This window comes from Pseudoliparis swirei, chromosome 20 (assembly GCF_029220125.1).
Source record: "Pseudoliparis swirei isolate HS2019 ecotype Mariana Trench chromosome 20, NWPU_hadal_v1, whole genome shotgun sequence".
NCBI lineage: Eukaryota > Metazoa > Chordata > Actinopteri > Perciformes > Liparidae > Pseudoliparis > Pseudoliparis swirei.
The window spans coordinates 18964323-19233876 of NC_079407.1; the positions used below are offsets into that span (position 1 = coordinate 18964323).

At 41.1% G+C, this 269554-nt stretch overlaps 13 protein-coding genes, 3 long non-coding RNA genes and 1 pseudogene across 40 annotated transcripts; 9 read left to right on the forward strand and 8 right to left on the reverse strand.

Moving 5' to 3' along the window:
* The first annotated feature begins 4068 nt into the window (after nucleotides 1-4068).
* On the forward strand, nucleotides 4069-17526 carry jam3a (junctional adhesion molecule 3a). The gene is made up of 9 exons (XM_056440849.1): nucleotides 4069-4176; nucleotides 9501-9572; nucleotides 9652-9765; nucleotides 9969-10121; nucleotides 11763-11965; nucleotides 15630-15729; nucleotides 16035-16164; nucleotides 16252-16303; nucleotides 16417-17526. Exons 1-9 carry the CDS (start codon nucleotides 4128-4130, stop codon nucleotides 16450-16452), a joined length of 909 nt encoding a protein of 302 aa, XP_056296824.1. The 5' UTR covers nucleotides 4069-4127; the 3' UTR covers nucleotides 16453-17526.
* Nucleotides 17527-18482: 956 nt separating this feature from the next.
* On the forward strand, nucleotides 18483-23556 carry LOC130210487 (vacuolar protein sorting-associated protein 26B-like). Its single transcript, XM_056440848.1, has 6 exons — nucleotides 18483-19118; nucleotides 20066-20222; nucleotides 20364-20528; nucleotides 21402-21577; nucleotides 21676-21818; nucleotides 22503-23556. The coding sequence occupies exons 1-6, from the start codon at nucleotides 18896-18898 to the stop codon at nucleotides 22638-22640; spliced, it is 1002 nt and encodes a 333-aa protein (XP_056296823.1). The 5' UTR covers nucleotides 18483-18895; the 3' UTR covers nucleotides 22641-23556.
* A 1121-nt stretch (nucleotides 23557-24677) lies between these two features.
* On the reverse strand, nucleotides 24678-29589 carry thyn1 (thymocyte nuclear protein 1). 2 transcript variants are annotated; one of them, XM_056440850.1, is made up of 8 exons: nucleotides 28720-29589; nucleotides 26053-26123; nucleotides 25816-25973; nucleotides 25657-25725; nucleotides 25425-25517; nucleotides 25253-25348; nucleotides 25026-25176; nucleotides 24678-24935 (listed from the first exon to the last, which is right to left on the reverse strand). In XM_056440850.1, exons 2-8 carry the CDS (start codon nucleotides 26099-26101, stop codon nucleotides 24889-24891), a joined length of 663 nt encoding a protein of 220 aa, XP_056296825.1. In that variant the 5' UTR covers nucleotides 26102-26123; nucleotides 28720-29589; the 3' UTR covers nucleotides 24678-24888. The 2 variants fall into 2 exon arrangements, with proteins under 2 accessions (XP_056296825.1, XP_056296826.1); XM_056440851.1 differs by lacking the exon at nucleotides 28720-29589 and adding an exon at nucleotides 27845-28327.
* acad8 (acyl-CoA dehydrogenase family, member 8) lies at nucleotides 28494-33289 on the forward strand. 2 transcript variants are annotated; one of them, XM_056440842.1, is made up of 11 exons: nucleotides 28494-28636; nucleotides 29633-29733; nucleotides 29930-30099; nucleotides 30465-30574; nucleotides 30705-30781; nucleotides 31244-31381; nucleotides 31492-31627; nucleotides 32051-32148; nucleotides 32264-32416; nucleotides 32506-32608; nucleotides 32735-33289. In XM_056440842.1, exons 1-11 carry the CDS (start codon nucleotides 28519-28521, stop codon nucleotides 32788-32790), a joined length of 1260 nt encoding a protein of 419 aa, XP_056296817.1. In that variant the 5' UTR covers nucleotides 28494-28518; the 3' UTR covers nucleotides 32791-33289. The 2 variants fall into 2 exon arrangements, with proteins under 2 accessions (XP_056296817.1, XP_056296819.1); XM_056440844.1 differs by lacking the exon at nucleotides 29633-29733 and having other exon boundaries at nucleotides 28499-28636.
* A 99-nt stretch (nucleotides 33290-33388) lies between these two features.
* On the reverse strand, nucleotides 33389-74842 carry esamb (endothelial cell adhesion molecule b). The gene is given in 8 exon segments (XM_056440854.1): nucleotides 33389-34439; nucleotides 34441-34714; nucleotides 35918-36047; nucleotides 36125-36247; nucleotides 42162-42317; nucleotides 42737-42938; nucleotides 44694-44839; nucleotides 74718-74842. Coding segments are annotated over 8 exon segments (1257 nt in total). The 5' UTR covers nucleotides 74773-74842; the 3' UTR covers nucleotides 33389-34268.
* LOC130210493 (uncharacterized) lies at nucleotides 36009-37045 on the forward strand. The gene is made up of 2 exons (XR_008834818.1): nucleotides 36009-36126; nucleotides 36899-37045. It is a non-coding gene; the product is annotated as an uncharacterized LOC130210493 (long non-coding RNA).
* A 12008-nt stretch (nucleotides 74843-86850) lies between the features above and the next one.
* On the forward strand, nucleotides 86851-143863 carry LOC130210484 (roundabout homolog 2-like). Of its 5 annotated transcripts, none has more exons than XM_056440837.1 (26): nucleotides 86851-87423; nucleotides 100549-100875; nucleotides 115480-115637; nucleotides 117548-117668; nucleotides 117745-117883; nucleotides 120363-120490; nucleotides 123010-123134; nucleotides 124875-125046; nucleotides 125472-125677; nucleotides 127767-127848; nucleotides 128051-128219; nucleotides 129538-129704; nucleotides 129960-130081; nucleotides 130278-130494; nucleotides 131593-131711; nucleotides 134024-134201; nucleotides 135071-135283; nucleotides 136257-136299; nucleotides 136385-136506; nucleotides 137459-137746; nucleotides 138392-138530; nucleotides 140403-140620; nucleotides 141516-141632; nucleotides 142103-142282; nucleotides 142594-142715; nucleotides 143310-143863. In XM_056440837.1, the coding sequence occupies exons 1-26, from the start codon at nucleotides 87369-87371 to the stop codon at nucleotides 143319-143321; spliced, it is 3939 nt and encodes a 1312-aa protein (XP_056296812.1). In that variant the 5' UTR covers nucleotides 86851-87368; the 3' UTR covers nucleotides 143322-143863. The 5 variants fall into 5 exon arrangements, with proteins under 5 accessions (XP_056296812.1, XP_056296815.1, XP_056296814.1 ...); XM_056440840.1 differs by having other exon boundaries at nucleotides 142121-142282; XM_056440839.1 differs by having other exon boundaries at nucleotides 140403-140614.
* On the reverse strand, nucleotides 111228-112575 carry LOC130210492 (uncharacterized). The gene is made up of 2 exons (XR_008834817.1): nucleotides 112471-112575; nucleotides 111228-111907 (listed from the first exon to the last, which is right to left on the reverse strand). It is a non-coding gene; the product is annotated as an uncharacterized LOC130210492 (long non-coding RNA).
* Nucleotides 143864-150428: 6565 nt separating the features above from the next.
* Nucleotides 150429-151780, reverse strand: LOC130210287 (uncharacterized). Its single transcript, XR_008834782.1, has 3 exons — nucleotides 151689-151780; nucleotides 151421-151495; nucleotides 150429-150514 (listed from the first exon to the last, which is right to left on the reverse strand). It is a non-coding gene; the product is annotated as an uncharacterized LOC130210287 (long non-coding RNA).
* On the forward strand, nucleotides 150469-152321 carry LOC130210286 (lens fiber membrane intrinsic protein-like). Of its 5 annotated transcripts, XM_056440338.1 has the most exons (4): nucleotides 150508-151409; nucleotides 151720-151869; nucleotides 151951-152085; nucleotides 152156-152321. In XM_056440338.1, exons 1-4 carry the CDS (start codon nucleotides 151235-151237, stop codon nucleotides 152215-152217), a joined length of 522 nt encoding a protein of 173 aa, XP_056296313.1. In that variant the 5' UTR covers nucleotides 150508-151234; the 3' UTR covers nucleotides 152218-152321. The 5 variants fall into 5 exon arrangements, with proteins under 5 accessions (XP_056296310.1, XP_056296313.1, XP_056296312.1 ...); XM_056440335.1 differs by having other exon boundaries at nucleotides 150469-150534; nucleotides 151219-151409; nucleotides 151720-152321; XM_056440337.1 differs by having other exon boundaries at nucleotides 151720-152085.
* Nucleotides 152322-152527: 206 nt separating this feature from the next.
* On the reverse strand, nucleotides 152528-157407 carry LOC130210285 (heat shock cognate 70 kDa protein-like). The gene is made up of 9 exons (XM_056440333.1): nucleotides 157299-157407; nucleotides 155361-155570; nucleotides 155066-155271; nucleotides 154762-154914; nucleotides 154024-154579; nucleotides 153711-153913; nucleotides 153430-153628; nucleotides 153107-153339; nucleotides 152528-152999 (listed from the first exon to the last, which is right to left on the reverse strand). The coding sequence occupies exons 2-9, from the start codon at nucleotides 155563-155565 to the stop codon at nucleotides 152802-152804; spliced, it is 1953 nt and encodes a 650-aa protein (XP_056296308.1). The 5' UTR covers nucleotides 155566-155570; nucleotides 157299-157407; the 3' UTR covers nucleotides 152528-152801.
* Nucleotides 157408-167719: 10312 nt separating this feature from the next.
* Nucleotides 167720-171804, forward strand: si:dkey-4p15.5 (zona pellucida-like domain-containing protein 1). Its single transcript, XM_056441127.1, has 10 exons — nucleotides 167720-167819; nucleotides 167906-168132; nucleotides 168353-168537; nucleotides 168625-168697; nucleotides 168788-168885; nucleotides 168971-169051; nucleotides 169171-169342; nucleotides 169476-169575; nucleotides 171223-171252; nucleotides 171384-171804. Exons 1-10 carry the CDS (start codon nucleotides 167720-167722, stop codon nucleotides 171515-171517), a joined length of 1200 nt encoding a protein of 399 aa, XP_056297102.1. The 3' UTR covers nucleotides 171518-171804.
* An 86-nt stretch (nucleotides 171805-171890) lies between these two features.
* LOC130210653 (synaptotagmin-like protein 1) lies at nucleotides 171891-183406 on the reverse strand. 3 transcript variants are annotated; one of them, XM_056441121.1, is made up of 12 exons: nucleotides 181738-183406; nucleotides 179951-180064; nucleotides 179818-179862; nucleotides 179625-179719; nucleotides 179416-179532; nucleotides 178591-178760; nucleotides 176371-176473; nucleotides 176084-176245; nucleotides 175800-175884; nucleotides 175561-175663; nucleotides 174797-175002; nucleotides 171891-174638 (listed from the first exon to the last, which is right to left on the reverse strand). In XM_056441121.1, the coding sequence occupies exons 1-12, from the start codon at nucleotides 183404-183406 to the stop codon at nucleotides 174490-174492; spliced, it is 3018 nt and encodes a 1005-aa protein (XP_056297096.1). In that variant the 3' UTR covers nucleotides 171891-174489. The 3 variants fall into 3 exon arrangements, with proteins under 3 accessions (XP_056297096.1, XP_056297098.1, XP_056297097.1); XM_056441123.1 differs by lacking the exon at nucleotides 179951-180064 and having other exon boundaries at nucleotides 179818-179860; nucleotides 181937-183406; XM_056441122.1 differs by lacking the exon at nucleotides 179951-180064.
* Nucleotides 183407-183428: 22 nt separating this feature from the next.
* On the reverse strand, nucleotides 183429-189755 carry LOC130210654 (synaptotagmin-like protein 2). 2 transcript variants are annotated; one of them, XM_056441124.1, is made up of 9 exons: nucleotides 189627-189752; nucleotides 188302-188426; nucleotides 187103-187263; nucleotides 186485-186596; nucleotides 185821-185869; nucleotides 185588-185690; nucleotides 185035-185458; nucleotides 184561-184724; nucleotides 183429-184016 (listed from the first exon to the last, which is right to left on the reverse strand). In XM_056441124.1, exons 2-9 carry the CDS (start codon nucleotides 188400-188402, stop codon nucleotides 183430-183432), a joined length of 1701 nt encoding a protein of 566 aa, XP_056297099.1. In that variant the 5' UTR covers nucleotides 188403-188426; nucleotides 189627-189752; the 3' UTR covers nucleotide 183429. The 2 variants fall into 2 exon arrangements, with proteins under 2 accessions (XP_056297099.1, XP_056297101.1); XM_056441126.1 differs by having other exon boundaries at nucleotides 183885-184016; nucleotides 184565-184724; nucleotides 189627-189755.
* A 1154-nt stretch (nucleotides 189756-190909) lies between these two features.
* Nucleotides 190910-210924, reverse strand: picalmb (phosphatidylinositol binding clathrin assembly protein b). Of its 12 annotated transcripts, none has more exons than XM_056440732.1 (24): nucleotides 210717-210924; nucleotides 203426-203568; nucleotides 203258-203333; nucleotides 203060-203162; nucleotides 202248-202341; nucleotides 201706-201817; nucleotides 201506-201612; nucleotides 201373-201414; nucleotides 200846-200857; nucleotides 200226-200311; nucleotides 199846-199969; nucleotides 199621-199748; nucleotides 198433-198533; nucleotides 198120-198272; nucleotides 197640-197723; nucleotides 196812-196904; nucleotides 196491-196601; nucleotides 195034-195150; nucleotides 194893-194923; nucleotides 194654-194753; nucleotides 194438-194497; nucleotides 193563-193658; nucleotides 193074-193179; nucleotides 190910-192349 (listed from the first exon to the last, which is right to left on the reverse strand). In XM_056440732.1, the coding sequence occupies exons 1-23, from the start codon at nucleotides 210844-210846 to the stop codon at nucleotides 193087-193089; spliced, it is 2196 nt and encodes a 731-aa protein (XP_056296707.1). In that variant the 5' UTR covers nucleotides 210847-210924; the 3' UTR covers nucleotides 190910-192349; nucleotides 193074-193086. The 12 variants fall into 12 exon arrangements, with proteins under 12 accessions (XP_056296707.1, XP_056296705.1, XP_056296706.1 ...); XM_056440730.1 differs by having other exon boundaries at nucleotides 199621-199754; XM_056440731.1 differs by having other exon boundaries at nucleotides 190910-192368; nucleotides 199621-199754.
* A 15096-nt stretch (nucleotides 210925-226020) lies between these two features.
* On the forward strand, nucleotides 226021-231400 carry LOC130210806 (zona pellucida-like domain-containing protein 1). The gene is made up of 10 exons (XM_056441297.1): nucleotides 226021-226126; nucleotides 227348-227568; nucleotides 227686-227867; nucleotides 228177-228249; nucleotides 229113-229210; nucleotides 229549-229629; nucleotides 229846-230017; nucleotides 230096-230201; nucleotides 231010-231039; nucleotides 231234-231400. Exons 1-10 carry the CDS (start codon nucleotides 226021-226023, stop codon nucleotides 231398-231400), a joined length of 1236 nt encoding a protein of 411 aa, XP_056297272.1.
* Nucleotides 231401-234530: 3130 nt separating this feature from the next.
* LOC130210807 (zona pellucida-like domain-containing protein 1) lies at nucleotides 234531-239344 on the forward strand (annotated as a pseudogene).
* The last annotated feature ends 30210 nt before the right edge of the window (nucleotides 239345-269554 follow it).

The window sequence follows — 269554 nt, forward strand, 5'->3', positions numbered from 1 at the left end:
AGAAGTATCATATTACTACTGTGGCAGCAGGGGATGTTTCGGCTCGGCTGCAGAGTGGTTGGAGCAGAGGTGTGGTTCAGAGAACAGTGTATGGACGAGGTCTAACCAGCTGGGGTTGATTGTTAACCAATCCCAGCTGGGGTTAAACTGTGTGTGTGTGTCTATCCACATAAAGGAGCAGGGGAGGGGAGAGCAGAGGCACAGTCGTCTGCAGTCCAAATAAAGATATTACCAAATATCACTGTGTGCTTGTCCTTTGGTGCTTGGGGGCGGAGAAACCCACATGTCACAGCCTAGAACTGTTACAAGTACATTTACTCAAGTACTGTTCTTAGTAAAGCTAAATCATCTTTACAGTTAGTTACTGTAATTTTCATAGCATTATGGGTGTAGTGCTGATGTTATATGTGTATATAATGGTCCACCATGGGTTCATTATATAGGCCTATTGGTGATATATATGTATCTTCTCCAATTCAGTGGTTGTAATATTTCTGAACTATTTTGTCATCATTTGGTGAAAATAAAATATAGACAACTATATAGTCTGCCAGTGCTGTTTTTTCCAATATTTTTAATACCTGGTTGAGAAATTAGATCAAGGTTGTGTGAGATGATTTGTGTTTCATTTGTGTTTCATGTTTTAAAACGGTCCCATTCAGGTTAATGTTTACAAAATGCGAAAAGGACACTTTATGCCAAAGCAGGCAGGACATTGGAAACATTGACCACAAATGTATTCAAGGTGTCAGAGTGGATACATTAGAGTTTACTTCATACAGGACACAGTCACCGCTTCAGGTGCAAGTTCAGGTTCTTAAATGGGATATTTGGTGCTTACTAAGAGGCCATTTCAGTCTGTTTTCATGTATATGCACGTTTTAAATGTTCATCTGCATCTGAAATGTATAGGTATTACTTTCCATTCCTTGATCCTATCAAAATGTACCATTGAAATATAAAAATGAATCACGCTTCCAGTGCAGGTCCGTGAAGTGCTACAGCGTTCAAACAAAGATGGCCATACCCTATTTGGGTGTGGCAACAACATACCAGAAAAATCATGGGCCGTATTCACAAAGCTTCTTAGTGAAAAGAGTTGCTCGTAGTGATGAAATACAAGACAATTCTTAGTATTATGTCATTTACCAAGGATTTCCCGTTACAGGTTAGACAATATCCTGGTAAAGATCAAAGTATAAAACATGTTTTATTATTATTCTTTAACGCTTTAACGCCAGAAATGAAAGACAACACCAAAATATTTGGCAACTGTGGAAAAATTTAAGTCTTAGCTGTTGTATAGATTGACATGCCAACCAACGCCGCTACTCATCAGTATTTGAACAACATTTACAGAAATAATCAAGGCCTTTAAAACTCCCAAGATGGGATCTCAAGAGCTAATAACTAATCCCAGTGTTTTCTTATGGCTATAAACAAATACACTTGCCATTAATTGAATTATCACAACCTGCAAGGTGAGCCTGGAGCCTTCAGCTCACAGGGCAGTTGTTAGCCAAATCCAGCCTTAAATTAGGACATACACTAATTTTAATATTTTCCTAATTGTATTTCAATTTCTAATGAGACATACAGTCCGGAGTTATACATCTATTAAAACCCTATATACATACAATATAATCAAAACAGTTTACATATATACAACTTGTGATGTTCTTTTCAGACCAATGGCTGTTAGGGTTTTTATAAAAAATCCAAAATACATACATGTATGTATTATTTTATATATTTATGTGTTATCATTTCCCCCTACATTGTCTTACTTGGTACTATTTCAGGTCTTAAATTCCTTCTAATTACTTTTTTACTTTTAGTATATATATGTGTATGTATGTATATATATATATATATGTGTGTATGTATGTGTATGTATATATGTATATGCAGTGGTGTATAGTAACGAAGTAGAAGTACTTCGTTACTTTACTTAAGTAGTTTTTTTGGGTATCTGTACTTTATTTTACTACTTATATTTCTGTTTACTTTTACTTTTACTTCACTACATTTTGCAATGAAAACTTGTACTTTTACTCCTATACATTTCCCCTGAAACAGTATCGTTACTCGTTACTACGGAAAAAAATAATGATGAGAAACATCGGGGACTGTTGTGGAACACACCGCAGCGCACCTGAACGCAGCACGAGCACCAGGTTGGGGATCAGTGGTCCTTGCCGCGTGTTTTCTCTTCCCAGTGATGCCCAGGATGCGAGCGAGCGGCTACAGATACGACTCATTTCATGTGGAGCAGCAATGGAAGCTACTCGAACAACCGCGGGGACCAAGATCAACGTCCGTGGCCATATTTGGGCGAACTCTTTTCTTTTGTCGGAGTGAAAGTTTCTTCCTCCCGGATGAAGTGCCTCTTATGCCGACCGAAAGCTACGGAGATATGGCCTTCAAAAACACACCATCCTCAGGAAACACATTGAGGTAAATTAAGATTAATCCCATGAGCCACAACGTTAATGTTTAGTCATCATAAACCTGTTAAGATATCTAGCAGTGTTGTCCTCAGGATTGGAGTAAGTTATATCTTTGGCAGGAGAGGGGGAGGCAGGTGTCTGATTGTCCGACACATGTTGTACGTTAGGCTAACGTTCGCTAGCTATCGTCAATTAAATGAGACAATTAGCGTGAGTGGAGCAGACGGATCTCTAGAGAGTTAATGAGCTGAAGAAGTGTTGACAGTTGTGAGAATTTGTTGATTTGAGTCGTCTTAGCTATAATATAATGCTAATCATGACAGCATTATTATAATTATTTGTATTAATATTATAAGAGTGACGGTCCAGTAATGGCGACGATATTGATTTGGGACTGTTGTGTTTAACTACAGAGATACAAGTACATATTCACAAATCAACTCTGGATGCACGGACAGTGCATGAAACTAAATGTATGAACTTCAAATTAAAACAAACTATTTTGTACAAAACTTTAAGTTGGGGTCATGACATGTTAGGAAGTGTTATTAATTCTATCATGTCTGTAATACTCTCACTTTATTTCAGGAATGGACTACATCAAGCAGCACATGGAAGAACCCTCCCTGCAGCTAGGTGATGCCACCAGGTCCAGTTCATCTGATGAAGAGGACTTCTTCGTCATCTCAAGCGCATGACAGCAGCAAACAGCTGGATGGAGACGTGGATCACGTTGACTTGCTGAAATGCTTCCCAACTGTGTGCTGCTGTCTGTGAAGCTAGACACACTCTACCTGCACCAGGGCCTGTAAAGCTAGACACACTCTACCTGCATCAGGGCCTGTGAAGCTAGACACACTCTACCTGCACCAGGGCCTGTGAAGCTAGACACACTCTACCTGCACCATGTGAACGGCTCTTCAGCATCGCAGGACTCGTCTTCAGCCCCAGAAGAGTGACACGGAAATCTGTCCATTTTGAAAATCAACTTCTTTTGAAGATGAACAATACATTTTTCACTTTAAAGTGATGATTCTGGTTGTTACTTTTGGTTCTGCTTTTTTCTGTGTTAATCGTGTTTTTATATTTTAGTAATTTCATAGTATTCATATATTGCTAAGTTCATCCTAGCTCATACTCCTTGTTCATGGCGGCCACAGCACCCAAACAAATAAACTTCATAATTCTCAAAATTCTGACCCTTTGTTTTTTTTATTAACAGCATTTACTTTTACTTTTACTTTCAATACTTAAGTACATTTAATATCAGAAAATTACTTTTGATACTTAAGTACAAAAAAAATCAGATACTTTAATACTTTTACTCAAGTAGTATTCTCATAGGTTACTTTTACTTGAGTAATTTTCCAGTCAAGTATCTTTACTTTTACTCAAGTATGACTTTTGGGTACTTTATACACCACTGTGTATATGTATGTATATATATTTAATGGGCATTGTTGGAGGGAGGCTTTTTTTATATCTTGGAAAAGAGGAGTACATATTTGACCCCGCCTTCTGCCTGTCAGGCAGCGTTGAGGGCTCCACCACCGCCCATCGCTTGTAACTATGGAAACTCGTCGATGGCAACATCCACCAGTCTGCTCTGCCCCATCCTCATACCTCTCAGAGGTGCTGAGTGTGTGCAACTGTGGCCGATAAACGAGACGCTGCAAGATGGCGATTCCGCGACTCATGGCTTGTTTTGTTCTGTCCATCAGTTTCGGTAAGTTGTTCTGCATTTCCGACAATGCTGTCGTGTAAACGTCGCGAGGCTTTTAACGAGGTGCAGCGACCGCACAGCCTGAAATCACAGCTGTATCGGAGCGGCCGATGCTAACTGGACCTCAGAGGTTAGCTTGACAGAAACAGGTTGTGGAAATGTCACGGGAGCTTTATCGTCACGCCGTAGGTATTTGTACGCTCGTATTTGGGAGCTTTTTTGGTTATTGGCAATGCAACATGTCTTCCTTTTAACGGTATCGTCACGCTGCTGTTGTGGAAATGTAAGATGAAAAAAAAAATGACGTAGTTTTAAGAGCGTCATTCACGTTTAATGTAACCGATATCAACGACAACAATAAGCACGGTGCTCGGGTGAAGTGTACGCTGCACGTCGCCGCTGGAGAGTAACTCAGTCACGGCATCAGTTTGTGTGTTTATTTAGTCTCTGCCGGGTCATCCTGAGGACATTTATGTCTGCAAAAAAAATAAAAAAATTAACGAACCACATGGAAGAAAAATAAACCACGTGGTCACGTGACAGGACCTGTCACGTCAGTTGTGAGACGAAAGGGCACCAGCAATCCCAAGGCCCGCGAGAGCGTCTCACGTGACATGCACCCACTGTACCGTGTGCGTTGAGCGTGCAGACTGTTAAAAATCACTGACACATAGATTGAGTTCCTACGAGTTAAATCTGCCTCAACAACTGAATCCCATCCAAGAGTGTGTGAATTGACCTTTAGTGATCATCACTGACTGACGATGATTCAATTCAATTCAATTCAGTTTATTTGTATAGCCCAATTTCACAAATTACAAATTTGTCTCAGAGTGCTTTACAATCTGATGATGAGTGGGGTGCTATTCGTGTGTTGAAAACGAAGAGCCAGGCGTGTTGGAGATGACATGCCTCGTCCTCATCCCTGCCCAACAACAACAGCTGGAGCTTTGGAGCTGATCAATGCAGCTGGGGCCGGTTGGCGTGTCGTATTCTGTCCCTCCTTGGCGTGTGTGCACTTGGCGTGAGGTCACTCTGCTGTTGGATTTCAAAATGGCAGATTACATCAGTAGGCCTAAGCGTTGAACTTTTGACCCAGCTGCTCTGCGAATGTGAATCAAATGACGAAGTGACTGACGAAGCAGCGTTTCATTCGTCATGATCGAGACGGTGGGTTCTGGTTCTGTAGCTCAGAGGGTAAATGTAGCTCACGTCCACCATAGCAGCAGAAATGATTACAGTTTTTGGAATAATGTTAATAGTCTAAAATGATTCCCTCTAGTTTTAATTTGGGTTTGGATAATGAATAAGAATGTGTTTTAATGTTTAATTCATGCTTCTTATAACTTGCACATTTATATTTAAATATTCTAGTTTTATTATTGCGTGAAGATTATTATGTCATTCCACACTGACGGTATCATATACTTCCTCATCTGGTTCCTTCTCTTCATCAAAACTAAATAATGTTACACAAAGGCTGCAATAAACAATTATGTTCTTGATCGATGGATTAATAGTTATGCAGAACGCTTTATAACACGATAAATGGTAGAATGATTAATTCATCGAGGTAATAGATTGCTTGTTTTATTTGTGATCAGTTCAGTCACACGAGAAATGCAACAACCCTTTAAAATTGAGAAGCTTGAATCAGAGAATTGTTGGTATATCTGCTAAAACAGTAAATTGTTTATTAAAATACCCGCTCGGTCGACGGAGCTCTTCATCGCACATTTGTCTGAAAGTCAGCGAGGTCAGACGTATTTAGCGTCTTGAAAAATATTGATATGTCATTGTTTATTTATAGGCTCCTGCAGTGGAGGGCTTGTTTCCTCTCTCGACTACGGCGGCTTTAGAAAACTGAATACAGTTCTCGTGCTCCTTTCTTACATTGCCTCAAGTGTGACAACATGATTGTTTCATATTGATCCACTGGAGTGATTCGTTCTACACATTCGCTTTAGCGCGCTGTGGCCCATACACGCCTCCACGTTGCTAATAACTCTGCCTTCAGGATATTTGCAGCGACTTCACTGGAATGTTTGGGAAAACAGCTTTTTATAGACGCACTGGTTTGACATTTATTGTGTTTGTTTGGGCACGGTTATCTGATTTTATATTTAGTGCATGAAAGGATTGTGGAATCTGGCCATTTAGGAGCACGTTTCTCTCAGAACCGACTTTATACCGACTCTGTCTATGCATTACAAACACATAGGGATGAGGAATGAGCCCGTGTTGGATTTCCAGCAAACTCTGAGATTAATTTTGAAATAAAAATATATTGTCTCCTTTTCAACCGATATATATATTGTGTCACTGGGGGACCAACTATTGTTGTGTGACTGCTTTTATTCTAAACTCTTATCAGTAATTGGCTACACATTGTCATGTTCATTTTCTGTGGTGACACTTTCCCACGGCCTAGTTTTACAAAAAGAATCATGTCCAAAAATATGCCTGTTTGTGCAGTTGGTACATTATATATATATATATTTATATTTATATATATATATATACACTCCCGTTCAAAAGTTTGGGGTCACTTAGAAATGTCGTTATTTTTCAAAGAAAAGCACTGTTTTTTCAATAAAGATAACATTAATCAAAAATACACACTATACATTTTTAATGTGGTAAATGACTATTCTAGGTGGAAACGTCTGGTTTCTAATGAAATATCTCCATAGGTGTATAGAGGCCCATTTCCATCAACTATCACTCCAGTGTTCTAATGGTACATTGTGTTTGCTAATCGCCTTAGAAGACTAATATCTGATTAGAAAACCCTTGTGCAATTATGTTAGCACAGCTGAAAACAGTTATGCTGGTGATATAAACTATACAACTGGCCTTCCTTTGAGCTTGAAGTTTGAAGAACAAAATTAATACTTCAAATATTAATCATTATTTCTAACCTTGTCAATGTCTTGACTATATTTTCTATTCAATTTTCAATTCATTTGATAAATAAAAGTGAGTTTTCATGGAAGACACAAAATTGTCTGGATGACCCCAAACTTTTGAACGGTAGTGTATATATATTTATATATATATAATGTTTTCTTCACTAAAGTGTTCATGCACCATACTCCTCTCAGTATGATTTATTGCTGTGAATAATAAGGACTGAAAACTGTATGGATGTTTCTTTTTTTGGTATTGTTTTTTCAAAGGGAACGGGGGAGGATGACATAACAAAGGTCACCCCCAAGGAGTATTTATCAAAGTTCCAGATTGCTTCAGCAAAACTTCATTATTAATGACAATTTCCTGTAAACTTAGAATAACACATTACACACTATGTTGAAATCCATGAAATGACGGCGGTAACGTGACACTCGTGCGGCGTGGTTGTCGCCGGTTCTATCGGATGTCTTTATGTGACCGCTGTAGTCTTTTACTTTGTCCCCCTTTTTTCGTAAACTTTCATTCTGACGGAAGCTGCCGACTCTATTGCAGAGCGACGACTCTCCAGCCCGTCTCGCGTAAGCCGAGGGAGCGTTGGTTGGACGGGCTCTCCTCGTGTCTCACGGGATGCCCAGTCACAGCTGGGCTATAAATAGCTTCTTGATGTCTAGGGTGGGAAAGTCGGCGACGGAGACGGAAGCGGAGACCTGGAAGTCAGATCTCATCCGTGTCTGCAGCTGCCAGGACCCACATTCACGTCAGCTTCAGGCCGAGCGGCGGAGATATGTTAGCGAATTAAATGTCGTGGCGAGGCTGCTTTGGATAAACACAGTTAGTCTTCGGCAAACCGGAGGGGTTGCCGTGCAGTACTCGAGGCCCGCTCGGATAATTATTGTGATCTAATTCCAGACTCCATTTGGAAGCCCTCACACTGCCTCCACAGGGAGCGATGACGCCTTCATGACTCAGCATGGGGGCTGTCGGTCACATTGTGTACCCAGTGGTTATTGCATTGGGCTCAATAGGTTGAGTGTATGGTACCAGTGGACACATGCTTATTTATCCTCAGCGTTTTTAATCAGACCCATTGTGGAATCATGTGTAACTTTGAAATTGTAATTATATGATTTTCTTATTTTGTTGTTGCCCCCTCGCTCTTTGCTCTCTTATTTTCCACTTATATTGCCATTTTGCTGGCCCAAGTTTGACAACTTGTGCATTAGGCCCCTTGCCATGACAGTCTGACATTTGCAAAATAACACTGATTACTTTAAGGAGTGCACTCAAGCAAGGACCTTAAAATAAGTATATCTCATGTGTTGTTTGTGCGGGGGGGGAGAGACAAGACGAGACGAGACGGATGATTAAATATGCTTTGAATTCATTTAAGCACATTCCCACCGTCAAGTTATTTTTGTGCTTTCGATTTGTTTTGTTCATGGATTGTGATAAATAATTTATCCTATAAACCCCAGTGTTAATCAGTGTCACAATTTAGCCAAGAAGCTCTCTCACTTGACTTGAAACATTTAATAAATCCGAGATCTTGTAATGTTTTCGGCTTTCTGCTCTCATGAGTGCCTCATCATTGACCAATTCCAGTGAATCCAGGGAAGCAGCAATGCAGATGTTCATATCCATGTCTGTGGTTAAACAAACTGATACCCTTGTGTATGTGCAGTATATCAAGTTACGCGAAGATACAAAAATACCCAAAATGAAGTGTCATTTGAAACCCCTGTACTTGTACATTGCTGTATGAAACTATCTCGAGATTTGACTTGTTTCAGGAGCGTTTAGTCTCGGTCTTCATTAATTGAAACAAATGCTCAGTTAGGCTGAGGTCAGGGGATTTATGTTGGCCGTAGAGAGCTCTGTGGTGTCCTCGCCTTGTATGCTTACGAGTATGTTCTGCTGCATTGGTCTTCCCACTATCAAAAGGGCTAAAACTCTGAAAGTCAGCACTTTAACTTCAGTCGGGAGTTTCATTTAAAATGCAGTTCACAAGAGGCTGAAACAAACGGACACATTTTTATTGCGGCAATTGAACAATTAAAACGGGCTTTCCCGTTCAGGGTTTCATCACCAGCCAAATTATTATACATTTAAGCATTACAAAGGATCCGAATAAAAAAAGTGTCAGATTAATTATTCTCAAGACTCGGTTCTTTCCCGCAGCAAACGCATTCATTAAAAATGCATGTGAAAACACGTTTTGGCCCCAGGTGTTAATCCTCTTAAAAAAGAAATGTGAAGTGATTAATAAGAAATGTCAGACCCCAGGGCTGTCCGAGAGCTTCTATATTTACCACTTCAATCCACTGTTGATCATGTCTACTCATGAAAATGCTTGTGTTTGGTCTGCCGTCAGGGTTACTCAGCATTTAGCGTCTTGCTTCTTTTTTTCCCCGAAGGTCACGTCCCATCATCACACGGGGTAATCCTCCGAACCACAGACAAGATTGTGTGGGCGAATGAGTTTGAGCGTAAGTTGCTGAGAAATCACTCCAACCTATTTAGCTAAAGTAGCTTTTCTTTTCCTAATGCATTCTGTTCCCCCCACAGCCATCGAACTGACCTGTTTGATAGAGTCCATCTCCACAAACAACCCGAGGATTGAATGGAAGAAGATAAAGAACGGCATCCCCAGTTATGTGTACTTTCAAAACAGGATAGCAGGTAAAGCGCTCTCGCAAACTCTCCCTTTTCTAAAACCCCGTCGACCAGCAGACCGTTTTCAAAGCAATGACTCCGGGACTCAAAGCTTCGTGAAATGAATGCTCCCTTGAAAGAACTTGGCGTTGCAGTCTGTTCTTGCCGGACTGTTAAGTCATGCTGTGTATGTGAATGAGCGATTGTGAAGTGTTTTCCTCTCTTCAAAGGGGACTTGGAGCACAGAGCTCAGCTCAGAGAGCCGGCCAACATCATGATCTTCAACGCCACTCGGTCTGACACGGCGGAGTACCGCTGCGAGGTGGCCGCCATCGATGACCAACGGGACTTTGATGAGATTCTTATTAGTCTTGCAGTGAGAGGTATGCTGAGCGGGATCCATGGTTTCAGATTTACAGCCAGGGTTCGTACGGTCATGGAAAACCTGGAAAAGTCATGGCATTTTAAAATGGTCATTTCCAGGCCTGGAAAAGTCATGGAAAAAACGAAAATCATAAAAGTTTTGGAAAAGTCATGGAAATGTGTTTTAATCGCATGTTCATTCATGCCGAATTTAAAATAATTAATATGTTTTTTTAAAGAAAGACGCTCAAAATATAAGCCGGCGTACGCTCTCAATACGCATCATGTTCTAAATTGTTCATGTTTAAACTGAGATTTCAGTTTGGTCATGGACATTCGGTTTAAAGTCCGAGAAAAGTCCTGGAAATCCATTGGTCAAAATGTGTAAGAACCCTGTACAGCACCTATCTCCATTTGCATTCTTGAGGGTGATGTAACGGTTATATTTAGTTTATATTAAAGAATTATCAATTTATTTCACATTTTAATATAAGGAGATGGTTTGACAGATTTTACATAAAGACAACTTAAGAAGATCCACACCAATCCTACATCTGGGCCTTAAATATAAAACTACAGCCAGCTGTCGATTAGCTTAGCTTAGCATAAAGTTTGGAAGCAGGTGAAAAAAAGCAAGCCCGACTATCAGGCAACACTTTGAAGAGTACAACCTAAGTTGGTTACTAAATTGTTATGTCCATACAGTAACTTAAAGTATCTCAGGTGGGGACAACCATTGCCGACTGGATGTTCTCAGAGATCAAATTAAGATGACGGGAGGCCGAACATTTGGTGTCTTTGCATCCCACATTTTTAATAGTTTCCCTCTCCCCATTATATCTATATTTGGTTCTTTTACTGGTGTTTTTCTCTTTTAGTTTTTTTCTTTTTTGTCAATTCTTTGTTCAGCTCTTTAATGCTTCTTGATATTTAATGATTGTTATTATTACACAATTTATTTTAAAAAGTCGTATATTACTAAATCTTTACTTACCTTCTTCCAGTGTTTTCCATTATTACACAACAATTTTATATATATATACAGGACTGTCTCAGAAAATTAGAATATTGTGATGAAGTTCTTTATTTTCTGTAATGCAATTAAAAAAACAAAAACGTCATGCATTCTGGATTCATTACAAATCAACTGAAATATTGCAAGCCTTTTATTCTGATTTATTGCTGATTATGGTTTACAGCTTAAGAAAACTCAAATATCCTATCTCTAAATATTAGAATATCATGAAAAAGTATACTAGTAGGGTATTAAACAAATCACTTGAATTGTCTAATTAACTCGAAACACCTGCAAGGGTTTCCTGAGCCTTGACAAACACTCAGCTGTTATAAATCTTTTTTTTACTTGGTCTGAGGAAATATTAAAATTTTATGAGATAGGATTTTAGAGTTTTCTTAAGCTGTAAGCCATAATCAGCAATATTAAAAGAATAAAAGGCTTGCAATATTTCAGTTGATTTGTAATGAATCCAGAATGCATGACATTTTTGTTTTTTTAATTGCATTACAGAAAATAAAGAACTTTATCACAATATTCTAATTTTCTGAGACAGTCCTGTATATATATATATATAACTGATCACTAACAAAAATAGTCAGTGGGGGCAGTAGATTGATGTGTGTGTGTGTGTGTGTGTGTGCAGTGAAACCTGTTGTACCACGGTGCAGCGTGCCAGAGTCGGTCACAGTCGGAACGTCAACCGAGCTGCGATGTCTAGAGAACGAGGGCTTCCCTGCTTCGCAGTACCGCTGGTTCCACAACAGCGAGGAGCTTCCTCAGGACTCCAAAAACAGCCCAAAGTTGGTCAACTCTTCATACAGCATCAACCCTGACACGGGTGGCTTGGTAAGACAAGACACAGATGATGGCGCTGTGCCAACGGCTGCTTGTTCCAGTAGTGGCGTTTTGCTTTTATTTTATTGTCTTTTTTTGCACTTTTCCTCTCTTTTTCTTTTTCTTTTCTTTCACGTTTGTCTTAGTTACGGTCGGACACTGGACCATAACTACTTTTTTCGATAATTCTACTGTGGCTTTTGTTCACTTTGTCGTGAGTATCGGTGAGCCACAGCAAAACAATGACGGGGACCGTCGTCTACTCGCGTGCTCAGCTGATCGCGCTGTGCAGGCCGAAGCTTCTGCCTGGAGAAAGACCTGTGATCCCTCTGGAGCTGCGGAGAAGGGCTCGCGGCTGCAGATCGGGTGTCAAGCGGAGGGCTAAAACGAGGAGATACAAACCCTCGGTACCGTCGATCATAACGGGGAACGTGAGGTCTTTGGCGAATAAGACGGATGAGCTCGGCGCGCTGGTAATGTCCGAGAGGATCTTCCGTGAGAGCAGCCTCTTGTGTTTCACTGAGACGTGGCTGCACGCGGACTATCCGGATCACAGCGCGTCTTTGCCCGGCTTCAGGACTGTTCGGGCTGACAGAGACGCTTCACAGAGCGGTAAGAAGAGGGGGGGCGGGATCGCTGTTTATGTGAATGAACGGTGGTGCCATCCGGACCATGTGCGTGAAGGAGCGCTTCTGTAGCCCGAACATTGAACTGTTGGCCGTGGGGATGCGCCCGTACTATTTGCCGAGAGAGTTCACGTCCGCCATTTTGGTTGTCGTGTACGTGCCGCCATCAGCTGACGCTGAGGAAGCTGTGGACACCATCCACTCCACTGTGTCTGCTCTGCTGAATCATCAGCCTGGAGCATTCATGACCATCACTGGCGACTTTAACCACACCACATTGGATAAAGCTCTGCCAACCTTCCATCAATACATTGACTGCCCAACTAGGAACAATAAAACTCTGGACTTGCTGTATGCTAATACTAAGGACGCATACAGCGCCACTGCCCTTCCCCCCCTCGGCAGGTCTGATCATGACCTGGTCCGGCTGACACCAGGTATGTTCCTCTGGTGAAGAGGCTGCCGATGACCACCAGGACTGTGAGGAGGTGGTCTCTGGAGGCTAACGACGCTCTACAGGACTGCTTCGAGTCAACGGACTGGGATGTGTTGTGTGGACCGCACGGGGAGGACATCAACAGGATGACCGACTGCATCACGGAATACATCAAGTTCTGTGAACACACCACCATCCCATCACGGACTGTGCGCTGCTTCCCCAACAACAAGCCCTGGATCACCAGGGACCTGAAGGCGCTTCTTAACATGAAGAAAGCTGCTTTCAGGTCGGGAGACAGGGATGAGCTGAGGAAAGCCCAGCGCAACCTAAAGGTGAAGCTCAGGGAGGGCAAGGACTCCTACAGGAGGAAGCTGGAGGCCAAACTCCAGCTGAACAACACAAGGAGGTGTGGTCTGGCATGAAGCAGATAACTGGCTTCAAGGTGGAGGGAGACAGCCAGGGGCTCCTGGAGAGGGCCAACGAGCTGAACTGTTTTTTCAATAGGTTCAGTTCACAGCCCTCCCCCGCCTCCTCCACACCTCACACCTCCCACACACCTCCTCCCCTCTGTCCCCCTGCTGAGCTGCACATCCACCGAGCCCTCAATAACAATGGGCTCCTCCACCTCCCCTCTCTCTGTGACGACTGACCAGGTGAGAAGACAGCTGGAGAAACTACACCAGCGCAGAGCTGAAGGTCCTGATGGCATCAGCCCCAGGGTCCTAAAGACCTGCGCCACCCAGCTGTCTGGTGTCCTGCAGCGCCTCTTCAACCTCAGCCTGAGGCTGGGGAAGTCCCGTGCTGTGGAAGACGCCGTGCCTGGTCCCTGTCCCAAAGAAGTCAACACCATCTGGCCTCAACGACTACCGTCCGTCGCCTCACCTCCCATGTGATGAAGGTGCTGGAGAGGCTGGTCTTGGCCCACCCGCGCCCGCAGGGGAAATCGCATCTCACCCTCTGCAATTTGCTTACCAGCCTCATGTGGGAGTGGACGACGCCATCATCTACCTGCTGCAACGAGCTCAGTCGCACCTGGATGGAACCGGTGTCTCTGTGAGAGTCACTTTCTTTGACTTCTCCAGTGCATTTAACACCATCCAGCCACTGCTGCTGAGTGAGAAGCTGCGGGTGGCCGGTGTGGACGCGCCCACCATCTCCTGGATCACTGACTACCTCACAGGCAGACCACAGTTTGTCAGAATGGGGCGTGTGCTGTCTGGAACGGTGGTCAGTGATGTTGCATCCCCACAGGAACTGTTCTGTCTCCTTCCTCTTCACCCTGTACACCAGTGACTTCCAGTACAACACGGAGTCATGCCATCTGCAGAAGTACTCTGATGATTCTGCAGTGGTCGGGTGTATTAGGGATGGACGGGAGGAGGAGTACAGGGCAGTGGTGAGTGACTTTGTAAAGTGGGCGATGAGAACCACCTGCGGCTGAACGTGGCCAAGACCAGAGAGATGGTGGTGGACTTCAGGAGGAAGGCGACAGCTCCTACACCTCTGAGTGTCCTGGGAGTGGACGTGGACATGGTGGAGGAGTACAAGTACCTGGGCGCCTCCATCGACAGCCGACTGAACTGGAAGGCCAACATCAACGCTGTGTACAAGAAGGGATGAGTCGACTCTTTTCCTGAGAAAGCTTGATCCTTCAACGTGTGCAGCAAGATGCTGGAGTTATTCTACCAGTCGGTTGTCGCCAGTGTGCTGCACTTTGCCATTGTCTGCTGGGGAGCAGCATCGAGCCGGTGACACCAGCCGCCTTAACAAACTGGTTAGGAAGGCTGGCTCCATCATCGGCTGCCAGCTGGAGCACCTGGAACAGGTGGTGGAGAGGAGGACGTTGAAGAAACTTGTGTCCATATTGGACAACCCGGACCACCCTCTCCACCACCTCCTACAGGGACAGAGGAGTACTTTCTCCAGACGTCTCCTCACGCTCCGCTGCCACAAGGAGAGATACAGGAGAACATTCCTGCCGACGGCTATGAGGCTCTACAACAGTTCACCTCTTGCCAGATCACCCTAACCCTTCTTATATTTTGTGTTTTTTATTTTATTTTTATTTTTATTTTTTATTCTTGTGTTGCTGCTACTGGCTCGACAAATTTCCCCTTGGGGATTAATAAAGTATATTTCTATTCTTCTTCTTCTTCTATATTATACTGCTATTTATTTTCACTGCCTGCAAAACAATAGCACTAAAGAAATGGCAAACATTTTTATTTACTATTGATGTTACTATTTCATTAGAAATCAACTTATTAGAATCTGCCTCAGTCAAATGTGGAAGAAGTAGTTGACGTTACCTGTTGCATGGGACGAGTACAGCTTGTCTACAGAAACGTAAATGGGATTTAATAAATCCATGCGCGTAACGATAGCCACAGAGGAAGCTAAAGCTACAACCAGCATATGAAAGAAGGATAATGTTACATTCAAAGCCAAAGCGATGTGTTCAAATACATAATAACAACCATGTCTAAAAATGTCACAACACATTTCAAGACAAAGACAAAGAATGTATCCACAGTCAAGCATCCTTTAGCATTTTGTCGACAGCACAGCTGTCGGTCATTGCACTGAAACATCTCTAAAAATGTCTCCTCAGAAATTTCGAAGAGTGAAGAAGGAGGACGCAGGGGAGTACTACTGCCAGGCAAAGAACGATGCCGGACATGCACAGTGTCCTTCACAAATGATGGAAGTCTGTGAGTGTCTGAACGTCTGAGCCACTATTTTGTATCCAAGATATATGCAAGAGTTTCATCTCAAGCTGTCTTACTCGTGTTGTGTATCGGGGTGTTTGTGTCCGAACGGCATGACACTTTCTAGGTATCAGAAGGAAATGTTTGATATGTGTCCTCGAAGGCTGGCTGAGCAGCGGAAACATTAATCAAGTGATGATTTCCGCCCCAAGTTAAATACAAATAATCAAGATACACAGATCATAATACTTGATGTGTCTCCGGCCACCGAACTCTGTGAAGATGATCCTCTCTGTGTCCTGTTGCAGATGACGTCGACACCCTCGGGATTTTCCTCAAGTCGTTTGGTGGAGTGGCGCTTTTCTTCTGTTTGGCTGCTTCCATTTGTCATTCCTTTAAACGTGGATGCTTCTACAAAAAAGGCCACAATGAAAATAAGTGAGTACAATCTCTGAAGAACGGCAAAAGGCAACATTTTGTAGGTTTTTGTATGTGATTATTTATCTTTTATTCCTTTTATTCCAGCTACAACTGGCCAGCACAGAACGAGGGTGTTGAATATGCCGATGCAGATGAGGTAAACAAAATCTGCAGAGCGTACACAGTGTTTGCTGCATGTCTGTGAACAAATTAAACTATTTGAAGGATCAGTTCTGCATATTGATTTCATGATCCTCGTTTCTTTCACAGGGACATTTTCGCCACAAGTCCTCATTCATCATTTGACAGCGGAGACGGAGGACAAGACAAAACCAAGGCTCAAGCAAAAAACTGTTACGGTTAAACTGCTACAATGATTCTCCAGATGGTAACGTTTGAGGTGTAACACGGCACATATTATCTGATGCACATCAAAATCAAATCAACAAACTTGCCAAAGTGTTTCATTTTTTTTTTATAGCGTGATAGCTTTTGAAAATGTCTTCTCTGTTAGAATTGATTTCCATTTGAAACATTTTTTACTCCATATTTAGTTTATTTTAACTAATTTGCAATGTTTTTATGAAACAATAAAACTATTTCAAAGCTGTGGAAATTGATATTTTGCCCCCGGTGTCATTAGAAAAGATGCTGGAAGCTATTTTGTTGGACAAATCTTCTTTTTATAATTCTTAAACTTTTTACTGAGTACACTGACATTGTTTGACAAAACAAATTAACATTATATTTGTTCATAAGATAAACAAATTCTTATTTTGGTTCACGTGGGGATATGTTGCATTGTTATTTTGTATATACTGTCGTTATACAGGCAATAAGCAGCAGACTGTAAAAGACTGATGAGCTCAGATGCATAAGGCACCAGTTATCAGCCTTTCTTATATTCACAGATAATAACGAGTCTAGACGAGTAACTTGTGAGTGTGAACAACATATATCCCACTATGCTGCAAAGTCAATATGTACTATGAAGGTGGTAAGTAGGATTATTTGAGTGCTGTTTCTGTGTATAAGTGACCTTCTATTCTTTACTAATTTTGTTGTGAGTATTGGACATGTTGTCCAGTTTTGACTCAGTATTTGATGTACATAAATACATACATCTTTGATCTTTTCATTTGCATATATTGCACTACATACCTTATTGTAAATACTGCAATGAAACTTTTTTGTTAGAAATAAATTTACGGTATTTCCTGGTCAGTGTGTATCTGCAGTGTTGAGCCTGTCATTTCAAACATTAGTGTCAATGATTTGTGTAACAACTCAGGAACTGTTGTAAAATGTCCACTCTTTATTTGATATTAATGCTATATGTTCATGTTATTTTGTTACTATTAAATACGTTTGAACTGTAAATGTTGTGGTTATGTGTATTGACAGATTGTTTTTGAGAAAGCACGAGAAACATATCCAGCATTTCAAAAAAAATTCTGATAGTCTAATGCAAAAATAGTTAGTCGCTATATGATCTTACATATGACCATCTTTAAATATAGTTATTCACACAGTAGTTGCAGTGTAAAGCATTTTTATTTGATCTTTCTCTGGGGAAGGAAGTATTCAGATATTTTCAATTATAGCATCTTTCCATCAGAAGAAAAAGTAGCAATACCACAATAGGAAAATACTCTACTTTGTATATTAGTAGTATACTATACTTGTATACATTATAGATATTGTTATCCTATTTTTTGTTTGTAAGTGGAGTATAACATACAATATATCCCTCTGAGATGTACTGTGAAGTGTGGAAGAAAAGACATACTTAAAAAAGTGCAATTTTAAAGGCCTTTCTATTTATGCTTCTTTATACTTACATTCCACTACATTCTAGTGATAACTAGTACTATTATACATGTTGAAATCAGGTCAACTTCAACCAACGACAACAAAAGCTGCTTCAAAACATCAGGAAATATAATCCAATTTTGTAATATCAGAATAATGACATTCTACTGTATAAAGAGTACTTCTACGTTTGATACTTTAAGTACTTTTGAATGTTAATATTAGTGTGCCTGTATCATGAATGTTACCTGTAATGGAAAACATTGTTCTTTGTGGTGCAGCTACTTCCACTTAAGTGCATTACTTTCCTATAAATATAGCCTAGTTGGTACTTTGTATCCACCTCTGCCAGGACTTGGTTAGAAGCATAGACAAAGCATGTAAAAGCTCTCACTTCTGGTTTGGTAAAAGACTAGTTTGGAGCATGTGTTTGGAACTTCAGTTTAAAAGACTTCTGGGTTTTATTTTGAAAAACACCACCCGGAAGTAGTCAACCCAAGGCAGGTGGCGTACATCCTGGTTATTTGACAACACACGCCGTCTTTTCTCCCAGAAAACAAACATGTAATTTATATGCACATAGCCAGCGTTGTGACGGTTAGGGAGCGCGCCAGTGTGTCCGCGGTGTGACGTTAGACTGTGACGTCAGAGGAAGGGACGACGTGTTGTTGTGCGTGTTCCTTGTGCCGTCGTCGTTGTGCTATTTTGCTTCGTCCGTATGGACATGTAGCTAATGTGGAGTTGTCTCTAAAATATCGAAACTCAACTTTGTCCACGTTTATTCGTGTTTTTCTCGCTCCAAACGGGAACCGAGGTCGCAGGCCTTACTTACTGTGTGTTTCGTTTATTTTTTCACTTTGAAACATTAGCAGGTTTTTTTGGGTGTGTGTGGTCATTAGTTAGCTGACAAGTCAGTGACGATAAGAGGGAACACAAGATGAGTTTCTTTAGTTTTGGACAAAGTGCAGACGTTGATGTCGTCCTGAATGACGCTGAAACGAGGAAGAAGGCTGAACACAAGACTGAAGATGGAAAGAAAGATAAATACTTTCTGTTCTATGATGGCGAGACTGTCAGTGGAAAGGTGAACGTCACACTGAAGAACCCTGGCAAGAGGCTGGAGCACCAGGGGATCAAAATTGAATTTGTTGGCCAAATAGGTAGGTTGAACATTAATTATTGAGATGTGTTCATCAATGGTTGCATTGGTGCACACGTGTAAATATGTCTGGCCTCTGTCTATACCCGATGTCTGGTTCATGTACATATAATCCATATTGTATTAGGGACTGTACACAAATGATTTGAAAGGAGCACATAACCTGTGATTCTTTCATTGTGCACCTTCAGTTATTAATGACAACATGAATTGAATCGATCCAATTATGTTATCTTACTTTTAAATATTGTGCTATTTGCTTTAAAACTGCCCATCGTCAGGATGAAAACATATTACATTTGCAAAACAATGTAAAAAGACTATTCAGCTTCTAAAGATGCAATTACATGTGCTAAACACGAGCCGCCACTTTGCACGATGATGTAGCGTATTAGAAAAAACAAACTAACCGGGGAGAGATGTCATTTTCAACTTGGGAAAGAGGTTACAAATCACCAAGCAGGGTAGTTCTAAGAGTCTTTCAGCACTCTGTTAAACAACCTTTTGAGGAAAGACGCATCATACTTAAGCCTCAGACTTGAATTTAATGGTCATACATGAGCGGCACCAAGTGGCCCGAGGCACTCCCCAATGTTATCAATATTATCCTGGGACCCTTGCCTTGACTGAGGGGAAAGTAGCAATACCCTCCACAACATATCTCAGAGTAATGGAAAGCTATGGAATAATGCAATACATTTTTCTGTTAACAACTACAATTGCAACATATTGAAGGTGATCCTCTAATTTAAGCTGTAATATGTTAATATGTTAATAGCACAATGCTATTCAAATAAAGACTAAATATGAGTTGAATTAGCAATTGTCTGAATCATGATAACTTCACGAATGATGGACGAAATGGCCGTACATCTTATTTCATATTATGCAGAATCTTAAAGTGGACAACTCTTATTTTGCTTTTGCTGAAAACTTCTTTTCCTCTAGAGCTGTATTACGACAGAGGAAACCATCATGAGTTTGTTTCCCTGGTGAAAGATCTCGCGAGGCCGGGTGAAATAACTCAGTCGCAGACCTTCGACTTTGACTTCACTCATGTTGAAAAGCCCTACGAGTCGTACACGGGCCAGAACGTCAAGCTCAGGTCAGTGTGCAGCACAGGAGGAACTCGTTAACCTTCACCATTCGAACTGAGCAAGTTGACGCTCAGTTACCTTGAAGTACGTATGGCTTCGATGGGATGATGTGGAAACGGAACTGTTTTCATTCTCTCTTTTCATTGCAGATATTTTCTCCGTGCCACGGTGATCAGACGACTCAACGACATCAGTAAAGAGGTGGACATCGTGGTCCACACATTGAGCACGTACCCTGAACTCAACTCCTCCATAAAAATGGAAGTTGGAATCGAGGATTGTCTCCACATTGAGTTTGAGTATAACAAATCCAAGTAAGACTTGTATGGCGGCAACAAAGCATTATTTTTCATTAATAATGAACATGTCTTTGTCAAGGATTCAACTTTTGACTCTATATAATGTTTGAAAATAGTAAAAAGAAAAGTCAGAATTTCTCAGAGCTAATGATTATAATTATATAAAACAGAAAAGGAACAAAAATCACTTGAGAACCTGGAAGCAGAGAACACCTTTTTAGTTTAATAATTAATTGACTTTCAAAATTGCTGTTGGGTAATTTTCTCTTGATTGAATTATTGATGAACCAACTGGACATGGCAACATTCTGATTGTATCTGCCCAAGTTGTTGAAGTAAACAGGTAATAAGCATTATTGTTATGACACTTTTCAAAACAATATTTACCAAGTGTCTTTTGAAATCCATAAAATGTAAGTTTTTATAATGGTCACAAATTCAGTTGCAGAAAAATGAAGTACCATATCCAGCCAGGAAATCATAATAAATACATAATCTCTGAGTGCCTTTGGAAAATATTAGCGTTGGAGTATTCAGGTGAGAGAGTCGAGCACATCCTGCAGAGAGACTCCGACAGCATCAGTCATGGAGTTTAGAGCTGCAATTAACAATTATCCCCATCATTTATTCATTATTTAATTAAAAAATCTAAAATAAGAACAAAGTTCTCAGTGTCTTGTCTCACCAACAGTCCAAAACCCAAAGAATACTCTCATCTCCTATCGTAGAAGACAAAAAGAAACCAGCAAATATAATGTATTGCCGTCCAATAACCAAATAAATCATCCAGATAATGTGACATAAAACAAGCGCTCAGATACTTCACTACCTGTCGTTTAAAGCCCTCGTTCTCGTTTCTGCTCGTGTCCTCATTCGTCCTCTCGACAGGTACCATCTGAAAGATGTCATTGTGGGGAAAATCTATTTCCTGCTGGTGAGGATTAAAATTAAGCACATGGAGATTGACATCATCAAACGCGAGACGACGGGCACCGGCCCAAGTGTGTACCACGAAAACGACACGATCGCCAAGTACGAGATCATGGACGGGGCTCCGGCCCGAGGTACGCGACTCGTACTCGTAGTTTCAGTCACGAAACATCTCCCAACTCCAGATTTACTGGATATTGTCCAACCTGACATGATGTACTCCATATTTCAGGAGAGTCCATCCCCATCCGGTTATTTCTGGCTGGTTACGATCTGACTCCCACCATGCGAGACATCAACAAGAAGTTCTCCGTGCGCTACTACCTGAACCTGGTTCTGATCGACGAGGAGGAGAGACGCTACTTCAAACAGCAGGTAGGCTGCTGCAGAATCCTGGAGGCGAGGCCATGGGGAACAATGCTGGCGGGGAGGGAACGGATTCCTGAGGCTCTCCAGGGAACCGATGAGGAAGAGAAACGTCAGGTGCAGGACAACTGATGGACGAAAGCTTCGTGTACCCCAGTTCTGTACTTCAGCGCTTATCGTACGCAGCTTTGAGGTTTGGACCGTAAAACGTGTGTGTGTGTGTGTGTGTGTGTGTGTGTGTGTGTGTGTGTGTGTGTGTGTGTGTGTGTGTGTGTGTGTGTGTGTGTGTGTGTGTGTGTGTGTGTGTGTGTGTGTGTGTGTGTGTGTGTGTGTGTGTAAAGCTCTAAATAATGTCTCCCAGTAATCTTGTTTTCTGTTTACATAAAGTCCGAGTCAGTCTCACTCTTGGGATGTTAACGTATCGCATCGCATTGAGCTAAGAGTGAGTACAGCAAATCATAAAGTTGCCAAATGAATAAATACAATGTCTGTAAGTGAACACTGGATGGCAGTCATCATGTATCCACAGTTAATCACCGCATGTTTCCATCAGCAAAGGAGAGCGTTGTGTTTTTATTTAAAGTGACCGGTCACAAGAGCAACACCAGAATGACCGACACAGTGTAGAGCCTCAGAGAACTAGAGCACGCCCACGATGTCTCTAAAACAACCTCTGGACGCTTCCTTGTGCAGGAGATCACGCTGTGGAGGAAAGGGGACGTGTTGAGGAAGAGCATGTCTCACCAGGCGGCCATCGCCTCCCGGAGGTTCGAGGGCTCGGCTGCATCGCAGAGCGCGTTGGAACAGGCGGCGAGGGAGGAGAGCGGATAGAGGTCCGCCTCCCGCGAGGTGCCCGAGGACTGCGGCGTCTGGCGACGCAGCTGTTTCTATTTGAAGAACAGCGACCGACAGACAGTCATCCGGTGTGTGAACAATGCAAACGCTTTGTGGCTTCAGGCTGCCGGTCTTGTACTTCCTCATGGATGACATTTTCTTTTCTGTATGGGAATCAAACTCATTATTCGCAATGTCCACTGCGTTAAAACCACCCATGTGTGATATTCATTAATTATGAAGCCTTCTGTTGGTTACTTTAATTCTTTTTTTTATTTTTTATTTGGGATAAATTCATTTCTGATCTCCAAATTAAAGCAATGGATTATGTCATGGATTTTCATAAATGTACATTCCACCTGTAATGAATACATTCCTAACATTGTTTTAAGGTCAACACATCTGAGATAACTTTGCACTGCTTTATCTTGCTGAACACATTTTCTCTGTTTGTGTGTGTGTGTGTGTGCGCGCAAAAAATATGATTAAAGCGGAAACGTCCCATATTGAGCAGCTTAGGTATTATCGCACACTATTTTTGGGGTTTTGATCTGTAAATAAGACCAGCTAAAGTTGCTAAACCGTTCCTCCTGTTGTACATCGGCTCTACGGTACACGGAGCCACAGGATGACCTCTCCTGTTCATATGCTTGGCCTTGGCCGTCCAGTGGTGTTAGGAAAGGGTGTTCGTATTCGGCTCTGATCGTATGAAGTCCACTGTATCCTCTTTATTAGAGACTTTAAAATTGTGCCTAACTGCCTAACAAATAAAATCCTGCCTCTTTCACATGATTTTAGTCTTTTAACCAGAGAAAGAGTTAACAGTAGAAATATCTTTTGCAAATTGTGAATTAATAATTCCTTGCCCCTGAGAGTCAAATAAATTGGTGCCAAATGAAAGAAGAAAAAAGAACTCGGACTTTGTTTGACAGCAAAGAGTGAACGTGTTTTTGATGAACAGTAACAGACTGGTTGGACAATAATAAAGACACTTCCTCACACTGATGACATCATACCAACACCGCTACGCACACACGAGGCTGAGAGCAATTCAACACCGACAGCTTTGAACAGGTCACGGAGAAACTGTTTCTTCAGATCTTTTAAATGCGTGTGCGTCATTAAGAGCTTCAAAGAGGACCAGCGATTGGTTCCTAAATTGCTCTGCAACATCAAACTATTCATCAATTTCTCTGTAGCCGTTTGACCGCACCGAGTGCCCACACAACTGCTTCACAATGGAAGAGTACCTGTTCGACCTGGAAGTGTGTATATAAAAACAAGGTTTCATTGAAAATAAAACAAATGCAGCCTGTGTGTGTTCGTTCTGCCACTGTGTTGTTAGCATATTCAAGTTTAAAAGACACCAAAGAACCAGCGTTTCTGGCTAACGAGATCTGTTGAACTGGTGTTTGCATTTCGTCGAGGAAGAATCTGAATGCCCCGAACCCTTCAGAAACACCAAGGACAGCAAAGTAGTTTCAAAAGAGCGCAACGCATTTCTGGCAGAATTAGCTCCAATGAGGTCTGCAGCAAGTCGAGGAAGAATCACAATGACCTGAAGCTGTGCAGCAGCTCGTCTGAATAACCCTCCAATCGACTCAGGGGAATAAAGATATTCAACTGAGAAACAAATGTTCCCCGTGAAGTCCTGGGACAGGGATGTCTATGTGTACAGACTGTAAAGCCCTCCGAGGCACATTTGTATTTTGTGATAATGGGCTTTACAAAATAAACTGAATTGAAAACAGAACAACAGCAAGAACCAAAGAATGATGGACTGCTGCAGCTATTTTTATTAGCAGTCATTTAAGTACTTTCGTCGTCTTGAATTGTTTCAAGATGACAACAGGAATGTATATCTTATCAAAACAATCATCAGATTAACCAATAATAATAAAACATATGGTGTGTTGTGTTATAAGGAATACAGAGCCGCCAGTCCAGCGCAAACTGCATTAGCAAACAGAGCAAGTCACAAATTCAAGAATAGATCAACACCACGGTGAGGATTTAAAAACAGACTCAATGCAATTCTATAAAAAACATTTTTTTATTACACAAAGCTCGAATTTGTCAAACAAACACCCGGTGTCGAACAAGCTCGCTCTGTATCGTTCAGAGATGGAGGTGAGAAAGTGGATGTGAGCCAATATTTGACAAAAGCACATTTAATATCTGTGAACAAGGTCACTGCTTTATGATTTCAGTGTCGAGATAGAAAACAATCATCTGGTTCAAATCGTCACAAAGGCTCTTCATCTTCCAATCTCAGGACAAAGTCAAACTCCTCTGCAGAGAAGAAAAACAAAAACAAAGCGAGGGGTTCAGAAGCAGTCCACACACTGAGAGAAGTCCCAAAGGGAGAGCCTCTTCGCCTACCAGGGGTCAGAGGTTGCACAGAGAGCCGGGCCCTTGTGAAAAGTGCCATTTCCTTCAGAGGCCCTCCCTTGGCGCGATGCTGCACGTGGTACTTTTTCAGCTCAGACAGAGGAAGAAAACGCTTCGTCGTCCTTTGATACTTCACATCGACCTGAGAGGGAGAAGAAAACGTCAACGTGCGATTGTTACTATCCGGTATCGTACTTCTACTTCCTGAATGAGTTTACCATGCTCCATTTGGGGTTGTCCGGTTTGCTCTTTGCATCGAAATGGACATCTTTCTTGTCAAACTGCGTGTGGTCCACGTACGCTTCCTTCACAATCTAGAAAGGAAAATGACGACTCCGTTTAAAATCGTCAGGACATCAGAATATCCGCTGTGGAAAGAGAGAAACTCACTGCCATGATTCCCGCTATCCCCGGTTCCTTGCAGTTGCTGTGGTAAAAGAAAGCCAACTGCCCGTCTTTCATCTGTCTCATAAAATTGCGAGCCTGCGAGTGATGGATAATTAAGAGGAACCAAACAAGAAAGAAAAAAAGAGAAGGCTGGTGAGACATTTTTTTTTTTTAGGGTAGTCCCTTATTTGAGGGAAACGCCTCGTCATTACCGGAGTCTGTTTGGCGGCTCTACCTGATAATTGCGGACGCCATCCCAGCAACTAGTCTGCCCAGGCAGAGCCTTCAGATCCTCGATCCCAAACTGCAGAATGAGAACGTGTGCATCAGCCGAGTGCAGCAGGACTCTCGTATTTATAGAAAAGAGACCCAGACCGCTGATGAGGCTCTGTACCTTGACGTCGATGCCATTCTCAAAGCGGCTCTCTGGCTCAGACTTCATCAGCCAGCGACAGGACTGGGGAGATTCTGAGCTCTCCTTATTTTTTCCAGACTCAACAGGAGCTGCAGCTTTCCTCTTCCCGCCAGCCGTTTCCCCGTCGTCGTCGTTGCCTGTCGTTGCAGTGATAATCGGCCCTCAGAAAGTACTGAACCAGACAAGAAGTTTTACTCTGAGACTTTATTTGCTCACCTGAACTCACAGTTCTTTTACTCGCGCTGGCCCTCGTCTTTGGAGGCATCTCTCACGGTCGATGACGACACCTGTTAAAAACGTCCAATCCATAACAGGGTTCATGATATCAAATCATCTACCATTTATATTACTCATACGGAGAGAACTGATTCTTTGCATTGATGTATTACAAAACTTTGATTCATTAGGTTGTTTGTTTTGGCCGGATAATTTTTTTCCAAGTACCATTAGTGCCATATCACAATATAGCTTCATGGAGATGGAGAATGTGATCCATCCAACAAAAACTGTAAAATTACAAAAATAACATTTTCAACAGAAGGGCTGTTCCTAAGAATATGTTTTACTTGCTGCATTAATACATTTGATTATTTTTTAAATATCAATTGTTTAGTCTATTAATAATCACATGACAACCAATCGAGAATGAAATTTGTTGCCAACTATTTTAATAATCGATTCGTTATAGGTATATATATATATAAATAAATAACAAATATGTAAAATAGGCTGTATATATACAGCCTATTTTGCATGTTTGTGTTTTTATTTTATTTATAATTATTTATAATGATTAAATAATATTTATAAGTCAAAATATATTTTGCATATTTGTGTTTTAATTATTCCTTAATTTTTTTCATCGCTGTCAGACATAATAATCTTTAAAAATGTTGCCTCTTGAATTAAGACTTTAATACAGGAAGAGGACCAATGGCTGATCAGCTTGAAGAGGACCAATGACTGAGCAGCTTAAGGAGGACCAATGGCTGAGCAGCTTAAGGAGGACCAATGACTGAGCAGCTTAAGGAGGACCAATGACTGAGCATCTTAAGGAGGACCAATGGCTGATCAGCTTGAAGAGGAATAAATTAACTGATCCATCAGCAGGAGGAATGGAGTGAACTGTTGTGCAATATGCATGATACTTATTTTTGCTGAATAGTTCAAAAGCCACAAAATACAAAAGAACAAGGTCCAAAAGGAAGAACTAAATTAAGGTTATACGACCAGAAAATATTCCAGTTAAATATATATAAACACATAATTAAATTAAAATACATCGACATCCAAAACAGAGGAATTATTTTGAATAAGCAAGCAGTCTGGGGGTCATTCCGTGAAATGAGGACGCTTTAAATAAGGGGGGGGGGGGTGCTGAGCGATTAAATATATCTCTAGTTCTGCCTGTTTTGTGATATACATGCCTAAAAGGAGCCTAATATTTCTAGACCGAAATAATATCGGCATTATAATTATTAGAACTATGAGGATTTTTTTAGTTGCTTACTTTGTGGTGCCCCCTCAGGACTTGGTGCCCTACACACAGCGCGTAGTGCGTTATGGGAGCGGCGGCGCTGGGTATGTAAATGCTAGAATTGTTTCTGTAAATGTCCAAAATCATGATTTCAAACGTCTTGTTATTTGTATGACCAGCAGTCCAAAACAAACATATTAAAAAACCTAGCAAAATAATTATAAGAACAATATTTACATTGAAGCGCGACACTAGGAGGATGGCAGATGCCATGATTGTATATTGCCTCGTTTGAGTGTTTCTCAAGTCAGCGGTTTGATAATACATCATGTGTAATACGTACAGGAGAATAACTACAAGCATAGTCTGATGCATTCGTCTGTTACTTTGCTACACCTCGTTGATCAAACAACAACACTTAAACAATAAATGAAACTAAACTTTTCCTTTAGGTCATCTTTTAACACAGATTAAGTTAAACTGCAGCTCTGGTCAGTAGATAGCATCAATAACACAGATAAACGTAAATACCTGTAGCAGCGCTGCACCGGTCAGCCCCTTAAAAACCCGCGGAGGAAGCCAACAGCACGTGACGTCAACACACTTATTGGTGCATTTGATTTGATGACCGTCTACTCCCGTTTACGTTGATTAAAACATATCCCCCCCATTACCTATAAGCGAGAGTGGACCCTGACCCCGTCTGGCATTGTGTCATCCAATGCCATAAAGACAGTCCCAAAACGTCCCGTAGAGAAGCTGTGAGCACGCGAGCAGCTCGTCACCGGGGTCGGAGACCGGAGCCGGTTAACCGGCTCGTGTTGTTCCCTTCATGGCAGGAGGCGCGCGGGGCGCTTTGCTGCCTCACCGTGGACGGGATAATCACGACATCTTATCTCGCGTGTGTCCTTGAATACAGACTGGCCTCTAGTCCTGACCAAAGTCAACGATGTTTCTAGCACTTTGACTTCTATATTCTCCCCCAAAAAGAGCATTTAAGGATTACGTCTTCACTCCCAACATGTGACCATTCAGTGACCTTTTTTTTGTGTTCCACAGATGTTAAAATATATATATATATAAATATATTTGTCATGGAAAACAAATCATTTCTTCATGAGCATTTATACTCCATACCAGCAGGTGGCGGTAACGCGCCATACTGCTGTTGGCCAATCGGACACCAGACCGCTGTGGAGGTAAACATGGCGGCCGTCGGACCTCTGGGAAGAATTGCTCGACTGGGCTCCAGCATCTGCAGGAACCAGCGTTTGATTTGCAACAGAAGCTCACAGAGACGAGGAATTGCTTCATGTGTCGACCGTAAGTCCCAGAAAACGAATACACAGTTGGCATTAATATATACGACGGACGTGTGTTACGAAATAAAGTCTCAATGTACTCACAAAGTTCTGCTCTGCAACACAGCAACACCCACACGGGCTTCTTTTGACTTGGGACACGGCAAGATAAAGATAAAGATAAGGCACACGGCCCATCCAGTGGATTATGACATGTCCCTGTGACGCTGTTAGCAGTGATTGATTAGTTTAGCAACGCCCCTTTTCTTCAGGCAAGCTGTATGATGTGTGAATATGAGCAATCCTGATTTTAATTATTTCATATTTACCTTTGCATTGAAAATGCCGGAAGGTTATGTTTTGATCGCCGTGTATTTATTTATGTATTTATTTATGTATTTATTCATTTGTATGCGTGTTATTCGCAAAACTCAAAAAGTATTGAATCGCATGAAATTTGGTGGGATGATTGTTTATTATCCGGGGACCAGTTGATTAGATTTTGGGATCGATCGGGTCAAAGGTCATGAACAGGTCAAAATCTTTCGCAGAACTCAAAAAGTATTGAACCGAATCGCATGAAATTTGGTGGGATGATTGTTTATTATCCGGGGACCAGTTGATTAGATTTTGGGATCGATCGGGTCAAAGTTCAAGGTCAAAGGTCATGAACAGGTCAAAATCCTCTTGAATTGCATGACATTTGGTGGGATGATTGGTTATTATCCGGGGACCATTTGATTAGATTTTGGGATCAATCGGGTCCAAGGTCAAGGTCAAGGTCATGGAAAGGTTAACATCTTTTTTTTACCATAGCACGATACATTTTTGTCCAATTGGCATGCAACTAATGCCAACATGTTCATAATTCAATGCCCAATCTTGTGATATGCGAAGGTATGCGCTCTACAGAGTGCCCATTCTAGTTTTACAAAGCAACGACACACACACACACACACACACACACACAGACAGACACACATCTGCATCTGATATGTCCTCTGCTCTTTGCTGACAGCCGCTCATGGACTCTCAGAGGAGCAGAAGGAGTTTCAAGAAGTGGCTTTTAACTTTGCAGCCAATGAAATGGCTCCGCACATGGCGGAGTGGGACCAAAAGGTGTGTTTTCAAAGGATTGGCGCGATAGGATGCGCCTCGTCTACATTGTCCATTACTTTGAAGCACTTCTCTGACAGTCATAAATACATTTTATGGCTGATCCTGAAATGGTGTATTAGATCCATAATACATCCCAAGGAGCTTGATGTTAGGCTAACATCATCAACTGCAGGTGTGTTGATTGTTTTCCCTCCAGGAAATCTTTCCGATAGAGACCATGCGGAAGGCGGCCCAGTTGGGGTTCGGCGGGATCTACGTTCATCCGGATGTCGGAGGAACGGGTCTTTCTCGACTGGACACCTCCGTCATCTTTGAGGCCTTGTCCACAGGATGTGTCAGCACCACAGCTTACATCAGTATCCACAAGTACGGACCCCCTGATATCACATTCATGGCACCTACCTACATTTGCCAGACCAGTGGCCCGTCTTGTGACCGTGAGTCTATTAGAATGTCCAAACTACATCTAGTCGACAACAGTGGTGTCGAGTCCTCCGTACGGAGTCGGGATCTTCGGCAAACAATCTCAAACCAACGATCAATTAGACTTTTTCCCCGCAGATATATTTGGTTCTTTCCTTTTTAAAAATCTTTGATCCTAAAAGAAATAAATAGGTACATTAACTAACTTGTGAGCATTCTCCGCTGAATTGGCCACTATAATTCTAGCTGTGAATATCTATTTTCTAAGTATTTGCATGCATATTCTCAGTCTGCTCTGTTCTTTGCAGCATGTGTGTCTGGATGATCGACACCTTTGGCAATACTGAGCAGAGGGAGAAGTTCTGTCCGGATCTCTGTTCGATGGAGAAGTTTGCTTCCTATTGTCTCACTGAACCAGGTCAGTGTTTACGTGGCAACGATTGAATCAGGAAAGAAAAAACAACCTGTTTCCTGCGTCATGGTTTGATAGCTGTTGCTCTCTGCATGTGTGCACTGCAACCTCTTGAACCTGCGACCGATGACTCTAGGCAGCGGCAGCGATGCCGCTTCCCTCCTGACCACGGCCCAGCTGAAAGGTGACCATTACATCCTGAACGGCTCAAAGGTAACGCAGAGCACGTTCGGGCCGATGTTGTTTGTTTGTGTATTTTATTCAGTCAATCAAATCAAATACAATATTATTCGATATAATATACAAAAGAGACTGAAAAGGCATAGGTAGAAGCAAAAAATGCTTGTAAATTCCTATCCTAAATTTAAATCAAAATAAATCAGAAAATGTATATAAAATAAAGAAAAGGAAAAAAAACTAAATATATTTATATATACTACCACATACATCTTCCATATAAATACGTTTTTAATCACATTTATAACTCTCAAGAATTGTTTTATAAATAAGTTCACCAGTCTTACATCCATTTCAACATTATTCCATAATTGGACTCCTACAACAGAAATACATCTTCTTTTAACAGAAATGCATCTTCTTTTATGTCACAGTCGATACTCTCTTTACACGGTGAGTCCGCGAAACATGTCCCGTCTGTCTTCGTGACCTTTTCAGGCCTTCGTCAGTGGAGGCGGAGACACGGACGTCTATATTGTGATGTGCAGAACGGGAGCTAAAGGAGCCAGAGGCATCTCCTGTGTGGTGGTGGAGAAAGGAACCCCGGGCCTCAGTTTTGGCAAAAAAGAAAAGAAGGTAAGAGTTCACGCTTGTTGAATAGAATTGTTTGGTAGTGTGTGCAGGTCAGCACTAGATGGCAGAAGTAAGTCACGGTCACGCTGCTGTTTTTCCCATCCGCTCTCCAGATGGGTTGGAACTCCCAGCCGACCAGGGCGGTGATATTTGAGGGCTGTGCCGTTCCAGTGATCAACCGGCTTGGGGCAGAGGGGCAAGGATTCACCATGGCCATGAAGGGCCTGAACGGAGGCAGAATTAATATTGGTGAGTAGGAAAGCACTATTAAAGTGTGCTGTAGAATGTTCATGATAGCCATCTGTGGAATGTATTCCCATAGCTAGAGGAAATACATGGAATCACACTGATTATGGAAGTTATCAAATCAAAATAAGGATTATTTAGTAAACTGAAGCGAGTCGGTCTTCCAATCAGGTGGGAATGAGCCCTTTGAGATCTGTGTGTAACGTATGTGCATCCTGTTTACAGAGTAGGAGTCTCCATGTGCTTAATATATGTAGGAAGTCGACATTAAAGAGGGACCATGTAAGACGTGACATACTTCCTCTTTATAAAAACAAAAAAGTCATTTAAAATGCATCTTTAGCCTTTTCAATGCACTCAACCCGATTGCAAAAAGTGGTTTCACCAGCAGCAGCAGCAGCTTTGATCCAAACGCTCTTCCAACAGCGTCCTGCTCTCTGGGGGCGGCACACGCCTGTCTCCAGCTCGCCAGGGATCACCTGTTGGTGCGCAAGCAGTTTGGAGAGACGCTCTCCAACAACCAGGTCAAACACTCGCACAAGGATCCGAGAGTCAAAGTATTTAGACACTGTTCCCGACAAGTCATCTTGAATCCATCCTTTCCCCTCTCTCTCTCTCTTTGTGTGTGTGTGTGTGTAGTATCTTCAGTTCAAGCTGGCCGAGATGGCCACCAAGCTGGTGGCGTCTCGCCTCTTGGTGCGTGAAGCTGCCACAGCGCTGCAGGAGAACCGGCCTGACGCCGTGTCGCTCTGCTCCATGGCCAAACTCTTCGCCACAGACGAGTGTTTCAACGTGAGACATGCCGAGCAATAAAAGTACCCGCTTTTTGTTGGTCCTTATTTCACGTCTTCTCTGTTGCCACTTTATTCCGTCCTCGACAGATCTGCAACGAGGCTCTTCAGATGCACGGCGGCTACGGTTACCTCAAAGACTACGCGGTGCAGCAGTTTGTCCGAGACATCCGAGTCCATCAGATCCTCGAGGGTGAGGCTTTCTCACCGGCTCCTCTTCACTCGACGTCTCGTGCATCACATTGAATTTGATGCCCATTTATCTTTTTAGAATAATTAGTTTGTGTGACTCTTTATTCTCATTTTGTTTCCCCTAAAGGCACCAATGAGGTGATGAGGATGATCATTTCCCGAAATCTGCTGACCGAGTCGTGATGAGTCTGCCCCCTGACTTCAGTAGTGACCGTATTGTAATGGTCTTCGTCTCTGGTTGGTTACTGAGGGACTGGTTTCCTGAAATGCCCTCAGCATCGTAGGATTTAGGGTAAAACGTAGGTTTTTCGAGAATAATTCTTTAATTTCTGGCAACACGACAAAATCCTCACCAGAACGAAAAGTTTGGTTTTGATTTTTCATCTAAACCTTTTTATTGTGAGGCTGCTTGTGTGGATACAAACCTTTGCTTCACTGGTTTAACACCACAGCCGTGAATACAAGGTAATGGTTGCCCTTTTGTTTATTACATATCTATATCACATGGTGTCTCAGCAGCGCTGTGCCTCAGGTGGCCTTTTAGATCTTATTTATATTCACGGTTACTGTATTGTTACATGACGTGTGGCCTGCCACAGATGTACATATTTGGCTTGTGTAGTGTGGGTTATATATTTGAAATGTAACACGACAAATTAAATATCGACTTTCATCAAATTAATTCCTTTTTTTTTTTTGGCACCCTGAAAACTCCTTGACTGTGAATGATGTACATTTTACACAAATAGTTTGCATGAGTAACGAGTGAAGTGATACGTCAGTCTTACTAAACGCAAACACTTCAGAACACTTTATTTAAAAATGATCAACAATCAAAACTGCATTAAAAGTGCTCCATGTAGCCTTTCAGCCTCAATAACTCACCAACACATTAATTCCAGAGTTTAATATACTTTCAAGAAAACAAAAAACAGCATCAGCAGGAGGGTTGGTCAAATATAACCCATCGAATAATGACCTCAAATGTTTACAGTAATTGTATCATGTTCTATACCAAGCACCGTTAAACAAAATAGTAAGAAACCATGAACTCCAACATTATTTTGTTTACATTCCAACTACCATAACAGGCAATATACTCATGAATATTCAACAACTGACATTGTTACCGTAGGTTAAATAAAATAACCGGCATGTGAACAGAAGTGGGTCAAAGAAAGCGATGAAATAAAAGTTGAAATACCTGAACTGTGATTTTGAACGAGTGCAATTTGCCTGACAGAAGTGACTGAAGAGTGATTCATACAAATGGAATTATAAAAGTTCAAATATTTAGTTCCGTTATATAAATATCCAAAGCATTATGTTTCGCAAGAACTGCAAAACTCGAAACAAACGATTTATGATTTTACAGTATCCAGACACACTATTCAGTTCAAACAACTCTTGTCATCAGTTTTATTTATATAGCCTCAAAATCATAATTTATTAGATATCATTTTGAAAATCTCTTTTGAAATAAGTGGAACTAAAAATGTATTTCTTCCAAAAAACAAACTGAAACGATTCGCGACATCGTCTTCTCTCACAACCTCTCAGGCGCTGGTGGAGAAGGTGCTGTCCATTTCAAGGCATACGGTCGCTCCCTCGCTCCCTCCCTTCCTCCCTTCCTCGCTCCGTAGCCACTGTCCTCCCCCCGGCTACACCAGCGAGCCCGCTTGGCTCTGAGCCGGCACCATGACGGCGACAGCGCCCATGCGCGTCAGGGTGGAGCAGCTGGTCTGTGGGGACACCTGAGGCTGAGCCTCAGTCCTGTTGGGGCCCACGGGGCTCCTCTGAAGCTGCGGGGGGGCCCCGTTTGAGCTGGGGGGGGCGCTTGTGTTTGCGTGACGGCGTGCATGCCGCGTTGTAACCGGGGAGTCCCTGGAGCGTGCTGGCGTCTCCGGGTCGCAGCTGGTAGGCGTTAATCACCGAGCCGGTGTCCGATGCCGACGTGGGGGGGTATGGGTCGTGGGAGTTGGGCTGGAGGGGGTCTCGCGGCCGCGGACTCGTGGCGATGGAGGACAGCGTGCCAGTTTTGGATACGATGTCCGAGCCGGTGTTACTTTTTGCCCACGACACTCGCTTTGGCGCCTGAGCGTCCTCCCTGTGACGCAGGGGAAGCACACATCTCAGTTATGAAAAGGATTCAAATCAAAAATGACAAAGAGGACATTCAGCGTTGGTGTTTTACACTCCCTTTGAGGTCTGGCAAAAAATACTTGTACATTCCAGATTTCACCATATGCAGTATTTATTACAAAATATACAACGTGAGAGCAAAGATATTTAGATAAAAGTAGTGATGACACGATAAATCTACTTTTAAATAAAAGTCCTGTATGTCCTCAAAAGGAACTATAAAATCAAACTCACATTTTTTGGGGGTGAATTTTCCTAAAAAGAATTCAACTCAATATCATAATTATTAAATGCAGAGAAACTGACACTTTTGATTTAAAAAAGGAACAATGCAAGAAGCAAAGCCTTATTAAATATAATTGATAGATGCTTCTCATACATGCAGCCTGTTTGCACACACACTTTATTAGGTACACTTGTACGATCTAATGCAATAGATCTTTTAGCCTTAAAGTACGCTCAGGTTTTGTAGACACCGTCATACATGTGTTATTACCTTCGCATTGAAAATGCGGAAGGTTATAGGTGCGTGTTCCTCGCATAACTCAAAAAGTATTAAACCGAATCGCATGAAATTTGGTGGGATTGGTTATTATCCGGGGACCATTTGATTAGATTTTGGGATCGATCGGGTCAAAGGTCAAGGTCATGAAAAGGTCAAAATCTTCTTTTTACCAGAGCGCGGTCAATTTTTATCCAATTGGCATGCAACTAATGCCAACATGTTCATAATTCAATGCCCAATCTTGTGATATACGACATGTCATAATGACCACAATATCCGGTATCAAGTTACTTCAATTTACAGTTCCCCACACTCTCATGCCAAGTACCAAAAAAGTGGCTGCGGCGAAGGTATGCGCTCTACCGAGTGCCCGTTCTAGTGAAATGATGTTTTAGCAATGAGCTCATAGCTTGTGGTGCTGTTGTTCTGCTTTAGATTTAGAGGTGTTTCCCCCCTCTTGTTCGTAAATATAGAGGACAATATAAACAACCTCAGGATAATGAAGTCCAGTACAACTACACCTTTAACCATGAAGTGAATTTATCTCAATGTCACTAAAAAGGGAACCGAATAAATCGGGTAACGGTTCGTATTACATTGCATTAGATTGTACAGGTGTACCTCATAAAGTGCCCACCCTCCAGCGTAATGTTAAACTCTCACTTGATCTCGTTGGCCGTCTCCTCCTCGGTGTCCCTTCTCCGCCTCAGTATGAATATGAGGAAGAGCCCCACGGCCACCAGCCCCACGATGGAGCCCAGAGCCGCTGCTGCTGTCAGGCCTGCGTTGGAAGCTGGGAGACGCAGATCACAGATCAGGATGAGCGCCTCGTGGCCGGCGCGGAGCGCAGCGTGAATACTGAGTGCTTACAGGTGAGAAGCTCCAGGTTGACGGAGCAGATGTCGGAGCCGGCGGTGTTGCTGGCTCGGCACATGAACTTCCCCGACATGCTTTTCGTGAGGTTGCTCAGCCTCAGGGTGCCGTGTCGCTCGTCTGCCAGACAAGCGCACAGTTACACAAGTTGACTACACACAGTTACACACTAACCAGTCCTCTGCGCCAGAGGGTTGTACACCTACTGTACAGGATTACTACACAAGTTGACTACACACAGTTACACACTAACCAGTCCTCTGCGCCAGAGGGTTGTACACCTACTGTACAGGATTACTACACAAGTTGACTACACACAGTTACACACTAACCAGTCCTCTGCGCCAGAGGGTTGTACACCTACTGTAGAGGATTACTACACTAGTTGACTACTACACACTGTTACACACTAACCAGTCCTCTGCGCCGGAGGGTAGGACACCTACTGTACAGGATTACTACACAAGTTACACACTAGGGAGCTATTTAGAAACAGTAACAAACGACTTTACTGCAGGAGGGTACTGTGAATATTATATCCTTATGAAAACCTCTTGTATATAAAAGAAAACATAGTCTACCATTTAACAAATACATTGGCAAATCAAATAACTTAAAGGTTTTTTTTCTTTCTGCGAGTTCAGCTAGTTTTTTCCCGTGTTGGATGAACATATTTACTGTATATCCGCATGTTGCCGTGTTCGTTAAAAAAAACTTGAACCAATACACACCCCTCTGCGCGGTGCACTTGGTTTGCTCTTCTGTCTTCAGGCCCTCAGACCTTCTGGAGAGTAACCGGGACCAGAGGGCCGCTTCCTTCTCTTGTTGCAGCACATTTACACTCAAACACTCCTCCCGTCTATTACAGTTTGACTTGTTTTAATCCTTTTGTGGTTAATAAATGAATATATTTGTGTGTTTCTTGTTTTTTTGTCCTAGTCTAAGAGCCGGGCTGTGACATAATGCAATAAATAAATACACTGATGCCTAATTCACTTATTGAAAAATTATATATTTGTTGATGTTAGCTACTACTCATAATCCAGAATGTAATCTACTTATGGCCCATATCTGGCATCTACAGTATACAGTTTGGGACGGGTGGCATCGCGCAGTAGAGGATTCTGCTACATAGCGATGCGTGTCAGCAGTTTTAATATCTTCTCACGCCAAGGTTGTGTGTGTGTGTGTGTGTGTGAACTGGGTATTTCCATTCAACACAATCTGTTCCTCTAAGCGCATGGCTTTAAAATGCTGTGTTGGTGCAAACATAAGGTGCAGAAAATAAACGCGCTTCGTGATGGACGTATCACAACAAATCCTCTGGAATCCAATCTTGGATGTCACATCGCAGCACGCCTTCCTGTGATGTGTTTTGTTGCTTTCGTGGGGAATGTGAGGAATGTGAGGAAATGAGGGTGGGTGCGCGGCTGCTTTGTGCAAAAACCGTTCTTCAGTGTTGTTTGGATGGCTCGGTGTCTGATGAGTGTTGCACGTCTGGCACACGGCGAGTAAATCATTAAAATCATCCCAGATGAGAAGTCACGGTTCCAGAACATGCTTCACAATCATTGTGTCCAAACAGCTTCCCTCCTCCCAGAGGTCGGGTGTTGTGTGGATTGAGCTTCTGGTTCTGTCGGCGCCGCCAGGAGCAGAGTTCATGTAGGCAGGCGCGCACACACACACACACACACACAACGCACTGCCACCAGTAGAAGTCCAGTGATGATGTCATGTTCTGTATTAAGTGTCTGCTGATGAGCATTACCTGTCTGTTGGGCCGGTGAATGTTAGTAAATAAGCTCAAAACAGCCAGACACACTCAAATGATTAAATGTGGAAGTAGCTAGTATTTGTGAACAGATCGTCACTTTGTCGTTAACCTTTTGGCCGCAATATTTAAATAATGCTTCAGAAATCAAAACAAAAGTGGGTGCCAAATAAAACAGTGGCAGATGAGTGATATGCACTTATCCCTCTCTGATTAGTTAATCCTCTGGCTTGAAAACCAGCTGTGAAGAACCAAGCCCAATTGTGACAGATAAGCAGCTGACAAAAAAACAGCTGACTCGGAGCTTGGAGCGCGTCCAAGCCTGCGCTGAGTTAAGATCATCATCATCATCATCATCATCATGGCCGAGCTGACATTACAGAAGGTGCCACCTCATATCATGACAGGGACGTTACTCACACTGCGCCGCCGCAAGGTCACCGAGCAGCGGTTGTTTTAGCCCCGACACACGACACGTGATTAACGGATATGAAGCTCGTGTGTGAAGCTCGTGTGTGAAGCTCGTGTATGAAGCTCGTGTGTGAAGCTCGTGGGTGAAGCTCGTGAGTGAAGCTCGTGGGTGAAGCTCGTGTGTGAAGCTCGTGTGTGAAGCTCGTGTATGAAGCTCGTGTATGAAGCTCGTGTATGAAGCTCGTGTATGAAGCTCGTGATTGAAGCTCGTGGGTGAAGCTCGTGTGTGAAGCTCGTGAGTGAAGCTCGTGAATGAAGCTCGTGTATGAAGCTCGTGAATGAAGCTCGTGTATGAAGCTCGTGTATGAAGCTCGTGTATGAAGCTCGTGAATGAAGCTCGTGTATGAAGCTCGTGAATGAAGCTCGTGTATGAAGCTCGTGAATGAAGCTCGTGTATGAAGCTCGTGTATGAAGCTCGTGAATGAAGCTCGTGTATGAAGCTCGTGAATGAAGCTCGTGTATGAAGCTCGTGTATGAAGCTCGTGTATGAAGCTCGTGAATGAAGCTCGTGTATGAAGCTCGTGTATGAAGCTCGTGTATGAAGCTCGTGGTGTAATTTGCTGCCTCACATGACATCCAATGTCCGAGCTGCAGTGGATTAGTTTTCACAATTAATGTAAACGACCACATAAATAAACAGAAAGTATGCAGAAAACGAACGCAGTACCTTTTAAATGTATTGATATTCTATTATAACGAGTTAACTCTCAGCAATAAATTAGCCTATTACTTTGAATTATTTCTAATAATACCAGACAATGGACTCGTACCTGATTTAAGCAATAAGGTATGAGAGGCAGTACTGTATCGTCAATAATGTCCGCTTTAAGGGTGTTAGCCCGACGCGCAGCCTTTGAACAGGACATTATTGCTAGGCAACAGACAAACGCCGGGAAGTCCGAATCTGTGAATATCGTTGCAACTTTACCGAACTTTGTTTCGTTGTGTCCCTGACCTCTACGGGTTTTTACAACGCCAGCACAAACATTGTTTGCGGGCGTGAACGCGCTTCATCCAACACCAGCACCGACTCAACGGTCAGACGTAGCTGCTGATCCCGTAGTGGACTCCCTTTCCATTGTGCAGTGCTATAGAAATCCTGCAGTATTTCATTGATACCTTCCCTGGTTCTGGTCTTCAGGTCTAGTTACTGGTTTCTTTTCGCACCAGTTGGTGAAGCAGTTCATTGACCACTTTGTTTGGCGGACAGTGTTTTTTTCGTCAGGCAACATTTCATAGGTCTCACTTTCTTATCTTATCTTATATAGCATAACGTCCACCTGATGTTTCCTCTTCCGCTAACCACTCATTTAAAGTCATTCCCCCAAAATATCAAAGTTCACAAGAAACATGTTTGTAACTGTCGAGTTTGAACTGACAACTAACGGTCGCGCAAAATCTACTGTTATTGTTATTTTGAGTGCACACTGATATCAAACGCTCAGATAAATGTAAACAGCTGTCGGACATTATAGCTGAATAAAGTACAACCAATCAGAATGCGTGATTTCATCTACCCATATTACAAAATCTTATTATGCCTGACTGGATGGGACGACAGCTAAATCTAACACAACACACATACCACAAATACTTAAAGAACAAATTCAACCTTTTTTTTACAAAATAGAAATATATTTAAGTCTCAGAATTCTCATATATATTAGGGATTTTTTCCCAATATGAAACAGCTATTCTAGATCGCAGTGAGGGTAAAATAACTGCTATTCATTGAGCGTTTTAACATCGACATTCTTTACTCAACTAATGTGCAAGGAGATTGTAAATGTTTAAGATTTAAGAATGATTACCTGGCTTTTTTTTCTTTTTTGCTAATCAAAATATTAACTGAAATTGTATCCTATAAGCATTCATTCAAATTGAGTGTATTTGTTTTCTGTCTCTAGCCTAACGGCTGTGATTTGTTGACACCTCGGGATGTTCCAGGCAAGCGGTGGGATGGGAGTTAAGGGAAATAAGGGGAAAGTATGTGAGTGAAAACCCTTACCCATGAACCCAAGGACAAACATGGGCTGGGGACAGACTCTCCATTCTTTTTGTAGAAGGAAAGACGGCAAAGAAAGAGTGAGTGAGCATTAATGAGAGGTAGGGAAGGAGTGGCGCACACGGATGGGGAGGGGGTGGAGACAAGGCCCAAATCCAACTCATGCCTCTTAGAGGGGTTGATCAAGTAATGACATGGGGCTTGTTAGATTAGGCACCAAGGTCAACAGGAAATGAGGAGTGCCGAGAGAGGATCAGCAGAGAGGGAAAACGGAGAGAGAGAGAGAGAGAGAGAGAGAGAGAGATTGCTGAAAGAGATGAGAGTCATGGAGAGTCAGAGAGAGTATACATCTGTGCAGGGGGGATGAATTGATGGGTTTGAATTCACGTGTCGATGGCATGTCAGAGGGTGAAGATGCACATGTGATGCAGGCATGAGTGTGCATGCTGCTTTCCAAAAACCCGGCTCAATCAGAGGGAGTAGTTGTTATGTTTTGAGTCTGAGGACTTTTCTGCCGTAAACAGATAAGGACCAAAGATCAAAGCGGTTAAGTTAATACTCAATCAATCAGGATAAGTCCCATTGTTCAGAAACCGATGGTGCTCTCTTCGCATCTGGAAACAAACATCTTCAAAATAATGCAAATAACTACGGAAGCATGCAGGAGCACATTATGCACACTTTGAGAGGAGCATGCTGGGGTTTGAGTTGTCTCCATCTGTAAAGAGGATTTCGTGGTGCATGCCGTGGGATGACCAAGGATCTTCCTCTGAGGTGCATCTGGAGCATCCATCAGGAAATCCCACTGCTGCGTTTGGGACTTGTGATCAAGAATGTGTCCAGACAACAAGGATTTAGCATCATCTGCATGTAAGGCCTTAAGGACAGCAGGAAGGTGCATGGCATTTGGACCTGCAGATAAACAGGCTCCAGATAATCGCTCTATCATCTGTGCTTCTGTTTGACAAACGTCCACGTTAACAAGGACATGAGGCTGGCTGCCGATAACTTGACTTTAGACAAATGTTGCTCTCACCGCCTTTTCTCTCCAAAACGACCCGATTTAATTATATTAGATTAGATTTTACTTTATTCATCCCAGGGGGGGAATTTAGTGTTGCAGCAGCAAAACATTTTTACAAATATACAATACAATAAAATAGCAGGACATATTACATTTAAAGAATTGAAATAATAAAGAAGATGAAAATGCAACAAAAAAAATGGGGGAAAATATGACGAACAAGCTGAACATGACAAAATGAGCCAGTGCAAGATTTGTCGCAGTTGTGTGCAAAGCGTTCTTCAACCCCCCCAAAAGAACGAATGAAAATTAAAAAGTACGCATTCATATGAATCCAAAATTTAACAAATTAACAATAAATTGGTTAAAGTGCTTTAATGCAGAGGAAGTAAAACTAAGTTGTTCAGTATTAAGCAGTTCCTGTGGTCTAAGGAATCTGCATTTCGTCCAATAGTCAAAACCCAGGGGGAACAAACTGGACACGCTCCCTACTTCACAGCTTGCTGCTCGTTAAGCTTAATTGCTGTGCTTCTGTGGTAATGAGGGGTTTAGATGAGCAGTTTCTGTGGAGACTATTTCTATGACAGAAAAAAGTAAGATGAATTGTAAAATTACATTTGCGAATGCTGCAAGCGTCACAAAGCTCGATCATATCTGGGTGACTGCAGGGATGTTATTATATATATATATTATTTATTTTGGTTGAACTGACCATTGAAGTATAAGACTTAACATCCTGGTTATGTGCTGAGAGAATACTCACTGTGCATTGGGGCGAAGAAGACCTCGGTCATGGGCGCAGCCTTGGTCCATTTGTAGTGAGGGATGGGTTTTCCATGACTGGACTTACAGCTCAGAGTCACATTGCCCATCACCACTGGGTTTCCTGTCATGGAGCACACTGGGGGAGAAGGAGGGACTGTAGGGACGCACAGACAGACGTAGTGTTAAGATAATAATAACACAAGATCTATGAGCTTATAATTAACTTGTACATAAGGCTTTAATCAACTGCAAACAACGTGGAGATGTTTTGGGGGGCAGCAGCCAGGGTGCATAAAAATAAGAAACAGTTTTCATCCCACATTGTTTCTATCTGCTGCTGGATGATGATTTAATGACTTTAGAGCCAAGCAAATCCCTTCACAGCAGATGAATAATATTTGCATATTGCTTACTTTCATAAATGCATGATATTTAACAGACTGGTCCGATCTGAAATCCTTCAAAGTATTTACTTTGCCTCAATTTCCTAATCCAGGGAACTGTGTGAGCTGTGTCACAGAGCGCTCGGATTAAATCTGACCTTTGAAGTTCCTGACGGTGCGGTCTGTATACCTTTGACATTTAAGTGCATTTGTCCAAACATGCCAGCACTGCCAGGGATGATGACCGTGCATAAGTACTGCCCAGAGTCTGACTCCTGGGTGTTGTTGATGTAGATGGAGAGGTTGGCTGAGGGCATGGCCGCACTGAAGCCCACTCTTTTGGTGAACTCATTCTGACTGATCCCGACTTTGCCGAGGCTGAAGTTTATTACCTGAACAGAAGAAAAAAAACAGATCCAATGGTAACACTGGACATAGCATCACTTCCCTGTTAACTAGTAATACTCATAATTAGAGCAACATTTATGAGTTTGAGACATTTTATGAAATACAACACATTCTTAAAAAAGGTACTACAAAGACGTTTCTCTCATTTGAGTCAATTATATCTTTATATATATATATATATATACAGGACTGTCTCAGAAAATTAGAATATTGTGATAAAGTTCTTTATTTTCTGTAATGCAATTAAAAAAACAAAAATGTCATGCATTCTGGATTCATTACAAATCAACTGAAATATTGCAAGCCTTTTATTCTTTTAATATTGCTGATTATGGCTTACATCTTAAGAAAACTCTAAAATCCTATCTCATAAAATTTGAATATTTCCTCTGACCAAGTAAAAAAAAAAGATTTATAACAGCAAAACAAAATCAAACATTTGAAAATGTGTTTCCAGGTGTTTCGAGTTAATTAGACGATTCAAGTGATTTGTTTAATACCCTACTAGTATACTTTTTCATGATATTCTAATATTTAGAGATAGGATATTTGAGTTTTCTTAAACTGTAAGCCATAATCAGCAATATTAAAAGAATAAAAGGCTTGCAATATTTCAGTTGATTTGTAATGAATCCAGAATGCATGACATTTTTGTTTTTTTAATTGCATTACAGAAAATAAAGAACTTTATCACAATATTCTAATTTTCTGAGACAGTCCTGTATATATAATATAAATGTTTAAAAAAAATATGTTTTGGCTGTGGCCATATTAGGATGAACAGATAAACCATATAACATAAATCAATGTCCTTCATATACATATATAGATATATTATTATTTATATTTCCAATTTATTTTTTGACTGGCCATATTAAGATGTGCAGATTAACCGTATAACATAAATCAACGTCCTTCATGAAGATAATCCTGACATGTACAGATGGTGGATGTTGAATTTTAGGCAGATTTTCAGTTTGAGATAAACTTGCAGGCGTCAGACACGGAAATTGTTTAGATTATATTAATCATGCAAAGACCCCCCCCCCCCACACACACACACACACACACACACACACACACACAGTATGTGCAACGTACAGCTTCACTAGCAATCCGTGTCACGGTTAAGAAATGCAGTAAAAAGAGATGCAATGCCATTAGTGGCATCCTTTCCTTAATAACATCTGTCTTTCCTTTCACTATGAATTAGACAGCAGCAGTGGTATTGGCAATAATTATAATCTCTACAGATTAGGCCTAAAAGTACCTGGTCTAGTTCATTAATAAGAATTCCTCAAAACATTTGTTGTATTAATATAGTACATAAAAGGTAACTTAAATATGTTTTACTATTCTTTGCAAGGCTGCAATAATTTGTTTTCTCAATGAATCTATCCGGAAGAATGGCAGGTGAAAATTCTTACTATAATAGTTTAAAGATATTTTAAATTAAAATGATAGAAAGCAGGAAAGAAGATCTTCACATTGGCAAAGCTAAACCAGAAAAGTCCCAAACAATCAAACAATTGTCAAAATAATTGTCCTTTCATTGTTTTAACTGTCATATCTCTTTATGTGAAGGTATAGGACTTCCACTAAAGTAGTAATAGCATCAGCAAACACACTGTTCTTATATTAATCTCTTCATCGAGGCTTTCCTTTCTCTCCTGCACAGAGGTCAGAGCGGGGTCAGCTACACAGCAGATTGTTGCAGACTGAGGGTTTGATCTTCCCACCTGTTTGGTTTTTTTCCCCATGAAGTGCCAAAGGACAGAGTTTTTGGAAATGTCAGAGTTGGGGCTGTACCAGGCATGTAACACCACCATCTGGCCTTTGACCACCTCCATCTCTCCTCTGGGGATCTCCACATCATTGGTGTCACCTGGAACAACAACACAGGAAATGGTTCATTATGAAGATCATCCATTGTCATCCATTGTCAGGCATGGACATGTTTGTTTGTGTTATGTGATATGTATGGTTTGTTAATATTTGTTTGTCTTTGCATTCCCAGCTCCCATGTCTCCAATTTAGTATTTTATTGTAATAATAAATTGAGCTGAGGATTATCTTCTCAATATATAATGTCAGAAAATAGTGAATAATGTCCACATCCTAAAGCAAAATATGACGTCGTCAAAGATCTTGTTTCCAAGGATAGAAAACAGCTCATCCTCACGGGTATTTGGTGTATTTGTTTTCAAAATCAAATCAAATTAAATATGCCTAAACAAAGAGAACGGATGACATGGAAGTTGAGTCTGGTGGCGGTCGATGTCTTTGTTGGAATGTGTCAATTTGTTCAAAAATGATCAGACAGAAGAAACATAGAAAACCTTTGTGCAATTATGCTAGCACAGCTGAAAACAGTTATGCTGGTGATATAAGCTATACAACTGGCCTTCCTTTGAACTTGAAGTTTGAAGAACAAAATTAATACTTCAAATATTAATCATAATTTCTAACCTTGTCAATGTCTTGACTATATTTTCTATTCAATTTTCAATTCATTTGATAAATAAAAGTGAGTTTTCATGGAAGACCTGAAATTGTCTGGATGACCCCAAACTTTTGAACGGTAGTGTACATGTGGATGGCACATCATTACAATAATATCTCCTCCTTTTCCAAACACAGGAGTGTTACAATAAATGTACACGGAAAAGTTGAACCTGTGGGGGAAATCGCACGGAAATAGGAGCCGCATTCTTGTTCTTGGTAGAGAGCAAGTTCACAGAGAGTGTTATTATGGACACATCGGTGAATTAAGAAACGGATGTTTCCAGATCAGCCGTCTGTGTGACTCCAACCCCGCGAGCTGCTTTGTGAGTCTACTTTAGCATGTGGAGTAATGTCTGACGTCTCTCTCCCTCCGCGTGGTACTGTGAGCTTCTACTGGGCCCCGGTTCCCCCGGTTCCCCCTCAGGTTGCACCGTTAACTTCTCGCCAGAAGCTCGCCCACCGCCATGTTGAGGGCCGTTGAGAGGCAAGAGATATGAACTCAGTTTGGCATGTGGTGATTTATTTTTCCTTGAAATGTTTACGTTAACTATCTTAGTTAATGTTTAAGCATGCTAAAATGTGTTATTTACGTACATATTAGGGTTATCATATGAGTATCACAAGATGTACATTTTTCAGGTATTTAGTCATAAATCAAAGTATTTTACACATTTAAATTCTGGCTTGATTAAACACCATAAGCATGAAACCTAAAAAAAAGTCTAAAGGATCAACATAAACGTTACAATTCTTCCTGAATGGGATGTGAATGTCTTCAATTTGTGGACTGTTATTACTATTCATGGAGTGGGACATCTACCCACAGGAAAATCCATGGCTATGCTTTTTATAATCAACATATGATAAGATGTCCTACCCTGTGAGACATTAATACAAAACAATCTTTCCCCAGTTAACAATAAGTTAATAACACATATTCATATGCAGCATTTCCTCGTGTCACTGGTGATCAGTAAAGACATCGATGGGACATGCATGAGATTAATATCTTTATCATCATCATCGCTCCTGCAGTCATTCAGTCTGTTTTACATGCATTATACATCGCACCCCCATCTCTTTGTCAGATTTGAAACAGTTTTTGCCTCACAAATCCCGTGTGTGCTCCAATTTCCTCTCCAGCAGCTCTTGTGATTGCTGTGAACCGGTATGTGTCGACTCAAAATATTATCTAACACCACCGAGAAAAAGGCCATGTTGGAGACGAGGCTGCGATTGTTGCATGCCGACTAATATACACTGTTGTCCTGCAGGCACAATCAGAAAGGATCAGGTTTCTGGGTAGGTTGATGAGACTTTTTCATGTGAATGATATTCCATGATGAAGTCGGCTAATGCCCTTTAGTCTCCTCACTCCAGACTATTCTTGTGCTTCTTTGAGCGGGCTTATCCTCAAAACTGTGTCATTCATTTGTTTATTAAATAAAGGAAAATCTTCACGAATCCGTGGCTGTCTCCATCTGGGAAGTGTGTGTGTGTGTGTGTGTGTGTGTGTGTGTGTGTGTGTGTGTGTGTGTGTTTGGCTGCCGACAGACAGAGAGGCGGTTTAAGATGTGGATATGGGTATCAAGTCAAAGTTTAAACAGGAACAATAAATAAATAAGAAAATAAAAAAAAGTTGGGATGCAGATCTGATCTGTGGCCTCAGTAAACTCTCCTCATTACATTTCGCCAAAGGCGATCGTTCAGCCTGGCCATGCTTTATATCTGCTAATTGGATTCTTCTCTTCAGAATAAACTGTGTTTTTTCATTTTGTTATGTTTTTTTCTCTCCCGCGGGCATCCTGGCTGTGAGATATTGTCTTAGTTTCAGCTGCAACAGCAATTAAAACGTCAGAGCTGCCGGACGCACACAGACCTGCCAAGACTAATGAAAGAAGAGTTAACCTTGGGATGCACGTCTAGCGCTGGGGCACAATGAAGAGATCAACTGTGGTTTGTTGTGGTGCGGTGAGTCGCCCATAGGGGGCAGCCCATTCATGTGAAAAAACAAATAGATCATAGATAAAAGCACAGTGGAATTCTTCTTGCTAATAATCTCTGAATATATGACACAGCGAAGGAATACATTAAGTATGAACTGAAGCAACACAGGTTGACCATGTCAATGATATTTTTAAAACCAGGCTGGGCAGGTGTATCCAAATATAAACTAGTGTCTATAGTTTATTGCTGAAATACATGATTTGCATGTCTAACAAGGCAATCTAATTCTGCCGCCTTGTGATCGAATAAAGGATAAGAAGTCGGTCCCTCTCTCGATGCCGTGGGGGCGCCTGTGTGATAAACCGATCCTCTTTAACCAGCCCCCCTCTATCTCCCCGAGTAATCTCTGCTTCCACCCATGTCTCCCTCGCTCTCTCATGCGAGTCCCACTGAAGCTTGAGCTTTAGTTCAGATTTACCCTCCATTTACACCTCCGTCCCTCCACCTTCCCCCATCGATACGACACGGTGGGCCTGTTGCTAAAATAATCTGAAGCGACAACCGGGTCTGAAAGGTCAAAGGTCTCAACAGTGGCTGGATGCACTGTTCAGTGCCCAAGTGATGCTGTAAAAGTCTCAACCTTAAAGTTGCAGAGCATTTATTATGTTATAATACCTTTTTATACCTATGCCTACCTCTCATATTTATTATCAGATGTGATTTTCAGTCACCTGACATCCCTTGAAATAGGTACAATTCCTGAATGCAGGCTCAGCACAGCGGGGAGTCTTCTCCCAATAGGGTGAAGGTATGACCAGATGTGCAAGTATGGACGGAAATTATTTAGAAATACTGAAACGGCTGTGTAGACAGAGATTGTTTTGGTTTTAATACCCCGGTTTTAAACAGAAACATATGATTAACATTAGTGTGGATGTAGAGCCTTACAGTGGATGCTGGGGTGGAGGTGTGTGCAATGGGGGTGTTGTAGCGAACTTCAGTTGATTGCTTAAACTACTCCAAGGCTTCTCTTTATTTTTACAACATTTCTGGTTGGAAAGTATAAAACCGAATTACTGAATTACTGAAATAAGAAAACAAAAATGTCCATAGTTTTCATATATTGCTCGTCTGATCTCTACAGTTTTGTCTGTGCCGAGCTGTAGAGGAGACTGAAGACTTTCCTCTTTGACGGTCTTATAGTTATAGGGCTGAATCAGGTTCACCTGGTCCAGCCCCTAGAGATGCTGCTATAGGCTTATAGCTGCTGGGGGACGTTTAGGATACACTGAGCACCTCTCTCCTCTTCTCTCTCTCCTTATGGATACATTTACATCTCTCCATTGCACATTGCTAACTCTGCTTCCTCCCCGGAGTCTTTGTGACTCCACGTCTCATAGGGTCCATCGGACCTGGCTGTGTGTGATGCCTCCTGCCTGGTTCCTGATCCGAGGTGAGGTCCTGGGACAGGGATGTCATTTGTGTACAGATTGTAAAACACGCTGAGGCAAATTCGTAATTTGCGATATTGGGCTATAAAAAAATAACTGAATTGAACGACCTTCAGTTTTACTTCTATGAAGGAATTTAAAAAGTGAAGAACAAGTGGTCCATATGTGTTGATTTCAAATGAGGACAGACATGAACAAAGATTTAAATAAGTTGTGGTTATTGCCTGACTTTTTGACAGACGGGACGGGGAGGAATGTAGGACAACAAAACAGCCTTGTTGTTGTAAAACCGCCTCTTAGACTGACCCTACAGGCTTCAAACAGATGGTGTTTCAATAATAAATATTTGGGGAAGGCTCCTTTAAATTGGATTACATTAGTAGTGTAATCTCTGCAGCTATTTTAAACCATTTTGAGTGTGCTATCTCATCACAGTAGCTTTAATCCCCCTTAACTTTTGATTGTGTTTAAATTGATTTTCCTCGCACACATGGCTCCAAACTCTCAAAATCTCCTTACGCTGTCAATTTTCCTGACAGAGGCTGATCATTAACAATAAACAATGCTAACCTACTTCAGATGGCCTCCTTATTGCAGCAAACGGTTGTAATAATATCAAAAGGATATTATAATTGACTATAGCCACTTAAGAAAAACAGCCTTGATACATATGTCCTTCCACCGGTAAGAGACTGGTGCAGACTCATGGGGAAGAGCAAATATAAAGGAACTAATCCAGTATTAGAAACACAATGCAGGTGACTTTTTTTTTGTCGCCACACCACATCCACGTTGTTTGATGACACCTCAAAGCTTTTATAACGACGGTCTTTTGATTGTTCTGACCGCAAATCTAAATAATAAGAACAAACATTTTAAGAAAAGGGTCCTCTGAATAAATCAGTGATCGGGCCCTAAAAATAGTAATAACAACTTTACATTGTCATTATATGTAATATGGTTAAAGTCATTCATGAACCAACTTCCTTTTTTTTGACTCGTGTGCTCTGCTGAGCTTTGATTCTGTTCCATGAGTCTGTTCCATGAGTCTGTTCCGTGATTCTGTTCCATGAGTCTGTTCCTTGAGTCTGTTACGTAAGTCTGTTCCATGATTCTGTTCCGTAAGTCTGTTCCATGATTCTGTTCCGTGAGTCTGTTCCATGATTCTGTTCCGTAAGTCTGTTCCATGATTCTGTTCCATGAGTCTGTTCCATGATTCTGTTCCGTGAGTCTGTTCCGTAAGTCTGTTCCATGATTCTGTTCCATGATTCTGTTCCATGATTCTGTTCCATGAGTCTGTTCCGTAAGTCTGTTTCATGATTCTGTTCCGTGAGTCTGTTCCATGATTCTGTTCCATGATTCTGTTCCATGATTCTGTTCCGTAAGTCTGTTCCATGATTCTGTTCCATGATTCTGTTCCATGAGTCTGTTCCATGATTCTGTTCCGTGAGTCTGTTCCGTGATTCTGTTCCGTGAGTCTGTTCCATGATTCTGTTCCGTGAGTCTGTTCCATGATTCTGTTCCGTGAGTCTGTTCCATGATTCTGTTCCATGAGTCTGTTCCGTGAGTCTGTTCCATGAGTCTGTTCCATGATTCTGTTCCGTAAGTTTGTTCCATGATTCTGTTCCGTGAGTCTGTTCCATGAGTCTGTTCCATGATTCTGTTCCGTGAGTCTGTTCCATGAGTCTGTTCCATGAGTCTGTTCCATGAGTCTGTTCCATGATTCTGTTCCTTCCTCTACCTGGTTGTCACGATCCTAAAATTATAACTTCTATACCTGCCATAAATATCATGATACCCGATACCAGAATTCAATACAATACCATAAATACGATATACCATGAATACGATACTGGTATATTTATCAACAGAAGTATCGGTGCTAAAAATATTCAAAATCATATCGTTTTTAACGTACGGGTACTTTGTTAGTGTCGATACACCGTGCAGCATGACAGCAGCAGATGTAGCGGGCTGACATTCAAGCTAACCTAAAACCCCTAACGCTGTAGACATCTTAACGCTGATTGGCCAAGACTCGACACGTCCCATCAAAGATGTTTTATTGCGAAGAGCACCACATCACATTTTCTCCGTGTCCCACTCCAATCTCATAAACGCCGGCCGGCCAGTTGCCCACCCCCCCTACCACAAAACAAAAACTCAACTCGGGCCAATCAGCTCTTGAGTTCCGCTCTCGTAGCGCTGGAAGCGGAAGTCTTCCAGACGTAACAGTAACTTCATCGGTGAAAGTGACCGAGCTGAGTGAGCCTACGGGTGATGTCATGAACCCAAACACGAGGGCGTTTGTGTGTGTGACGTCCACAACAAGTATAAAGCAGAACTAGTGGTTAGTTATTCTGGTGGATGAAGGAGATGATAACGGTCTTTACGGAGACGAGACACGGAGATAAGCCCCGCCCCTCGCGGAGCGTCTCAACGCTTATGGCGAGAACGCGGTGAATGAACGCGTTTTGGGCGACGCGAAAAATAGTTTTGCTTTTGGTGTGAACGCACCTTAACTGTTTGAGTGTGTCTTGTTTACTTTGACTCAAGGAGTACACTACAGTTCATCGACCCTTTCCACACACTTGCCGTATGTTCTCACACGTGTTCTCTTACATGCATGATTATTCAGGTTAGCGTGCTGCTGTTAAAGCCAAATGCCTAACATGTCATCTTACAGCTCTGACATCCAACAAATGTAACCACGATGCCCTCAGAGCTAAACGGTAAAATAGAGAAAAATTCTATGAATTAGATCTGAGGATCTGTACATGTGTGGGTATTATTCTAACGCTGTGGAAGTAAAAGGTCTGGCAGTGAAGCAGCCGGACAACAAGTAGTTGCTATCTTCTTGCTTGGGTTGAGTGGGTCAGTCTGACTCGGACTGCTGAATGCCAGTGGCCTTTTCATCCCAGCTGTCCATCACAAGTCCCACAGTGCCCTTCCTCACCCCGCCCCTCCTTCTCCAGCCAGCTCTCGGGTCTCGGTGGCAGGGAATGAAAGGCAAACTGAGAGCTTAAATGGGTCTGCAATGTTGCATCACAACAGAGCCCATAACCACCCCGCCACCCTCACACCATCTCGGGTCTTTGAAGAAGATATTTATAAACCATTAGTGTGGCAGCGGGGCCAGGGTCGGCTGTTTTATCTCCCGGATCTGTCATGTGTCCCCACGCGGCGGGCTGTGCTGACGGAGTAACAGAGCGAGGGCCGATAGGGCCGACAGGGCCGCTGCTGCACACGTCCAGGCGGCTGAGGCCCCGACTGCCTCGCCCCTCCACTGCCTGTGGGACACGGGGAGGGCTCCGTGCAGCCGGGCTGTAATTAGGAAGTCGAGTGATCTGATTTTAGATTTCCACTGAGCTCTCATCAGAGAGGAAACACACAAGAGGCTTATAATCTGTACACAAGAAACATCAGATAAGTGCTTCCCAGGTTCATCATCGGAGAGATGTCGGGATCGGGCATCATCATTCAACATCTGGAGCGAGGAACAATTCCCTCTCTTTTGTAGTTTTAAGTCTCGAGTACGTTGGCTTTTTTTTCTTGCCAAGTTAGATAAGATTAATGCAGCGACTAACATATTTGTCCAGTACATTTAAGGATAGAACCAGTTGTGTTAGCTTAGTGTGTGTAGTGTGTGTGTGTAGGTGTGTGTGTAGTTCTCAAACGGTGGGGCACGCCGCTCTAGTGGGCTGCCGTGGGACTACAGGTGGGGCACAGGAGGAAATGCAGAAAGACCTTTATTGAGAACGTCACATATTACACACAAGTTCAAAGTACGCGGACATAAAAATAAGACATTAATAAATACATGTTGAAATGCCTTTTCCTTTGTGTACATGCTTACGTGACGCCGCTAACAGGTTACGCTTGCCCATGCGCGACGGCTAAGATTCCCGGAGACTCGCTGATTCTTACCGTTTTGCCAAAAGCTATTCTCTGTGAGATCGGCTTTTCTGCTTTTGCCCTTCAAAACAAAAGCTCAGCATTGAACATGAATTGAGAGTAGCCGTACCAAGCCCGTTTAAAAAAGATGTGTAGTGGAGAGTAGGCTCATCGCAGCCACACATTCTAATACAACTTGACACGTATTTGCACTAAATTTGTTTTGCACAGGTTGCACGTTATTGTACAAGTTATTAAACTTGTTTTGTTTTGTTTTTCACAGGTTGCGAAACAGGTCAATTGCATCCACAATAAGCTATTTCTTTGCCAATGTGCTTTTTTGCACTCTAATAAAGTGATTGCACATTTGGTTTACTTGAAAGTGATTGCAACTAATTATTTTAAAAAGCAAAGATGGAGGAGTAACATAAGTTATTTCAATAAAAAGTCAGCATAGACCGGTGGGGCACGAATATTTTAAAAAACCATAAAAACCAACCTGTTTGGTGGACATGTAATGAAATTACTTCAAAGCCAATTTGGCACTTCTGGATGGCAATTTCAGTTGAGACATACCCGCCAATACCCATCAGTATGTACCAGTCATCAATACCAATCTAACTGTTTTCTAACCCTTTTTTGTTGTTGTTCAACCAGCTAGTTAGGCATATTATTATTTTTTGGACGGTCGGTCCAGCAGTTTCCTCCGGTTTCCGAGGGTGATAGCTAAGATAACCATCTCCTGGATGTAGCGTAATGTTTATCCCACAGTCATGGGAGGTTTACCAAATCGTCTCGCCTAACTCAAAGGAAATACGTATTTTTTTTAAAGGCCAAACATTGATTTAAGGCCTTCAACAGGGACAGAGATGGCCTGAATTAAATGTGAACCAGACACTCTAAAGTCTAAAGTCGTGTGCCCACATGTAAAGATCATCAGCTCCCAAAGCCAGAGATGCTCCTAAAGCCCAGCTATAGATTTTATAAAGTGAAATCCATATAACTTTCTTTGAGGTTACTAATCAATATGATTCAGTAGGGTTCTTTTCATGGATCGAGTCATCCGTTTTAAACCTGATTTTGAGAGCTTTTCCTTTGAACAGTCAAATGAAAAAACATGATGAAAACCATCAAGTTGTGGGCGGAAAAAACTAAACAATAAGTGGAAATAGTAACGCTGAAAGGATGTCAGACAATATATCTCTCTGGGTTTTCTCAATACAAGCGATGCTTTTTAAATGATTTTTAAAAAATGTTGCTTAATATTGAGGCTTGAAGAGGTGATTTGTTTTAGTGTTGTAGACTATTTTATTCTATTAATATAAACAGATACATACTTGGTCTGTATTATGTGCAAAATACACCTCATTCCAATGAATAAATAGTATCGTGGTATGTGTTAAAGCGAACCCTGGCGTGTCGAGACTGTCATGCTGAACTTGAAATGCTTTGAACTTGTGATTGAGTGGCGGAACACATTCATTTGATACCGTCTTCACGTAATGACGACTACAACTTTCTCAAAAATCTGATATCCAATGGACCCACAAATTAAACTTAGGCTTTTCATGAGCTGTTCCACAATAAAAGGCTGAATTTGTGGACGTACAAGACCTTTGCTTACATGTTACTATCACCAAACTTTCTTTCTTCCAAATTATTTCTAAATTCCAAACTAATCTAAGGATATCAATTAATCTGTTTCCAATTTACATTTAAGAAGTAAAACACAGCATTGTGAAGATTTTGTTTCATTAATAATATAATGTCAAGTCCTTTTGGAGTCCAATACTTCAAATGCGGTCCTGGTCACATTTAAACTATAGTGAAGTACATCTTTACTTTAAGCACAGAGGTGAGGTTATTAATAATTAACATTATCTGGTGCAGAAGCAATTACATATAAGAAATCAATATTTTAAAATATATCCTAAATATAGACTTCACTGCACATTTAATAGAGAAGAAGTGGGGGGGGGGCTTCTATAGCCTTGTAAAGTTAGAAATGCCATGATGAATTGCTCTGATTGAGTGCTTTGTGATGAAGTCAGGAGAGTCAGGGCTCAGATGGTCAGTAGAGCCCGGTTCATTAAACCTGGTACACTCAGATGAACCCACACGTCCACCTCCAGTACCACTGAAGAGGTCCCGGCCAAAGGTCAAAGGTGCAGCTTTGAGCCAAGAGAGACCACAGGGAATAACTAAGTTCATCATGTCTCCCACCTGAGCCTGCAGGTGCTGCTGCTCTGCTCTCCGCCTTCCTCAGAGGACACATTACAGGGGTCAGTAAAAGCCCAAGACCTTTTTGAGGGAGAGATCCAAGACTTTGAAAGGTTATGAAACCCCAACATGTCACAATATTATTGTTATAGGATCTATTGTTCTGGAAAGTTATCGCTGTGTTAATCATGTTATATTGTGTTGGACTGAATGTGGCCTTAGCCCGAATGATTGTTGGGGTTTTACGTAACTTAGAGATATCTGCTGTGAGACGTCCATACAATGGAGGTGTAACAGGGCTCCAGACTAACTTTTTTAACTAGGAGCACAGTGGCCCCTAACTTAAAATTTTAGGGGCGCAAGCAGAAAATTTAGGGGCGCACACTATAAATCGACTTGCAAAGTTTTCCCATCATTTTTACTGTATTACTGATAAATAATTTGACAATATACAATCTTATGCCTGTTTGCCTTCATGAACTGCAAAACATTCACAACAGAGAACTCTTCAGAAGTTACTGTATTGAGTTTAAACATATTTTAAGAGAAAGCATACCTTGAGCATGTGCATGTTGCACTTCGATGTGGCCAATCAAAACATTTATTGGTTTCTAGAGATGCACCGATCAGGTTTTTGGTGCCGATCACCGATCACTGAAATCAGTATCTGCCGATCACCGATAATACCGATCACTGAAATCAGTATCTGCCGATCTGATAATACCGATCACCGATCACGGTGTTGATTGAAGCATTCTATTTATTGTGTAGCATTATTGCTATGAGGACTATGAGGAAATACATATATAAAGCAACTCAAACATTAAAGAAATTACCGATTTCTTTAAACATTTAGGACTTTTACTTTGAAAAATGTCCTAATTGATACATTAAAATTGTTTGATTGCTATTGTAGGGGATTTCAGATATGTATGGAACACATCTGCATCATTCATTTCCTGGAACTCTTGGGGAAATCTATATACAGGACTTTTCTTAACATAAAAAAGTCTGACTTATTTGTATAAACTCTTCCTTGGTCCAGTAAAAATGTTTTACTGTTAGCATAATTTAAGCTAAATCTCAGAAACTATCTCTAAAGATACAAAATCAGTTCATTGTTTACTTTTATATGTTCGTGTATGATTTGTCGACATCTTATATTGAAAAACGGATGTTGTTTCACGTGGTTCTTTCCGCTAACTTTGCAAAACCGGATGTTGTCACTTAAATCCTTCTCCCCGCTCACACACAGGCCAGCCTTCTTCTTCGGTTTTCGTCTCCTTTCTTCTTCTTCTGGAGTTAATGTCGGTTAGCAAACCAGTCATTCAGGCATTACTATAGTGGGCTGAAGTGTAGAACAAGTGTGTCAGCAACACAAATATTTAATAAAAAATAAAAAAATCTGCTAATTTACTGGTCGCGCATGCGCGAGTTGATGAAAAATTTACTCGCACTGTGTCTAATTTTAGGCGCAAAATGCGACCATTTGGTCGCAGTCTGGAGCCCTGTGTAATGGAGCTCAAAAATGTTATTGAATATTATGTCGGAAAAATCTAAACTGAAATATGGACACAATGTCCCAGTTACATTGTAAATGGCACATGGTGCAGCAAACTGCACTAACAAATACACACATAAAATGCACACACACACACACAGTACAGTAGTTAAAATCACAGCTGCATGGTTAAAAGAAGTGAAATAAAAGGTTTTTTTATAACCAGGATAGCAGATATATGTTTCTCTCTGCAATGTTTTGTTGGGAAGCTGAAGAAATCATGAGATGCCATAAGAGCAACCGTTATGCAGTTATAATGCAAAATGATGTGTGAATGCGAGTATTACAAATAAATGTATCCATAACCATCCAAAATCCTTTCAAATATGTGGATTCATAAAACAGACAAAAAAGTTTCAAAAACAAAAACGTTTAAGTATTTCCATTTTTACAACACAAGTATAAAATGAGTCGTTTAATCCGTCAGACTTGCAGACCCAAGCGGCCGTTGCCCCGGTACAGGGCTGCAGCTCCACGTCAGCAGCCAGCCACACTCGTGTGTGACGTGTCACCGCCGAGCCGAGTGGGCTGTGGATCGTCTGATGGCACGCCCGCAAATCACAGGCGTGATGAATGTGGCGCGGTGGTAATGTCCAAGTCATTTGGCTCTTGCTCTCCTCCCCTGCTGTGCATGGCCGTGCTAATGTGACACGTTATTGATCCCTGTAGAGAAATGTTCTCCTACAGTCAGGTTTAAGTGCAGGGTCAGGAAAGGAGAGCAGCCTCACACGCTGGTAATGATTCCATGTTGTGTTGAAGGATGGGAGCTTCAACAATCTGCTGCCAAACACATCCTGATGTCGGTTGTTTCCACTTCAGCATGTTTCCCAATAAGGAGCAAATAGACTCATGTGGGAAACATCATTTATACAATCGCACATCTTTCACACCTTCTATTTCCGACCAATTAAATCAAATGTGGCCCAATAACACAGGAGCGCACGGAGGAAAGAAAAAAGGAGGCGGGACACAACAGGAGAGATAAGTCGACTCGCATTCAACACAATTAAGAGGTCAGTAAATGCACCGAGGTGGGAGGGCTGTAATCAACATGGATTAAATCAAAGTGTCAAAGGGATTTGACGGCCCCCAAACCCTGACATGATGGATTTAGCGAGGGAGGCTCTTCAGGCCTCTCGAGGGTCTGCTTGTGAATACATATTAAACTGTGCTTTGGTAAAAGTGCTCCCTCCAGTGTTGAGATGGTCGCTCCCCCGAGACGGACTGTGTGGACTGGACAAAGACATCATGGAAGAGATGTGTTTTGTGTAATCCTCTTGAGCCACTTTGCTTTTCTCACACAATAACATACAACGCTGGCATCTTAATGACTTGTGTAGTGTTCATATCAATCTGAATCATTGAAGGGACTCTTGTGTCCAAGTCCCTGCAAACTCAGATTAAACAGCACATAGCAGCTGGGATATGGATCCGATAAAAAAATAGTATGTGTGCCCCGTAAAAGAACACACACACACACACACACACTATAATCATTTAAATATATTTTTCAATGACAATTAGAATTAGGTAATTGATTAATGATTCAGTCTATACATAAAATGTATCCTCCAGCCCTATGTTTGTGTCAATTAATATCTTTAGATAAATTAATCTAATGTTGACCCCAGTTTCAAAGTTAGATGGAAAAATAACTTTAAATTCCACTTGTTACGGTTGCAGACGTTCCTCTTCTCTCGTCTCCTTTGTATGACGTTTTTTTTTATCTAGTTTGTTTCATATTCACTGATCACATGAATTAACATCTCATAGCTACTCTGAGTGTGTTATCCGGTCAAAACAAAACTTTACACGTTAACAAAACTCCTTCATCAGACAAGCTTTCGATTTCATAGCGGATACATGCCATCTTTTTACTCTTTTTACTGGCTATACTAGCCCATTGAACAGACTGTACTATTTATATCACTTTCCACACTGTAATATCTGTATAATATCTGTATACACCCTACTCCCTGTGAACATGTTCTCCCTATGTGTATTGTTTTTCTTCTGTGATTCTACTGTGATTTGTGGATGTATGTTTGTGAGTTAAGTTAAGTCTATAAGCTACTGGATGACCTAAATTTCCCTCTGGATTAATAAAGTATCCATCTATCTATCTATCTATCTATCTAAACCCTGTCTTCATTATCAGTGTTTGTTTGCTGCTGTGTATGGCGGATGCGCCACAATACATATTTGAATGACTTCCTCTAAATCTCTGCTTGCTAAGATCTGTGTGGACAGTTGGCAATAAGGGGTTAAGCCTTTAATTCTGCCAGTTCAAAAGAGCATTGATCAGCGTGGCTGGGTGAGGCCACGGATGGAGGCGAAAGTCGTCCGTGTTGTCGAGGCGTTGATTCTGGAGGTGAGCAGAGGCTTTGTGTGCAGACCAAATAAAAAACAGAATTTTGTGCAACATTCATTGGTAAATGGAGCTGTGAGGATGAATGTTCTCCGGTGGGGGGAAGGGGGGGTTCAGGCACACTGTAATTCTAGAGGCACATTTGAGCTGTGACTGAATGGCGCCTGTTGCCCTTCAACCTCGGCGGCCTCGCAGCCACTCTCTGCTAACAGACCCGTTTCCCCGGTCGTGTGCATCTGCAGCAGCCTCGCAGACAGACGATCACCGTTTCTTCGTTAAGGTCACTAAGCCGCCTCGCTACACGCTAATCTTATTATCAGCCAAAGCTGGCTTAAGCAGGGAGGGAGACAGGAAAGACAAAAGTCACACACAAGAAGAAACTTAGGAGACAATCGCATTATAGTGTAGAAGAGACAGGCCTGGTAGTAATGGGCATGGTGACTGTGTGTCAGCTCATGGCGGTTTAATCTCTTCAATGATGCAATAAATCACTATTCCATCAAATCTAAATATTTCAATGCATTACGATGAGTTTGTCTCACAAAAGCAGAAAGAGCTGGAATGGTAAGATCATTTGTGATATTGCTCCAGCAAAGAGAAAATTTCATCAACTCCAACAATTTAGGTTGCAATTGATTTGGGAATCCAAATGTGACTTGAAACACTAACGTGGTTTTTAGGCCATTTCAAAGAAAACAGTCTTCTAGGAAGAGAAGCCAGCAGGGACAAACCATTGTCCCCGTCCCCTCAGCTAAACCAATGCGGTAGAAGTGTTGGTACACGGCTGCTGTCCCATCACCTCACCCAGCTCTCTCAAAAGAAGTATAAATACACCAGTAAGTGATAGAAGATTTCCCCTTTATATATATACACGTAAATATACAGTATATATACAGTATATATATATATACACATATACAGATATACATATGTATATACACACACACACATATATACATATGTATATAGCTGTGAAACGATTACAATTTTTAATCGGGTTAATCACAGGTTTTTGTGGATTAATCATGATTAATCACATATTACCGATATTCTCGGTATATTTTGTGAGAAGATAGAGATTTATGACAAAAGACGGATATATACATTTCTACATTCTTCTATACAATGGTGCTGCAACTCAGCAGTTATTTAGCAGTTTTCTTCCATATGGAACATTAATACATCTTCATCCTAAACAGAATGTTTAACCCTCCTGTTACCTTTCGGGTCAATTTGACCCCATTCAATGTTTAATGTCGGTGTTCTTTGGGGTCAATTTGACCCCAGGCTGTTTTTCACTGTGTCAAACATATCAGAAATATCAACTTTTTTATTTATTTAAAGGGCTATTTAGGTTGTCAACAAACAAACATAAAGTACCTCACACTTAAACTTGGGAAGCAATATTAATTCTAATAATTTTCTGGAGGTTTTAATTGCTGGGGTCAAATTGACCCCGAGGGTAAAATATGTTAGTAAATGTAAAGGTAACAGAGCATTTTTCTCTTGTTTGTCAACCATTAACTCCACCATGATACAATCTAAAGGCCTCTAGTCTTCTTCTAGCAGCTGCTGAGGCAAACTGACTGTGTGGGTTTTCTTCATGAACTGGGCCGTGATGAAAGGGACGGCGGGGACACCGCTGCAAAGCTGAAACCTCACCGGCCCGGACAGGTGGACAGTTTGACAAGTGACTTCTTTTTGCTCGGTCCCGATGCGCGCGCACGGAGCTCTGTGGCGCGAGACGGAGATCGATAAGTGTTAACGCAACGCGAAGAGACAGAAATGACATGCTGCTGTGGAGATACGATCAACAACAGACGTTTAGTTCAATAAAAGAACAAAGACGTGCGATAGAGAACATGTCAGGGGGCGGGCCAATCTTTTAATGTCATGCGATCTACCGACACTACGCCGCGATCGACTGGCAGGTCGCGATCGACGTGTTGAGACCCTGATCTACAGGAAGTAAAAGTCGTAACAAGGTTTCCGGAGGTGAACCTGCGGAAGGATCATTACCGATGAACAGACCGTCTGCATGAGAGCGGACAGAGTTCAGATTGAAGTGGTGTATTGGAAGCTCATTTTGCAAGTGACTTTTTTTTCGTCCCGACGACCAACAACAGACGGATTGGAAGCTCATTCTGCGCATGCGTTAAATGCGTTAAAAAAAGAAAACTAGTTAAACCTGTAATTTAATTAACTGAGTTAACGCGTTATTTTTCACAGCACTAATATATACACATAATGTATACACACATATATATACTACTAATAAATATATATATATATATGTATATGTAAACATATGTGTATATATACATATACATATATATGTATACACATATGTATACATAATAAATAAATATATGTATATATATATACACATATATAAATATCTGTATATATATATATATATATATATTTATTTAGTACAGAAAGCGTAAGGCCTTACTCCACTTCAACCCCTTTCCCTTCTCTTATGGTAAATGATCTATCCAGATATTAATCTTTGGATAGGACTAGCTTATATTGTAACTACATCAGATGTTTCTCACTCAAGATGTCACAATTGGCAGTGATCATTATCTTGACCTCTGGAAGTTGAATGGTTATAAACGGCAATGCCAGCCAAAGTTTAAACAGCAGTCAACTGATTTTCTAGAGTCAAAGCCATAGAAGTTAAATGAACTTGTAAATGGATCAATGCATCATTGAAAAAATTTTTTACTGATATGCTAATTTTTTTCTTTCTTTTACTTGACTCCTCAGTCTGTGATTGCACAACAACAACTATTATTATTATAGTATTGCTGGGAAAGCTGTATGTCCTTTAATCATGTCGCTCTATAATTTCCATGACTGCAGCAGTTAAACTAATTTTCCCATTTCGAATCAGTGAGGACACAGGAGTGCACTGATTAGAAGATTTAAATGCATGGCGGTTGTTGCCAGGATTTTACTGAACACTCCAGCAGGGTCTCTGTCCTTCTTTTAGGTAATTAGTCGGTTTCAGCATGGAGAACACATCAATAATCAAATACGGTCTTAAATGCAATTGTTTAGTCTGAATCATTGATTAATCACAAACTGACTTGTAACAATACAAAAATGGAGCACTGGTCATTTTAAAAGGGCATGTTGTTTCAGTACGTCTTCACATTACATTAAGTTACATGTCATTTAGCTGACGCCTTTATCCAAAGTGACTTACAATAAGTGCATTCAACCATGAGTACAAACTCAGAACAACAAGAATCAAGAAAGTAACATTTCTTCAAGAAAGCCAAACTACAAAAATACCATAAGTAATACCATAAGTAATACCATAAGTAAGTGCTATTCAAGTGCCACTGAAGTGCTAATCTGTTTTTATTCAATAAACATTAAAAAAAGTTTGGGGTCACTTAGAAATGTCCTTATTTTTCAAAGAACAGCAGTTCTTTTCAATGAAGATAACATTACATTAAATCAGAAATACACTCTATACACTGTTAATTTGGTAAATGACTATTCTAGGTGGAAACGTCTAGTTTTTAATGAAATATCTACATAGGTGCATAGAGGCCCATCTCCAGTGTTCTAATGGTACATTGTGTTTGCTAATGGCCTGAGAAGACTAATGGAGGATTAGAAAGCCCTGAAAAAAACCTTGTCGTGCAATTATATTAGCACAGCTGAAAACAGTTGTGCTGGTGAGAGAAGCTATCAAACTGGCCTTCCTTTGAGCTAGAAGAACAAAATTAATATGTTTAATAAAATTAATTATTTTTAACCTTGTCAATGTCTTGAGTATATTTTCTATTCATTTTGCAATTCATTTGATAAATAAAATTGTGAGTTTTCATGGACAACACAAAATTGTCTGGGTGACCCCAAACTTTTGAACGGTAGTGTATAGGGCTGCAACAACGAATCGATTCGTTGTGTCGCGAGATTATTACGGCACTCAATAAGTCGCGGAGTATAAACAAAGTTGAGTTGAGAGCAAAGCGGCGCAGGAGAAACAAGAGCGGAGTGGAGGGAGAGGACAGAACGCTGCGTTGTGAGAGCCAATCAGCGCTGAGCTGCTCCACTGTTGATGAATCTAATTGGCTGCTGCTGCTCACGTGGCGCTGGAAGCGGAAGTCATTTACGTAGTCGGAGACATTCACGGAGCTGTGAGCGCCTACAGGTGACGTTATGACCCCAGACACCAGGGCGCTACATGTCACGACGTGTGTGGCATTTTCACAAGAAGTAGAACGTAGAAAAAGTGGTTATTTATTCCGTTGCGGATGGTGAAAAATATTTTGCAACGGAGATAAGCCACGCCCCCTCACCGACGCGTATGACACGTTTAACCCACAAATAGTCGGCTGAGTAAACTCTTCTCTTCTCTTCAGTTCTGTTTGTGACGGGTTCATACACATGCTGACCAGTGGCTCTCCAGGACCTTTCCATAACTTTAAACCAAATTTCCATGATTAAACATTTTGTGAAAACTCGGTGTATTACATGAACAAGTGAGAAGATGTACTATTTAAACTAACAATGAGAATTAAAAGGCATACAGTATTCTGTGTAAATTATCATTTAAATATACAAAAATTGCATTACTTTTCCAAAAATTGTGGGATTTTAGTTTTTTCAATTACTTTTCTAGGCCTGGAAATAGCCATTCAAAAACTCAATGACTTTTCCAGGTTTTCCATGACCATACGAATCCTGTTTTGAATAAAGGGTTGACAATTACAGTGTTATTGTTTTTTTATCCGATTAATTGATTAATCGAAAAAATAATCAACAGATTAATCGATTATCAAAATAATCGTTAGTTGCAGCCCTAGTAGTGTCTCGTCGTAAAAATTTGTTTTTAGTCTGCGGTGGAACATGTAGAAACGTTCTGCTGTCCTGATGTCAGTGGGGAGCTCGTTCCACCAACGAGGAGCCAGGACACCAAACAGTCTGGATTTGGTCGAGTGATTAGCTCGAAGTGACAAAGTCACAAGTCGGTTGATGCCGAGCGGAGTGAACGGTCTGGGGTGTACGGCTTGACCATATCCTGGATATAGACGGAGCCCGATCCGTTCGTAAACCCAAAAACCAATGTTTTGGAGCGGATGCGGGCAGCCACCGGAAACCAGTGAAGGGAGCGGAGGAGTGTGGGTGATTTGAAGTTAAAGACCAGCCGACTTGCTGCATTCAGGATGAGCTGCAGAGGTCAGATGGCCTTAGCAGGTCGAGCTGCCAGGAGGGAGTTACAGTCGTCACAGACTCCATAAACATTTTGCAAATATTTGAGGGTTCTTCTGGAGGTTCTTCTGATCTTGTAATCTCAAACACATTAAGATACTTCATGTTTGCAAGTACATTGGCAGCCATCAAGGTCCGTTCCTTCTCACAAGAATCTCCTTTTATTTGTTGCCGATGTAACCGCTGAAGGGGCTCAGCAAAGATCTAGTGCATGTTCAGAATCTAAACTTTAAATAATCAGTACACTGCCTGGTCCACTTCACTTTGAAGACATCCGTAGCTCTGCTACGAAGAGAAGTCACTGCTGGCGACCTTCTTATCCACAATTATCATCCGACAACCCTCACACGCTGCGTACTTTAACTTAACTACACTATGTACAGTGTGTTTTGTACAGTGTTTTTTAAAATATATGTTTCATATTTCTATTATTATTACGGTTACTATTATTATTATAGTGTGTTTGTTTTGTACCTCTTGACTCGGAGAACCCTGCAAAAATAATTCAGTTGTGTCTGGACTGCTGGTCTAGGCACAGATGGCAAATAAAAAACCTTGAACCTTGAACCTTAAATGTCTGGAACTATCCAGCTGGAGTAACATTTGTCACGGTTGTATTTATCATACGTTCCTCTGACTCCAGTGGGTGTTGGTTTTCCTCAATACTTTGTAACTAGACGTGTTGTGGGGACTTTCAATAGCTTGACTGTACAGTAATGACAGACTGGAGACAAGATATTCTGTCGGTGAAATTTTCAGGGCTGTCATTTCGCCTTCTCCAGGATTCAGAAATAATTGTGTATTTCATCAGCAGACTTGATTCAAGTGAAAGTTCATGACTTCCACCTTCCCACCTGAAATGAAGCACATTAGAAGTCGGAGCTCTTCCGGTAAAAGGTGCCATGGTTCCTGGGCTTATCGGGTGAGAGCAGGTTTCTTCAAAGCAGCTGTGTTCACCAGATCAATTTAGAGGACCAACCAACCTCTGGGCTGGAAATAGGAATGAGGACATTTCACTCCTGCAAAAAACTGTTTGTAACTTTATGCATGACTGCCTGCTGCCACATTGCTGACAGAGATACAGGAGAGTGCTTCACAAAGCAGTTTGTGTATTTGGTTCATTACATTTCAGGATTGCTAAATGACATTATTTTCATAAGCTATTTTCAGCACATGTGCGACTCTTTCAGGGTGCTTCATGAAACGGATGATTCAAACGGCTTTGCCACACAGTCACTGTGTAAGCAAATTGTCTGTTAACCCTCAAGTGATGTAGTCAGACGTGCATGCAAACTTGGTGCCAAAGAAAGTCATGGAGTTCAAATGGAGCTGCGTTAGTGAAAACCTCATGACGTGTCTGCTGTACGCTAATGTTTACTCAACCAATTCTTATTTATTACCTCAGCATTGAAAATGCGGAAGGTTATGTTTTGATCGCCGTGTATTTGTTTGCGTGTTATTCGCATAAGCCAAAAAGTATTAAACCAAATCGCATGACATTTGGTGGGATGATTGGTTATTATCCGGGGACCATTTGATTAGATTTTGGGATCGATCGGGTCAAATGTCAAGGTCATGAAAAGGTCAAAATCTTCTTTTTACCATAGCACGGTCAATTTGTATCCAATTGGCATGCAACTAATGCCAAAATGTTCATAATTCAATGCCCAATCTTGTGATATGCGAAGGTATGCGCTCTACCGAGTGCCCATTCTAGTTATGTAAATGAAAGTCCTAACTAACTCTGTTGCTATGAAAGAAGAAAAATGTATCTAGTAAGTGACCAACTGATAAAGTTAAGTAAAAAAAAAACCTCCTTTAACAAAAACGTCTCTCAAACAATTATTGCTGCAGGAAGTAGGAAGGCTGCAGGCAAATAAAGTGTTCGTGAATGACAGTGGCAGGATAAATAATTGACTGTATTCCACTGAACTTCCACATAACCTGTAAACTAGAGTTCCATGTAGAAAACACTTTTTGATGCAAAATGCAAAACCCTTTTTTCGGAAATGCTTCTTGTTGTAAATCGTGCTCAGCAGCCTCTCTGTTTGAGGTCAGATGGTCTCAATAATTGCAAATGCACACAGAGAGACTCACAAATGCAAACACGAAGATTCACAAATACATTCCAATGCACACGTAAATAAATTACGATTTATATAAATGTAAAAGAAAAATCACAAATATATTTATGGATTTCTATGTGGATTTGTCTATTTGTTTGTGGATTCTATGTATTTATTTGTGGATCGCTACACATGGATATAGGGATTCATGATTCATGAGACTCCTGCCGTGGCTCAATCTGTTTTTTTCAACATGGACCTATCTGTAGCCAATCAGATGGCGCCCTCATTTTCAAGGGGCGGGCTTATCTCCGTGGTTTGACAGATGACTTATGATTTAGATCAGGGGTGTGAAACTCATTTTCACAGAGGGCCACATCAGCATCATGACTGTAACGCTGTATAAGTGTGACTACCCCAGAGCATATTGTTAAATAACTGTTAATTATTGTTTATTCTAGTGTCAAAAATATTGTACATGCGTTTATTTAAATGTAAAAATGTATGCATGCAAATGTCTCTGTTACTATAACATGAATCCATTTAATTTAAGGTTAAGAAACCCACATTACTCAATCAAAGATCAAACACACGTTATTACGTTAACTTCGTTCAGTTTTTTTTGTCAGAGTTGAGAGGGACATAACTCTGGTGAGTCTGGTCCAACAAATAATTGCGAGCTGCTAAGAACATGTGTGACAGATGGTCTGGGGCAGTGGAGCTCAACTGGTCTGGCTGGGACCCACCATCACCCCTGAATGACAAGCCGCGACCTAAATTAAGGAACTTCTCGAATTGAATGAACGAAAAGATGATGCAGATTGAACCTGAGATAGTTCCGAATATCACAGTATGCACAACAAAACTGTTTAATTATAAATAAAATTATCTTAAGGATACAAGGTAATACAACATACATAACTATTCAGTAACTTCAGACTTACAAAGAATACTGAACTGTGCTTTCATGCACAAACATGAAATAAAAAAGTCTAGTGAGGCTCACTCACTGAATCTATGACAACCAACGCTGCACTATGGAAACAAGTCAGTAGTTTTTTTATCCACAAACTTTTTTTCTGATTACCTTATTAGTGGGTAACAACTGAAAAACATTAAGCGACACTCACTTCAACCTGAGGGAACCACTGACATCTGAATCTGGAGAAAGTCATAATGGCAGAACTGGGGGTGTTTTAATACAAAGTCAATGAACAGACTGGATGTGATTAACGCGTCATTTCTGCCGGGCGCTTGGGGAAAAGACGTGATGCGTAAAATGCGTCTCATTCGCGCATGCTGCATTTTTTTACTCGGGTGAAAAAAACTGTGTGAGACTGTGTCGTTACAGCCAATCAGCGTTGAGATGCTCCGCCTGACATCACTGACGTCATGCAGTTGTTGAATCGGAAACTATGGAGGATAAGTTGATCGTCTGGAAGCGGCCGTCATCCAGACGCAGTTCCTGGAGAAGCTGTGTGCGGCTACGGATAACCTTATATATAATATTAATATTATGAACCAAGACACAAGGGCTTGATGGTCCAACGTGTATGGGACTTGCACGACACGTACAAAGCAGAAATAGTTTCCTCCGTGGTGGACGGCGGCAATTCACTTTTTTCATGGCGATAAGCCACGCCTCCTCTCCGGCACTTGCGCGAATGATCACAAATTGTCCGGGGAGTAAACTTGCGCGAGTAAAGTAACGCGAGAGTTCGCTTCTCTTTCGGAGTGAACCTCAGCTGGTGGCCAATTAGACACTGTTCCCTGAACACCCGCCTCCCACTCGACCAACTCTGCAGCCAAGCATGAACACACCCCACTGCCACAGGCATCATCCAATTTGTGTAATTTAACAGGCAAAACAAACGGACGGTCCCTCTCCACAGCGTCCAGGCAGCTTCCGACTAGATTTAGAGCCAAAGTAAGAACTGCGAGAGGGTTGATCGCTGAATATATGCGACCACTCTCCATTGTCGACAATACCGAATTGAAGCAGTTGGATCTGTGAATGCTTTGACATTTGATATATTTATTTTTGTTGTGTATTTATTTTGATCAACAATATGCCAGTATTGCACTGCCGTAACTGTTACAGTAAGAATTAGGGTCAATTAAATGTTTTTAATAAATGAAAAAAGTATTCATTATTACTGTTATTATTTTGTTTTTCCCTGCTGTACTAAAAACAAATCGAATCGTGACCCCAAAACCGACGTCGACCAAACCGTGACTCTTGTGTACCGTTCCACCCCTGGCAACAATGCTGGATTGCTAGTTTTCTAATGTTAATTCACTACGGTTTGCTAGCCAGAATAATTTTTTATTATTACTAAATTAAGTTACTATGGCAACTGCAGAAATTACTGAAACATAGGACAAAAAGCAAAGAGAAACAAATGTGTGTCTACAGACAGGCAGGAAAATTGTTTCGTAAAAGTAAATCAAAGGGCAAGCTTTCTTTAGAGTGCATTACAGGAGAAGGAGTAACGCAGATTTTTTAGGATTAATAACAACAGCCTGTTGCCTCGCCACCACAGGATGGACTGGAAGGACATTTATTTCGCCTCAACTGACCACGCCTGCAGCCTGTAAGGGCAGGTTACACCTCAAAGCAGATGACAGCATTAATCTGGCCACAGAAACCCTCCCCTCCATCTGGCGAGACAGTCAAGAGAAAGGACCAAAGATGCCTCTCACTCCTCCAATAAATACTAATCCCTTTTCTCTGCAGTGCATTTCTGCCCTTTTACATGTAAAAGAAAATACCATCATCTATCAGCCATCACCTACCATTTTAAAAATAACCAATCACGAATACAGCATGGCAGAAAACCCATCCAGCCCTATGACACCACTGATAAAAACATACCCTTTAGCTTCACTGTAAGAGCAACCAGGTCCCTAATCCTCTGGCGTCTAACAGAAAAACTCATCTGCTGCCACCAAGCAGCCCAGATCCTACCTGCACTACCAAGTCAAAAGAATACAAATGACTCATTTTACCCTTAAAAATCTATCTTCCTCTTTGAATGAAAGCCAAGATTAAAGAAATGCTGATGACATTTTATTTACTTTTTCTTTTTTAAAGAGAAACTGCCCGAGAGTAGCAACTTCTTGCAATTACAATTGACACTGCATTTCACTTGCGATTCTATGCCTGGTCTCTGAGGTTGACACACAAAGGTTTCGACCCAGAGCAACGGTCTCGTTTTAAGAGGGAAGATACATTATTAGTGTGTGCCATTTTCCCAGGGTGCACCTCGTCTAAATCATCAAGACCCTCGCCCACGCTTGGGGTGTAAATTACCAACCTGTGTCCAGCAAACGCAAACACGCTTCCTTAAGATGCTCTTTCCTTTACACACCGCTTGTGATTCCGACACCGTGAGACTAAAGAGCTAAATAACGATCCAACAGGCTTAGTGGGTAGATTTAAAATGCGTCCTGATGGCCTCCTGGGTGGAGAAACCGGACTGGGCACATCATTAGCCACATGAAGATGGAGCGTAGGTGGAGAGGTGACAAGAGAAGAAGCACACCTGTCAGGCTCCACCAGCTTGTATATTTAAGTGTAATATACGACAGAAAGCATGTATCTCTGAGTGCTAATGTGCATGTTATTCCCCGTGCTGTGTCTTTTACATTTCTGCTTTTATTTGGAAAAAGGAAAAACGGTAAGAGCTGATTGCTCACCAGCTGACCGCCTCACTTAGAAAAAAATAACCTTAGCATGACCATAAATGTAACATGAAATCAGCAGTGAAAAGATCCTTTCAGTAATGAGCAGGTGCTCCATGGGTTTCCCTTGGTAACTACGACTGCTGCTGCTGCTGCTGCTGGACGCATGTCCAATCTACTTCAGTGTCTTTCATAAACAGTATTTTAAAATGATTTTTTTTTCTATTCTTCTAATACATCTGCAAAATACTGCAGATAGGATATTATTGCTCCTTCAGACAACAAGTGGGGTTCTGCCTGTTTTCCTGGCGCCTGCGTGGGGTTCCTTTCCTCCAAGAACTGATAACTCTTTTGCTCTGTTGACCTTTTTTTACAAAGAAAGTTTTTATTCAAATGATGCTTTTTCTCTTGGATATTCATATGTTCCTTATTGTCATAGAGTTTTTATCAGTGCTTTAAAGGTTTCCTACTGAAAAAGCATAATGCAAATTGTTATTGGACTGTTATAGTGTGCTGTGTGTATAGCAAATGACTCATGCAGTACAACATCAAAGCAAGCCATTCAGCAAGAAAAAGTGCGATGAGTTGGTGTGTCTGATGTGGGCGAAACATGGACGGTTCATTTAATGTGCATCAGCTAAAGTGTGCAAAATAATTTTAGCTTCATAACAGCATTTAAAGCACAACCTGCCAATAAAAAACAGATGCACATCAATTCTTTCTTTTTTTACTGTAATCGTGATGGGAACTGCAGAACAATGGGAAAGCTTTTCACTCTAAAGTCCTTCGACATTTATATAACAATTGACTGTAAATATCAGTGGTGGTAACATGGTTGCACGTCCATCAAAGTTAACTCTGCACATTCAGATTTTTCTGATCACCGGCCCTAAAGTCACGTTAGCTCAATGAGTCAGCACACAAAGCTCCAATCAACACCTGTGAACCTCCACTACCGTCACTGTCACTGGGAATAAGGTTGAACATGCAGCAACAGCTGTTGTGTGTCCAATCTATTTATTTTTGTGTCAGTGTGGCGATCGTGGGCCAATTCATTTGGCCTGGTTTTACACAAGAGAATCCTTTGTAGGCACCACTCTGCAGGGGTCTCTCAGTGCAGTGTTTCCCCCACCATTATAACAGGGTGGCGGCCCACCCTGTAATTTTCGTCTACCTACTATTGAAGTCACCCAGGTGCAGGGAATGAAACAATCAGGAGTGGCTGAGGACAGGTGCAGGGAATGAAACAATCACTGGGGAGACAGACACAAAATTAACAGGGTGTTGCAATCTGATGGTCAGCGGTAATGTGTTTGTGTGATCCTAGAATGTGATTTATAACCGGCAGTTATGAAATGTTAACCATCCATCTCAGAAATGAAAGAATTTCCCAGATTTATTTTTGCGTTCAGTAGCCAATTAGCTATGAGTCCCATCATGGAAAGCCAGTGAGCTGCTCCGTTTTATCAATTACAGCTGGGTCTACTTTGCTCATGGGAATTTGGTCGTGCGTTCCGGTTTTGTGCTGCAACTTCCTCATTATGACGGCTGATCAAAGGACGGCTGATGTAACGTCTCACCGCAGTGGTTTCTCTGGAAACCCATGAGAACAATGCAGATTTTAAGCCAGGTGTCCTCGTGAAAGCACTCAAACATGAGTTGAAGATGGATATAATGTCCCCTCTAGGGGCGTCGTTAGTCCTATTTTAGGGGGGCTTCAGACCTACAAAATAATTTTACTTTCATTATAAACATGCGATTATAAACATGCACATCCATATACAGCAGGGGTCCCCAAACTTTTTCCTAAGAGGGCCACATAACGTTTGCCTTGTCTGCTGGAGGGCCAGCCGGGGGGGGTGCTAGTGAGAATGTGCTCACCTGTGTGCGCGCATCACGGCTGAGCGCTGCGCGCGCCACTCGCTGTGAGTGCATGCACGTGCAGACAGCATTTAACGGAGCGAAGCAGCGCGTGCGCTCTGATCGCTCTTTTAATGAAGTATCGATACTAAAAATATGCTAAATCACATCGTTTTTAACGTACGGGTACTTTGTTAGTATCGCTACACCGTGCAGCTTGACAGCAGCAGATGTCGCGGACTAACATTCAAGCTAACCTAACTTCCCAAACGCTGTGGACATCTGAACGCTGATTGGCCGAGACGCGACACATCCCATCAAAGATGTTCTATTGCGAAGAGCACCACTCCACATTTTCTCCGCGTCTCACTGCAATCTCAACGGCAGCGGGCCAGGTGAAAAAAATAATAAATCGGAAGGCGTCTCTGGTATTGTTCAGGGGGCCGGTCCAAATGGGGAGGCGGGCCGCATCCGGCCCGCGGGCCGTAGTTTGGGGACCACTGATATACAGCCTTACACGAATAGCTTTAGTAGTTTGACGATGACTATATGATCATGAGGTCACAATGCACAGAAGTGTAATAAATTAAACACAATTGATGCAAAATGGCTACATGCTGGTGGATCTTGAGCTATTTATTTTTATTTTTAGTAAAGGAAAAATAACTATTCCATGAATTAGGATCAAATATGAACTCAATTGCTCAGACTTATGGAAGGAACTATGTCGTCATCTGGTCAGATACGGTCAAAACATACATAGCCGAGTATAATCAATGCTAAGATGGCACCATGCCAGTGGTTCTCAAATTGTGGGGCGCCAAGGCATTACAGGTGGGGCGCAAGGGGAATGTCGATTTTTTATTTTATTTTAAGACCTTTATTGAGAACTCTACATATAAAGAGCAAAATGCCCGTACTTCCGTGTAAATGTTTACGGCCTTAACAGGTTATGTTGCGCATGCGTGACGGCCGAGATTCTTGGCGACTCGCCACATCCTACCTCTGTGAGATCGGCGTTCCTACTGTTGTCCTTCAAAACAAGAGCTCAACATTGAGCATGAATTCTAAGTGACCGTATCAAGCCTGCAACCCTGTTGTTTAAAATGTGATGACTCAGAAAAATCGGCACTCGTTTTGTTTTGTTTTGCAAAGTTTGCACGTTATTGTTGTTTTGAAAAGATATGCAGTGTAAAACTCAGTAAAACTCTTTATTGCCAAATATTTGAACTGGTTTTGTCTTAGTTTTTTACAGGTTGCACTTTTTTGTTATTATCTTGAAAAGATATTCAGTGCAAAACAGGTTACTTGCAGCCACAATAAGGTATTTTCTTTGCCAAATATTAGAGGGTTTTTGCACAAATAGAACTGTATTATTCTGTGAAAGTGATTTAAAACTTGTATTAGTTTTTTGTCTGATGGAGTATTCTGGTTTAATTGAAAGTGATTGCAAAGTTATTCAATTATTTGAAAAAGCACGGATGTCGGAGTCACAAAAAGTTTTTATTTCAATAAAAATTCAGCACGGACCATTTTGTTACAATTTTGTTGGGGCAGTGGGGCACGAACATCTTTCTTCCTCCGAAGTGGTTCGTGAAAGAAAAAGTATAAGAACTGCTGCTGTAGGCTTATACTAATATTAATGCCATTTGTTAAGGGATAAAAAAAGCAGGGCAGGAACAAGCTGGTAAAAAGGGAACCATACAGAAGTTGTATTCATTACTATTATCGATAAATATACAAGTATCGTATCGTATTTGTGGTATTGTATCAAATTCTGGTATTGTATCCTAAGTATCGGGTATTGTGATATTTATGGCAGGTATCGTATCGAAGTTCTAATTTTGGTATCGTGACAACCCTACTTGGGGCTTAGCCCCCCCTTTCTTTGAATCCTACAAATGCTGATCCTCAGTGAAACCTGAGTTTGACCCAAACACATCCTGATAAAAAAGAAACAAGCTGAAACAATCTCCAATTTCCTAGAGGAAAGCCAGCATCTGGTAAGAAATGATGGAGAAGCACAGTTGACAGAAGCAGAATGGGCCAATTCAGAAGAGCCAAGACGCCATTTAGAAATTTAGAGTATTTAACAGATATCGTCAATATTGTGCATTTGTTTGAAATTATGTAAAGTAATAGCATCAAGCTGTCTTTTAGTTTGGCCTCCAAAGTGCTTGCAGTCCAGAGATTCAAATAGTGTTGACTAAACTCTTAAAAAACATTGGATTTGTCTATTTTCTTAAACATTTAATGGAAATGTGTGGCATTATTAATGAGTAATTCAATGCGTTATCAGTTTATCAATTAATTTAAGCCCCACCATGCAAGCAATACCAGCTTGAACTTTGATTTTGAACTTAAGTGACCCAAAATGTGACTGCTGGGATTGAAATATGTCAGGGCATTCAACCATGCAACAACATTATGCCCTCTTAAGATGAAGAGTACTCTGCTGTGTGCTTATAAAGCAGACCTCTGGTAAATCCACAAGCAGCAGCAGCAGCCACGGCAATAAAAAGTTACATATTTTATGAATTGTCAGTGTGCTTGTTCCTGCATATAAAATAAAAATGTCACTGGATAAAGAAAGGATCAAGAGGCGGAGGAAGAGCTTTTCAGATTGACACATGTTTGCAATGCATTTGAATACATCTAAACTCAGGACGTAGAGGTGGTGTTACACCGTTTACGGTCATACGGGTAGAGTACATAGGAGGCCACTCAGTGTAGTGTATTGTACATTAATGACTTAATTCATCGACAACAACTCTTCAAACTCACAACAGCTTGCTCTTGAATGGACTAACTCTGCTTCTCTTGGTTCAAACGTGGAAGTGTAACGACATTGGAAAGCTTTTTCTCCACTTTCTCCGTATAAACATGGTTTGAAAGCAACTTTCCACGAGGCCAACAGGATCCGGTTGCACGCGCGCGCTGCCACCTGCTGCCCGCAGAGTTCATTAGCTTACCTTGAAAAATCCATAGTAACATCAGCGTGGCTCGAAGTCTTGTCTTCGCCTCCATGGCGCAACATCCACCGGCCGCTCCGGCACACGGGAGCTCCTTTAAAGTTGACAGCGAACACCGTAGCCGCTCCTCGCCCGCTGCTTAATTGTCTTCTGTTGGCAATTAACGGTCCGCGGTTAAACCGGCGCCGCGAGGTGTGCTTAGTCCGACCTGCTTCACCTCTGCAGCTTGAGTCTCTCTCTCTCGCGCGCTCTACATTGAGCTGTAGGAGTTTATCCACTTGAATGAGCTCGGTGACGCCCCCTGGCAACACAACCTCGACTGCACACATAAATGTCCTTTGACAAGCATGTTTTGGGCCCGTTTTTTAAAAATGTCTACACTATTTTATGACTATGTTATTGAGTACCATAGTAATAAGTGTTGTTATACGTTAAAAATTGAATAAAGTAAATATTGTAAAGGAAAGACTTGTTTTTATGACATGATGACACGATTAAAAAGTTTCAGATTAAAAGTTGATCTTTGGTACTAAGCCTGAGGTTGTTGTCGTTGGTTGGTTTCCGTCCTTTTTGCCCTCATCTTTTGTAAACTAGCTGTTTGCTAAAGACTCTTCATGTACATGCTGTAAAGAGAGGAAAATAGTTATTTCCTCTTTTCACAATGTGTTTGTAGAATTTGCTTTTCGACGTGAAAAGCAAATTATTCATGTCTTCAGTCCAAATCCCTCATCGTGTGTGTGAGATGTTGTTTGTTTGTGTGCTCTGTGCGATACAAAAAGTATAGAAGTGTGCTCTATTGCTCTTGTAGAGCGTTTGCACGTCTACATCACTGCAACAAGGTGAAGTTAAGACTTTAATGAAAACCATTAAACCTGCTTTAGGTTATTTGTTTTTCTCCACTTGGGAGCAGCTGAAACAATCTATAAAAACAGCACTGACAATATCATCACATTTTAAGCGGATATTGCAAACTTGTAAGCAAACGCTGGAGAGCAGCTGTAAGGGAAGATGTGGAGTGTTTCTGGTCTCCAGTGCTCACTCCTCTTTGAGCTCTGTTTTGGTCTCCATCAACTCCTGATTTTGTCGCTCTTTAACTGTTCTACTGTATTCACTTGGCTCTAACTTTGTTCGGAGATTGTTTAGTGCTGAGCGGTTAGTTCACAGTGAATCTTTGTAGTTGTTGTTTTTTGATGAGTGGTGAGAATGAACTAAAACCATGAAATGGAAGATGCTAAAACGCTCTGTCGAGCTGAAGGGAACTGAAGAGTCCGGTGGTGCTGATTATATTTTTTAATTTATCGGGGACTTGCCTGTCTGGGGGCCTTGCAGAGGCTCTTTTGTATTGTCTTGGGTCCGATCTGCTCGACAATGGTTATACTTCATTCAATTTCTGTGGGAAAGGGAGTGGTCTGTTTCCCCTGTGCCTTTTGAGTCAGTATCGAGATGAACTTATTTATCTGTTTTACAAGCAAATAGTATATAATAATAATGTAAAACTCACCCAGAAATTCTCATGTACACTTAGTTCCATATCATTGTTCTGTGAACTCGATTAACATGCATTACCTGAGATATTACAAATTATAATCTGTCACAGGTACAAACTGTGCAGCCACTTAAACAAGAGAACAGGAGACGCTCTGAGATTTTACTTCTTCATGTAAGTCTCAGGTACCGGCTCGGCTCAAAATAAATGAGTTGTCGGGTAAAATATTAATGTCGGTGTGTCAAAGTGTTGTATTTTTAATGCTATATAATGGATATTTTACATGATATTAAAGCGTCACATGTTTTCTGAGAGCACTGCCGGCCCCGTTGCATGCACTGAATTTCACAATTAAATACCATTTTGTTTGTTCTTTTGTTCTATTTCAACAGATTTATTGGAGTTACTGTCTGACTGACTATTATAATTCTGGTTTATTCATGTCATGCTCATATTGCTATCAGATTTTAAACTAAATACGTATAAGAATAATCAAATACTTACTGGATGCTTTACTGTGAGAAAGACCAATAGGATTAAAGGGGTATCAGCTTTATTTTTAAAAGGAAATTACACTGTGCTCTATCTATTTTTAATTATCTATATTAATTATGGAGTGCAGTTACATAGTATCACTTGGTACTGGGGCAGGAACATGGGGAAAACGGGGTACCAGTGGAGATATTGCAAATTTTGTAATCATATTATTTAGTTTAGCATTAGGCTGTATTTAAAAATACAATCCCTTCGGGAACACTATTACAGGACTGTGGTATAAGACCTAAATAATATTGAAAATAAATACCTGTGCACTGTTTTCTGTCAGGTCGAAATACCTCCGGTTACTCAGAGCTGCACAGTGATCAAGTCAAGCTCTGAAGAAATGGTGCCAAACAAACACTGAATGTTTCTTCCTGCTTATACAGCCTTCATAATGGAAGTGCAAGAGACTCACTCTTGAAACTGAAGAAGCCTTTTTCTATTTTGTAGCAGTTTTGTGGGTCATAAAACAAAAACATCAACAGTAGCTGTCGGTCCCCTGTGTGTATCAAAATATGACTTTTACATCTATAAATGTGTAAATCTTGTACATTAGAAATTGGATGTCACTGCGAGGTGTGAATAATTGATTGCTTAAGTGTGAAAGAGGCAGCGATATGTCACTGCACAGCTTGCATGTTGAAGCCTCTCCGAGCCTGTTCTACATAAAATAAGTTACATTTCCAGCAGGTCCAAAATTAATTCAGCAACAATATGACAGATTACTTCCCCACCTGTCCTTTCATACAAGTGTGCGCACGCTTTACGGCTGCCAGAAGCAATAAGACATGTCTCCGTGATAGACTTCTTCAGTATCTCTGTGGCTTGTGTCACTTTCAGCAGCTATCTATATGAGGAAAAACACTCCCTGCAGCCTTCCTGAATACATTCATTGTTAAAGTTCACAGAGATGCTGTTATCTTGCTGCCAGCTGGTGGGAGATGACCGTAGCCTTGACAGTCTACCTCTAGATAGCATATCTTCTTTGTGGAGACCAGTTTCTACTCGTTGCACTTTGCTCCACTGTATTTTACAGTGTGTGAAGACATCAACATGATGGATTACTGTTATTTATACAAAGGGAAACGATGTTTGTTATTCTTTTGTGCCATCTAGTGTTCGACACCTGAAGCGTTGGTTCTCAACCTGCTTTTCTCTATTTTTATTTGCAAGCGTTTGTGTGCTGCAGGTAAAAAAGGTCAGCAGTCGCTCACAGGGCGAAATCAGAATGACAGGCACTCATTCACACTCATTCACACTCATTCACACTCACTCACTCGTGTGTGTACCGGTTGGCAGCTTTAGTCTTCTCTTTTTTGACCGAGGGACGAAACACACAGAGGAAATCCACGTGAGAGCGTGAGCACTTGCAATGTCCTCTTAGAAAAGGCCACAGCAGAGAATCAAACTGTGCATGTCATGTTATTGTTCATTAACAATGACCATATTTCACTGTTTTAAAATTAGAAAGGGATAGAAAGTGAAAAAGAGGATCTTAATGCAAAGAAGAAAAAATGGAAGTATTATATTTAATGCTGAGGTGGTTGGAAAAGTCATGTTATTGAGCATTGAAGCTTTATTTCTGCTGCTTTTTAAAGTATAATGCTGCTGTACATTTGTTTTTTTATCTGAAGCATTTTTTTAATGGCAAACAGGACGATAGCCGTTATTAATAACCGTGGCTGTCCGACATATTTTGTCATACTGCGTTATATTTTGTGCATATCACGCCTTCATTTCGATTCCTTTATCAAATGTTGCAACACATCTTGTATACATTTTTGTGAAACAGCGTTAAACTAGTTTAAGCTTGCTGATCGTGAAGCTGGTTTTCAGGGGAAAGTGTTTTCTGACAAAATAAACACCAGGAAGCAAAATAGAACCAAAGTAAATCAGAGATTTCAAAATGCCAAAGAAATGAAAACATCAATCATTTCTCGACCCAATGGAGTACCTGCATATCATTTAAATGAAATGCTCTCCCTCAAAATATCAAGGTTTATGGGTGAAGAGTACTCACGATGGAGCTATTAGTTTGCTGTGGACATTGACAGCTCCCTGCCTCCTTTTCTATAAAAAATGTAGGACTCACACTGACACGCTCATATTGTGCAGCAGGAAGACTCGCAGCAGAGCTGTGAAGGTTAGTGTGAGGTTAGATGTGCGTCACGATATGAGCCCTCTGTGTGATGGGCCTTCTGCCATCGATCACTCTTTACCTTCATGACAAGGACGATGAGATTTGGAATATGCAGCGTAAGGAACACAAAGATGACCTTGGCTCGTTTGTTTTGTTGTTTTTCTCAATTCTGCCTCTGCAGCAAAAAAAAAACTGGATCAGGAGACAACAAAACAAACACGAAAAGAGGTAGGACAAATCACAGCTGAGCCTCGCCAATGTAATTGTACAGCTCAGGTGAGACTCTTTCCTCTTCTTCTTTTTAATAACAGCCTGGAGAGGATGCTCTGACCGTCACCAATCTCATTCAGAAGAAGGTGACGCCAAGCTGAGAGAGATAATGAAAAATAAAAAGCTGATACAAATGGACAAACATATGTTTTGCTGTTTGTGTTGATATAATTCTGCACGATACGATACAGAGGTACACAGATGCTGCTCTAGCAACATCCAGCTCTGCCTGAGCTGCTGTGCAGTTTTGAGGATGATTATTTCATCTCTCGTTCTCCTTTTAGGTTGCGATACCAGATTTTTAGTCACCTCTGTCTCTCATTTTAGATGCTTCACCTCTTGTCCTTGTGTGTTTCCTTCTTCATCATTCTTCATCTTCTTCATCTTCTAGCATGGACTTAAGGAAAGTACATTTCTTGTATCACTAAAGCTTTTTTTGAGTATATCAATAATATTTCCCTCTCCCATCTCTCTTAGCCCGTATTTTTTATACAACAATAAAACATAATCCACTGTTTCTTCTTCTTCACAGTAGTCTATTACTTTTCCTAATAACATAGAGGGAACTATTAAGACTATAGTACGGCCATTCCTTAGTCTTGTGATAACTCTCTCCTCTTTTCTATTTTGTCCACTAGATCCTGCACCAATGCTTTATTTTCAAACATATCTTCCTTTGCTCGTGTTTTTCCATTAATTCTGCCATATATTTTGGATTTGTCCCTTAATCCCCACTTTAGCTTCTGACTTAATTATATTTAAATTAACAATATTTCTCCCACTCTTCAAAGCCCTTGTTGCTGCTTTATCCTTCTCTTTGCGATCGACTCCAACATGGGCCGCAAAATGAAGCCATGTGAATTCGATGGATTCTGAATAGTGACTGTAGTATCTCATACAATAATAATTCCTCTCTGCTTCTAGAGTGTCACAATGTTAAACTTGTTATCACTACACATGATTATGATGCAATTACCACTCTCTCTGACCTGACATCCTCTACCCACTGTAATGCCATAACTATGGCCATCATCTCTGATGTAAACACAGATAAATCATCACTGAGTCTCTTCCCGCACTCGTACTGGAATTCTGGGATTACTGCAGCTGCTGTTCGACCAGCGTTAGCGTCTTTAGATTTATCCATATATATTTGTATATAATTGTGGTACTTCCTGCTGATGTGTAACTTTAAGATCTTACAGTTCCCCCACATTCATCTCATCAGTTCAAGGAGGCCATGATCAACTTCAGGCTGTGGCAGTAACCATGGAGGGATAGTTGGCAGAACCACTGCTAGAGAATAACTCCGATCCAACATACCTAATTCCCTTGCCTTCTCCCTAGCAACCCAACCAAAGCTCTTTATTGGGGTTTTGTCATGTTCCCATAAAGACTCAATTACACTTTTTATTGGATGGTTGTTATGTCCTTGTAAATTGAACCAATATGTCACCATGATCTGAATTATTCTCAACTCCAATGGCATTTCCCCCATTTCTACCTGAAATGTTGGCACAGATGTTGTTTTAAAGGCCCCACTACAAATGTAATGCGTGTGCTTGTATTACATCTAATTTCCCCATTCGGTTACCGACCTATTCCTTGTTCTTCTTCTTTTAAGGCTTGATGGCGTGGCATCTAACGAAAGGTGTATTACCGCCAACTACTGTATTTGGGTGTGGACCAGAGTTATCGAAAAAAAAATGGTGTGTTTCTTGCCTGTGCGAGTCAAAACAATACGCTGATTGTTTACACCTGCCCCTCGTTAGCCCTGTTGTCAACTGTCCCTCGTTAGACATAGTGACACCTGTCCCTCATTATAGCCATAGTGACACCTGTCCCTCGTTAGCACCCTCCTTTCAGTGTATATTTAGTTGGTGCACTCCCATCTGTCTTCTCTGGGAAAGCCTGATCAATGAAGTGTATAATAAATGATTTCTAACAATACCCTGATGGTGTTCAGTCTAAACCAGCCAGTGAGCTGGGTCGGGGTGAATTGATGTATCCATAGACATGAAAGGCTGACCTAATGATTTGGTTTTGATTGTTTCAGTTTTTCTATGTGAATTTTTTCTAATTCCTTTGTTTTCTAAGATGTTAACCGCTTCGCTGTTAATCAAGTGTACCTGCTTCTGGTACTTCTGAAGAAGCTTTGCGTTTGGAAAAATCCTCTTTTGAATCTGTGATGATTGCACAGAGAGAAATGTTGAAATTAAAATCTTCATGTTTTTATGGCTGCACAAATCAAGTCATTTGAATACGACAATTGGGGCTCTTGGTAAATTTGTGGTGGGTACATTCTCTAGTTTTGGAAATAGTATGGCCGAAGCCTGTTAATTAAATGGGAAATTAAAATAATTGTTTTCATATTTTCTGTCTGTACAGTGTTTTAATGCACTTGGATTTGTCTAAATGGTGTTTGGAGTTGTTTCTGAACCTCTCTACTGTTAGATACAGTTAAGCATTCATGGAGCAGACATTCTAAGTAGCCTACCTACAGGCTAAAACTTAATTTAAAACCTGTATCGGCGCTCAGGCGCTGACCCGGGTGACCGCTATATCCCAGGAAGATGTGCAGTTATGATATCAGACCAGCAGAGGACTCCTCCGAGCCTCGACTGCAATCAGCCGCTACTCTGAAAACTGAGTTGATTCTAAAGATTGTCCTCTTTTTTCCCCCCGTCCTTCAGCTTTCGATACTCCTTTCATAAGCATCGCTGGATGAGCTCATAGCAGATGAAACCAGCAGGTTACATGCATGGACAAAACACGAGTAATGTTGCATTGCAAAACACTTCTGATATGTTCCTGGCATGAACATTAGGCAGAGGCAAGACTTGTGACGTAATACTGCAGAATAGATAAATAGGCTCTCGAGAACAAGTGGCAATTACATGAGATATGTGTGCAGAGTAATCAGGGGCCGAAGATGTAGAAACTGAAAGGCTTTTTTGTTCTCGTTTCTGCATGATGTTGTTTATACTGGAGCTTGTCTCATCAAATCTCAAGGTTTCACAATCACAAAGCAAGTATTTTTTAAATTCTCGTCAAATACATTTTCTCCTCAAATAACAGACAGAACTATCAACAGCCAACACAGCCGTCTGAAAATGTATACATTATCATAAATTATCATAAATAATAAAGACACGTATCATAGCAGTACATTGACAGATAATCCTGACGTGACAGAAATCAGAGAGGTTTGATGATCAATCAGGGAATTTAAAGTTGTGAATATGCGTGCATACATAAGTAAATTGATGCAGAGTGTTTGATATTGTTGCATTTTGCTAACTGCATCAAGACAAGACACACATTTAAAATAGCTTGACAATAGTAAATGTAAGTCCCATTTCTGCCCGAAGAAGATGGTTATTAGTCAAGACATTTTTTTTTAAATGGTCATTTTAATCAGAATTGTTATGTCAGATATTTTTTAAATATTAATACAAATTTGACTGAGGCTTTTTATGTCAACGTGAAAGTCGGATTTGGACTTTAAAGTCAGAATTATATATATTTTCAGTCAGAAGTATAGTATCAGATGTGAAAAACTATGAGCTAAAATCACACACGATAAAAGTTAAATGTATGAGGGGCAGTGTGTGCTCCCTCTGCTGGCAAGAGTCCCGGAAAAAATCAAAAGGCCAAGCCTTTAAGCCAAATTGTGCAGCGATAGTCGCTGCTTACCTTCGCAGTCTTGTGCATTGGATGTAAATGACTTGCTGCTGTTGGCTCTGCGCTGCTTTGACACTCGGCCCATAATAAACTCCCCGGCCCTCCTGGCTATGTAAAAGTCTTTTGCACTTACTCTCTCACACGTACACACACATATACACAACACATGCCTCATGTGACTTAATGAAATTGCTGACAAGGTATGTTTGCAGGTCAACAGCTAAGACCCTCGACCATGTAAAGAGAGGTAGCAGGAGCTCAATTAGAAACTGGCGTATCGCATCTATAAGAGTCTTTTATTTATTTATTTTGTCTCGTAATTGTTACCACTAGTGCTGTTAGAGTGAGGCAATATGGATTGTCATAATGAGATGGAGCCAGACGGTGATCAGAGACAAATAAGGTCAGAGCCGGGGGGGGGGGGGGGGGGGGGAAGAGTGAGGCCAACAGCTGAATCTCACATTCTTCACCGCAGTCGGAAACAGACTGCCACATCCCACCATCTGTACCGCCCCTCCCTGTACTGTCCACACACAAGCTAGCTATTTCCCTCTGTTTGCAGACTACATGCTACACTAGCTGGAGATATTACAATTTACATCTAATTTTACTCAAGGTTACATCGAACTAAGAAAGCAATGACCGACGCCGTCCACCCAAGAAGGACCATGGCTTCAGTTTTCAACTGAAAACATCTGTTTCGGACTCTTTCCCAAAATGTCAATCTATCCCTTTGTCACGGCGCTATTAGAGTGGACCCAAAAGCACGGCTCAGACAGGAGTAACAAAGAATACTGTCTTTGGTTGGAAACAGGCTGGGTCAAAACCGGGAGATCAGTCGAAGAAGCAAACAAGTCCAAAAAGGGGCGGGGCAGAGAATCAGAGGTCAGGGCAGGCAGGCAGGGTCAGAACAGGCAGGTCAGGAATAAACTCTAATAACGCTGGAGAACTTGGCACGAAAACACAAGACAATCTGGCAGAGGACAAGTGGAAGTGAGGGAGCTAAATAGTGAGGGACTAATGAGGGGATGGGCTGCAGGTGAGAAGGGCGTGAGGACCAGGTGAAGGGAATGAGGGACTAACGAGGTGATCAGAGGCAGGTGAGGGGAGTTGGATTGACGAGATGGTGTGACAGGATGAAAACAACTATTACAAAAAGGAAGGCGTGGAGCTAAACTGTTACACCCTTTTACATCTAAATGAAGACTCTTCAACAGTATCATATGATGGATCTGCTCCTTTTAATTCAAATGGGGCCAACCTGCTGGGTTTTCAAGACGGCATGTTTTATATACAAATGATGCAAAGTCTTTCAATTGTGACAATTTTATTTCTCATTATAGAAACATAGTTCACTTGTGATTCATAGACAACATGTGGTAAAATCTTACATCGACACAGTTTCATGCCACAAATATACTTTTCAAAGAGGAACAAAGTTGACAAAACAAAAGTTGATTACGATGCTTTTTTGAAACGTTTACAGGGAGGGATAACTGGAGCTCTGAAAAACGATTGTGAAGCACGACTCAACCGATGACAAAACAGACAAGCAGAGCTAAGTGATATCAGAGTGTCTACTGAGGACTTCTCTGAGGTATATAGTTGTCACGGCGCTATTAGAGTGGACCCAAACGCACGACTCAGACAGGAGTAACAAAGAATACTGTCTTTGGTTGGAAACAGGCTGGGTCAAAACCGGGAGATCAGTCGAAGAAGCAAACAAGTCCAAAAAGGGGCGGGGCAGAGAATCAGAGGTCAGAACAGGCAGGTCAGGAATATACTCTAATAACGCTGGAGAACTTGGCACGAAAACACAAGACAATCTGGCAGAGGACAAGTGGAAGTGAGGGAGCTAAATAGTGAGGGACTAATGAGGGGATGGGCTGCAGGTGAGAAGGGCGTGAGGACCAGGTGAAGGGAATGAGGGACTAACGAGGTGATCAGAGGCAGGTGAGGGGAGTTGGATTGACGAGATGGGAAGCAGGATGAAAACAACTATTCCAAAAAGGAAGGCGTGGAGCTAAACTGTTACAATAGTTGAAGTTGAAAAATATTCCATTTCCATCTGACACCCCCGAGACTTCACTTTTGAGATGCCTCTATTTTATGCCTGTTAAGTCTTTGTGGCCCTTAATAAGCTACACACTTCCACCGAAGCCGAGTTGGAAGCCATTGTGATGCCCCTCTTTGTGTCGTGCTTTGCTACGGACATCTGGAACCCTCTTCTGTTGCCCAATTTCCAGTCCCATTCAAGACGGACAAAAGGGGAGCAGGCGTAGGACCGTCCAAAAGTCACTCTCCATCACGTTGGGCTCTCGCAGCTCGACATGGAGACAATGAGGTCTGGCCTGTGCTGGAGGAGAGTGGAACAGAGATCTCACCCCCAAGGGAGCTGTGTTGGTCCACGGCAGGAGGACGGATGCCGGCCAGCTTGTGGCGGGAGGAGTGGGTGAGAATCAACAGCTGCTTGATAAATCACAGAGTGGATGCTAAACAGCAGATGATCTCACAGGCAAGCATGGAGAATAGTCATCCTTTATTTTTGCTTTAACTTAATGCTTATCTTATACTATGAATGTTCATATAACAACATAATAATCAACATAACTGGAAGGAAGAATATAGATCACACTGGCATATATGTGTGTGGGGAAAAGGAAAACCTTCTTGGGATGATGCATGACGAGTGTTGAAAGTGAATAGATTCTGCAAAACAAGTGTTGCGCTGCAAAAAATACAAAACATATACAGGAGCAATATCTTGTGGCAGCAGCCACCGAGAAGGCACTGACAAGAAAATACAGATTCTAGTGTCTGGATAATGTTGAAGAGAGATAAGATACGGAATTCAGAAAACGTAAAATGCTTATGAAGGAATAATAATAAATATGAATAGTGAGACATAAAGAAGAAATATGTTGTATCACACTGTTTACCTCACTGATGCTACTGATGGTCTCTCTTTGATTGAACATTGCAAACAAACATTAAGATTAAAAGAAGAACACCTTTTCTTTATAAAAAAACTTCAACCAAATGTTTAACCTCTAAATCATTGGTTTCTCAACCTTTTCTTGCTTTCCAACATGTGACCCCATGTCACAATTCATAGTTTTCAGGCTAAAAAACATTCTGTATTCAAACCATTAAGGTACAAAATTGCCGTAAAGCGAAGATAAAATAATATCGAGGTAACCCTTTAGTTAGTGGCTGAGCTGGAGGCTTATCGGTGCCAACAGAGTCATCACTGTCACTACCGGCTAACGGAGCTGTAAGCTACCCGCTCAGTGGTCGCCATGTTAAGTGCTAAATACTATGAATTGGTGTATTTAACACCTTACAGTCCCAATGAATTGGAGGTTAGAGCATCTGAAGCTTCTGTCCAGTGAGAATTTCCCGGTGAAACTGAACACGTGAGCGGTGTTTTCGGCAAATCCCTGCTAAAACGCGGACGGCTAAGTCCTTGTTGCTTAAAAGTTGCAGATTGATAAATGACCGGTTGTCATATTATTTGTTGGAATTGGTTTGGAAGACCAGCTTACATGAGCACACCTCATTGTGTAAATTCAGGAAGTAACGATTCTTGGATTTTTATATAAACATTTACAACAACAAAATGTAATGTGTTATATTATTTGTTGGAATTGGTTTGGAAGACCAGCTTGCATGACCTGCGGTGTGATTTTTAAATGTTTAAAATATCGATATATTTCCAAAATATGTCCTTTAATCTTGACTTCAAGGACGTTTTGCTTTTAATGTTTGTTGAAATACAATTTGAAATCTCTCCTATTCACCTCTAAAACCCCATGCGGGGCTCATCTCACCGCCCAGAACTTCAATAATAAGCCTGACCCAGGATCTCATTCCACTGTGAGCTCGAGATTTGCCACGCGCACGCGCACGCGCACACGCACGCGCAGCGCAGAAGTCGCCGCTGTCTCTTTAAAGCTCCCCTGGAGGTTGGCGTGGTTCGGTCGCGGGGAGCAGGCAGTGCGGACGGAGCGCAGCGCGGCGCGTGCAGCGGTTCGTTTTCTCTCGCAAACTGACGACCTGCGACTGGCCGGCTCCGACAGACAGAGGCAGAGAGGGGGATGATTTTATTTATGACCGGGCTAAATATAGTTATCGCTCTCTTTATTTGGTGTTTTCTGCAGCAGCAGGGCATTTTGGAAGGAAGCCGGTGTATGTGTGTGTGTTGTGTGTGTGTGTGTGTCTGTGACCATGCGGGGATGAAGAAGTGCTACTGCTGAGTTTTGTTATTTGGTGATTCTCCGGGGCAGTGCTGCTGCTGCTGCTGCTGTCATGGCTCTCTGGGAGTGACATGGAAGCTTTTTTGGGTGGGGGGGGGTGATTTTACCTGCTTGAATATTCCAGTCGAGAATCAGACTCCTTAGACGCTGCAGTCTTATCTGATTTTAGTTTATTTTTTAAACAATCTGGGTGATTTTTCTTCTTCTTCTGACTGGAGGTTCGGTTGAATTGATAGTGGACTGTCAAGAGGCTGCAGACTCGGGAGAGTGTGGAGATGAACTTTGGAAATCTACTAATTGTGACTGTCTCATTCATCACCATCGCATCCGGTAAGATATTATGTGTGTAAATGTTGTGTTTAACTGGATATCCAAAACGTGTGTTGAATAGTAGAGTGGAAATGTCACACGTGCATTCATTTGTAATATTTAAATGCTAAGAAGATGCAAAGAAGATGCACAAAAGGAGGCTCATCTGTAGTCAAAGTGAAGCCATTTAACTGTCACTTTTAGTTCAGCTGTGAGCAAGTAAACTTTCAGGGACAGTGTCATAGTCAGTGAAAAGCCTCTCCCAAACAATGTTTTTGAGGATGCACACGACTGTAACATGATTTTAAAAGCTCATTTTGATGACCTTAGAGAAAGAGATCATATTTGCTCTGATAACGGATTACATTTCTGAGCCTTCATCTAACCCCCAAATAAAAGCAGGGCTCAGAAAACAATTTATGAGCGTGCAGATGTTTGTTTTTTCAATCTCAGAGTAGTTGATGCAACTCTTGACAGTTTGTTGTGTATTAAAGGTCCGAATGGCAGACATCTCCCCTGCTATTCTGTAACATTAGATCCCCACTGATGCTGTATTTTTTTAAACCAACACGTATATTGATATATTTAAGAACAAATCTAAAAATAATATATCGGCTTGTATTCATTGATTAATGCACCAACAAAGGTACGAAAGAAGACAATGGTCTTTTTAAATGTTCTACAAGGATGGAAGTGCACTCAGCCTCTGATGCATCTGGTGAAATGCAAGAAAACACCACATGGCACATTTGTTTGTTTGATTACTAACACGACCTACAATACAGATTTTCTAAAGTCCAATATTCACTCTTTTAGTTTTGTTTGGTCTCCACCAACTCCTGAGGGGAAGTATCTCTTTATCTACTAAATGCTCCATTATGGTGACCAGCTATAGTCACTAATTGCCTGTCTGCTGAGCAGGTAATGAGTAAACTGTTTCTAAATTACCTTAAATATATGTTGTATACCAATCTTTCTGAAATAAGATATAACAGGTGATCCGTGTCAGTGTAGCTCCATTCTTCATCTTCTTCAGTGATACTATAAATCCTCTCGCGACTCGCTCTGATTTAATATCATAAACCGGAGGCCACCTCTCAACATTAAAAGCACTTCTCAACACCCACACCATCTGCCTACATCAATGATGTGGAATTGGTATGTTCTCTCATTCCCACCTCTATTATTCTGCACATACCCATAGGGTGATGTGTGTATTCATAAAATACTTGAGAGAAGAGGATTCAAACAGGCTCCATGACCTCTGTTTTGTAATACATGTTAGATTTTTCTATGAAGAGAAAAAAGGAATGTGAGTCACAGTTGCACTTAAAATTATTCAACCCCCATTGCACATTAGGTTTATTGGGAAAATAAACCATTTCTCAGCTGTTTGCAAGAAACAAATTACACAATAATTGTTTAAGTAGTTTAATGAAACTAATATTACAAGGGTTTTATCCAAATTCAACACAAAATGCTACTTTTAATGACTTTAATGAATTTACTGCAGTCTCAAAATTATTCAACCCCTTCATGACAAGCATCTTCAGTACTTAGTCGAGCACCCTTTTGCTGGTATGACCTGCTGCAAATGTGATGCATAGCCAGACACCAGCTTCTGACAGCGTTCCTGAGGAATCTGAGCCCATTGCTCATGGGCTCCAAGTCAGTAATATTCTTGGGTGTGCGTTTTGCAACCGCCTTTTTTCAAATCCCACCAGAGATTTCCGATGGGGTTCAAGTCGGGCGACTGTGACGGCCACTCTAGAATCTTCCATTTCTTCTTCTGAAACCAAGCCTTGGTGGACTTTGAGGTATGCTTGGGATCATAGTCCTGTTGGAAGGTCCAATGACGCCCACGCTTCAGCTTCCTCACAGACAGCATGACATTTTTTCCTAAGATTTCCTGATACTTGAATGAATCCATGGTGCCCTCCACACGCTGCAGGCTTCCAGCCCCAGAGCATCACTGAGCCACTGCATGCGTCTTCCCTGTAGGCACGGTGTTCTTTTCAGCATACGCTTCATTCTTCTTCCTCCAGACATACCGCTGATCCATAGGCCCCAAAAGTTCCAGTTTTATCTCATCGCTCCACAGAACAGAATTCCCAAACTTTGGTGGCTTATTACCTTCGCATTGAAAATGCAAATTGATCGCCGTGTATTTATTTATTTATTTGTATGCGTGTTACTCGCATAACTCAAAAAGTATTAAACCGCGGTCAATTTGTATCCAATTGGCATGCAACTAAAGCCAAAATGTTCATAATTCAATGCCCAATCTTGTGATATGCGAAGGTATGCGCTCTACCGAGTGCCCGTTCTAGTTTATGTGGTTTTCAGCATATTGGAGCCGACTTTTCTTGTGCTTTTGGGTCGGTAGCGGTGTGCGTCTTGGAGTCCGGGCATGGAACCCGTCGGTGTTTAGTGTGCGCCTTACTGTACTGAAGCCTCAGTGCCTGCTGCCACCGAGTCTCGCTGCAGGTGTTTTGCAGTCACTCGAGGGTTTTCGACCACTTCCTCCTCAGGAATCTGGTGGCAGCCGCTGATGGCTTCCTCTTTCTGCCACGTCCAGGTCGTGTAGCCACTGTTCCTTCAACTTTGAACAAGCAAACTATGCTTCCAACTGTATCTCTACGGACATTCAGTGCGTTTGCTATCTTTTTGTATCCTTTTCCTTGTTTGTGCAAGGCGATGATCTCTTCTCTGAAGTACTGAAGATGCTTGTCATGAAGGGGTTGAATAATTTTGAAACTGCAGTAAGTTCATTAAAGTCATTAAAAGTAGCATTTTTTGTGTTGAATTTGGATAAAACCCTTGTAATATTAGTTTCATTAAACTACTTAAACAATTATTGTGCAATTTGTTTATTGCAAACAGCTGAGAAATTGTATATTTCCCCAATAAACCTAATGTGCAATGGGGGTTGGGTGATTGCGACTATATCGCGAGATATGTTTGGTTTGTTCCGCTTCAGCCAATAACTTCTCCTCTGTTGGTCTGAAGATGCGAGGTGGGAGTTTACTTTGTGATTCAGAGCTAAGACGACAACAACTTCCTTCACAAATTGCACTCGATTCAACACGGCAACATTAAAGATGGCGCGGCTGTGTCCAGTCGCCGTCGCGGCAGCTCCGCGGAGATTGTGCGCTCTTTTAGTTTTTGTGTTTATTTTTTTTTTTTTTTTGCCACAACACACATCGGCACTAACAACATACCGCACGCACACACTTTTTTATTAAACTGCGCAAAAACAAGGGTTTTTTCCCACTTTTTCCATCGAGCGTGCGGGCGGGGCGAGAGATTAGCGAACAGCAAAACACAAGGCCAGCCGCTACCACGAATTAGGGAAACCGCCGAGGGAACGAGGAAACGGAGACGAACTGACAGACTGAGAGTTCACCCACCGCCCAGCATGCCCAGCATCCTTCTTGCTAAAATAGATGGATGATGAATTTGGGATGATTTATGGGCAAGGATCATCATGCGACACATGACATGCGATTGTATGATCTTTGTGGCGGGACTGGTCTGACCCGCCGTCATATGTCATCATATGCTTCTCTTATCTCCAACCGAACCGAGACAGAGTTTGAGCGTAGAGTCTGGTAAATCTAAGCTGAGGTCTGAACAACCAACAACATGTGATGCGAACACGAAAGAAAGAACATGCTCTTTCTCGCTCCTGTAACATCTGAACTGGAACATCATCATCTCTCATGCCGTCCATTCTACCTTCCCCAGCTCGGTCATCACATCACCACAGCCACCCTCGGCTTCACACTACACCGGCCCGGACTACCGTCATAGTGATATGTTGTTTCAGCGACAGTGGGGTCGGTGGCTGTGAGGGCTGGTGGGGGTGCTTTAACACTTTAACAAAAAAAAAAGCAAAACCAAAAAAGTCCTGCCGAGCACATTCGTGAAAGAACGTGCTACAGAGGACCACTGCCATTCAAGAGGCTACTCTCGAGATTCATCTCTCCTCTCATCTCTCTCTCTCCATTTCGAGCTATTAAATCATCTTCCGATCGGCAAAGAGATCAGGAAGGCGGTGGAAGATCGAGGAGTCACGACACGAAGTCTGACTGGGCTGAGCTACAGGGCGACAGTGAGCTGGGTGGTCTGAGATCAATCCAGTTTGACCGGTAGCCGCAATTCCAGTTCCAGAATGAGGCCACATCCAATCCAGTTCCACACCATCCAGCCGGTAAACGGAGGGGAACCATCCCAAAAAACGTAAAAGTTAGGGTTCCATCTAACCAAAGTGGCCCGTGCTGCTGCGTATCTGAAGCTGCCCGGCGCTGCATGCCTATAACGGGCGGCGGGGTCTGCACCGGGAGAAGGCGAAGTAGAAGGCGGTCTGAGGAGGAGGAGAGAAGGTGAAGAGGAGAGGAGTAGAACAGGAGTGGGGCGGAAGAGAGAGCAGGCTAGCCAGTAGGCGCCCGCGCTAGGCGGAGCATCCCTACCGGGCAGCCCAGAGCTCAGCCGGCGCAATGTGCGCATTTCCATCAGCGCTAGCACGGACCTTTGCCGCCAACAACTCCAGCGGAACAACAAACACAGCACATGACCTAGCTCGCAAGGCAACAACGCACAGTGTGAGGACTGTCTGCGTGTCTCTGTGACCACACAACACACAGGAAAGAGACAGGTGCTGGGACCAGGAGGGCTGGCTGGGCAGGAACCTGAGGTGTGCTGGCCAGAGGGTGACAGTCCCCAATTGCTATCTGGAACCTGCTCCCAGGTCCAGGCCTGCCACAAGCTAATGGTCAACCTCCCTTCCCTGGATGCCCTCGGCTGCCCCCTCATGCACCTCTGATGGTCCGTGTGTGACCGAGAGAATGATAGCATGTATGAATGATCACCACTACCGGCCTCACCGTGGTCCTGAAATGCTTGAGTGGCTGATACTTGCTGGATCCATGATCCTTCCTCCTTCCCTGCCCTCCGCTCATGCTGCCAGCACGGATGATGCTCCAGATCCACGGATGATGATACCTCCTGGCATGGACCTGCCACCACAGGCTCTCATCTGACACCAGGAGGAGGGGGATTCAGAGACACTGCATACCTTATAGTTCAGGGCACACCATAGTCCCCTTTCAACTGACTAGTGACTGAGTGTGCTTGGATCCACACACAGGCTGGCACTGGGTCCTCCACTTGGCAAGGCTGTCCCCCCACTCCTCTGCCCCCCACCCCCTGACCCTGAACCCTCACTTGCCCCTCAGCTCCCCCACAGGTGGCCTCACCCACAGCCAGGTTCAGCTCCCCAACACCATCATGGGGTGCCCATGACACAGTGGTGGTGGGTCATCTGATCTCCTCGACACAGAAGTGATGTCTGACTCAAGAGCTGACAACACAGGGGGTGACAGGAGAGCCTCATGTGTGATGGTGGACAACAAGGGCGGGCAGACTGTAGGAGACTGTCACCAAACTAAGGAGCTGATTGTACTGGCCAGAGGCACAACAGAGGTCGAGGCACCACGGGCCTAATATCTGGGAGGAGGCAGCGAGAGATGGTACAGGTAAGCAAGTGTCCACATCACTGGGGATCAATCTGACTCTGGACAAAGTCACTCAGCTCGCTGAGGAGGCAGAGTACTCTTCCCCTACCTCCAGGCCTGAGAGAAGGAAGAAATTTGGAGCTGGCCAGAGGATCCAGTCCCTTCAGGACAGCCTGCTAGAGAGACAGAGGACTGGTACCAGCATCACAGCCTGTGGACACCCCTGACCAGGGAGGCCCAGGGACTGGAGACAGGCACCACCAGAGCAGGAGGGGACCACCCAGGAGGGACAGAATGTTTCAGAGTGCTGGAACCAGAGCCGGCCGCCTCCCGAAAGATCATGTGACACCCCACTGCCAAGGACTGACTGCCCAGGCAGCAGCAGGATGCAGAGCCACTCTCCCAGGGGATCCACACCACCAGAACAGAGCCTCAGGCCAGGCACACACACACACTTACTCCAAATATTCCACACTTTTTATTTGTAAATTCTCACAGGCACACACACTTGCAACAACCACACACACATGCTAACTTTGTGTTGTGTGTTTTTGTTGTCCACACAAATCTTGTGCCTCTTGCATCTTTGCACTTATCCTGAATCTCAACTCTTTCTCCCGCACACAAACCCCTCAATTAAGTCTGCATCAGTGTTCGATGCGTCTCATTTGAAATGTTCATTATCTTGAGCTATATTCAGAATCGGCTTGTTGGCGTGCTTGGCGCGGAACTAATCAATGCTAAACAATCCATCGCGGTTGATTTGTGTCCACTCCGCCCTCCTGCTCATTACTTAGTGACGAATCTGGCTGAAGGCCGACTAAAGCCTCTCGCGGTGCCTCTTGTTGAAGCGACTGTGAATGATGAAACCACCATGTGCCTCGTGCTTGAGTCATCTTGCCGGATGTTGATGATGCCCCACTTCTGGTACAGTCGCTGATGACATCATTTAGAGATACGATTACGAGGCCGAGGAGGACAGTTGCCAAACAAAGGCTCGAAAAGCCCGGACGGTTGCCAGAAGAAAATCTGACCTGACTTCTCCACTTTGAAAATCTGTTTGCTGTGACATGTTATTGACGCCCACGCAGAGATTACTTGGCAATGTCACGAGAACTCCTTAAGTGTTTTGGGCCTTTTTAAGTATGTAAATGAATTTAAATTGAAAAAGAAAAGGCACCGAGATCTGAAGCAAAAGAGAGACGTGCCCTCTTCGGCTTTGTTGTTTTCACACATTAGCGTGGCAGCAGTACACTTCTGCCCCTGGGGAGGATCTAAGTAGGGCTGCAACGAATGATTATTTTAATAATTGATTAATCTGTTGATTATTTTTTCTGGGTAATCGATTAATCGGATAAAAAAGAAACATTTATTTCCAAACCTTTATTAAAAAACAGAACTGACAGTGCTTTACTCGCGTGAGTTTACTCGCGTGAGTTTACTCACCCGACTTTTTGTGGTTTATAATTTATTCGTGTCGAAGAGGGGGCGTGGCTTATCTGCTTTGCTCCGTGGAAACGGTTATCGTTTCCGCCATCCACCACGGAAGAAATAACCCTGATTTCTGCTATATACTTGTTGTGGAAATCCCACAAACGTCGGAACATCTAACGCCCTCGTGTTTGGGGTCATAACATCACCCGTAGGCTCACACAGCGCGGTGACTATCACCGACTACGTCTGAATAACTGCCGCTTCGCGTAGCAGCAGCAGCAGCCAGTTAGATTCACCAACGGCATGCCGTCAGTGATGACCAACGCAACGCTGATTGGCTTTCACAATGCAGCATTATGCATTATGGTCTCTTCTTTTGCAGCCCTAGATCTAAAGTTGATATTTTTCAAGACTAACTAATGAAAGCGCTCCTCGTTATGTAACTCTAAGAGCCAAGAAAAGCCAAATATAGCCTGAATCAACAGGGTTTTTAAAGTAATGGTCTTGATTACCCCCATCCCCTCCAGCACTTACCCTGCTGACTATGTGTGTTATATGAGGCAGAAATGTATAGACGCTGTGAGCAGACATATGGGCGCGTAGCTGAGTTTGCAATTAGGACAATGTGAAGAGCTTGTCAATCAGAGATGTGTTCTTCACTAATGGGCATCACTTTTCTTTTTCTGAATTTCTAAGTGAAACAAATCTCTCAGATCACAAACAACCACGCTACATCTAATCACCCTGACACGTGTTTAGATAACAATGAGTTAGGTTGTATAAAGCACAGTGTATATAAGCTCTAGGCTCTGCCCACCATCGAACCCCAGCAACACTTCCTGGGTTGGATCCAAGAAGCTGGAGGCAATATTTCTATTCTAGCAATGTATTAAAAACCTTCGTGAAACAGGTTGCATGCAGTGATGAACACACAGAGAATTATCAACCAAATATCTTGCTCCCCTCGGCTTTATGGGGCTTCATTGTGTCAGTCGCACCTCTCTGATAGTGTTTTCAGCAACAACCAAAAGCTCTAAAACTCCACTGTACATTAATTGTTTAACACCAAATAGCAGACAGAAAAATTAGCTGATAATGACAGAGGAGCATTAAGCAGGTAAAGATGACTCCAGATTATTATCATGTTGCTCCTTTTCAAAGGCGGATGTTGGCTCACAGCTGATGATTTGTCAGTGCTGTTTCAAACCTTACTTCAAGTCGCATACAAAAAACATCAAATCAACTACAACGGGCACTCTGTAGAGCGCATACCTTCGCATATCACAAGATTGGGCATTGAATTATGAACATTTTGGCATTAGTTGCATGCCAATTGGATACAAATTGACCGTGCTATGGTAAAAAGAAGATCATGACCTTGACCTTTGACCCGATTGATCCCAAAATCTAATCAAATGGTCCCCGGATAATAACCAATCATCCCATCAAATTTCATGCGATTCGGTTTAAAACTTTTTTTGTTATGCGAGGAACACGCATACAAATAAATAAATACACGGCGATCAAAACATAACCTTCCGCATTTTCAATGCAAAGGTAATTATGCCGATTTTAAAGCCAATGAGCGCTTCAATTCTAAAAAACAAATGAGATGCAGAGCTCCTTCTGTTGTGAACAAACACAGTGCATTTACCAGCATTATAGAAAGTAGCTTTACATCATACAGTATGGTCCTCAAATCAGTCGCATATTACACAATGTAGCGGAGACCTTATCGCATCTATAGTCTTCTAAACTAAGGACTATGGGGATTTATAAAAACTAAGAATCACAAGATTCCAAAATAACTCCTGTCAACAAATATCAAGAGTAAAAATGCATAGAACTGTTGAATCTGTATTTCTCCACGAGAATCATCTCTGCCTCTCGTCGTGACCTGCCCACAGACTTGAGCCTGTACAAGAGAGCGATGACCTTGCTTAGCACTCATTTACTCAAACTTTTCTTTGACTACAGCTGAAGGTTGAATGCTTTTATGGATTCTCTTTACTTGCTCAGTGAGATTATATAAGTTATTAAGATGTGGTTAAAAGGCTTTTATTGATTGGCGGGGCTTTGGCACAAAGATGATGTGTGTTTCGAACCTACCGGGGCTTGAACACTGATTTGTTTTGTAATGTAACATTCAATGGGATTTTAAAAAATTATTATTAATAGCTGTTAAATTGACAAGTTTTCGAATACACAAGCTGTATTTGTTCATTGTATTGTGCTGCTTTAGTGTTATATTTGCTGCCGAGCAACACATAAAATGAAGTCAGACAAAATAATACTTTTATAAAGTTGAATATAAAAGTGTTTATTAAATTGAAAATATTCTCCCTCGCTGCAACATATCGATCACAGCTATGAATTTTAGGATTGGGAAACATTTAGTTCCTGTGTTTCTGTAATTTGCTCTGAATGTCTACAGCATCAGTAGCTCCTACTTCTACGAGTTCATCTCTTGTAAACATGAAAGTCATTTCACACCAGAATGCTTCATATTTTTCACACAAATCAAATGGCACTCTAAATTACCATCGATGCAGGGATATCTCTGAGGACGCAGTGCCAGCTCTAATGGGCCGTGTTTATGATCCGACTCAAACATACCTTCACAGAGGTGCCCATTATCGCACTTGGTGTTCATCTTTCTGTGCAAAAAACAAACAAAAAGCCGTTTCTTTCTTGCTTAAAGGTGCTTTCAACCGATTCATGACAATCTTCCTGTCGGTGACCATTACTGTGAAAATATTCTTTCTTAAAAAGTAAATGTGCGGCTGGCGCATTCAAGGTGACTGAGACTTTTCACTAATTGCACACTTGTCACAGGAGCAGGTTGTGGCTTTGGCCACTGAAAGCTGATTGCTAATCTTTTTCTTTGGATAATACCATATATTATCCAATATGTAATACATGGCAAAGCAGGGATACTTTTGTATTATAGCTTTAACTCTTAATTTTGTATAAAAATCTATTTCTGATTGACGTACTAGACTGGAGTGCAAAGTTGGGGGCCTTAAAATTCCTTTTGACATTTTTTGAAGGCGTCTCATTCAAACACACACTGAACACACACGTATTGGTCAGGGTGACATTCCTGTCATTCAAAGCCACTGAAAGCGAGCAGAAATTCCCAGTATGTGCTGACAGCCGAGCACCAGGACAGCTGGAGCTCATTAAGCTGGAGACGGAACAGACTCGACGACAGCCGCTGAATGCGTATAATAAAAGGAGGAAAATTACCCATTGTTAATAGTTAATGATGTTCTTAATGTCTGATTTATGGTTTTATTGGGTGGGAAGAACAATTATATCGAGATCCTCATCAGATGAATCGTTGAGACTAAGAGCCAAACACCATTAAAGATTACAGTTTAAATGCATTTGAGTGTTTTATAAGATTATACAGTGACGAGTAAAGATAGAACTTCTTCATACAAAGAGTTGCATAATTCAAAGAATGAATGCAGGAAAACTCATTGAGATCAATCAACACTCACACACACAAAAATAGCCAAAGTAATTAATATAATCACATTTATTAAGAGCTATAGTGAAACTTTAAAATGCGTCGGAGGAATGAGTGTGTGTTCCTCTCGCATGACATTAAAGCTGCACTGATGTTTTTCTCATGTGAACAATGGATGTGACATGTGGAAGGGGAGTGTCTGTTGGACTCTGCCCACCCCCTCACTCCACTGTGCACAGTGTTAGTGTCTTTCAGCTTATTGTCTTGGTTTTCATGGTCCACCTCTGACATGTTTTGTTTTTTCATTTTATTAAAGCCTTTAGTCAATAATTGTTCTTTTTCCATAATTCTATTCATATTCTAATGTTATGCTGACAACGACATGAATCTGAGAACAGACTAAATGAAGGTATTTGGTGACTAGCAGGTGTGCAGCCTGTCGCCCGCTTCATCTAACCGCTCACTGTGGCTGCTCCTTTTCCTTTCATTACTCTCCTTTTCCTTTCATTACTCCTTTTCCTTTCATTACTCCCAGACATATTGCAAACTGATTTGCTGTCATATGTCAACTAACGAAAATTGCCCTTTTCTTTATTGAGCGATGGCGGTCATTGTCAAGCTCACTGACAAACGCATTGCATTTCCTTGTGATTACTTTATGTAAAGACTCTTTTTGCATCGGCAGTAACTGAATGAAGCATTTTCTTGATAATCCTGCTCCATAACTGCTGGACGTATATATTGACGACTGTAATTACGATAATGCGTTGGCTGACAACTCCTTAAAGGGGCCTTCCATTGACTTAAGACATGATTATCAGTTTACTCCCTGTGAGTAGTGCTCGTCAGCCAGACAACAGCTTTACAACATCGTGTGTGGCTTTGAAGAGCTTTGCCAAGTCTGAGGAAATAACCCTCATGATGTCTTCGTCACCTTGGCTTACAAGGTTATTGTATTGTCATCGTCCAAAATGCAGATTGTCGTCATTTAGCTTCATAACCAAACAGATTTACAACAGAAATCCTGTGCTAAAAATAGTATGTGGAATTTGAAAGTCAAGGGTGTTTAACAGGCAGGGAGGGGATAACAAAAGAGGGCATTTAGTTGCATTATGGGAAATGTGAAACCCAGTGTTTGTTGATCAACATCATCTCCTCAGATATTGACTTAAAGGCCGGCATTTAGATACAAACTTCATGAAAATGCAGCGTTAAACTGCTGTAAGTAATCTCTTAAGAAGTCCAATCACTCGCAGTATTTGTTTTTGTGATCAAGGACGAGGAGGACGTGTTCAGAGTGACGTAACGGTGTCACATGAGCTGGGATTGGAAACTGCCAGTGCCTCATTGTGCGTGCTTTAAACCCACGGTTCACCCGTCTGTGGACAGGTTTCTTCAAAGTCAGAACAAACTGTCTGGAGACAAACACACTCGGATGTGTCAATATGTACTCTTCATAGATACCACACAGATGTGAGAGAATCTAATCTAACGTCAAGCACATTGTAATATCGTAAAGGATTAGCATTACGGGCCAAGCATGAAAGGATTTACACTTATTCTCTTTTTGTGAACACAGTGTGTGTTTTTGTCGGGACTGGAGGTGCCATGGCACATTTTAAGGGCTCGATTAGTATTCATCCAAATCCGGCATTAATGTTTAGAGCTGTCCTGGTTTGTGACCCCGGGCTCTTTAGCTGAGAGCGCTTGTATCGCTCTTTAGATGTTTATTTCAGTATTTGTGCCATGATGTCGAGGCCCGGCCCCGCGTGGATCAAATCAGTTCATGAAAAGACATAAATCTGCTTCCAGCTGAGGGTTTATCCTGATGCCTCTGATTGAAGTATAATGTAACTGAGGCATGGGCAACAACATGTATGTCACTGGGTTACTCCTTCCCGCTCCCCTCCAACGACGATGAGGGATTTCATGCAGTCGAGATTATGTGCTGAAAATAAAGCCTCAGACGAAGCAGAACAATAATCACTGGCACAGTGACCATTTCGTTTTATTTTTTTTCAGAGCGAGGGAGCGACCATCTGTTCTTAAAAGCAGTGGCATTTTTATTATTAATGTCTCCCAATTGCAAGACACTGTTAAAGATGTTCTGGTCTTGGTCTAAAAGCTCACCTCAGGATGTGAAGCAGTGTGCTTTTCTCTCACAGCTAAGGGAAGATGGTAATGGATGCCCCGAGAGAAGAATATGAGCGTTATCTATATCTCTGACTCATACTCCCAATGTCTTTCTCCTCAAAATGCGTCGAACAGAACCGTCTTATTGACGGCTTTTCAACAACGATAGTCACCGCCTCTGCAACAATCCTGATTGACACGGAGATTACGCATTACCATATCACATGGCTGATTGAATCCTCTGTTCAGGCAGTGTCTTGTGGGAAAACACTCTCAATATGGAGTTTGTGTTTTGCTCGATGCAGAATATAGCAAGGACAAATGCACATCAAATGAAGTGTTCTGACAGGCACAGGTTTCACATTCTTTACCCACAATGTGATGTCTTGCGCTTAGTGCCGAGCTGACCTTCAAAGAGAGATTACTCCTGATTAGATGCTTCGCCACACACACGTTTATCCAGCACACAGCCGGTGTCTTTGTCCAGCAACCCCTTCATGGAAGACACGTTCACAAAGTCATAATGTTTTCTTGACTTGTCGGTGGTCAGATGTCTAGTTAACGTCTGCCCTCCTCTCCACTCCACAGGGTCCAGGGCACGGTTTGAAGACGGCGCACCTCGGATTGCGGAGGACCCCTCGGATTTGATCGTCTCCAAGGGGGAGCCTGCCACCCTCAACTGCAAGGCCGAGGGCAGACCCCCTCCCAGCATCGAGTGGTATAAGGACGGCGAGCGAGTGGAGACGGACAAAGATGACCCCCGGTCTCACCGCATGCTGCTGCCCAGCGGCTCGCTCTTCTTCCTCCGCATCGTGCACGGCCGCCGCAGCAAACCAGACGAGGGCGTCTACACCTGTGTGGCCCGCAACTACCTGGGAGAGGCCATTAGTCGTAACGCTTCACTGGATGTTGCCAGTAAGGCTCTGCAGTATTGACCATAGTCCGTATCAGCGTGTGTGTGTGTGCGTGTGTGTACAGTTTCCTGATGCTTCACAGTTGTGTCCCAGATCTTTTCACCACCGTCTGGCGGCTTTATGGGGGTCCACTGGAGACTTGGTCGTGCTTAAGAAGGATGATCTGAAACAACCAGGCTGTGGGTGTTGGTAGAGATACATTTAAGAATAAGTAAGTCTGCGGACTTGTTCCTAATTTTAGATTAGTGTGACTACTATGTATTTTGTCATACATTGAAATATGTGACTACATAGTTAACAAGGATATGACAACTATACTATATAGAGATGCACTGATTCAATATATATCGCTTTGGGTGTCGAACCGATCCGATCGCTACTAGTGATGAAATTAATAAGCTGTATGCCTCACTGGGATCATTCTTTTATGAATAAGATCATATCAGGCATGACTTAAACATTGCTTTCCTAACTTTGTAAAACAAAATGTAAGAAAGAAATGCATAAATATACATGTACTGAATTGTTATTTATTTAAATAAGTGAACCGTACAGATCCCCAATCCAGCTATTTGAGTCTGTATCGGATCGATATCCGATATTAATACTGGTACAATATCTGTGCGTCTCTCGTACTACGACATGTTTAGTTCTTGACATTTTGTCTAATTATAATATAATTATAATACAATTGCTCATAAGAAGTCTTTTCTTGTGATAGTTGTGTATTCTCACATTTTATTCTGGCTGCCGATACTGACTATAGTAAAAATCAAGTGTTTCTGCGACCGATAATAATCATTCAATCAATAATATTATTTCAATTAATGTGTGGGATGCAGATTTTAAATCGAGCAAATACATAGTTGCAAAGATTTGGGAAACGCAGACAGTGGCAAGATCAAGATCATCAATTGGATGTTTTAGGAGCACAAGCTTCCTAAAACATTCAAATCACTTCAATTCAACCAAAAAAAACACTTAAAACGCTAATCTTTGAGCCATCCGCTACGCAGCTCACTGCTGCTTCCTGTGGCAAAACGAGGCTTGTGCTTCTGGTCTTGATCACTGTAGTTCTTACTCGAGTCTGAGTCCCCAAAATCTTTACAGTGGAGGTGTTTAACACTTTATTATGGACAAACGTAGGAGGATAACACCCAGATTTGCGAACGTTTTGAATTTTCCAATAATTAGCATCTACCTGCCGGGATTTCATCCACGTCCAAGTAATGCTGCACGTATGCTTCAGTTCATATCCACCTTTCACGGAGAAGCTCTCTGCCACTTTGTCGATAAAATGTCCAAAAACATCAATAAAAATCCAAAGGGACGTCTTCCAATGTCGTATAATATGTCTGATCAATAGTCCAAAACTCAAGGATATACAGTCAACTGTCACATGTCAAATAACCACAGCACCTCAGCATATTCTAGCAACTGGAACCAGTGACATCGTGGCATTTCTGCTTGATCGTGTCTCCAAACTGATAGTCGTATAGAAAAATGTAGCACAACTGTTGCTCTTCTCTGTGGCGGCAGATTATCGCGCGTGTGCGTGCGTGAGCATACGTGTGTGACTGTGTTACTTTGATTGTCGTTTGCAGCTGAGTGCAGCAGGAGAGTGTGAGCTTTCTCCTCTTGTGGTGTAAGTGCACTGAAGTGAAATACTCCCACACCGCCATCTCTATTGTTTCCCCTTCTCGTCAAGGACACGTTTCTTCTCTCCCGATTGTGCCAGTGTGGTTCGGCCCAAGACTGAACGGCAGCTTCTCTTTGGCATGAGGAAATGAATTACTCTCTAGGTTAATAATGGGAAGATGCATAACAGATTAGCGAGGTCGAACTGTCCTCGTTAAAAAAAACACAAAACGGCAATTTGAGCGCAGTCTTTATCTTCCTTCGGCTTCCTGACTGGCGAGGGTGAGCCCGTGCTCATGGCGAGCTGACCTCGTCTGTAGCTCGCATCAAAAAATTGGCATTCAGTTCGACTGTATATTGGGAACCAACTAATGCAAACGTCCAAACTGGGAGAAGATACGATGCGTGTCCTGTCATACTGCCTCGTTGACATCGCTGGTGGTGAGATGTAGTGTCGTGTGCAACGTGAGATTACAGTTCAGTCGTAATGGTCGAGGGATGATTCACCTTCAGGCACTGAGCGACTAACCGTATTAATAAGTGCCTGTTTTTCCTTCTAATCTCGTTGCCTCCAGCCGGACAGGGCATATGCCACGACAGCATGGTGGTGGTCTCAGACTCCCCCCTCCCCACTGCGTGAGGTTGTGCTGACTGTGGGGTAAATAGTGACCTAATTAGGTTGGAGGAGGGGGGCGTTGAACAGTGTTAAAAAGGACGTTTTTTTTAAGCTGGTGGTCTGCAGAGTGTGTGTGTGTTGGTGGGTGTCTGCGAGGCAGCAGTCTGAGGGACAACAGGTGGGCGAAGGAGGAGCTTAAAACTCCCACGAAGCAGTAATTGATACTGATGCATCTGTTCGACCGGTCGTGCTTCTACACTTACCTGGTTTTAACCGCAGTAGGTACAGATTAATTGTCAGTGAATTGTGCATGATGAATTGTTCTGCATGACGACTTTTCTCTGCAAGTGCACTTCCAGATTTCCACTTCAGCCGCTCTCGCCGTGTATGTCTGAGCCACAGGATAACAACTTTACTGAACTGCCATCTGCGAGACTTAGTGAAGCTGCGCAGAGAAGGGTGTTATGGGTAATCGCAGATTGCAAATGGTATGCGGATGAGCCAGTGCAACCATCTCCCAAATCTCAACTATTAATAGTGCTGAGCTGCATGCCAATCAAGCTGATTGGTTGATCCACATCTTGCCAATCAGCTTTCTGTATTCATCATTACAGGTTTTGGGTGTACATTTCAGCAAAGTGTCCGAGCAGAGAAAAAATGACTCGTCTCGTCATCGTCCCGTCCGTTTGTGTCGACGAATCCACCGATCTGTTTCACCGATGCAGAGCTTTGTTTACACGGTCACGGTGGTGACATCGATTCCTTGATTTCTTCGACGTGTTTCTTAAGCGTGAGGTTTGCTGAACGGGATGCTGCTCCCCCCCGCCCCCCCGATCTATACACACGGAGAAGAGACGCACTTGAGCATGTCCGAACGACATCCGTGTGTGTTTGAAGCGCAAGTCGCAGCTCCATTGGTATGCTCCAGAGCTTTTTGAATAATAATGCACTGTCACACCTTAAGTGGATTAATGGGATCATATTGACTCATGCTGGAGACAGTGAAGAGGCACTGAACAATCTAAAAGGAAATTAGGCTTATCAGCACTTCCACAGGAGGAGCATGAAGCTTGGGCGTGTTTTGGGGAAGAAGGTGGAACACAACTGACTGTCAACGAGCCAAGTAAGTTCTTTTGGATTTGTCCTCTTGTGGTCGCTGATGGAAACCGTCCCATTGCTGAGAGGAACAATCACTTTTCACCATATTGTTGTGAATGCTACACATTTTATTTTTGCTTGTTTATCCAAGTGTCCTTATTACCTTCGCATTGAAAATGTGGAAGGTTATGTTTTGATCGCCGTGTATTTATTTATTTGTATGCGTGTTCCTCGCATAACACAAAAAGTTTTAAACCGAATCGCATGAAATTTGGTGGGATGATTGGTTATTATCCCGGGACCATCTGATTAGATTTTGGGATCGATCGGGTCAAGGTCATGGAAAGGTCAAAATCTTCTTTTTACCATAGCACGGTCAATTTGTATCCAATTGGCATGCAACTAATGCCAAAATGTTCATAATACAATGCCCAATCTTGTGATATGCGAAGGTATGCGCTCTACCGAGTGCCCATTCTAGTTAATTGTGTTGTTTTGTCCAACTCCCAGTCCAAAAATCAAAGCCATATGTGACCAAAAACATCTTAAGTTGAGATGGTCATCTGTAACACAGCTGATAGCTTTATTGTTGGTGCAGCCCAACACAGTGAAGTGTCTCTCTGAAATGCAGAACATTTTCACTTAAAAGATTTTTCGTCTGCTTGTTCCGGTTGTCCTCCTATCCCTCAACAGACAGACGTGTGACGGGTTGTGTTCTCACTTCGGTTTCTCTAAAAAGACACCTGTTAGCATACGGCTAACTCTCTGAGACATCACTTCAGTCAAAGGAAAAACCCGAAGAAATCGTGGGCTGGAAATGTGTCGATTTGGATTTGTAAAACGCTGACTTCACCGCTGAGTCATGGAGGTTTATGTACAAACATATACTAGGATTCAAGAACTTGGATATATTTCCCTGTTTTGAACACTCGGTCCCTATTTGCTTTACGGCTGAGGTCATTTTCTTTATGCTCCAATGCATTTTGCGCACCCCGAGGTCCACACGTTATGTTGTTGTATTGCTGCTGTTGCACCCTTCCAGAGTTCCTTCTAGTCCGAAATGCCAGCAGCAATCCTTATTCTGTCGCTTCTCTTCCCTTTTTAAGCTGCCAGTGATCGGCTGACTCGCCTGGCTGTTGAAGAAGCCAGAATGAGCCAGTGGGAGTGGACGGAAACCCGTCTCGTCTGTGTTTTTGTTGGCATTTAACCCTTGTGTTGCCTTCGGGTCATTTTGACCCGATTTAATGTCGGTGTTCTTTCGGGAGTCAACAAACAAACATAAAGTACCTCACACTTAAACTTGAAAACACACCTTTTCCGACTATCTGGATTAAAACACAGATTTGCACTTCAGTGGCACTTAAATAGCATTTACTTATGATACTTTTGTAGTTCGACTATGTTGAGGAAATGTTACTTCCTATATTCTTGTTGTTCTTAGTTTGTACTCTAGGTTGAAATGCACTTATTGTAAGTCGCTTTGGATAAAAGCGTCGGCTAAATGACATGTAATGTAATGTAATATTAATTCTAATAATTTTCTGGAGATTTTAATAGCTGGGGTCATATTGACCTCAAGGGTAAAATATGTTAGTAAATATAAAGGTAACAGGAGGGTTAAACATTGAATCGGGTCATATTGACCCGAAGGCGACAGGAGGGTGAAACATTGAATCGGGTCAAATTGACCCGAAGGCAACACAAGGGTTAAAACAACACAGGAAGGGAATAGAAAAAGTAGTGGTGTGTATTATAAAATCATGAATGTAAATGTCTTCCATCCTCAGCGAAGAGACGGCCACATGGTACGGCAGGATTAGAATAAAGTAGGACAAATAAAGAATATATAACTTGTTTAAAAGGCTTTAGAGCCAGATGTTCCTCTTACTCCTGATGAGAGATTATGAAGGAATCAACGTTCTGGTTGCAGCTTGTTTCTTGGCTTTTTCACTGGATATCGGATACATGTGATCCCGGAAGAATACTGTTGATGTGTGTCATTTAGAATGCATCTGTATTTAGAGGCAACAAAATTGTCAGTTGAAATTTGACTGAAACTGGTCAGATATATCATTTATATGTGCACTGCCGAACCTCGCTAATGATGCCAAATGGGTTGCCTGTGTGCAATGTTTGTTTGTAATTGAAACATCATCACATTGTTGTCAAAGTGGATGAATTCATGCCACGGGTTTTTCATAAAGACGATTTGCCCATGAGTCTTCTCATCCTCCATCAACACAATCAGACAATGGATGGATTAAAGCAATCTCTCTTCTCTGTAGGCAAAGCATCCATTCACTGTAACGGGGCATTATCAATGGGATTAGACCACCTCCCTAACGGGTTTACTATACTCAGACATAAAAGGACAATGGGGGCCGTGCGGCGGGTCGTCTCAGGCTCTCAATAAAGTGCACTTCTGCTGTCCTTTAACCTCTGTTGTCCACCCTCCTCCCTGTCGGCTGTGAAAACCGAGGCTGTCCGGCCCACGCTGTCTGCTCTGCCTGCTTCCCACACTAACTGTCACTTTGTGTTTAGCACAAAAGACGTATTTTTTATGTCACACTCACCCATCATGTTTCTTTCCTGGTGGGTATATAGATGATCTTTGAACTGTTCAGTAATTTGCCCTCTGGCTGCTTGATTTTTGATGACGTCACATGCAATTAACAAATATACAACATGCATTTAACAGCCCGGGGCGCATGTCATACAAAAGTGTGAATACCATACATAGAATTGTCTTGTGATTAATCTGTCGTCCTCCCTCTGTTAATCCTTCCAAAAACACCAACAGGTGGCCTTTCTGCGGTCGCGGAGCTCCTCTCTGCTCAACACTACAGATAGACGGATGGATAAATGTCACTTAGAAATCAAGTGATGGATATTCTCGTGGAGATTAAATCACCTAATCTGTATATCCCTGAAATATTAGTGATGAAAATGAATGGGCACTCTCTCATAGCTCAAACAGAAATACTGATGAAGCCGCTGAAAGTCATTTATTTGCCATTATTTAAGCTCACAGAGGGAAAATGAAGATGTTGTCTCTGTAGAGGCAGGGTCAAACCGCCGCTGACCGGCAGTCAGCACGCTCCCTGTCTGAGCCCGCGTGGACGGACTGAAGGAATCAGAATCAGAATCAGAAACAGGTTTATTGCCAAAGAATGTTTTCACAAACAAATGAGGAATTTGGACAGTGATGGAGGAGCAGATGATGGTCTCAACGATGTGTTTCTGGAGAACTGTATCATCATCTTCCTCAGCTGCCTCAGGAAGAGGTGCATTCCTCCTGAAATCCACAACCATCTCCACTGTCTTCAGGCGTTGAGCTCCAGGTTGTTCTGGTCATATATTTCAACTTTAGGAGCTTAGTAATGTGTGGAATATATTGCAGCTGTTGGTGTACAGAGGAGAACAGCAGAGGGGAGAGCCAGCCCAGGGGGGGAACCCTGGTGGTGGTCCGGGAGCCTGTTTCAAACCCAGCCTCACGTGCTGCTTCAAGTCTGTGCAGAGTCTGGGTTTCACCTGCAGGTGTGTGTGTGTGTGCAGTTCAGGGCCCTATTTCTTGTACCTGGCTAAGGTAGATTTCGAGGATGTGTTGTACATTGTTGTACTTTGTGGTACATTGTTGTACAGTGTTGGCTCTGTTGTACATTGAGTACTGTGATGTTGGGTTTTGGGGGACGGATGTTGTTGTAGGCCTTGTACAGGCTGGAACGTGGCATGTCTACAGTGTTGTGCATGTGGTGTACAGTGAGACAGCTTGTCAGTACAGTGTTTTACGTTGTTGTACAGTGTGGTAAATTGTGGTAGTGTTTTACATTGTTGTACAGTGTTTTACATTGTTGTGCATTGTGGTACAGTGTTTTACAGTGTTTTACATTGTGGTACATTGTTGTACAGTGTTTTACATTGTTTTACATTGTTGTACAGTGTTTTACATTGTTGTGCATTGTGGTACATTGTTGTACAGTGTTGTGCATTGTGGTACAGTGTTTTACATTGTGGTACAGTGTCGGCGATACAGAATATCAGGAAAGCCGCTGTATGTCGAGCTGTTCATAAAGTTTATTTAGCGCTTAACAAACTTCTTGATGTGTTCGTTACGTTCCCTGGCCCATACACAGATTCACACACATATTCAAACTCCTATTCAATATGGTCATCTCCACATGCAGTACATGTATATACTAGGGCTGTCAATCGATTAAAAAAAATTAACTAATTAATCGCACATTTTGAAATTGCGATTAATTAATCTCGATTAATCGCAGTTAAAAGTTCCTTCTTTTTAAAGACCAAACTTCACACAGAGCTGTGTTTCAAAGAGGCTCCTACCTATAAAGTGCCAGCGAGGTATTTAATATTGTGGATGATAAATTGTTTCTTCAGTGAAACATCAGATTAGTAATTTAAAAAAAGTATATTGAGACCCCATTAGTCCTGTCATCTTTAACACTGAACAGCAGCAGAACCAGTGGCCTTGGTGACTGACTGACATTCAAATATGTCACGTTCACCCTCTGGAGGCTGGGGGCATTTTCTCCATTTTACAAAAAAAAATTAATTCACCTTTTAAAGGCGTTTGCATATGACACATCCCCACGTGTTCTACATCAAACATTCCAGAACAATCTCAGCTCTCTATTCAATGAGGCTCATTGTCCTCCTGCCGTGTTCTCTGCTCTCTGACTGACAGGCTGCTAATGAGCCTTACCTGTGAGGTGGGAGGTCCTTTGTGATTTACTGAGTGTTCATTGGTTGTTCTTTTCCCAAAATGTTGACAGACAAACGGATTGACCAATCACGTTGAAGGTTTCGTGTGACGAGTTCTTTCCGCGCCGCGTCCCCCGACACGTCGCCCCTTCGTTCCTCTGTGTATCAGAGGGGGAGACGGGAGGAAGGAGGAGCAGGAGGAAACCCGACTGATTCATCCACGAGTTTAAACTGATTCATGCTCCTTATTTTCGCGGAGAAATAATTGTTTTAAAAACGGTTAACAGTGTTAAACCGTACTGCCGCGGTTTGACACTCGGTTTGAGTGTAAAAACTTCAACGAACACCGGAAGTAAACAAAGTTGCGTTAATTGCGTTAAAATATTTTAGTGCGTTAACGCGGCCAAATTAATCGCATAGATTAACGCGTTAACGCTGACAGCCCTAGTATATACACATTTATGTTATCTACTTGTTCTGGGAGAGTTGAGCCATTAAAACGACTGCCAGCAGGCACATTTAAAGAAATATAATCGGATTGATTGGGGCGATGAAACTCTTTAAATTTGCTGATTATTTTCCCCAACACTTGTGCTGTGTTCAAATCAACCACGTTGAAGTAGATTCATTAATGCACAGACGACAATGGATGAGAATAATGAGGATGTTCATTGAGTTATTCAGACGTAGTCGCCGGTGAAAGTTACCGAGCTGAGTGTTGTGTATAACTATATATATGATATTTCTATGAACCCAAACACAAGGGCGTTTGATGTTCTGACATTTGTGGGAGTTCCACATCAAGTATAAAGCATTGATTATTTATTCCATGGTGTATAACCGTTTCCATGGAGATGAGCCACGCCCCCTCTACAGCGCAAAGGGAGTGAATGAATTTAATGACAGCAATGTTAGATGTTCATGATTATGGTCTGGAATTCCTCATATGCGTTCATGATTGTCTGCTGCTCGTAAAAATAAAAGAGGCTCTTCCTTTCAGTTCATTTGACTTTGTGCCGTTATAAAATCATGGTTTCGGTGATCGTCGCTTCACCCTTTTGAAGTCGGACGGGCACGCGCAATCATCCTGTACACTGACGTCTGGTTCAAATTAACGAGAGAGTTTGAGGGCGGATCAGCCTCTGAGAAACCGAGATATCCTGATGTCAATCATCTCGTTAATTTAAGTGGGATAATAGGACATTTGATTGATTTTGAGCCACGTACGAGACCTAGGGCCCAGAGATTAACTCTCTGCCCAGAACGTTTTCACTTCAGTCTCCATGGCAGTGAAACGGGTCGCTTACAAAATGGAGGTCTAAAAATAAAGCAATGCTTTCAATTCGCCAAGTGAACAGGGACGGGTTATTTGGTGAAGAGACCTTTCGGAGGGGAGCGAGTGTCTCGCTGGTTCTAGTCCACTTATAACTCCCGCAAAGACGCCTTCATTTTCCTGGTTTGTGGGGGTCTTAAAGATACTTCTCTGTTGCATATATCTACAAGCAACCCTTTCAGTGAGGGTCCTCCTCCATTGTCACTGTGACTATGGCTGTGTCTACTACCGCGCACTTAACGAAGTACACTGCAATGCAGTGCACTGCGTCGCTGATGAAGTGCTGTCTCAAATGGAACACTTAACCGTTAACCACTTGGCGGAAGTGACGGACGCAAATCTGTTCACGGCACCCGCGAAATTAAGCCGGGAGTGACGTACGCAAATCTGCTTGCGATACCCTAACCCTTAAACTGACAAAATGAATGCACTTCTTGCCCTCTTGTTGTCCCTTGTTTACCCTTCTCCACCCCATGTGGAAACTGCGATACCTCCACAATCGCGGCAGGAGCCTCCGCCTTCTGGCTGAAGTCGAGATGGTATATGTAAATTTAATTGTGATTTTGCCTTACCTTCACAGCATAGCTTCATGTAGTAGTTGCAATTAAATTCTCCTCGCTAGGTATGCTAAATTCTCAATTATTTGTCAGAAGTAGCCTTCTTCTTTGCAATCCACAAACACACCATATGGAAATAAAACATGATAAATCTGTACATGTTTGTCCCTAGATTCCAATTAGTTTTAAGAATTATCCACTGAAATGATAGGCATCATCTGCTTGAATTCACACAGTAATGGGCCTACTTTGACACACATCTCTGTTGTAGTGAAGTTCACCCTGATACAGGAATCAATTAGCAATTGAACACAGGCATATTAATTATTGTTACAAACATGCATCAATTCTAATATAAATCAGAAAACGCAATAAAAGACTACACAACCTCAATGACAACATTTTATTGATAAAATGACTTGCATATTAATATAATCTTCCCTTCCCCTCCCCACACACTGTACAGCAGCCACCCAGTCCCAGCGGCGCTGCCGTATCAATGTTGCAATGCCACTGCTGGCGTTGTATTGTGATGGCCACAGTGACATGAGGGTGGACTTCAGGCTCACCGAGTCATTCAACGCCCTCATGGCTGTGCTGGGCACTGACTGTGACCACGGTTGGGGCCCCGAGATCTCCTGTCTAGTTTTTATTTTTTGGCTTGCCAGCGCCACCTCCTATCGGGTGGTGGCCAGGGCCTTCGACAGGCCCCGGGCTCAGTGCATGATGCCAGGGTCCTGAATAACAGCCCCATCTTCTATGAGCAGTCATCCCCTCCACCAGGATACTGTATCCTTGGGGATGGTGGCTCCCCCTGCCTGTCCCAACCCATCTGCCTCATGACCCCCTTCAGGCAGCCTGTCCACCTCCAAGCAAGCTACAACTGCTGCCTGTCAAAGGCGAGGGGTGTTGTGTTGTGGAGAGGTCCTTCGGGATACTGAAGACGCGATGGCGGTCCATCTTCTTAAAGGCCCTGGAGGTGGATGTGAGGTGCCAGAGGTCATTGGAGCCAGATGCAGATGTCGGGAGGGCAGCAGAGGACCAGCACCAGCACCTCCAGGAAACGTCTCTGGGGCAGGAAACAGAAATAGGATAGCCATTCAGTGCTCTGTCCCAGACCACGATTACATTTAAATTAATACATACACGACATTAAAAACAACACACAACGATGATTGAAAGCTACAATTATTTCTAGAAGGACAAGCTTAGATAGCTATCGTAACGGTATTAATTATCGGGCAGCGTGTGTGCAAACGTTCGCGGTGTCATGTTAACCCGTTATTAAACTGAGCATATCCATTGTTAATCCATTATTAAAATTGCTATTTCGATTGGTTAACAGAACAGCCGTTGTTTAACACTGTCCGATGACTGACATAGCTATCTGTCGTCGGACTTGCCGCTGGAGCAAGCGCCTGGAGCCGACCTGCCCCGCGCGAAAAGTGTCCGATAAAAGTGCACCTTCGTCGGACTGGCCGGGTGGTGGATTACCCAGCTAGCTTATCATAACTGCCATGCAGATCCAATGGCATCTAATGCTACCTAGGTATGATCACTAATCTGAGAATGGCATGTTAGTAGTACATTGTAATACCAGTACAATGTGTACTAATTACCGCTGATACTTACATTTACGGTCCGTAGCTTCGTGGTCTACCGCTTGTGCTGTCCGCCATTGTTTTAGAAATAAAATGAAAAGCTGGCGAAAGGGCTCCTCCTCTTCCGGTACGTCGCCAAGATGGCAGCCGTAGTGTCCATCGTTTTACACTACATTTTTTGCCCGTTTGCAGTGCACCATCCGGGTACTTTCAGTGCACTGAATTCTGCTGGTTTTTTCAGTGGCGCACTTCGAACACTGAAAGTCAGTGCTCGAAGTGCTCAAGTGCGCGGTAGTAGACACAGCCTATGACTAATAATAACTACAACGGGCACTCTGTACAGCGCATACCTTCGCATATCACAAGATTGGGCATTGAATTATGCACATTTTGGCATTAGTTGCATGCCAATTGGATAAAAATTGACCGTGCTATGGTAAAAAGAAGATTTGGACCTATCCACGACCTTGACCTTTGACCCTATTGATCCCAAAATCAAATGCTCCCCGGATAATAACCAATCATCCCACCAAATTTCATGCGATTCAAGAAGATGTTGACCTTTTCATGACCTTGACCTTTGACCCGATCGATCCCAAAATCTAATCAAATGCTCCCCGGATAATAACCAATCATCCCACCAAATTTCATGCGATTCGGTTTAAAACTTTTTTTGTTATGCGAATAACACGCATACAAATAAATAAATACACAGCGATCAAAACATAACCTTCCGCATTTTCAATGCGAAGGTAATTAGTACAAATATTTAATAAAGGAGGTTAGAAGTTCTGTCACTTTTCCTTATCCTAAATGTCATGGCATTAAGAAAGTGACCTTCCACATATATTTCAATAATGTTTAGTTCACTGTAAGAAGGTATGTGTGATTAATTCATATCAACGAGTATGATGAAGAAAAGGGCGTATATTGTATAGATTCGCCGATGTCTATACTTCACACCTGAGAGAAAACTCAGCCGCTTCACTTTACTCGCATCTTAGTGGCTTACCGACAACAAAGTTGTCATGTTCACTAGCAGGTAAGACTGGCATGGGCTCAAATGTGCTGCATACAAATGGACCTTTAAACAGTTTTTTAACTTGTTTCCAAGACGGTTCATTTATTAACGGATACTGTAAATGCCCGTGATGAAGCTATCATCACATCGTAGCAACGTGTCTTCTAGCTCCAGCTGTCAGTAGACATTTTTTATTGAACCAGCAAAACAATAGTCAAGTGTGTGTGTTAGTGTTTGCATTGCCACACAAGAGAAAAGGATTTTTGGTTCAAGAATAATTGATGAGTTTGGCAAAACCTCAGCATAACCTCCAGTAAAGTTCCTCAAACCAACAACAGTGCATGACAGCTATTTTTATTTTTACTTTAAATTGGATATTGTAGCTTGCAGCTTAACTCGCAGTATAATCCACTCCTTACTCTTTTTACTGCCCTTCAAACTTCTGAATTGACAGACCTGCTGAGCTGTGTTGCTGCTGGTGAGCTGGGATTGGATGATTGCTTTTGGGGGTGGGGTTTAGAGATTGCTCAATTGTTACCTTTGCATTGAAAATGCGGAAGGTTATGTTTTGATCGCCATGTATTTATTTATTTATTACCTTCGCATCGAAAATGCGGAAGGTTATGTTTTGATCGCCATTTATTTGTATGCGTGTTACTCGCATAACAAAAAAGTTTTAAACCGAATCGCATGAAATTTGGTGGGATGATTGGTTATTATCCGGGGACCATTTGATTAGATTTTGGGATCGATTGGGTCAAAGGTCACGGTCAAGGTCATGAAAAGGTCAACATCTTCTTGAATCGCATGAAATTTGGTGGGATCATTGGTTATTATCCGGGGACCATTTGATTAGATTTTGGGATCGATTGGGTCAAAGGTCACGGTCAAGGTCATGAAAAGGTCAACATCTTCTTGAATCGCATGAAATTTGGTGGGATGATTGGTTATTATCCGGGGACCATTTGATTAGATTTTGGGATCAATCGGGTCAAGGTCATGGAAAGGTCAAACTTCTTTTTACCATAGCACGGTCAATTTTTATCCAATTGGCATGCAACTAATGCCAACATGTTCACAATTCAATGCCCAATCTTGTGATATGTGAAGGAATGCGCTCTGAGTGCCCGTTCTAGTTGACAGTGTGTTGATATTCAATCAGTTTCCATGGATTGTAGATTGACAGGAAAGCTTTGTATCTGTGAAAGATCACTAAAATATTCATGAATGTGTAATAGGAAATTATATTGATTGATTTTGCAGAAATGATACTCTTGGAAAAGAAAAAAAAAAGCTGTGTGTGTGTCAGCATTCAAGGATGAGTTTCCATTGTACAGGAGGTCTCATGAGAAGGATCCAGTTCACACTGAGTCTTTTAATTGTCAATCACAGTCGAAGATTAGAAGATATCAAAGGCCGTCGTGTCAAATTAATTCCCATCCTGTCGCCATCCTCTGGGTTGCGAGAGTACAAAATTCAGGGTGACATGAGGATAGATATTCCGTTCAGAGTGTTTCAGATTTGTAAGACGGCATTTAGAATCAGAGACACAATCCCTTCATTAATGCAGTGGCCATTTCTTCTCCCTCACACATGGGCTAAATTATGGATGTGCTGTTATTCGTTTACTGCATGTTGGACTGAGATGTGCATTATTCATCTTCTCTGACAGGAGAGACCGCAGCAGAGTAGGACACAGGCCTGGGAGAACATGAGAACAGAGCGCAGTCTAACAAGGACGTTGCCAGGATTTGATGATTACTGTGTCTGCAGACACAATAATTGACCGTCTCTCGATAAGCTGGTTTTCAGCCAATCCTCTGAAAGAAGATGGTTCACTCAAGAAAACAATTTGGAAAAATATCCAAGACTAATGTGTTTCTTTCTTTCGTTGATATTGGTCCTGTGTCTGTGCTGCGGCTCACCGAACTGTGCGTCTGATTCGCTGGCTCTGTTTAGAGTACATCAGACAGACGGGGCTTCTGAAGCTAATTACATTTCTTTGTGTTTCCTTCTCAGTCCTGAGAGATGATTTCCGGCAGGCCCCGAGCGACGTGGTGGTGGCTGCCGGTGAGCCAGCGGTGATGGAGTGTGTGCCTCCGCGTGGTCACCCTGAGCCCACCGTGTCCTGGAAACGCAACAATGCCCGAGTCAGCACCAAGGATGACCGCATCTCTGTGAGTTCAACATGCCCACTGACCAAGGACTGAGCCAGCCATTTAACCTCTTAATGTCTCCATGTCCAATCGAGCATCAGCCACGTTTCAATCAAACTTTCTAAAAATGCTCACTCGAGCATATGTCTATGAATTCATAGTAAATGATACTTTGGGGTTGTAAATAATAGTATTAGTATTGTTTCTGAGAGTTCTGCCACTGGCTGGCCCCACTCAAGGCCACTTGTCTGGCCCCAGCTACAAACAGAAGGCCAGTCTGGGACAGAATCGGTGTATTCTCCGCCATAAAAGCCCTCCCTGGATGTGTGAGGAGTGCTAGGCTGGATTCTGTCTGGATTCTGTCTTCAGCTGGACAGGAACAGCTTCAGGGAGAAGCAGTTCCTGTTTCAAAACAGGGACTGCAGACACATTTCTAAATCGCCTGGACATGGGCACTGGAAGCTCCAGGCAAACACAACAGCTTGAGAAGATGTAAAATAGGTTCAATGTCATTCTTGTAATGTCAAATGTTGTTTATGAAGAGAAACCTGATATAAATTAAAATACTTTTCTTTACTTTTTTTGTTATTACCTTCGCATTGAAAATGCGGACGGTTATGTTTTGATCGCCGTGTATTTATTTATTTATTTATTTGTGTGCGTGTTACTCGCATAACTAAAAAAGTATTAAACCGAATCGCATGAAATTTGGTGGGATGATTGGTTATTATCCGGGGACCATTTGCTTAGATTTTGGGATCGATCGGGTCAAGGTCATGAAAAGGTCAAACTCTTCTTTTTACCATAGCACGGTCAATTTTTATCCAATTGGAATGCAACTAATGCCAAAATGTTCATAAATCAATGCCCAATCTTGTGATATGCGAAGGTATGCGCTCTACCGAGTGCCCATTCTAGTTGACACTGTTTTAAGCATTTCAAACATATAATACCACCAAATACTTGCCAGATTTTCAAAGTTACATTTGTCCTGAATAAAAGAGCAAAATTATTTACATAAAGGACATTTTCTGACACATTTATTGATAAAAAATAAAAAATGTCACCATTACAGATGTAAAGGGGAAAATCAGGCGTGTAGACGAATACAAATTTACAAAAACTGTTATCAAAAAAATCCATCAATTCTTCACAGCTTCCTTCTAAGCTCCCCATTTATTGAGCATTGCAGGGGAGAAGCAGAGAAAGTAAAAACGGTAACAATGGTTTCAATAGTCTCATAATTCAATTCAGACCCCTTTGCTTTGTATGAAATATCTTGGATTGTGCAGTAACTTTTGTTCTCTCCTCTCATGTGTAAAACCAGCAGCCGTCTCCATCTCTGGGGGCTTCTGCAAGGCTTTTTTTCTTGAATTATAGGAAATCAAAAGCTGAAGTTTGTGAAAGACAATGCTTCTATCAGTAATAGAGGAATGATGGAGGACGTATTCAACCTATCGATTAAGTAAACTAACAATACTGCACTGAAAAATACTAATAGAAGAAAATGTTTTACATTGAAAGTGTTACTTAAGTGAACGTAGTTATGTATTACGATCAAAAGGCACTTAAAGAATGCAAAAGAAAATGGGTTCCAGTGTTACAGTATTAAACTATTATTGGGTTATCATGAGTGATGAATTAAAGTGTAAGTAGCATTTTCCTCATAAGATTGTATGTAAAATACAAGTAACTATAGTTTTTAAATAAATATAGTAGAGCCAAAAGTACAATATTTCACTGTGTATTGTAGAAGTATAGCTTAAACTAGGTATACATTTGAGGTAGTTGTTAGTGCATAGATGGAGATCCACATGTGGATTATCTGTGCATTGAAGGCTGTGATGATCGCCATGGACAGTCTCTGTCTGTTGTCTTCTCTCGGGACACCAGGAAGATGAATCTCTTGAACTGTCACTCCTGTTTTTCAGGTCCGTGGGGGTAAACTGACGATCTCTCAAACCAGGAAGAGCGACGCCGGCATGTATGTGTGTGTGGGCACTAATATGGTTGGAGAGAGGGACAGCGATCCTGCTGAGTTGGTGGTATACGGTGAGTAAAAAGCAGCAGCATTGGGTCCTCACGGAACATACGATGGACATGCTTGATGTCTTCTCTTCTCCTGCAGAGCGCCCTGTGTTGGTGCGGAGGCCGGTGAACCAGGTGGTCATGGAGGAAGACACCGTTGACTTCCTGTGTGAAGTCCATGGAGACCCCGCCCCCACTGTCCGATGGCGGCGAGAGGAAGGGGAGCTCCCCCGCGGGAGGTGAGGGTGACGGACATGACCACAGACCAATAGAGTCAGACGGGTAATGCACATATGAGGCTCTTATGAGGCTGAATATGAAATACAGCTATACCAGCGGAAAGTGCATTATTAACACGTGACCCAGAAATATGTGGAGTAATTGTTCGTCATTCCAAAGAAGATTAGAAAGTTTGCATAATTCTTCTGGGACAAGATTAATCCTTTTTTTCCGTCTAAACTCAATATAATGTAATCTATTCGATAATGACTCTTTTTCTTCTTCTTTTTGTGTGCAATATTGGACTTCTCCATTCTAAACTTACTCCTATAAAACACTGAGATAAAGCTAATTACTTATAGGCCTACAGTGCAGCCAACAATATTTTGAGCTGAGGTTATATATTATACATGTATGTTGTTCTGCCCCACATTGTCATGTGTTGCATTTGAGACGTTGAGTGGTCTAGGCAAATTGCGCCTTTTTTTTCTTAGATTTATCCCTCTCCTCTCACCGTGTTTTTTTCCTTCAACTTCCAACTGAGCACATACTGCAGCTTATTTTCACCTTTACTGCTTGTAGTTCAGAGTTTCAAAAAGTCTAATCATGTATGCAACTTTAAATATCTGCTCTGCTGTGTGTACTGTTATATATAATATAATACTGTGCTATTTATGCTAATAATTAGTCGCGTTAGATTAATATTATCTACATGCTATTCATGATTGTCATGTCATCAGTAGGGATGACTTTGGCCTTAGTATTCATTCATGTGGATGGATAGGATTAATATCATGATGGCCTTGTTGTTATCATAATGTTGTTTGTTATTTATGCTTGTTACAGTTTGTATTGTGTTATGTATGCTATTATATGTCACAGTTTTACAATATCAAAGATCAAAACTAAAGAACTAAAAACTCTTATCTTTATCATCTTCATTTCTTTTTTTGCTGTAATGCTACTGCCTGCTAAGAGAAACTTAGTAAAAATAAGTAGCCTTTTTAGCTCTTGCTTTATGGCTTGTGAGCTGTGTGGTTTGGGTTTGGAACGATTGGTTTTGATTGGGAACAGGAGAGAGTATTGAAGAACTCTTCATTAGTTTTGTCCTGTTGTTTTTTTCTTTTTACTTTTGTGTGATAATGACTTAGTGTTTATGTATTGTGTGTCTCTGTGGTCTGCAGTTACTTTAGCTTTTTAGTCTTTTTGAGGCATTTTTTTGATTGGTTTTTTTTACTATTTGCTTACTACCATAACTTCACAAACTGTCCACAGACATATGCATAAACAACCTGACTACTTAAGAGTCCAAGCTAATCGACACATGACAATGTTATTATTATAGCATCTAGCTAATCGCATTAGCTAGGGCTAAATTTAGCATCCACTGCACACAGTATTATATTATAACAGTAATGACACATAGCAGATATTTACAAGTTGCATACGATACTCACAGACTTTGAACTTCAGAGGCTATCAAGGTAAAAAGGAAACGTAGCTGCGTATGTGCTTTCAGTTGAAAGTGAAAAAAAACTAACTACGAGAGAGGAGGGATAAATCTAAGAACCAAAAAAGGCAATTGCCTTCTAGACCACTCAACGTCTCAAATGCAACACATGACAATGTGGGGCAGAACATATGTGTTCTATACTTTGTTTATTTATTTGATTAATTCATGCATTTTCTCCCTTCAGCGCAGCTTTACAACAGTTGTTGAATATATTGGATATGAGACTTAATGCCATAAATACAAAATTAAATGATAATTGATTTTAAAGAAGGTAACATTAAGTAGATTATTTCAAAGAACTAAGCAATATCTTTATTTTTATTTATTTTTAGAAGATTGGTACCACTCATGTCTGAAGGGTTAATATGGAGCTACAGTCTGTTAGCTTAGCTTAGCATAGAGACTGGAAACAAGGGGAAACTGCGAGCCATATCTTGTTTGTTAAACTATAAAAAAAACTCCAGTGTTAATTTGTGAGTTTACTACAATGGTTTATGAGTCGATGAAATTAATTACACTGGCTTTGAGTAATCGTATCTCTTGCATCAACAAATCCAGCTGAATTAGCCTTCTGTACTTTGGTTATATTTGGTATATTAAATTAATTTTCTGCGAAATCCATATTAACTTCATATTGGATATACTTAGATAAACTGCTGTTTTTCAAAAATCTAATAAAAAAAATCTTCAAATAAAAAGATAAGATGATCGTACGTGTTTCTAATTGATTTTCAGTGGTTTTAAGGATGTTCCAGGAACCAGTGACAATATCGAAGGTAGATCAGGCACATTGTTCCAGTCCTTTCAAGATAATGACAATTGATAGGAAAATAAATCTGTATATATGTTGATTGACAAGGAAAGAAATAACATTAGATTGTTCACCTGGCAGATTTTCTTCGCTTTGTAAAGATTAGTACGGCCAAATTGTTTTTGCTAGTCTCCTCTGTTAGATCTTTTATTATCTCTCATTTTGTCTTTCCCAGGTTTGAAATCCGCAACGGCAACAGCCTCCATTTGTTCCGTGTGAAAGAGGAAGATGAAGGGACGTATACCTGCACATCGGAGAACAGTGTGGGCAAGACGGAGGCCTCTGCCATGCTGCAGGTCCACGGTAAGAAACACGTCCTACATATTGCATATGCACACACACACACACACACACACACACACACATTGGCATGTGTACAAAAAGATCAAGTTCATGCATAAAGGCACATGGCAACAGAATTATGCCAATGCCGGTTCCCATTTCATGACCAATGCTCTGGGTTTTTGGATCAGTGAATCTTTGCGAGTCCCTGTCCAGCGGTGCTGCCAGGAGCTTCTGCTAAACCGTATGGATTACGCCATTTGACAGATGTTGGGTCGATGTGTGCTTTAACTCACTCCTGGAGAGCAGTCCCAGTATTAATAAGACATGACTCCCTCCCTCTCTCTTCCTGTCGCTTTCATCCTCTCGCCTCTTCGCTTTCTCTCTGCCCTTTTTCTTTCTCTGCGTGTGTCTTGTTTTAAATAGTCTCAGACGACTTTATCCACAAATGCTTGTATCGGTGCAAATGAAATTCATTCTGCTGCTGCTTCTCCTTTTTTTCTCTCTCTCTTTTCCTTGCTATCACCGGTTTTGTTTTGTATAGCTCAGCATTTCAGATATCTCATACATTTTCCATCTCTCTCCATCCTGTTTCAAACCCTCTCATTCCAGTCGGACATTTCCGTAAGTTCATATTTCATCACATTTTTCACAACAAAATTATAAATACATTTGGTTTTTGCTTAGTTATTTCTAATATAATGCTCTGGTTTATATGGTATTTTTTTAATGGTTGTAAAACACCAACAAATGCATAGGAGTGTAAATAGGTTCCTCCATTAGGCACTGAGTTGTTGACATGCCTGTTGCTGCACTCGGGCATTAAGTCAGCCTCAAAGACAGTGACGTGATGGACAGCAGATTAAAGACTCTTATCAGACACACGCATCTGCTTTGTGGAGATGAGTGTCAGGATAGTGTGACACCATGTAAAACCCTCCCTCCCGACTTTGTTTGTTTGCAGCTGTAGTGAGTCACAATGCAGCTTCAAGCTCTTTGACATTGACTTGGTCTCCTTTTTTTAGAAGTAAAGACATTGCTGACCCTTTAAGAATTAAGCTATTGTTGTATTATTAGAATATTTTCTGGTGGAATACATGTCCTTTTTCAGACTGAATAATAATACATTATTAGAATTACATTGGAACGAACTTCAGTATTTTAGAATTGATCTTCCATGACATTTGGGGATTCATACGAGATAGGGTTGTGTTCCTCTAGAGCTGCAGAATAAATTGTTCTTCTATTACTCGTCAACTTTCAAATTACAAAATTATGTATTTTTCTTTTTATATTTATGAGAATTATTTAGATATTGTCCAGTGAGATAAGTGAACTCAGACATTCAAATGCAGGTGTTTAACGATCTGATAATCATCGTCATAAAATCCCAAACCAGCAGAGAAGCAGTGAATCAAAGACATATAATAATTCCCACTTTAGGCACCATTCTTTGTTAATATCTCCCCAAATGAAAAATACCTTCTTTCCCAAACAGTATATATGTAGCTTATTCATGTGAAGCTATTTCACACCAGCTGATTTCTAACTTGCAACTAAACTACCTGCATAAAACCGATAACACAAAATGTATCGCATGATCCAATTTATAATATCATCATTACAATTCCATTCAACAATCATAAAATACCTAAATAGATGATACCTATCTAATGCTATAAGTTATTTGACCATTATTAACACATTTGGAGTTATTTAAGCATTACAGAATCTCAAGAAAAGAAAATTCACACGTCACAACACAGCTAACTCCGATCCTGTGGGTGTGGATATATGCGCTCCACAGAGATTTGTAGAGGAAGCTTCCTGGCTGGAGAAGCTTCTTATGCGATGGGCAGCATGAGCTCTTATTCAGACGGGAGGTAGAAGGTGGTGGTCCGTGTAACTCTACAGAGGGTGAGATGAGGTGGCGAACACAATAATCTGACCCAGGCTGGGAATTTGGACGGAGCTCTGCCCAGACTTGCCGCCAAATAATAAAGTAAATGTCATGTGAACACAGGCGCCTACCGCCTTGATGATTTGTTATTTCTCAGAGGACACCGAGGTGATGTGTCTCATTAGAGATGACAGGGTGCTGGAGAGTAATGGATCAAAAAGCTCGGCAGGTTAAAGAGGCAACTCTTAAATCTTTGCATGTTCGGAGCTGGCGAGTGCTTCATCGATACGGATCAGGCTTCCAAGTAGAACTGGGAAGTAACCAAGTACATTTTCTCAGTTCAGTTTCCAACCTGTCAATACGAAGAACGCAATATTTACTTCTGACATTTCAGATGTTTATGAGTTGTCAACACTTCCACCAAAGAGTGATTCCCCCTCTAAACGATTCAGATAGTTTCTGAAAGGTGAATTTATCCAAGGCCCAAAGAGTTAAAATGATCAGTAATTCACAAAAGCAAACCGAGGTTGAGCAAAAGGTCCAAGCATGTATTCAATGTTTTCCTCAATGTCTACCTCATTAACCTTTCTCGAGACCCCTTAGAAGTGTAATGTGTGCTACACCTCTTTCCCTCCTCCAGTGCCACCTCAGATTGCCACGAAGCCCCGAGACCAGATTGCCAGCCAAGGGAGGAGCGTCACCTTCCAATGCGGCACCACAGGAAACCCTCCACCTGCCATCTTCTGGCAGAAGGAGGGCAGCCAGGTAGGGGGCTGCTGCAGGGAAGAGATCCTCGCCTGCTTAATATTGCAGCACCATCCTGCACAGTCAAGTCCTGTGTATGAATACATGTGTTCTCCAACAAGCCGCAGGTTGTTAATTAAGTGTGGTTTCGGAAGATTTTTTTTGACCCATCCTGTATTCATTCTTTAAATATCCACCAGCACAGTTTCACTTTGTCTTTGTTTTCGAAGGCACACCACAACATGAACGTGTTTTGTCTTACTTTCTCTGACGCTTCTTTTTCGTGAGTCACACTTGTGAAGATACTTTTTCCCGAAGACAAATTGGCAAGAGGCAAACAAGAGAGTGTAGCACATTTGCATTTGGCTCGGAGATGAGAGTGGAGTGTTGGAAAGCGTCGCCGTGGTGTGTTGGGGAGAAATGTTTCTCCCGCTTGTGACCGCTGTGTAACCGTGTCGTGACGAGGGTGAAGCGGGAGTAGAAATGAAGGAAGGAGAGGTGGCAGGACGTAAACCGCTACTTCAGGACAAACACTGTCCTCTTTCCACATTTTACCAAATACCCTGTTGCTCAACAGCAGCTGGGATCAGAGACTTGGAGGAGCAGCATCACATGTTTTCAGGAGCTTGTCGGAGAGCCGGCAGGAAGTTCAGCCATTTATTTTGAGACTATAATCTGCAGGATGGTTAAGGCGTGTCGTGGCTGTATTTGGAGCTATTTGGGGGGATTATTTGTCGCCTTATAACATCGGGCCCACCACCAAAGTCTAAGCCTCTTAATTAAAAGAATGACATGTATGACTGAACGGGTTAATGGATTCATTCTCCGTTGTTCACATTCTTCTCTTACAGAAAAAAGCAGAATGGGACAGATATCGAATGTCTGTTGGTGGCCATTATCGTCCCCAAAAAACACACAACCACCTCTTCCACTTCGTTTGAGCCACGCTCGTATCGGTCCACCTTCTTGTTTCAGGCTGAAATATTGATCTACTACGACAGTTTTCCTCTTTTGCCACCATTAGGTTGACAGTTGTGGGGAAATATCTCAACCGCTGCTAATTGGGCACAGCGGCCGCCGCCCATTTGTCCATGAAGTGGTGCAGAGATATTACGTTCAGAAGAGAAGTATAAAATGAATGCAAAACAGTCATCAGCCATCTTTACCTTCGCATTTAAAATGCGGAAGGTTATGTTTTGATCGCCATTTATTTATTTATTTGTTTGCGTGTTATTCGCTTAAGTAAAAAAGTATTAAACCGAATCGCATGAAATTTGGTGGGATGATTGGTTATTATCCGGGGACCATTTGATTAGATTTTGGGAACGATCTGGTCAAAGGTCAAGGTCATGAAAAGGTCAACATCTTCTTGAATTGCATGAAATTTGGTGGGATGATTGGTTATTATCCGGAGACCATTTGCTTAGATTTTGGGATCGATCGGGTCAAAGGTCAAGGTCATGAAAAGGTCAACATCTTCTTTTTACCATAGCGCGGTCAATTTTTATCCAATTGGTATTCAACTAATGCCAAAATGTTCATAACTCAATGCCCAATCTTGTGATATGCGAAGGTATGCGCTCTACCGAGTGCCCGTTCTAGTTGTTTTAGGTTTGAGCATGCGCGGATTGAGGAGATGACGTCGTCATTTCCAAACGCTAGATACAAAGTGTTTTGAAAGAATATCTGTTGCAGTGACCTGAAAATCAATTTGAAAATATCGGTTTTAAATATGCATTTCCTGTTCTGCTGTGTGTTTAGATGTTGCTGTTCCCCGGCCAGCCACCACTACAGTCTGGTCGTTACTCTGTCTCCATGAGTGGAGAACTGACCATCACTGATGTCCACCCCGAGGACTCTGGTTTCTACATCTGCCAGGCCATCAGTGTGGCAGGAAGTGTGTTGACCAAGGCTCTGCTGGAGGTGGAGGGAGGTGAGACCTCAGTTCACAAAGTTGGGTTTAAACCAGGGGGAGGTATATTCTTTATTCTGTACTATCAGCTAATGAGGAGAAAATATATGAATTTCTAAGTAGGTGCATAACAATAAAGTTCATAAAGACCAAGAAAGGACACGGTTATAGACCTCATGCTGGATGAGCAATGGAGTTCAGGTGTAACTTTCATCCTCAGGCTGCTTGTAAGCACCAGATTTAAGCATTTATATTTGCATGCAGACTATTATTTTCTGCCCACGAAGCATCGAATGTATTTTCCCCCTTTGCCCACTAATTGCTGGCAACTTTATAATCTTATTTTCTCTGTGCCTTCACTATGCCTTCCAAGTATGTTTTCTCCAGCGCATGGCGAACCAGAAGAGAGACATAATGTTCTGCCTCCTCTCCCTTCAACCCGTTAGGTCCTTCAGGTCGTGTCCCACCTATTATTCTCCAAGGTCCGGCCAATCAGACGGTGTCTCGGGGTGCAATGGTGCGGCTGCACTGTTGCGTAAATGGAGGGCACTCAGTCAAGATTTCATGGGAGAAGGATGGAGAGAGTCTTCTGGGAAACAAACCTCGACTGGTCTTGATGGAAAATGGCACGTTGCAAATCACAGACATAAAGGTGTGTGTGTGTGTGTGACGTGGGGGTCATTTATTGGAAAGGGCTTAAAAGGGATAAGTGTAGCTGTTAAACTGAAGGAAAAGCTGACTGCATGTTTGATGGAAACTACAACAAAAAACCTCACAGAATACTGCGAATCTTCCCGTCTGATCTCTGGCCTTCTTTCACTTTCTCTGCAGCCCATGTGGTAACAGATTTTTCCCCTTTTCATCACTTATTCTGTTTTCGTTTGTAAAATAAAGTGGAGCTGAGTTTCAAAGACCAATCTCTCTAAGGAAAAGCGTATCTCTCCGGCGCAATTATGTGCTCATGCGGTGTGTAATTGTAATGTTAATGAAGCTGCTTGTTTTTGTAAACGCTAATGCATTCTGCATTGATAAAAGAGCGGTCAGCAGCTCCTTTGTGCTATAACCCCACCTGGAGGTCAGCGAGTGCACGCAGGATGGAAGCAGCATCGTTTTCGTTAATTGACTGGCGATAGATGAATAATTGTCTGACCGGCTTTTAATTGCATCTCCTGCCCCGCCTATGCGTATTCACTGCCTCTCTCGTCCTCTTTCTCATCTATGGTGCTCAGCAAACTTGAAACATTAAGGTTAGGTCCAGTGCACCATGGAGGCTGGGGAAATCTGCCATGCCAATTTGCTCAATGGAACAGAAGGGATGCATAAGTGTGGCATCAAGGGGATGACAAGGGGGAAAGAAGGAGAGAGGGAATGGAGATGACGAGTGAGGGACGAAACGTATTTACCCTGCTGATGCCCCGAGCCGCCATCAATATTTTAGCAACCGGTGAAGTCATCTAAAGAAGTTCACATGGCCACATGCGGTGCTGTCGGTCAGCCAGAGGTCAACACTGCGGCGGATGATCTCATCTGGTCTGATGATGGTTCCAGCAGACTGGCTCTCAGCCAGGACGGGGCTGGGGCGAACACCGGGAGTCACGAAGCATGACAGCATATACAGCTCTTCATGTAAACAGGAGCACCTCAGGGTTTGTCGCGATGGAGCTTGATGAGCTGCTGAGACTCAGATGAAGAATCCTGGTACAAGTTTAAAATGCATGGTTTACATTTTATAAGAATAATGATGGCAAGCTACCAGACAGCAGTGGTTCAAGAGGATTTCAGATCCTTTCGGTAGCAGAAGCAGCTCTGAGTTTGTTGGTGTCTCATTGTCGGGATGTCATCACCTTTTTATGCTTTGGGTGTCTTCACTCTTCTGCTCTCACCAACGTCAGGCAGCCGCTTGCACCAAACAGCAGACAGACAAATTAAGGATCTATCTGGTGAACATAGTGGAGCATTTATCAGCCAAAGAGACAGATATTTCCCTCCGTGGAGACCAAAATCAGAGCTAAAACAAGAGTGATTATTATAGACTTGCATTCATCAGGTGGCAGAAACAGGACTCCAAATGAATGTTAATCTTTATGGATTTGTAATTAGGTAACTTTGTAAGCGAACACATTTTCCAAATTAACGTCATGAGGTGATGACATTGTTTCCGCTGCCCCCTAAAACATTCATTTTGACAGGTCCCTTATTTCCAAATAACTTCCCAAAAATTGTTTCTCCATAATAACATAATTCTTTGTTGAAAACGTATTTAATGTGGATGTTATAAAGACACTATGTGTAATGTACACTGGTAACATAAAGCTTTCCCTACTTAACTTGCATGATTTTGTATAAATACAAGTATTGTGTTTTTTAAATCATTAACCTGTAAGCATCATGTTAATGCTGTCGCTACATTATACTACTTAAAAATAAATCTGTAAAGTAACTATATCTGTTAGATAGTATTGTAAAATATGTCGTATTTCCTTCTCGGGGATTAGCATAACGCTTTGCATGATATGGAAGTACTTCAAATTCTATGCAGAAAGCACAATACTTGAGTACATGTATACTTTTCTGCAAGGCAGATTGAGAATATATTTATTTAGCGATTTTTGAACCGAGCATTCTTTCAGCCATCAAAATAGATTCAAACCATCATTTTACAACATTTAAATACTGCTTGCAGTATTTGTTCTCTTTTCTTTTCTTCCCGACTTCGATCTGAAATGTTTACTGTTCAACAGGACGCAGACTCGGGGATGTACACGTGCGAGGTATCCAGCGCCACGGGGGAGTCGAGCTGGAGCGGGATGTTGACTGTCAGAGGTACAGAGAAACTCTGTTTCTGTTACACTTCACACTCGGTAACTCTCAAGCGACGCCTCCGCGCTCAAGAAACGACACATGCTGTGCATAAGAGCATAAGAGCCACGACCGGGACAAACCCACTTGAGTTTAAGCAGCGATATTAATCAGAATCGATCTCTTGTTGTGGTCTAACGGTGCCGTGTCCCTGTTTGTGTGACAGAAGATGGAGTTTCCTCTGGATCCAGAGCTTCTGAGTTCATCCAGCTTCCGGGGCCTCCGCAGAAGCCGTTAGTGACGGAGGTGACCAAAAACACCGTCACCCTCACGTGGCAGTCCAACCCTCACGAGGGGGGGGCCGCTGTCACCTCCTACATCATCGAGGCCTTCAGGTGATGCAGGATGAACACTGTCACGCTTTTTTAAGACAATGTACATGATTATATTTTTTAGAGATTTTTGTCTTTGTAAATCCAGCTTCACTATAAAGCGACTGCAGTGCGTCAGTTTAGCGTAGCGTGCAGACTGGAAACGGGGAGCCTTCTTCATACAAAACAATTCCACCAAGCGGCATCTCTAAACCTCAATAATTAACGTGTTATATCTTGTTTGTTTAATTCATAATGTAAAAATGTTTACGGGGAATTAAGTACCAGGATCTGTAACTATCTCAACGCCATTTCTTGTTTTAATAGCACTGTTTCACCCGAATGAGGTTGTCTTCATTAAGAGTCATTAGAGTTTGAACATGACTCGTCTCTGCCGGAGGGAGAGACGGTTCTGTTAGGTGACACTCACTGCATCAGTGTTTAGCCGCGTGGCAATCCCGAGGAGAACCAGAGCAGCTCCAACAACCGACGAGAGGCTTTAGCGAGACGGACAGTGAGTGAAAGAAGAGACAATTACTGCAGTGGTCGGCCCGACGGCTCTGTCCCGTCCTGGGGCAAAGGAAGGAGGGGATGCCAGCCCAGATGGGCAGTTCACTCATTGCAGAAGCAAGCGAGAGGACACACACACACACACTCACACTCAATCACTTAGTGTGGCAGACTTGCTCGCAGAGCTAATTATTATTTTATTTTTAAATAATAGAATGGATGTCTATTTAAATGTGAACAATAGTTTCTCTGGAGAACATTCGGTGGGAAAGGTGGCAGAGAAATAACCACTAACGATGGGGACATGCTGTGTTCTTCTTGTTGTAATTACCTCGCCATTTTGCCCTCCGCGGAGTTGAAAGAAATGTGAAAATTGTGCTCATGCTGTTTGATAGTCACCCATCTCAAGTCGTTATCCAAGACAAAAATGGGATTATTTCTACCTTCTCACATCTGAGAGTTGGCTAACTTCTATGTTTAATTCCTTTGAACTAACAAGAAAATTGCCACCTTGAATTTGTAAATGTATATATATATAATTTTTAACTAATATTTAAAAGAAAAGAGTTGCATTCTTTATCTAAACTAATTGATGTCAATACATTAAGATACCACACTTTGTTTTCTTATAATCATCAACATATTTATGTTTTACATCTTGATAAAAGTAACTAGTTGTAGCATGACAGCTACATATGTAATCTACTGGATATGTCAATGACTTTCTTCTAAATAATGATCAAATTCAGTCTTTTAATCGGATAATAGTGCTACAGTTAAACCATTATCACAAGAAAGATTTTAAGAAATGTTTTTATTTCCTGTCCTTCAGCCAATCAGTGGGCAGCACCTGGCAAACGGTGGCGGACCAGGTGAAGCAGGAGAGGCACACGGTTGTGGAACTCTTCCCCAACACCGTTTATCTCTTCATCGTCAGAGCGGTCAACTCTTATGGCCTCAGTGACCCCAGCCCGATCTCTGAGCCCGTCAGGACGCAGGGTACGTTATATAAGCAAAAACTCATCTTTTCCTGATTACTCTGTGTAATAAGAGACCTATTGTACACTCCTGATTTCAGTTTAGATTTCTAATATCAAATAAATCAGCGATACTGAGGCACCAGAATAATGAGCAACATGGTTTAGAAGTTGAATTTCATCAAAAAGCGTAGCTTTTTTTGGGACTTAATAGTTGCTATTCAGCCGTTGGGTTTTTTTTTTGACCTGGACTGACTGCATTTCGTTGTGGTTTCAGACGGCAGTCCGACCGACCCGGCCGTGGACCACAGACAGGTGCAGAGAGAGTTAGGAGAGGTGTCTGTCTACCTGCAGAAGCCTGTGGTTCTCTCTCCTACCAGCGCCAGGATTTCTTGGACTGTGAGTTGAATACTTGGCTGATGAAAAACTCTACTTTTCAAAGTCTGCTTTCAGAGTGAGGAGGACGTGCTAATCTGCACACATCAACTTCAAAACCTCCCTCAAACGTCACGTGACACCAACAGATTAACTTGAAGTACAAACGCAACTCGTTCTGCTTTTCATTCCTGATGTAAATGTGAAACTGTGTTCTCAGGTCGCCCTTCAATCTCGCTACGTTCAGGGTTATCGAATATTTTACCGGACTATCGGCAGCTCCTGGTTATTCCAGGATGTGAAGGCCACATCTGATCACAGCATCATTTTAGTAGATCTGTACAGCAGTACACAGTACGAGGTCAAGATACGACCTTACTTCAATGAGTTGCAGGGACATGACGGCCTGATGGTTCTTCTGCGCATGCCAGAGGAAGGTAAGGAACGCTTATCAATAACCTTGTCAATGGCATAGGACTGTAATTATCAAGTAAAGCTGAGGAACTATTAGAGTAACAGTTGATATAACTGCCCTTACAATAATAACAGGTCAGCTGAGCATGCATAAATGGGACATTGAGAAAAAAGTTTCTACATTTTTCAATTCAGTTTATTTTGTATAGCACAATATCACAAATTATGAATTTGCCTCAGAGGGCTTTACAATCTGTACACAGAGACATCCCTGCCCTTTGACCTCACATCGGATCAGGAAAAACTCCCAAAAAATAGAAGAAAAAAAACTTTCACAGGGAAAAAAGGGCAACAGAGGAGGATCCCTCTCCAGGATGGACAAAATCAATAGATGTCACGTGTACAGAAGGAATCATTACAGAGTTACAACACATTCAATGAGTATGACAGAGTGTATGAGCAACTAGTAGTAGACATGGACCACAATCCAGATTTACACAATACATGAAACGGAAGGAGGTAAAGAGGGGGGGCGGCATCAGCAGGGCCATGGTATCAGACCCAGCCAGGTCCGATGGACCCTATGAGACGTTACAAAGACTCCGGGGAGGAAGCAGAGTTAGTGATGTGCAATGGAGAGATGTAAATCCATCCATAAGGAGATAGAGAAGAGGAGAGAGGTGCTCAGTGTATCCTAAACGTCCCCCAGCAGCCTATAAGCCGATAGCAGCATCTCTAGGGGCTGGACCAGGTGAACCTGATTCAGCCCGTAAACTATAAGACCATCAAAGAGGAAAGTCTTCAGTCTCCTCTACATGAGGTGACTGTGTCTGCCTCTCGGACTGAAGGTGGAAGCTGGATCCATTAAAGAGGAGCTTGATATCTAAAGGCTCTGGCTCCCATCCTACTACTCCAACGATAAATTAATGATGGATTCATTATTAATTGGATTTAAACCGAGCCTTTCTTTCCGAGACAAATTCTGTAGTTCTTTCAAGGAACCCCTTCGACATAATTAGAAAATTATCAGTAGATTATGCACCTGTAAAATCGAGTTCTACCATAAAACGGATATCAATTAAAAAATATATTAAAGTGATTTTCCTTATCTCCTTCTGCAGTGTTGAGTGCACCACCACAGGCTGTTTCAGTGGTTCAGCTCACCAACAGCTCCAGTATCAGCGTGTCCTGGGAGCCTCCGCCTCATAATACTCAGAGCGGCCTCATTCGAGAATACAAGGTGAGACTCCGACTTTTTTACAGAGTTTTTTGAGAGCCTGAGGACGAAGAGTTCCGTATGCTGTCGGGAGTGTAAAGCAAGAGGCAAATGTGTGATATCAGGCCGGTTGTAATTAATGTCATGTTTTAACATTCATAGCTTCTATTAAAGTTGTTGAATGAAGCTTCCAACGTCTGTCGTCATATTCTATAGTCATCACCGAAGATATTTAACTAAATCCATGAACAAAATCTTCAATTTGAATGAAGTGATTAACTAAATTGTTTCGTTAGTCTTTTGAATATAATCAACTTTCGATATGACTTTTCACTTTTGTCAACATAAATACATGTAGGGGCAGACTGAGGCTCTGGCTGTGTGTGTTCGTGTGTGTGTGTGTGTGTGTTTGTTTCAGAGAGTAACGGAAAGGGGGGCAGGGGCCGTAACACGCAATATTTCTGTAAGTTATTAATAACCTACTCTAAAAAGTTATTTAGTCACCAACTCTAACAGAATGAGAAAGACATGCAAAAACAAAAAAAGCTGTGCAGCCTTTAAATGTCAACGTTAAGCTTCCAACTACTCAGTCCAGCCTTAATTTGAATAAAATGGACTCGACTGCAGCAGCTGTCACCGTATCTGTCTTAATGTCTGACGCACTTACTACTTACTCAGTGTCGTCCAAATTTGCTGTTTCGATACTTTACTCTAAAAAGAATCACTGATTTTAATGAACAATTAGTAATTACTCATCCTCTTATCTGCTGCCAGGACACGCACTGCTGCGATGAGAGGGACTAAATGTGGTCATCAGATTGAAGACTGACTGTCCCTGTCATCTGTTTGTTCCGTGAGAAAACATGGCGCTCTGATTATCTGTCTCTTAGTCGGAGCACAACACTGATTACTAATCATCTGCCTGCTATTCGAACAAAGAAAAAAAATGAACTTGACGTTTTATTGTTTCGATTTATTCGTCCCATCTGTGTCGCCGTGTTTGATCATGAAATACCAGATCATTTTGTGTGTGAAAGGCAAGGATCACACGTAATCCCCTTCAGCATTACATCTTCTGAAGCCGCACACGATGTTTTGTACAAGCCTCTCTGGGGCTCGAATGTTAACGATCCAATGTTCAATTTGCAGAACAGTGTAACGGGATACATTCTCATCACAAAGACTTGATTGATTCAAAAGTTGATTCCTTCTACAATATGCAGATTATACGAATAGAACATTACAGAGAAGTGCTGTACTGAGGAAAATATTTAAATTTTAGTTTACTGTATTTATTAGTGGGTAGGTTCTTGATAAATATTTTAGCTACAGAACAAACTGTATGCTATTTTTCTAAATGCATGATCAATTGTTGTTTAGTTTGGCCAACAGTGTACAAAGTAGTTAAATTAGCTGAACCTCGTTTAGCTGCAACATCAAAACCAGACTAACATTCTGCGTGAGTTCTCTTATTTTGAAACATGAAATACATTGTGCTGTTGATTTTGTATCGTATGTTTAAAGCAAAACAACAACAAAAGTTGAAATTATAAGCAGTAAAATGCTAAAATGATTTCAATTTGATACACTCTGCACTACTTGGTCTCGTATGACGACAGTCAGTTGACTGATGCACATTAGCCAAAACACCTTTAAAACAAGTTGTAATTAGTTGTTTATTAACTATCTGGTAAGCAACGAGTTCAGCACTAAATAAACAATTATAATTTATAATAATAATTTGTAAAACTGTTTGAAAAAATAACTTTAAAGGAATGCTCCACCCAAAAAATTAGCATTTGTCTATTAATTCTTATCTTGAAGTAAAAGGATGCCTCGTTTCAGAACTACAAAACATCCATTGGAAGACATCTCACACAACTCGTGACATAGGCTGACTTTGATATAAGAAACATTTTGGTGAAGAAAAAAAAAACAGGAATTGCAATCACTAGCAATAGAGTATTGTAATATATAATGTAACTTTTTTAGACAGAAAATGTAAACTGTCTTACATCTACATTTTCTTTGACATATCAAACTCACAAAGAATCTTTCATTGGAGACTAAGACATTCAAACACATAAACTGAAAACCTAGATTCGCATACCTTGTAAGTGTCAGTGCGTTGACTTCCTGTCTCTTATCTCTGCTGTGTCTTGGCTGTCATTCTCTGCTGCGTGCTACCAGATAACGCTTCAATGCCAAAAAATAACGAGCACGTTATTATCAGAGTGCGTCTTATTCCAATAACGGGTCGCATTTCGTCACAGGGGTTGTCTTTTAGATGTTGTGTTTTTAAGATTCAAACATTTAACCCTCCATGTGTGAATCAGATCTGGTGTCTGGGCAGCAGCATGGAGCCGGAAAACCAGATCAACCGAACGGTGGATGGAGCCGTTCTGTCCATCCTGCTGACGGGCCTGTTGCCCGGCGTCCGCTACGCCGTGGTGGTAACAGCTGTCACCGGTCTGGGTGTGGGCGCTCAAAGCCCGCCTGTCAGCCTGCTCCTCAGTGAGTCACTCAAACCATTACAGCCATTACAGATTGATGGATGACAAGCTGTGCTCTCAGCGGGCTCACGCTACACAAATGACCTCTGTATGTGGAAGGTTGATGACTGTGTGCTGTGAGAATGGCTTTACAACAGGGGCATCATTAGCACAGATGTTCTGAGGGTAAAAATGAAGGAATTCACAGTGAAGCAAAGATGTTTATTCGAGCGGTGTTTAAAGTTGTGTCAGCCGCTTGTCGCCCAGAGGAGGTGAGATGTATCCAGCGTTTTTTTCGAGATCTTTTTCTTCTCCTTTTAATTCTGCTGCAATTTTTTTTACGGAATAATATAACATGCTTATTCACTCGCTTGTCAAGACTTGGATACGACAATTGCTGTTAATTTGAAGCCCCAAATGAACAGCAATTAGCTGAGATCAGCATAAAGCCTGGAAACCGGTATTCTGGCTTTGTCCAGAGGTACCTCTAAATCTCAACGATTAACATATCGTATCCGGTATGATTAAGTTTAACCCATGCAAACAAACTAATTGAAAGAAAAGTTGTAATTGTTTAGAGGGTCGTGTGCAATATCACTTGTGTTGTGGGTTTCCAGCTTACACAAACCTGTCCTTTGTTACAGAGTAATAAGGCTTATAGCCGTTTTCCCCTGTTCCAGTATTTACGCTAAGCTAAACTAAGCTGAACAGCAGCTACATATTAAACTAACGAACATGTCAATCCTCTCATCTCTCGACAAGAAAGTGACATTTTTGCCATAAAACCGCCACCGGATCGCTGGCAAACGACCTCCCACCTACAGCGCGGCATTACAAAAACACAATAAACAGCAAGTGTATGCAATGTCTTCCAACCCACTTCTCTTTCAGCTTTCCCTCTGGGCAAGCCGCCGGTGAAGAAAGGCGGTCACCTCAGCATATCGGAGCAGATCACGAGCGTCGTCTGGCAGCCGGCCTTCATCGCAGGTCTCGGTGTGGCGGCGTGGTTGTTGCTGATGGGCTTCAGCGGTTGGCTTTACTGCCGACACCGCAGGAGGAAGCAGCTGGGACACTACACCACGTCCTTCGCGTACACACCAGCAGGTGTGTGGGGGAAAGCGTTGACTTGTATCTTCTTAATTAGGTTCTCGCATCACGACATCATGTGTTGGGTGTTCAAATTATTAACTGCAAAATATCAGTCAGTTGCATTTCTGGAATTTGACATGTGTGGAGTTTTTCAGCAGTTTTTAGATTATTGATGTCAGGAGGATTTCTCCTTTAAGAAAGAAGTGTAGCAAAAGGCAACAATGACAAGCCCTCTATACCTTAGGGGGAATCAAAAAGAACTCCGTCGTACAGCGAGCCGTCATCTTTTAAGTGACACGTTCTTAATAGACCGCTGGGAGGATATCTCCAACGGTGATTGTTTTCAATTTGAGTTTGGACGCACTCGCAGTGCAAATTCAGTTAATTAAAATGTATTTATACCCACTGGGCATTTTTCATGGCAAGAATAAAGTAAAATGCAGAAGACACAGTGAAGCATAATTATGTAAACCGTAACCACTATATGCACATTAGTTTATATTTAAATGTCCTTTGGTAAATTAACATGGACACATTAGTAGTTGTCTGACTTTGAGAGATATTTGTCCATTTGCATGAATACTCAATTGACGGGCCAAAGCTTTTAAAGAAAAACATGAAATTTGATTATAAATGTTTTAAAGTGTCTACTATTATCACAAAGATTGTGTTGTTTTACATTTGGCATACATTATCATCTTATACAGTGAGATGCCACATACTTATTTAAGAAACAGCTTCATCAATTCATCAAATATAATTACCATTTGTATGTATTGCATGCATAATGTGTGGATGTGGTCATCAGTATACCTTCAAAAAATATTGATTTAAATCTTCACTCTTACACACTTTCTTCTTTTGGAATGGAGACAAATTCAGTTTGAAATGTGTTTATTTATCTCCCTGTAAATCTTTTGTGTCTTAGTCCAAAACTATGTTCTGCTGTAAAACAAGATGAATGACTGAAAGCTTTCTCTTTTTTCAGCTGGTTTTGCTCACAGTGAAGGATCTGGAATCATCAATGGGGGGTAAACCAAAGATAATGATTTGATTCAGATTATGTTTGTGTATCTGATGAACACTGTTTATATATAATCTCCCCTCTCTTTCCAGGCCTGGCTTGTTAGGATCCAACATGGGCAATTACCCCTGGCTGGCTGACTCTTGGCCAAATCCACACCTCACTCATAGCAGCAAAGACTCTGGCAAACTGGACCCAGACAGATATTATAACAGTAAGAACTCTCTGACTTTGAATGTTTGTGTAACAGTTTAGCTCCACGCCTTCCTTTTTGTAATAGTTGTTTTCATCCTGTCACACCATCTCGTCAATCAAACTCCCCTCACCTGCCTCTGATCACCTCGTTAGTCCCTCATTCCCTTCACCTGGTCCTCACGCCCTTCTCACCTGCAGCCCATCCCCTCATTAGTCCCTCACTATTTAGCTCCCTCACTTCCACTTGTCCTCTGCCAGATTGTCTTGTGTTTTCGTGCCAAGTTCTCCAGCGTTATTAGAGTATATTCCTGACCTGCCTGTTCTGACCCTGCCTGCCCTGACCTCTGATTCTCTGCCCCGCCCCTTTTTGGACTTGTTTGCTTCTTCGACTGATCTCCCGGTTTTGACCCAGCCTGTTTCCAACCAAAGACAGTATTCTTTGTTACTCCTGTCTGAGTCGTGCTTTTGGGTCCACTCTAATAGCGTCGTGACAGTTTGAAACAACTCTCAGAACACAGAATATTCAATTCAGTTTATTTTAAGCCCAATATCCCAAATTACAAATGTGCCTCAGAGGGCTTTACAGTCTGGACACATACGACATCCCTGTCCCAGGACCTCACATCGGATCAGGAATAACTCCCAGGAAATACAAAAAGCCTTTCACAGGGAAGAAACCTTCAGGAGAGCAGCAGAGGAGGATCCCTCTCCAGGATGGACAGAAGCAATATATGTCATGTGTGCAGAAGGAAACATTACAGAGTTACAACACATTCAATGAGTATGACAGAGTGTATAAATAGTTGGTAGTAGGCATGACAGGAGGCCGGCTCACCAGCTAGAAGGTATCACTGAGACGTGGAGTCACAAAGACTACAGGGAGGAAGCCGAGTTAATCATGTGTGATGGAGAGATGTGAATTCATCCATAAATATCTCACTGGTTTTTTTTAATGAACTTTCGCTGTTCAGCAGTCGGCATCATGAACTACCCGAACCAGTCCGAGAAGCGCAGCACGGCGTCCAACGACAGTCCCATCTACAGCACCATCAACACAGCCGCTGAGGATGACCTGCTGGCGTACTACGACACCTACTCCAGTACGTCCTACAACCAAGGACCGGACCCGTACAGCAGCAACCCCGTGCTGTCCAACGCTGGCCTTGTGGGTCTGGAGCTAGACCTGGACCAGTGGACCATCCAGTCTGGTCAGTCTGGGTCTGAATATGCCAAGCTCCAGTATACTAAGAAAAGCAACGGTGAGGGTTATAATATTGTTTTTATTTCATACGGTGAATCGTAACGATGACGTCTCACTTGAGTTTGAGTGTGCGATTGCATTTCTTATATAGTGGCAATTTTCCAAAGGAAAACCATATTTTTTGGGTTTATATGCTTAAAATAGTTTAATTTTGGAGAGGCTGTGTGATGTCGCATGAATATTGAGTACCGTCGCCATGGTTACATGCAGCTAAGTAAACTTAATATAATAATACAGAAGATGTAATGCTGCTCTTATCCCATCTATGCAAGTCATTTTTGGATTAGCTCGTGTTTCTTCTCAACGTTGTCCTCAAGCCTTTTTATGTTATAAGCGGCTATATCTCACTTAAAGTATAACAGACAGCTACTGCTCTCATACCATGACTTCAAGGAAAGCTATACAATGGCTCAATCGGTTCACGATGCAGAAATTCCAAGGAACCTTGAAGGGCTTTTGAATATACAAAAAATGTAAATGAGGAGAGAAGTCCTTCAGGCATTCATAAGCAGAGCGAGAAAAAGCAATGGGTTTCAAAGCCTGTTTTTACATGAGCATATTCTTCACTTAAAAATGGACAACAACCTGAACCTCAGGCTGTGGGTGGAGAGGATAACAAACCCTTTGTGTTTTGCGTTGCCAGACAAACTGGTAAAGCAGAGGTCAACCGGGTCCACGTCCAGGTCAGCTCCTCTCACCTGGGTGGATGTGTTGTCGCTGCCCCTTCCTGCCATTAAAGACCAAGGTCACACAAAGACAGACGAGGAGGAAGAGCAACACAGGTGAGACTTTATTCCAAGTTGTACATCAAGGCCCCTTTGTGCTCCTGTAAGAACTCTTTGGATTTTTATACTGTCTTAATACTTGTATATATTTATAGCATCAAGGCCTCTGACTTCACCTCCATGACAGAGTGAGTTAAAGCAGATGGATATAAAACCTGCCCTGTAACTCTGCCAAGGCTGACAAACAAATCTTGAGTGAAGTTTGGAGTCTGGGGAGTTTTTTAAATAAACAACAGTTGTGTCTGCAGGCAGCGAGTAGATTGAGCTGTGGGGTTTTGGGGGGGGGAGTGTCTCCTCTAACTAGTTCTGACAGAATAGATTGTGGACACAACGGGCTGGGATCGGACGGCCGTTCTGACTGTGCCGTGTCGTTTTTCTAATGACATTAGCCACCGTCTGACAGTCTGGATTAGTACTTTCCATTTTCAATGACACGTCCATCATTAAATTAGCCCTGCTGGCACTGAAGTGACAACACGCATCATGAAGGGTGGTTCTCTCCAACTCGGTTACGTCCCTTTTTTATTGAACTTTGTCACGAACCAGGCCGCACGGCCATGCCAACAAAAGGGAGAGACACACAAGTGGTAGTTAACAGAAAGGGTTTTATTAAACTTAGATAGCATAACATAGGTAGCATGAATATAACTTCAGTGGAGGTGAGTGCATGCGTAGGAAGTGTGTGTGATATGTTTTATAGTGTCAGGCAGGGTTGCCAGGTCTGTGTGAAAAACCAGCCCAATGGCCAATCAAAACCAGCCCAATATCAGAACTCAAAATATGCCCGTGCCAAACCATATACACTGCTTTTAAAGTCCAACAGCATTGCTATCATTGCCAAATGTATTGTAATATCTACAAAGTAACACCAAATGTTTAGTATGCCAGCATTAAAAGCAGTTTTCCCGAAACAGTTATTTCACCTAGGTCCTAAAATGGCCTTGTGAAATTAGATACAGTATATTATCATAAATAAAATGTGTGTACGTGCTGATCTGGAGTCAGTTTGGTAGGATTTGGGTATAAATAAATTATTTCATTTAAAATATGGATTTTTATTTAAAGATATTCATGTAATTTGCATGCAAAATAGGTCTACCCGAACCAGCGGACAAAAAATTCAACCCGCGGCAACACTTCAAAAGTAGCCCAATTCCGCGGGAAAACCGCAGACCTGGCAACACTGGTGTCAGGTCAAACCATACTTTCCTGCAGACAGACCGGAGGGCCTTTAAATGCAGCACTGGCACACAAAGCCCAGGTGTTGCCAATGCTGCCGATTACCTCAGGTGTTTCCACTCTGCTAACGACCCTTGGCCACGCCCACATGCAGGGACAGAAACACGAGCCAGTGGCAAAGAGGGTCGTCACAACCTTGGAAATATATATTTTTTTCTTAAAAATTCCTCCTTTACATATACACATGTTTTCTTATAAGTAGCCATGTCAGTATGTCTCCATGCCAGTATTGGGCCATCGATTTGGTGCAGAATTAGATATCAAATAGATTGATATACAGTTTGGGATAGATATTAAAATCCTTCTAAACCCGATTCAAGGGTTGATCCCTGAAAGGAAAACGTTGCTGGTTTTCAACCGGCTTTGTACCGTTGCAAATGAGCGGTGTAGTTTGCCGTTTGTGCAAATGAACAAATGTTCATCTTCTCGGTGTTGCTGGCGCACGGAGATCCCCGCTCTCCGGCCAGGGGGCCACCAGATGACGTGAAACGTGTAATATCTTGTCATCCGGTGAACAACTGCCAACGGGTGAGCAGAGATGCTCCAGACGGCAGTAACACACACATCCCCATGGCAACACATTTGGGGCCAATATCGGGTCCTCATACTGTTACACTGTCCGTCCTCTAGCTCCGGGGGGGAAGATGACAACTGGTGTCCTCCCCTGCCGGCCAGAACCTACCTGATGGACGCTTCCAGGGAGGAACTCTCCAGCCTGCCCTCCAAGCTGCCCTACGCCGCCACGCTGATGTCGACCCCCCAGCGAGACACCAAGGTCCAGGTTGCCGGGGCGATCTACCACACCAGCCACTGGGCAGAAGATTTGAAGGGAGAAAGCCTTGGTAAAGGTTTGTTCACATTCAGTTTACAAGTGAAATATATAAGATTTGGCCACATGCTCCAAAAAACAGAGGGAGGCCAGCGTTTCACCTCATACGATCTACATTTACAATTTAAAAAAAAGAAAAGGTAAGTAATTTACAAGTTATTACAAGACAGGAAGGAGCGAGCTGGTTTACATGTTCAATAGACAGGGCTCTCAAGTGTCACGCATTGAGCGTGAGACTCACGCATTTCGGTCTTACGTCACGCACTCCCGCCACACATCGTATTTCTCACGCTGAAAAAAACTCTCGGCTATTTAATGTTTTAATGTGCCGCAGCGCGCAAACATGAGCTGGCCGCGCTGCCCTCACCGTGGAGGAATCAAGCGCTCCCCTGGAGTTCTGCTGTGAGGAGCCACTTATCAGCCAATCCAAAAAGAAAAATGGGCTACACAATAGCCAATCAGAAAAACCCCTGTATCTGGTGTATCTGGGTAAAATTTAATCCAGCAACCAATGAACATAAAGCATCCTGGAATTGCGCGCGACTGACTGATATCCGAAAATTTCGTTCTGCGGGGGGGGGGGGGGGGGGGGCCCTGAATAGATATCTCTTCAACACAATACTTACACGTCTTTAACATCTTCACCTGGCGTTGCTAATGTGAGATTATTTGTTTTTCTTTTTTAAACAAAAATTCCAGCCAGATTTTACGCATTGCGCCTTTTTAAAGCCTTCGGTCTTCGAAAGTGACTTCCCAAGTTGCAGCGCGCAACCACACAGTGTCATGTATAATTTAACTGATTGTCCAGCAGAAAGTAGTTGTACGTAGAGATCATGTCACATTTATTCAAAGCGCGGTGGTCTTTAGTTTGCTCCAAGTTTCCTGACGATGACATCGGTGTGCTTTCTGGTCAGGAAAATCTTCTGCTCCAGCTGCCGAGTCCAGCCCCGCAGCCCAGGCACACAGAACCAGGAGTAAGAAGAAAACACTCAAGGATGGACCGCTCCGACGAGAGCTTCACGGCCAAGCAGGTATGACACGCATCTCATTTAACTTGTGTTTTAGTTTGTGGGGCAAAAGAAAGAAGAAGAATACTTTTCATGCGACTTGAACATTTTTAAACCACACTAGCAGCATGGCTCTGTTGGAGCGTGCATTGATTCTTTAAATCAGGTCGTGGTATTGCTAATGTCCACAAGCATCCATTACTGGTTGCCTTGCTTGGCACAAAACCCTCCATAAAACGACCATATGCTCTTTTTACCCTGCGTCTTTTGTACCAATGCAATAAACTAGATGTAACATTTGGACAGTCGGGCGAACTGTTCCCCGTTTCCAGTCTTTATGCTCGGCAACGTAAACCGACTGCGGCTTCATATTTACAAACATGCCACCCTCAGCGAGAAAACCCTCCGCTTTTTTGTGTTGTTGATGGCAAACCGTTCTTTTTAAAGCGGTATTTCTGCCTGTCGTTTATAATCACGATTGTAATCCAATGCAGAACTCCTCCCCCCACCAGCCCCTCCCCCTACAGATGAGTCCTTGCAGCTCTTGCCTGATGTTTTGAGTCGCAGCCGAACCGACTCTGAAAGAAAAGAGGGAAGTGAGTCGCTGACTCTCCAGAGGAGGGGAGAACATTTCCCACCTCAAAGGAGAGGAACCACAAAGTTGTTATCACAGGGTAAGAACAATGTGACACTCGGCTCTGTAGCATCCTTCAGTTTCTGTTTACAATACACGATAAAAGAACCAGCAGCACATGCCATTTGCTTCAACAGCTGGAACCCAACTAGATGTGTATTAATCTTATTGTTATGCTTCATACAAATCCCTTTGAGCTTAAAAATAACTAACTGCCACCCGTGAATGCACACTTCTAGTAGTCGCGCGGCTTTTGGTAGCAGGGGGTCTATTTTCAGTCTGCTCCATCACTTGGAGCTGAACCTATATACATACAGCTGTAACTTGGAGTGATGTGTTTGTCATCCACAGATGAGAATGTAATCCCATACGGACAGCCCAGCTTTCTGCCCCAGGTCCAGATGTCAGGCTACGGGTCCCTGGGTGGAGGAGTCCTTTCACGACCCGCCACCGCTGGCCGGAGGAGAGACGAGGTATGTTTAGACTGACGGTAGGAACTGCTGAACATCGTGTCTGTACAGTGGGGGTCACGGTCAGGTCAACAGTAAACCGAGGGCAATTTGAGCTGCTTGTCAGATTCCGTGAGACAGTACTGGGTCTACGTTTCCCTCGGATTTTTGGCAAAAAGTAGTTATCTAACATAGTCACGAAAAGAGTTTGGGTACTACACACGTTTTCTTCTATGCAAGTATGTACTATATGCATGGCCATTATTTTCTTCTTCTTTTTTTAAAGGATATTTAATTTTTACATTAATTCAATAACATTTTTGTAGTTTAGCCCAATATCAAAAATCACTATTTGCCTCAGAGTCCTTAACAATCTGAACAACATACATATTTGCTGTAATATATATATATATATACAGTATGTGTATATATATATATGTGTATGTATATATGTCTTTATTTCTTATTTTTTATTATATATATGCTTTGATAGATGACAAGTAGTGATAAAGTTAGCCTTTATTATTTGCTCAGTTTATCTCCATGTTCCTATCTGTACCCTGTATTTATATATAACTCTCAGGCTCTTGCCTCAATGCTCTCTGTGTTTCTTTCCAGAACCTCACGTAGATGGACGCCGATGGCATGACATCCTCTTTTCCTCCCGGTTTCCTGTCTTTGCAAAGCATCAATCTGTTGCCATGGTATCTTCTGAAAAGCTGAAGACTAAAGGAAAAGCGTCAAGGCTAGCTATCTGCCTTTTTACAAAAAAAGTGTTAATCTTAATCATGTTATTTTAATCTTCAATCTTTCTCCATGTATATAGTAATCTTAGCAATTTTTCAAAAAATTTGATCAAATTATGTATTATCAGAAATTTATCTGGGGTTTAAAGAAATACTGTATTTTTAGGCATCAGGAAGTTCATGTAACAATTACATTATTGTACAGCAGATTAATGAATGTATATTCTGTTTACTCCTGACCATGAAACCATGATGTGTGTGTGTGTGTTTGATGAAAACAACTTGGTGTGTCTGTCAGTGTGTTTCTCTTTGTATCTCATTGCTGTGTGACTGTACTGTGGCATCCCTGGAGATCACCGGTGTGTTAGCTCTGTCAAGATTAATTATTATTTTTAAACGGCTCAATAAAACATTTATTACAAAATATTTTTCGGTGCATTTCTAAATATAACTTGCCCCGTAGCTCTCGGCTTGGCAACATCGGTCGCTCCTTTGGTTTGGTCCAGACGGATATTTCTTAAAATCTATGGAATAGTTTTCCATGAAATTTAACAAAGTGAGTCCCCCGAACTGTTCCAACTTTAGTAATGTCTTGTTTTTATATTGTACCATCATCAGGTCAAAAACATAATTTTTTCTAATTGGTTTATGACTTGCAGAGTTTGGGATTTGCCACATAATCAGAATCTGATTTGTGTGCAAATTAGTAATTTGACAAAAGAAAAAGATGGTAACGGCCAAAATGTCAAACTCTAGGCTTCATACCAGCAATTTGGAAACCAGTGGATGATGTCATAGTGCTGATGTTAACATTTAGTACAGCGTCTGGGATCTGCAAGTGTGGCGCTTCCTCGCCGCTCCTTTGTGCACATCTCATTGGTTGAAGTCCTCCAGTGGTTTGGCAGTTGGACTGGCCGCCTCTGGCCGTCCTCACGGGGTCCCACCAGGTCGGGAGGAGGATAAGGGTAATCCGATGCAATTTAGAGAAGTTCGACAATGTTATGCTTTTAGACCAATATATTCGTATTTACAGTGTTCTATGACGCAAACGCATAGCAGGGTAACGTTAGAAGAATATTAATAAATAATAATAAATAAACCTGGATATGTTTGCGACAATGGTGACTACAGGAAGCTGCCTTTTTTAATTTCTCAACTTCCTGTTTATTGTCATATTCCTGGGCAACATACAAAGTTATTCACACATTCATCATGTTTTAAAGATCAGTCAGTTTTTTTCTAAGAGTGATGCTGCTTCGTCATAAAAGATATTTTTTCTTTTGATTCAACGAATATGGATAATAACCGTAGAAAGTGAACCCACATATCTCAGTACCTATAGTTAGCTGTAGCATCCCTCTCACACACACTCAGTCAGATTCATAAATGTATAGATGCTGCTGCTGCTGCAGCGCTGCCTCATGGCTAAACAACATGGTTACTCAGACATCATATCTAATGTGGTCGCAAAAGCACAAAGTAAATATTCTGTAATCCTTGAGCCCAACATTTGAGAAAACAACTCAGAGGGACAGCTAAAGCAAAACTGAATGAAGCATCTCAAATCAAATAGTCCAGGATGTTCTGGACCAAATGTGGGGACGATTGCTCCAACTCTGTAGGAAAAGCAGCAACAAAATAACATAAATAACAAACGATTAAAAATAGAATTAAAACGACCTATGGGTGTGGTTTATATGGGTCGATTCATCTGGTCCAAGAATGACATATTTATTGTTTCCAAGACTTCCGGTTCAAAAGTGAAAGCGGAAAAAAAGAGGAACAAAAGTAATGTAATTGTGTCAAAACGCTACATTTGCAATTTTTAACAAACAAAGACCACACTATAGGGGATGATTACTGTCATACTTCTGCAAATACATTTTTGAATACTTCCACAATTAAAAAGGAATAAAAATGCATTCAAAAAGACAACGCCCTTGAACACGTTTTTAATTTCTTTATGTAAGAAATTAATTCCATTTTTGTTCCTCTTTTATCTTTTGGACCTTGGCGATTCGAGAATCGCCTTCCCACCCACCCTTTCTGTGAATCTCACAGAGTCCCACACCCCATTACCTCTCTTACCACACGTCGTGGTGGGGGTTTCTGTCAATTCACAGAACAAATTCCTGCTGGAAGTCACTTCTATACATAAACACCATCTACCGGTACTCACCTGAGTAACTCACTGAAAAAGTTATGTGCACCCCTGCCTATAGTATGGATTATGGTCTCTGCGATTTACACACAACCTCACACACGCACACACGCGTGTGCCGCGGATAGCCACAGTCTATGACGCCACTTCACACGTTGCTCCTCGTAAAATCAAGAATCACTTATAAAATTCTTCTCTTAACCTACAAAGCCTTGATTGGTGATGCTCCATCATATCTTAAGGAGCTTGTAGTACCATATTGCCCCACTAGAGAGCTACGCTCACTAAATGTAGGGCTACTTGTAGTTCCTAGAGTCTTAATAAGTAGGATGGGAGCAGTGGCGGCTGGTGAATTTTTTGGGGGGGGGGGGGCGCAGTTGGGCGACGCGGTTTAAATAGCACTCAACAATGAGAAGAAAAGAAGTTTTGAGTAGAATATTGTAAAAAACAAAGCTTTATTTCAAAAAAACACCGTGCTCAACACTGTCCAATAACAACTATCAACACACTGTAACTTTGGGGATGAGAGGTTCAGAGCAGCTTTAAGAAACATTGGGTTGGGTTTCAGAAGTTTGCAAAATAAAAGAGTTTCACCCTCACATGAAAGAGGTTCAGAGCAGAATAGAGTCAGAAAGAGATCACATGTTACATTGGGTGACAGAGTAGACCCACTACTCATGGGAGCCAGAGCCTTCAGTTATCAAGCTCCTCTTTTATGGAACCAGCTTCCACCTTTAGTCCGAGAGGCAGACACAGTCACCTCATTTAAGAGGAGACTGAAGACTTTCCTCTTTGACGGTCTTATAGTTATAGGGCTGAATCAGGTTCACCTGGTCCAGCCCCTAGAGATGCTGCTATAGGCTTATAGGCTGCTGGGGGACGTTTAGGATACACTGAGCACCTCTCTCCTCTTCTCTCTCTACTTATGGGTGGATTTACATCTCTCCATTGCACATTACTAACTCTGCTTCCTCCCCGGAGTCTTTGTGACTCCACGTCTCATAGGGTCCATCGGACCCGGCTGGGTCTGATGCCTCCTTCTTTCAATTTTTTGGGAGTTTTTCCTGATCCGATGTGAGGTCCTGGGTCAGGGATGTCGGATGTGTACAGATTGTAAAGCCCTCTGAGGCACATTTGTGATATTGGGCTATATAAAATAAACTGAATGTAATTGAAATATTCACAACAGGAATACTTTTTCTTCTTTTGCTGTATAAACATATTTCATTAAATCAATGTATTTTAACTGCAATGTATTACTTACCTACTTACAAGCACAATCAGCTACACGGCCTAAACTCAAACCCTCTTGATGATGAATTTGAAAACGGCGTTCGAGTGAGAAAGTCACAATATAAGCAGTTTTTCCCCACATGATGTTGTGAGATATGGTGGGTGGAACTCAGACCCTCTGGCGTGTCCATAGGTCAAAAGAAAAGGTCAAACTAATCCATAAAACATAAGTGATATGAATTCAAACCTGACCAATATTGAATTAGAGAAGCGATGCCTTAACATTGACACTTCCAGGATCACATGAGACTATTAGCTGAAGTGAAGCCCCCCAGTCGCGGCTAATCCTGCTAATGTGTATTCCTACCTGCTCTGCAGGTGATCATCTGTATCAGATCCTGCAGGATCAATACACTAAGCAGGAGCTGCTGGTGTCATTATCATTATGTAAAGGAGATTATTTGTGAATCCCCCATGACAACCACACAATTCAAAATGCTTTACATAAGATATGGAAATACATCCAACATATAAGGCAGTATATCAACACAGGAAACATACAAAGTGAGATCTAAGCTAATATATGTCCCCAATACAATTTAGAAAATTATTTAAAGGGACAAATGAGTGTGTTCAGCATTCGGGCTTCGGGACGACTGATAACGGATTTGGGGTAAACTATGAAGATGATATGGCTGAGCAGGGAATGAAACATGATCATCACCGAAGTCAGAATCTCACAGTGAGTGATTGTGATTCTTTCATTCCATCCTGGCCCAACAAACCCGTTCATGTGAGTCACAATGCAACTCCTGATGCACACGGTACTGCACACGTGAAGAAAGGTTCTCATCGAGTGGTCACTAGTGAGACACACATGGTGACTGTGACCATGGGCCTCAGTACATGAGCTGCATTGTGTCTGTTATCAGTAAAGCCTCCAGAACTTACAGCTGCAACACTTTTTGGGGAATTTAATGCAACGTACCTGAGGTGGACCATCCACTGATATTTAAAGTGTCACGCTTTTAACCTGCCTCTGAAATCCTCATCAGAAATTGTGTCAGTCTGAAATATACTTTCATTAATTTCATTTCATTTCTGTACATAAAGTCAATTGTATTATCACGCTATACTTGCATCAAACATGTACATGAAGTTTATAGTAACAATGTACAAACTGCGTAGTAAAGCATAGGAACAGTAACTATCTCTATAGTTATAGCCTGTTTACATTTGTGGATTGTTAATAAGCTTAGTATATTTGTTTAATTGTATATTGTCCTAGGAATTCCAAGTATATTGAGTTTACTGAGAACTGGGTCAACATTTGGCCATCACAGATTTGATCTATTTGCTAGCTGATAGTTTTAAATCTTTAAATACCAATAATTGAAACAGCAAATATATCGTCAGACCTTTTGGGGGAAACTCTAGCTCTCAGATGGAAATGAAGTGCTTTTTCCCCTAGATTTATTGATGAGTATGGTCATGTTCCTGATTCAAAGCCCCTCTACTATTCCTGCTTGACTATTTTAAGAGCATCACTTCTTTATAAACTGCATAATGAGTTGTGTTTTGAGGCTGAGGGTCATTTAGTGCAATGCGCCACCTGCTGGCAGCAGAAATGTACTTTACTGAGTGGTTTGGATATAAATGTAACTGGATTGATGCGTGCCATAACACCTTGGTTGCTGCTGATATGATGTGTTCTAAATGCCCTCCAGCCATACAGCATCTCTGAGATGGCTCAGGAAGCCGGGCCATGCTTTGCCAAGTGATGCGAGAGTGGGGAAACAATGCGGATGGCTTTTCAATCCAGATGAAGCTGACTTCCTGCCGTTTGATGAGCTGCTTGTCGAATACTTTTGGCACCATGTGCTCCTAGTTGGAAGAATCTTTTGGCTCAATCTCGATCGCCACAGGCTCACAGACTTTTCCAAATCCGTGAGGGTTTAGTTCTTTCCCCCTGTCAAATGGCAGAGAGTTTGAGGGCTAAAAAGCACAAGATAAATACCCACAATTGTATTTTTTTCTTCTTCACGTTGTCATGGTAACAAGATGTTGCTTTAAAGTGCTGTTCCATTCCTCCACACCATTTCAAGCCCTTAAAGCCTCTCACACTCATGTAAGTGACATAAATCCCTTGTGTCCCTCTATGAGACATAGGGATTCAATTAAGCAATAAGGTACGAGAGGCAGTACTGGATCGTCAATAATGTCCACTTCACGGGTGTTGTTAGGCCCGACGGGCAGCAGATACTGTGCTAGGATGCTGAGGAAGTTTAAACCTTTCAGCTGCATCGTTCCAGAGATAATCACAATAATAAATGCTTTTTACCAGGCAAACCTGTACCTTTTTAATTTGTACTGTGTGCCATCTTCATTTAATCTTAACCAGTAACATATAGGCTGATATCTACACATCTGGAGTATTCTCACAATTGTTTACTTTTATTCTAATACAAAAACATATTCAAATAGCCCTTGTGGTAAAGAAGCCGGGGTTAAAAAGGTGAAGATCTTGAGCGTATTGTGAGCTGTAAAAATAAAAGAGCAGCAGTACAATGTGGTATAATTATTAGTCAAACAGGTAATTGTCGCCTGTAAAAATAGAACTAATTTCTCCCACTCGCTCTAGTTGGTGCTGCAACACTTTTATACCGGAGCGATAAGGCTGGCAGAATCAGGAACTTCGTTTAAATCGCTTCTTAAAACCCATTTTTATAGAACAGCTTTTAAGTGATGTTGTCCTTTTATGCAATTTTTTGGTTCCCCTAATTTAGTTTGTATGTTTTTTTAAATTTGTATCTTACCATTGTTTGGGTTTTGCCTTGATTCTCTGTAGAGCAATTTTTAAACTTGGTTTGTAAAGGTGCTATATAAATAGAAGTTATTATTATTATTGGTTATTATTATTATTATTGCCGCTTCTTTACCTAAACTGCACAAACCGTATCTGATGGCCCACCATCCAGCTCATCATACTCAACTATACACACACGTCATACATGTAGTCTCAAATTTCTTATGACAGATGAAAAAAACTGCTTAAAAAATGTATAAAATAAAACATTCATGAATTTACCTTCAATTGCTCTTTCCATTGTTAATCTGAGGGATGGAAAGACATTCAACGCACACTGCAGTGATGATGGCAGTTGCTGGAGTATCTTAATCATTGATACCACATAAGGCTAACTTCATGTAAATGAACACATTGCACAACTTGAATTAGAATATTTTTTACAAAAAGTGCTACAGAGAAAGGCAGAATGTGTTTTGGGTAAATCCTTCTGTCTATTAAGCTCATGGTAAAGAAAAATCAATTGAAAATAATCTAAATGGGATCCGTTTTTGTATTTTAACATTGAAAATCCTCTGTTAAATGCACTTTTCCAGCCGTGGCCATGGGGAAGCCTATTGCAGGCCATGAATTAAAAGCCCCGTGTCATCAGTATTACTGAGTTGTGTGCAGCGCTTTGACAATTCTGTATGTTCAGCAGATTCCCTAAAACACAAAACTCCTCCCCTGTGATTGGTTGTGCTCAGCATGCTCCATTGTTCCATCAGCCCGTTCGTTCGCTTGGTTTTCGACTCAAACAACTTTCCTGCCTGCGCTGCACAATATTGGGCTGTTCTGTGCTTTGATAACCCCGAAATATTGGAATCTCTGACTTTTTCTGAGGGAAGAAAGATAAAGGTAGGTCATTAATATCAAAACATTATGTGCCATGGGGTTCATGTGAGCAGAATTGTGAATTCTGTTAAAATGGTTAAACATTATTTTTCTTCATTCTTACAACTGGTAGTTAACCTCCTTGAACTCTAAATGTCCGTTACATTATCGCTTAGCCTGGGGATTGGGGTAACTCCATTTCTATGAACTATTGAAACCCAAGATAGCATTGATTTATAAATGAGATAAGATATATATAAATGCAGAATTTAAACTTTTTTAACTATTCTCGATATGTTGTTAATCATTCTGGACACTTTTCCCCATAGCTCTGCATGACATTTAAGATATCTTTGAAAACCCACTCGTCTTGCTATAAATAAAAATATATATTTATGTGGTTTTGAAAAAGCTTTTAAGTGATGGACTCCCCTCTCAGTCTGGCAGGGTACTGACCGTCAGACTGAGCTGGCTGCTTGGTCAACATGTACATTCCCTGTGTGTCATCGACAAATGAGAACTATTGATAGATATGTCAAGCTCGAGTAAAACAGTCGTGGCATCCTGCTGATCGTATTTAGATATTGATTATGTTCATATTCAGTATTGCCCTGTGCTCTGGAGCAGGAAGTGCCTGATTTACTTGGCATAGCAGAGGGCCGATGTGTGCAAGTCCCTGACCTGCTTTGTTTTCTCTTAATGTGTCAGTCAGTTTTTTGGCAGGATGTACAGCTTCATGGGAGGTGGTTTGTTGTGCGGTGGAGTCGGGAACATACTCCTCGTGGTCTCTACGGTAACCGACCACTGGATGCAGTACCGCCACTCCACTAATTACATGCACCAGGGCCTGTGGCGGTACTGTGTGCCCGGCAAATGTATGACACACACGGACAGCATCGGTAAGACTCACGGTGTTGTGCATGTGCGCCAGCAGATCCCCATTCCTGATCAATGTTGTATTTTGTCCATGTTATTGTGTTGGTGACTAAGGAAGTTACATTTGCATCAGTCATATAGAACAAACATTAGGTCAGTCAGACATTCAATTAATCAAATTAGGTGAAAATCCATTCCCAAACACTAGATCTTTCTCCAGTCAATGGAGAAACACTTAAACAATGACGCCACATTTAAGGTGTTGTGTATCAAATTCATTATTCTTCGAGTCTGGGACATACTTATCATGTCGTTTCATCTCCTCACCCACAGCGTACTGGGATGCCACTCGGGCCTTCATGATTCTTTCCCTGCTGGCTTGTTTCATTGGCATTGTGATCGGCGCTATGGCCTTCATCCGCTCCTCCTCCTTTGACGGGGTTGACAAGACATTTGCAGCCGGCATCCTCTTCTTCCTCTCCTGTACGCTCCTCCAGTCATCATGGTCATCTGCTGTGGGACAATCTGCATCCGTTAAAGCCAATGGTTCTCTCTCCCGTGTAGGCTTCTTTGTGCTGCTGGCCATGGCCGTCTACACAGGCGTGACAGTGAACTACTACGGTAAACGCTATGGCAGCTGGCGGTTCTCCTGGTCCTATATAATGGGCTGGGTGTCAGTGGTGCTCACATTCTTCTCAGGTACGCATCCTACCTCATTTACCAAACAGACGTGCTTCATGCTTATGTTCATTAAATTATTGTGTGCTAGGTATCTTCTACATGTGCGCCTACCGGATGCACCAATGCCCAAGAAACACCAACTCACGCTGACCTGCCAGAGCCAGAGGGGAACCAAAACACCTGTGAACTTTCCAACTACTTCCTGTTGACCTGAATATTCATGAAGCAAAATAAATGAGAGAAAGTAGAAAGTAGCCTGGGTTTACGTTACATCAAAGTGCACAATGTTGTAGACAAACTTCAGAATAGAATGCAGATTCTAGTCTTCTTTCAAATGCCTGAGCATCAAAGTGAGAACATCTCATAACCAGGTAAAAGTGACTCCAAGTATCTGTAAAAAGTTAGTGTACAATATACTGTAACATGTTATGGTAGCGTCTATAATTAAGGTTATGAAAGAGTCAGTTCAAAGTTGAAAAAAAAAACGGTTTTATTTAGTCTGATTTTGCATAACAAACTGAAAGAAACACACATGATTGGATCCAACACAGCCGCTTGAAAAGTGCGCCTACCAGAAATGCCACAGTGGAAGTGTTGCTATAAGCCTCATGTTCAGACATCAAAACAATCCCAGCGATAATGTGGAGGAAACACTCTGGATAGTATGCATGTGTTCAACCCTCACACCAACCTCATAAAAGGAAAGCGAAGCTCATGCAACTGTCAACTCTAGTTTAGTCGACCTCCTCGATGGTGGGGCCGGATGATCCACCTCCTCCAGGAGCGGCACCAGCTCCACCGAAGCCGCCTGGCATCCCACCGGGCATCCCACCGGGCATGCCACCTGTGTTTTGGTACAGCTTGGTCATGATGGGGTTGCACACCTTCTCCAACTCTTTCTGTTGATGCTCAAACTCATCTTTTTCTGCAGACTGAGAAAAGGGGGAAAAGGGAGTTGAGTATCAATCTGAAGTCAGGCCAACATTTTGACACTAATGCATCAAAAGTCTTCAAACACAAAACATCTTCCAATTCATACCTGGTTTCCATCCAGCCAGCTGATGATCTCTTTACACTTCTCAACAATCTTCTGCTGGTCTTCGTTGCTAATCTTGTCCTTCAGCTTCTCGTCTTCTACAGTGGACTTCATATTGAAGGCGTAAGACTCAAGACTATTCTTGGCAGACACCTTTTCCCTCTGCACATCATCCTCAGCCTTGTACTTATCGGCTTCCTGGACCATACGCTCAATGTCCTCCTTGCTCAAACGACCTGATGGATTATTTTTTTAATTAACACAAAGCTGAATATTGTACATCACATTTAACAGTTAAGATACAGCACTCAAGTTCTTCAAGTTACCTTTGTCATTGGTGATTGTGATCTTGGTTTCCTTCCCGGTGCTCTTGTCAGCCGCAGACACATTCATGATACCATTGGCATCGATATCAAATGTCACCTCAATCTGAGGAACCCCTCTGGGTGAAGGGGGGATTCCAATCAGCTCAAATTTCCCCAAAAGGTTGTTGTCTTTGGTCATGGCTCTTTCACCCTCAAACACCTGTGGAGGTCAAGATCATATTTATTTGAAATGCAATATTGTATCTACAATAGTGTTGCTCAACTGTATATAGTAGTCATACCTGAATGAGCACACCAGGCTGGTTGTCTGAATAGGTGGTAAAGGTCTGGGTCTGCTTTGTGGGAATAGTGGTGTTCCTCTTGATGAGAATAGTCATGACTCCTCCAGCAGTCTCAATGCCCAGAGACAAGGGGGTCACATCCAGCAGCAGCAGATCCTGAACATTCTCCGATTTGTCACCCGACAAGATGGCTGCCTGCACAGCTGGAGAACAAAAGGGTAGATTTTGAGTTTTCAATTTACATCTAATATTTGTCAAAAACGTTGCTAGTACAAATGTGGTGCTGCTATATCTATGGACATTAATAAGTTACCTGCGCCATAGGCCACGGCTTCGTCAGGGTTAATGCTCTTATTGAGTTCCTTCCCGTTGAAAAAGTCCTGCAGCAGCTTCTGGATCTTGGGAATACGAGTTGATCCTCCCACCAAGACGATGTCGTGGATTTGAGCCTTGTCCATCTTGGCATCACGGAGAGACTTTTCCACAGGGTCCAGGGTTCCTCTGAACAAGTCTGCGTTCAGCTCTTCAAAGCGGGCCCTGGTAATCGAGGTGTAGAAATCGATTCCCTCGTACAGAGAATCAATTTCAATGCTGGCCTGAGTGCTGGATGACAATGTGCGCTTGGCCCTCTCGCACGCTGTGCGCAGACGACGCACCGCCCTCTTGTTATCGCTGATGTCTTTTTTGTGCTTGCGTTTGAATTCAGAGAGGAAGTGGTTGACCATGCGGTTATCAAAATCTTCTCCACCCAAATGGGTGTCGCCTGCTGTGGACTTAACTTCAAAGATGCCATCTTCAATAGTCAAGATGGAGACATCAAATGTGCCACCGCCCAGGTCAAAGATGAGGACGTTTCTCTCAACTCCCACCTGTATTTTGAAATAATTATGTCATTTGAAGTTTGCATATTTGTTACAGTCACCATCAACCCACATTCAATGTCTACTTTTAGATATTTTGATTGCACTTTAAAGTTTGACAGCCAACAATCCATTTGTGCGCGTGTCACGTTTTAATAAAAGATATCGTCTCGAGAAGAATAAATGTTTACCTTTTTGTCCAGGCCATAAGCAATAGCAGCAGCAGTCGGCTCGTTGATGATACGAAGGACATTGAGGCCAGAAATGGTCCCTGCATCTTTGGTGGCCTGGCGCTGAGAGTCATTGAAGTAGGCAGGCACCGTCACTACTGCATTTGATACAGTCTGCAAGAAAAAGTGTCCACGTTAACGGCACGTTTTTTTATTTATACTATCGGTCTTAAAAATGCATCCTTTTATACAACTCTTGCAAACATTTCCTTTTGTAAACAAACTAAGTTTTAGTGATCACTCTTGTAGAAACACAACGGTATACCTTCCCAAGGTAGGCCTCGGCAATCTCCTTCATTTTAATTAGGACCATGGAAGAGATCTCCTCTGGGTAGAAGGTCTTTGTCTCTCCTTTGTACTCTACTTGTACTTTAGGGCGTGTTGAATCATCAATGACTGTAAATGGCCAGTACTTCATGTCCGACTGGACAACAGCATCATCAAACCGACGTCCAATGAGACGCTTTGCATCTAAAAGATAAAACAAAGAAAAAATGCAATAAATAAACAGAAACTTCAGTTAACTAATCATACTGGTTGAATAAAAAAACATTTTGTACCAAATACTGTGTTGTTGGGGTTCAGGGCAACCTGGTTCTTGGCTGCATCACCAATCAGCCTCTCAGTGTCAGTGAAGGCAACATAACTTGGCGTGGTCCTGTTTCCCTGGTCATTAGCAATGATTTCAACTTTGCCATGCTGAAACACTCCTACACAGGAGTAGGTAGTGCCCAGGTCAATGCCAACTGCTGGTCCCTTAGACATGGTTCCTGAAATTAAGAAATAAATCAGCTGTTAATCATATATTGGCACAATACAAACATCTGAGCACAATACATATAATGTAACTGGGTGGCCATTCTGAGGCACATTTTAAGTATGGCGTAATGAGGCTATTATCAGAGTCTGAACAGCTGAAACAGAAGTGGAAACCGAGTCTTAGTTAAGTAAAGGTCCGCCGCACCCATTTTCAAGCCTCACATTTGACAGCATGGCAAGGACAGCCTTTGTTATGGCAACAATAGAAGGGGCATTTTGATGCAAGGGTACTAGAGCCTGACTACCACACAAAGTGCCATTCCATTAACATCCGTATTTCATCAGTTGAAAAAAATTAAAATGACCAATTAATCATTAGTGTAATATATTCAAGAAAATATCAAACTTTGTGATGTGTAGATTTTCCTGCTGTTATTTGTCCAATTTGATCGGAAAAATATATTAGTTTGAGATGGGGGAAAAGCACGCAGAGTATGTGACCTATGCTGTCAGACGGTATTGATATTAAATATGTATGACTGTTAATTTAACTATATCCACATATTACAGTCAAGGAAATGAGCTGGTGCAAACAAGTTATAAAGATGACTCGGCTATAATTTCTTGGAAAGGGGCCTATCTTTTCGGTTGCCACAGAAGCATTTTAATGCAAGGCTAATGCTAAGCCACATGGGAGGCCAGCCATACAGAGCATACCATGTAGGGCCCTTGAAGGGCAGTGCACATGACTGGGAGAAAATAAATGCAAATTAGAGGTGAAACTATATTTGAATCAAGTGATTATAAAACTATTTGAATCAGTGATAATAAAAATCAGAAACTATTTACCATACGTTGATCCATTTTACAAAAATGTAAAAGGATCCCAAAAATCATATCAGTTTTATTGTTAATTTAGCCCTTAAGATTGCTGGGTATTTGATTTAAATTGCACTACAATTGTCTAATTTTAATAATCGGTTTTTATTAATGAAATGATGTCAGCCCTGGGGATTAAACTTTATAATTTTGTTGTAGCCAATAGTTATCTTTAATGACAGTCAATCTACCTCGTGGTTTGATTAAACTCTAACCTGGATTCATACAATTGCTCAACAGAAACATAAATGTAGTTTCAGCAATATAATATAATCGATGGTCGTTAAAAAGACGCATGGTTTTGGAGCAAGCTTCTTATAATTTAAGAACAAAATGTGCGCTTCAGCCACGCACCGCAGGCCCAGTAAGGACGGGCGTGTCTTCACAATGCCGCGAACTTTCTGGATCTTTCCTTCCGACTTGCCCACGTTTTTTTTAAGGCGTTGCGCAACCTCTTCCGCAGATGCGGTAGGGTAGCCATCTTCAACACATGTTAGCGACTTCTCCCGCGAATTCACGGCCTCGCGGCTTACCACGTTGTTGGCTTTATGTTCTGTAGCTCTCGTGTATAATAGAATAAATAATAGATGAGCCTCAACGTGAACTATACATTTAGCAAATTAGCTTACGGCATACGTTATCATGAGAAGTTAGTGTGAAATAACGCGACGACATGCAGCCTCATCTCAGCAAGGCCTAGTGAGGGCCGACGCCATATATTGCGAGCTAACGTTAGCTTAAATGTTTAACCGTTAATCAACTAGACGCTAAATACAGCAACACAGAGATTTACAAATAGTAGTAGGTCTACGTCCAGTAATAGTCACCACAATACATTTTTTTACCTCAATAATACATACCTCTGTTAAATTGAGAGCCGGTCGTGTATTCGGCTAATGGTTGAAGTAGATAGGTTAGCTGTTAACACTGGCGGCTGTGTGACTGTCGGTGTGCCGGTCCACGCTTACAGTGAGTGCGGGAGCTGCTGCGCCTGCTTCACTAGACTCTCCCGGTTTAGAACTCTCGAGAACATGGGAGGAGTTAGTGCTGGCCAATCACGCTTCGGGACAGCCTCCATAAATGGTCCAATCAAAAATACTGCTGGCTGATTTCCTCAGCAGTTGCTACCACGATTGTGGGAAAGATTAAAATCACGTGTCGACAATCACGATCAGACACTGGTCGATGAGAGTGGTGGAGGACGTTATTTGATCCTTTACTTTTTGGTAGTGATGGTGAGATGAAGCGTCATGAGGCATCGAACCACTTCAGCCAATTGGTTCGAGAAAGGGTTCATTTCTCGAAGCTTCATGTGCTCACGAAACCCCCCACTGGCCAAGTGTGTAATCACAGGCAGCTGTATCTGAACCACATAATGTGATGCATTGCATTTTTGTGTCTGTTATGGCTGTTGGGAATGACTGAATTACAAAAATGTATGACCAAATCATTTCTGTACATAAATTATCACATATGTGCATAATAAAATATTCTTTGAATGTATTCTGTGTGTAAATGTTCCCAAAATGGTAGTATCATATGATATGGCAGGTTGTGTAATATAATGTTATTATGTCACTTTAGGGAAATGGCATGGGCTTAAGCAGGCAGAGGACAGTGAACGTGTGTGTGTGTAACTAGGAAGAGGGGACTGAATATGCGTGTGTAACTTGGACAGTGATGTACAGGACAAGGGCCATTTTATTCATTTTTATTCAGAAATAATAGTTTCTCAACAGTTCCATCTTATCACCTATCCTTCCCTCCTCACTCTCCTAACTCTCCAAACTATCTCTCTCTCTAAATTCTCCAAACTCTCAACCAACAACCCACATTTTGAATGGAGCCTGAGGGGTTTATATTGCTGTCAAACCTCCCGGCAATATCTGAACCACTTCCCGAAGCAGTCACGTGGTACAGCCGGGCAGCGAGGCTTCGGACGTCATCATTTTTGGCTCCTCCCCTAAATGAAGCAAGCCTCCATACGAGCTTCGAGGAAACGCCCCCTCCATTACTCGACACACACTATGAAGCGTCTGCACATCTCGTAACAACACTACTTTTTAATGCTCAGTGGTGAAAGAAATACTCGGATCTTTGATTTTAGTACAATAATAAATACCACAGTATAATTAAGCATATAGTATTGATAGTGGTATTACTCAGTGTGCAGGTGGGGAGCTTAATATATAATATTACATCATCATTAGTTGGAATGCTTCAGCAGTCCAACTATTGTTCTTGTCTTCTTTAATAAACTTATTATTATATTTCTTCCGTACCTTTTTTGTCCCTCTTCTAGTCCTTAATATATTCAGCTATTTAAACCATTCAAATATTGAAAAATGCAGCTTCTTCAGGAATAGAGGGGAATGACTTTTCATATTTCTAACTCTTCAGCTGTTGATATTATAAATATGTTATGGTTATTATTTTGAATGGGATCACAATAGAGAAAGTCTTCAACTTTAAAAGCTTCTAAGATCTTCATACTTTCAGCTAATTCAATAATAAATAAAAAAAATGTTGACATAATCTTCAACTTTGACTGTATATTTTCAGATTTTTTTTATCTTTCCACATTATCAAATGATTCATATTTTTATGGAATAAATAATGAATGGTTTCCTATGGAGCAAAGCTTCAAATCCGCTTAAACTTGTTCAAATTTAAAGGCTTACACAATAAGCATACATTCAGCTAAAGAAACAATTCCATGTTTACAATGTTGACAAAACTGTTAGCACTGTTGCCTCACAGCAAGAGGGCTGTGGGTTCAATTCCCGGTCGGGGTGGTCCTTCTGTGTGGAGTTTGCATGTTCTCCCCTTGGCAGCGTGGGTTCCCTCTCCAGCTTCCTCCCTCAGTCCAAAGACATGCTCATGTTAATTGATCTCTAAATTTCCCATAGGTGTGAATGGTTTTTAATTTTTTATTACTTGTTAACTTTTTACCTTTTTTAAATAACTTTTTAACTTTTTGTAACTTTTTTGTAACTTTTCATTATTTTTTTACTACTTTTTATCTTTTTTATTACTATTTAACTTTTTTATATGGAGGTTAGTTTTTAAGGTTAGATGGGAGGGGCTGCACAGTGGTGTCGTGGCTAGCACTGTCGCCTCACAGCTAGAAGGCTGACGGTTCAATTCCCGGTCGGGGTGGTCCCTCTGTGGAGTTTGCATGTTCTCCCCTTGGCAGCGTGGGTTCCCTCTCCAGCTCCCTCCAACAGTCCAAAGACATGCTCATGTTTATTGATCTCTAAATTGCCCATAGGTGTGAATGGTTTTTATACTTAAATTCATTTTTATTACTTTTTAACTTTTAAACTTTTTTTAACTTTGTAATTACTTTTTAATAACTTTTCATGACATTTTAGTACTTTTTAAAACTTTTTATGGAGGTTAGTTTTTTAGATGAAATTACATTTTATTACTTTTTAACTTTGTAATTACTTTTTTATAACTTTGTAACTTTTTATGACATTTTAGTACTTTTTTACTTTTTATAATTTTTTTCATAACTTTTAAACTTTTTAATAAGTTTTTAGTACTTTTTGACTTTTTAATACATTTTTTATAACTTTAAATTTGTTATGACTTTTTAGTACTTTTTACATTTTTTAAACTTTTGAATTACTTTTTAAAACTTGTTTGTACTTTTTATTACTTTTGTACTTTTTCCATTACTTTTGTACTTTTTATTACTTTTGTACTTACTTTTGTACTTTTGTACTTACTTTTGTACTTTTTTATTACTTTTGTACTTTTTCATTACTTTTGTACTTTTTCATTACTTTTGTACTTTTTATTACTTTTGTACTTTTTTATTACTTTTGTACTTTTTCATTACTTTTGTACTTTTTATTACTTTTGTACTTTTTCATTACTTTTGTACTTTTTATTACTTTTGTACTTTTTCATTACTTTTGTACTTTTTATTACTTTATTACTTTTTATTACTTTTGTACTTTTTATTACATTTGTACTTTTATATTACTTTTGTACTTTTTTTATTACTTTTGTACTTTTAATTACGTTTTTTTAAATTTTATTTTTTAATTTTGTATAACTTTATTAATTTGTATTACTTTACAGTGATATTTATCCAATAACAGTTATATTTCTTCAGTTACAGCACTCAAAAAACGATTCAAGCCCTGCTGAGAGGTGACACATTTAAATATGCTTTGAAACATTTCATGAAATCAATTACACAAATGAACATATTAATGGGTGTAAAACAAAATGTAGGAATTCTTTCTATTATTAGATTTCTTTCGGTTAGATGTGTAGGGCTGCACGTTGGTGTAGTGGCTAGTACTGTCGCCTCCAGTGGCGGGCCGTGGGCCTGGGGCCTGGGCCTTCAGTGAGGTCCTACACAGTCCCACCCGAATTAATCCACCTCTTATTACTATCATTATGATGCCATGGCTCTAGACCAGGGCTGCTCAATACGTCGATCGCGACCTACCGGTCGATCGCATGACATTAAAAAAAATTGGCCCGCCCCCGTCATTTTCTCTCTAGCACGTCTTTGTTTATTTATTAAACTAAACAGCCGTCTGATGTTGATTGTATCTACACAACAGCATGTCATTTCTCTCGGCTCTCCGTCTCACGAGCTGCAGAATGCGTGCATCGGGACGGAGAAAAAGAAGAAGAAAAAAGTCACTTGCACTAGTTTGTTCACTAAACAGGGCATTGTCGCACCCAAAGCAGTTTCACCGTGATGATAAAGACACATAACTATTCACTGAAAATAAAAGAAAGAAAACAAATAATTTGCAACATAGGCTATTTGCCATTTTATTTTGTGCCAAACATACAGACACATTTAATAAAAAATAGAATGCATTGTATGCCTACTCACCAAAGACTGATTATTTGAACACAAAATCCATCCTTCTTTCTTTCCTCAAGAAGACTTCAATGACTCTGTTGTACAGTCTATCAAATTCAGTTTCCTAGTTCTGAGGTTCTGCATTTACCTGCCCATAGGCCCCGCCTCTCAATATTGGTAATCCAATCAAAAGACGTGCAGCACTCCGCCTGCTAGCTGGCTCCGGTGCCGGTTCCGGGGCCTTCTAGAAGGTCTAGAGGAGCCAACTCTAAAGCTGATTGGTTGACACAACATTGTCATTCCCATTCACTTGAAGCTACCAGCGCCCGCAATGTTGATTCTGAAGGCCTAAGGGCAGATTTTAGCCCCCTGGCAACACACGATGGCTGAATATGATTGGATAAAAGATCTAACATAAAGACCAGCCCTCCAAATCTCAACCTGGCGCTGGCAGCAGCGCAACCAAGAGGAACGCTATGGAATTAAGAGAATAACTCTTACTCTGGGAAATAATTGAATACATATTTGTGGGAAAATATATTTAGAAAAATATATATATTCTGATGATGTTTAGGCCAGCAGAGAAGGCCTTGCTGGCCCTGACGGCCCGCCACTGGTCGCCTCACAGCTAGAAGGCTGTGGGTTCAATTCCCAGTCATGGCGGTCCCTATGTGTGAACTTTGCATGTTCTCCCCTCGGCAGCATGGGTTCCCTCTCCAGCTCCCTCCCAAAGACATGCTCATGTTAATTAGTTGGAATGCTTCAGCACAATGGAGAAAGTCTTCAAATTTAATAGCTTCTAAGATCTTCATACTTTCAGCTAATTCAATCAAATATATTTTTTAATGTTCACATAGCCTTCACCTATTACTGTATATTTTCAAATATTTTGTATCTTTTCAAATTTTTAAATGAATTTTTTTTTTAATGGAATAAATAATGAATGGGATCCAATGGTGGAAATCTTCAAATCCGCTTTAACATGTTCAACTTTAAAAGCTTACAATATCGGCATACATTCAGCGAAAGAAACAATTCCAACTTTATAATGTTGACAGAAGTGTTAGCTATAACTTTATCGTTCAGCTTCTTTTGATAGCTCTTATAGTTATTTAACTGTTCCCATTTTAGTTGTATGTGTTTTTCCGCTCCTGGAGTTTTCAATGGGTGTGTGGGGAAGTCTAGAGCTGTGACGTCATCGCTAGAGGGGACAGCTGCGTCAGGATTAAGCGGAAATTATTAAATCCACCTTTCTGCTCAGTCATCTCCATTGAAAACCTGACGACATTTTAACTTTTTTACAGCAAGCAGGAAAACTTTCTAAACTGCGATTAAACTCTCATCTCTAAGGGTTAGGGTTAGTCTACTAATGTAGACACCTTTAGGATCAGCGTTATGGTTCTCTGTCAAATCCAAATGTTCTGACAGGTTGCTTTCAACAAATTCAGAGCTGTTTGTCTCTCACTCACACAGGTGTTTCACGTTAGGCTAATCAGAGGCGGATCTTACACACACACTTGTTTATGATACATATGATTCAAGTACTGTATACTCAAGTAAAATGACCCATGTACATTTATTTCGACATCACTTCATTATATAGCTGGTGAAAATGTCAGAACTGATAAGTATCAACAGTGTTGGAAAAACTGTTGCTCCTGGACAAAAAATAAGAGATCGAATGTCTGAATTGTTTGATGTTGGGTCTTTATTCAGTCATTCCACATACAATATGTACAAGCGTCTTTGAGTACTATGAAAAGCGCTATAGAAATCTTATATATTATTATTATTATTACATCATTTTTGATTCGGTAATCGGTGAAAAAGAAAACATGTTTCCATTTAACCTTTTTTTCATAGCTATATATATTTAGCTAATAAATAACTTAACTAACGACTTACATTTTAAATATTCTTCTACTTAAGAAAAATGTCAGAGGGAAATGTACTGTTCACTTCACTACATTTATTTCAGAGCTAAAGTCACTAGTTACTTTTAAAATTTAGATTTTACATAAAACACATGATGCATTTATAAAATAGAATCCAATACTACAGATTAAACTTCCAAAAGTATATGAAGTAGTTCACTTTAGCAGCATTGTGTTGGTGTTGGCTTCCAGCACAGGATCACTGAGGTAAAGCTCTGCTCTTTACTGGAGGATTATACGTTGCTGCCGGGTGCTGGGCTCTCCTTCTCCCATCGGACCTTATGACTGGTTGTCGAAGGCCACGCCTGTCCGCAAGCTAAATAAATTGAGGCTATAATTTTTACACATAAACATTCTGATTGATTATTCTTAGTCCTCTACAACTCTTTGTAGTCAGTGCAAGTACAAGGAGACCAGATAAGCTTTACCCCACCAATAGATGTTGGGTTAAAAACCCATTAAGTCTCTCCCTCTGTATTGCAACTATAACTATTTATTTGAGAACCGATACTGAGATTATAGATTATATAATAGACAAAAAAACAGTAATTGGGTCACCGATCATCAAGTTTTATACCTAACCCAGGTATTGGGTTCCCATTTGCTGTGCAGTTCATGCAAGGATTATGTCCTGACGTGACTTTCACAAAAGGGCTCCTCCTATGTTTCTGTTATAACTTGTTTTGATACTGCTGAGATGTTGCATTTGTGTGTGACTCAGAGTACAGCATTCACTTACAGTCAATAGCTGTTGTTGAAAGGAAATCGATTGTATGTGTTAAGTTCCTACGTGTTTTCTTTTCAACTCCTGCCCAACTTGAAATGGCCTGGTACATAAACCCCAAAGGACAAAGGACGCACGGACAACTCTTTCCAACACAGCTTAATATTTATTTGTACCTTCTTTGTTAGTTGTTGGTTGGTTGAATCATCAGGTTAAAAACCTTCAAAACACAAAAAGCAAAAGTTATACAAAAATGTAAAACAACTTTAAACAATTTAAATCTAACAAATTAATCCAAACAAGAAAGCACATTACAACACAAGTTGTTAGAGTAGCAGTGGCTTCTTTGGTTGACCATAAATTGAATCCTTTCCCCTCTCTCTCTTTCTGCTGAAATGTTTCTCAAGAGATTTTCTGAGAGACCTTCCAGGTGTTCCAACTTAAAGTAATTAGCAGCCTGCACTGGCCTGCTGGTGGTGCATTATGGGAGCTGAAGTCTTTCAGCCAAAGTCAAGTGAACTGATCAAATGAGGAACTGAAATAAAACTTGAAAAATGGCAACAATGGAGAATTCCACCATTTTGTCTCAGTAGTATGTTAGACTAAATAATATCAATTAATATGTCAGATGTTATGAAAACATTGTCTGTTCAAAATCAACTAGTGGATGTACATTGAACTGCCTTTACTGTTAAAAGCCGCAGAGACAAGACACTTGTTACCGAACTTGATCATCATTGTTGTTTTAATGTAAACATCCATAGCCTTTGTTCCCATTGAGAGTATAGTTTGACAAGTCTGTGAGTCTCATTTATTGACATATGAAAGTTTTGTACAAAGTACTGGCATTGTTGCGAAGTGTAAGGGATGCATATTGATAAAGTAAAGCTCAGTAATTTCCAAGGTATTACACTGCGGGTCAAAATAATACTGAAATATTGCTTATAGACCTTTACAAAAAAACCTTTTGAGTTCAAGCAATCCATGTAACAGTTATCTTTCCCTCAATTGTCCTTTGATGTATTTTATATTTGTAACATGAATTATAAAGTAACACTGACCAGAGTGATACAATTTCAGAGTTAATGCAACTCTGGTAAGACTTATTATTCTACACTGAGAAGTGTCAAATATAAATAACCCTTTTAGTGTTATTTATATTTGACACTCGGACAAGTGTTAATCTAAATGGGCACTTCTCAGTGTAGTGTAAAGTAAAATAATAACTGTTCAGTGTTACTTTAACACCCAAAAGATAAGGGACCATATGTTCACTGGCTGAGTGTTGAAATGTACTCTTTAAGTGTTAAATTGACACTGCCAATTGTATTGTGTAGTGTAGAGTAGGTGTACAGTGGATACACTTTTTCTAAATGACCTCAAACATATCTTTGTCATTTCTGTACGACAATGTATTGTTACATAATTGACCGACATAGACAAGCTGATACTGATACATCTCGGATGAGCCGGGCGTTACCATCCATGCGTCAAAGTAAAGCAAACAACACGCTCTTGGTTTACTTTATTCCCAGGCAACGCAGGGATAGTGTACAGCGCCATCCCACGGTGTGTCTTTTTTCTAATTCAGATATGACGTGAGGATGAGTTCATCCTCAAACAGCCAAAGTCATTGTTTTTCACATTCAACCTGAGTTATAAGTAATATTTTGGAAACTTATGTGACCGGAATTTAAACAAAATCAACTTTATTTTCTTTCTTTAAAAATTAAAACATTTTGTTTTTGATTATGGCTCCTGACCTTAATCTGCCACAGGCCTATACCAGGTTACTATAATTATTCCCTATGGGTCCAAGTTTTTGAAATGTGCCCTCAGTAACACTAATGGCATAGCTTGCAGACAAATACTTATTTAGACAACAAAGAGGATATTAAAACTGGCATTTGACATTGGATACATCTAAAGTAATGTCACAAACACTTTTTGTCAGGCTTTATTGTGGTGCTGTTCTTCAGGGACCAAAGTTACACAGTAGTCCCTTTCATGTTGTGACGCTTCACAAAAGACATTGGATTTCTCTCAGATAGGTGTGTCTTTTATCCTCTGTACAGAACAGCACCCACATTTTCTATTTACAGTTCACAGCCTGAGGCCAGAACAAAAACTGATCCATTACAAAACTTGCTCTGGGAAGAGCAACAATGAGACTATTATCACATCATAAGATCTCTAAAGAGAACACTTGTGATCAGATCACTAATCCTGTTCTTTCATAGTCCAAAGAATAATATAACACTGTTTGTGTGTATACATTATGGTTACCTGTGCAACGCTCAACCTGCCCATACCAAATACATCAACCATGCATTGCCCTACATATAAAGCTATATCTTATGCCAGAACAAATGTGAGATGGTTGCTAATGCATTACTGGAAGTTTACGACTGACTGCTGTAAATGTAGCAACAAGAGGAAAAACAGTCAGAATCAGTCTGTCACCTTGCAGAAAAACATTCCTGTTCCAGTACATAACACATGATCAAAGTAAACTATGGATTTGCACCATTTTCTATTTTGTACATCCAAGAAACACATTATTAGTTTTAAATGCAGTGACTTAACAGGGAACTCAGTCATATATCAAGGAAAAGATACATGACGGAGTTCCCAAGACAGATTTGTATCACTGAAAGCATTGATTTCATATTTTTTGTGACACAACATAAATATTATTTAGTTAAAAAGAGTTATAGACTGAACTTTTTTAAGGACCTAAACATTACATTATAAAGATGGTAAATGCTGATTAAGAAATCCTCATTTCAGATAACTGTTCCCACCATGAGACAAATTACCATACTTACTGGTTTACCATTTCATGAGGCAAATTCTGCTTTGCATATTTATATAGAAGAACAAACAGTATTTATTATTATTAAAACCTTAACTCAACACCAGTTAATTGTGGCTGAGAGCTGGCTGTGGCTTTAAAAAAGCTTTACAAAAACTACAGGTTACAAAGTGAATTGGAGTTGACATCTTAAACTTCAAAAAGAGCCTAGTTGAGGTTCATTGTTATTTAAATAGAACATATATGTAAAATATTTAGAATTTTTTTCAAATTATGTCAAAAAAACAACTCATGTTACACTATTGTCTGAGCCTCCCTTACACGCCCCTGTGGGGGAGACAGTATAAATGGAGAGACTCGTCAGGTAGATGAACGAAGACTTACAGGTGAGTCCTGACAATATCTTTAACACTTCTTTTTGTTTGTTGTCTGTTGTGTAGGTTATATTTATTTATTATGCTTATCATCACTTTATTACTTTATTTTGTCTCTGGATTCATATGGTTCTTTAAATCAAACTTGTATTATGAGATTTAATGCAGGGGTCTTTATGTATTCAATAATGGGAGATGTTTTTAAATTGCCTTGATATGAACAATGCAGGATATGTTAATGAGGAAGTACAGCCAGTATTTTGTATTATATTCATAATTGTCTCTTGAAAATATTTTTTCGAAGATGCAACTGAATTTAAGGATATTCGCAATTTCATGTTTAAATTTTCAGATTTGTTCCCCCCTTAAAGGATATATAAATCATGATGGAGCAAGTCTTTCTTTTGCCTTTCAATTAACTACTTCTGAATGTTGCATTATTTCCCCTCATGTAGAGCAAGGTGGATTGTTATGGTTATTTTTTCCGTCAAGAATGTAGAACTTTTTTTTTTTCAAAGCACTTTCCTTTGAAAGAAGCTAGTGAATGCCTTGGATATCATTGTCTCTCTGTTTTCTCACAGTTCCACTCACAGAACAATGAGACTGGTAATCCTTGTATGCCAGCTTTGCCTCATTCTGAGGATCGAGGCCCAGATACCAGAGGCTTGCATTATTAGTACAACAAACAGACCTCCAGGTTTGTGCCATTTTCCTTTGTATGCTCTATTATCACTGTTATTTTCACTCTTTTATTTATATCCTCATTTTTTGTATCCCTCCCAGAAAATTCGGACATAACTGTGATCTGTGGCTCTGAGTATATGGACCTGAGCATCTACCTTTGCCCGATGTATCAAGCTCTTTACAATGAGTCTCAGATGGTCCTCAATAATCAGATAAATACACCAGAGTGTTATGGGACTGCGGATTGGAACGTGGACCCACCAGTTTTAAAATTCAAATTTCCCCTGAATGACAATTCTGTCTCATCCTGCAATAATGACTTTCAGGTATTCCTCACAATAGCTTCAACAACATTTTGTTAAAAAGTGTACATCAATTAAAAAGGTACTTTATCCAAAAGATGTAATGGTATAGATCTCATGCTATGACAGTTAAGAGTATTTTAGCGCAATGCAGTCAATTTCTGATATTGGTAAATTTTTATAGAATTGAATCAGACAATGTATTTAAAGTAATTTCCGTCAATTATATCTGTTTTTTCAATAGATAACCAACCAAATTGGGACGGGAGAGTTTTCTGACTTCTCAAACATCCAGTTCGTCAACATCTCTGGCACTGTTACCTCGATAGACCCCTCTGTGGCTATGATCACCTATCGCTCGCAGATCCTGTACAAGTTCTCCTGCTTCTACCCGATGCAATATCTCATGAACAACACTCAGCTGGGCGTGTGAGTGTCATGAATAACACTTCATCTGAAAAAAAACAGAACTGAGCTACATTTGGATTAATTCAGGTTTCTTTTCTTCTAATACAGATCTGGTGTGAATGTGGCCATACGAGACAACAATGGCAGCTTCATCAGCACACTGAGTATGCAGCTCTTCAGAGTAAGACCTGCTCCACAGTAGCTTTTAAGCTTTGGGGTCTTTTCTAAAACATTGTATAACTTGATTTTATTCATACTTTTCTGTGAACAGGATGAGCTCTACCTGCAGAAACTTGATATCCCACAAACCGGACTAAACCTGAAGACAAAGATTTATGTTGCAGTTAAGGCTACCAATCTAACTGACAGGTATTTAAGTCTTGACAGTTTAAAGTTAACCACAAGTCACATGAATAAGACCTGAGACTTAAAATCCACCCGTCCGTCCTTGCAGGTTCAACGTGCTGCTGGACAGATGTTACGCAACAACAAGTCCTTATCCTGAACGCACCACCTTTTATGACCTCTTTGTAGGGTGAGCCTCATATATATAACCATAAGTAAATAATACCTTCCACTCTTCCACTCAACTCCAGGCTAGCTCTTTGTGCTTCCACACGTGCAGTAACATTACCTTCCTCCTTTTCACCAAAGGTGTCAACGTGACGCTCAAACTAAGGTGGAGCTCAATGGGCAGTCCCAGAAGGCACACTTCTCCTTTGAGGCCTTCAGATTTGTGGAGCACAAAAACAAAACAGTTTCGACTTTCTTCCTGCACTGCGTCACCAGGCTCTGTGAGGTGGCCTCGTGTAGCCAATTACTGCCGGTGAGTAGAAGCAAGTATAGATCCTTAAAGAGTCCTGATTTTGAAGATGTGACAAATAGATGCTTACTATAATTAATTCATACTTCAAATTATGTAACAATGTTTTTTAAATGTCTTTATTCGTTTTGAACAGAACTGTGAATCAACCAGAAGGAAAAGAAGAGAGGCACCAGATGTGTCAGCCAACGCTACAGTCACCTCGACTGTCATTGTTGTGGGGACTAAAAGAACTGGTACGTCTTTAGGGGAATATTCAACTAAGATTACTCTTCCTAGCACAATACAAATGTACATTGTGAATAAATATACAAATAGTTAAGTATATTACCGTAAGATGTACACAGTCTTATTTGCTTGGTCAATTCAATCTGCTACCTTTATACATTGTAACTAGAACGGGCACTCGGTAGAGCACATACCTGCGCATATCACAAGATTGGGCATTGAATTATGAACATTTTGGCATTAGTTGCAGGCCAATTGGATAAAAATTGACCGCGCTATGTAAAAAAGAAGATTTTGACCTTTTTATGACCTTGACCTTTGACCCGATCGATCCCAAAATCGAATCAAATGGTCCCCGGATAATAACCAATCATCCCACCAAATTTCATGCGATTCGGTTTAATACTTTTTGAGTTATGCGAGGAACACGCATACAAATAAATTAATAAATACATGGCGATCAAAACATTACCTTCCATATTTTCAATGCGAAGGTAATAAACAGGATTTGTCTTTTTAGTAGATAATCTACAGTATATTATTAGAAACATATGATATGTAAAGTAAACAAGTATGTCGTCTGGCCATGCATGAAACAACACATCCTGTAGGATTGTTTTCTGATTTGATCTCGCACGGCAGCTGGGTGCTTTTGGATTTCACAAGATTAGGCAGGAATCAAGCCATCTTGTCAGACTTCAAATTATGTGTTTGTGTCCAGCAAGCCAGTGAGTGGACCAGATAGCGTCCTGTGAGGATCCACATGGTTTATTTGTGTGAGAGACAACACATAGATGCACCTTGTGTGTTCCTCACAAAATGGCGGCTCCTAAAGAGAGTAATGTAGCAGCCTCAATAGCACCAGTTAATCAGAACTGGAGTTTTTCCTCCTTTAAAGAGGAGCAAAGAATGGCACGGAATGGCACTCGGGAAAAAGTGTTTGCTCTTCTAGCAACTGGTTTCGGCAAAAAAAAGAAATTGGATTGATAGATTATTTATCAATCACTTTCCACGTATTTCGTTAAAGAGCCTGCCCTTTTCCAAACAGTTTCCAATGCAGCTTCTTAGATGGTTATGTATAACAAACTGGCTGGCGATACGACGGGAGAATCTCATTTTTTTCTGCCTTCCAAAACCAATAAATATCACTGTTAGTTATGTTTAGGGGAACACAAATGCAACAACAAAAAACACTGTGCTTCTTCTTTCACTCCCTTTCAAAAAAAACTGAACCGACCGACACTGTTGTTGGAGGACGGACAACAGTATGACAATGACCATCTTTGCTTTGCTTTATTGACAAGAGTTAATTAGCTGAGAAAAACGATTTATCAGATCTATGTGCCGCATATGAAGCTAAAGCCAGAAACCAGTTAGACTGGAAAGAAGAGACTTGAAACAGAGAAAATATGGCTAACATGTTAATTATTAAGGCTGGCTGTTTCCCCCGGTTTCCATTTTTTATGTTTAGCAATGGCTAGAGGTAGCTTCATATTTTGCATACACACATCAAAGTTGCATAGCTTTCTGATTCTCAGCAAGAGTCCAAATAAACATATTCCTCAAAATATAAAAATGTAATCAGTTAATTTGATCAATCATAACAAAAATAAATCCTGTCTTTTATTGACGATATTTTTGGTTACATTTTTCAGGAGAAGCTCAAACTTTATCTTCTTCTTCCGGTAAGAATCTTGGTTGGTCACTCCTTGCTCTGTCAGTATTATCAACATCAATTAATATACATATGAAGGATATTAATGTGTGATATAATCATGCCTTCTTCTTCTCTGCTCACACAGGCTTGTTATCTGAGGGCAGCTTGAGGGCAGCTACAGCGGCCCTGTTGTGGCTGTTATTGTCTGCATCGTCATCTTAGCTATCCTCCTTGTCTCCATGGCTGCATACTTTGCCTTGTATGTCAAAAGAAGAAAACCAATCACCCAGTAACAGACTCTAACTGAGAGCGCACTTCTTTCACCTATCTCCTAAACTGATACTGCAATATATCATCATCTAAAAAGCATGGACATTATTGTAGCTGCAAAGATAGTAAAGTCATGACAAACAGTAAATATCAAACTGTCTTCATATTATTTTCAATTTCACAAACAGCATTTAAACTCTACTTGCAATCTTAGAATCATTACAAATCACTTACTTTATTAAAGCGGATATTGGGCACAAACAGCATCCTATTATTGTGAATTATAATTACGTGTTAGTTTTAATCATGTTGTCAGTTTCATATTATTATATTTAATAAATGGCGTTATCTTTTGTAATCAGTTTGACGCGGTGTACTTTAAAATGTTTCAATAAGAACAAAGAAAGGACTTGTGTTTTATTCTTTGATAATACATTCAATACAATATAAAATCATTAAAGTAAACATAAAAAAATATGATTGTGTCTTACTGTGTCGCTGAATAAATGTAAACACAGGTTTTTCTGAACTACTTTTTCCAGTTTTATTAACTTTGAAATACATTAAAGTATATCATTGGTAGATGGCTAATACCTTTAATATACTGCACTTTTAGACAAGATTGTGTTTGCCATGCGAGGCTCAACCTAAAGCTCTGTGGCATTTACCTTTCGTAATTTTATTAATTACGAAACCGGTTGGTAATATTCACAGCACAAAAACATTTTTTATCGTAAAGACCATATAGCTCTTACATTTCGACCCACTCTTGACATCCTTTCTAACAGAGAAGCTTTGTCAAAATCTATATTAAAGTTTTAAAACCTTTACTATTTTAGATAACATGCAATAAAATGAAAGCAATATTTTCTATGATTATATCAAGGGAAGCCTTTTCTTTAACATGGTGAGAACAGTTTTTTCAAGATCAACAATCCACAAACATAAAACAAGGGATTAAGGAGTCATATGTAATGCAATATCTGAGATAATAGTCTTATCTCTAATTTACATGTCCTTTTTGAAGAACGAAATTCCTGCAGAAGGTCACAAGTGCAAAGACTGCAAACCTCTGTAAATCCGTCCATTTTGTTCACATGCAATTAAGACTCTGATATTTACCAGTCTTGGGAGAGGAACTGTACTCTTACCCCAACACAATACAGTTCTATTAACCAGTAAAAATCAAGTAAAAAATAGATTTCAGCTCTGCTGTAAAGTGTGTGTTTACTTATTCGATGGTCTTGGAATGACAGAGTTCCAGTGTCATTCTGGAACTGACTGTTCAGTTCCAGAATACTGACTATTCCACATGTTTCATGATGATGTCACATTTCTCTCACGAAACAGCTATCAGTTCTATTGTTTTTTGTTTCTTTCAAATAAATACAAATACAATATACTTCAACTGAGGTAAAGAATCTGAATACTTCTATCATCACTGTTCCCATCAAGCCAGTTGACTTGTTTATGTGCATGTGTTTTAAAATGTAAATACTCAAGTACAATTTAGTGGTGTATATATATATTAATATATATATATATTAATATATATATATATTGTGGCATCAGAAGGGGACAGGTAGTGGAGGGACGCTATATTCCCACTCAGTTACAGCGACCACACTACAGATGCTACACATCAACACATCCATATCCCGTGCTCAACACCCATTAAGACCTTATTGTGTTTTACTTGTCTTAGACACTCAACTATGAGCTACCTCTTTGCATTCATTCCACATGTGTAGTCACATCAGATTTATTTGTATTTTTACTGTAAAAAACAATGTAGTGAGCAGTTATCTATGCTTACAATTCACAGGGTTGCTTCACCAAAATTGGAAAAAGCTGATTTTCTTACTTAACCATCAGAGGTTAAAATAAGGATAGACAACAAGGGTGTATCTTTGGTATTAATAGTATTTAAAAAAACACTTGGTTAAACAACTTTGGCCGATGTATCTACATTTGTAATTTTGTTTTCAAGCAAGCAGATATCGTTAGAGGTGGTGAAGAGACTGGGTGTTCATAAATCCATCAGTGTGACCATTTTTGTAAAAGAAAATTAGAGTTGAGGGGCAGGGAGAAAGACGAATAGCTCAAACTGTTTACACAAAGCATGGTTGGCTGGAAAGAGGTCATGTGAGAAGAGGTTCCATAAACACCGATGTAGGATCCGTATTTCACTAGAGCGCGCAGACAAAAACCAACTACTGATAAAAGCGTAAAAAAAAATGCTAAAATTACAATACATTATGGCACTTTTGGCATTGATTGAACATCGTATAGAGGGAAAAATGATTGATCGAGTAAAATAATGATTGCACATCGAGCACCGCTGTACCTCTCTGTAGGCAGGATTCTCTGAATGATATTGCAGCAACACTACGCGAAAAGAAGAAAGACATTTACGCTTTTAATACCCGTGGGGAAATTCTTCTCTGTATTTGACCCTTAGTTATTAAGGAGCAGTGGGATGCAGTGACGCAACTGGGGATTCAGTGTCTTGCTCAAGGACACTTAGCCATGCAACCGGGGAGAGCGGGGACCGAACTATGTACCTTGTGGTTTCAGGAGGACCACTCTCCCCATGAGCTACAGCCGACCCAAACTTCAGTGACATCATCTTCACCGGGGTACTTGCTCAGTCCTTTCATCGGAAACCAAACCGTTTTATTTACATTTTGCGACGTCGTGTAGAGTCTGGCATAGTCCTGCGGGTTGCCTTTTCAAAAAATGCACTGCAGGTGCCATCCATGCAGTGGAAATGAAGCACAACACAATGGTGCTTTGAGCTGACTGCTAACATTACATTGGCCAGAGTGCCGACGTTATATACGTATGTATTGTTTATCCTGTTCCGAAATGGAAAAGCAAACGGCAGTAACAAAAAGTAAGTGTACATATTCACTCGCTATTACATGAAGCTTTTCCAGACTGAATTTACATCTTAATTGACAGTGTTTTTATACTGTCTTTGCACGACTTTTAGTTATCTTAAACGTGTTTTTGAAGAGTTCATTACTCTTAATGGGAGAACGTCCTCCACCCATTCATTCGGGGTGGTCATCATGCGCTCCCACAGGGCCGCCTCATAAGGAGTTGAGTCCATCCAGTCCACCATTTCTCCGTAACTTTTGCCTACGGAGAAACAGAATATAGTTTGTATTCATATCACATTAATTACACGACATTAAAGTGCATTTTTAAATTTGATATATAACAAAGCAATGCTCCAGCTGATGATCACTTATTTTACAAGAGTGAGATTGGTTCAGTTGGGGTATTTTGGCCAGTACCTTTTCCAACTCCAAGCCTCAGGCCCCCCAGCAGGTTGCTGGCCAGCCGGTCTTGGTCCCAGACAATGAGCTCCACGCAGGCTTCTGATAGATCGGCCTGTCTGATACCGTCGTACACCATCGTATGGTTAAAGGCTGGGTCCAGTGTCCTCCGCAACACACGTGTCTTCTGGCGACTCTTCCTGCTTATGTCCGGCAGCATAAAGCTTGGGATGAGGGGGAAGGGAAAACATTTTCACTGCTGCAGCGACATACAATAAGTCATTTTGAGAGAATACCTAATCTCTTTCTGGCTGAGAGTTAAATGAGAATATTATCACTGATCTTACATCTGTACGTTCAATAAAGTTAACATGACAGCAAGAAAAAGGTTAGCTGAGCTTAGTTTGAGAAGGTGGAAGGAGGCTAAATAAAATGCACCATGAGTCGACATTTTGTGTATCGTTGTTTTACACAAAGTTCAGTGTAGACACTAAGATGTCCCTCTCATGTCTCACAGCCTGGTTACAATGTGGGTTATATATATACAACCGAAAATATATAATATGTTAATTAGTGAGGCGATTTCTTTACCTTTTGGACTGAGCCGTTTCCCCCTGTTTCCAGTCTTGAAGCTAAGCTAAGCTGCTGGTGGCTTTAGCTTTAGGTTTAACAGAAAAGCTTGAGTGGTATCTTCTCATTTAACTCTCGGCAATAAATTAAATAAGAGTATCTCCCAGAGTGGCAAACAATATCTTTAACATAATATGAATTGTAATGCATACCACTTAACATATGGGTCAATAGTGGCCCTGATTGCAGGCAAGTTCTTGCATTCTTTCACCCAAATGTGAACTTCTCCGGTGTTTGGACCCTCCTTCATTAATCCTTCGACAAAGAAATGACAAATGCATACAAAATATTTAAAGAACTTTTTCTAGATAAAGGGTGGGATTGCGTACTGAAATGTACATCAAAAAAAAAAAGCGTGTTTTGAAAGAACAGAAACAAGGCGTGTGCAGACCTTCACTGTGGATGATCTCTGGCAGGAAACGTATGGCCAGTCTCATCTCTCCTTGACCGAGAGATGGCGCCAGAGTGTATGGGGTCTGAAATGTTTGACAGAGGATATATATGTGAACAGTAGATCCCAAATTCCTTTGGGCACAGGTTATACAACTGCATGTGATATCACAAGCTCAAATCGACTCTGGGGAGCCGGTCCACATTCTGAGATAATCCGCTGTTATTTGATGAGAAAACAACTGCTATGGATAAAGCAAGCGTTTGAGTTTTTTTTCTTTTTACCCTTGCTTTCAGGGCTAAGTAGTTCATCTGGGTGTGGTCGAAGTTCCACTTGGAGAGGTTCACGTCTACCTCGCCCAGGAAACTGTTCTTGCCAAAGGTGTCGTGATGCCAAACGGAGAGAATGAGCGTCTGGGTTCTGAGGTACTCCATGCGAACACGATACTGTAAAGAAAGGGAACAGCAAGCTGCTTTTGTTTGTTGATTATCATGCATTCCAAGTATTTGGCATCGCAGTGTGGGAAAGCGCCTTTATTTGTTATAGTACTATTGGCATTATGGATTCTTACTCGGAGGATCTCGTTGAAAGTTGGATTTCGTGTCTTCTTTTTCACGGATGTTTTCCTTTTTCCCAAATTAGCTTTGTCAGGAACCAGGTAGCTTTTGACATACCTTCAAAAGTAAAAAGTTACAACCTCAGTACATAATACCATGTGGAAGTAAATCTATTCACAGGTACTGGACACAATGTACATTCTGACTTACGTGCAAGAAAATTGTGTGCATTTTCAGTTATATTTTTAGTATATCGTTTACACATCGTAGTAAAATACATTGATAGTTTCCCCCTCTAATGCAGGGCGTCGAGTTTTTAAAGCATAGAGAAAACACCGATGATTGAAAATGTTTAACCCTCCTGTTACCTTAGGGTCAATTTGACCCCATTCAATGTTTAATGTCGGTGTTCTTTTGGGTCAATTTGACCCCAGGCTGTTCTTCACTGTGTCAAACATATAAGAAATATTAACTTTTTTATATATTTAAAGGGCTATTTAGGTAGTCAACAAACAAACATAAAGTACCTCACACTTAAACTTGGAAAACAATATTAATTCTAATAATTTTCTGGAGGTTTTAATCGCTGGGGTCAAATTGACCCCAAGGGTAAAATATGTCAGTAAATATAAAGGTAACAGGAGGGTTGAACATTGAATGGGATCAAATTGACCCTACGGTAACAGGAGGGTTAACTATGTATATATTAGTAGTATTAGAGTGTTTGTTTTTACCAATAGCATGTTGTGCATTTAAATATCACATCCTGGTTTCAGCCCTCATCCCGGTATCCAAATGTGGTACCATGTGTGCTCCCATAGAAAAAGATATGTACATGCATTATCCAGGTTTTTGATCACACTTATATACTGTATATGGGCATGTGTTCTGTTAGCTCGAGTTATGTATAGTGAAATAAAAAATGACAAACAAGGTCAGGGGTCCCCAAACTTTTTCCTGTGAGGGCCACATAACGTTTGCCTCGTCTGCTGGAGGGCCAGCCGGGCGTGCAGACAGCATTTAACGGAGCAGCGCGTGCGCTCTGATCGCTCTTTTAATGTAGTATCGATACTAAAAATATGGGGGGGGGGGATTACAGAGTGGGGGGTGGAGATTTCACCCTGTTATAATAGTAGGGATAACACTGGAGTAGATAAGCGTGTCTTCTTGTCTGATCAATACGCAACTGTGAGGTGCGCGAATGGACCGAGCGGCCAGCTGCTGATCACTCACTCAACAGCCCGACTTGCACGAGTAGACGGTGCACCGAAGACTCATTTTGACCCAGGAAAAATCCTGGATGCGCGCGCCACTCGCTGTGAGTGCATGCACGTGCAGACAGCATTTAACGGAGCGAAGCAGCGCGTGCGCTCTGATCGCTCTTTTAATGAAGTATCGATACTAAAAATATGCTAAATCACATCGTTTTTAACGTACGGGTACTTTGTTAGTATCGCTACACCGTGCAGCGTGACGGCAGCAGATGTAGCGGACTAACATCCAAGCTAACCTAACTTCCCAAACGCTGTGGACATCTGAACGCTGATTGGCCGAGACGCGACACGTCCCATCAAAGATGTTCTATTGCAAAGAGCACCACTCCACATTTTCTCCGCGTCTCACTGCAATCTCAACGGCAGCGGGCCAGGTGAAAAAAATAATAAATCGGAACGCGTCTCTGGTATTGTTCAGGGGGCCGGTCCACATGGGGAGGCGGGCCGGATTCGGCCCGCGGGCCGTAGTTTGGGGACCACTGAACAAGGTAATGATGATCTAAATCAGGCCTCTTCAACCCGTCAACAATCCTGATTTTGGCCCACTTGCTACTGAAGTTGAATAGCCCTGATCTAAATGCTTCAATAAAAGGGAAATTTACCACAGACACATTTCAATGGCATGGTTTGTGTAGTGGCAACTCAGTGGAAACCCGGTTAAGTGTAGTTCGGGCGTGGCATTTAATCTCTACTAGTTGATAATCAAACTACAGCAACAACAGGTTTTTCATCATTCATCACTTCATAGATTTTATTTGTTGGTCATTTGAATTCAACCACTATAAGCTACCTAAAATAAGTTGTTTTCCTGTCTTGTTTGCCATTCTGCTGGTAAATGTGGCAAAAACAATGTTAGCATGTGACTCTACAACGTAAACTTAACAGATATTTATTTGACTAAATAAACAGTACATACAGTATAGAAATATGATGATAGAAGATTTCAAGTACAGTACTCACGGATCAGAACGGTCCCTCTTTGGGTCGACTGCAGCCAGGCCTTGGCACTTAGTCACAAAGATGTGAAACTCTCTGAGCTTCTGGATGTAGTTGATGGAGAACTGGATATTTCCCTGAACATCCACATTCCCAAAATCCCCGCTGTACATGGTCATCATACTTCCACTCAGCTAGGAGTACACACACAAAAGTAGGCAAACATTTATATCATCAATCATATCTGGAATCATTTATTTCATAATTTATTAGATGATTTGTTGTTTTGGCTTTCTGTAAATCTAATCTATCTCCTGCAGATAATAGTCATGGACAAAGCAAATTAATTAATGTTTAAATAATTAATTATTTAAACATGGGCCAAGGATGATGCTGAGGAAACATGAATCATGTTGAGGGGACATTGGCCGCTGCTGGTATAACACGCCCAAAACCCCGAATTAACTGTCAGCAGCCAAGTTGGATTATGGGTAATGTAGGCCACAGGTTTGGTCAAGAGCGAGCAAAAGATAATATTTATTCAGCATCTATTTGTATCCCTTTTTAAACTATCAACTCAATATTGTATCACATGCAATGCTGTAGCAAAGCCGAATCGGTGGGGTATTTTTTTGTATTTTCACGCCTGACCTTTAAATCCCAACTAATAATCTGATACAAGAGATAAGAAGCTCATTGTGTAAACCGGCAAAACATGTGATACCACTAAAAAATGAATAACTAGGTAAATGTCAGTCTCCGATAAACACAATGTAATTACACAAGCCAACGATGAGTGCAGTGTAAGAGAGCGGTGGTTAGCATGCTCGTGCATTAGTGTGAACATACAGAAGACAAAGACGACATGCCAGAGGAGCTGGTGAGGTTATTCAACGAGCTGCCCGTCATTAGTCTTCCTGGTCGGTAACTGTCCTCGTCGGTGGAATCAATGTCTCTGCCAAGGTCCTGAAACACAGACAGCAGGCACAGAGAGCGATGTGCACAGGGATGCAGACCAGACTTTGACCTACTGGACTAAAACATACAGGGGGGGTTACCTCCTTCTGTAACAATGAAGGAACCGACTTGCTCATCATTTTCAGGTGCTCCTGATCCGAAAATAAGGACGATGACGTCGAGGGAATGGATGAAACTAAAGAGCGGTTGATTAGAAAGCAGAAGATACAAATCTTGACTAATTTTCTCGCAAACACGTCCATAATGGAAAAAATCAGGCTTTTTTTTGTTTACCATCACGCCTCATGTCAGCAGTTGTGTCTTTTCTTGCTTCTTGTCCTGTGAAAAACAAACCAAAGAAACCACAATCTCCAAAAAAGATCTGCGGCTATGGACAACCTGACTTGGAGGTTGAGGACATGCTCACGTGGTGATAAAGATGTTGTGATGTCCTCCAAACTTTTAGCTAGATTTGTTGGCCTTGCTTCTGCTCTCCTCAAAGCTTTCCTGACAAGGTTTAGCACTTCAACCTCATTCTCACCTACAATACGTATTGAAGAGAAGAATCAACTTACAAGCTTCCTGTATGGGCAGTTGGTCATGCTCAAGTTGGTTGATGAGTCGTTGTTTAAAATTAGAGTAACGACTTGAGCTTTACATTGATTCTATGCGCAGATTATTTGATGAAAGTTAATTGCTCACATAACTTGTTTTTCTATACACTAATCACAGACCAGTGTTTGAGAACCGGGAACCAGCCATGTTTGGCATTTTTTGCAGCAAAAATTCTTTATAATTACAAATCCATTTTCATTTGCTCGATTAATCTGCTAATCATTGCAGCTAATCAATACAAACAAAATCTACATATTTGCTGTAAACTGTTAAATTTCTTAATGAAGGATCAGAAATCAAGGTATTCCTATCAGCAGGTTGGGAATGAAGAATAATCCAGATAATTAATGGTACTTTTATACTATAAAGTGTATGTTGTAGATAAGTTTCCAATTTGTGTTGCCATTACCTAAAACTGTTTGGGTTAGATTCTGCAAACTAAATGTTGTGCATAATCGCAAAATAATAGTGCATCAAATGTGCAGTTTGGTGACAGTGGGAAACTGATGTTTATGTCTGAGGGATATTTAGGTACAGCCCCTGCCTCAGTCTTTTAAAATGACTGTTACAGAAAGCTGACGCGAAGCTGCTTCAGTTGGAGGTTTGTGAATAGTGAGGTAAGGGGAACATGTTGCCCATCCCTTAAATTAAACAAGGGCAGCTGACTGCAGGCGCACAGTCGACAGAGATTAGCTTCTGCCAACAAAGATAACTTGAAACGGACACAATATCAAGGATACTGCTGGATACAACCCGTCGTGATAATAATCATTCATAAGTCTGCAAACAGACAACAGGAGGTGGAATACTTCAAAACAGCTTAATGTGTAACCCTCCTGTTACCTTTATATTTACTGACATATTTTACCCTTGGGGTCAATTTGACCCCAGCAATTAAAACCTCCAGAAAATTATTAGAATTAATATTGTTTTCCAAGTTTAAGTGTGAGGTACTTTATGTTTGTTTGTTGACTACCTAAATAGCCCTTTAAATATAAAAAAAAGTTGATATTTCTTATATGTTTGACACAGTGAAAAACAGCCTGGGGTCAAATTGTCCCGAAAGAACACCGACATTAAACATTGAATGGGGTCAAATTGACCCTAAAGGTAACAGGAGGGTTAAGACATTGTTCATTGACATTGGGATGTTCTGTTAGATGTTGACTATATAAGATATCTACATGTTTGTTTATACTTGACTTAAACTTGTTTTGCTCTCAATATTTAATACCTGCTGTATTGTATTCTAATGTGATTTAGTAGAATTTTATCAAATTTAATATAATTATCTATCTGTCTGTATTGTAATACTCAGCATCTTAACTTTTGATAAACGATAAATTAAACAGCTTAACTCTTTCACTAAATTTTTTATTCTATTGATATTAAAAAATATTATTTTTAGGCACCTTTTTGTTTTGTGGTTTTGAGCAGTAGTCTTGCTAAGAAAAAAATACTAATTCGATTTACATTGTAAAACGTCTATCTCTATCAAATGTAGTCATTTTTTTTCTCTCTCCCTAAATTTCTGAGCAACCCCCAAGAAAATCTCTGCCACTGGCGCCCCGTTACTAAAAAAGTGAAGTTGCTGCTTACGGTTTGAACTGTTCCTCGAGTTGGACCAGGTTTCTGACGTGCTGCTCACAGATGATTCCTGACCTGCGTCTGAACTGCTGTATTTTGCCCACAGGGGCCGCTGCCTTGCCTTGCCGCCCCCTCTACTGTAACACTCCTCTAAGCTCATCGGAGTGCTGGCCCTCACCGGCCCATCCAGATCAAATTCATACCCATACTTTCCTCCTGACCCCTCATCCGTCACAGCCGGGGCGAGATAGTTGTGCGAAGTGGTCTCGTCTGTCATGCCCAGGTAATGCCGGTAGTCTTTGGGAACGTATACCCGTGTGCGTGGAGTCAAAGTCTCCTCCGCTGGTCTTCTTGGCGGGGCGCCTCTTTCGGCGTTCTGCCTCTGCTTTCTGCTCTGGGAGTGGACGGGGCTGAAGTCGATTTCACGCTCCTTTTCCTCAGGATCAGTCAAAAGAAACATGCTTGTGGCGCGACGCATGGAGTTCCCACGAGTGCTTGATCTGCCGAAGCTGTCTTTTCTGGTCTTTGTAGAACGGATCTCTTTTCCTAAACTGCTTGGAAATGTCGGGGGTTTCTCCTCTCTATTAGGATCTTTTGAACTCCATTTGGACTCAACTGTCGCATAATTGGACGAGTTGTTTGTGCCATCATTCGCTACTCTCGACAATGTCAGTCTATTGCGAGGTAACTTTGATCGATTTGGAAGGGGTGGAGATGATTTCGCGGCAGCAGGTCTTGGTTTCTCTGGAACGCAGTAATTCTCAGGGTCATCCCACTTTAAGCCCTGAGAAGAAAGCTGGGCACTTATTGGCTCCTTCATTTTGGGGCTTTTGAGTTTGACGAAGGGAGACGATCCCTTGGTATCTGACCTGGCCTCATCCCAGAATTCCCGGAGAGTACTAAATTGTGTTTGGCTTGTGCGTAGGATAGGGGACAACTTGTCTCTTGACTGACTCAAAGGAAGAGCACTCAAATTGTGATAATTTACATCAGAGTGCTTGTCATCGCTGCCTGAATCATTTCCAATCGTGTCCAATGAGGTCAGATCGTACTCCGACTTTGTAAATCTGTAATTCATTTTGGATTGATTTGCACCACGACCAACTTTACCATCAACACAAGGTTCGAGTTTGTCGATGTTATATGGAGGCTTTTTCCACTCCTTCTCCCAGAAAGACCTGAGCTGCTTTATCTTCTCTGCAGTACTTAATGGTAGTGGTTGACCGTGTCTGTTTGTGGAAGGGCTGTTAAATCTCTCTTTTATAGAAGTAGCCTCCCTTTCGTTGAGAGACATGCTCGATTGTGTGCTCTTATCCATCGTCAGTGGGTCTTCACTTGAACCTCTACGCATTTGTGTTTTAGGGGGGATTTGCCTCTCGCCTTGCTTTCCGGTCATATATGGGCTGTTTTGGGACAAATGGAGCCTCTCAGAGCCTGGATCTGTCTCCAGGGGAGACACCGGAATAGTATCTGACAGTTTGGCTTGCGCTGAGGTTTCTCTAGATTGGGAAATACTGTCGGCTCTCGCACTGGACTGGAAGGGTGTCCTCAGCTGTGGACTAATTCTGTTTACAGATACAATCTCAGTGTCTGAACCTCTTCTGTCATCTACTTGGGGACTTTCTGCTAACTGTAAATAATCAGAGTCCTTTTTTTTGTAAATTCCAGGCACAGTGGGCATATCAGGCGCTGTTTGTGGTTTGCTTACATTGTCCTTGGTTTTCTCCGCTGAGACGTCACCAGGTTTTTGTTTTTGCTGATAAGTATTTCATGTCCCGTGTTGCTTTTCTCCCAGAATGACTTCAGATGAGAGATTTGGGGGGGTTGGCTTTCAACGTAATTATCTTTAACTTCCAGCGAGTGAATTATTTCTCTGGAGTTCTCCTCGTCCTCTTTTGGGGTTTCTTGTGTGTCTGTGTCTGTTGATCCCAACTCATCAGACTGTGTTTGTAAGGGATTTGTTCTCATATTAAGAGGTTCATTCTTTCTGTCACTTATAATAACCCCAGAATCTTTTCTAAATGAACCTTTGCCTTTTGATTTGTTGATTTCTGTATGTTTATCAAAGCTCTGCTTGGCCTTTGGACCATCTTCTGTCTTTGGCCAATCAAGGCTGTCTGTGCTGCGGTTAAACCAGTCCAGCACCTTCGCGATGGAGTTCTCCTCATCCCCAGTGGTACTTTTGGCCTGAGTGGATAATTGAAATTCAGGACTTTTATTTGATTTCTTCTGGGCTTGCTGATCAGATTTATCAATTAAGTTGAGATCATAAGACATTGGGGGATCTGGATCTGAAGAGAAAGATATATGAAAAGTATTAGATTGTAGTCAGGAAGCTACTGATGTCTCTGCAGCACAATCTGAGTTTAGTTTGTCATCATGCAACTATTTGTCAAGAAACACAGCTGAGACTGGTGTCTGATTCTGCATATTGCAGAATATTTTGGTGTCCAGCAATGGCTGCATGCTCAAGGACCTCTCCTTTTTGCGTTGATGACACCTTCTCCAAACACCTTGTCTTGTCTGTTTCATATGCCATTGACTGCCTGATTACTCTTCACTACCCACTTTTATCTGAAGGGTTACGACATCATTTTGTTACTTGAAAGTCTGTCCTCTTTTTTTGTTTTCTTAGGATTACTTAAAATGCGCCCTCTTCAGACCTCTAAAGATCGAAGTAGAAAAGGTTACTTTGAAGTTTAATTGCTCACAACTCTCGTCACAAGTAGATTGTTTCATTTTAAAAACCAAAGGGGAGGAACTACTTTCTCTCTGACTAATTTAATCATACTTTTAACGACAGTGAGTATAGTTATTACTTGTATGCAAACTCACCCACAGTGCTTAGGGGCAGACTCAGATCACCCGGCCTCATTGCTGGACCCACACTGCTTTGGTTTGCTCTGCTTGAATCCTGAACGCTGGCTGCGTGCAGGACGACGTCATCCTCTCGTTCATCGCTCCTCTGCGGGATCTCCCTGTCGGTGGACGCATCACTCCTGGTGTATGTGGCAAGATAGATAGATAGATAGATATATACTTTATTAATCCCCAAGGGGAAATTTGTCGTCACAGTAGCAGCACCAATAAACGAAACACACAAGAATAAAAAATAAAATATAAAAAACAGGGATGAAAGATATAGAAGTATACAAAGTAAAATATAAAATAAAATATATATGTATATATATAACATATATGCATACACAATACACAATACTAATGACAAATTAAATATAAAAATATTAAATATAGGCTGAAATTATGCTAGTTGTGAGTTGCAGTGAAAAGAGGAGAGAGCTTAATTACAATGTTGGGCTCAGAGGTGATTTCCAAGATTCTCTCTTTGGGCTGGAATGAGACGAACGCTGAGACGCATCACAGAGTGGCTGCTGGGAGTTTCCATCTTGAGGTCTGGATGGCTGAGCTGATTGAGATACTTGATCAGAAACAACACTTTTCTGCGATATGACATCTTGTTCCTTCGGGTCGGACTGGTTAGAGTTGGACCCTCGCATTAGGCTCCGTCTTGGGGTGGGAACAACCCCTGCTCTCCGTCCCAGAGCGTCTGACGCTGGGCTGCTGCTTTCTGACTGAATGGAGGTACATCTTGAGTGAAATGTCCTATTCTTTGGCACTGGCCTCACGCCTACAGAAGAGCCCTCTGATGTGAGGGAGCCCCCTGAAGTCGGACTGCTCTGTGCTGGGTGGCTCTTCAGTGGATATATGGGTCCTGTGGGAAACAACGGAAGAAAGGCTCACTCTAGATTATGCTTCAATATTGGTCTGCACGAACATTAATTTGTGTATTGTGGCCAAACTGTATTTAAGAACAACAAGTGTTTTAAGTTTCAGTTCAAACCTGTCTTAGATGACTCCTGATCCCGACTGGTTGACACGTTATCATTATTTTCCGGTTGCTTAACAACAATCGGGGAAGGAACGTTGAAAGGGTTGTGCCTTGGCTTGAAGGGAAATAACCAAAATTAATGTTTGACATTACAATATACGCAATTTTATTGTGACAAGGTTGGAACTAATATAGGAACACAGTCTCAGAAAAAGGCCGATGTGTTTTGTAACACTCATTCCTACCATTCTTGGAGAGCGGACCGCTGAATTTAGGTTCTCTTTTTCTGCATCGCTGCAGAAAAATATATTCAAATATTAAGGAAATTCAAGGAAATACAAGCACTATTAAGCATAAAATGCACTTCAGTTTAACTTGAAACAATAATTTCCAAAAGTGTACAGTAGTGTGCATGACTGGAGCTCGCTGACTCGTAAATAACGCTGGTAACAAAGAGAAAAAGCTCTACCCAGCCCAGTCAACCTGACTATGAATAGAAAGTAAGAGAGCGTCTGCTAATATCTGGCATTCTATGGCTGAATGAGAGGATTCGTATTACGGGAGAGTTCAACGTTAAGTAATTGATTTTGTATTTAGAAATGCATGTTTATGAAAATCCCTTAACATGTCAAACCACAGTGTTATGAGCAGTAGCTGCTGCCGGGCTATACGACAGTGAGCACCACCTATGTTTGCACAGGCTGAGTCACAAGACACACACACCCACACACACACACACACACACAGACACAGACATACATATATACTGTGTACATGGTGAGAAAAAGAGAGAAAGGAGCTTCTATGGTTTCACATTGATCAAGCTACTTCATGTAATCTGAAGACAAAACATGAAGAGGTTAAATACATTCAGATCAGTACGTCTATGAATAAAAAAGGAGTGTGTACTTGATCTCCTGCGGCTGCAGGGCCTCCGAATATCTGGCTGGTTTTGGTGGAATGGCGATGTCTGAACCTCGACTGCTGGACTTCTCGGCTCTTTCATTTGTGAGAGAACTATCTGCAACAGAAAGGAGCTGTGTTTACAGCAGCTCAGAAATAACTGCAATCCAAATGTAAAAAAAAAAATATATTCTGAAAAAGTTATGTTTGACCCCAGACCTCTGTTTGTTACTTCCTAAGCAAGTAAAACAACATTTTCACAAGTTATCCTTTTTAAGTTTTTTTGTGATCAACTGTTTGCAGCGAAGGATATATTGTTGCTTGGGGCAAAAGCAACATTTAAATCCTATATTTTCACCAACTGTGTCACTTCACTCTGATCTTCCTCTCTTGTAGCATACACTGAGTCCCACATACAGAGAGCGGCGTACAACAGGTTGCATTTAAACGATGGTGTCACCACATTTCACAGCAGACAGAAGACATCTGAGGGATTGTGAAACTACCTCTGAAGATATAACCTGCTGCAGCTATAACAACATGTCAGGGCTGCTGAGCTCCCAACTGGAGCAATAACACGTGCTTTAAAACAAGCCCTTTGTCAACAGTGTCGAATGAACACACCTAAACTAGCACTCCTCTGTTTCATGGAGGCCAGGATGACCACCGAGCCGTGGATCTCGTCCATGTGTCTTCGAGACTTGGCCTCATAAAACCACTCTCCGGTTCTGGACTTCAGCTCGGTCTCGAACTGCGGGCCACTGTGAGGTATGCTCTCCAGTTTCCTGCAGGGGAAACGCAAAATACACATGTACAAATGCTGAAGTCAAAAGTGTTTTAAGAAGGTACAGTGTTTACTCGGCTTCTCTGCAATTACAGTTGCACATGATCGATCTCATGGAAAGAATTCGGAAAACATTCCCATCAAGTTCAAATTGAATCAAAGAGAAAAGGCTGCTTCAGCTCATCGTTCCTCTTGATGGAGAAACATGTGGAAAAAGGGCAGAACATTCTTACAGGCTGCTGGCTTAATCCTTTTCCAGCAGACACAGCGAGCATTCAGCCTCACGCTGATAAAAGAAGAACAAAGTTGTCCGGTCAACTCCATTAAACTCATGAAAAGCACATCGTTTCATCATAATATTAACTCATGTAAAATAGAATTAAAACATTTGTGTTGTTAGTTTACACGCTTGACTGCATTTTTTATAGGAAATTAGAGGTTTCTCCTTCCATTTCTGCACATGGAGGGGTCAGAAAAGACACTGGGACTCTTGTTCGTCTTAACACGCCTTGAATATACATTGAGAGGAATGTTTGACCCCTCCCAAAGGTTCAATGGAGAGCTTAACGGCTGATTTTAAATGTTTTTCTGAAAGGAGGCAGTGTGAGGCATCACGCTCTTCACAGTCGAGGTGTCTCTCACCATTGAGGCCTTGAAGGGTTTCTATTCCTGTCCCTGAGGGGAGCATGACCCTCTCCCATCTGCGGACTTCATCTTGGCTTTAATCTAATTGCCCGTCTCACATGGAGGCTTCTCGACGATGATGTCCGGCCAAGCTGTTATTGTGTTATTCCATTATGACCAGACAACTATTACTTTGACTGTCCCACAAAGGCCTCTTCTCACCAAAAGGGCAATGGAAGGGATACTTATTTAATCATTACAATTACATTAGCTGAATAACATGACTTTAAGTGCTGGTCAAAACATTTCGGCTCAAGTGGAATAACGCGAGTTGGATGCCATTGTCATGAAACATTTACCACATTAAAATACAAACATCGAAGATACTCATTTCTTTCGCCGGATTTCTTTCTACCTGATTCTCTCCTCCTCGGCTTTCTGCAGTTCGATGTCCCTCATCAGCACCGTCATTATCATCCCTTGCTCCTCCTCCGTCAGGTAGCTCAGGTCAATCATGGTTTCTCCTCCTCCTTCCTCAGCCTGCAGGTGTGGAAACGCTCATCAAGCAGGGAGCAGCCAGCGGGGTCTGTCACCGTCGGGCGAAGGCAACACATCCCCAGTGTCACATCTTTAGAGTTTTGTCTTTCAAAACCTTGCCAATGTCCAGTACATATGAATGTAAATGAATCATAAAGGTATGAATGACATGACAGCCAGTCTTTAGCTGTTGTTTCTCGAGAACACGTGATCAAAACCGCGCAGCACATCACTGACTTGCATACAATGGGCCTCTCATCACAGCTGGAGAATGCAGTGGCCCCAATTAGTTGATTTAAAACAGAAACATCTGCAACACTTGAACCTGTTCCAACAATAACACCTGTTGATTGTAAAGTGACCTGTTAATCACTGGAGCATCTGAATCTATTCAGAAACAGCTGGTGGAAAGTGACTAAGTAGATTCACTCAAGAACAAGTACAATGTTGTTACTTGAGTCTGCAACACCCATTTTGTTTATCTTTATACTTCTTCAATTTCAGAGGGAAGTATTGTAAGCTACCATAATCCCCCTCTAAACCATGCGCGTCTCCTGTGTCGTACTGTTGCTTGTTTATCTAAGAAACTCTTTGTTGACACATCAGGTAATTATATGCACGCTCACAGACTGTCATGCCGCACTGACGTTTCTATTTGGACTTTGTTATAAAGTACTGATAAAATACCTGTTAAATGATACAATGTCTGTATCCAACATGTATTTGTGCAGTTCCAGATCCTGAGATCAGAGTGAAGCTGCAGGACGCAGCGGGAAATGATTTCTTGTCCCGATCATGAGGAGAAATGCACTTCCGCACAGTGTCTCTTGTTGATGAGATATTTATCTGATTACAACATATTGATTTCCTGCACACCAATTGTACCTTCCACCTTACCAATCAACCTTTTTATTTGATGTATCCATGTTGACATGTTTGGCAAGCTAAATGTTTTAATTTATTAATGAATTTCTTAAAGAAAAATGTTAAATGTTTCCCATAAACTATAAGCTATATACTTAGACTTCTTTTAATATAATTTCTGGGTCAAAAGTAACAGAAACAGATCAATCAGGCAACACATCACATTATAGTTTCTGTCTGTCTTTACTGTATCATACTTTATAATGCAAGCACACGTTTGTAAAAGATAAATGAATAAAGATCTTCAGCTTTCTTGTAATAAGTCAGTGTGTCGCCTACCTCAAAGGACGCGTGAAGGCTCGTCACACACCGCCACGGTAACTCCCATCCTGAAGTGTCGGTTCACTCAAGAAACAGGTGGAGTAGGTGTGGAAGTGTTTGCCTCCTCCAAAGATCTGCTGCTGCTGGATGTGCTGCCCGGTCAGGAGGGGGGGGGGGATCTGCCATGTACCGCCAGCTGAGGAGTTACTTTGTTCACGGAGGTGTCATCGGAGCTGTAATGCACGTGGCGTCCAGCAGGTGTCCTCAGTTTCCGCACTGCAGTCACATCCTCGGTGTGTTTGACTAACGGGTGTGGGACACCGAACCTGGTGTGTGTTTCAAGCGACAACATGTTCCCAATGCAAATAGTGAGACGTTTGAAGCCCTTTAAGGTTTGGAGTGTACGACACGTGTCCGGGAAGCATGGGGGATGAACCCACGCCCCCACCCCCCTTCTAAAGCCTTTTTATAAGAGGTGTGTTCATCTACCGGATGAGTAGACCATGAAGTATCCTGCTGGATGATTAAAAAGACAAACTGTATCCATGTGTGTTTTACTTGTGACCCGATACCATCGTGTCCTTGTGCTATACCCGTCATATCCTTTATGTGCATGCCTGTGAGGAGTTTTACAGAAGTGATTCTTCCCTCTCCGATTGTTCCACTGCATTTTTAGAAACTTGAGGAGGTGAAAGAAGTTCAAATGCATTGATTAGTTGACTGATTAATGGAGACGTTTTAGTTTTTTATAGACCTATAGCCATTTTTCGATTGAAATGGCTGCTCAAATGTGCTTGCTACTTTTTTCTTGACATTGCACATTGAACATATTTCTATCTCATAGTATATATTAGATTCATTGATTTAATCAGGATGTAATCATCGTGACTCAGACAGGCTGGATTATCATTCAGGCCTTCAAGGGCTCTTTTGTTTGATTTGATTAATTGTAACTTTGTCTAGAAATATGTCAATCTGCAAAACTAAAGCAGAACATCCGATGGCGTGGTGAGATCCCGTAGGTTGTGTCTTGTCTCAATAGTTTTAAAGTTAGTTATTTCAGTTATTTGACAAGGTGCAGTTTCACCACCAGAAACTGTGTAGTATTGTACACTGAGAGGGGGGGGGGGGTGGCATCAGCTCAACAAGCGCCTTCTGTGCTGTACCAGGTATTTCTAGTATCTTAAATGAGTAATAGTTCTCTAAATCTTACACGTTCATACCATATCTATATATATGCAGTTAAAATTCAATAGATATAACATTCACCTTGAATAAAGAAATAAAAGTTATGTCCAACAGTTTGTGGAAGCTGCTCTTTATTTGTAAAAGAAAGAAAAGACGTCAGTCATCATTGTCTGCTACTCATTCTAGTGACATAAAGAAAATATCTGCGCAGACAAACGCAGAGAATATCCTGAATCAAACTTAGGTCGAGTCAAATTTGATTGAATTGCTTTCATATTTCATACATCTTTCAACTTTTGAAACTCAAAGAACAGTCAGTGTTTATATACATGAAGCACCGATCAACAGTGCTCCTCCACGCCACCCTGGTCCTCGGGATCGTTTTATACAATTCATTTACATCAAATCTGTGACCCTTTCCCCCCCCGTTAGCGTAGCGACAGCTAACCAACCAGCGGACGCACTGCGCTGCCTCAACCCCCGACCCGCCCACTCCCGCAGAGGAACTGTCGTGTGGAAAGATGTGTGCAACATGAAGACAACTCTTCCACATTCAGAGTAAAGGCAGCCTTGAATACGGTCAGGGAGTCAACGGCATGCCAAGCTTAAAGCAACTGGAGCCCACCACCCGGTGGGACGCTTCAGATTCATGGAAGAAGTGTTTTGAGGCCGGAAACTGATCCATTGCAAAAAACCCGAGGCACAGAATTGACTACATCCTGGTAACTGACTCGTACTCTAGCCCCTGCATTTTAAGTACTTAGGGGATTGTGAAATCTTTCCTCGAGTGAAAAAGTTTAACACAAAACTCGTAGAATATTTAGTGCTCTATCGTTCCGCTTAACAGGTGTAATTTATATAATAGCTATTCTTAACTCTACCTCTCAATGATAGTCTGAGATCCTTGTTTAATGCTGAAGCACTCCCACAGGTGGTCAATGGACTGTCGATTTTACATTATTTTTTTCCTCCCAATCTTAAACCAATAATCATAAATAAATACAATCAACACACAAGGAATGTCTACTGTAAACACTGTAAAAAAGACAAAAACTAAACGGGTGTAAACGCCATTAGCATCATTACTTTGTGACAGTTAAATATCTGTAGGGAGCGGAGGACTGATGATCGGATCAAGAAAGGGAGGGAACCTTCTCCTCCCCTCTGAGCATCAAGCCTTCACATCCAAACACAGTATTTCCAAATACATAACATCAAAGTTTCTCAGCACCCATATCGATCTTTACAGAATACACTGTAAAATGGATATGGAATCCTCTTTTAAGGGGGTTTAGACGGCAGCCTCGCTCCATGTCTCGGACAAGTTACAGAATAATAGGTGTGCGCAATCGCCAAATGTCATTTGGACATGGTTGCCATGGTTTCGCTGCACCATTGTGTTCACGTGTCTGTATTTAGAGGGGGTGTGTGTGTGTGTGGGGGGGGGGGGGGACGTTTCTCCGAAAAGAGTTAGACTGCAACGAGGACAAAGCTTTGCTGCAAAGTGCTCCATCATCCGAGAGACACTTTTCTTCAAATTACATGAACTGCATCTGCAAGAAAGGCAACAGGCTTTGTTATTGAAAGGCGAACATGCGAGTAGAAATGATGAATATGTCAATTGACTGTTCTTTAAACTCTTCTCCCGGAAACTAGCACAGCCCGAGCATCACAACGAGGCGCGGCAGCTTTGAATTTCCCCCCTTGTTTTAAGTAAACAAAAAAAGTTTCATATTTCAGCCACAGGCAGCACGATGAACCAAATCATGGAGAAAGTGTACTTTTAAATTGCTCTCTATAATTGATCAAATCCGTCAGCAGCAGTTTTCACTTTATTTCTTAATTTCAGAATCTGACTACATGCTTTTAAATTTGAACCTGAATTTCAATGACAAAATAGCCGTCTACATTAACTGCACATGTGTGCAACGTGAGAGCAAAAAGCTTTCCATTAACTTGGAAGGACAGAGCTTAGCGAACAATCGATTCGTTAAATTCAGAATTGTTCTACAAGATTCACAGGAAACAGGTTTGAACAATCAATGATGACAAAAGGGTCTGAATGAGTCTGGCTATGTGGAAGATGCAGCACATCTATCAAAACAAGCAACAAATCCAAGCAAGGAAGGTCAAAATAAAACAGAATGGATGATAAAGATACATCTAATGAGATAAGGAAGGCATCAAGTATGTACAGATAATAAAGACACAAGGAGGGCGTTAGCACTGGGCTTGCAACACATGCAGGTGCACCCGCGAGCAAAGAGCATGCTGTACCTAAAGAGACGCTCTACAAGAAATCCTTGAGAGAGAGGTGTGCAAACGGGTCCTGTCCAGGGGCTCGGAGAGGACTCTGGCTGGAAGGACTAGAGGCAGCGGAGGGCTATTTCAGGAAGAAATACAGGAAGTAGGAGGTCCAGAGGGGAAGTCAGACAGTCAGTACAGAGACTGAAAGAGGGATGAGATTAGTTTGTAGGCTGTGATGTATGAAAGAAGGTGAATACAAAAGGAGTTGTTTGGGGTGGGTGGGTAGTCAAGACAAGGGAGATGATTCACAGGGTTGTCCAGTTCAGCTCGTGAGAGTGAAGGGTCCATTGTTCAAACTGTCATCATCTCCAGCAGCGTTCACACCGATAACAACGCTCACACGGTGGCTAACGATGGCACACGTCACAGCACAATGGAAACACCTATTTACCCAACTTCAGAACTGAGCAAATAGATACCGACGTCATTGTGCATCAGCTCGGCGGCGGCGTCACCCACCTGAGCACTCGACACGGAGCCAAAGGGGTTGGGAGGCCTCATCGCAGGCTGGGAGTACATCATGGTGGGCGGGTTCATCATGCCCATGGGCGGAGGCTGCAGCATGTCGCACAGAGAAGAGAAGATATTCCTTTATTAGTCCCACGGTGGAGACATCTCAGGGTCACAGCAGCGGGTGCACATTAGAGCATTAGTAAAAATAAGAGCATTAAAAAAATAAAAAAATATACAAATATAAAACAAAACACAATAACAATACAAAATACTTATACTAAAAATACAGAGATAAGAGACGTTATTTCAGTGATGGTGGATTTAGGTTGATTGCTTTACAAACTTAGTCTTTAACTGTTGAATTTATATGTGTTGAGATTATTTTCATTCTGATTAAAAATCATTAATCTGCTGATTATTTGGGAGATTTATTGATTCGCCATTTGGTCTGCAATGTCAGAACAGTGAGAATGTCTCAGAGCCCAAGATAACATGTTGAAATTGCTTGTTTTGTCCCAATGAAATACATATTAGGTATTAGGGATGGCTAAGAAACAATGAATTTAGAATTGTTTATTGGCCACTAGGGGACACCAACCTCAAATGTATTTTACTCAAACTCTACACATACTGCCTTTTCTTTTAGTCTTTAAGAGCAGTGCTTAAAAATATTTTTACCGTGCACAAGTTTATTCCCCCCCGCCCCAAATACATTTAATTAAATAAAAAATAAATATAATCAAGACAACCTTGTGCCAGCCAGTAAAATAAAAATATCTCTAAGTTTAGTATGCTTTAAAATAATAGATATATTGAGAATCCTTCACCCTTCTTTTTATTATAAAACCAAACAGAATATTTAACACTGTCGTCATACTGACCATGCCATATCCCATCATGCCAGTGGGTGTGGTAGCAGGGAAGGCCATGACTGACGATGGCTGAAGAGACACAAACAGGCCAGTAAGAACACAGATGACCTCCACAACAATAGCACAGCAGCCACCATAGCAACATCTGCAACTATTTGGCACCAAAATCAGACAGAAATATAGCAGATATAGCAAATTATGAGTGTCAAATCTGTTTGTCGTCACCATGGAAACGGGGTTCCAGGTGGTGCTCGGCGCCGCTTTGAGCTGCCAGTTGGTGCCGCCGGTCATCCTCTTCTCCCCCGGCTGGCTCCAGTGCATGTCACTGCAGAATAAGACAGTTGATGTTAGCACCAGCTTGTGACTGCCCTGAAAGCACAAAGCTGCTGCTGTTTCTGTGTGCATGAGTGTGTGTGTTTGTGTGTGTGTGTGTTAAAGCCACAGAGCGCTGATGCATCACTTACTTTTTCATAGTACCATTCCCAATGCCGAGGTCTAAAAAGAAAGGAACATTCATAAGTGTTAGCTAAATATTTTGTTCTTTTTGTGCCCCAATAAACAAGTGCTTTAATTTGTGCAGCTGAAGGCCAAAGCAGAACACTCACTGCCGACAAGGTTGGCCAGGGAGGAGTCGAGGTCATCTGACACCAGCTTGTCTGGCAGCTGACCAGACGCCAGGTTGGAGCCGAGAAGAGTCGGTTTCAAGATGCCCCCAGAAATATCTGAAAAGAGAGAAAATAAACTTATTTAAGTTATTCTGTATTTTTTCAGTTGTAATTACACATTAGAAACGATGGAAACATGTCCACGACTTTATCTTTGTATCCCTGACAGAGTTTGGTATGTTTTAATTCATGCCATTATCTTTTGTGCATTCAATGCCTTTATCATTATTTATTATTAGATAACCAACAGTGAGATGAGACAGGAAATGAGTGGAGAGAGAAGGATGGGGAACGCCCTAAACATTAAAGCTACACTGCAAAAACATCAGTTTTAATAGGTTAAGTGGTCTCGTATTCCTTCTGGAGGACCTATCTTTTATTAAAATCAAAAAAATACTGATGCATGTTCTGTTTCAGGGTTTTTCTAATAGAAGGCAGACTGCAGTAGACTTTTTAAAATAAGCCTTTATGTTTTGGAATAGTTGAGTAATATCACTCTTATATTTCATTCATTTGGCTTTTGACCAAAATGACTGACAATCAGTGCATTTTACCGTGTCGAGGCAAGTTGTAGACTGAAAGCTCTGTTAGCAATATTCTAAGATCATTATTGATTCGCCAATAAACTAAATAACTTCTTTCGAGATTATTTTGCAATGCAACAATGGTTTTCGATGAGATTTGTCAGCATTAAATTGAAATTGAATTTGCAAAGCAATCGACCCATCAAATTGACATTTTGTACTTTTTGGCTGTTTGCAAAATCTGATAAAGAAGGTAAAAATAGTCCGGAGAGAACTACGTGTACAGCGACTTATGAGACAGTGTTGCAGGTGTGTCGGCTGTATCCAACGTCAGGATAAGGAACAGCGGTCTGAAACAAACTCTCATACATACTGTTGTGAACCTCTGAGGTATTTCGTCATAAAACCACTAGACCATATTTATCCGTTTCTTAAAAGCTTCTATGTTTGACTTATTTTCTGCATGACCCTTTCCCCCCTTTGTCTCAGCCGAGTGACTTTTATTCAACATAGTTCCTTAACAAACATCGGAACCAGCCTGGCCTTTGATTATTCATTTGCAAACTAGAGATATTACGTATACACTTAAAACACTCAATCCAACCTGTGCAATATTAATACAAAGACACTGTGGAAAAAGCCATATTTATTCTGCCTGTGTACATACTATTGTATTTATTGATCAGCTACCATAGTTTGTTTACTGTTGTTATATTGATCCTACCATGTCTTGTGTGCACTTTACCCCTTTGCTGCTGTAATCCTGTAAATGTCCCCACTGCGGGACTAATAAAGGATTATCTTATCTTACTGCACTGAAACGTATTGCACAGGTGCTGCATGTTGACTCATATGTGAATACAGAATCCTTACCATCAGAGTTGAGGCTGTTGCCGCCCGCTGCGTTGGCTCCAAAGACGGATTCAAAGTCCACTTGGAGTCCACCTGCTGACTGTGGTGGAGGGCCCTGTGGCGTCGAGTACCCTTCATTGGAGATGACAGAGAAGACAGGTGCAGTGACAGAAGTTACATGAGCTCAAAACTGACCACCGCTTGGACTTTTGGTTTCTGCACTGGCCCCTGCAAGTAGTGTCTATATATATTAATCACTGGTAAAATACCACCGCTTCTCTGACTACGGAACAGGAAACTATCATCGATCTACTGCCGACTGAGCTAGAGAGCCTCCAGTACCTCTGAATAGACCTGCTACAGTAGAGGGCTCAGTGGGGAATGGAGCCTGGTGTGGGAGGTGCTGGGCAATGGACACTGGACCACAGAAGGAGTCTGACACGCCACAGGAAGCAGAATGGGTTCAAGACAAAGAGAGAGAGAGAGAGGAAGAAAAAGAGCAAAAGGAAAAGACATTTCAAGGCAGAGCCAGAGTGACAGGTTGGAAATGAGAGCAAAACAGACAGGAAGAAGTGTGCCTGTCTAACAATTTGGTAATTGTTAAATTCTGTGTTTTAAGTCAAGTTGAAGAGATGTAGAAGGATAGAATAGTGCCTAACAGTATTGAAGCATTTAAAAGGAAAGGATTTAAGGACATTTTTTGGTGGTTTTGTCAAGAGTTAGAGGAGAAGATCAATACCAATCAAAAACCAAAGCAACAGCCAGCAGCGAGTTGAGACTGGAAACGGGCAGAAACAGTCAGCCTAGCTCTTACCAAAGGCTGCAAATGAAGCTATTTGATTGGCTGTATTCAAACCAATACATGCAGATATAGGGGGGCGCCACTATGAAACAAATACATACTAATTTCTCCCTTCTCTTTGTTTTTGTTCTCACAGGTAAACACATAGCACAGCATTTACAGAGCAGATATGTGTGAAGCAACAGAACATAAACAACAGATGTTATTCATCTTCTCATCTAATTCTGGGTCAAAATGTCCCTTTCTATTAGTTTACGACCACATTTCTACAATGCATATCAAAATAAGAGCCCTGGGTGTATTGCATAGGATCCTATGTTTGCCAGGGCTTAGGAAACATAGACTGAGCTGGTGAGCCATCATCGTACCTGAGATGGAGTGTTCTATCCGCACTGTGCGTTTGTAATTGGTTGAAACGGATGAGTTTGTGTCAATAAAGGGATTGTAACGATCTGGAGAATCAAAAATAAGGTCGGTAAAAGTAGAACAGGTATCAACTTAAAAAGCTATACGGCATGTTTGTATTACAATGCAACATCATTAGAAGAGAGGATGAGCTGTGAAGCAAAAATGGTGCTATGGCCTCAATAGTGGGACGAGGAGAGCTCTGGTTGATACATCAAGAGGTGTTCTCGCTAAAAATAAAAAATAAACTTCATTTGAGCTTGGGATGAACTGCAATGAGGATCATTGCACAAACAGACAACACAAGATCATTTAGAGATTTGAACAAACAGATAATCAACATTGAGCACAGACACCATGCAAGCTAGTCATGCGTATAAGTGACAACGGAGAAATGAACAAGTGCGACAAGACTTTAGAGGAGAAACAAAATGAGTCGTTACCACCAAACATTTCATGACCAGATGTCCTAGAGGAAAAGCTAACGCCGTCTGAAGACACGGCGGGTAAGTGAGTGGCATCGACAACGGGATTTGAGAGGAAAGGGTTAAGGTTTGGCATGGATTCATCTCCAGCTTCAGCAGAGGTGAAAGGATCTAGGCAGGCAGAGGAAGGAGAGACAGAGAGAAGACAGAGACAGAAAGGAGGTGGGCATCAGAGTCAGACAACAACAGGCGAAAGAGAGCGTGCAGAAAAGGTTCAGAAAGTCCAGCAACACAGATGTTGTCTGTCGGCGTTGAAGGGGCAGATCATTACCTGCCCACGCTGTTGCCACTGCAGGCCCTGTTGAGCCGGATTGCACGGAGGGCTGGAAAGTTGACTGCAGGTCAAAAAGGTCACTCTCCATCTTCACTGCACTAAAGACAGAAGAAGAAGGGCCAATGTTTCCTCGATAGAAAGGCGTGTCACCAGCGTAGCTACAGAGTTACACGTAGCAGCAATATTCAAAAGGAGATGGATGTTGCAGGACTAAAGAATAGCAGGGGTATGAAATGGTTTCAAATGATATTGAAAAACATATTTCATAACTAGAGAGGGGATATTCAAAGTAGCTGTAATTAACCAGAGGTGTTGGCTAACTACAGACCGATCTCTAACCTCCCCTTCCTCTCCAACATCCTTGAGAAAGTGGTTGCAAACCAGTTGTGTGACTTTCTACATCATAATAGTTTATTTGAGGAGATTCAGTCAGGATTTAGAAAACACCACGGCACCGAGACAGCACTGGTGAAAATTACAAATGACCTCCTAATGGCAGCAGATAAAGGACTCCTCTCTGTCCTGGTCTTGTTAGACCTTAGTGCTGCGTTCAACACTATTGACCATTGCATCCTACTACAGAGACTGGACCAGTCGATTGGCATTTCAGGCACGGCACTAAGTAGGTTCAAATCCTATTTATCAGATCGATCTCAGTTTGTATTTGTAAACGATGAAGCCTCGATAACCACCAACGTTAGTCACAGAGTTCCACAAGGTTCTGTGCTTGGACCAATTTTATTTACCTAATATATGCTTCCTGTGGGCAATATTATCAGGAAACACTGAATAAACTGTCATTGTTATGCAGATGATACTCAATTATAAAAAATCAGGCACATCTCGTCTCAAAAAGATGCAGAAAAATTGGTTCACGCCTTAGTTACTTCGAGACTGGATTACTGCAACGCCGTATTATCAGACTGCTCTAATAAGTTTCTTAGGTGCCTCCAGTTGATCCAGAATGCTGCAGCTCGTGTACTCACTAAAACTAAGAAAATAGATCACATGACTCTGCGCTGGCTCCCTGTAAAATCAAGAATCACATTTACTATTCTTTTCCTCACCTACAAAGCCGTGATTGGTGATGCTGCATCAAATCTTAAGGAGCGTGTAGTACCATAGTGCCCCACTAGAGCTATATAAAATTAAATGAGTTAAATATCCTGTAGATGTAAGCCGTACCCGTTAGAGCAGCTGGGTGTCGAGAAGAGGTCGATGGATGGTGCCGTGCTGATAGTGCCACCTGTGGTGGAGATCGGCGATGTATCAGTGGCAGCGAAGGAGGGTCTCTTCGACAGCTCTTTGAGCCTCTGTTCCTGAGTGAGAGAGAAACTCGAATTCAAGCATACGGGCAACACCAATGCATCTTTAAGTTTACAGCCGCTTTGGTTCAAACAGCAAGGCCACCTTCAGCGCTTTGAGTCGAGCCTGTTCCTCTTCCAGAGCTGCCTGCTTCTCCCGCTCATCCACTTTGGTAAAAGACATCCCCGTGCTGGCGAGTGATGACACTGCATTTGACAGAGTGCTGGCCCTTCAGGAAAGACAGAAATACACCCTTGATTGATTGATTTATCAATTTTATTAGAATTATTATTTCATCTCCATTTTATATCTTGTGTGCACAAGTCTCACATTATTTAACTCTTTACGTTTGTCTTATCATCAGTTTGTCAGAAAAGTTTGAGTGATTTATTGACTCGATGTAGCCCAATCTTATAAATAAAACTTTAGAACATGGAGGAAAAGATAAAAGGAATTAAGAAATAGTGATGGGAGAATCAATGTACCTGCTGGCTGCAGTTGAGTCCTTGACCTTTTTGCCCTCTAAGGAGGCCAAGTGCTGCTCCAGAGCTTCTAGAAGGCTACTGGGAGCCTGCCGTGACAGAAAACACAGTCAGCAACTTCCTGAGACGCAGAAAATGTAGTCAGCATGGACATCAAGACCATAAAGGACAGTGGTGGGTAACCAAGATAGAGCAGAAAACCAAACACTCTATGAAATGCACCAGACTAATGTCTTTGAATAGGGAGTACAATTCTGCCTCACAAAGTTAACTATCCGTTACCCACGACTGATCGATTACTGCATTGTATTCCAGCCAAAAGGCTACTTTGGATGGGAGAAACATCTGTGTGGGATGACGTACTGCACCACGGCACTTTCAACAACCTGGAAGTTGTTGAATCGGCCGCGTCTAAGCACAACAGGGAAGACACTTTACAGGAGATGAGCTTCACTGGTTCACACATCAATGACGTGACCAAAGTGATCAGAGTTTACCACAGCGTGTGTTTTGTCCTTCAACTGTTTTTCGCCATCGTGTCGGAGACAGAGTCAGAGGCATGCAAAAAGACAACACTGAAGCAAGTCACGGACATAGAAGAAGAGTGAAATGATAGTACTTACACAAACTGTGAACTAAAGTGGAAAGATAAAGGGGAAAATACAGAATATAAAGGTGGTGACAGTCAGAGGGGGAATGCGTTTTAGTTGCAGTGTCCGCTCCCCACAGCACAACACGACAGTGTGTGCAATTTGATTTTTTAAATAGGAAACGTCCAACTGTCACTGTGCAGATTTCCTGGGTGGATTGAAATGACTGTGATTACTTTAACACACTGAGTGTGGACAACACCTTTATTTACTGTAGAAAGAGGGAGGAGAAGAAGAGGAGGAGGAAGAAGAAGAAGAAGGATGACAAGAAACAGGAGAAGAAGACCACTTCCTCTGGCAAACATGCGCTCGAGAAAGAAATCATGCAAAGTGTCTTATCCTAAAGAACATTGGTGTTGGGCGTGCTACTCTCTAGTGTGACAAAGACAACTGATGATAAAAGAGCAATTTGATCTGGAAATAAAAGGAAGAGAGCAAGGCGTCCTATACAGAGTGGGAGAAGCTGTAATTTCAGATTGCTTCGACAGGCCGGTGCTTACCTGCGATAGATCTGGAATGTCTCCTCGATCGATGCCCACCTGCTGTGAAACGAGAAAGGAAACCAAGTTGCCATCGTGTCTCTGCAGCATTTACTCATGACATGAAAAGACTACAACATTTAGTCTAATTTACCTCTGCGACTTTGAGGAACTCTGATATCCGGGTCATTCGGGTGAGAAACTTCTTGTAAATGTCCAAAGCTTCTTTACACTGAATCTTTTTCATGTCAAAGTATTTCTCTATTTGGTGCAAAACAAAGAAATTGGAATTACCATTCATGAAATAGTGTGACGAAATGAACCAAAGAGACAGAGAAGGGAAAGTGGTCTTACCAAGCAGGTTGATAATGCCTTCGTTATAGGCAGCAAAGAGCCGAATGGAGTCTTTGAAGAGGAGCATGAAGGCTGCATTGATGACTCCATTAGTCAACTCGTTGGCATTGACCTGAGGGAAAGCAATCATTTATCTCACAGCGGTTTGTTGACGTCGAAAAGAAGGAGGCTCGTGAACTACGGTATCGCAGCCTCACACTAGCAGCTTTTTCTACACAAACTGCGGGAGGCTTCTCCTTAACCCTCCCGTTACCTTAACATTTACTAACATATTTTACCCTCGGGGTCAATTTGACCCCAGCAATTAAAACCTCCAGAAAATTATTAGAATTAAAATTGTTTCCCAAGTTTAAGTGTGAAGTACTTTATGTTTGTTTGTTGACTACCTAAATAGCCCTTTAAATATATAAAAAAGTTGATATTTCTTATATGTTTGACACAGTGAAAAACAGCCTGGGGTCAAATTGACCCCAAGGAACACCGACATTAAACATTGAAAGGGGTCAAATTGACCCTAAAGGTAACAGGAGGGTTAAACTCACATTGAAATCGAGGAGTGCGTCCATCTGGTTCTGAATAATGGGGATTGTCTTGAGCAGCTTCTCTGTATTCATGGTCCTCATTACGCCGTCCACTCTGTGTGGACACACAGGGAGTCGCAGCAGGAGAAGGCACCGAGGAGAGGGACGACAGAGAGATGGATGAGCGAGCGCTGTCGCTCTTAAAACACGATAACAGACGGACTTCATTTCCTTCAAATGTCTTTGTGACAACAGCCCAAAGCCCCAACATATTTTCAGTTTACGTATGACAAAGAACAGCACCAAATCTGAAACCAGAAAATGCAGAACCATTTTACTTGAAGACGGCTATTAATTCATCATTGCAGCTCTGATCAATTGATCTTTTGCGTTTAAATGATTTTTTTTGAAATCCCTAAAATTGCTATTTCAAATGATAGATATGAGCATTTGTTACACAACTATTTAGACACATGAGGACAAAATAATTAGATAATTAGCCCAATTAAAAAACACATAAGGTTCAAGGTTTTTTATTTGCAATCAGAGAATGTTGATAACCTTATGATAATCATGGTAAACTGAATATTTTTGGGATATTGGACGGTTGGTCGAACACAACCATTAATTTGAAGACAACACCGTACGCTCTGGGAAATTGTATTTAGTATAATGGACATTTTTCCAGCTAAACAATGATGAGTTGATGAATTATAAAACTACTGATGATGCTAATCAATAATCAACATACAAAAATGACCATTCATTTTTCAGATTTATAAAAAGGAAATAAATAAGTTTGAATACTGTCTAATATTAAAATTACTCCTTACCCGCGTTTAACTTTCGTGAAGTCAAATGCAACCTGTCTGTACGAAACGGCTTTCTCGTTGAGGTATCGACTATACCTCCTGATGAATGTGGACATGTCATAACCTGGAACGTGAAACGGCAGAAATAAAATGAACTTTTTTACTATGGGCATGAATTCAGAATGATTTAGATATCAACAACCGCCATAAAATGTCTACCTTGTAACCCAGTTTTGTCCAAAAAATTACTGAGGTTGAATAGTGTGTTCCTTGAAGCCAAGTACTGAATAAAACGCTGCAAATAAAGAGAACTGGTTACCACCAAACTATTAATTAGAAATACATTAATGCTCCAATAATCTGCTTGTGTCTGCTGAAGCATCTCACCTCGTTGCCGTAGACCATGAGGTGGTGTGTGGTGATAAGCGACTTAAACACAACCACCCAGCTGGTGTTGGTGGTCCTCTCGAACAGCGAGTCAGCCAGTTGGGGAATGTTCACGTTCATCTCGTTGGTGCAATGGATCAAATCTGAAGCAAAACAAAAGAAGTTCATGAGATCACGAGGTTCAGCGGATCTTCACAAGAGAGTGTATTTGTAATAAGCAATCAAAAATATATGTGTAATGTCCTGGGCTGAAAGACAAGTCCATCAAAATGTAATAAGTTGCACAGCTCTTCTTCAATATGCCATGGTTTATTCCTCAATATATTTTATGTAAGAAATTTCAAAAATGTGCCTTCTATGACAAAAATGTAAATCATTGGACAAAATAAACAACTTGAAGATGTCAAACGATGCTGTTCTAAATTGTGGTAATCTTTTCTGACATTTTAAAAACCAAAATAACTGACCCACACAACTGCCCCTCTTAGGCACACACACACACACACACACACACAATAAAAATATTGTTTGTGTTTTTATTTGTAAATAGTGTGTACTTGCTTGCCGCTGCTGACATGCTGATTCCCAAGTTTCACTTTCACACTGTGTTGTGTGTGTATGTGACAAATAAAACATCTTGAATCTTGAATCTTGAATCATCAATAAAATAATCAGCAGATGAATCAATAATGAAAACAATTGTTAGCAGCAGCCCTAAATATATAATACAAATATATGTTGTGGGTATTGGTCATCAAGTTGTGATATAAAGGTGTTTGAAAGTTTGTATTTTCCTCTTAAAGCATCGGAGGACATTAAATTCCACTTTTTATATTTAATTGAAATAATACCGCAACAATGTGTGTAAAGCTGACAGAGCAGGGAGAGACTGTTTTGTATTTTTGATGCCGATACAAATTTGAACTTTTCAGAGACCAGTTTTCATCTGTTAAGATACGTTTCCTCGTAGATAACACAGCTAATTGCCACGTTACCCTTATAAGCAGACATACAACCTGCTGCCAACGCTGGCAAACTAAAAACTAGCACAGATGCACAAACCAATTTTTTAGAAGGTCTGAAATGAAAACAGCATGTGATGTGACTCGTGTCCTTCACTACAGGTCACACACGTGCAGTTTGGTAACCTGCAAGCAGCATCAACAAAATCCCAAACGGCCGCTTCTCGTTCCTCTTTTTGACTGGATGTTTTATAAAGAGAACTTTGGTTAAGACCAAACTCGGACATCTTTAGTTCACAGCAAAATCGGTACAGTAGGAAAGTGCACTGAATTAAGGATGAGACAATTAGTTGATTAATTGATAAGTCGATCAACAGAATATTACTCAGCAAATATTTGAAAAACCTATTGACTATTTAACCCTTGTGTTGCCTTAGGGTCATTTTGACCCGAATCTATATTACACCCTCCCCCCGCCTTAGGATTAATTTGACCCCATTCAATGTTTAATGTCGGTGTTCTTTCGGTAGTCAACAAACAAACATAAAGTGCCTCACACTTAAACTTGGAAAACAATATTAATTCTAATAATTTTCTGGAGGTTTTAATTGCTGGCGTCAAATTAAACCCAAAGGGTAAAATATGTTAGTAAATATAAAGGTAACAGGAGGGTGAAACATTGAATCGGGTCAAAATGACCCAAAGGCGGGGGGAGGGTGTAATATTGATTCGGGTCAAAATGACCCTAAGGCAACACAAGGGTTAAGTGATGCCAGATGCCAAACATCTGTGAGGATTTACTGTGTTTCTATATTTTCCACATCTGTAAACTGACATATTACTCATTGAACAAATGTTCTCCATCAAAGAAAATTGGAGTAATGTGTTAAAATGTTTGAATATAATTATAAAATGTTAACTCCTCATGTCATTATAAATCACGAAACATGCGATTATAAATCACAACCATGTATATTAATAGCACTGCAGTGCAGACATGACCTCATTGTTTCCAAAGGTAGCTTTAGAAGACAATCAATATAATTGTCAGTGCGACAGAACTACACAGTATATTTGAGTCACAATAACGCAATTATTCTACTCAAAGTAAAATGCTGCAACAGTGTGTTAAAGCAAGGACGCATTCTACATAAAATTAGCATCATGAACAGTAAATCACCATCAGTGCAACCAAGGATTCCTGGTTCACAAGCAGACGCATCATTCAACGTCATTGTTAACGGCACCATAACATGCTTTTGACAGAGCAACAGGAAGTGCACGGCATTAACATGTCAACCATACATGTTCTGCCCCACTTCCTCCGCGAAGATGTTCATCCTGCATCACCGTGCTGCTTGAATGATGTTAGTCAAAGTGCTAATGACCCTGCCATTCACAGCGCTGATCAGACTGGAGAGGTAATTGGGCCTCCTTTTCTGTCCTATATTTGACTTTTCAAAAGGCGGGGGTGGGGGGGAACTTTAAGTAGGACAGGATCGCCTTCGAGAGAAGCAGCAGCCGCTAGCATGGGTGGCTGAACTGCCCAGAGAAGATGACGGAGAGGAGACAAGTAGGAGGCAGGAAGAGGAGGAGGAACATGGGGGTGGAGACGACACTGACAGCTCAGTCATGTTGCAATCAGCTCGCTAAAAATTCACAGTCGTTGACAATAATGATTTCTAATCTAATTCCTTCATGTGACTAACACATTATTTAACACAGTGTGTCAATCACCATAAGGCGGGATTTTACTGGGGATCAATATACATCACAATTAATCATTTCAGGATATTATTATAAAAATGTATTCTGGGAAATATGTTGTTAATTCATGTTAATGGCCTTCGAGTACATGACACATGTAAAACAAATGTTTCACTGCATCGCGTTGCCTAATTTAAAACTATTTACAAAAATATCCAAAAAATAACATCATTTCTGTTGAATTTAGAAATGATAAGTCTGATCATAGTGTCGTAAAACAACTTCATTCCCAAAGTCAATCTAAGTCTATAAAGGTATCATACAAATCTGTGTAGGTCTGGGTATCAAACGTAACACTGTATTTGTAGCACTGATTCCTAATCTTGTTTATTTAAGGCTCCCCGTGAGGTCTCCCCCACGATGCCGCGGAGCAACAGGTGGCAACAAGATGCACAACGTCCCCGGAAAGGAGGGCGAGAAGAAGAAGACCGCAAGCTCGTCAACGTGGATGAAAACAATGATGGATTGAAAACGCTTCATAAAATTGTTGGAAATGTTGTTCAACTTTTGTTTGATCTGCGGGAAACTATTTTCTCAATTCAATTCAATTTCGCCCATTTTTGAGTTATTTTTTAGGACAAATTCAAATGAAAACTGTTATCGACAGCTTTTAACAATTGAAAACTTTGTGTCTTTTCGTAAATAGAAAATGGGTTTTGGACAAAAATGTGTTTATACATTTTCCAAAGTCAAGTTACATGCAAATACAGTTTGGAGTTTGGTATCTAAAGTCAGAAAGAAGTTGGTAAATCATAGAAGTCATTTGTATAACTAATATTCCCTCGTTCCAACTCATCACATCCGAGGGATTCATGCTTTTCTTTGTCTTATGTGACAGTAAGCTGAACAACTTTGGGTTTCGAACTGTTGGTCAAACTAAATCAAGCATTTTGAAGACCTCCTCCTTTCACCTTCACCTTTGTCTAAATCATAAATTAAGAAAGTATTTGTTAGATTATAAAAAAATTATTATATAATCATTCGTTGCAGCCCAGGTTTACATATGATTGATAACACTGAATTACTGCCCAGCTCTTACTAGTCATAAGATTGGGACTCAAACTTCAAAATAAGTCAGATGCAGCATGTATTAAGCTTTTAGCACGACCAATACAGGATTTTTTAGGACAATTACCAATATTGACATTTGAGAGTATAAAAATGGGATAATTATTTAACAGCCAAGTACAACTGCTTGTGTTTAGACAACATTTAACATTTGAGAATATTGGGTTGTTTTGTTAAATAAGTGTTTAGTTAGTATATAAGTGTTTATTATATATTTCCCACAGTAATGTAACGGGACAGAAACGTATCGTTTGGTTTATACTGGCACGAACATCAGAATATTTCACGCATATCCAACGATCTCTATGCATTCCTATGATTCCAATACTTTCTTAAGCTCTGGTTGTCCTCATTTTCTCTCTCTCCTCATATACAGTATTGTAAACCATCTACCAAAGGCATAAAATGGCCATAAATAGAATTTATAATCCATTAAGGAATTATACAAACACCATTACTTCTTTTCTGCCAGAGAAAAACATCAAGCTGACATAATCAAACAAATCTAAACCTATATAAATACCTACATAATGCACTATAAAACAAACCACAAAGGCGGCAGGTCCCGACCACATCCCGGGGCGCGCCCTCAGAGCATGTGCAGACCAGTTGGCAGGAGTCTTCGCAGACATCTTCAACCTCTCCCTGTCCCAGGCTGTTGTTCCTGAGAGCTTCAAGATGTCCACCATTGTGCCTGTCCCCAAACACCCCAAGGTAACCTGCCTGAATGACTGGAGACCCGTAGCCCTCACCTCGATTGTCAGTAAATGCTTCGAGAGGTTGGTCAAGGACTTCATTTGTTCCATGTTGCCTGCCACGCTGGACCCATGGCAATTTGCATATCGTCAAAACAGATCCACCGACGACGCAATTGCCATGGCACTTCACACCGCCTTTCCCACCTGGAGGGAGGAACTGTTGTGTGCGAATGCTGGTTGTGGACTACAGCTCAGCGTTCAACACTATTGTTCCCGCCAAGCTCGACACCAAGCTCAGAGGTCTAGGCCTGCACTCTACCATGTGCAGCTGGATACTGGACTTCCTGTCGGCGCCGCCAGGTGGTGAGGATGGGCGGTACCACCTCAGAGCCGCTGACCCTCAACACGGGAGCCCTCAGGGATGCGTGTTGAGCCCTCTCCTCTACTCCTGTACACCCACGACTGCACGGCCATGCACAGCGTCAGCGTCATCATCAAGTTTGCTGACGACACAACAGTGTTGGGGCTGATCACCACGACGACGAGACAGCCTATAGGGAGGAGGTTGGATCACTGGTACAGTGGTGCCAGGAGAACAGCCTCGTCCTCAACGTCAAGAAGACCAAGGAGCTGATCGTGGACTACAGGAAGCGGAGAGGAGAGCACACCCCATCTCCATAGACGGAGTTGCAGTAGAGAGGGTCAGCAGCTTCAAGTTCCTCGGCGTGCACATCTCCGAGGACCTCACATGGACCACGCACACCACTCACGTGGTGAAAAGGGCCCAACAACGCCTGTATTTCCTTAGGCGACTGAGGAAATTCAACATGGCCCCCGCATCCTCAGAACATTCTACACCAGTACCATCGAGAGTGTTCTGACAGGTTGCATCACCGTCTGGTACGGGAACTGCACCGCCCTGGAGCGTAGGGCACTACAGAGGGTGGTGCGGTCGGCACAGTACATCGTTGGAGGTGAGCTTCCCTCCATCCTGGACATATACACTAAGCGGTGCGTGGCCAGGGCCAAACGGATGATGAAAGACAATAACCACCCCGGCCACAAACTGTTCACCCTTCTACCGTCAGGCAGGCGATACCGCAGTATCAAGTGCCGCACAAACAGACTGAGGGACAGCTTCTTCAGTCAGGCCATCAGGCTGCTGAACAAGGACTGAGACCCTCATTAACACTACACACCAGAACATATTCTGTGAATATCTATGGCCATGGTGTATATTTTATTACATTGTTCATATATATATATATTGTATATATATATATATATATATATTGTATATATATATTGTATGTATATACATATATATATATATATAGTCTCAAAAAAAGTGTATATTTTATTACATTGTTTTATATATATATATTGCCATGATGTATATTCTATTACATTGTTTTATATATATATTGTTAATACTTTCTTCTTTTTTTTGTGTGGATATTGTATAGTTTATTCTCATTCTTATTCTTTTTTTAGTCTGCTACTGCTGTCGGGTGTTTTGCACATAAGAATTTCACGAACCGATTATACTTGTATAAAAGGGGATGTGACAATAAAAACTTGAAACTTGAAACATCCAGCCTCCATTATGTTAATAAAATGAAATCAGAGCACACTGTTATTATCTGTGTGCACATTCTGTTCTGTTGTGTACTGAGACACGTCAGTCACATGACTTAGCTGGCTGGGTTGGGACGAGCCAACCCAGCGTCACTCTGCCAACTTTCACTCATCTCACATCTGGGGAGTCGCCTGAGCAGCACAACAGGTGTGGAACCTGCAACTTTTACAATTAAACCAAAATATGGATCACAAGCTACCATTATTCCCATTTAAGTTATCAGATATTTGCTCTGGTCCACTCCACAAACTAGTCTGACAATACAGTGTGCACCTTTTTTTCTTGGACTATTATTGAACTCGTAGCCTATGATGACGCAGGGCCTTCATAAAAAAAAACCACTTTCATTACTGCCATCATGCCTTTGTAAGTGTTGATCGATATGCAGAACATCTACCTCTGCATCTCTTAAGTACAGGAGGACAGTGAATCCTCTGACTGAGTGCATCAGACTAATGATCATCCCAGGATTTAAACTCCTGTGGTGCATCAGGATGCATGCAGAAGTGTGTTTGAAGGAAGGAAACTAACAGACCTCAGACACAAGCTGTGATTTCATCACGACCCCATCGTGACGAGCAGCAGGTCCTCATCACTCCAGCTGAGAGTGACACTTGTCCTGCTGCAGGTGCACCAAGATGGGAGATGAGACTCGATCCCTGCTAATGTTCATTTCAGGGCCTGTGAGAGGCCCGCGTGCTCACACTGGGTTTTTAAAAACGCTTCGTTGTTAGACAATGCTCAGATAGACGCGTCTCCTGGTGGGTGCTGTGCGGGCTCAACGTGCAAACTCTAAACCGAGGAGTAGCCGCGAGGATGACGAGAGCGGCGAACAAAAACCAGCCCGCTAGACAAGCTAGTGTGGCGGCTGTTCGTGACGGAACATGGGAAGAAAGATCCTTTATAAGCCTAAATAAAGGCCGAGGCTTTTTGAACGCCTCTCGGCTCCGAGAGGCACAATGTCAACAAGGCCTGAGCTCGATGTTAGAACAATATAATCTCTCTGGCATCAAGCAGCGGTAGCAGCTAGCCTCTCGTGAGGCTTTGAGGCCTTGTCCACCGCTCAGATAACGCGCCGCTCTGGCTCGCGCGGTGTCTCAACGCTCGCGCGCTGTGCATTTTCACAAATGTACTTAATTTTGAAAGAAGATACTCACAGTCCAAATGTTTCTTCTTCGGGCCCATTACTTCGTGAGTGGTGGCCTTGCATACTGTTTTCGACACGGCGCATCCCGTTACACTGTGCTGGGCTGCAGTTATCCGGTCGGTAATGCTCTGCCCCGACATCTTCTCTCAGTGCAACAAAAGACTTTCAAAAATGCCGTCTGGGTTTATCTTCGGTTGCGAGCTTTTAGAAAAGTAAAGAAAAACCTCCACCTCCACCTCCCCCCCCACCCCCGCCACCCCCACCCTCCCCCGTGTTCCCACCTTGGTGCTGATAACCCAAAAAATCTCAGCTAGGCTATGGCATACGCGGACCAGGGGAGGGCGGAATAAAGAGAAGCGGGATCCGACAACAACAACACGCAAACAATGTGGGATTGTTTCGGTCTTGTTGCGCCGCTCGGCTCCGTCAGTCAGATGTCGGGGCTGCCGTGGTTGCAGGGTCCACTCGCTGACTCATCCGACGACCCGGGTCTGTGTTTCGCTCTCATCCCGATGTGGCACACCGGATCCCTGCGTGTCTCCTCCTGCCTGTCTCCGCCGCTCCGCCAGTCGTCGCCGCCGCTTCACCGCTTCACCTCCTCCTGCCGCTGCCGCCGCTGCTCCGCTTTAAAGCACTATGAAAGAAAGAAAGAAAAAAAGACCACCAGGAAGGGGAAATGGCGGGTCTGCTATGCTGAGCTCTCCGGTTTGGAAAAAAAAGAGGCTGCAGACACACAACACACACCGCCCCTGCAGAGCCTGAATCAGATGTTACACCGCCGAGCTCCACTTGAATGTGTTGTGGTGCAAGTGTACACTAACTGACCGCAGGACAGCTGGAGGGGGGAAATGGTCCGTGTACGTTTTGTTAGTTTGTTTTTTCGTTTCATTCCAAATACGGAATACGGAAATCACGTGGTTTTTTCGTTTTCCGTTTCAAAACCAAAAACGGAAAAACGGATACCACCTCCGTATTTCGTTTCTGCTGTCTGAAACCAAAAACGACAGAACGGAAGTGCTTAAAATGAAGTCAAAATAAAAGCCAGTGATACATATTCGGATTAACCTTAGAAGAATATTAATTAATCAATATAAAGAATAAATAATTAAACGGGGATATTTTAAGGATGCAAACACATAGCAGGGTAACGTTAGAAGAATATTAATTAGTCAATATAAAGAATAAAGAATTAAACCTGGATATGTTAGCGACAGTGGTGACGACGGGAAGTTTAATATTCATGTAGCCTACACAGCAAGAATCACCTTCTCACTTAATCGTTGCATTGTTTGATGCAACACAGTTCCTAATATAGATTAATCAAAGTAATGTTTCTGTGCAGAGACTATATTTCCACCACAGAGTAAACGGTTCACCTTTATACCGCTAGATGGCAGTATACCTGTTATTGATACATATGTATTTAATGCCGTTTATTTCCTCTGATATTTATGTTCATGAAGTCACTATGTATACAAGATTATGTTATTGGTCATCGACTAAAACATCCCCAGAGGTGGGATCCGCTGACAGGGCAACATTGGGATGTAACTTACTCGTTGTGATGTATCTGAACAATACAAGTAACTCTAGTACACACTCACCGATCTTCTGTAATATTCTAATATCATTCATAATTTATGATGTCTGTTTAATTAATTTATATGTTAATATTGTTGTATTATATGTATGGTTTATATCTAAATATGTTATTATAATTTAATATATTATTTGTATATATATAATCTATTGATTTTTAAATAATTTGAAAATCATCGTTTGTGATTTGAAGTCTTATTCATCTTACCCTTGGTCTGCCCTTCTCTTGTTGAATTATGAATGAATTTCATGAAAAATAATATAAAATGTAAACTTAATTGTACTTGAGCTCCCTCTATAATAAATATCAAGATTTTGTTCCGTGGATGGTTTGTTGTGTTGAACAGTCGACATGACTATAGTTTGTATAGAGAACAGGGTCACTCTCTTTCATCTCTAAAGTCTCGGAGTTAATTCATTGTTAGATTTGTTGATTACAAAATGGTAAACTTCAGAGCATTAGATAGCCATTTATTTTAGCATTCATTGACTTCAGAACAGTTGCATTGTTAGTTAGTTTCTGTGACCATCTTACTCGAGCCTGTAGCGCCTCATTAGCCAATGCTGCAACATGCCTTTGTAAGTGACAACAAACATACCTTAAGTTCTTAAGACAGCATGTCATGACCTGTCTTCAACAGACTGTTACTCAAGCAAAACAGCCTTGTTACGATCACAGCTTTTTGAGGAGGTTAACAGAGCCTTTAGAAGACATGTCATCATTTCACTAAGCGTACAGTCCAAGCACTGAATTGATTGTAAGTAACAATGTAGTCTTTCAATTTTTCCAAGCAAATGTTATACCTTTGAAGGAACCTTGATCTGGGTTTTATCGATTCATTTTACAATCCTGATTGGGATCTAATTCCTTGTTCTTCCATTCGTGAATCTCTCGTGATTTACAAAAAAGTGTTCCTCTAAACTTTCAAAAAAGTGAATGTAGTGTCTGAGGTTCTCTGAGCTGACGAAATTCCTACTGCTAAATAGGTCAAAATGTGTTTAGATGTGATTTAAGGCCAATTGTTTACATTGATGTTTGTGGTTAATTTGCTCTGGCATCAGCAGTGTCTAGGAAGCAACGTGAGGATTTGACAACTAGGTTTCAGATCCTTAGCTGCCTTCTAAACATGAGGTTCCAACCACATAGGTCCTCTACATGGTAATTTTAAATGATCAATTTATAATGTTTCGGGCCACTTATTACCTGAAACATGGATACTATGTCGAACGTATGAGTTTCATGTTCTGCGCCAGACCCTGTACCATGGTAGCTGTAATTTTGCTTAGTTGTTACCAGTCAAAATCACGTAATTTATCTTCAGTGCTTATTTTCAAGGTAAGAAAACCTGCACTCTATGCGTACGCTCCACCTTCCCTTCCATTAAAGTGAAATCCAGCTTAAGAATCCAAGGTTTATTCATAAGAACATATTTCCCTTTAAACCCCAACATTTGAAGAAAAGAAAAACATCCGTCAGTTGAACCAAATTAAAACTGTTTTGTATTTTGATGCCGATACAATTTACTTTTAAGACCAGTTTTCATTAAGATCTTCCTCGATAAACAGCAATGCCTACCCTTTAGCAAGACACTGCGCCTGCTTGAAGCTAAAAACTAGCAAGTCCAAACCAATTTTTAAAGTAATGAACCCATGTGAGCAGCTCTGACCTTCTCTACTGGTACAACTGGTTTGCACGTGCAACAGATCAAAAACCAAGGCCTGCTCTTTCTTTAGCTGGAGTTTAGAGCACTTTGGTTCAAACTCGGCTTGTTTCACAGCTCAATGTACGTACGAAAGTGCACTGATAGGATGAATCACTTTTATTAAGAAAGTACAAAATGTATCGCAATATTAAAGCCGTTGACTATTTACCCTTGTGTTGCCTTAGGCATTTGAGAATCTTATTACCCTCCCCTTAGGATTAATTTCCCATCTGTTAATTCGTGTTCTTCGATAGCAAATAAACTAAGTGCTCAACATAAACTTTGGCATACAAAGCTGTTCAATTTTCTGGGTTTTATTGTGGCGTCAATAACCCAAGGGTAACTTAGTCAGCTAAGTCAAGGCAGGTGTGATATATGTATTATGTTTAGATTGGTAAATGATTGTCCTCTTGGGTTAGTGCCAGATGCCATTCTTGTGATTACTGGTGTTTATTTTCCAACTGTAAAGTGTCAGTAACCATGTTCTCATCAAGAAATGGCAAAAGGTCTCAAAAGTTTGTAATGTATTCTAGGTTCAACTCTTACAGTATAAACGACTATCGATCCTAAAACAAATCATATGCATGAGTGAGTGAGTCATTGTTCCCAAAGGACTTAAAGCATATTATATGGGGGACTACTAGTTTGAGTCAATAACAATATTCACTCAATACAAGCGAACCAACAAGGATCTCATTTGTGTTCAGCTCACTCCATCAGATAGTGAAAAGGTGCCGGTTGCAAGAGGCATCATCAATCTTATTAACACCATAATGCTTTTACCAGCATTGAAGAAGAAAACATGTCATACCATTCCACTCTCGAATGTTCCACCTGCATCACCGTCTGCTATGTCTTGAAGTGCTAGCCTTGACTCCTCTGACGCTGGGCGATTCAGGCTTTTACGTCCTATATTAGTTAAAAATCCCAGGCTGGGTGGCTTGACTGGAATGGCCTGGGGCAGCGCCGTAGTGGGGGCAACTGCCGGAGTGACGACAGGAGACACAGAGGCATGGAAGAGGGATGACATGGGTTGGGACTCCATTCGCCATATGTTGCAATCACTCCTAAAATACAGTGGCATAAATTCAATGTATTCCTTCATGTGCTTCATTTTTTAAACATGTTTAAACATAAGTGTATCTTTTGGATAATAACACACAAAACATTTAGGACCTTCTTATAAAAATCGGGAATCTGTGTCAATTCATGTAAGTGCTTAACTACGTCAAACAAATGTTAAAATGACACATACCGAATAAATATTTACAATCAAACCTAAAAATCAAAGTGACATATCTGTTAATTAGAAGTAAGTTTATTATGTCAAAACATCTATTTAAATTAATTAGATATAAAGTTCAAATCTGAGAGGAATTGTATCAAACGTACCAACAATTTACCTTTCCACATCTTGTTTTTAGGTAACCATCTGATCCTAGATACGTGAAAAGTAATTTTTTAGATGACTACTTTCAAGCAGAACTGTAGAGACACCTTTTCGTAGTTTGGGATATGTGACCTTGATTTGTGGCGGTGGTTGGCCAATTTCTGTGAAAAGTGTAGAACTTTTATATCCACTTACCTGGTCCTCCCTATTTTTGCACTCCTGCAAGAAAACATGCCTTACAGGGCAGGGGGTAACAGTGCGCGAACTACACAGTTGTTTGTCAGCCAGCCTTTCCCATTAAGATTAAAATGAAATTCGTGCCAGACTTTGAAGACATAAGTGTTTATTCATCATGAACATATTTCTCCTTTAAACCCCAACATTTGAAGAAAAGAAAACATCCGTCAGTTGAACCAAATAAAAGCACAGACAATAACAATTTGGACACACAAAAACATCAGCGTTGACAATTTCTCCTTGAGATGTCGATGAGGCCTTTGAGTCCATCTTTGAACGGTTGTGGCAGATTATTCACTGCATTGTCCAGCAGTCACTTGTATCAGGGCACTGCAGAGCAAATTCTCACTGCAGCTTCCTGGTCCTGGAACTTGGAAATGGGTTGGTGCCAAAGTCTGACACTCGTGTCAGTGAGCCCACTTCCTGGTCGTACCAGTCTGCAGCCACAGATGCATTTGGCAAAAGGTCTGTCGACAGCTTCTTGGGCACTGGCCAAGTAATTTGGTATCCGCACTGTAATAATAATTCAATGGGCTGTCACAACATGCCATGTATTGAACATGCCCTCAGTATTTGATTAAGCTGTTTAAGAAACATCATGAAAACTTTAATCTTATTCACATTAAAAGGCTTGAAAACAACCCAAGTGCAACCGGATCCTGTGTGATTCCTGCTTGCCAGTTCGGTTACACGATCTGGGCCACTGGCATTCAAAGATGACACCAGAACCGAGCATCTGGTCCTCCTTCAAGCCTCCGATACAGACCAGTTAAAACCAATCAGTTTCAATGGGTTGCCTAGTTGTATTTCTCCAAGATCTCTCGATTCTTGAATACTCATTGCAAAATAGAAATTTTCAGATTCATAACAATCATTTTCCCGCAAACAACTTACTTAGTCAACATTTCAATATTTCATTAAATTCTGTAGTTATGAAAGTGTGAAAATTATTTATTCATGTTTAACTTTTAATCAGAAAACCTGTATGGTGTCCCTTTGTCGATGGTTTGGAGATGGTGCCTTCAGTGTTTGGCGGATGGCTGGCCAATCCGCAAAAACGAGTGGGTAGAAGTCCTTTCCATGATCACTCTGAACCTTCCCAAAATATTCCATTACTACTCCTGATAGAAAACATAAATAACAGCAATGAGTTAAGGCTAATGTGTCAGATACTTTAAAAATTGATAGGTTTGTTATCAGGACTGATGAGGTAGATGACTTTGTGTCTTTTCTTAAATAGAAAATGGGTTTTGGACAAAAATGTGTTTATACATTTTCCAAAGTCAAGTTACATGCAAATACAGTTTGGGGTTTGGTATCTAAAGTCAGAAAGAAGTTGGTAAATCATAGAAGTCATTTGTATAACTAATATTCCCTCGTTCCAACTCCTCACATCCGAGGGATTCATGCTTTTCTTTGTCTTATGTGACAGTAAACTGAACAACTTTGGGTTTCGAACTGTTGGTCAAACTAAATCAAGCATTTTGAAGACCTCCTCCTTTCACCTTTGTCTAAATCATAAATTAAGAAAGTATTTGTTAGATTATTTAAAAAAATTATATAATCATTAGTTGCAGCCCAGGTTTACATATGATTGATAACACTGAATTAGTTAGATTATTAAAAAAATTATATTATCATTAGTTGCAGCCCTGGTTTACATAGGATTGATAACACTGCTTTTAGCACGACCAATACAGGATTTTTTAGGACAATTACCAATATTGACATTTGAGAGTATAAAAATTTGATAATTATTTAACAGCCAAGTACAACTGCTTGTGTTTAGACAACATTTAACATTTGAGAATATTGGGTTGTTTTGTTAAATAAGTGTTTAGTTCGTATATAAGTGTTTAGTTTATATTTCCCACAGTAGCGTAACGGGACAGAAACGTATTGTTTGGTTTATACTGGCACGAACATCAGAATATTTCACGCATATCCAACGATCTCTATGCATTCCTATGATTCCAATACTTTCTTAAGCTCTGGTTGTCCTCATTTTCTCTCTCTCTCCTCATATACAGTATTGTAAACCATCTACCAAAGGCATAAAATGGCCATAAATAGAATTTATAATCCATTAAGGAATTATACAAACACCATTACTTCTTTTCTGCCAGAGAAAAACATCAAGCTGACATAATAAAACAAATCTAAACCTATTTAAATACCTACATAATGCACTATAAAACAAACCATCCAGCCTCCATTATGTTAATAAAATGAAATCAGAGCACACTGTTATTATCTGTGTGCACATTCTGTTCTGTTGTGTACTGAGACACGCCAGTCACATGACATAGCTGGCTGGGTTGGGACGAGCCAACCGAGCGTCACTCTGCCAACTTTCACTCATCTCACATCTGGGGAGTCGCCTGAGCAGCACAACAGGTGTGGAACCTGCAACTTTTACAATTAAACCAAAATATGGATCACAAGCTACCATTATTCCCATTTAAGTTATCAGATATTTGCTCTAGTCCACTCCACAAACGAGTCTGACAATACAGTGTGCACCTTTTTTTCTTGGACTATTATTGAACTCGTAGCCTATGATGACGCAGGGCCTTCATTAAAAAAAAAACCCACTTTCATTACTGCCATCATGCCTTTGTAAGTGTTGATCGATATGCAGAACATCTACCTCTGCATCTCTTAAGTACAGGAGGACAGTGAATCCTCTGACTGAGTGCATCAGACTAATGATCATCCCAGGATTTAAGCTCCTGTGGTGCATCAGGGTGCATGCAGAAGTGTGTTTGAAGGAAGGACACTAACAGACCTCAGACACAAGCTGTGATTTCATCACGACCCCATCGTGACGAGCAGCAGGTCCTCATCACTCCAGCTGAGAGTGACACTTGTCCTGCTGCAGGTGCACCAAGATGGGAGATGAGACTCGATCCCTGCTAATGTTCATTTCAGGGCCTGTGAGAGGCCCGCGTGCTCACACTGGGTTTTTTAAAAACGCTTCGTTGTTAGACAATGCTCAGATAGACGCGTCTCCTGGTGGGTGCTGTGCGGGCTCAACGTGCAAACTCTAAACCGAGGAGTAGCCGCGAGGATGACGAGAGCGGCGAACAAAAACCAGCCCGCTAGACAAGCTAGTGTGGCGGCTGTTCGTGACGGAACATGGGAAGAAAGATCCTTTATAAGCCTAAATAAAGGCCGAGGCTTTCTTTGAACGCCTCTCGGCTCCGAGAGGCACAATGTCAACAAGGCCTGAGCTCGATGTTAGAACAATATAATCTCTCTGGCATCAAGCAGCGGTAGCAGCTAGCCTCTCGTGAGGCTTTGAGGCCTTGTCCACCGCTCAGATAACGCGCCGCTCTGGCTCGCGCGGTGTCTCAACGCTCGCGCGCTGTGCATTTTCACAAATGTACTTAATTTTGAAAGAAGATACTCACAGTCCAAATGTTTCTTCTTCGGGCCCATTACTTCGTGAGTGGTGGCCTTGCATACTGTTTTCGACACGGCGCATCCCGTTACACTGTGCTGGGCTGCAGTTATCCGGTCGGTAATGCTCTGCCCCGACATCTTCTCTCAGTGCAACAAAAGACTTTCAAAAATGCCGTCTGGGTTTATCTTCGGTTGCGAGCTTTTAGAAAAGTAAAGAAAAACCTCCACCTCCCCCCCCACCCCCGACACCCCCACCCTCCCCCGTGTTCCCACCTTGGTGGAGATAACCCAAAAAAAATCTCAGCTAGGCTATGGCATACGCGGACCAGGGGAGGGCGGAATAAAGAGAAGCGGGATCCGACAACAACAACAAGCAAACAATGTGGGATTGTTTCGGTCTTGTTGCGCCGCTCGGCTCCGTCAGTCAGATGTCGGGGCTGCCGTGGTTGCAGGGTCCACTCGCTGACTCATCCGACGACCCGGGTCTGTGTTTCGCTCTCATCCCGATGTGGCACACCGGATCCCTGCGTGTCTCCTCCTGCCTGTCTCCGCCGCTCCGCCAGTCGTCGCCGCCGCTTCACCGCTTCACCTCCTCCTGCCGCTGCCGCCGCTGCTCCGCTTTAAAGCACTATGAAAGAAAGAAAGAAAAAAAAGACCACCAGGAAGGGGAAATGGCGGGTCTGCTATGCTGAGCTCTCCGGTTTGGAAAAAAAAGAGGCTGCAGACACACAACACACACCGCCCCTGCAGAGCCTGAATCAGATGTTACACCGCCGAGCTCCACTTGAATGTGTTGTGGTGCAAGTGTACACTAACTGACCGCAGGACAGCTGGAGGGGGGAAATGCACAAATGCTCAGTCACAGGAGCGCTAGAGGCCTGGATGAGAGGATGAAGCCCGAGTATGGACACACTGAAGGCAGAGCAGGCTGCAACAGGCCTGGCTGAGGGAAGGATGAGATATTATGGATCCTTTGAACTGACTTCATCGTGATGCTGAGTTGAAGCATCTCATATTTCAGAGTAATAATACTGCATTAAAGTATATATGTATAGACCAGAAATGTGGTCGCCTTGTAAAAGTGCAAAAGTTGCTTATACGTCCTGTTGTGACAATACTAATCAAAAATCCAGAAATATGATGTGGATACATACCACACACACACACACACCATGTCCAACAACTCAACCACAACCCTCCCGGTGATTCTGACACAGACGTGTGAGAGTAACGATGAGACAGTGAGGTATGCAATTACAAGAAAGGTCAAGAGGGGAAGGCTAAAGTATATTGAGTCTTCTTACACACATAAGATATATAGAGATTAGCCTTTATCACGATATACTGTCCTTTCAAAATTAATACAATCCAAGAGGTTTATCTTGGTACTTTTGTGTGTGACAGTAAAGTGAAGATTATTAGTATTTCAGACTTAGAGAACAGTGTGTATACATCAGATGTGTTTTATGTTTACTTAAGATTACTCCTGCTTTCTTGTATCACAATATTCATTCAAATATCCAGAAAGAAAACAATGAAATGAGCTAAACTAGTTTGAAACAAGTCAATCAAAACCCTCCTGATGAGGCTATAGAGACGATTTGTTCTATGATGATAGAAAGTAAATAATTACACAAGTAGATGATTAGTTTTAATGATCTAATCTGAGTGTATTGCGATTTTGTATGCAGATAAGTCTATATGTTTGGTTTGTAAGTGGTCTTTCTCATGCATGTGTCTTTTTATGGCTCTCTTCCTTTCTTCCATTTAGTATTATTTGATTGTTTTAAAAATGTGTTTTAAGTCCTTTCTTCTGTGATGCAGCTTTGTAACTTTATTTAAAAATTGCTTGTACAAATGATGGTTATTATTGGTTTGCACCCAAATGTTGAAAGGAAGTTTCACCCAGAAATCAATGAAGATCTAAATAAAACAACATTAAAACTATATTTAGTCTGACAGCACATACTTTTGTTGTCTTTGATTAATTAAGTCAAGTTCTGTAAATGTTTATTCTTCTAATGCATAAGTCCAAATAGTCCATATGTTCAAATTCATGCAAGTGGATAATGGAGGCAGAGCAGAGGCAGTTAAAGCTTTAATAAAAGCATTAATGTAACGCTGACTGAATGTCTGAATAAAAACTTTTACATGAGATTAATTCAACCTTTATTTCAGCAGATTACCATAAATGTCAGTAACATTTAAAATGCAAACACATTTTCCCGTGGCAACTTAACATAACATTATCTGGAAACCAGTGCAGAAAGTATTTGGATCTTAATCTGAATGAATAGTAGCAATACTCTTTTACAAGTAAAAGTCCTGCATTCAACATGACTTAAATTAAAGAACAATAGTGTTCAAAATGTACCCACGTCCCAATGCAGAATGATCCAGCATCATTGGGTTGTTATTATCGATGCATTAATGTGTAAGCGTCCCTTTAATGTTGCATCTGAAAATGATGGCGCTAATAGTAAGTAATTTATATACTGATCTATAATAATACATAGTAATCTATGAATCGATTATTTTATGCATTCGTAATATGAGTCGGGAAAGCTGCAGATGCTCTGCAGTGTGACACAGTGAGCACAGGGGGGCAGCACAGTGCCACGATTATCTCCAAACGTCACTGATCACTCATGGATTGCGGATCGGATCAAATTGTTATACGAATGAAACTGTTTTTCGAGTGCAGAATAACTACTTTGACAGAGAGTGTGAATAAATAATATGAAGTTCATGTTTAAAAAAAAGCCGTGCTCCTCACATGGTTTTCTTATTACAGAGTTGGTTCTCATACATAAACAATAAGCCAGCTTGTTGTTTTTACCTTCTCAACTGGGAAAGTTATTTTAAACATTTTGTATTTAAATTTCCGAAGAAGTCACCTTGAGAAGCAAACCATGTTAATAATCCGTACCACAAGTTTCATAAACTGCAACAAATCAAAACAATCTCAACATTCCTCACTGAGGATCAAGTCGCAGCACGGCCTTTGATGAGGCTTCACTTTCCCGCCAGTATTACAACTGGAGCATCGCATTACAGCCGGCACTCTCACAGGTTGTGTGATGCAGCCCAGAGTGAGTGAGCTGAATGTGTGGATGTTTCAGGCTGATCAGATAGAGATGGCTCCATGGGACAGATCGCCTCTAAACCATTTAAAACGAATATGGAATTCACGATAAAAATTACTGCTTATAAAATCCACATGATACACAAGACATTGAGAAATGTTTTTGGATGTATGTGTAAATGTACTTCACAGAGCCACACGTGTATGGTTTCACCTTATATCTTAAAGAAAGTCATGTGACACAAGCACATAAACATTGGCTAAATGGGCCATTTGCTTGTTGCAATGTGTCAAATAGACATGCAGGATAGTAACGGGTTCACCATTTGTATTCATTTCATGTGTATGTTGCCATCTGATCCATGTTGCTCTGAATGGCACTTGTCTGCATGTACGTTTTTCATATTTGATTGCAGCCCTACCTCATCCGAGCAGTGGATAGCAAACACCTGCAGCCAGCTGTGGTTCTCACGGCTCTGTCGGGCCTTGAGGCGTCCCTTTGGCTTCAAGTCCAGATCTGTTTCTGACACGCAAGGCAACAGGCTGAGCGACTGACACACAGGAGATGTTTGTGATGTAATAAATTACATCATGAGTAGGAAGGGAACAACAATTATACTCAAGTGTCTTTGAGTACTATGAAAAGCGCTATAGAAATGTTATGTATTATTATTATTATTATTATTATTATTATATATTGTTTTTTTAAATACACAGATCGAAATAAAAGAGACCGGTTTCAAAAAGATGCACTGGGAAGCCCCTGGGCAAATGAGCTGTGGTCTTCCCACACACATAAACATTCCCCCATAATTATGTGTCCCGGAGCCCCAAGAACAACCCTTATTTCTCAATAATGGGTATTTTTCACTGCAGGCGTTTTTACTTGTCATAGCGTGAAAGGCACAAGCACAAATTAACAGCACTGACGATGGTATCATTTTATTAAAGCATCCCAGTAAGCAAGGATACACGTTTCCATTAAAATTCAGAGCAACATTTAAAGGAGCAGTGTGTGGGATGTAGTGGCATCTAGTGGCGAGGTTGCAGATTGCATCTAACTGATACTCGTACACTCACCCCACCTTGTCCAGCGTGTTGGAAAACTACAATGGCTTTCAGCTAACGTAAAAACTCAAAAGGCCTGTGTTTGGTTTGTGCAACAAAAATACAACGATTCTTAGTCTCAGATGGTGATACACCACATAGTTAAGAATATTATATAACATTTTTCTTAATAAAGCAATGCACTATTGTTTTGTGGATACGAGACAACACAACCAGATTATGTCATTAGTATAGGGCTAGTAAAACATCTAACAATGGAAAACAATGTGGAAAGCATTAGAGAAATAAGAAGTTTATGTGTGTTACATGTATTAGTTTGAGGAAGGTTGTCCCTCTCAGTGGAACATTGAGTGACGTTTTAGTCACATGTTTTGTGTGCTTCCGGATATAATTAGGTATGTTTCCACTTTACATTTGCTCTCCACTCAGGTTTTTATTGCTTTATGTGCAAACTGGAAATGCACATACAATAGGTGGATAGAAATGCTAGCATACACAAAACCAGGAACCTAAAACTGAAGCATGTCATGAGTTAGTGTGACTGGCCACAGTGTCTTCAGAGCTTACGGCTTATTTATTGCCCCAGATGTCATATTTATCAGTTAATTTGTGATCATTTGGGAATAACCCCAATAAATGGACAAAGCATTGTAGTTGTGTAACCTTCGCGATTCTACTAAAGACTCCACAGCTTTCGATTGGATTGTCTATAATCCTCATAACTGCGAAAACCAAATTGTTAGATATAGATAAACACCAGTACTGAACACATGTTGACCATAAGGACAAATCTGAGATCACCAAAGTTCACCATGAAGTTCTGACCCAAATAACATGGCAGCGCTTCCAGTATTTATTGTTTTTACCTTCTAGAAATCAGAGTAATCTTAAGTGTTGCATAATTTTAGTATTTTGACACAGAGCCCCTCAATAAAACAAGGCACCAAAGACTAAAAAGGTTAAAAAATAAATAAATAAGCCAATTCAGTCTTGGTCCTGCAGATGTGTATAATGTTACATCTGTTTTCAGAGTACACAAGGGAATGAAGACAGTCAAGTACAAAGAAACATTGAAACTCCATCTGCAGTGGAAGATTGTGTGATATGATACAATGGGATACAAAGCTCCAGAAAAGCTAATAAATGGACCTTGTGGTCACAAAGGTAAGCTCACTAAGCTGTAGCCCGCGTGTAGTGGTAGTTCCAATAGCTGTTAGGTGTTTGCAAAGGGAGGAGGTAGCAGGCAATCAATGGCTTAGGGCTGGTAAGAAAAGGTGTTTGGAGAAAGTGCGATTCACCGCAGCCACGAGAGGACCATGAGCATGCAGCCATAACTGGTCACCAATAAATATTGTACATGTTGCTGCAGCAGAATGCAAGATTATCAGTGGACAAAAACAGATGTGTCCTCACTCAGTCACACACACGGCCGAACACAAAACCTCTGCCCTGGCTTAAACCTGGCGGAGTTATCAAATGCACTATCTACTCCAATTTTAGCAATATCTGCTAACAATGGCAGTGCCCAGCTATTTTATGATATGGTTGGTCCTTTATTTTGTAATCAAACAATTTACCTGTTTTTAAAGATGTTTGTCCTCAGTATAGGAATCAATGTCCTTGGAGTGATTGCCACAGATCAGATAGTGAACTTGTAAAGGTGTTTTTTCTTTTCTTTTTAGGATTTATTAACCAAAAGATATTATTATATATTATATATTATAGACTATTATTATATATTATATATTATTATTATTATATATTATTATTATAATTATTGTTTGAGGCTCCAACACTCTCTATTTACACCTCTTTGTATGAATCAGTTATTTTCTTCTTGTACCAGTTGACTATTTAAAAATAAATGATGTTAAGTTTGGCTGTCAAATAAAAGGCGAGTGTGTTATCTCGAGTAACAAACCATAAAACACACATGAGGTTCCACTTTTATCTTCTGCAGCGCTGTACATACGGCACTGAATGTCTTGACTCTAAGTGATGGCTTGTGCATCACAATTACTCACACACAGCCCTGCATCAGACCGTGAGTTGACTTTTATGTTCATGTGAATGTAGGCCACAGCAGCATCCGATGACAGCTAAATTCAAGGCCTGGCCCCCCCCTGCTGAGGCCCATCGTTTGTGTGTGCTGACAGACGGAGACCAGACCGAGGAGAGACGAGTGGGAACCCTCCGAGTGCGCTCGGGTTTCTGGCCGCTGTGAAAAGATTTGTCCAGGCCTTTCAGATCTGATGAAGCTTCCCATGTTCTGCACTGCAGCAGAGTTTTTGTCAAAGTGTTTGGATAATGAGTCCCTCTATCTTTCTCATCACACTAAACAGATGCACGCAAGTCTGATTTGTGTTTAGTTTAGGTCCCAGATGCCATCAAAAACTACGTACCTCAGTGTTGAACTTTTCTCTCGTCACATATCAGGGGTTGAGGGGGTCCATCCAATTACTTTGGGAAAGGCAGAAAACAGGTGTAGAAAAAAGAGAAGTGGGGATGAAGAGCTGCAAAGAGGGGCAACCTCAGTGTAAAAGGGGTTGGGTAATAGTGGTTTGAGCCAACATGAGCGCCTGAGGTAAAAGGGGGCAGAGGGAGCAGGATAAGAAGGATCAGGGGACCTGAGGAAAGAAGGTTGAACTACTTTGATAGAGGTCAGAGTGTGCAGCTGTCAGGCAAACAGGCGAAACTTTGGGAGCATTGTTCCTGAACATTTAATTTGAAGATAAAGGCTGTTTTTTAACAAGAAACTGGGTAAAGTGGTGAATGCAATGTCGACCTTCTGAAGATGACACTGGGCAAACCTCTCTCAGGTGCCGAAATGACACACATGTGCTTTTTCTTCCTGCTGATGAGTAATGCCGCTTCGGTCTCCACACAGTTTAATGGATACAACTGTGATGCCAGCTACCACAGCAGGTTTCCTGGTGAGAATTCTATCGCATTATGTTTTCTAGTTCCAATCTTCTGCCTACAGGTGTGAAACACAGGTACAACTTTAATGCAGGGGTTATACCACTTTATAGCACACTGTAATGGTAGTTCTAACAAATATAAAAAGCAAAGATAATATATTTTTCAAAGATACATTATTTGCATATTTTATATACATTATATATGGGTCAACAATTAAAACTACTACTATGTAACTTCCTCCCGCAACACATCTATGCCTGATGTTTAAACAGTTAATGTGTGCTTATAACATGGTATAATATGACATGATTACACTTATGAAGAGGGCTTTCCGTGGGATATATAACTGTTTATACGCATGTGCAAATCAATGTTTATGGATGCATTTAAAACTTATGAAGAAAAATTATTACATATGATTAACTATGTTACCAACTACTGAAACTATGTTATATTACATTGTTGTGTATTCATCATATCATGCATTTTCCACTTGAAGTAGCTAAAGCAGTAAAGTTATACTCGTCAACAAGCGGGTCAATATGTGCGGTGAGTACAATTTACAAGTGAAATAAACAAAATAGTTTTACTGTCGAGGACACTGAGATCATGTCCTGATCAAGTTTAATAAACATAAACAGTTTAAAGAGCAAAGTGCAATACAGAATAAAGAGATGGTGCAATGAAATAAATAAACAAACAGAGAAGATAAAAGCAAGCCATAGAATGTTCAAATCAACTAAATGCAAGTGTAAACAGTCATGTTTTAAGATGGAGTTTAATTGACGCTATTGAATCAGCAATCCTTCGGGGGGCAGGCAGAGCATTCCACAGCTTTGGTGCTCAAAAGTTCAATCACCACGAGTAGTTCAGCCCCGTATGAAGGAGTCTCTAGCTGCATATAGCTATAATAAAAATCATTAACCAGACGTCAGGCTGTATTTTAAGTATTTTTTATTCTAAGCCCATTGTATGACAGCTTCAACTGGGATTCAGACACACCAACTAATCAGAAACTATTCTCCTAATAAAATCTCAGATGAATGTCTGTTGCTTGGCAGCAGCCCCCTGAGGGTCAAGCAGCAGGGGGCCACTTCACCAAACGTCAAAAAAAGATTGAAAAAGTAGAGTTGCACGGACATGTGATTGCTGTTCAAGACTCAAAATTGTATCTGCAAATGTTCTGTAATTCCTGTAGCAGTGCAATTGCTTCCAATCATTGGCTCCTGCAGGTGAGCGGGACATCAGTGTGTACTGCGGGGTTCAGACCATCACCTTGAAGATCAACTTCTGCCCCGTGCTCTTCTCCGGCTATACCGACGCAGATTTGGCCCTGAACGGTCACTATGGTGACGCTCAATGCCGTGGATTTATCAACAACAACACCTTCCCCACGGCGGTCCTGTTCAGCATCAGCCTCAGCACTCTGGAGGCCTGCGGTAACAGCCTGGTGGTAAAGAGGACACAAACACAAGCACATTGCATTAATACAATCAATAATATTTCATCATGTTGTTTATTGACTTGGGGAAAAAACAAAGCAATGTGGCTGAGATGATCCTCTCTGCAGGTCAGCACAGCCTACGGGGCCAATGCTTATGGGAACATGTCTCTGGTACAAATTGGGAATGTCTCAGGCTATATCGACACCCCTGACCCGCCAGCTATAATCAGCTACCTGCCCGGTTTGTTGTACAAGTTCAGCTGCAGCTATCCACTGGAGTACCTGGTCAATAACTCACAGCTGGCATCGTAAGTTGCTGCCAAAGGAATCCTGTTCAAATAAGAGCTTGGCTTTCAGAATAATACACAGTGGATTTTATAATAAGATGAATTCATTAAATTAGGAATTAATTAAGATTGTTATATTGTTATCCTAATGACAATTAAATGCCTGGTTTAAAAGCACTACTAGTTTTGTGTCATATAGAATTCTGAGAACCATTTATTTTTATATATGCATATTTTCTGAATGATTTAAATGCTGATTTACATGCATGCATTCTAATACATGTTTCCCCACGTAAAGCATTGAAATAACTGTCTTGAATCTGTTCACAGCTCCTCTGTTGCTGTATCCGTCAAGGACAGCAACGGTACATTTGTGAGCACGTTGAGTATGATTCTGTACAACGTGAGTACACAGCTACGTTCAGCCTTCTATATGCAGTCATTTCCATTGTAATGCATACATTTTTGAAGCTTTGGATGAGGGCGTAATCTTTTAATCGACTTAATGTTTTCTTTTAATGAATCTGTAAACTGGTATAAAAATGTTCACTATTTTGCCCAAATATCAGTTTAAAAAAATCTTTTTCTCGACAAATCCCATAAAAAGATCCGAACCAACAATTAATGTGATGTTTCTTATATTTTTTGGGCACAGTGGTCACTCCGAAAAACACTCGTGCACCAAAGCACCAAATATCTCTTAAAACTCTAATGCCCAGCTGGGAAAAAAAAATGAAAGTACATTTTTGTGACGTTGTTTTAAATGTGCCAAATTAGATAATTAGCCATTCGCAGCTAAATGTATTTGCTATGTTAAAATAGAGTGGATTCATGTATACAGAGTTAAGTCACAGTCTTTCTGTGTGTGTGTGTGTGTGTGTGTGTGTGTGTGTTATAATCCAAGCTTCTCTCTGCTTTGTTTGCGTAGCCGGTCCGACTGCACCTGCTTGTTAGTACAATTTGGGATTGTGCATCTTTAAAGAGTTATGTTTCAGTCGGAACAAACGGGACTGAGAGTCACACAAAGTCTTTCAAAGTTAGAGCGTAACGAGAGATGGATTCACACACTGTTGGTTTTGGTCTTTTCAAGGAATTTTATTGCCAATGACAAAAATATTGAGAGTCCAACCTTGGAATAGCGCCAGCCTTACAATTTAAATGCTCATTCTGTCAAGACTGACCCAATTTTTTTATTTAAATTTCACCATTTCATTTCATATATTGAGTGAAAAAAACAACATTTTTTTATCCACTTTTTCTGGATAGGATTCGACATACAATCAACTGCTCTCAATTCCAATGGCTGGACTGGCTCTGAAAACCAGAGTATTTGCTGCTGTGAAAGCAACACACTTGGACAAACGGTACAAGATACCATCATGTTTTTCATTACTGAATCTTTATTTTCTCCTAATTTTCAAATATTAAATATTGTTCATAGAGCAGAGATATTTCTTTCCATTACAAGAACAACTTCAGTTAAGCAGAGACACTATTCTGGTCAATCACAGCATCTTTCCCACCATCATTTTTACGAATGTAGTCCTCTTTTTTCTATGGTTTGCTTTCATTCATCATGCCATTATGTTATTATTCTACATGAAGGCGCCAGTCTGCAGCAGAGAAAGCCCTGATCTGTGCTTTCCCATGTGCAGTTAGATCTCTATCCACCATCCCGGCTCACAGTTTTGTCCATCTGCAGGTGGAACATTTTGATGGACTACTGTTACACAACCCCCTCAGGGAATCCTAATGATGAACTCCGCTATGACCTTTTCTTTGGGTAATCACGCTTTTTTCTTCTTCTTCAAGATGATGACTTGATAAACCACAAAAGGGAGCCATTATCTATTCAGCCTCTCCAAAGGGCTTATCCTGAATGAATGCTACTTTTTTCTTCTTAATTAGTGCTTAAGCAAATATCTAGACGTCAAATCTGTCATTGTCAATGTGTGGATGTTCGTATGCGTGGACTATAAGTTGTTCTCTTTTGACGCAGCTGCTACAAAGACCCACAGACGACAGTTTTCGAAAACGGGAAGAGTCAGTCGGGACGTTTTTCCTTTGAGGTTTTCCGTTTTGTGAAACACAAACACCAGAAGATGTCAACCGTGTTCCTGCACTGCGTCACCAAGCTTTGCCGGGCAGACCACTGCACTATGCTCATGCCGGTAAGTGTTAAGGTCATGAATCACAGTTGGTTAATTGTGACCTCAATGAGGACTGAAATCTGATGATGTGGTTAACAGATTTGTGGGCGAAGGCGCAGGCGGGATGGGGAGGAGAGCCTTGATTCCCCACCAGCGGCATCTGGGACCGCTGTCATCACAGCTGGACCAATCATCACCAGGAGTGGTATGAATGATAAACTGACTCTTAAAAGAATAGTGTTACATTTTGGGAAAACGCTTATTGGCTTGTTAACTTGTACCTTTTAACAAAGCCATGCAAGCTGTTTCCACATAATTCCTTGTTTTTAGGATAAACTAATCTAAATAGTCGTGTTCATATTGAATGTACAGGCATGAAAGTGGTATTTATCTTCTTATCCGCAAGAAAGCTTAACACTGAAAAGAGGTCAGAAAGCAACATTATCAGAGACCCTATAAAGCTCTCGGATTACTTAGCTTTTTGTCAGAGATTCTTGTGTTGCTCCTCTCACTGCCACCTGACGTAGTCTTTTGACTGTTTATACCACGTCACTAGCTTTAAGCATATCCAGATGGATGTGTTTAATTTGTCACCACATCAAAGGATCCTAATTGTCTTTCCATTGGCATTGTTTCTGTAGTGCTGACACATCCTTTTAACACAGCTGTGGGTCGTGGTCATTATTTCTCATATTTCTCGGAAATCAGACTGGGAAACCTGATATATCGTGTTTAGAGGTGCTGGTCGTCAAATCTATTTGACCTCTGAAAGGAGCCAGGCAAACTGTTTTCCTTGTTTCCAGTTGTTATGCTAAGCTAAGCCTGGTTGCAACTTCATTTTATGAGAGTGGAATCAATCTTTTTTTCCAGCTCCAAGCTGGAAAGTAAAGAGGTGTAGGTATATCCTAAAATGTTGAACTGGTCCTTTTGAGATCAATACATCCATAGAGCCGTTTAATATATACATATCTGTACAATTTGATGATAAACAGTATTTAAAATATTTTTTTCAGATGAAACTCCTGTCAACAACTCACAACTTGGTAAGATCACTTATGCAATGTTACAAAACCGAGAAAGGTTTCAAATATCACGTGTGACTAAGTCCTGATAGGTGTGTAGAGATAGGAAATATCCATGGAAATTGATGATTTAAGGCAACAGCTAAATCATGTAAAACCCTCGTCAAAGCACATGTCCTGTTTTATGTTTCTGCTTTTCTCTGCCCCACCGCCAGCATCTGGAGACCACACATTGAACCCAGTGACCAGTGCTCTAATTTCAGGCGTGGTCATGCTGGGCGGGGTCAGTGTGGGCTTCCTCCTGCTGTCACTCCGCCTCCTGAAGAAGTCCCGCCTGCCAACAAGCACAGCCTCAGGTGTTTGGAACACCACCTTTAAATGAGTAAACATCTGCAAATAATGACATCTTGATCCTGAAAATATATGCAGAATGTTTTCACATGTTGGGTACAGAAACTGAACAATGTGTACCTGTGTGCTTCTCTTTGTACACGCATTATTAAATGTGTATATTTTATTGTTGTAGGTGTATTTATTGCCTTCAGTACCTCAGTATTCTTGTTATTCATTGTCATCTATTATTTGGTCATTTACAGTATTTACAGAAGCTTTACGCTCATAACTCCAATGCTAATGAACACATATAATTTTTTAGAACTTGTAATAAAGTTGTGTTGGATGAAACTTATTATTCTCAAAAATTGTGGCTAATATTAGATTCCAGTGTGAACTGGTCACGATTCTGAACGGACCTGCATAACTCTGCAAAAGAACAATAGCAAAGACGTTGCAGGGGTACAAAAGAAAACCTGGAGGTCACTGAAGTCGGCGTTTTCAGTTTCGTGGATAAGTTTATCTCCAGTGGAAGTCAGCTCATTTATGGGAAGATGAGAACAAGGACGATGAGAAAGAAAGACAACTTTTTAGGATGACTTTTTGTGGAGCATTGTCTTCTACGCATGAATGGAGGTTGCAGAGTCTTAGACGGGATTGATTGGATCGAGAGTGATTAAGGTTTTATCCTAATAGATCAAGTTGACAACAGAAATAGGCATAAAACTAAAAACACATTAACATTTACATCCGATGTACAGACAACCTGTATAGAGTGCTGGAATAGATATGGCATGATTAATGTAACAAGTCGCTTTATAATCATGAGTTTGGTGATTGTATAAAGTATATAATATACATATATAAGAATATACAGTCTGCGTATAGTGATTTTACTAACATATGTTAAAAAACAACAACTTTGTATTGAAACAATACAAATATGTAGCAAAAGTTACCAAAGGTATACCAAAAAGATAAGACTTAACACACAAAATAGTTAACGTTTACCACATGTAATGCTTAATATCAATATATTAAGCAATTTACCCTTGTCTGCTTCGATCAGTCTTTCAATCTCAGTAAACACAACCTACCGTCTTCTAATTGCTACCTAATGACATGATTTGTTATGTGAGCAATAAATCATCATTTTGTTTCATCACATGTCCTCCATGATTTATCTGACTACGACCAGTTAACTTATTCATCTTTGATATCGACACATATCTGTGAAAGTCTTTCAAATGTCGTGACCTTATTAATGTCCAATCTCCAGGAAAATGAACAAAATACCAATGGCTGCTAGAATTAGTCTTTCAATTTTTGCCGCATTGATTTCCTTTTCCGATGACCTATATAAGTGTGTGTTGCATCTCACGTGTCTGACTCTGCGGCTGTTTTTGTGACCCACGCGAGCTCTGCTGCATTCACTGGTCTTTATCTCTCTAATCCTTCATTTCAACAGCCACTTTGGGATGTATTCAGTGTCCACAATAGCCGGAGATAACTGAAAGAAGAAGAAGAAATGCTATCGTTCCCCCCTCTTAATTTACTACCAGCGATAATTGATTCCACCTTCCAAAATGGAAAAGAGGCTAGGATTTGGCTTTGAATGCTGAAGCCAAGTTCACGAGAGTCAAGAGCAGAGAAAACTAATTATCGAAAGAAATGAGTGAGGAATGTATATGAGGGTGTGTGTGTGTGTGTGTGTGTGTGTGTGTGTGTGTGTGTGTGTGAGAGAGTGTATTTCAAAGTGTGGCTTCATACGTTTGATTACATTTGTATTTTTTTATGTTAAACCTCAACACGAAACACATTTGCATTACATGTGTACATGTATAGTGATGTCTCTTCTGCAAATACAAATATACAAACATATATCTTTATTCTATTTACACCTCAAAAATAAGACATTCACAAGCCTTGAACATGATAAATATGAGTTACACTGTCAGTCTGACTAATATGTCTGTTTATGGTAATGAGACTTTGAGCACAAAAAGCCGTCTTATTTGTGCCAATTTGTCACATTAATTTATGGTTGTCACATTAAACCACTAAACACGGCGTAAGACGACAGGTCCTCTTTCCTTCATTATGTGTGAGACCCCAGGAGATTAGAAAGCCTTCATACTTTGTTATGTTTCATATTAACAGGAGAAGGGGGCGGCACTTCACGCACAAAGTAATAAAGCTTTAAAAGGACATTTTTGAAGCATGTCACTTTGAAGTGGACTGTGTTGGGTTGCAGCATTTGTCTCCAGGAGAGGACCTCCGCCACCAAAAGTGAATTGTTTATGCAAACTGAGGCGGTCCCACCACAGCACCATCGACCCTGTTGATAAAACAGCGTTGTGACCAAACAACGGTCATGTTGACCGTATATAAAACAGCTCCCTGCTCTCTTCTCCTAAACCAGCAAAGAGACTGAGGAGGTAAGATCCAAGAGGCAAGCAAAGTTTCCTTGATTGACAGGATTACATTTAATGTGGATCTATATTTTTAAGATGGGCTCATTGGACTTTTTTAAGACTTTCTGTGTTTGACATTTGTGTGTTTGCAAAGCAGTGAGATGGCTTTTTTCAGCTTTTCCAGCTTGACCTCCCTGTGTATCAGCATATCTGACTGCGCAGCCAGACGACCGGTAGGATTAGCGTGACCTTCAATCTTAATTTTTTGTTTTGGACTCAAGGAGTCAAATCGATTGTTGTTATATATGGAGGCCATATTGACTTTAGTTCACGCAATACATTTAACTACCACACTATTCTTTAAAAAGTTTACTCTTTTAAAATGGAACTGGAGGTCAAACATATTTATTAAAACAGTTTGTGTCTTCTTTGCTTTTGGTAATATCTGACATCTCCAGACCTCCTGGAGGAGCCACTGGAGGAGCCAGAGGATTTGCACTGGTAATTGTCTTTACAGAGGAAATGTATATGTCATTTAAAAATGTAATATAAAATAGATTATATAGCGCTGCACGGTGGTATCTGAGTGGCTAGCACTGTTACCTCACAGCAAAAGGGGCCCGGGTTCGATCCCCGATCCTGGACGGTCCTCCTTCTGTGTGGACTTTAAAAGTCTGAATTTGGGTGTGAACAGAAGTTTGGATTAACACGATTCTTTTCAAATCAGTATCCTGAGATACCAATGCAGTCTCAACATTAAAACACATTGACATTACTGATATTACTGTGACATATCTGCAAGCGATTCAAATCTGCCTGGTTGTCTGCACTGGATCCAACTTGAGCTTACTGATCCTCAACAGCACCCAAGACGATGTGGACTGTCAGGCGACGCCGGGCAACTCAATGAACCATTGTTAGATTCAGGGAAATGCTTGTGAGAGTAACTTCTTTGTGTGTATTGCTTCGATAAAGAGTTCTGATTTCATGTTATGGTGGTGGTTGTGAGCATTGTTAGCCTTCAGCTGAGGAGAGGTAGAGCAGATTTAGAAAGTTGAAAGGGGTATCTGACTTCTGTGTTTTTAGCCAGAGAAGAAGACGTGAAAAAGAGGGTCCAAAAAACAACATGTCCAACTGCTTTTGACTTAATAATACAGAGGTATATGCAATATCACAACTTTATTTTTCAGAGGAGAAGGAGAGAGTTCCACTTCCTTGCTGTGATTTCATCATTGCCTCCTTCTGTGCAAGAGACGATTGCCAACATTTATTTTTTAGCATTTAAATAATCATGCTTCCATTAAATAATTCCTCAGGCCACGAGCATGCCAGGGACGGGAATATTCTCAGACTTCTCCAACAACAAGACGGTCAACGTCAGCGGGGTGGTCCGATCCTTTGACCCCACCACTGTGATGATCACCTAACGCAGAGCTCAAGTACTATTATTGGTGTGCTTATCCACTGGAGTATCTCATCGACAACAACCAAGTGGATGTAAGTGTTAAAAAATACATTAAGACGTCGAACATTTCGCCTGTGTCAAGTGTGATCTCATTCTTTTCTTCGTCGTGGGAGCTTTATCAGTGGCCTCAGCCTTGCACCTTTCCCACATCGTGCCTTCGTTTATTCCTGGCACCGACACAAACTCATGAATATTGCTGAAGAGAGTGTAAATTTTTTTTAGATTCTCTTCCTTTGCCAGGATATAAATTATACCACGCAACTTGTTTTGAGACCTTGGGGTATTGAACTGTGAACACACATCTACAGTACGAGCTTCACAGTAAGAACCATTTACATGATGTGACACCTGCAGCCTTTGCTTTCTCTGCTTTGTTCAAACCTGGGCCTCAAATTTTAATTTAAAAGTATTTTTTGTTATAAGAAATTAGGTAAACAACTCTCATTCTCAAGTTTGGGAGAAGTTGAAGTGAACAAGTTAAACTTTTATCTTTCCAAAGTATAACTTGTATTCCTGGATGTCGGTCATGGATGGCTGCGTTCATAGAATAAAATGCATCACTCATTGTCTACAACCATTTGGCCGTGTCCTGATAGATCTTGAATTCAAGAATTTGACCTGTGACCCGGAGTCTCTGTTTTTCTCCTAAATCACAACAAAAAAAACGTCAAAATATATTCTGTTTATAAAAAGTGGGAACTTTATAATGGGTACTACCTGTCAATCCAGCAGTTTGAAATTACATTTTTACACAAGTTTTCTCACATCTATATCCAAAAGGGGGGGGGAGCCTCTTCATATTTCTATCATTAATACTACCTATATGTGTCTTTGGGCTGGGCAAATGGAGCTCATAGATCAGCTGACCAACATGCTAGAGAACGGGGATAGCCAAAAGAACGTCTTTCCATCTTTCCTCTACAACAAGCAGCAGAATGAGAGCATCTCCACCTGCGATCTGCACTGCATCACTCGCCTCTGCCAAAGCAGCACCTGCAGCACCTTTAAGGAGGGAAGGCACTCCATGCATTTCAATCAGAAATCTCCAATAGGGTTCGAGAGGTTCGAGAGGTTGGTCAAGGACTTCATTTGTTCCATGTTGCCTGCCACGCTGGACCCATGGCAATTTGCATATCGTCAAAACAGATCCACACACCCGACGACACTTAATGGCACTCACACCGCCCTTCCCCCACCTGGAGGAGGAACTGTTGTGTGCGAATGCTGGTTGGACTACAGCTCAGCGCTCAACACTATTTTTCCCGCCGCAAGCACACCACCAAGCTCAGAGGTTCAGGCCACACTACCATGTGCAGCGGAGACTGGACTTCCTGTCGGCCGGGCGCCGTGGTGAGGGTGGGGAGGGCGGTACGCTGACCCTCACGCCTCCCCTCAGGGGCCCCTCCCCCCCTCTTCCTCGCTCTCTGTACTCCTCTACTCCCTGACCACCCACCATGCACACGTGCCATCAACAGCAAGTTCATCATTGTTGGTACACAGGCTTAGCTGGGCAGACTTGGGCTGACGACCTACAGGGAGGGAGGTGGAGGGAGGAGGAGGAGGGGGCCAGGAGGAGGGGGTCGTCCTCGAACAGCCAAGCTCTCAGCGATAGGAGACCAAGGAGCAGCGGAGGGAGAGGACACCCACCTCAGATAGAGGGACCAGCAGAGAGAGAGGGTCAGCAAAGAGAGGGCACGTGCACATCTCTCCACTCATCCATCTCACACCACCACCACTGGTGGACCAACACGTGGTGTGGTGCTAGTATTTGAAATCGGCTGTTTCCTTGAGCGACTGAGAAAAACATGGCCCACATCCTCCATCCTCACAACATTCTACACCAGTACCATAAATATGTGTCTGATCCACGCGACTGCGCCCTGAACTGCCGCCTGCACCGGGGAGAGGCGACCAGAGGTGGTGCGGTCGAGTACCTACATCGTTGAGGCACCATCCCCCCCACTATACACACAAGCGGGCGGCGCCGCACAGAAAAAGATGCTGAAGAAGATAATAACCACCACAAACTGTTCACCCTTCTCCCTCTACCGGCGCGACCGCAGTATATCAAGTGCCGCACAACACTGTCAGGGACAAGTTCTCAGTCATCAGGCTGCTGCTGCTGAACAGGACTGCCTCCCTCATTAACACTATACACCAGAATATACTATGATATATCTATGCCATTAGTTATATATTTATATATATATATTATATATATATATATATTATATATATATATATATATATATATTATATGTATATATATCAATAATATTATTATATTGTTTATATATATATTATATATATATTGTATATATATTATATGTTATATATATATATATATATATATATGTTTTTATTTTCTTTTTTTTATATGTTTATTCTTATTCTATTTCTTATTCTTTTTTTTTTTTTTTTTCTGCTTTGGGTGTTTTTTATATCCGATTATACTTGTATAAAAGGATAACTAAAAAAAAATGTGACAATAAATAAAAAAAAAGGTTATGTCTATTATGTGAATCACACAAATGATACAACAAGGTGAGCATAGAAAAAAAGTCCAGCCCCTGTCAATGTTTTAGTTCTGCTGCAATTATAACTTCCGCTCCTGCTTTTGCTCTTTCCCTCTGTAATTTAATTAATTAATTTTGTCGGATGTAAAATTCCTCGCATAATAACACACTGACCCTGTCTTTCTTGCAGCCGAAGACGAGTGTAATTATGTTTTGTATTAACTTGACTGCCATGAGGACATCCTTTCAAAATTTGGACTAATTACATTCCTCCACATATTAAATGTCAATAATGTATTCTGTTGTACGCCGGAATAGTGCAACCCATAATGTCACTCTCATTTGTGCACAGTGCTGTCTGGTGGTCTGTCTGATAGCAAAGGCACATCTGTTGTCCTGGGAACGGCGGCATCTTTCTTATCAAAAACTGAAACGTTAAAGATAGCCGCGAGCCATAATGTTGATGAACAGAGGTCGGCACAGGCAACATGTTGTCATTATGAGTTTGACAGGGTGGCATTCACATAAGTGCATAATGTTTGCATGTACTGCTCTCTGCTGTACTGAATACACTATTGCTTGGAGCATTTTGTGCCATATTCCCATGTCATGCATTAATATTATTATTATAAAAGCTTTCAACATATGAAACATTAAGTCGAGAGTCTGCTCAACATGCTGTTGATTGTAATCCCATGTTCGAGTGCATTTCACAGTCCACATGAAACAATTCCTAACATACAAGATGGCTTTGGTTCTCTTCAGTGCAGTCTTGGGAGAAAAATATCAGGATTAATTCATCAAACTGAGTATAACTGGCAAACAAGCACACTATGCTGTTTTATAACTGCAGAGGAATGTAGAGTGTACAAAAAGTAGAGCTGCTCAATGTTCAATTCAATTCAGTTTATTTTGTATAGCCCAATATCACAAATTACAAATTTGCCTCAGAGGGCTTTACAGTCTGTACACATACGACATCCCTGTCCCAGGACCTCACATAGGATCAGGAAAAACTCCCAAGATAGAAAAAAAAACACTTTCACTGGGAAAAAAAGGGAAGAAACCTTCAGGAGAGCAACAGAGGAGGATCCCTCTCCAGGATGGACAGAAGCAATAGATGTCATGTGACCAGAAGGATTCATTACAGAGTTACAACACATTCAATGAGTATGATAGAGTGTAGTGTATGAATAGTTGGTAGTAGGAATGGACCCCGATCCAGACCTCCATGATCCATCAGGCAGATGGAGGTAGAGAGGAGGAGTGGGCGGGACATCAGCAGAGCCATGGCATCAGACCCAGCCAGGTCCGATGGACCCTATGAGACGTGAACGCAGAGTTAATCATGTGAATTGTAAATCCATAAGTAGAGAGAGAAGAGGAGAGAGGTGCTCAGTGTATCCTAAATGTCCCCCAGCAGCCTATACGCCTATAGCAGCATCTCTATGGCTGGACCAGGTGAACCTGATTCAGCCCTATAACCATAAGCACTGTCAATATGAATATTAAGTTTTAAATGTGTACTTCTAAGATTTTTCTTCAGTTTGACGTTTGATGTGCTTGGCTTTGGAAGCACAGAGGAGAACAGCAAGTAACTATTAAGGTCTGTGGAGTGATGCTTTTTTAATAACCCTCCACTAGAGGGTGTCTAAGCCCCATTGTATTAATCTTGTGTTTTTGAAGGCTGGTGAAGTTTGCCACCCAGAAATATTCGAAATACAGCAGAACCTTTCAGTCAATCAGGATGAGATTATGTTTCTGAGTGGCCGGAAAGTTCACAAGCGGCCTATATATCCAGTTTACGTGGTCAAGGTAAGGATTTTCTCATGTACATTATAAAAAAAACAAGCAAAGCAATCAGCTAGGTAGACAAATGATCTAATTATGAGTTACTGTATTGTTAAGTAGGCCACGACAAACTCCATGACAAGACGACCCACGTGAAACGTGAGGGGGATGAATCAGCTAAACTGGAAGGTAGTGCTCCATTTGGACTGCAGTAACTGTATGTTTGGGAGAAACCCCTCTTTATGAGTTTGCTATAATTTAATTAGACCAATAGGGATAAATGCATGCTCTGTCGCTCTCTGATGGTGTGGACATTAACCTTTGCATGCAGCTGCTTAGCTCTCTATAACGTTAATAGCCTTGGGGGAACTGGAGTGAAGAGCGACTAGAAATTTTGTATGCACGTTGTTGCTGAACGTTGCTCTGGAGAGTGCTTATTTTCTTGTATTATACCAAAATTTGAAGTCTACTCATGTTCTGATAAATTCTTTGTTGGCAGCCTGTGGAAAGCTACGTTCAAAAATCTATTTCAGACTATTACCTGCAAAAAATAAGAAATCTCTGTCTCTGAGGGCTTAACATTTTGTCCGGTTTTGTCCTGTAATTTCCATTCTAATTCATATGCATAGGAGTCTGTCTGTAGGCTATACATTAGGTTTAGTAGACAACAGAATCATAAAGAAATGAAATGATTGGACTGGCATATAGACATGAAGACTTGTGATGTGATGACTTTGAATAAACAGTGTCAGAGTGGTTTGATGGAATCGGCTAATATGCCAACAAAACATATAAAACGAGGATGAGTATAAGGCAGGTAACTGTGGAAAAGTTAACAAAGGTAGACTCTGCTGGACTGCTGAGCAGAAAAAGTCATGCTGGAAGGTCCAGCTGTTTCATTAACCTTTTGTAAAGCTTTTATCCAAAGCGACTTCCAGTAAGTGCATTCAACAATGAGTACAAACTCATTCCCTTTAATTATCCTTAACTAAAGCTAAATGTAAGCAGGTAACAGTAGTTAACAACTACCGTCAGCCACATCCTGTAACTACCTGGCCGGAGTGGTCAACAGCCTTGGTTTGTTTGTTAAATTGATCCTACGACACCCCCTGAAGGCTCACCAGCAGGGACGTCGTTAGGACTATTTTAGGGGGGCTTTTTTTATGTGTGATATCATTAAATTAAACTATTGTTTCTCACATGGACACGTTATTTATAACTCTAACATGCTACATATGTACGTGCGTTCTGGTTTTGATGTTTTCTCCCCCTTCAAATTACAATCCAATAGCCTATCATCATATTTAACGATATAATACCTGGCACTAGGACCTTGGGGAGGCTGCGGCGCTGGCTTTCTCAATCGGCCAAAGCAACGTCTCTCATCAATGACACGCATGATTACACCCAATGAGGTTGGCTCAAAGTAAATGATGCACAGAGTGAACTTGTCATAAACGTCTCACAAAAGAAGATTATTTCCAATTATTAATCCGTGCAAAATGTAAGACAAAAATAGTCAAGAGAAGAAAGTCTGAGTCTACCGTTCGATAAGTGTTACGATCTCAGACACTTAGGAAGTAGGACCCAATTGCACGACCCGGGAGACAGAGATAAAGTATTTGTAAGTACTTTATTTTTAGGTTCTGCAGTGAACAAAATGAAAGCGCCACGTAGAAAGGGATCAAAAAAAACACAAAAAACCACCCGACCTGATCATGGCAGCAGGCAGACGAGGACAGGAACACTGGACAGGGGAACACTGGAGACAGGGAATTTAAGCACATGGTAGGTGGACACAGGTGGGGACACTGAGGGGAGCATGAGGGGAGTGAGGATACAGGACAGGTGTGATGAAGCCTGAAAACAAGAAGGAAGCCTGAATGACCTGAACCTCTCTCTAAATATCCTGTAACCTCAACAGTACCCCCCTCCCCAGGGCCAACTGGCCCAGCCCATGCTGTGATTAAAAAGTGGTGATAGTCGTGTCTGGTCTTATATATATTTTATACTAGCAGCTATAGCCAGTAAACCTCAGCCCTTCAGGTAACCCCCTATTGATTGCCCTCCCTCCTCTGGCCCGGACCTACCACGCGTCGCACGGACTTGAAACCTTCCCCCAAAGAAGGGGGGCGAGGAGGGGCTTGAGGCGGGGACTGCTCTCGGACACCGTGTGTTCTACTACACTGCACTGCAGGTCTCTGGTCCTGGGGTGGCAGCGTTGCCAAGGTCCCCGGGAGACACTGGATGAAGACGGACACTGGACCCGGACCCTTTTGAGGGGCGCTCAACTCGGAGCCGTTGCTTTTGCCCAGTGCTTTGGTGGCCTGGACTGTAGAGGGGTGGACCTTGGCGATGTGGACCCTAAATGAGCTTCCTGAACTGAGAACAAGACTACAGAGCACCAGACTGGAGACTGGGAAGCTTCCCTGCACCATGCCCAACCCACCATCACCCCATCCTCTCGATTGCATGGAGCCGGGGAACCATCACCTCTGGAATGGAGGTGGAAATGGGGTGGAGAGAGAATATTGCGAAAGGAAGTGGAGTGGGTGCAAAGGGTATTGGTGGTCTCCCATGTCATGTGGGTGGTCTGGTGGTGACTCTAGCGAGACGGTCCCTCTGTCGGGAGGTCTCTAGTTCTTGGTTCAGTTTGTTGTCTTGTGACGTGATGAGGCGACTGTGGACGAGATGACTGTGAGGCGGTGACTGTGGACTTTAAAAGTCTTGCGGAAGGAATTAAAAATAAGAAGATCCTGGCGATGTTGGTCGGAAGGAATCCTTCCTGAATGAATCATCATGACCTCTGCGGTGACTTTGTGAGAGGAAGCTTGGTCAATTGGCAAAACTTTGGTTTGAAAAAGATCAACCCTGGATGAAACCGTAAATCCGTTTTCTGATGAGGAAATCCTGTCATCCTATCCATCGAAGATGTGAAATGTGATGCGATCGGCGATGACTGGACAAACCCGGCTGAGGCTTTACCTTCTCGGCTTGAGATGAGAGTGCACACACCACTACCACACGGTTTCATTTGCACATACACTCTCAAGCCAGACGTTGTTGAATCCTTCTTCATGTTCTGTGCTCGGATGACACCCCATGAATACGAAAGCTGGTGAGTCCAGTGGATGACCTGCCCTGAAGAGTGACAGAGACAGCAGACAACAACACTTGACAGTCGCTGAAGTTTGCCTTGAAATTCCTCACTTCAACCTCCCTAAGTGGAAGGAAGGTCTTGATCACCCAGTTAAGTGGAAGTTAAGTGGAAGGATGGTCTTGGGCTCTATGAAGTGGGGGAGGATATTACAAAAGCCGAAGACAAGATTTTGATTGATGAGACCGAAAGAGAGTGTGAAGTTTGTGATCTGAGAACTAAAGAAAAGAAAACACCTGGCCTGGCCTGGAGAGAGTTAGCCTTTCCTTATATATCTATTTTCAGTGATCTGTCCAGACTCCAATACCAAGTTTGCTGCACCCAGCCAGTGTGTCTCCACCATTCTCCAGCTTAGCTTTACAGCTAACTTTTCCTTGTTTCCTCTCCTCCTTCTCTGCCGTTGTCAACTTCGTGACAGCGCTTACAGCGGATGCATCTTGTCTTCTGCACTAATTATCAGGGCAGGGAGAAACAATCTGAAATGGAAGAGTCAGTGAGAAGGAAACAGCCTGATCTGATGGGTCAAGCCAGAAAAGTATTGACAAAGATGGCGTCAGCTGGGGTATTCATTTGGAGGATTAGTGTTGATGAATGTAAAAATTATTCATTTGGGCAAAGTGTGGATATTGCTTCTGTTCCGCCGACTGCTGTCGTCTCAGCTCTTGTATTTCTCTCTGACTTTGCCGCCCTTTTTGTCCAGTCCAGTTTTTTTCTTGGAGAAAAAATCGTCCGATGACCCTCTGTGGTGAGCGTCAGTTTCTGCCAGTCAGTTAGCTGCCCTGTTTCTTCGACAGACTGGAAGGAAAAAGTATTAAGGACCTGTTTTAATTTCGGGAGAACAAGTAAATAAAAGTTCTTGTAAGTACTTAAATTAACTGACTTGCGTAGTGAAAGGAACAAATGGAAAAGGAAACAACAGAGCCCGACCTGATCAGGACAAGGGAGACAAACATGACCTTAAGGAGACTGAAAGAAGACACAGGGACCAATCAGACAAGGGCTGGACCAAGAGCAGGACACTGGACAGGCACCAGACAGGGCGAAAAGACCAGGAACTGATGAGCAGAGGAAACAGGTCATAAATGACCTGAACCTCTAGCAGAATAAAGACAGCAACAATAAGCATGTCGCTGGAAGTGTGATATGAGCGCTTGAGCCTCTAAATAGAAATCATCTTGAAAAAGACATCAGTTGTCGTGGAGTAAACCTTATCTTGTCTGATATAAGAGATACAAAGTAAGCAGAGAGATCAGTTTCCTGTGGGTTCAGTTTGCACGCATAAGCATGTCGCTGGAAGTGTGATATGAGCGCTTGAGCCTCTAAATAGAAATCATCTTGAAAAAGACATCAGTTGTCGTGGAGTAAACCTTATATTGACTGATATAAGAGATACAAAGTAACCAGAGAGATCAGTTTCCTGTGTGTTCAGTTTGGTTAAATGCCAATAATGGAACTAGTTGTGAGAACCCATCCTTATGTAAGCAAGGAAAGTGAGTGAGTATGAAAAATAACATACTTTTTAAAAATATTTGTGGATTTAACAAACTTCTTGGCTGTAAATTAGAAACTTTGATTTCCAAAATGAGCAGGAATGATGCAAAGTGCTGATGATTGTTCAATTAAATTTAGAATGGAGTAAAATAAAATTGTTCTTATATTTAATTTCCCCCGGAAATCAATTTGGACAATTTTATTTTTTTACATATGAAATCAAATGTCATATACTATATGAACTGTACTATATGAAAATGTGGCTGTGAAATTCAATTGTGATTGTAAGTTGAGTAAACACTAATTTTAGCTCTGTTACTTTAGCTCGGTTTTTGTTTTGGACTCTTTAGCTGCAAAGGGCTTTTCCTTTATTACTTAGTCAGAACGTTTTCTGAACTTTTATGAAAATGCTGATGAGAGCATTGAGAGTGAAACAAACCAATTGTAAGAAGGCTCTAAACTCAATTAACTAATGGATGCCAAAAGGCTGCACAGAGCACAGATAAACTGTAAAGTTGGGTAATAATTATCTGACTTCTTTCAAATTATACACAGTCATTTGATTCATTCCACTCAAAATACTAATGTCTATTGTCTATGTTGCACCTGATTACTCATCGGGTAAAAGTAGGTGCAAGTCCTGGGTGTGCTGACTGAGGACCAACGCATTTAAGGTTTTAGTCTTTGTGCAAACTTAAGTCAGAATAAAGACAGCTTAATGTCAAATCCCTCCAAAAGGGGGAAGAATCCTATTCTGGATGCACAACTCTAGTCCTTGTCCCTTCAGTTAAAATCCCCTCAAAGGTGTTTTCGGAACTGCCAGATTATCAGAGTAGAGATACCGTACACTTGGGTGAGTAAAAAAAAAATCACTGACATTTTCCCAAGAAGGGCTAGTCACCCATGAGAAAAGTATTAAGTGTCATCTGTGCCAGAGCACTTCAGACTTTTTCAAAACGTCTGCAAATTCACTCCACCAGTTAAGTTATCCAAATGTAAAGCTCTCTGAAAGAGGACCCATTATCCACTCTTTCCTTCCTTCTGGAATCATGGCAATTTATATCCAGCATCATTTCATTGCCTGCGTTTGGATATTCCATTGATGTGGCTCGAATAAATAGGCTGAAAAATGAAAAAGGACAGGATCACCGTGTCCCACTTCATCTTAACTTATTTGTCAAGCTGTCCGTCAACCTTTCAACAGGGGGCTACTTGTTAATGATTGATACAGCACCTCTTAATGTGATGGATGAATCTCCTGCTGCATGATGGGATGGGGGTGAGTCACACACCCCTGTTCCCCTCCCCAAACACTCACCAGTGCTCTGTGTGTGTGTGTGTGACACACGCCATGTGTCCATCGATGGAGGAACAAAGGCATGTTCAATTTAAGCGCCATCAATAATGTACAGCTGAGGAGGCCTTTTGCTCAAGCGGCCTTGTAAAAGCCGCGTCATTGACGTGGTATAGAAATGGTCTTTCTATTGGTTTATTATCTCTGGAGTCATGTATGGTTTCATCGTTTTATCCATTGTTGCATGGCGTCACTGTGATGTCTGAGAGCTTTCTTGAGCTGTTTTGTCCTCTGGAGCTGCAGCCCTGGTCGAATGTGTCAAAAGAAAGATATGAAGAATGCCATTGTTTTTTTGTTTTTTTCCCCCCCATGTCATACATTTACACAGACTATCTTTAAAAATGCTTTTGATGTGGTAGATGGACTGAAGCAGAACTGTATAAAACTATGACATTTTTCCGAGTTTGTTTTTATATATACAAAAAGACAATATGATAGGAGAGATGAAGGGAGAATAAAGAATCAACGACAGAAAATGCAGCAATCATTAAACAAGTGCAGAGTCAAACGAAATCACAGAAATACATGCCATGAAAATAAGACTATTATATAAGGCAAAACAAGATTTTAACTTTAGGACACCTAATTTAAGAATCTCTACACATAATATTTGATGGATATTTTATAGGTCGGGCTCATGGCTCGTAGATAAACTCAGATGGGCTTTGGGCTTTGGGCTTTAAAAGTAATCAATAGGCCTATCTACCATAAAATGGATAGAGAAACAGTGGCAGGAATGTGCTTGTTGTGGATGATGTTATCTGTTTTGTATCAGTAAAAACACTTGCAGAGCAGAAACATTTGGCACAACCGAAAGAGAACAGAAAGCTGCTGTGATATAAATGGGATATGATGGAAGCAGGATTTTCCCCTTTCTGAATTTTTTGCAGATAGAAATGCTTTAAAGTTGCAAGATCTGAGATTGGGAGCATTTTGAATGCCTCTCACATGGCCGCTCACAGTGCTAACAGTGCTCACAGTAGCCTACAACTCCGTCAAAGGTTGGAAGGTAGCCTACTGAGGGAGAACCAGAGGGTGGGTGCTACGCTTTTGCAACGGTGCTAACCGATGGGGCACACTCACGTGCACGAACATGCACTAAAAGCATCCACAGAGGGGCTATGTAAACAAAGCAAGGAGAATCTGGGATAACAACCAACACAGCTAATTAGCACAAAGCACTATCTTCGGTCTTTAGTCTTCAACATAAAATATTACAATCCGTCCTCTGAGCACCATGGATAGTCTATCAATGCCAAATGTCATCGCAATCCGTTCAATAGTTGTTGGTATTTCAGTCTGGACCGAAGTGGTGGCTAACTGTCGTTCCTTAATGTGGCTAAAAAAAGGAGAAAACATTATGGGACATTGGTCGGAACCGTCTGGCATTTGTGACAATCATATTATTGAGTCCTACGTTAACAAGCTCGCATTTGTCTGTATTAAGCTGGGCCATTCAATGTTGATGGTCATGAAGAATGTGAAGGAGAGTGTCAACAATGTCTCTGTTACATGGACCAGGATGTTCAGCTGTATCATCTGTGTAATGCAAGCTTTTCAACGATACAGAAAGAAAAAGCCAAGCTGCTGTTAAGTTATATTTATTATGGCAGCACAATGTTTGAGCCTGTCAAGGATAATCACATTATCAGTGCTGTCAAAAGGTCGAAAAAGATCCAAACAGATGTTTTTCATCCGTTGGCTTCTAAAACACGACCATATACCACTTAAATATACAATAACAGTGAGTCTGAAAGTCAGACCGAAACCTTGAAAACATGTTTTCTGAATACAATCAGCTAATTAGCGATCTATTTCTTTGGAGGAGCATAATTGAAGTTCACTTCAAGCTGAATGAAGAGCTTCATCGTCGTACATTTAAGTAGTTACCTAGATTAAACCAAATATAAAGCATCCAAGCCAAACATTTTTTTTTACATCCTAATTTTTTTTTTACGAGTGCAAGCTAGGGGCAAACAGCAATCACACCTGTTCCCAGAAAGGAATCTCTAGCCCGTTTAACCTTTATTCTAACCCGACACCAACGCAGTGCACAGAGGGCAAAGGAACATGCAGCACTTTACACAAACAAGAGCATCCCCTCATACAAGACAATTGCCCTTCGACATCGCTGGCTGAGATGGGAAGCTTTGCCCCCAATCCATCCGTGGCCACAAGGGAGCATGTGGGGATCATGGTTCATAATTCATAGAGGGAGTCATACATACTAAGAGAGACGACCCAGGCAGGGCCTTTTCATTATGCATTGGATCTCTGATACCAAGACTCAGAAAGAAAATGCTGGATGCGCTGTCAATTTTTGAGAACTGTGAATGTGGGTTCTTATCTTCGTAAGATGTGCACACAGTCACACACTCTGGGCTGGCAGGGTATGCAAAATATACAGTAATTGCATAAACTCCTCGGTGAAGTAGCCTCGCAGGATGTAAAGTAGTCACCAAGAGAACTGCACTAAAGGTTTTGATAAATCCCATTAATGAAGTCAGACACCGACTTCCTCTGTCCTGCAGAACTGCATTCTTTGGAGGTAAGAGAGATGATCAATTATTTAGAGGCTGACTCCAGAATAAACGTCACTATATTTTTATAAGTCATGCTTAAGGTTATTGTTGTGCATGTTCTCCCTAATATCCCATACAATTGTTGCCGAGACGTCGACAAAAAATAATATCTACTCCGCTGGAAAAAATAATTGGATTGTAATGCATTGATATTTTCGTTTTCACCCATATACTGTAGTTTGGGTGATGGAATAGCAAAGCAGGTGAGGTCCAGAGCTCTGAAACCCAACCAGAACCTGACAAAGTTAAAGGCTACGGTTTGCATTTAGTCATTTTCAAATCATATTCATTCAGAAATCTCTCTCTTTTTCTTTTTTTTGGTACCCCATCAGAGTTGTTTAGAGGTAGTAAATGCCTTTCAGCTGTCCTTAACTTGACTATTTTGGTTGACTCTAATCAGTGTATTGTTCCACTGTGCACTACTGCAGGTACAATTTATTTGTTGCTCTTCCTCCAAGTGATACAAAATCAGTTATTGCTGTTTTTATAATAGATTTTTTGTTTGTTTCAGAAGCAAGATCAATCTCACAACCACGAGGACCTGCTGTAGTGTCCTTGAGCAAGCATCAAAGCGCTGTAGCCTGAGTGAAAGTGAAACACAAATGTTCAAGTGGGACCAATGAAATATCGCATCATTATTGCACTGCTTTAAATAATTTATTGATGTTATGTTTGTATTCAGTTGGCATTTCCTTCAAGCTTTCAATCGATTGATTAATCGATGTAATTCATTTGATGATTTAGTTTGATCCTTGTGCTATATTATGAAGGACAGACAACAAGAAGCTGCTAATGGCTCGTGTCTATCACTGCGAACAATAACCAGCGGACATAATAGCTAATAACATATTTCCATTACTGTCCATAGATTGACACATTAGGAATGTGTGCTTGTCTGACGATCACCAACTCCATAACTCCCTCACACATTAACATATTTGATTCCACCTTTAGCCGAGCAGAATGATGAATTGCATATTATGCTCCTCATTTGTCTGTTCTGTCTTCATCACCTTTATTTTAACTTCCTCTCTTTTTTCTCTCAGATGGAGTGTGAAAGAGGGATTTCTCACTTTAAGGTGCAAACATTGACTGACTTCCTTTTAACTTCTCCTTGTTCCACCTGCAGCATCTGTTTCCAATTGTCCCTTTCTTTTTGTGTCTGTATAGTTTCTGAATACATATACTGTACATAAATAAAAAGATATGCATGCTAATTCTGATATCATTATTTTAGTTTGTTTTGCTTGCTGATTTGACCATACAACTTCTCTCCCCGTTTCCCCCCCTTTAATACTGAATACATGTGGATTGAAATTGTGCACACATTTATTGGCATAATTAGGGAAATCCAGCCTTCTGTGTTTCCTATGTATGTTCTCTTTTCATCTTTCTTATATGAACACGTCTGTCCTGTGGGTGCATGCGCATATGATTTCCCCAAAAGCAAACACTGAGTAGAACGCAACACTTTGAAGTCATTGTTCACTTCGTTGAGGGAAATTATGACATGTTATATTGTGTGTTTGAACAAACTAGTGTGAAGCTGAATATTTGCAAAGATGTGCTTTTAGTAATTTCATTGTTTTTGATTGGCACCAGCACAACAGGGACACATAAATGTGGCCTCTCAGTTTCTAGTTTACAGTATTTTTGTGTTGTAGAGTTCCACTTTGCAAAAATACTTCACCGCGATAAATGTATCGTCAGTATATCATAACACTTTGCGTGAATGCAATAGTACAAACCACACTTGCTGATGCATTGGTTAGTGCACCGCCGTATGAAACCCTGTCTACAGTCTAATGAACCACATGGTTATCTTGCTGAAATTTCCATCTCTTGCTGCCATTAACGTGTTTCATTCATAAATAATCACTTCCTCTTTTTACTGCAGCTGTAGTGCATGTTTGCAAGCAGCACTTATCATAAAATCGATAAACTGTCAAGATGCCGGTAATTCAAACTACTGAGAAGAGACACACTCTGGTCAGCTCTCCAGGAAGTAATACATGAGAAAATTTTATATTTCCATACAATAAAAAGGGTGATCATTTCATTTTAAAATGACCGATCTGTAATAGGACCTCGGTGCAGAAGTATCATATCTTATTTGTAAAACTAGACTCTTGTTTGCAAAAATCAACTTTTCATGAATCCTACATAATTTCCATTTACATATTCTGCCCGTTCTTCAATCTGCTGTTAACGTATTTAACAATCTCACTTTTGCAATTTTATTTGAGGACTCTTTCAGATATGTTACTGGAGCCCAAATGATTAAGTATGTGCTCCGCTACCTCCTGTTCTTTACCCTTTTTAAAATGCTGGAAGAGTGCAGGGTCCCTGTGGGAGTTTCTGAGCAGGGAACTCGAAACACAGCAGCTTCAGTGCACAGAGAGCTGCTCCCATGATGCATTTGTACTGGAGAAGGGGATTTATCCTGTTTTGGGGGAAGCAAGATCTGAGATCTCAGCATCTGCTCTCCGGCTTGGCACTGAGTGCTGGAGGCAATGCACATCACCCCTATTTGATTAAAGATTTATACCCTTTCAGACATGTTTTCTCATTTTTCACCAGCCATATCTCCTGCGTTTTTCCGAGCGCTGTTTAAGATGAGGGAGTAGCTCTAGTCTCAATTGTTTTGATACTTTCTTATGCATCTAGAATGTTAAACAAAAGTGTGTTGTTTTTTTTCATATATATTCAGTGTTTTGGTTTAATAATATGTAATAAAAAAATTTAATGGTGCAGTAGAGGTATTTATTAAATGTGCACAAGAACAAAAAATCATTACATTAAAAAAAATTTTTTTTTTTTGAGCTTCTTTTATATCTTGCATGATTGATTGGGCCAGAGTTTAACTCCACTCACTCCCTATTCAAAACAAATGTTTAAAAGCCTCCATTCAGTTCGTTCACATTTGAATTAGAAATGGCTGAGCACTGTCTTTAAATCACAGTACACTATTGTAGCTGGTGTACATGTGGATTTCCCTCCTCTAATTCGTTCAATAAACAGATTTTAATCAAGCCCTTTGTGAAAGATATCCTAAACGGTTGAGAAACGGTCGTTCATCAAGGTGAATAATACAAAATGACCTGTAAGGAGCAGAATCCAAAACATTAAAGGCCCACTGCAGAAATCTATTACACCATAAGTACTTTTTAAAATTACCCAGCACTGAAGGAATTACAGCGAGGGCCAACGAAGGTAGGTTTTAATTTCTCGTTTTCTCTCAAATTAAAAACCGTTGCTTCCAAAAAAATGAATTGCACTCACAAAAAAAATTACAAAAATTCTGCTCTCAAATTAAAAACCTTTAATTGCTATACAATTTTTAAAAAATGCTCTCAAAAAAAAAGAAAACATTTGCTAAAAAAACAACAACTTTGGCTCTCGAAAATGAAAATCTACGAATTGAGTTTGGATGTAGTGGGCGGGGCTTACACTGCTGAAGCGAGGAGTTTCTATTGGTGGGTTTGACTTGCTCTTGGCTCGCTGCGCTAACGGGAGGTTACAGTGAGGAGGACATGGAGATAAGTTGACATCATATTGCATAATTACATGCATTAAAACTAGAATGGGCACTCGGTAGAGTGCATACCCCATATATATCACAATTTTTGATTGAATATGAAACATTTTTTTGTGCATGCCAAATTGACAAAAAAAAATCGTGCTATATGGTAAAAAAAAAAAAAGACCTTTGACCTTGACCTTGACTGACCTGATTGATCCCAATCCAAAATCATCAAAAATCCCGGATAATAAATAATCATAATTCACCAAATCATTTCAAATTCATGTTGACCATGTTGTTGATGACGGACCTTGACCCTTTGACCGATCGATCAATCGATCCAAAAATCAATCCCGGATAATAAATCATCATATCAAATTATCCCATTTGATTCGATCAAATTTCATTTTTTTTTGAGTTCCTTTGAAGAAAGATGACCTGTTCATTGACCTGACCTGATCCTGATCGATCCAAAAATCAATCCAATCCGGATAATAATAATAATAAATCATCACACCAAATTTCATTCGATAATTTTCCAATTTTTGATATTTTCACAAATAACACACATACAAAATAAATAAATAAATACGGCGACGAAAAAACAATAACTGATAAACCTGATGCATGTAACGTGGGTTAACATGGGGGCTGCATGTCAACACAGCAGCCATCCATGTCGTTCTTTAAAAAGACTCCACGGCACTAACAACATGAAAGAAAGTGAAATGCTGCTACATTTAAAACAGAGCAATATGATCATATTTCTTTGTTTTGTCAAAAGTAGTTTAAATGTAGCAGCACTTTCTTTCATGTTGTTAGTGCCGTGTAATCTCTATTTATTTTGAGAGCACATCTTTTTTATTTTGAGAGCAAAGGTTTTTAATTTGAGAGCAGAAATTAGGTCTCAAAACCCTTTCTTTTTTTTGCGTAGTAAAGACACAAATCTACCTTCATAGCCTACAGGCTGTATTTTTCGGAGCAGACATTTAGACTTGTTATTTTGTGTGAAAAGCACTAATAACACTCAAGATGGTTCTGTTATTCTCAAGTGTCTCACTAAGCCTTGCCAGTTTGACATTGAGTCTGCAATCACAACGTCAAGACAATGAAACTGAAGCAGCTAAATGGAATTCAGCCTTCATTGATTTCATCATTTACACTCAAACTCTGATTACATCTCTACGACTAATAACTGAAAAGTGTTGGTCACCATATTAATCCTACATTGAACTCGCAATCTGTACTTATCTTACAGCTACGACCGTGAAGGTGTACCCTTCTACTTCTAAGTACATCTTAAAGAAACATACCACAGCTAATTTCATTACAATATCAACACTGTAACACAAAATGTCGGTCAGTCCGTCCGGCGTCCGCCCACCACTTTTTGCTTTGCAAACAAATTCATAATTGTTTTGAGTTTCACGACCAGATAATGATCCTGTTGGTTAAAGGGTGAATCATTCAGGAAACTTTTACATCAGCTGCTGTACCTTTCCCCCGCTGTTTTGGTGGTTGCCATGGTCACACAATGAACCGCAGAGGCAGGTTGAACAATCTCAAAAAATCGTGAACTAAACAGCAGCTTCTTTCTTCTACTCAGTTGCAATATGTGGTGTGATCTGTAATTATATATGAATACTCATTAATAACTGACTGTACATTGTAAGTCCTTATTGTAGAAAGTATTTCTGGAAAACATTATCTGACGTTGAAATAAGAGAGACATATGAGGTAAAGAGAAAACAACAAATCTAAATGATAGCTCTTGACACAAATTACCTCCTCGAAATCATTAAATATCACATACTGATGAAGCATGAGGGGAGTCATTTTGCTTTAAAGGCTATTGGTTCATATCCACCTGAGGGTGTCAGTCTGTCTGTGCCCTGCAGCCTTGAAGAATGCTGTGACTTTTAATTGGTCTCTCGACGTTAGATAATTACAATGCAAATCCTGCTCTTAGCTCTTTAATTATCAGCAGTTTTTTGTCATAAGAAGTACAGAATGAATATGTGTTTGCAAACATGTCCATATTAGATGTAAAATAGTTTTTGAGGATCAGGATGAACGATTTAGCTCTTTAATAAAATACATTTCGTCCAGCAGTATTTCCTCGAAGAGCAACATGGACACAATTAGCTCATCTCAGCAAAAAATATTATGAGGTGAAAGTGGAGAAATTTAAGGTTAGCATAATATTTCATGACATTCAAGGAAATTGCGTCTTGCTACAACCTGTCTCATTTTTTTTAGCTTTGGTCATGATTCCTTCAAGGTTACAATAACATTTTTATTAATTAATATGTTATTGGGGCAAGATAGCTCTAACACGATAATGGTGTCCAGTTTGAGAAGAAGCATGAGTCATGAGATTTAACACACTGTAAACAATGTTGTTTTGGCAAAAAGGTTGTGAAGCAAATATAATGATCGCCTGAATTAAGCTAACTGCTCAAAAAAAAGCCAGTTAATTTCTTAATATTATTTTAAATGTTGTACTAAGTTTAACCAAGGCAGAGGACTGTATGTATAAAGAGCTACTCCAGTGAACAATGGAAACGGATGCAGCAAAAGGCTGAGCTAACCTGATTTTTAATCCCAAAGATGGATTAAGCTCCAAAACCACTTCATTTAACTTGTGGCATTTTACATTTGACTTTGAAAAAGCTTTTCAAAGCTCCCTTGAATACCACAGAAAACATTGTACCCTCTAGTTGTTTTCACATGCTGTGGACACCACATGAAATATAAACCAATCTGAAGGTCCAACATGTATGAAATGTTCCTTTAAAGAAAAGATAAGACTGGGGATGGGTTTACAATTTGTCTGATCATCTTTGAGGATGTTAGCTGTAGCAAAGCAGTTGGTTAATGAAATGTGTCATAACCAAAATCATGATGACAACAACTGGGAATGTATGACTGAGGTCATAGGAAACAATAAGCATTTTTAATAAACTCATGTATGATTTTTAGCGTGAAAGCTCAAAGTAGATAGATCAAAGCAATTGGTCAGAGTAATGTTAGATAGTCATACCTGTAGCAGGTGCCACATAAACAGAGTTGTATTTCATACAAATATATATTTCACATTATTCACACAATTTTCACTGAAATTAGTATGTGGAAAAAACAGACCACGGTTTGCTATTCTGGTTAATATCAGACATTATAAAGTGTCGCGAGCAGAGGCACTTATAGGTGTTCTCAGGGATGCAAACAGGACATTATGCTGCCCACGTATCACACCAGATTAATGATTTGTTTTCCTTGTGGCAGTTGCGAACACTGCTGGAGGATGAATGAAATGTGACTTGTAGAAGATGGACCCTGGAATGCACAAATAAGGGCTTAAAGATGTTGTCTAATTGGAGACAGAGATATGGATTCCTAGTCATTATCAATCTATACAGACACCCGACATGAAAAGAGGGTTGACAGTGGTGAATAGTTGAATATCCCTTCAGCCCTATCTGCCATATGTACTGTCGCAATATGCAATAGTTGTAAGCAGGATGTAAGATGGACCACTTCAGGTGACAAGCCAAGGAAATTACTGATGTTTGAATATCTGGAATCGGCCACTTGTTGTAGCATGTAGTTTGCATTCCCATTTACCAAAGCAATGTTTTGGATATTTGAATGTGTTGGTATTACTCATCAGACAATATTTGGTTTCAAATTATTATAAAAATGGGACCTGGTTGTCACACTACGATGCTCACATTTAAAAAACATATACCTTTTGTTACGTTTACGCTGAGCGTCCACACCACTAGTTTAAAAGTTTTGAAACGCGACCGATGGCAGGTAAGTTTCAGGGTTACCTCGTAGGGTGGACAGACGGAAATGGATATATTTGAAAACAATGCCGTACACACCCGCACTTGATAAGGACATCTGAAAAGTCTTGATTTGAGGAGGGCTTTACTTTTCCTATTAATGTTTATTTTGTGAAGTTCACACAGAAACTGTAAGTGAACAAAAACATAAATGATACGACAGGAAGCTAAGCCAGCAGCGGAGCAACGTGGCTGAAAACAGAAAACAACAAAACCGAGAAAACATGCAATGCTGAAATGCTTGTGTGTGGACGTAGATCATTTGTGTTTTAAAACTCTGGTTTTAAATGGAAACGTAGTAGTGTGGAACGAAGAGTTTTATCAGCATAAGGGTTCAACAAATGATTACTTTCAATATTGATTGATCAACTAAAGCCGAACATAATGTCACAAAATTACTTGTCCAACCAAGAGTTCAAATGATTGGTCTACACCTGCATCTTTTTGAAGCTGTATTGAGGCAAAGTTTTGGTAAAATCGCCATCCCTCCAGAGGAGTCCATGGACATTCACGTCTGTAACTAATTTAAAAGGCAATTCTTCCAATATGTGTCCAGACATTTCCTTTTAGAAAAGTTGGAACCAGCTAATTGTCTTTCTTTTCTGTTTGAAAAATTATTTCATGAAACGATTATTCAATTATCAAAATTGTTTCAGCTCGATGTCACCAACCAACATGTTCATTGTCAAATATGAGAATGTCTTTATATATACTACTGGTCACTTTTCTAAATTATATTTTCGCACCTCAAACAAAATCAGAGGCAGCAAGCTGTTCACAGTGATGAATTACCGATCATGAGCAAGTTTAAAATCTCTGCGATCTGATATTAACAGACCACTGAAATAAATAGAAAGATCAATCTGCATCTTATGTTTGCTCTGGAATATACATACTGTATACTATATATGAGTTGTGGCTAATGGGACGGAACAAAGCCATTTATCAACCTTTAAAAGAGAATCTCGTTCAGCAGCAGTAAAACTAACCCTGATGTTACCTTTCTTGCCGTGTGCATGCTTGGAGGCGTGGCAGGTTCACCGGAGGTGGAAGCATCCCATTATCCATGAGAGCAAGCCAGCCTCGCGAGAGATGGCTAATCTTGTTTTACCTTGCAAATGCATTTGCTTGCACTTAATTGCAGCTGCAAGCCGCCTGTGAGAGGATCAACATACTAATTTGAGCGATTGTTTGCCCTGTTTTAGACCTTTCATAAAATGTAGGGTTAAGCTGGTTAAATTACTGACTAATTCATTTAATTTAGAAAATGTGGTTATCACAGAACTAAGTCAGGGACACAGCCGCTGAAGGTTTACAGTTGACAGTTATAATGGGCACCTCAAAAGCAGAGCTTGGAATGGATATCTCAAAATGTTATCCTTTATGCCAACAACTTTTAAAATATATTGTTGAATCTTTTTTTAGAGACGAATGTTTTGCTCACGATTACTGACATTTCAATGGCTGACTCAGACACTGCAGAACTTTCTCTGCAGTGCGTTATACGCTGCACATCCTGATTCAGCCTGGCAGCAGCCCGACAAGCTAACATTCAGGTTTCCCTAAATATTTTTCATTTCAGTAATGTAAGGCTTGTTTTTGAAAGGGAAGTGTTGCCAGTTGCTTTACTTTCTAAAAGGTTATTTTGAGCAAGTCAGCCTCAGTAATAAGAAGTTATGTAATTCAGAGCTGTCTTGCCCGAGCAGGTTTGGATTGAATAGCACAGAGAGCTAATCTACATATGAAGAGCATCAAACGAATGGGAAATTAGCTGCAAAAAGCAATTGTTTAGGCATAGAGAAAATATTGAGAACAGCAGCGCAGGGTTACGTCAGTTTAATTCAAGCAATGAACTGCACTGTAAATGTCCCACGAGTTCACACGCAGATGTGTTGTTTTTACGAAATATACTGTATGTATGTCTTATTATTATTATGTATACACAGTACATGCTTAAGCAAGATGAGTACCATGTTGTTTTCATAGATAGGATCAGATTCAGATTTGAAAATGCAGATTTGAGCCTGGAGTATTGCAATCAAAAACTTGATTAAAGGTTTTCACGAATATAACATTATTCCACAGCATTTGTATTCATTGGAGTAATTTGATCTTCATATTTTCATTACATACCAGTAAATAAATTCCCAGAGAGACTAAACAAAACAACATGATGTCATTGAAGGTACACCCGGAGACCAACACAAATCAAACCTGAGGCTTATCGCAGTCATTTAAATGTACATATGAACAACAGAGCAACTCATGTCAACACAAGACAGAGACAGAGGCCAGACGTTAGATATGTGCTGTGTTTTGCCCTCGGGCAGATATCAGGGTCCTTTGCATTCCATGAAATAGTCCTAAATTAAAACAATCCCAAACACTTTGCTCTCCTCTACTGCGAGCTACAACTCTACAACGCTCTACTCTGCTACAACGCCACCTCTGCACCACACAGCTGTCACTCTCTGTAGCTGAAGTATAGAGCATTGTCATGGGCACGGCATGAGGCAAAGGGGAAACTGGTTAGAAGCAGAGTCGATTGTTATGTTAATATCTGTTTGGTTGGAGGTGTGTTGTAAATGTAGGTGGGGCTAATTGTACTAATGTTCTCGTAGGTCACCGCTTGTGAGCATAAACACTATGGGTTGTTACTCAGAGCCCGAGGGCGTTATAGTGATAATGTCAGTCCTGCGTGGGCGAACAAACAGACCACTGCTCCTGCCCCAGACCGGCATTAAACCCTCAGGGTAAAGAGGCTCCGATCCCTCCACATTCCAGAGTCAGGGGGCTTTAGTCGTCTCTCTTCTGCAGTGCAACCGCCTCTGTTTAAACAGTCTTAATCAGATATATGTGTTGGACTGTTGAGGGTAGGGCTGGACCCGCATTGTTGCCAGAGACAATGGCCGGCTTTACAGCAGCGGTGTGGGGTGACACCTGTAATGTTCTTCTTTCACACCCTGTAAACAAGGTATTAGGAAGTCAGTACGTATGCAAACCTTATATAAACAGGAGTTACAAAGTGCTCTCCAGACCACGGCCAAAGAACGGACATCAAGATTGACAGACCAAAAAATTCAGCAAAGACGCGAAGACATTAAGTTATTATTTCTGATATGATTAAAGTAAAACACCGTTTAAATAGAAGCTCAGTATAATCCCTCGTTAAGTTTAATTTGTTGCCATTTCTATAGTTTGAAATCCTTAGTTTTTGTAACAAATGGCAATTCGCTCTGTCTGTAAAAAGGTTGGTTGTTTAGTGTCTGTTCCAGACTATTTACACTGATTGATTCAAACACCATCTGATAGCAGAGATGTTTTGGAATCAGGAAACTGTGACCTTAAGTCGAAGGCAGAAACAGTCAGTGCGTTTACATGCAATCGAATTATTGGCTTAGTCGGACTGAAATCGAATTATCCGTTTCATGTAAACACCTTAGTCGGACTATGTGCGGTCCGACTTCGGTCCGATTAACACCCTGGATAGCTCGGTCCGATCCAGTTGATAATTCGACTCTCGCGGCATGTAACGGTGAATTCGATTCGGAACTGGACTTTGCGTCTTTGCGCATGCTCGAGATCCCGCCGCCCTCCTCCCTCCCTCCCATGTCGTGACCCGGAAGTCGAAAGAGACGATAAATTAAATTCTCCGTGTACCTTCGGCGACGGCGTCTTCTCTCCGTTATCAACTCAGCCAATAGCGCCATTTGCATTCGCTGTACTCCTATTAACACCATGGAAGAATAGTAGAGGGATGTAGCTTCGCCTCGCTCTCTGTTCGCCATCTTTCTCGAAATGTTGTTGTTGTTGGTGGTGGTGAAGAGGTCAAGCGGAAATTGCTGTATCACCACGAGTTGTAATGAAAACAGCGCCACCTATCGTATCGGATATGACATGCTTTCGGCCAATGATTCGAATTACTCACTGCCATGTATATTGGGATAACAGCAGATCCCCCAAAAGATAGCATAGTCCGACTAAAGCAAGATTCGAATTATACCATCATGTAAACGCACTGAATGATTAGTAAAACAGCTACACCACGAAGGAACACGCAACCAATTAGTTCAGAATGAAAGAAAATGCACGAGTATTGTCAATGTATTTGTATTTGTGGTTGACTGTCACCACTTGGGACCTGCACATGGATTGTAAGCAGTGGTGCATTCAAAATTGACACTCCCTAGTCCTATTTTTAGTTGGATACAGATAGAAAATTCAGAGAAGGCTGGAGATGGAAATTTGAATGCCAAACTGGAACAAATCAAGAATGGGTGCGATAAAAGCATCACCCCCCCTGTAAAGGTTGATAATAATATAATAATCTGGTAATACAATTTAATCTGGTCTCTTTGTTTTTTTATTTGAAGCATCCACCCCACAACCTTTTCTTGGATGCTTCTTAGGATTTCCCGCCATACTCAGTGCTGCTTCGACGCCATCATCCCTCCTGCTTCCTGCTCCGGACCCTTTCAGCTCTGGCTGGCTGACATAAAACACATCACTTCTGGCACACCGGCACGGGCGAGTCGCAACACAGACACCAGACAAAACAACTCCGGTATACTCCGAAGTACAGAGTGCTTTGCCTGTTGGCGATAGGCGTTATCAGAATGTGTGAACTTGTTTGAGGAAAGGTTTCAACGGACAGCTTTAACTTTTCATGCAACTTGTACATGAAGCTTCTTGAAATGGTATACTGGATTTAAAATGTGGCATATGTTGCCGAGAAGATCTCATGCAAATATTTAAGTTTCTAAATATTTAAATGTCAACATAACCAAACTCCTCAGGCACTCAGTGAGACAGATAAACCTTTCTGGTGCTGTCCCTCAGGGGCATCTCAGGGGCTTTATGGTAACATATCCCAAAACAGTTTAATCGGTTTATAGCATCCATGTTGCAATTTAAGTTTAAACAATTTGTCATGATCAGATATTATAGAAGATTGGGTGTTTTACACTGTTTTGTCTTTCTTGTATTTACAGGACTGTCTCAGAAAATTAGAATATTGTGATAAAGTTCTTTATTTTCTGTAATGCAATTAAAAAAACAAAAATGTCATGCATTCTGGATTCATTACAAATCAACTGAAATATTGCAAGCCTTTTATTCTTTTAATATTGCTGATTATGGCTTACAGCTTAAGAAAACTCTAAAATCCTATCTCATAAAATTTGAATATTTCCTCAGACCAAGTAAAAAAAAAGATTTATAACAGCAAAACAAAATCAAACATTTGAAAATGTGTTTCCAGGTGTTTCGAGTTAATTAGACGATTCAAGTGATTTGTTTAATACCCTACTAGTATACTTTTTCATGATATTCTAATATTTAGAAATAGGATATTTGAGTTTTCTTAAGCTGTAAGCCATAATCAGCAATATTAAAAGAATAAAAGGCTTGCAATATTTCAGTTGATTTGTAATGAATCCAGAATGCATGACATTTTTGTTTTTTTAATTGCATTACAGAAAATAAAGAACTTTATCACAATATTCTAATTTTCTGAGACAGTCCTGTATGTGCTGTTTTGTTGTGTGTACTTCGATTTCATCGAAATGTAGTTTGTACAATACATTTCGATGAAATCCAATAAGTCTTTTCTCCCGGACCATAAATGGCACCACCTGGTTTGATTGTTGTTGGACAACTCTTTTACCAATCTTTTATATTTAATTACGTAGTCATCTTTTTTCTCGGCATGAACTTTTCACTTCAATACATCTAGATTGTATCTTATTTCGGATGGTATCTAACCCTTCTCCTTTAAAGATTAACAAGCGACAGAATGCCAACCTGCTTTCACCACTTTATTGTAAGAAAAAAAAAAGAACAACTCCAAAGTAAATAAAAAAATCATTCCAACAGCTTTGCCTTTGAAATCTCTACACGGCGAAGGGGTGGTAACTTTTTCAATTCTATTTACAGAATTTGTGTACGAGTTAATTTCATGGAACATTTGGGTCTTTCGCGTCATTATGAGGAAATGGCAGAGGACGTATTCCCAAAACGTTTGCTGCCATATTAAAGAGGGATAACAAGAATCTGCCATTTGTGTTTATTCTGGGTTGTTGCTCAAAGCACCAGCCTGCAGCAGGCGGCATTCAAGTGTTGCCGATTCCACCGGCAATGAGCTGCCATTAAGTGACGAACCAACAAATAGTTTCAGGCTTAGTTGAGAAATAAACAAAACACAGGTGACAGATGCCTGAGTGATAGCAGAATGATCTACATCTTCATGAATCATTTATTTGCCTTTCATCTTGCTCTTAAAATATATGTAAGCATTCACAACCAGGTGGTTGGGCAAAAAAATACACAACTAGCAGCCAAGCCTGCCAGACTTTGTTGGATATATCACACATCAACAGCTGCATCCAACGGGCAGGCACCGACAGGCTGTGAACATTTCACCTGTAGTACATCTGAACTCCCCCACAGCCTTCGATGTAATTGATTATGCCTCACGGATTGTATCCACAATCAGCCGAGTTGGTTTCCTTGCCCTTTATATTAATTCATCAAATAATCCATGTTACTTGATTTAATGTTATCAGTTATTATTTGGATATATATATTGTAAATATTCATATTTTCTTCCTGTTTGGTAAGAAAGTGTTGAAACACAGCAACTGGTTGAACAAACACGACAAATATGAATATGTTTTCACCAAAATCCTCACTGCCTTTGCAGTCTGACTTGTATGCCTTGATCTTAAATGTATCACGCAATAGGTGTACTTTTCTCTTCAGAAAAAGTGTTCCATACGATCATTAAATACAATCATGTAGGACTAGTCGAATGGTTTTCAATTCCTTTTCTTCCAATACTTTCTCTGGAGCATATTTCCATACAGGGCCTGCAGGAATCGCTTTCTTTCACGAAGCACAATGGTTTCACAAGGAATTTGTCTCGGTAAATTTGCACCGATGTGCTGCAACACGGTTCCACAGGACAGGATTAAGTGACGACACGCAAGACACAACAAAATAAAACACACAGGGTGAAAAGACATTTAATTAAGAACTAAGAAACTGCATCAGTGTGACATCCGGTTAAGCGCCGACAACACATCAAAGTACCAATGCAAAGATAGAGTGGAGTCAATAATGTAGTTTATCATTTGAAGAATCTTACACGCTCATTTCCAACGCCTTAATGGGCTCAAAACCACAGAAGAACAATGGTGCAAAACTTTCATACATTTGTACAACTACTGTTCTACTACAGTATTAATAGATTTGACAATACAATGCTAAAGAACTTTGAAAGAAAGATAAATAATATATTATATAAAAGCCAGCCAACGATTTAAAAAGCCAGATATGGTGGAGACCAAAATAGAGATAAATCAAATGGAATTTTGGACTTACATTAATCAGGTGGCCGAAATCACAACTTTAAATGAGCAATAATGCCCCCAATAATGCCTACCTTGTGAAATAGGCAACTACTACAACGACAATGTTTGTCACGGGGATGTCAGCTTATTTCATTTGCCCTCCAAATGACCATAGAATATATTATTAGTGAATGCAGATTTAAAGTACCTGCATAGTAGCTGAAAACATATGGCCTGAAGGATAGTGATACACACACAACATCTAGCTCCCACTCAAATTCAACAACGGTTTTAGGATTAGACACAAACAGAACATTCGGTGCATGCTAATGAACGTTTCCCTTTTAAACCAGCAACAGAACAATCTGGCAACATAAGACTTGCCTTTCGTTGTCCTTGTTTGTTTTACCTTTTGTTATCAAAAAGTTGTTTCTATGAAGCGACTTTAATACAAGTGAAGTTTGGCATGATGTCCATTCTCTTTTTCTTTTTGTAAACGTGTGGATCATTCGGGGGGGGGGGGGGGAATTAGGCTATACAGAGAACAATGAAATCAATAAAACACAGGCTTCTCACCGAAAGAGAGGTAACTCTGCATCGACTGCAGGCTGCTCACACACTCAATCAGATTAACGAATGAAGCAATTATCGATCCAAATCGTGGCTGCTGGCCGGCGCAGGACTGGCCGTTAAGTGGATCTTCCCCTCCCTTGGCCATGCTGAACATGTCAGGGTCACTGTGTTCGCTGCTTGACACAGTTTACTGAAGCCCAATCTGTGGGAGGCTAATCACTTGTCTGCCTCTCAGGAGCTGTTGTGAAGTGGCCAACACCTCCAAGGGATTGGGGAGGAATTCGATTTTCACAACACCAGCAGAAGAGCCAAATTATCATGCGCCATATTTGCTGCTTCAACTGGGCGAACATAACATGACACACACATCGGGGAAGAGAGCTGACCACCACAGGGTTATAAATGAGTAATATCCTGTTCAGTAACCTACGCTGCGACGCCATCTCAGGTTGCTGCTCTTGTTACCTTCGCATTGAAAATGCCGGAAGGTTATGTTTTGATCGCCGTGTATTTATTTATTTATTTATTTATTTATTTGTATGCGTGTTATTCGCAAATCTCAAAAAGTATTGAACCGAATCGCATGAAATTTGGTGGGATGATTGTTTATTATCCGGGGACCAGTTGATTAGATTTTGGGATCGATCGGGTCAAAGGTCAAAGGTCAAAGGTCATGAACAGGTCAAAATCTTTCGCAGAACTCAAAAAGTATTGAACCGAATCGCATGAAATTTGGTGGGATGATTGTTTATTATCCGGGGACCAGTTGATTAGATTTTGGGATCGATCGGGTCAAAGGTCAAAGGTCATGAACAGGTCAAAATCTTTCGCAGAACTCAAAGTATTGAACCGAATCGCATGAAATTTGGTGGGATGATTGTTTATTATCCCGGGACCAGTTGATTAGATTTTGGGATCGATCGGGTCAAAGGTCAAAGGTCATGAACAGGTCAAAATCTTTCGCAGAACTCAAAAAGTATTGAACCGAATCGCATGAAATTTGGTGGGATGATTGTTTATTATCCGGGGACCAGTTGACTAGATTTTGGGATCGATCGGGTCAAAGGTCAAGGTCAAAGGTCATGAACAGGTCAAAATGTTCTTGAATCGCATGAAATTTGGTGGGATGATTGGTTATTATCCGGGGACCATTTGATTCGATTTTGGGATCAATCAGGTCAAAGGTCAAGGTCAAGGTCATGGAAAGGTCAAACTCTTTTTTTACCATAGCACGATACATTTTTGTCCAATTGGCATGCAACTAATGCCAAAATGTTCATAATTCAATGCCCAATCTTGTGATATGTGAAGGTATGCGCTCTACCGAGTGCCCATTCTAGTTCCATTTATTTTGACAAAGCTGATTACCTTCGCATTGAAAATGCCGGAAGGTTATGTTTTGATCGCCGTGTATTTATTACCTTCGCATTGAAAATGCCGGAAGGTTATGTTTTGATCGCCGTGTATTTATTTATTTATTTATTTATTTGTATGCGTGTTATTCGCAAAACTCAAAAAGTATTGAACCGAATCACATGAAATTTGGTGGGATGATTGTTTATTATCCGGGGACCAGTTGATTAGATTTTGGGATCGATCGGGTCAAAGGTCAAAGGTCAAAGGTCATGAACAGGTCAAAATCTTTCGCAGAACTCAAAAAGTATTGAACCGAATCGCATGAAATTTGGTGGGATGATTGTTTATTATCCGGGGACCAGTTGATTAGATTTTGGGATCGATCGGGTCAAAGGTCAAAGGTCATGAACAGGTCAAAATCTTTCGCAGAACTCAAAAAGTATTGAACCGAATCGCATGAAATTTGGTGGGATGATTGTTTATTATCCGGGGACCAGTTGATTAGATTTTGGGATCGATCGGGTCAAAGGTCAAAGGTCATCAACAGGTCAAAATCTTTTGCAGAACTCAAAAAGTATTGAACCGAATCGCATGAAATTTGGTGGGATGATTGTTTATTATACCGGGACCAGTTGACTAGATTTTGGGATCGATCGGGTCAAAGGTCAAGGTCAAAGGTCATGAACAGGTCAAAATGTTCTTGAATCGCATGAAATTTGGTGGGATGATTGGTTATTATCCGGGGACCATTTGATTAGATTTTGGGATCAATCGGGTCAAAGGTCAAGGTCATGGAAAGGTCAAACTCTTTTTTTACCATAGCACGATACATTTTTGTCCAATTGGCATGCAACTAATGCCAAAATGTTCATAATTCAATGCCCAATCTTGTGATATGCGAAGGTATGCGCTCTACCGAGTGCCCATTCTAGTTTATTTATTTATTTATTTATTTGTATGCGTGTTATTCGCAAAACTCAAAAAGTATCGAACCGAATCGCATGAAATTTGGTGGGATGATTGTTTATTATCCGGGGACCAGTTGATTAGATTTTGGGATCGATCGGGTCAAAGGTCAAAGGTCAAAGGTCATGAACAGGTCAAAATATTTCGCAGAACTCAAAAAGTATTGAACCGAATCGCATGAAATTTGGTGGGATGATTGTTTATTATCCGGGGACCAGTTGATTCGATTTTGGGATCGATCGGGTCAAAGGTCAAAGGTCATGAATAGGTCAAAATCTTTCGCAGAACTCAAAAAGTGTTGAACCGAATCGCATGAAATTTGGTGGGATGATTGTTTATTATCCGGGGACCAGTTGATTAGATTTTGGGATCGATCGGGTCAAAGGTCAAAGGTCATGAACAGGTCAAAATCTTTCGCAGAACTCAAAAAGTATTGAACCGAATCGCATGAAATTTGGTGGGATGATTGTTTATTATCCGGGGACCAGTTGACTAGATTTTGGGATCGATCGGGTCAAAGGTCAAGGTCATGGAAAGGTCAAAATATTCTTGAATCGCATGAAATTTGGTGGGATGATTGGTTATTATCCGGGGACCATTTGATTAGATTTTGGGATCAATCAGGTCAAAGGTCAAGGTCATGGAAAGGTCAAACTCTTTTTTTACCATAGCACGATACATTTTTGTCCAATTGGCATGCAACTAATGCCAAAATGTTCATAATTCAATGCCCAATCATGTGATATGCGAAGGTATGCGCTCTACCGAGTGCCCATTCTAGTTTTTACTGTTTTAGAAACACAGCTGTGTTTATCAGTGTAGACCTGAAGCATGAGCCACTTGCGGTGAGGGAGAAGAAGAAGAAGAAAAAGATTTCCTGTCTGCAGCATCCCCTGAATGTCAAAGATATGTACTTTCAGTGCCTGGGTCCGCAGCTTCGGGGGGTTGTTTGTTTCCATGCTCTCAGCAGGAGCCGTGTCACAAGATGTCAAAATAAGAGCGCTCATTCTTTCATCAAATAAAAAAAACTGCTACAGTTTCTCCAATTTGACAAGATGAATTGTAATTCATTAGTCTGTGTGTAATCTCTTTCTCCAGTCATGGGGACGGACTGAAAATGGTCTCCTATGAATACAGAGTGAACATGAGCTTCAGCTGCATTTATTCCCCTGAAGTTTTTGGATTTGGGATTCTGTTTTTCGTTGCTTGGTGTCTTTCAATATGTAGTCCTTGATCAGTGTAATAGATTTAAAAATTACTGCACGTTATAATTGTTGCAGGTTTGAATATCATATATTATATTTTGTATGTTGTGTTTATGCTGGCGAGAACCTTTTTGTGGCCCTTGTTCTCCATCTCGTTATCCTCATTATCGTTAGACTTTTCAAGAAATCACATGATTTATGGGCCCTCCACTCTCACACATTGTTTTGTTACATCACATCAAGCCCTTCTCTTATCTGTCTCCTGTGGCCTCCGGCTTGCGAATCTGCCTCTGGGACCCAGCAACTTGTAGCCTATTTATTCATAAGGCAGCATTCGCTCCACAATTGTGATAATACAATGACGAAATCATAAAACCTCTGATGCACCTTTCACCCCTCCCTTTTTATAGTCACTGTCTGTATATGTGCATGTCCGTGTGTTACTGGAACCTTCGAGAGGAAGAGAATATAACTGAGCCCAAAAACCAAAGTGCATTTGTGCTTTAGCGTCCTGCAGACTTGTTCCTTCCTGCGGAGGAATAAATACTCAGAAGCTTAAAGGTTGCTTGTTGGATCTCATTATTTTGAAACATCTTCTCCGAAGCTTGTGAATAGGAGTTATAAATAATTCCACGCCACCAGCCTCACCTGAAATCCCAATTATGACCAAGAAGTTATGATTTGGCCATTTAACGCCGCGCTCCGGGCCGCTTCATCAGTCGGTCTCATTCACGTTCACCCGAGTGGAACAAAAAGCAAAGTAGTTCTCTTTTGCACTCGGTGCTCTGAGGCAGGAAACAATATTGCTTTTTATTTAACTTGATTCAAATTGCATAATGTTCTCACAGCCTGTGCCCTCACTCCATTTGCACAAACCAACAAAGACCTACATGACTTTCGCACCCAGGGTGAGAAATACTTACTTCTTCACCCCAATATATTTCCTCCCCCAGCCCAACACACATCGTGCGTGTACGCACACATTTTGTGATTAGACATGCATGATCACGCAATTACAGCATCGGGGTAAATAATTTAATTTGAGTGTTGTTTTAATGACATTCTACGTGCTCCGTTGTTATTTTTACCAACTTCTGAAATGGACTCGATGAGACAGTCACTGTTATGACCGCTTAAGAGCGTGGAACAGAAACACGCCCTCATCTATAGTCACGGTCTATTTGTCATCTTACGAGAAACCACGACTTGAAACCATGACACAACATGCAAGTGAGCAGAGACAGCTGTGAGATAATACAGAGCCATAAAAGGGCCAAAGCACTCCCATTAATCCTAATTATTAACATATTTAATGTATGGATATTAATTGTTGCGGCACTGCTCTTGGATGTGCTGTCTGAAATAATTGAAAACTAAGGAGATATGAGCAAGGACTTGAATAATTAATTAGAGCTAAATTATTGATGTGGAAATGTTCTCATTATAATTAACCTTGGACCCACATCCTATAGCCTGCTTCACCATGAACCTGCTGTCTTCTGCCTGTGAGGCACAGAGCTGTGTGTCTTGCCTCAAGTCTGAGGCGGGGGTTGACTGAAAGTGTACCTTTCTATGTGTGTGTATTTGTTTGTACGGGCATGCATTTGGAAGTGTGTGTGTGTGTGTGTGTGTGTGTGCGTGTGTGTGTGTGAGAGCATCTTGGAGACAGCAGAGGTGGAACGTAGCAGTTACAGCTTCTGTCAATCTCCGTCTTGGCAGGCGTCTACTTTTTCTACACTTCCGATGTCGATGTTGTTCATCCTTCACTGCATTTCTGTGACGGCTGTCAGGAATACAAGTTGCTTTGCCAGATGCAGATTTCTCACTGTGATAAGCTCATCACAAAAACAGCAAATTCAAAAAATAAACAAAATCTAAATGTCAACTTTTCTAGAAAAAAATCTAATCTTGATGACATGAACAGCTTTTTGACATTGAACTGACATTGAATTGGAAAGGAATGCAATTGTTCAGCTAATCTTGACAGGTAATCTGAGAGTTGATGAATTGTCCAAAAGCAAGAATGCTAAATCAAATTGGATCTGACATTTAATAGACAGACTGATCTTCTCGTACATTTCGTTGAGAACATTATTGTCAAGTTACTGATAGATACATGCTACTACGTACAACTAGGCCTACTACAAATAATAATAATGATAAGAAGAAGAAAAAGAAAAATAATAATAATAGCAATAATAAGGATACATTTTATTTGTAAAGTGCTTTTCCAGACCCTAAGCACCATGTCCTAATAATATGCACTTATATGGCAGTTCAGTTTTAAATGCATGTTTAGGATTAGGGTATTCATTGTACCTCTGGGTATTCTGCATGAGACAAGTCTGACGTGCAGCTTGATTGAATGTTTTTCCCCTTGTGTATGTGTGTGTGTGTGTGTGTGTGTGAGACTGTCTATGTGTCTATGTGGGGGGGGGGGTCCTGTGTGTGTGGTTGTGTGTGCTTGAATGCATATTGTGTTGGAAAGGGAGAAGGGTGGGGGAAGGAAGAGGAGTTGAAGATGAGAGTAAAGGGGGTGAAAGGGAAGAGTAAAGGGGGGCTAAGGGGGTGGGGCTACGAAAAGGGGTGGGGTGAGGAGGTACACTCATGTGT

Bases quoted from the DNA above. Each gene is read 5' to 3' on its own strand.
- jam3a (XM_056440849.1), top strand. From the start codon at position 4,128: ATGGCGATTCCGCGACTCATGGCTTGTTTTGTTCTGTCCATCAGTTTC. The intron at 4,177-9,500 runs GTAAGTTGTTCT...TTTTCCCCGAAG, and splicing joins TGTTCTGTCCATCAGTTTCG to GTCACGTCCCATCATCACAC. The intron at 16,304-16,416 runs GTAAACAAAATC...TTTCTTTCACAG, and splicing joins AATATGCCGATGCAGATGAG to GGACATTTTCGCCACAAGTC.
- LOC130210487 (XM_056440848.1), top strand. From the start codon at position 18,896: ATGAGTTTCTTTAGTTTTGGACAAAGTGCAGACGTTGATGTCGTCCTG. The intron at 21,578-21,675 runs GTACGCGACTCG...TCCATATTTCAG, and splicing joins GGACGGGGCTCCGGCCCGAG to GAGAGTCCATCCCCATCCGG. The intron at 21,819-22,502 runs GTAGGCTGCTGC...TTCCTTGTGCAG, and splicing joins GACGCTACTTCAAACAGCAG to GAGATCACGCTGTGGAGGAA.
- thyn1 (XM_056440850.1), bottom strand. From the start codon at position 26,101: ATGCCTCCAAAGACGAGGGCCAGCGCGAGTAAAAGAACTGTGAGTTCA. The intron at 25,349-25,424 runs GTGAGTTTCTCT...TTTCCTTTCTAG, and splicing joins GGATAGCGGGAATCATGGCA to ATTGTGAAGGAAGCGTACGT. The intron at 25,177-25,252 runs GTAAACTCATTC...TCTCCCTCTCAG, and splicing joins ACAACCCCAAATGGAGCATG to GTCGATGTGAAGTATCAAAG.
- acad8 (XM_056440842.1), top strand. From the start codon at position 28,519: ATGGCGGCCGTCGGACCTCTGGGAAGAATTGCTCGACTGGGCTCCAGC. The intron at 30,100-30,464 runs GTACGGACCCCC...TGTTCTTTGCAG, and splicing joins GCTTACATCAGTATCCACAA to CATGTGTGTCTGGATGATCG. The intron at 30,575-30,704 runs GTCAGTGTTTAC...CGATGACTCTAG, and splicing joins CTATTGTCTCACTGAACCAG to GCAGCGGCAGCGATGCCGCT.
- LOC130210484 (XM_056440837.1), top strand. From the start codon at position 87,369: ATGAACTTTGGAAATCTACTAATTGTGACTGTCTCATTCATCACCATC. The intron at 127,849-128,050 runs GTACAGAGAAAC...TTTGTGTGACAG, and splicing joins CGGGATGTTGACTGTCAGAG to AAGATGGAGTTTCCTCTGGA. The intron at 130,495-131,592 runs GTAAGGAACGCT...CTCCTTCTGCAG, and splicing joins TCTGCGCATGCCAGAGGAAG to TGTTGAGTGCACCACCACAG.
- LOC130210286 (XM_056440335.1), top strand. From the start codon at position 151,235: ATGTACAGCTTCATGGGAGGTGGTTTGTTGTGCGGTGGAGTCGGGAAC. The intron at 151,410-151,719 runs GTAAGACTCACG...CCTCACCCACAG, and splicing joins GACACACACGGACAGCATCG to CGTACTGGGATGCCACTCGG.
- LOC130210285 (XM_056440333.1), bottom strand. From the start codon at position 155,565: ATGTCTAAGGGACCAGCAGTTGGCATTGACCTGGGCACTACCTACTCC. The intron at 153,914-154,023 runs GTAACTTATTAA...TTTGTTCTCCAG, and splicing joins AGCCGTGGCCTATGGCGCAG to CTGTGCAGGCAGCCATCTTG. The intron at 153,629-153,710 runs GTATGACTACTA...TGACCTCCACAG, and splicing joins AGCCTGGTGTGCTCATTCAG to GTGTTTGAGGGTGAAAGAGC.
- si:dkey-4p15.5 (XM_056441127.1), top strand. From the start codon at position 167,720: ATGAGACTGGTAATCCTTGTATGCCAGCTTTGCCTCATTCTGAGGATC. The intron at 168,698-168,787 runs GTAAGACCTGCT...TTCTGTGAACAG, and splicing joins TGAGTATGCAGCTCTTCAGA to GATGAGCTCTACCTGCAGAA. The intron at 168,886-168,970 runs GTATTTAAGTCT...CCGTCCTTGCAG, and splicing joins GCTACCAATCTAACTGACAG to GTTCAACGTGCTGCTGGACA.
- LOC130210653 (XM_056441121.1), bottom strand. From the start codon at position 183,406: ATGCCCACTGTGCCTGGAATTTACAAAAAAAAGGACTCTGATTATTTA. The intron at 180,065-181,737 runs GTAAGCAGCAAC...TACGTATTGTAG, and splicing joins CTCGAGGAACAGTTCAAACC to GTGAGAATGAGGTTGAAGTG. The intron at 175,885-176,083 runs GTAAAAAGAAAA...CAAACATTTCAG, and splicing joins ACTTAGCCCTGAAAGCAAGG to ACCCCATACACTCTGGCGCC.
- LOC130210654 (XM_056441124.1), bottom strand. From the start codon at position 188,402: ATGATTGACCTGAGCTACCTGACGGAGGAGGAGCAAGGGATGATAATG. The intron at 185,691-185,820 runs GTAGGAATGAGT...TTTCCCTTCAAG, and splicing joins CGGTCCGCTCTCCAAGAATG to CCAAGGCACAACCCTTTCAA. The intron at 184,017-184,560 runs GTGAGTTTGCAT...CTTTCTCTTCAG, and splicing joins TCTGCCCCTAAGCACTGTGG to ATCCAGATCCCCCAATGTCT.
- picalmb (XM_056440730.1), bottom strand. From the start codon at position 210,846: ATGTCGGGGCAGAGCATTACCGACCGGATAACTGCAGCCCAGCACAGT. The intron at 194,924-195,033 runs GTGAGTGTTCTG...CTTTCTTTTTAG, and splicing joins CCTGGCCAACCTTGTCGGCA to ACCTCGGCATTGGGAATGGT. The intron at 194,754-194,892 runs GTAAGTGATGCA...CTTATTCTGCAG, and splicing joins GGGAATGGTACTATGAAAAA to TGACATGCACTGGAGCCAGC.
- LOC130210806 (XM_056441297.1), top strand. From the start codon at position 226,021: ATGACACACATGTGCTTTTTCTTCCTGCTGATGAGTAATGCCGCTTCG. The intron at 229,630-229,845 runs GTAATCACGCTT...CTTTTGACGCAG, and splicing joins CGCTATGACCTTTTCTTTGG to CTGCTACAAAGACCCACAGA. The intron at 231,040-231,233 runs GTAAGATCACTT...CCCCACCGCCAG, and splicing joins TGTCAACAACTCACAACTTG to CATCTGGAGACCACACATTG.